Source organism: Gasterosteus aculeatus, chromosome 1 (assembly GCF_964276395.1).
Source record: "Gasterosteus aculeatus chromosome 1, fGasAcu3.hap1.1, whole genome shotgun sequence".
Lineage (NCBI taxonomy): Eukaryota > Metazoa > Chordata > Actinopteri > Perciformes > Gasterosteidae > Gasterosteus > Gasterosteus aculeatus.
In genome coordinates this window covers 3,733,016-4,000,942 of record NC_135688.1, presented here as the reverse complement: position 1 = coordinate 4,000,942, position 267,927 = coordinate 3,733,016, and the positions used below count along the sequence as shown (strand labels likewise).

General features: G+C 44.9%; 25 protein-coding genes across 63 annotated transcripts; 15 read left to right on the top strand and 10 right to left on the bottom strand.

The window, feature by feature from the left end:
• Positions 1-11,199: 11,199 nt before the first annotated feature.
• Positions 11,200-17,480, top strand: LOC120819514 (sialate O-acetylesterase). Its single transcript, XM_040176995.2, has 10 exons — positions 11,200-11,469; positions 11,931-12,092; positions 12,645-12,799; positions 12,952-13,090; positions 13,267-13,432; positions 13,905-13,987; positions 14,077-14,210; positions 14,684-14,838; positions 16,343-16,529; positions 16,682-17,480. Exons 1-10 carry the CDS (start codon positions 11,415-11,417, stop codon positions 16,940-16,942), a joined length of 1,497 nt encoding a protein of 498 aa, XP_040032929.2. The 5' UTR covers positions 11,200-11,414; the 3' UTR covers positions 16,943-17,480.
• A 2,813-nt stretch (positions 17,481-20,293) lies between these two features.
• On the top strand, positions 20,294-24,396 carry LOC120819502 (sialate O-acetylesterase). 2 transcript variants are annotated; one of them, XM_040176977.2, is made up of 10 exons: positions 20,294-20,444; positions 20,800-20,961; positions 21,271-21,425; positions 21,625-21,763; positions 21,952-22,117; positions 22,268-22,350; positions 22,444-22,577; positions 22,911-23,065; positions 23,455-23,641; positions 23,794-24,396. In XM_040176977.2, exons 1-10 carry the CDS (start codon positions 20,390-20,392, stop codon positions 24,052-24,054), a joined length of 1,497 nt encoding a protein of 498 aa, XP_040032911.2. In that variant the 5' UTR covers positions 20,294-20,389; the 3' UTR covers positions 24,055-24,396. The 2 variants fall into 2 exon arrangements, with proteins under 2 accessions (XP_040032911.2, XP_040032917.2); XM_040176983.2 differs by having other exon boundaries at positions 20,316-20,485.
• Positions 24,283-36,913, bottom strand: LOC120819496 (uncharacterized). The gene is made up of 25 exons (XM_078088914.1): positions 36,630-36,913; positions 35,982-36,130; positions 35,708-35,833; positions 35,459-35,617; positions 35,213-35,384; positions 34,973-35,106; positions 34,723-34,879; positions 34,211-34,314; positions 33,832-33,929; positions 30,008-30,018; positions 29,272-29,379; positions 28,920-29,051; positions 28,453-28,510; positions 28,280-28,362; positions 28,153-28,189; positions 27,745-27,807; positions 26,968-27,279; positions 26,759-26,829; positions 26,406-26,641; positions 26,184-26,320; positions 25,850-25,996; positions 25,642-25,739; positions 25,448-25,558; positions 24,993-25,138; positions 24,283-24,847 (listed from the first exon to the last, which is right to left on the bottom strand). The coding sequence occupies exons 1-25, from the start codon at positions 36,896-36,898 to the stop codon at positions 24,759-24,761; spliced, it is 3,207 nt and encodes a 1,068-aa protein (XP_077945040.1). The 5' UTR covers positions 36,899-36,913; the 3' UTR covers positions 24,283-24,758.
• Positions 36,914-43,966: 7,053 nt separating this feature from the next.
• On the top strand, positions 43,967-46,774 carry mmp13b (matrix metallopeptidase 13b). The gene is made up of 11 exons (XM_040188823.2): positions 43,967-44,118; positions 44,204-44,314; positions 44,466-44,593; positions 44,689-44,837; positions 44,922-45,047; positions 45,139-45,294; positions 45,381-45,498; positions 45,611-45,744; positions 45,832-45,991; positions 46,089-46,192; positions 46,275-46,774. Exons 1-11 carry the CDS (start codon positions 44,029-44,031, stop codon positions 46,373-46,375), a joined length of 1,377 nt encoding a protein of 458 aa, XP_040044757.1. The 5' UTR covers positions 43,967-44,028; the 3' UTR covers positions 46,376-46,774.
• Positions 46,775-52,276: 5,502 nt separating this feature from the next.
• Positions 52,277-59,772, bottom strand: tsku (tsukushi small leucine rich proteoglycan homolog (Xenopus laevis)). 3 transcript variants are annotated; one of them, XM_078108247.1, is made up of 4 exons: positions 59,176-59,772; positions 55,744-55,842; positions 54,787-55,098; positions 52,277-54,410 (listed from the first exon to the last, which is right to left on the bottom strand). In XM_078108247.1, the coding sequence occupies exons 3-4, from the start codon at positions 55,090-55,092 to the stop codon at positions 53,670-53,672; spliced, it is 1,047 nt and encodes a 348-aa protein (XP_077964373.1). In that variant the 5' UTR covers positions 55,093-55,098; positions 55,744-55,842; positions 59,176-59,772; the 3' UTR covers positions 52,277-53,669. The 3 variants fall into 3 exon arrangements, with proteins under 3 accessions (XP_077964373.1, XP_077964371.1, XP_040042365.2); XM_078108245.1 differs by lacking the exon at positions 55,744-55,842 and having other exon boundaries at positions 59,176-59,478; XM_040186431.2 differs by lacking the exon at positions 59,176-59,772 and having other exon boundaries at positions 55,744-55,860.
• A 1,689-nt stretch (positions 59,773-61,461) lies between these two features.
• Positions 61,462-72,559, top strand: gucy2f (guanylate cyclase 2F, retinal). 3 transcript variants are annotated; one of them, XM_078108209.1, is made up of 20 exons: positions 61,462-61,541; positions 62,991-63,301; positions 63,390-64,200; positions 64,898-65,199; positions 65,469-65,823; positions 65,926-66,010; positions 66,462-66,558; positions 66,667-66,792; positions 67,409-67,489; positions 67,619-67,795; positions 67,892-68,048; positions 68,148-68,297; positions 68,426-68,574; positions 68,669-68,832; positions 68,908-69,100; positions 69,221-69,395; positions 70,048-70,146; positions 70,242-70,336; positions 70,421-70,506; positions 71,145-72,559. In XM_078108209.1, the coding sequence occupies exons 3-20, from the start codon at positions 63,462-63,464 to the stop codon at positions 71,224-71,226; spliced, it is 3,312 nt and encodes a 1,103-aa protein (XP_077964335.1). In that variant the 5' UTR covers positions 61,462-61,541; positions 62,991-63,301; positions 63,390-63,461; the 3' UTR covers positions 71,227-72,559. The 3 variants fall into 3 exon arrangements, with proteins under 3 accessions (XP_077964335.1, XP_077964329.1, XP_077964327.1); XM_078108203.1 differs by lacking the exon at positions 61,462-61,541 and adding an exon at positions 62,330-62,535; XM_078108201.1 differs by lacking the exon at positions 61,462-61,541 and having other exon boundaries at positions 62,764-63,301.
• Positions 72,560-72,920: 361 nt separating this feature from the next.
• On the bottom strand, positions 72,921-76,596 carry serpinh1b (serpin peptidase inhibitor, clade H (heat shock protein 47), member 1b). Of its 3 annotated transcripts, XM_040186132.2 has the most exons (8): positions 76,369-76,596; positions 75,907-75,938; positions 75,105-75,254; positions 74,770-74,962; positions 74,376-74,646; positions 74,203-74,301; positions 73,883-74,115; positions 72,921-73,778 (listed from the first exon to the last, which is right to left on the bottom strand). In XM_040186132.2, the coding sequence occupies exons 3-8, from the start codon at positions 75,221-75,223 to the stop codon at positions 73,476-73,478; spliced, it is 1,218 nt and encodes a 405-aa protein (XP_040042066.1). In that variant the 5' UTR covers positions 75,224-75,254; positions 75,907-75,938; positions 76,369-76,596; the 3' UTR covers positions 72,921-73,475. The 3 variants fall into 3 exon arrangements, with proteins under 3 accessions (XP_040042066.1, XP_040042057.1, XP_040042048.1); XM_040186123.2 differs by lacking the exon at positions 75,907-75,938 and having other exon boundaries at positions 76,369-76,575; XM_040186114.2 differs by lacking the exon at positions 76,369-76,596 and having other exon boundaries at positions 75,907-76,226.
• A 4,253-nt stretch (positions 76,597-80,849) lies between these two features.
• On the top strand, positions 80,850-110,866 carry gdpd5b (glycerophosphodiester phosphodiesterase domain containing 5b). 4 transcript variants are annotated; one of them, XR_013468596.1, is made up of 18 exons: positions 80,850-81,434; positions 92,207-92,380; positions 98,427-98,530; positions 99,625-99,718; positions 99,838-99,897; positions 100,314-100,412; positions 100,905-100,998; positions 101,901-102,046; positions 103,102-103,184; positions 104,537-104,687; positions 105,072-105,293; positions 105,792-105,949; positions 106,039-106,186; positions 106,783-106,865; positions 107,626-107,640; positions 108,868-108,980; positions 109,175-109,443; positions 109,642-110,866. XR_013468596.1 is itself a non-coding variant. In XM_078108184.1 (17 exons), the coding sequence occupies exons 2-17, from the start codon at positions 92,264-92,266 to the stop codon at positions 109,725-109,727; spliced, it is 1,773 nt and encodes a 590-aa protein (XP_077964310.1). In that variant the 5' UTR covers positions 80,850-81,434; positions 92,207-92,263; the 3' UTR covers positions 109,728-110,866. The 4 variants fall into 4 exon arrangements, 2 of the variants coding, with proteins under 2 accessions (XP_077964310.1, XP_077964314.1); XR_013468597.1 differs by lacking the exon at positions 107,626-107,640; XM_078108184.1 differs by lacking the exon at positions 109,175-109,443.
• Positions 110,867-110,985: 119 nt separating this feature from the next.
• Positions 110,986-114,055, bottom strand: hspa13 (heat shock protein 70 family, member 13). Its single transcript, XM_040177925.2, has 5 exons — positions 113,796-114,055; positions 113,356-113,696; positions 112,910-113,123; positions 112,603-112,770; positions 110,986-112,420 (listed from the first exon to the last, which is right to left on the bottom strand). Exons 1-5 carry the CDS (start codon positions 113,818-113,820, stop codon positions 111,855-111,857), a joined length of 1,314 nt encoding a protein of 437 aa, XP_040033859.2. The 5' UTR covers positions 113,821-114,055; the 3' UTR covers positions 110,986-111,854.
• Positions 114,056-114,368: 313 nt separating this feature from the next.
• On the bottom strand, positions 114,369-127,320 carry samsn1a (SAM domain, SH3 domain and nuclear localisation signals 1a). The gene is made up of 15 exons (XM_040186921.2): positions 127,080-127,320; positions 125,660-125,839; positions 125,352-125,398; positions 124,624-124,664; positions 124,298-124,381; positions 124,005-124,099; positions 123,082-123,205; positions 122,121-122,551; positions 119,223-119,303; positions 118,653-118,781; positions 117,542-117,656; positions 117,281-117,432; positions 116,963-117,175; positions 116,724-116,868; positions 114,369-115,345 (listed from the first exon to the last, which is right to left on the bottom strand). The coding sequence occupies exons 1-15, from the start codon at positions 127,101-127,103 to the stop codon at positions 115,191-115,193; spliced, it is 2,016 nt and encodes a 671-aa protein (XP_040042855.2). The 5' UTR covers positions 127,104-127,320; the 3' UTR covers positions 114,369-115,190.
• A 2,037-nt stretch (positions 127,321-129,357) lies between these two features.
• Positions 129,358-130,102, bottom strand: LOC120822796 (lymphocyte antigen 6D). Its single transcript, XM_040182722.2, has 3 exons — positions 129,966-130,102; positions 129,734-129,838; positions 129,358-129,624 (listed from the first exon to the last, which is right to left on the bottom strand). The coding sequence occupies exons 1-3, from the start codon at positions 130,015-130,017 to the stop codon at positions 129,542-129,544; spliced, it is 240 nt and encodes a 79-aa protein (XP_040038656.1). The 5' UTR covers positions 130,018-130,102; the 3' UTR covers positions 129,358-129,541.
• A 7,561-nt stretch (positions 130,103-137,663) lies between these two features.
• LOC120827939 (P2X purinoceptor 5-like) lies at positions 137,664-142,465 on the bottom strand. The gene is made up of 12 exons (XM_040191168.2): positions 141,968-142,465; positions 141,162-141,312; positions 140,819-140,890; positions 139,798-139,873; positions 139,433-139,529; positions 139,236-139,316; positions 138,990-139,131; positions 138,756-138,892; positions 138,499-138,592; positions 138,294-138,359; positions 138,129-138,211; positions 137,664-138,058 (listed from the first exon to the last, which is right to left on the bottom strand). The coding sequence occupies exons 1-12, from the start codon at positions 142,273-142,275 to the stop codon at positions 137,989-137,991; spliced, it is 1,377 nt and encodes a 458-aa protein (XP_040047102.2). The 5' UTR covers positions 142,276-142,465; the 3' UTR covers positions 137,664-137,988.
• A 219-nt stretch (positions 142,466-142,684) lies between these two features.
• Positions 142,685-146,153, top strand: LOC120827951 (uncharacterized). Of its 2 annotated transcripts, XM_040191193.2 has the most exons (11): positions 142,691-142,870; positions 143,683-144,033; positions 144,234-144,335; positions 144,414-144,473; positions 144,796-144,852; positions 144,973-144,999; positions 145,137-145,310; positions 145,412-145,459; positions 145,549-145,614; positions 145,704-145,754; positions 145,835-146,153. In XM_040191193.2, the coding sequence occupies exons 1-11, from the start codon at positions 142,810-142,812 to the stop codon at positions 145,891-145,893; spliced, it is 1,056 nt and encodes a 351-aa protein (XP_040047127.2). In that variant the 5' UTR covers positions 142,691-142,809; the 3' UTR covers positions 145,894-146,153. The 2 variants fall into 2 exon arrangements, with proteins under 2 accessions (XP_040047134.2, XP_040047127.2); XM_040191200.2 differs by lacking the exon at positions 144,973-144,999 and having other exon boundaries at positions 142,685-142,870; positions 145,203-145,310.
• Positions 146,154-147,746: 1,593 nt separating this feature from the next.
• On the top strand, positions 147,747-150,288 carry LOC120827944 (zona pellucida sperm-binding protein 4). The gene is made up of 10 exons (XM_040191182.2): positions 147,747-148,104; positions 148,195-148,316; positions 148,408-148,510; positions 148,599-148,819; positions 148,902-148,990; positions 149,072-149,205; positions 149,399-149,588; positions 149,693-149,828; positions 149,903-149,966; positions 150,085-150,288. Exons 1-10 carry the CDS (start codon positions 147,891-147,893, stop codon positions 150,174-150,176), a joined length of 1,365 nt encoding a protein of 454 aa, XP_040047116.2. The 5' UTR covers positions 147,747-147,890; the 3' UTR covers positions 150,177-150,288.
• Positions 150,289-151,131: 843 nt separating this feature from the next.
• On the top strand, positions 151,132-155,982 carry dhx40 (DEAH (Asp-Glu-Ala-His) box polypeptide 40). The gene is made up of 17 exons (XM_040172471.2): positions 151,132-151,863; positions 151,946-152,091; positions 152,177-152,296; positions 152,406-152,642; positions 152,746-152,812; positions 152,884-153,015; positions 153,146-153,245; positions 153,362-153,448; positions 153,581-153,763; positions 153,867-153,947; positions 154,029-154,186; positions 154,396-154,510; positions 154,643-154,751; positions 155,009-155,103; positions 155,234-155,303; positions 155,390-155,618; positions 155,796-155,982. The coding sequence occupies exons 1-17, from the start codon at positions 151,689-151,691 to the stop codon at positions 155,915-155,917; spliced, it is 2,226 nt and encodes a 741-aa protein (XP_040028405.1). The 5' UTR covers positions 151,132-151,688; the 3' UTR covers positions 155,918-155,982.
• A 288-nt stretch (positions 155,983-156,270) lies between these two features.
• On the top strand, positions 156,271-167,007 carry akt2 (v-akt murine thymoma viral oncogene homolog 2). 3 transcript variants are annotated; one of them, XM_078108138.1, is made up of 14 exons: positions 156,271-156,399; positions 158,250-158,420; positions 158,649-158,780; positions 158,863-158,974; positions 160,191-160,344; positions 161,025-161,156; positions 161,269-161,334; positions 161,441-161,509; positions 162,024-162,146; positions 162,266-162,394; positions 162,886-163,100; positions 164,458-164,545; positions 164,626-164,728; positions 164,861-167,007. In XM_078108138.1, exons 2-14 carry the CDS (start codon positions 158,375-158,377, stop codon positions 164,938-164,940), a joined length of 1,449 nt encoding a protein of 482 aa, XP_077964264.1. In that variant the 5' UTR covers positions 156,271-156,399; positions 158,250-158,374; the 3' UTR covers positions 164,941-167,007. The 3 variants fall into 3 exon arrangements, with proteins under 3 accessions (XP_077964264.1, XP_077964258.1, XP_077964274.1); XM_078108132.1 differs by having other exon boundaries at positions 156,283-156,730; XM_078108148.1 differs by lacking the exon at positions 156,271-156,399 and adding an exon at positions 156,851-157,312.
• A 2,105-nt stretch (positions 167,008-169,112) lies between these two features.
• On the top strand, positions 169,113-172,273 carry ccnp (cyclin P). The gene is made up of 9 exons (XM_040172474.2): positions 169,113-169,346; positions 169,751-169,876; positions 170,066-170,141; positions 170,268-170,437; positions 170,557-170,655; positions 170,898-171,053; positions 171,135-171,293; positions 171,384-171,562; positions 171,708-172,273. The coding sequence occupies exons 1-9, from the start codon at positions 169,293-169,295 to the stop codon at positions 171,874-171,876; spliced, it is 1,188 nt and encodes a 395-aa protein (XP_040028408.1). The 5' UTR covers positions 169,113-169,292; the 3' UTR covers positions 171,877-172,273.
• Positions 172,274-172,620: 347 nt separating this feature from the next.
• LOC120816742 (uncharacterized) lies at positions 172,621-177,844 on the top strand. 4 transcript variants are annotated; one of them, XM_040172475.2, is made up of 4 exons: positions 172,621-173,019; positions 174,716-174,886; positions 175,404-175,588; positions 176,475-177,844. In XM_040172475.2, exons 2-4 carry the CDS (start codon positions 174,724-174,726, stop codon positions 177,159-177,161), a joined length of 1,035 nt encoding a protein of 344 aa, XP_040028409.2. In that variant the 5' UTR covers positions 172,621-173,019; positions 174,716-174,723; the 3' UTR covers positions 177,162-177,844. The 4 variants fall into 4 exon arrangements, with proteins under 4 accessions (XP_040028409.2, XP_040028410.2, XP_040028413.2 ...); XM_040172476.2 differs by lacking the exon at positions 172,621-173,019 and adding an exon at positions 173,162-173,420; XM_040172479.2 differs by lacking the exon at positions 172,621-173,019 and adding an exon at positions 173,392-173,454.
• Positions 177,845-180,075: 2,231 nt separating this feature from the next.
• Positions 180,076-187,024, bottom strand: LOC120828950 (protein NLRC3). Of its 3 annotated transcripts, none has more exons than XM_078108104.1 (9): positions 186,886-187,024; positions 186,164-186,251; positions 185,779-186,095; positions 185,454-185,489; positions 183,568-185,365; positions 183,299-183,472; positions 182,289-182,462; positions 181,120-181,166; positions 180,076-180,991 (listed from the first exon to the last, which is right to left on the bottom strand). In XM_078108104.1, the coding sequence occupies exons 3-9, from the start codon at positions 186,053-186,055 to the stop codon at positions 180,447-180,449; spliced, it is 3,051 nt and encodes a 1,016-aa protein (XP_077964230.1). In that variant the 5' UTR covers positions 186,056-186,095; positions 186,164-186,251; positions 186,886-187,024; the 3' UTR covers positions 180,076-180,446. The 3 variants fall into 3 exon arrangements, with proteins under 3 accessions (XP_077964230.1, XP_077964229.1, XP_077964232.1); XM_078108103.1 differs by having other exon boundaries at positions 185,779-186,059; XM_078108106.1 differs by having other exon boundaries at positions 185,779-186,055.
• A 972-nt stretch (positions 187,025-187,996) lies between these two features.
• LOC120816112 (sodium- and chloride-dependent GABA transporter 2) lies at positions 187,997-194,250 on the bottom strand. Its single transcript, XM_040171503.2, has 14 exons — positions 193,978-194,250; positions 193,758-193,892; positions 192,992-193,132; positions 192,530-192,617; positions 192,314-192,446; positions 192,095-192,229; positions 191,926-192,029; positions 191,703-191,827; positions 190,951-191,063; positions 190,709-190,846; positions 190,465-190,567; positions 190,127-190,227; positions 189,852-190,022; positions 187,997-189,609 (listed from the first exon to the last, which is right to left on the bottom strand). Exons 1-14 carry the CDS (start codon positions 194,135-194,137, stop codon positions 189,499-189,501), a joined length of 1,758 nt encoding a protein of 585 aa, XP_040027437.2. The 5' UTR covers positions 194,138-194,250; the 3' UTR covers positions 187,997-189,498.
• Positions 194,251-195,172: 922 nt separating this feature from the next.
• vwa7 (von Willebrand factor A domain containing 7) lies at positions 195,173-202,933 on the bottom strand. Of its 3 annotated transcripts, none has more exons than XM_040192534.2 (17): positions 202,678-202,933; positions 201,049-201,320; positions 200,690-200,923; positions 199,818-199,914; positions 199,437-199,571; positions 198,529-198,724; positions 198,247-198,416; positions 198,047-198,159; positions 197,854-197,970; positions 197,505-197,729; positions 197,247-197,379; positions 196,996-197,148; positions 196,819-196,911; positions 196,448-196,728; positions 196,188-196,324; positions 195,937-196,096; positions 195,173-195,853 (listed from the first exon to the last, which is right to left on the bottom strand). In XM_040192534.2, exons 2-17 carry the CDS (start codon positions 201,289-201,291, stop codon positions 195,338-195,340), a joined length of 3,003 nt encoding a protein of 1,000 aa, XP_040048468.2. In that variant the 5' UTR covers positions 201,292-201,320; positions 202,678-202,933; the 3' UTR covers positions 195,173-195,337. The 3 variants fall into 3 exon arrangements, with proteins under 3 accessions (XP_040048468.2, XP_077955046.1, XP_077955043.1); XM_078098920.1 differs by having other exon boundaries at positions 199,818-199,903; positions 202,678-202,932; XM_078098917.1 differs by having other exon boundaries at positions 200,753-200,923; positions 202,678-202,932.
• Positions 202,934-207,714: 4,781 nt separating this feature from the next.
• LOC144411410 (von Willebrand factor A domain-containing protein 5A-like) lies at positions 207,715-223,544 on the top strand. 11 transcript variants are annotated; one of them, XM_078107981.1, is made up of 26 exons: positions 207,715-207,954; positions 208,828-208,875; positions 209,092-209,294; positions 209,375-209,597; positions 209,725-209,900; positions 209,991-210,105; positions 210,204-210,352; positions 210,441-210,529; positions 213,330-213,474; positions 213,552-213,631; positions 213,720-213,834; positions 213,916-214,074; positions 214,174-214,277; positions 214,618-214,838; positions 214,969-215,013; positions 215,233-215,280; positions 215,526-215,570; positions 215,800-215,847; positions 216,720-216,803; positions 216,960-217,067; positions 217,502-217,543; positions 220,359-220,403; positions 221,801-221,824; positions 222,556-222,704; positions 222,848-222,971; positions 223,314-223,544. In XM_078107981.1, the coding sequence occupies exons 2-26, from the start codon at positions 208,830-208,832 to the stop codon at positions 223,391-223,393; spliced, it is 2,667 nt and encodes an 888-aa protein (XP_077964107.1). In that variant the 5' UTR covers positions 207,715-207,954; positions 208,828-208,829; the 3' UTR covers positions 223,394-223,544. The 11 variants fall into 11 exon arrangements, with proteins under 11 accessions (XP_077964107.1, XP_077964111.1, XP_077964114.1 ...); XM_078107985.1 differs by lacking the exon at positions 220,359-220,403; XM_078107988.1 differs by lacking the exons at positions 214,969-215,013; positions 215,233-215,280.
• A 1,361-nt stretch (positions 223,545-224,905) lies between these two features.
• Positions 224,906-240,172, top strand: LOC120826823 (von Willebrand factor A domain-containing protein 5A). 3 transcript variants are annotated; one of them, XM_078108030.1, is made up of 22 exons: positions 224,906-225,134; positions 225,846-225,893; positions 226,110-226,312; positions 226,393-226,615; positions 226,743-226,918; positions 227,009-227,123; positions 227,222-227,370; positions 227,459-227,547; positions 230,284-230,428; positions 230,563-230,642; positions 230,731-230,845; positions 230,927-231,085; positions 231,164-231,267; positions 232,750-232,970; positions 233,063-233,107; positions 233,570-233,653; positions 234,088-234,129; positions 236,957-237,001; positions 238,429-238,452; positions 239,184-239,332; positions 239,476-239,599; positions 239,942-240,172. In XM_078108030.1, exons 2-22 carry the CDS (start codon positions 225,848-225,850, stop codon positions 240,019-240,021), a joined length of 2,418 nt encoding a protein of 805 aa, XP_077964156.1. In that variant the 5' UTR covers positions 224,906-225,134; positions 225,846-225,847; the 3' UTR covers positions 240,022-240,172. The 3 variants fall into 3 exon arrangements, with proteins under 3 accessions (XP_077964156.1, XP_077964164.1, XP_077964167.1); XM_078108038.1 differs by lacking the exon at positions 233,063-233,107; XM_078108041.1 differs by lacking the exon at positions 236,957-237,001.
• Positions 240,173-241,991: 1,819 nt separating this feature from the next.
• Positions 241,992-254,365, top strand: LOC120826816 (von Willebrand factor A domain-containing protein 5A). Of its 4 annotated transcripts, XM_078108052.1 has the most exons (22): positions 241,992-242,649; positions 243,363-243,410; positions 243,623-243,825; positions 243,906-244,128; positions 244,258-244,433; positions 244,524-244,638; positions 244,737-244,885; positions 244,974-245,062; positions 248,116-248,260; positions 248,662-248,741; positions 248,830-248,944; positions 249,026-249,184; positions 249,432-249,535; positions 249,871-250,091; positions 250,222-250,266; positions 250,485-250,532; positions 251,387-251,428; positions 251,590-251,634; positions 252,716-252,739; positions 253,377-253,525; positions 253,669-253,792; positions 254,135-254,365. In XM_078108052.1, the coding sequence occupies exons 2-22, from the start codon at positions 243,365-243,367 to the stop codon at positions 254,212-254,214; spliced, it is 2,382 nt and encodes a 793-aa protein (XP_077964178.1). In that variant the 5' UTR covers positions 241,992-242,649; positions 243,363-243,364; the 3' UTR covers positions 254,215-254,365. The 4 variants fall into 4 exon arrangements, with proteins under 4 accessions (XP_077964178.1, XP_077964188.1, XP_077964193.1 ...); XM_078108062.1 differs by lacking the exon at positions 250,485-250,532; XM_078108067.1 differs by lacking the exons at positions 251,387-251,428; positions 251,590-251,634 and having other exon boundaries at positions 242,412-242,649.
• Positions 254,366-255,233: 868 nt separating this feature from the next.
• On the top strand, positions 255,234-267,583 carry LOC120826773 (von Willebrand factor A domain-containing protein 5A). 4 transcript variants are annotated; one of them, XM_078108080.1, is made up of 21 exons: positions 255,234-255,517; positions 256,232-256,279; positions 256,496-256,698; positions 256,779-257,001; positions 257,129-257,304; positions 257,395-257,509; positions 257,608-257,756; positions 257,845-257,933; positions 258,960-259,104; positions 259,245-259,324; positions 259,413-259,527; positions 259,609-259,767; positions 262,283-262,386; positions 262,726-262,946; positions 263,078-263,122; positions 263,352-263,399; positions 264,131-264,172; positions 265,714-265,737; positions 266,405-266,553; positions 266,697-266,820; positions 266,918-267,583. In XM_078108080.1, the coding sequence occupies exons 2-21, from the start codon at positions 256,234-256,236 to the stop codon at positions 266,995-266,997; spliced, it is 2,337 nt and encodes a 778-aa protein (XP_077964206.1). In that variant the 5' UTR covers positions 255,234-255,517; positions 256,232-256,233; the 3' UTR covers positions 266,998-267,583. The 4 variants fall into 4 exon arrangements, with proteins under 4 accessions (XP_077964206.1, XP_077964217.1, XP_077964213.1 ...); XM_078108091.1 differs by lacking the exon at positions 264,131-264,172; XM_078108087.1 differs by lacking the exon at positions 265,714-265,737.
• The last annotated feature ends 344 nt before the right edge of the window (positions 267,584-267,927 follow it).

Below are 267,927 nucleotides of genomic sequence, written 5' to 3'. Positions count from 1 at the left end.
AATAAAGCGTCTGTTTTCGCTCCACTTTTCAGCTCTCTCAATCTCAGCATCCAGGAGTTACATTAGCCGTTTGTGTATTGCCCCTGAGTTGTGTAATATTGCCACCGTTTGGACCGTTGTCTCAGTGGCGCCCATCTGTAAAGTCAGCCATGAAAACACTGTCACGAAACGGGGAAGCGGGCGGAGGCAGGACTCAATTCCAGAGTTTAACAAAAATCTACTTTATTATAACAATAACTCAAACAACAACTCAAAAGGCCTATGGGGAAAATGCAGACAGGACGGGGACCAGGAACTAAAAACAGGAAAGACCTTCGGGAAAAATCCTTGGGGAAAGACCTTTGGGGAAAGATCTTTGGGGAAAGATCTTTGGGGAAAGATCTTTGGGAAAAGATCTTTGGGAAAAGACCTTCCGGAACGCCATTCAATGACGTGACAAGAGACAGGCATGGTCCCTAAATGCACTTGGAAGGTGCAGGTGATTGGACACAGCAGGAGACAATCAGGGACACGGCAGACAATCACAGGGGTTGACGCGACAGGGCAGGAAGTGAAGCTAAACCAGGGACACAAGAGGCAGGAAACTAAAAACTAAAAACAGGACACAAACCCACACCGTGACAAACACATCAACATTCTCCTCAACCGGTGACGTAAGAATCGCTTCGGTCAAAACCGCACGCGCGGCTTGTTTGATTGGCCGCGCCTCGTAATTGACCGTCTGTTTGGCCGCTCGGGAAACATTACGCAGGTGAACGCCAGTCGGAGGCGAACCGCGATGCGTGGTGGATATCCGAGCCGAGCCCCTCCCTTCCTCAGACGTCCTGGTCAACGTCGAGCGTGTAGCAGTAGAGCCCGTTGAGTCGATCGAACGCAGAACCTGTTAAACATCAGAAAGACCAGCTCGCCATTGTGCCCGAAAGGTGCTTTATGCTGCTCGGACTGAAAGGTCAGCTAAGTGGAGAGGTTTCAGCGAGGGGCTGTTCTGCTCAAACAGCCACGGTCTTCTTTGAAATTGGCTCTTTTCACCCCCCCTAAATGTTCATTTCTGTAAATTGATTTGGAACCTTTCGGTTTGTGGCGGCGTGTCATTATCGGCCTCGGCGGTTCACACTGCTGAGAGACGCTGGCACATTAACTAAGCAAGCGCCCAATCTCTACGCCCCCCCCCCCCCCCCCCGTGCCCCCAACACTCGGCTAATCAGCTTATCAGGGGGCCGATAGCGCGAGCTTGAACGGACTCCACTAATGGCGGCTTCTCAAATAATGGCCTTTTCCCACACAGTGACATTAAGAACTGCGTTGCGCTGTATTAAGCGCGTGCTGTTTGGCTGTTAAGGATTCACATTTCAAATTGCATTCATTTGAATTGATTCCATTTATATGCATGGCCTTATATTTTAATATGATATAATAATAAAAAAGACGGATTGTAATAAATCCTCCCTTTTTATGTGGTGCTGGTGGATTTGATCAGTGGGAGGCAAGTATCAATATGTGGGTTGTTTCTTTCTTGTGTCAGAACCTGACGGCGAACCAGCAGCCAGCAATATCACCTGAACATCGCAGCCCGAAATAGGCCTCTCTCATAAAGTGCATTATACGAATAATCAGATTAGACACACTGCCGTGCGACAACATTGTTCTGTGCACAGTGTGACAATTCCATGATCCTTGTTGTGTCAAATTAAAGACTAGTTACAGAAGATGGGTTCTGATCATTTCTAGATATCAATTATACGTAAATGTAAGTATATTTGTTGATTTTATACCTGGGATGAAATGCTTTCTAGTTTGTCCAAAGTATTTCTTGGTGGCCGGTGGTAAATTTTCAGTTTTATGCCTCCATAATAATTCAGTCAAAGGATAAAACGCTGCCTCTATATATAGCACACCATATGGGAACCATGACAGCCAAGCAGCCAAGAACGCCAGCAGTAAGTAAGTGTTGTAAGTCTTTTAACCACTGAGACAGTCTTGTCTAATCGATGATTTAATACGTGTCCTGAATTTTAAAAGGTAAAGAAACAGCGTCATCTATGGAGCTTCAGTAAAGGCAAAAGAAGTGCAGTTGTATTCAAAAGGCTGTTATTGTCAATAGATTCTACAAAAACAAAAAGAGTTTCAAATTGATTCTTCCAAAAAGTATTTTCTGCGTATGAAAAGTCAGACATTTCTCCTCTGTGACAATAAAACTCCATTGCTGTTCCAAAACGTAACACAACAACATGTGACTACATTATAATAAGCAAGGCCACTGTAGTATATTTTTGAAGAAATTATTAAAGATAAATTATACAGAGAAGACGTCATTCAAATCATTCATAGCTCTAAAGATGTATATTCATGAGTCATTCTTTTGGCTTGCCAGAAAAACCTGCAATTATCAATCAATTATTTTTTTTATTGGGGCTTTAGACGGCTTTGACCAAGACTTCCTGTTAAGTTACAGAGAGTTGTGGAAGATATTTAACAGAGAAAAGATGTTCAGGTTTACATTCACGTTTGTTTTGCATCTGAGGCGCATGAGGTCACCACAGTCCATGAATACAGGCGACATCACGGACGCATGAAAAAAGCTGAAACTAATGCAGGGCTGGTCTTCTTTTGCAGGGGAGAGGAGTAAATACTATGAATTCAAAAGACGTCAGCGTCTGGCTCCTGAGTTGGAAGGGACTCATTAGATGGGGATCAAGCAGCTTATTCCCCTTCATTTGATTTACAATGGCCTATCTCTGTTTGCAGAATATTCCTACATGATAGCGCTGTCAGATATAACCAAGATAAAGTGCTGCTGCTGTGTCGGGCATATCTGCAGGGATTCACTGTGTGTCGTTATTGCTAAACCGGGTTTCTCTACAAACCCGGCCGCTGATTGGATCCCCCAGTATCTCCTCTCTCTGCGTGCATAACAGAATGTGCAATAGATGAGGAAGTAATGATAGATGTAAGAAAAGTTAAACATTTCTTTCAGCGCCGTTAAACCCTCTGTGAGCGTTTTCCTTTTCAATGATTGCAATTGCACAACTTTTATAAGAGCAGTACGATCTCTAAATAGCCAGAGCTTTGTATTTATCACAGTAATCACATAAAGTTACCACAAAAAATGCAAACGGAGCTCAGGTGCCTGAAATCTTCAATGAGTCCCGGAAATAAAATGACAAAATTCTGTGTTCCTCATCTGTCGTCATTACGTGTGTCGATATTAGCATGAATCTGGAGCATACAAGAAAGGCATGATATTAGTTATTGTAATTCTTTTTTTAGCATTCCATGCAGTAAAATATATTTTTTTTAATTGTGGAAAATGTGACCAAGCTGCCATTTAGCAAAAAAGAAATTCCCACGAGGCATTTAGTGAACCAGCGAATAACAATCAAGACTCATGGGAATCTAAATTAAATTTAAGTAACACACATATTTGCTGATCTCACCATGAAGCTTCTGCTCACACGTCATCATGAGAGAATGTTTTCCTCTGTGGTGTTTAAGCTGCTCCTCAGTACGGCTAAACACACCAACCAATTATCATAGGCGGCATGTTCCATCAGCCAAGGCGATGATAATGAGCCAACATGTAAACCGCCATGATGGCCATCCATCCCTGAGTGCCGGCTTCTATTTATAAGTGGGACGCGCCTCTCTTCTCTGACAATACCATTTAAATCGCTTGCTGGGAGCTGATTAAAATCTGACAGTATGTGAGCGGTAAGATGCCTTTTCACAGGAAATGGAGCCATTAGGATCCGTGCCTGCTCTCTCGCCCCTGCATCGCACTCCCATCTCATCTCGGCAGAAATGGCTCCGCAGCAGTGAGAAGTGCGTGCGTGCTGCGAGCGAATCTCCCACTTTGTAAATGAAAGGAGACAGGCTCGCACCACAGCGCCGTGCCTCCCTCCGCGCTGCGCGGTGTTCAAATTTGAATGACGTTCGGAATGCGTTCACATCCCGGGCGACGCGCGCGTTTGGCACTGGCACGCAAGGTTGACCAGATTTTAAGAAGTGCATTCCGCTCATAAAAGGAACTTCGCCTTCACGCGCTATTAATCCTGAGCGGTGTCTCCTCGAGACAGTCGGAGTGTGTTTTCTTTTTCTGCCACGCTGTTAACACCTCAGTCACGTTCGATTAAATATGAAGGAGATTGCTGCACGAGCCCCCCTTGAGCGTTCGACCAAGAGGAAACTGCGAGAGGGCGAGCGAGGGGGGGGGGGGGGGGGGGGGGATGGGGAGTGTATGTGACCCCCCCCCGGATCTCTGAAAAGAAGGAAGCGGAGGCTTCGGGTAGAATCGAAAACACTCAGCTAGTTTTCGTCAAGGTCGTGACCTCTGCCGTCCTGCGACTTTATTGCCTGTAACTCACCGAGGGTCGGGTTTTTGAGGCCCTTATTCCTGCTGGTGGCGGTTCCCTCTTACAGCAGCGTGTTGGGAATTACATGTTGGGAGAAGCTGATTCCATCATTGTTCATATGTTTATGGCATCGCAGAGAAAAGTAACTGTCATGACTGCAGTTTTAATTAATTGATAAAAACGAGCCGCGAAGTGGAAAGACTCCTTTGATTGATGAATGATCAGTCAGTGTTTACTTAAAATTGATTAGTCATATAGGTTTTTGTAACAAAGATTATACTAAACCCGCTTTTTGTGCGATATAAGCCTCATGTGTCTGTTTTACAATTAGGATTATATTTTTAAAAATAATTATTTGAATTGTATTCACCATTTATACCAAATAAAATAAAAGAAAGAAAAGAGTGAAAGAAAATAAAAAGGCTGTTTTTTGTTCAATGCATCAAACCCCACCTCCTCCCTGCAATATCTGTCCTGCTCATATTAAAGTGATTTCACAGTTATCCAAGCAATAGTAGTAGGATATAACATTAGATGCACTCATATTTTGTATGAAAGAAAATTCACGCAAAATGTATCCATGAAATAAAAATAAAAAAAAGAAAGTAAATCTGTCCGTGTTGGTCTGGTGTGGCTTATATTTAAAACCCGGTTATTATAATCCAGTTGAGGGAAGTTGTTCTCTCTGAAAGGCTTAAGATAAACTAAAAGGAAAACCCATCAGCTCCCTCACATCCTGTCGGAATACGTTACCGACCCGAGAGCGCCACCTGCTGATCCAACGCGCAACCAGCATCCATCTGACCTCCAGGCTAGAAGGGCCTTTTAGAGGGAAACAGGAGCTTCAGTGGGTATTGCATTTATCTATTAGGCAAATACTGTTTGTTCAGAATGTAAACTGTGATGTTAGAGACAAACACAGTGTCTTTTAAGCAGCCTGTTAATGATTAAGACCCTGAGGAGGCGCTCTGTTTTGATCAGGGATAGCCCGGAATAAACTGCCCTGGAAGAGGAAGACCTACAACATAGCAAGGATTTCTTTCCATTTGGTTCTTTAGGATCTTTACACATATTTCGCACCTTTAAAAGAAACAAACCACGGCGCGCTTTGGTTATCTCCATCTTGACACTTGCTAAATAATAAACATTATTGATGGGTTGATCGTCTGTGTCCTCCTCGAGAAACGCACTCAGACTCACACTTTTATGTGCATTCTTTATGGTGTACCTCTTTTAATGTATTGCTCAATGCCCACGGCGATATTCTCCACCGCAGAGCATTGAACCAGCAGGTATGTAAGATTAAATAATGATTTACAGGGAACGTCTTCGTGCCGCTAATTGCATGGGGTGTGATTAAATAACTGTTTTTGTGTGCACAGCCCTGTGCATGCTATTTTCCTGCTGGTGATATAAAATAGCTTTTGTTTTCATAGGGAGGGGAGGGCTGGTTGCTAGGCAACACAGCATGCATGTAAATGTAATAATGACAATACAAATTGACAATAAAATCTGTGATTCTTCTTCTGCATCATGAAATGTGTGGAACAATGCACAGAAAATCGTCGCGTCATAATTTATTTATTTAATGCTGATTATTTGATATCAGCATTAAAAGGCATGAGAGTAATGTGAATAAAACTTTGCCGTCAGACTTTGGCCTTTCACTGCGACTTGAAAAATGGGTACGGTGTTTTGACTTGTGTTATTTGCTTCAAAGCAAAAATCACAGTAGCTGATGAATCCATTTATTAAAGTGACACTCAGCCAGGATTGTTCCTCCCAGGCGGGTATCAATGTGGCCTTTGCTATATGATCTAACGGCTTGTCACTGAAATGAAAAAGGTCATTAATAATGTGGCGGTATTTGCATTTTTGCTTTGCTGTCATTTTCATGTTGCCCTTCTGGTTATTCACTCGGTTTGTGGTACTGAGGAGTCCACCTTGTTGCTGTTCCTTCCTTGTTTGCCATTTGATTTAAAATCATGACACTTTCTGGAGGGTCGTTCCACTGGTGCTGCGTTACCTAGTGTGTCTTCAGTGAGGGGAATTTTCCTCCACCATCTACCTCCAGCCGACAGCAGCTTAGGTAACTAACACTCACTTTGTGTTAAATATCAGAAGTGCACACTGGTGCACTTATCTCCTGATCGGCAACATTTCCTCCTACAACAACAGCTCTGTTGAGTAATGATGCAACGCAGAAAGCCATCATGAAGCCGGGAACAAATTTAGATCTGAGTAGGAGGCTGAGTGCTGGAGCGGGATGTGAGGCAGGATGGGACTGGGGAAACATTTGTTTTGTTACTTTTCCCTTATCACACATTGTAAGAACACAATTCATGGCAATAATGGGCAAAGCGTCTGTGACCTTTGTACGAGCCACTCGGTTTTTTAAACACATTACAGTGCGGGCTGGAACATTAAAAACGGTTCACAGATGTTTTTCACTGTCGAGCCCTCCGCTGCTTCAAAGGTCATCGCGGTCGAGGGGTCAAGGCGGTTTTGTATGTGTCACCAGTGCAGCATCCTTACTTATCCTTCCTCCGGATTTAATGAACAGATTTTCCCCTGAAAGCATTTGCTGAGGGAGCAGACCTGTGCAACCTCACAATGATAAGAGTACTCCAGAGAGATGCAGGAGAGAATGCACAAAAAAAACCCTTTTACACTAATAGTCTATATCACCTGTTAATTATTGCGCTTTAGGGGTGCTGGCAAGTTGATTTTGTTACATTTGGAAAGAGTCAGGCTAGTTGTTCCCCAACGTTTTCAGACATCGTACTAAGCTAAGCTAACCGACTTTCCAATTTTCCAATTCAACCCTTTGTGAAAAAGAAAAATTAGCTTATTTCCCATTTGTCAATAAATACATTTCCTTTATTTGACAAAAAATTGAGAACATCTTGAATCTGTTTGCACTGGAGAATTCACAGTCCCCTATCAAAATATTGTCTGTTGTCAGTGTGAAAGGTGTTAAAGGTGTAAAAGGGTGATGCAATGCGGGCTGCAGGAGACGAAGCTCGGGCTCCTCTCATGCAACTAATAGCTTCAGAGTGACTCAAAATGCGAGGCGCTAATTCGAGGGATTCATCACGAGATGGACGAGAGCCGATACGTTAGGAGACCTCTGAGGGCCCAAGACAGCAGCCATAAATCTTGGTTCATGCATGAAACAACAAACATATTTGCATCTCTCGTGCACGTGAAATTAACTGTAAAATGTGATGGAGCAGACCGGAGCCCATTCCACGGATCGCTGGAGGAGAGTTGGCCATTTTCAACCCAATTTCTGGAAATCCAATTTGAGCACTGCCTTGGACGCTGAAGTGGAGCCATGATGTAATATAATAAGGCATTATTCACACGGACGTGCACTGTCACATCGGTGTGATGCCACCTCAGTCTGCATGAACAGAGACGCAGCAAATCACACATCCGGAGATGTGATTTTTATTCATCTCAGAGACTAAAAATGTGAGAAATGTGTGTGAATCGATATTGATTTGTATGTGTGTGTGTGTTTGTAGTGTAAAAAGTAGTTCATTGGTTGCCAGGGGAACGTGTGCAGGCGGCAGTAATTGGTGACGGTATTGGCAATAAATGCAGGTATTCGGGCTGAAGACCTATATGGAAGAGACACTATATATACGTATCCCTAATCTGTCTTCTTGATGTGTGATATTGCTCGCCAACCACATTGCGTTGGTATTGGAGTTGTTGCAAGTTATTTATCATGGTGATGACATTTAGGTGATTGTTGGTAGATTTTTGTGTTTTATTTCATTCGGGGGGAAAAAACTAAATCTGTCTTTACTTCTTTGACTTGTCTTTCAAACTGAGCATAAAAGCATAAAATGGGTTTTACAGATAAAAAAAAACAGTTGGAACTTGAGCTTTAATTTTCAGAAGGAAATAGATCATTCGAGGTTTAAAAGTGGTACAATATTATTATTTTAAGATTAAATTTTTATGAATTATCATAGCATAATAATAATTATTATTATTAATATAGCATACAAGGTGCATGTGTGTATGGTGAAAACAGGGTGCAAACCAGGCCTCCTCCTCATACCTCTCGGACCTTTGTGTATTTATAGCATATAACCATGCTGTGAATGGATCGGGTCCAGCTTACATCCAGGACATGGTCAAACCCGACATCCCGACCCGCACTCTCTGCTCTGCATCTGCTAAACTGCTCGTCCCTCCCTCACTGAGAGCAAAACACTCAACTAGATCTCGACTCTTCGCTGTCCTTGCTCCGAAATGGTGGAACGAGCTCTCTGAAGACATCAGGACCGCAGAGAGCCTTCACATCTTCCGCCGCAAACTAAAGACACACCTCTTCAGACTCTACCTCGACTAAAAGACTAACAAATTCTAGCACTTAAATTGTACTTATAAGGCCACTCATCTATAGCAAATTGTAAATTGGCTTATTTGAGGAAATTGCACTTTCTTGTTTCTTGTTCTTCAGAGTTTGTACCCTTGTAGTTGAATGTACTTATTGTAAGTCGCTTTGGATAAAAGCGTCAGCTAAATGACATGTAATGTAATGTAATTTAATATAGCTGGACCATCAATCACAGAGCTGAAAACACAACATTGCACAGCAAGAGAGGCAGCAGAATCATCACAGTCCAACACAAACAGAAGAAGCAGGTTTAAGATATAGGTGTAAAAGTTTTTTGAAAGAAAAGTCAACATATGGGGGGCAAAAAAAGTTTTTAAAAAAAGTCCAAATATGTTAGATCTATTTTCCTTGTATTTGTACTTTGTAGACCTAAGACAATTTGCTTAAAAGCTGTTTTGAATAGAAAGTTAAAAATGGTAGGTCAAAAAATGTAATTGATAAAAAAGTCCAAAGATATTAGGTTTGAAAATGTCATGGAGAAAAAAATCTTAATATATCACGTTGAAAAATATCAGAAAAAAATGTCAAAAAAATAATGGGTCAAAATTTGTCATGGAAAAAAACAATAATAGGTCGTATAACTCAGACTACATCGGACATTGCTCCCTAATATTCAAGGACAATTATTGAAAAGGGGATTACAAACAAAATATGGAAATGCAAACTGTATGCACAAATTTGTGGAAAATTTCCCTTCAAGTTATTACTGCTGGGCTGGAATCATTGAAAACATGCCTGCAGAGCTCAATTACCCACAAACCAATTGAATAAACAATGATGCTTGCAAAGCTGTGTGAGGTTTTCGGGTCTGTCCTGTACCAGACTGGTTGCTGTGGCAACAGCTATTCAAGTGTTTGCATCCTCTGTTGTTAAACAGCATGGCTGTACCTTTTTTATTTTGGTGTCCATCTTTTTTTTCCATCTATTCTTTTAGAGTGAGCCATCTTCTCAAACATGGGAGATGTTTACATACTTTCCCAAACGTTCTCTGAGTAAATTAAAGTCCCATTTGACTTTAATTATAAAAAAAACGATCTCTTCTCAGCCCTCGTCATGCTATCGGTTACAAGAGTGATTTAGTTTATGGAACCCAAATGAAGAATCACAAATTAAAAGGGCCTTTTCTACTATACCCCCTCAGTTAATGACTGTGAGTACTCATTACCTTAGAACTGTCTTTCTGAAACTTGCGCCTAAAAGCAGAGTATGACACACACACACACACACACACACACACACACACACACACACACACGTGCAATAATGGCTTCCCGTGATATAATGGCTTCCCGTTTAAGTTCAGGATAAATGATGAAGTTGTGGCAGCTGCCACGACTCGCCGCCAAATCAACCTGCAGATAACAGTCGTACTTAAACTATATTAAACTGTCACATATTGTCGAAATACTAAACTTATACTTATGAATAATTATAATTACAACCATGGGTTTTCATACGAAAATGACATCAAACAGAACATTATTCACACGCATGCAGTGTCATAACTACATACCTGACGTTTATAACAAACCAAACCGTTTAAAAATCGGTTGAAAATTGAGAAAGTTATTATTTAAAGTGCATGTATCACTACCAACAATTGTTATGTGTGAGCGAGCTGCCTGTACCAAGATGGCCGCCAAGGTATCTCTCCTTTATATATGGTTGCCACGACCTGCCGTCGAGTTTCCTTACTTTATGAAACCATTAGAAAGCCAATGCAGTGTGATGTACAACAGTCCTGAATCAAATGTTGTTGTCAGTAACATTTGAAGTGTTTCGTCCATCCAATATGAATACAAATTAGATAAACACCTGTCGGTGTAATCCAGTCAAGTTTAGCAGCACCGCAAACTTCAGCTGCTCCTCTTCATATTATTTAGAAATATAAAGCTCTCGCCGTCTTAGCTATTGAGAAAGTGTCCAATTCTTAGGAAAGACAAAGTAATTAACATCTATGGACTGAAACGACAGCATGAGAAATGAGAAAAAGTTGTAACATTCATTATCCAACAGTTTACCAGCCAGGTGTGTGTTTACAGAAGCGTTTTAAGAGTCTGCCTTTAGTAAAGAAAAACGCACAGACTGGGCTCTGCCGGCATGCTATTTAACACAAAACTGCACACAGAGATACCCCTGCGTCGTCGTGGCGCAAGGTTGGTGGTTCGAGTCCAGGCTGCCCAAATGTTACATGTCGAAGTGTCCCTGAGCAAGACACCTAACCCCTAATTGCTCCCCGGGCAAAAATGTGAAAAAGCCATGTGTTTAGAGTGTAATGTAAGTCGCTTTAGATAAAAGCGTCTGCTAAATGACCTGTAATGTAAATGAGGAACAGAAGTGTTTTCATAGTGAGATGTAGTGTAACCACACACGTGACATGAAATCATTTCCCTGTTGTTTGTTTCCTGTTTACTTCTGTCGGGCTTTTATTGTGGAGACCGTTATCCCGCCGCTGACGTCACAGCAACGATCCAGTTTGCAGACGTAGGGACTCAGATTCACCTCCGCCCTTTCACGGCTATTAACCCTTACTGAGCGGACGGAGCTCCGGTTCGCGACACATGTACAACCGGTGCAGCAACACGCCGCTGTCACTTCCCACGTGAGCTGCCTCGAATGAGTCACGTTCACTTCGGTGTTTTTTAGCCATGGCGACATCACTGCGTGCCCTCTTCATTTTACTTCTTTCTCTTTACGGAAGTGGTGAGTACAGTCAGCGCGGCGGTGAAGTCTGTGTTATTGCCGTGAGTGTTCTGGGGTCCCAGCGGGCGTCGTACTCCCCTGAGGGAGGGAAGGGGGGAGCGGGACCGGCCGGCCGGCGTTCGGGATGTGGGGGGGGGGGATTTATGAATGACGGTGTTGTTACGTGTCATCGTGATTTAGTTGATGGGTATACGGGCATCCTTGACTTTTCCCGGTGGGTACACGGCGTATCACGTAGACTAGTCCGTAGCAGGGCACCGGAAGTGACTTGTCAACTTTTAACTTCGCTTAATTAGCTGTAGCTCCGCCGCAGGTGCATCATTTCTTCCGCCTCGTCTCCCTACCCAGCATACACGCCTACACCAACCTCCTATGTATACACGGTGTTTGCAATGACACGTATGTGGACATATTTGAAAATATTTTATTACACCGACGTGTTTGTGTTCGCTTGTGTCTAGAGGGGGGGCTGCGCTTTGCGTCCTACTACGGAGACCACATGGTGCTCCAGAAGGCTCCGGAGAGCGCCGTGCTGTGGGGCTACGGGCCTGAGGGGGCTCACGTGACCCTCACCTTGTCAGGACCCTCGCAACAGAGAACCTCGTTGGCTGACGTGACAAACGGTGAGTGCACGCCGACGTCCACGCAAAAACAACCGTACTGCGTAGAAGGCGATGCCTGGTTTGCGCCCTGTTTTCAGCACGCACACATGCACCTTGTATGCTATAATAAAAATAAAAATAATGATTATTATTATACCGATGTAGTCTAATGTTATACGACCTATAATTGTTTTTTTCCATGACAAATTTTTACATTTTTTTCCAAAGATTTGTTGACCAATTATCTGAAAATGTTATGCTTTACTATGCAGTTTGAAAGACAAGACATATTTATTTTTTCCCGAATGAAAACACAAAAATCTACCAACAATCACCTAAATGTCATCACCATGATAAATAACCTGCAACTGCAATACCAACACAATGTGGTTGGCGAGCAACATCACACATCAAGAAGACAGATTAGGGATACATATATATATATATATATGTTCTTACAGCTGCTCACGTGAGCCTCAACACGCCACCACTAGAGGCGTCACACTTCAGGGCTTTTTCACAGGCTGGGCTTTGTTTTTGTTGTTGTTGTTGGTGGTGGTGGTGGTGTTGCAGGTATCTGGCGCGTCACCCTGGACCCGGTTGCGGCCGGTGGTCCCTACAATGTGACGGCGGCCGCTCAGGACAGCACTGCCGCTCTGACAGATGTGCTGTTTGGAGACGTGTGGCTGTGCGGAGGGCAGAGCAACATGTGGTTACAAACGTCTAAGGTAAGCCGAGGGGTCTCACGGGTTACACAAGAGTGGGAGGACAAAACCTTTGCTGTGATTGTCAAAAAACGTTGAAGCATGACAGACATGAATGACTTTCTATTTGATATTTATGCATTTATGCACTTATCTTCTTATTCTTCTCCCAATAGATTTTCAATGCATCAGACGAGCTGCGCATAGCTGAGAAATATCCTCACATCAGGATCTTTATGGTGGGTCTCAATCAAAGTAAAACCGAGGAGACTGATTTGATTCAAGTGGAGCTTCCCTGGTCGGTGCCGCCAACAAGTAAGTCCGGAATTGGTTTATTCATTCATACAATTGTTTACAGACGGATGTTGAGGTTTGGGTCTCTGAACTGGAACTCAGCCAGCTGCAGTGTAATAAAAACACATACTTTATGATGTCGTTGCATTTAGCAACCATGTTATTTGTCGTTCACTGTCCGTAAAATGCATTCACAGACGTGGCAGATTTCTCGGCAGTGTGCTGGCTGTTTGGACGCTACTTGCAGAAGACGCTGCAGTACCCCATAGGACTGGTGGAGTCCTGTTGGGGGGGCACGCCTGTCGAAGTCTGGTCTTCGCCCAGAGCGCTGCAACAGTGTGATCTGCAGCAGGTTGGAAGCAGGTAAAGTCTGAAAACAAAAACAATTCAGCAAACCAGGGATCCGTATCAAGTAGGAAGTTTAACAAACTATGATTGAGGAAATGAAAGTGCGCAGTGTGATTGGCTGGGCTGCTGTCAGAGGGAGGAGACTGTGAAAGAAACTCAAAGTTTATTGGAAGAAAACCTGCTCCCAACCAGGTTATGTTCACAGAATCCGTTACCATGGCGACTGAGGCTGAGCTTTAGTTACCTCCCTCTCTGAAACAAGCCAGAGTTTAACCAACTCTGAGTTTCCACTAAACCCGCTTCTTGAAACGGACCCCTGATGATGTGTGTGGTAACGGATTGTGCAAAGCTTGTGTAATTCCACCATGTGACGCACACTGGTTTCAAGCTACTGTAATATTTTGTGTTTCTTGTAAGAAACCAAGCAAATGTAGCTTTCACTAACTGCACTGTTGCTGCTTCTATTTGCACATTTCAAATCTCTCAGCCCGGAAAAGAATTCGGTCTTATGGAACGCGATGATTCACCCGCTGCTCAACATGACCGTCAAAGGAGCCATCTGGTACCAAGGTAAGACTTCCCGCACAGGTGTGTTCAGTGTGTGTGTGTGTGTGTGTGTGTGTGTGTGTGAGCTTCTATGAGCCTTGTGTTGTTTTCAGGTGAGGCGAATACAGTCTATCACCAGGAGAAGTACAGCTGTTCCTTCCCCGCTATGATTGATGACTGGAGGTTGGCGTTTCACCACGGCTCGGGTGGGCAGACGTCTCTCCACTTCCCCTTTGGATTTGTCCAGGTACGTTAAAATCAGGCAGAGTGGACGTTCATGCTCTGTACTGACCAGCAGGGGGCGTCGCCGCTGGTTGCAAAAAGGTTTTGATGGGTGAGTTTAACATCTCAATCGCTAGTTTAAAGTTTTCTTCAATAGAGCAGGGTGTTAATTAAATAAAGATTATGCTCTGATTTAGTCTCAATCAGTACACTCTGCATTCCAAATATTGTAACATCCCTTAATCGGTCGACGCGACTACGTCCACTTCTGATCTGTTGTCTATGGTTCACATTAGAAATGAGGACATATAACAAGACATTTAAGAAAGTTACGTTCTAATAAAAACCGTTGACTTCAAAGAGAGTCAAATGAGAAGCGTGGCAGACAGCAGTGTGTGAGGCTGTTTTGCCAATAGGAAGGTAAAAATACCCACAGAAATCCTTTGGAAAACATCTGCAGTGTCGTGAATCCAATCCAGGGCGTCTTTGTCCTCGCAGCTGTCCACCTACCGAATAGGTTCCAAGAGCAACGGTTTTCCGAACATCCGCTGGCACCAGACCGCGGACTACGGCTTCGTCCCCAATTCCCGCATGCAGAACACCTTCATGGCCGTGGCTTTGGATTTACCCGATGAAACATCCCCCTACGGCACGTAAGGATCCGAGAGTACGGAATCCGTACCATACAGAGGAGTCATTTGGTTTAATGGTAGCACATCTGGAGCTGTGCACATCCTGCAAGGGGATTTCATCAAAGAATCATACAAACCATTATGGAGGTTTGACTTTTTGGGGTTTAATACAATCAAACTGTAGCAAAGTGCTCAAATCGAAACTCTACTGCCACTTCCAGTTTGCGTCTTTGTGATCCTTCTAAACCAGCGATTCCCAAAGTGTGGGCCGCGAAGGTACTGCAGGTGGGCCGCGAGAGGTCATTTACAATAAATAAATAAAAAAGTTTTTAAATTTTAAATTTTGAAAAGTTTGAAATCAATATAAAAATATGTATGATGCGGCACGTTAGTTACGTGAAACATTAATTTATGAAGCACAAACAATTTAAACGAACAGATTGGTTAATCGGTTGATCCATACTGGTTGTACACGGCGCTCAAGGCGCTCTGGCAAACACGCCAAAGCTCGTCTGCGACGGCGAGATGCTGAGCGCGTGAGACGTGGAGCTTGTGTCAGGGCGCGTCGGTGAAACAAAGATGTCGTTCTTGCCGAGCACTTCATGAGATTAAAGAGCGAGAGACGGGGCCCTTTTCTCTACAGTAGCTGAACCATCTTAACGGGGAAAATAAGTTATTCTAAAAGGAGCCAAAGATTTAAGGCGTGGATGGCGAGGGGGGCGGCGGGAGCGGACGCACCTCGCAGCGATCGGACCCTGGAAGCACCGTCTCCACCTCCCCATCCCCCCCATCGCCAAACGTTTGACTGCTACGGCGGCCACCAGCCGGTCTGCGAGCTGGACGCATTGGTCTTAATGTGCCGGTAATGATGGTAAATGATCCTTGTAGCAGGTTGTCATCTACGGTCCACTACGGTTACATAAAGGTGTCGTTTGTGTTTTGACAACGTTTTATCTCATAATTTTATCTCATAATTTCATAAAATCTCATTATTTCGATTTACCATCCCGCTGATAGACTGCAGTATCTTATGTATGGCGTTATATTTGTGCCACAATCCTGAGCGCGTAATTGTAAGTTTTGAGCACAGAGAACTATATTTTAGCAAAGAAAAACATATTCCGTGCGCGCACTCCGGTGCCCTCTCCACAAACTGGTTTTCTGGGCGCAGGCAGCCGTTGCTGCGCTCTCTCCACCTCTTCACTCAAAACCAACCAATCAGAGAATTTAAGAAGTTCAATTGTGATTGGCTGTTGATCAGAGTTGGGATTAAAGGTTTGGGTGGGCCGCAAAAGATTTTCAGATTTCAAAGTGGGCCGCGGCATTCTTGAGTTTGGGAACCGCTGTTCTAAACAGCTGTAATCAACAGACTTAGTGTCACACAAACGTCTTTCTGGGTAGTGATGGTGTGACCTGCTCGCGTATGAAGTGATGAGAGCTTTAATCTCCCTCTCTGGTCTCGCCTACTGGTTCACCCATGATGTGTGTTTAAAATGATACGGGTTTTTTGGGGGGGTTCTTTCAGGATCCATCCCCGGGACAAGCAGGATGTCGCCTACAGACTGACGCTGGGAGCCAGGGCGGTGGCTTATGGCGAGGTGGGCGTGTCCTTCCAGGGCCCTTTCCCCACGCAAATCACGTTGCTTTCTAAGATGATCAACGTTACCTATGACCAGAAAGTCCGTGTCACACCGTCTAAGGACGTCTTTGAGGTAAAGCCGGCACTGGCGCACTCATTTTTTGTCTCCCACATTCATCTGCTGGATTTCTCAACACAAAACTTAATATAAATTTATTTAACTAAATTCCTGCCTGATAATTAAATAAGCACCAATCAGTGGCCCAACATGTTTCTTTCACCAAGATCTGCTGCACAGAGGGTCATGCTCCATGCGGGCCCGAGTCTGCCTGGGTTTCATCTCCCATCATGCAGCAGGGCCCGACCACCGTGCTGTTAACTTCCGACGTGTGTCCGCCCGCTGAGGAAGTGTCGGGCCTGCGATATGCATGGAGGGACTGGCCCTGTGACTTCAAAGCCTGCCCCGTGTACAGCGCCAGCGGGGTTCTACCTGCGCCTCCTTTCATCGCCAAGCGCTCGCAATCCGTAGGAAAGCAGGAAGTGTGAGGAAAACAAAGCGGGGACTAGATGATCGGACGGGCGTGTAGTCAGATGCGCCGTATTGATCAAGGTGCTTGATATTGATTGTGATTACTTGAGGCCTTTAGAGGGGAAGAATGGGTTTGCATTTTTATTTCACTTGAACATTTTTGGTTTCTTCCTTGTTTTTTCTTCACACTCTCAACTTTTGATATTTCTTCGGCATCCAATTGCTGTTTCTACCTCTTATGCTTTTATGATATTATGCAATATTCAATACACAAAGGGATAAATACCACTAGTATTTACCAGTAGTATTCTTCGGTTGGAATGTTTTGCACGTCTTACTTTGTGTGCATTCATTTATGGATTTAAAGAGATTATCAATCTGATAAAACACTGAAAGCATGTTTACATATATATTGTTGGTCACAATATTGACCATGTAGACCATCTATGCTGCCAATAATTGCTAGACTTGGTGTAGAAAAGCATGATTTTTAATTTGAACAAAACTAATCTTTATAACTGAATGTCATTTGATTCAATAAATGCTCACTAACTACGTGTGTGTGTGTGTGTGTGTGTGTGTGTGTGTGTGTGTGTGTGTGTGTGTGTGTGTGTGTGTGTGTGTGTGTGTGTGTGTGTGTGTGTGTGTGTGTGTTAAAATCAAGGCCAATGCTTCAACTGGCAAGTAAAACAAGACTATTAAATGGAAATTGATTCATAAAATGCATTTTTCACCAAACCAATATGATGCAACTTTAAGAATGTTACCAACACAACAGCATTTAATTTACCCAAACTCACAGAAGGAAAGCATTGTACTTATTTCATTTCCAATAAGTTTGACGTCAACTGGGACTCAATTTCTAATATCCAGCACGTATTCAAACGCGTACAGAAATGGTTTTGTCATCAGGTGTTTGTCTGTTACTGGCTCAGCAGCCACATCCGGTTCATTTGCATCAGCTATTCCTCCACACGTTCAGTACAGCTGTCTGGAGTCACCGGCCGATTCCCTCTGAGCATCAGGAGCTGAAGTAGGAGGTGGAGGGCTTCATGACGGGGGAGGGCAGGTGGTGCTGATGAGACGTGCTAGGGGACTGCGGCGCCTGTCCTGATGGAGGAAACAAAATGAGGAAGAGTGAACGCTGTCATGTCAGCGTTACACAATACACGAGTTCACACAACGAGATATTTAAGCCACCTGTCATGGGCTCCATCTTATTGTTCTCATCAAAAGCCCCGATGTCTCTGATAGGTCTATAATAATAAATAAATGATGATGATGCTTGCAAAGCTGTGTGAGGTTTCGGGTCTGTCCTGTACCAGACTGGTAGCTGTGGCAACAGCTATTCAAGTGTTTGCATCATCTGTTGTTAAACAGCATGTAGGCTGTACCTTTTCTAGAGTGAGCCATCTTCTCAAACATGGACATTTTGAGATGTTTACATACTTTCCCAAACGTTCTCTGAGTAAATTAAAGTCCCATTACACTTTAATTATAAAAACACAATCTCTTCTCAGCCCTTGTCACGCTGTCGGTTACATAATGAGTCAAACTAAGGAACAACGACAACTAACTTTTCAAAGAGTCTACATTTAGTTTATGCGACCTAAATGAAGAATCACAAATGTTCTTTTAATGGGCCTTTTCTACTTTACCCCCTCAGTTAATGACCGTGAGTACTCATTACCATAAAACTGTCTTTCTTAAACTTGCCTCTAAGAGCAGCGTGTGACACACACACGTGCAATAAGTGATAAAATAATTTCCTGTTCAAAGTTCAAGATATATATATATATTTCATAACTTTATAGCTCCTTAATATTTTGTTAATGCATCTCATCAATATTTACAATTTGCATTTCATCAGGGTGCTGCCTGAAAGTTGTTATCGTAACCAAGGCAACAAGTGCAAACTGGTCTTAGCCCATATTGGCTTAGCTGAACTTAAACGGGAAGCCATTGTATCATCTTATCAGCGTTTTATGACTAAACCAATTACAACTACCAACACTCGTACTCCTAAGGACCGTGTAGTATTATCGCAATATGAAAAGAAAACAGCAACAGTCTGCCAAATCAACCTGCAGATAACACTCGTTCTTAAACTGTATTATACTGTCACATATTTTCAAAGTACTAAAAGTAACGGAAACTGCCGCGGCAATTCTCCTAAACAATCGCAGCACCCTCACCCTGCGTGGCCACGCTTTCTTAACAATCGTGACACCTCTCCCGTAAACTCCAGGTACCTCTATCGGCCGAGGCACCGCTCCCTTAGGTCGTGGCAACGCTCCTTTAACTCGAGGCACCGCTCGAGGTACCTCTCTCGACCGAGGCAACATGCAAGGCAGGTGCCGCAACTGCCGCAGGGTCGAGGCAGGTGCCACGACTCGCCGCAGCAACTGCCGCAGGGTCGAGGCAGGTGCCGCAGGGTCGAGGCAGGTGCCACGACTCGCCGCAGCAACTGCCGCAGGGTCGAGGCAGGTGCCACGACTCGCCGCAGCAACTGCCGCAGGGTCGAGGCAGGTGCCGCAGGGTCGAGGCAGGTGCCACGACTCGCCGCAGCAACTGCCGCAGGGTCGAGGCAGGTGCCACGACTCGCCGCAGCAACTGTCTCAGGGTCGAGGCAGGTGCCGCAGGGTCGAGGCAGGTGCCACGACTCGCCGCAGCAACTGTCTCAGGGTCGAGGCAGGTGCCGCAGGGTCGAGGCAGGTGCCGCAGGGTCGAGGCAGGTGCCACGACTCGCCGCAGCAACTGCCGCAGGGTCGAGGCAGATGCCACGCGGCAGGTGCCGCAGGGTCGAGGCAGGTGCCACGACTCGCCGCAGCAACTGCCGCAGGGTCGAGGCAGGTGCCACGCGGCAGGTGCCGCAGGGTCGAGGCAGGTGCCACGACTCGCCGCAGCAACTGCCGCAGGGTCGAGGCAGGTGCCACGCGGCAGGTGCCGCAGGGTTGAGACAGGTGCCACGACTAGCCGCGGCACCGCAACCTGCATCCGGAAGTGCCTCAGCGAGTTTTGGTGCTAGCCCTCTTTTCTTACTTTATGAAACCATTGTAACGGCCCTGAATTAAATGTTCACGTCAGTAACATCCATCATCCATCCAATATGAATACAAATTAGATATACACCTGTCAGGGTAATTCAGTAAAGTTCAGCAGCACCGCAAACTTCAGCTGCTCCTCTTCATCTTATTTAAAAAGATGTTCAACTCTATAACAACTGATCTGATCCATTGAGATATTTTGCCTAATTATTTTATGTCTGAGATATATGTGTGTATATATACCATTTTCAATTTTCATTTTGAATGAAAACCAAACAGTTGTTCGCTGAGTACTTTTGAGGTGTCGGGCTTTTATTTTGGAGATCATTATCCCGACGCTGACGTCACAGCAACGATTCTGTCACTTACCACGTGAGCTGTCTCGAATGACTTTGTCACTTTGATGTTTTTTAAGCCATGGCGATGTCACTGTGTGCTGTCTTCATATTTGTTGCTTCTATTTACGGAGGTGGTGAGTACCGTCAGCGCGGTGGTGCCGTCTATGTTTTTGTAGTGAGTATTCTGGGATTTTCCCCTCCACGCGAGCATGTTTTGGCTGAACGTTTAAAAAACGTCTACGCCCAACGTTTAAAAGACGTTGCAAAATGGTTTAAAGGGGAAGTTTCTTCAACGTCTATATGTTTAGAGCACACTTCAATGTGATTTTTTTATGCGGTAATGTTTCGTCCTCACATTTGTGTGTAAGTTTACCAAACTTACGTTGCAAATTGGTTTAAAAGTGTATTTTCAACGTCGTTTATGTATTTATATAGACATATTTGAAATGATTTTATTACACCGACGTGTTTGTGTTCGCTTGTGTCTAGAGGGGGGGCTGCGCTTTGCGTCCTACTACGGAGACCACATGGTGCTCCAGAAGGCTCCGGAGAGCGCCGTGCTGTGGGGCTACGGGCCCGAGGGGGCTCACGTGACCCTCACCTTGTCAGGACCCTCGCAACAGAGAAGCTCGTTGGCTAATGTGACAAACGGTGAGTGCACGCCGACGTCCACGCAAAAACAACCAGGGTCAGGCAATGCGTGTGTGAGTCAAGAGGCTGCGCGACCTTCCAAACCCTGGGTGCTGCTGGAGTTCTTAATGGTGCAAGAAGCAAGCGGTTGGTGCCGAGGGCCAGTTCTTACAGCTGCTCACGTGAGCCTCAACACACATCAGGGCTTTTTCACAGCTGACTTTTTGCAACACCAGGAGCTGCAAAGATGCTGTGCCCATTAAGTGCCCATGGTCCCATGTTCAATGATGCCATTGCGTGTGTTTTTTGTGGTTGTTGTTGGTGTTGCAGGAATCTGGCGCGTCACCCTGGACCCGGTTGAAGCCGGTGGTCCCTACAATGTGACGGCGGCCGCTCAGGACAGCACAGCCGCCCTGACAGATGTGCTGTTTGGAGACGTGTGGCTGTGCGGAGGGCAGAGCAACATGTGGTTACAAACGTCTCAGGTAAGCCGAGGGGTCTCTCGGGTTACACAAGAGTGGGAAGAAAACCCACTTTTTTAACAAAAAGTTCAATGAGCTCCATCTCTGGTTTAGTGCAAAACATTTGCTGTGATTGTCAAAAAACGTTGAAGCATGACAGACATAAATCACTATTTGATATTTATGCATTTATGCACTTATCTTCTTATTCTTCTCCCATTAGATTTTCAATGCAACAGACGAGCTGCGCATAGCTGAGAAATATCCTCACGTCAGGATCTTTATGGCGGGTTTTAATCAAAGTAAAACCGAGGAGATTGATTTGATTCAAGTGGAGCGTCCCTGGTCGGTGCCGCCAACAAGTAAGTCCGGAATTGGTTAATTCATTCATACAATTGTTTACAGACGGGTTTTCAGCCAGATGTTGAGGTTTGGGTCACTGAACCGGAACTCAGTCAGATGCAGTGTAATAAAAACACATACTTTATGATGTCGTTGCATTTAGCAACCATGTTATTTGTCGTTCACTGTCCGTAAAATGCATTCACAGACGTAAAAGATTTCTCGGCAGTGTGCTGGCTGTTTGGACGCTACTTGCAGGAGACGCTGCAGTACCCCATAGGACTGGTGGAGTCCTGTTGGGAGGGCACGCGTGTCGAAGTCTGGTCGTCTCCCAGAGCGCTGCAACAGTGCGATCGGCAGCGGGTTGGAAGCGGGTAAAGTCTGAAAACAAAAACAATTCAGCAAAATGTGTGTGGTAACGGATTGTGCAAAGCTTGTGTAATTCCACCATAAGAAACCGAGCAAATGTAGCTTTCACTAACTGCACTGTTGCTGCTTCGATTTGCACATTTCAAATCTCTCAGCCCGAAAGAGAATTCGGTCTTATGGAACGCGATGATTCACCCGCTGCTCAACATGACCATCAAAGGAGCCATCTGGTACCAAGGTAAGACTTCCCGCACAGGTGTGTTCAGTGTGTGTGTGTGTGTGTGTGTGTGTGTGTGTGTACGAGCTTCTGTGAGCCTTGTGTTGTTTTCAGGTGAGGCGAATACAGTCTATCACCAGGAGAAGTACAGCTGTTCCTTCCCCGCTATGATTGATGACTGGAGGTTGGCGTTTCACCACGGCTCGGGTGGGCAGACGTCTCTCCACTTCCCCTTTGGATTTGTCCAGGTACGTTAAAATCAGGCAGAGTGGACGTTCATGCTCTGTACTGACCAGCAGGGGGCGTCGCCGCTGGTTGCAAAAAGAAGTCTGACTGTTGAAAGGTTTTATTCCCTGGTAAACAATTTGAAGGTGAGTTTATGGTCTCAATCGCTATTTTAAAGTTTTCTTCAATAGAGCAGGGTGTTAATTAAATAAAGATTATGCTCTGATTCAGTCTGACAGTCTCAGGCAAAACAGTGAGGCTGTTTTGCCAATAGGAAGGTAAAAATACCCACAGAAATCCTTTGGAAAACATCTGCAGTGTCGTGAATCCAATCCAGGGCGTCTTTGTCCTCACAGCTGTCCACCGACCAAAAAGGCTCCAAGAGCGACGGTTTTCCGAACATCCGCTGGCACCAGACCGCGGACTACGGCTTCGTCCCCAATTCCCGGATGCAGAACACCTTCATGGCCGTGGCTTTGGATTTACCCGATGAAACATCCCCCTACGGCACGTAAGGATCCGAGAGTACGGAATCCGTACCATACAGAGGAGTCATTTGGTTTAATGGTAGCACATCTGGAGCTGTGCACATCCTGCAAGGGGATTTCATCAAAGAATCATACAAACCATTATGGAGGTTTGACTTTTTGGGGTTTAATACAATCAAACTGTAGCAAAGTGCTCAAATCGAAACTACTTCCAGTTTGCGTCCTTGTGATCCTTCTAAACAGCTGTAATCAACAGACTTAGTGTCACACAAACGTCTTTCTGGGTAGTGATGGTGTGACCTGCTCGCGTATGAAGTGATGAGAGCTTTAATCTCCCTCTCTGGTCTCGCCTACTGGTTCACCCATGATGTGTGTTTAAAATGATACGGGTTTCTTGGGGGGGTTCTTTCAGGATCCATCCCCGGGACAAGCAGGATGTCGCCTACAGACTGACGCTGGGAGCCAGGGCGGTGGCTTATGGCGAGGTGGGCGTGTCCTTCCAGGGCCCTTTCCCCACGCAAATCACGTTGCTTTCTAAGATGATCAACGTTACCTATGACCAGAAAGTCCGTGTCACACCGTCTAAGGACGTCTTTGAGGTAAAGCCGGCACTGGCGCACTCATTTTTTGTCTCCCACATTCATCTGCTGGATTTCTCAACACAAAACTAAATATAAATTTATTTAACTAAATTCCTGCCTGATAATTAAATAAGCACCAATCAGTGGCCCAACATGTTTCTTTCACGAAGATCTGCTGCACAGAGGGTCATGCTCCATGCGGGCCCGAGTCTGCCTGGGTTTCCGCTCCCATCATGCAGCAGGGCCCGACCACCGTGCTGTTAACTTCCGACGTGTGTCCGCCCGCTGAGGAAGTGTCGGGCCTGCGATATGCATGGAGGGACTGGCCCTGTGACTTCAAAGCCTGCCCCGTGTACAGCGCCAGCGGGGTTCTACCTGCGCCTCCTTTCATCGCCAAGCGCTCGCAATCCGTAGGAAAGCAGGAAGTGTGAGGAAAACAGCAAATATCACTTTGGTGCTACACAAAGGGATTAATACCACTTCAGTATTCTGCGGTCTTCGGTTGGAATGTTTTGCACGTCTTACTTTCTGTGCATTCATTTATGGATTTAAAGAGATTATCAATCTGATAAAACACTGAAAGCATGTTTACATATATATTGTTGGTCACAATGTCGACCATGTAGACCATCTATGCTGCCAATAATTGCTGGACTTGGTGTAGAAAAGCCTGACGGATGTTTAATTTGAACAAAACTCTGGAATTTCAACGTTACAACACACTTATCTTCATAACTGAATGTGATTTGATTCAATAAATGCTCACTAACTAAGTGTGTGTGTTACATTCAAGGCCAAAGCTTCAACTGGAAAGTAAAAAAAATATTAATTTGAAATTATTCTCACTAAAAAATATAGTGCAACTTTAAGAATATTACCAACAACATTACCAATTTAACTTACCCAAACTCACAGAAGGAAAGCATTGTACTTATTTCATTTCAGTTCAAGTTTGACGTCAACCGGGACTCAATTTCAAATATCCAGCACGTATTCAAACGCGTACAGAAATGGTTTTGTCATCAGGTGTTTGTCTGTTACTGGCTCAGCAGCCACATCCGGTTCATTTGCATCAGCTATTCCTCCACACGTTCAGAACAGCTGTCTGGAGTCACCGGCCGATTCCCTCTGAGCATCAGGAGCTGAAGTAGGAGGTGGAGGGCTTCATGGCGGGGGAGGGCAGGTGGTGCTGATGAGACGTGCTAGGGGACTGCGGCGCCTGTCCTGATGGAGGAAACAACAAAACAACAACAAAATGAGGAAGAGTGAACGCCGTCATGTCAGCGTTACACAACACACGAGTTCACACAACTACAAGTCCAGTGACCTAACCGGCCTAAGGAGACCAAAACAGATATTTTTAAGCCACCTGTCATGTGCTCCGTCTTGATGTTCTGATCAAAGCCTCGATGTCTCATATAGGCCTCAAAGTTGACGGAGGCGTCGTCCTCTGATAGGCTGCTGGGAACCTGGCCCTCGCCTGAGCGACACACCTCAAAGCGGATCCATCGGTAGCTAAAACAGGTTTCACAAAATGACAGTACGGGCTCAATGGATAGTCACAGCAAAACAGGGAAAATTCACAGTGACTACATCAGTATGTTGAAAATGTGACTCCTGCTTCTATGTTTGAAATACCACGAAAGTATATAGTATCCATGATAATTGAATGACTCATAATAATTACCCAAAGAAACAAAAACATGAAAACAAATCTCCGGCCCTCCTTAGATCGTACTATGCAAGTCAGAAAAGATGCAGAGTGCGTGCTGCGTGTCGGGGTCGGTATCCCGTATGGAGTGAGGGTGCGTTCTGCTTATTTACTTGCTACATTTGCGCGCTCCGGGACAACTCTGGATGAGATTCTGGATGGTGGGGTGCGAGAAGCCGAAGAAGTCTGCCCCCGATGGCACGATAGGCGCCACAGACTTGGAACTAAGAAAAGGACACGGTGAGATTAGTTAGTAACCTAAAATGCAACACAAGTATACACAAGCCTTTGAAGGGAAGGTGGGTACCTGACGGACGCGATGGCCTTCAGTAGATTGGCGTGGCACGTCAGGGCCGACGACGCCACGATGGCATTCTGGGGATCTTCTTCAGGCACGATCTCAAACTGGTGGCACAATGTTGGATAACATGAGTGGGAGAAATTAACTTTTCGTTTTTTCAAACATTTCCTACATTATCTCATCTAAACTAAGGTACTAAGAACGGCGTGTGTACCTGCGGCCCGGCTCCCACATCCTTGATTTGGCAGGTATACAGGCACTGCTGGTCGGGGCTCTTCATGCCGGCAAAGACCCGAGTGCTGCAGAAGCCCGCCGGGTAGATGGCACACTCGTCGTGGAACAGCATTCTGTCCGTGACGATCTGGAGAGCAACCATATGGGATTTGGTGAAGCTTTTTCCTGATTTGGTTGAGGCCGGGGTAGACCTTTTTAGTAAGAACGGAGCACTGCATAAAGAACATGGCACGAGCGGCAGGAGTCTGGAGGCGTACCGGAAGGCAGCGTGGTGATTATAAAGCTGTGGCCTGTGATTAAAGCCAGACACTGACCTCTCCCAGGCTGTAGACCGTTAAACCGCCCAGAACAATGGGGAAGACGGGCCGACCAGACGAGTCCAGAGCGATGGGCTGCACCAGTTTGCGAGACCCGTCGGCCAGCTTTCTCTTCTTGGACATCCTCTTTGGAACTGAGCACACACACGAGACAACGTCACAACAGGACCCAACGTCTCGAAAGGAGAACGTGAACCAATCAAATCTGCATCAACTCACATTCCTCCTTCCCATTTTCCCGGCCTCGCTCTTTCCTTTCCTTCTTGGGTTTTTTAAGCGGTCCGTCTTCCCCTGTTGAAGCCACCGACGCCAGGTTGTGCCCCCCGGACGGGCCTGAAGCCCCTGCAGCCCCCGAGGTCAATGCGCCCGGCGGTGGATGAGAGGTGGCGCTAGGTGTGGGCAGTAGCTCCCCCTCTGAAAAAGACTGGTACTGCAGCAAGGACTTCAGTAGGAACCTGTGAATGTGAAGCAGTACGGATAAAGTGAGGATGCACCAGAGGCTCCTTGCTAAACACAGCCATTTTTAGAACACTGTGCAAAGCATTCGCTTCATCTGAAACGTGTTCACTCGCCTCCGCTCCTCCTTGGCTCTCAGAAACTTCTCTTCTAAGTGGGCGACTTCATCACGGAGGGCTGCATTCTCCTGCGGGTAAAACAGAACAGCAACGCTGAGAGTCGTGCATCTAGAGTGACTATGAAGGGGAAAAAAAGGTTTAAAAATACCCCGTTTGCCTGATGTGAAAGAAAACTACGGCCGTTCAGGAATCACAGGTTTACTCACAAATATCATAGTGCGGGCTGCTTTGCGCAGTCTGAGGTACTTGAGTTGGTACTTTTCATTTTGCTTTTGCCGCGGGCCTCTCTTCATCTTGGCCCGGTGCTCCGAAGAACTGGTGGGGGAGGGGAAGGCGTTGCCCGAGGCCCCCGAGCCAGAACTGGAGGAGGTGTTGTGCTGCGGAGAGCCGAGGAAGGACTGGGCGGTGAAGGCCTGCAGGGCCTGCTGCCTCTCCTCGTCCGTCTGTGAGGGGGAAGGGAGGCAGAGCGAGACAGAGGCGTGATCTTCACGTGGACCACGGGTACCCCGACGTCGACGCTCGTGTGGTGGATGGAGGTACAGAATAAAATGTAAACAATGAAATAACAAACTTTGAACCACTGTGTGACACACAATGACAGATACTGAAAACAAAATGTGCACAAGATATTTGAGACTAAACAAATTCAAATGGAGGTATTATTTTTTAGTACAACCATGTGTGATGCAACTATAAATACATCACATAATTAACTTCTAGCTGCCTCTGCTTTAACATTATGCCCTCCTGGATTACTCGTGACCTTTAATCAGATAATATGTAAAGGAAATGGAGAGCAGATAAGCTTGGGCACCTTTGATCTGATAGACAGATACATGTGAATCTTCATGACAAAAACCCTGCACCTTTATTAATTAACTTGATATTGTACATCTTCAGAGTGCAGTTCTGGACCCATATCTTGTGTGAACAGCAACACCTGAGAATTTATCCCTTTTGAGAATTTGTCCCATTTAACTCACCAGCAGTGCAAAGACTCCGTTTCTGTTCTCAATCCTCTTGAATCGCCTGCTGCCTTTTTGTGTCTGAAACACAATGTGAGACTGAGGCCAATGCACGGGGCTGGAAAAGCCAACTGTGATTCCCAAATGCTGAATTGCTTTAGATCAATGCCCCCAACAGATGCAGCAGTTCAGAGGCTTCTGCACAGAGCAGCATTTTTTTCTGAAATGTTTCTATTTCAAAGTTGTGAAATAAGGCCAAAGAAGCAAGATGGGAATAACATGGAGAAAGAGAAAAAATAGTAACAGAAGTACAGACGATGCGTGTACTGTATTAACTGAAATCACACAGATGTTAAATGGAGGTGCAAGTTATCCTACTCGACAGCAGAGGCTGCTGTCAGACTGCGTCTTAAACGTTCCTCTCACCTCACGGTACATGACGGCCTCCAGGCTGGATTTGGCGCTGACGAGGAGAGAAAAACTAAATCAGTAGTCTAAGTGGAGAAAATGGAACACAATAAACACGTGTAGTAAACCGAGAGGAGCGCTGTACTTGGATTGAACGAGTCCCCTGTCGATGATCCTCTGCTTAATCTCCTTTATGTGCATTGGACGTCCAGCTTCTTCCAAGACGATCTACATGGGGGGGAAAAGGAGAAACACCTCATCAACATCTGCCAACAGTCTTGATTGTGACAAATGTCACGACACCAGGATAAAATATACCTGTGCAGCATCAAGCCACGTGAGGTTTGGCTTCTCTGCTATTTCACTCGGGGGTTCGCTGCAATTGGAAGAAACGCCGGTATCATCCACTGTCTCGTTCTCATTTGATCCACAATGAACATCAATCGTTGTGAAATTGCAACATTTTATATTTCAAAAAGTAATCACATCACGTGGCAACTGCAGACACCTCGCGGGAGGTACTGCATGGATATTTTTTTTCAACTCAACAACATTAAATTAAATAAGTTCAGAATCGCAGGGCACTTTTTGATGTAGTCGGTTTGGTAGGAGATCATTCAACCTGTGTCATGATTTGTTTCCCTGTCATTACTCCCCATGACTCTTCTCTCTGCAACAACCCCACTCTGTAATCCAGCGGGATTGTCCAATCAGGCACACTGTATTCTGGAGTCTTTTCGTCTGTTTTTATTTTAATTTTTTAAACAACGTTATTTTCAAACCACCTCTCCAGAGTCTCGGCGGTCCCGGATAGACTCGCGATGCTGTCCAGCGCGGGAAACAGAGAGTAGTTCCCCTGACCGTCAGCCTCCATCTCTGATTCAAAAGTGTTGAGTGAATCCATAGGAGAGGGGCACCTGTGACGTCACACACAAGAAACATCGACAACGCTTCATATTTCCAGCTAGCTAACAGGACAACATAAGCGTTAGCAACACCGCGACTGTAACCAAGGGAAGAGAGAGAGAGACCTAACGCTAGCCTATGTATTCTGTGTAACGTTAGTTACGGTTTGCTAATAGCTAACAGCTGCTAATGTATTATAAAACTAACGGAAGATAAAAGAGTAGCTCAAACCTCAGTAAAACTGTAGCAACCGGGCAAACCCACTCCTGTGTTATCGTGCTCCGGTTTGTTTGTCCCCGTGTGTCATCCGGAAACTTCACAACAGACTTCACATCGCGTCTTCACAAAAAACGATTTGTTCAGGAGAGGCTGAAAGCTGTTGTTAGCCACCTAACGACTCAATACGCATGTAAAATATTCCTGCTTATAATAAGTATCTAGTTTAAAAGAAAACGCGAGAACATCGACGTAGCATTTAGATTGCGGAACGAATGTCCGTGTTTCACACCGGACAGTATTTCCGGTAGCACTTTTTAACGGGGTTTCCGGTTTGGTCTGCTTTGAACGGTTACGTGTTTATGCTGTGCTGGTTTACAAATAATCTGCAATCGAAAAAATGATTACGATCTAAATAATAGAAATAATGGCAAATACGGAATGCAGACTTTTACGATGGTCATTTTGCAACTCTTGCAAAAATATTAATTCATTAATATTAATAAAATACTCTTCAGATAATGTTCAATATCACTTTCAGCTTTAAAATGATTGTATTTTAAATTCCAAGCATATGGGTTCATACAATTTTTCAAACCTGGTAAAAAACTGATGTCATGTTTGAACTATGAACAAAAGTGAGATGTTTTCTGATTTTAATCCAAACACAAAGTTTACCAAAAGCAGTTGTCTTTCTTTCATTGTTCAGTGTATTTCCTTTACAGCCTAATTGTTGTTCAGATATGAGTACTTTCTCTGAAACTGTCAACAAGGTCACATGATATAGAATACTAAAGGATCATGTTCCTCGACCATTTCCTTTTGGCTGACCTCCACAGACATCGACAGTCAAATAACACTGCTTCTGCCCCAGCAGCTGTTTTGGGGTCTTTTTTTCTTGTGATTTTCAATTTTCCATCTTTCTGTACTTTAAAATAACATCTTGCCTCAATCTTCATCGCAAAATGTGGCACAGATCTGAATGTTTGTGTGGCTGATTTATGTGCAAAGAAAATAACACAGATAATTTGGAAATCGTTTAGAGCATTAATATACTACACCTACAACGAAGAAGAAAAACAAACTGCGCTTATTTGCTTCTGACAAATCATTAACATCTTTATCTTAAATCTGTTTTATCACATACTTCATATCAGTCTTCTCGATAACGTCACGACAGTACCTAAACTATTATTATTATCACTCTCTTCATTGTGGTAAATAGCCATCATGTTGATTTTTTTAATCAGCTGAGGTTTTGAATACGTGCTTGTGAGAGCTACGCCTCTTTCCCGGTACAATGGTGATTAATGTAATTTACAACACGGGGTTAACATCATTTGAACATTTTCAACACAGACAACGTCCTGGTCCGGCAACGCTGTACTTTTAAATCCCTTCTGTAGCCGTGTTCATGAAAAAGTAGTGACTCAGCTCTCTTTCTGAATTGGATCTCCTCTCATGCCGCCAAAATTGCACAGAACAAGCCTTGTGGTTCTAATTCTAAAATTGCAGCATACGAGCGACGGACATATTTCACAACATAAAAGTCAGGACATGATCAAGAACAGCTGATGGCTTAAATTGTTTGCCTATTTTGTAACCTAAATGTATATAATCAGCCAGCTGGGCAATGTTGTGGTAATTAGTACAGTGGAATTGCAAGGGAGGTCTTTATTGATGACCCTTGCGTTACCTCTGACTAAGGGCTAAAAAGCCCAGCAGCACAAACATCTACTAGAGGACCTATTAAAAATAAAAATCTCCTCTCAGGCCCGTCTCCTCCTGCTGCTAAAGACAGGCCTGACAGGCAGAATGAGAGCAGGCGGCGTCATCCTGGGCATAAACTCGATGACCTTTGATGGTCCAGGTTAATGGTTAAACATGAGTAAGTGGGTTTAACTCACGTCACATGACTTTCTTTCAGGGCAATATGTGCTTTTTGGGGATGTTGCTCTTTGCAAAAGTTACATTGCACAGACTTTTCTTTCAGAGGGAAACTTTAATTCATGTTACAGACAGAAAATCATGATTTGCACCTTCCTGATTACATATATTTTCCCCAACCTCAAAATGCAAGCTTGCGAAGTGAAAAAAATGTATGAACCTGGTGCAGTGAAGGAAGATGGGTGGCTTACCTCAGTAAGTATACTTCATTACATTTTGGATGGAAACATTGCACATTTTACACAACTACAAGTGTTTGGTAGCTGTTCACTTTGCAGATTTAATCAATCATGAGTATTAAAGGAATTGCCACCAGCAAATGCTGCTCACATACTAAAGAAAATCATATCAAAAAATACAATGTGCATTCTGCACTTCATTCTTTAGAGTACATACAGCTAATAATATCTGTAAGAGCCACATATGGGTGTGACGTTGGAACTGTGTTCGCCTTTTGTACACTGGGTGGCGGTCCGCTAAACACTAATTAGTTTGGGTATTTAGGTTGTGGATTCACAGTGTTTGACCGCTAAACCGGATGTTTATATCTGACAGGAACGGTTGCTCGATTTAATGTTTTTAATGCGAAAACAGCAACATGCAGAGAGGACTCAACGGCATCCAGGTTATTCCGAAGGTAGAAACACCTCAGTAGCTCATCAAAAGTTGTCTGAGCTCCTTTAACAATATCAGTACATGCAAAATGTATTTTTGAATGCAAGACATTAACTCCTAACAGAGTATTTTTATATTGGCCTAAATGAACTGAAGACAGTTCCGTCACTTCATCAAAGATCGAATATCAAACAACTGTGCTGTACAAAAACATCTGGTATTTATGGACAAAAGCTGCATTTCTTTTATTGTTTAATACAATAATGACAAATTATCTTGTATTTTTCAATTCATTTTGATGGAAAATCAATGTGAAGATATCTGCAGTAAACATCTATAAAGAACACCGTCTTCCCAGATTCACTGATGTGCAACCGGGTGACCCTGCCTGACTCGGGAGGAGAAGCCGGACGGATGGACGGAGCCGGCGTGACTTTTCATCTGAAGCTCTCGAGCAACCCAGTACTCATGACCTTGGAAAAACACCGCCGTGTCACTTTGTTCTGGGACACAATGAAAAACAGCAACATACCACAAGCGCTCCCAAATCCCATTAGCCTCCCGCATGGACTAAAAACACAGAAGTTACACAAGGCTGTAATTTGGCTGCATTACGTGTCCCCGTCCTTCCTCACTGGAGATCCAGCGTTGTCATGCTGACAAGCCCTAAGTGATGCTTTGCCGACTCTCCATTACTCCACCAGTGAGTATGCGCGCCGCGCCTTTGGCAGGGATGTCGCAAGCGCATGTTGAACGGCTCAGTTGCATCTTTGCAGGTCTTTTGCAATAGTTATTTGACACATATTTATCATTTCATACATGTCAATTAGCTCATTTCCAATCAAAGCTGCTACATCACAAAAAAAGTTGGGTTCACACTTTTTGGGCACTGCTTGTGTTTCCACTTTCCTTGTTTCTTTTCCTAAGAAATGTTGAATGCTGCGTGATGCCAAGCTTGGTTCTTCCTTTTCAGGGTGAAAGCTCAGGTTTTCCACATCTGGAACACAACTGGGCTCCCTCAAATACTCCTGCAACATTGACATAATTGTGTGGAATTTGTAAAAGCAGTTTCATTTTGTCTTTCTTTGTCCATTTGGTCAAATTAAGATAAATCCACATTTTGAAATAACAGCTATATAATGTATGTTAGTGTGTTGTGGTGGTCACAACCACAACGTGCAACACTATTCACTGTCAGTTCCCCCTCGTACCTCGTTTCTGACTTTTCAAAAAAAGGTTGTCCGTGAAAAATGTCCTACATGTGCTTTTAAAAAGAAACTCCTGCAGCTACAAATCCAACATGTTAACTTTTTAGATAAACACAGAAACCAACTATTACTTGGTTGCAGTAGTTTTACAGACAATTCTTTTCACAACTAAATGGCCAATGATCATGGAACTAAATATACATTAGCTCCAAAACCCAGAGAGTCCAAAACGGGAATCTACAGCCAGAAGTCCATGTTTTTAAAATGCACATTCCACCATACCTCACTTTTTTTAATTTGGGAGGTTGTTTGTTGGGAAATCACAGGGCGCAAAAGCACAGGATCATGTTGGCTGCGTTCTGTCCATAAAACGTCGGGGCTTTCTGTCTGAGACGGACGACTGTGTACAGTGTGTTTTATTGTACAGAACCGTAAAAGCAAAAGTTATATTTGGGATCTCCGTAACATCGTACACACACGTTAAAAATAAGCAGGCAAGCACTCATCATCATCTTCATAAAACCTGTATAACCTTGTGGTGAAGACATCTTCACCACAAGGTTATACAGGTTTTAATTTATTTTTTTTAAAGGTTTGAACGAGAGCTAATGCTGGGAAAGTTTAAGTTTGGGATGAAAACCACACGGATGCGTTATCGGGTTTGAATAGCATCACTTTTATTTTGACAAACTGGATTATAAATTAAAATTCCACTCGAAAGTGAAAAAGCACAGTGTTTAATTTCCCTTCTCGTTGTTTAATTTAATCAAGATTTTCAGGATCGTCGTGGATTCACAACATTTCAACATCCGAGCCAGGAATTTGCTCTCTCGACGCCGACAACTTGTTTCTGGGTGCAGTTGAACTTTAAGACTTGTGGTCCGACAAAGAAGTAGATGAAACCTGAGGTGAGGGAGAGAAAAAAAAACCTTTATCTTTCAGAACTCACAGCTGAAAAATGACAGTATATCAAATGAAGGCCTTTGAGTGGCAAAGTTGGTAAATTATACAGCTTCAACCAAGTGCTCTGTAGAAGCATTCGTGTCCATAACAGGAATGCATAACAACACAACTTGCAAAAGCCCCTGAAGCCACATGCAGAAGAACCTCCAGGCGAGGTTACCGCTTTCAAATAAGAGCACCAGCCACACATTTAAGACGGTTGATGATATTTTCTGGCTCACCTTCTTTATAAACAGCGGCGTTTATTGTTGCGTTGATTCCAGGAAAATCCTCGCTGATGTACTTTGGGAAACCGAAATCCATGACCCTTCGGTTCTCATTGTAACTGGAAAAGAAACAACATAAACAATGGAGCGATGACGCTTGAGCTTCTCTTTTTTCAAAGCTGAGACAAAACATTTGTTGGTTGCTGCTGCTGCTGCGGTCACGACAACAAAACAATCCAATTTGAGGGCTCTGCTCGCTGTGTGAGGTCCAAATAATGAACAAAATATTCAGTCAGATGGGATTTAACGTTTTTTATGTGCAAGCTCTTACCTACCGGTGCTTTTGATTTGTCTCGGTTGTGCCACAACACATGCATTTAATATAAAACGGTTTTTAAAAGGTAGTTCAATCAGGTGGGAAGTAGACCGACATTATCATTCTGTCTGATTCAGTCTGCAGTTCACACAACTTTGTTATGCGACTGATGCACAGAAACATTTTTGATCCATTAAAGCCGTTTCCTTACCTCCAGTAGATGTCATGCATGAAGAAAAGGGTGCGCCCTGTTTTCACGATGTGCACGGCTGCGTCGACGTCTTGGACCCAGGCTGGAAATCCAAAGTGGCTGAGTGCTCGAGGCTTTCCCTTCACCAGAGAGCCCTTCACCGTCCAGAACATAGATTCTGTCCACACGAAAGACCAGAATTCAGGGGAGTTTTCTTACGTACGTGAGAGGTGATATTATTCAGGTGGTGAATTGGTAAAAAAAGGGTTACCGTGGATGAGGTACGCTGTGGACCTTCGGGGCACAAGGAAGGCTGCGTCGATGCTGGTTTCAATCTTGGGCATGAAGTTGGTGATGGGACCTTCTTTAATGTCATATTGCTCATTATGTTTAATCCAGAGGTACCTTGTGGGTAAAAACATTGTTGCTTGTATTTGAAACATTCAACGGTAACGTGTTTTTTTGTCAACCTGGACCTCACAGCCTGGTGCAGTACTAATCATCAACATACCTGCCTCTGAAAAAGAAGGTGGCGTCACCTAGAACGGACACGGCGTCAAAGGTCAGGTCCACAGCACATTTGTTCTGCATGAGTTGGGGGAGCAGAGGTTCTGACGGCACGGGATTCTGCTGGGAGCTCCTGCCGAACCTCGAAAAGTAATTGGGATAAACTCTTACTGGACCTGCAACACACATCCGCCATTTACCAAAAGTGTCACTAATACGCGTGTGTAGTGAATCGATACAGCTTGCTCACTGTAAAGCGCGTTGATATTGGCCACATCTTCTCTGGACAGCAGGTTGGCCGAGCGGAAGGGTCTGTAGGTGGGGAACATCAGCGACTCCGGGTTCCTGGAGTGCTTGAGGCCCAAAGCGTGCCCGAATTCATGTGCGGCTACAACAAACAGATTAAAACCTGCGAGAGCAAGAAAGAAAGTGCATCCGGATCAGCGACGGGCTCCAGCATCGTGGGGTCGGGGGGGGGGTGTCACCTGGGGGTCAGCACCTGTTTCTCCCGCTGTCCAGCGCTCGTCGTCGTCGAAGTGCACGTCGCCTCCGGCGCCCGGGCCCGGACCGAAAGCATGAGCCAGCGTGCCCCCGGGTCCGTCGAACGGATACAAGTCTCCGTGTGCTGCGCCGCATAATCCGGGCCAAACATGGAACAGAAAACCCACAGAGAACACAGTTTTCTCTCGAGCCAAAAGAGAATGACGGGTCCCTTTGAGTCTAGGCTGCTCGTTACACAGCGCACATGTCCAAACGTGAGAGGACAAACCCACCGTAGGTCGCAAACTCCACCGCCATGTCTGCGTTGCGGTTGCGCGTCCTGACGAACGTCAGCCCGCTGGCTCGGGCCCAAACGCCCAGAGCCGACCCGACCAGGGAGTCCACGGCGGAGCGAGGCAGGTCCCTGGTGTACCTGCCGATGCTGCACACGAGCACACGTCAAGACACAGTGTCACCTGAAGTCTGGACCGAAAGGAGAACCGCGGCCAAACAAGAGCGCGTGGAGTTTAGCGGCCTTTGACGATAGCTGCCTGTCGTGGTTTCTCTTTAATTATGACTTCTGTTGAGTGCCGGAGAGATGGACGGGGGACGTTCCAGACGGTGTTACGTAAGTTCAAGTGCCTTTGGCGAACTTGGCGATATAAAGAGCCCACAATAACCCTCGGATCGCGAACTCAAAAGATCCGCCGACCACAATAAATTGAGACGGCTGCCATTCCTTATTTTTGCCAAAGGTTTTATTGCCGGCTTTCTCAAAATGTTCGCCACATATTTCATGGACAAGCAGACAGTTATATTTTTGGCAACTTAAGCCTGTGTCGGACATTCCCACACAATTCATTTACATGCGCTCGAGAAAAAGCAATTCCACTTCACTTTCACAGCAAAGAAGAGCGACAGCATCATTAGAGATCAGATACCTGTAGCTGATGACGTTCTTGTGCCACCGCGTCCCCTGGATGTCGCTGTACTCCTCCACATCTGGAACGCCACACCGAGGGCTCCTCATCGTCTCCCGTGTGTTTGGGTCCAGGACGCCTGTCGCATTGAGACCAAAGAACATCTGCATGTCTTTCACCTTGGAGGCGAAGGAGGGGCCGCTGCGCTTCGCGCGCCCCGCGGGCTCCTCTTGCAGGTTGTAGTACCGTTGGAGGTATTCCTGCGAGCAGAGGTCCAAATCAGGTTTCATGTCGCCCTGAGGAGCTTGGTACGTCAACTTGTCCAGCACAACTCCATCAAGGTATCGCCTTTGAGAAAGGCTTTTTTTTGCAGCATGCATTAAAGTAAACCGATCATTATTTTCATACTTTCTAACATCCATCACATTGCATATTAAGTTTATTCACATCCACTATGAATCTGAGCCGTTAGGCGATGAGATTTACAGGATCATGTGTCAATTACTCCAACCTCTAATTACAACCCAAATCCTTCACAATAAACTGATTGAAGACTTTGCCTACATATAAAGTCAAAAAAGGAAAAAATCATGTTCAAGAAAGCAATTTCACAAACTGCAAAGACTCCGAGGGCCGAGCCGTGACTTACCTCCGCCCCCCACCCACACTAAAACAAGAGAATCAACCGGTCCGAGCAGGTCCCTGCAATGTCCTTTCTCTGATAAAAAATTAAATTGGAATTCTTTTGGTGTCGTACCAACACATTAACTCCCATGCAGTCCAATCTCAAGCTTTTGTAATAGTTCACTTACTGTGGCCCGCTTCACGTCAAGCTGTGGTTCAGTGGAAGGAGAGCTGTCTCCCGCCGGCACGAGTGTGGGCGCCGTTAAACACGGAGCGGCCATGAGCGAGACAAAGACGCAGCAGGAAAGCAGCATGACGTGCGCATACACAGACTCAACGCGGCATGAAATGTAGTGGCCGAGTTCAAACGCATGGAGATGGAAGTTCTGGTTAATGAGAAAGCCTTTTTAAAAGGTCATTGTGACTCACACCACTAGCAAATCCAAGGAAAGCCTCAGACAGTGCAGTGGATTTAGGGAGGGGTTTGCAGCGAGCCAAGGACGGTGAAACAAGAAAAGATGGATTCGGTGGGTGGTTTCAATCCCGGGTGTTTATTCATAGCCGTTGCACGTTTGGGACTCAAACTATTTCCGATAATGATTAAAGATGTAACAAGAAGAAGACGACTTGTAAAACATTTACACTGTGAATTTTAGAGTCCTTTGCGGTTTCCTCGGTGCTGCAGGGAAACCTCGATCGACTGATGCAACACGACGGGCTGTGTGGCACCGATTCTACAAGGCCTCCCAAAATAGCCCCAGCAGAGCCCATTTGTGTCCCGTTGGCGTTTAAGCAGCGAACCAGTGTCTGTTTCATCCCAGTGTGACTTTTTTTGAGAGTTGGCTGAGAGGGAGACAAAATTGCAGGTGGCGATTTAAGGCCTCCCAAAAAGAAAATGGCCGCCGGCCAAGCCGGGCCAGACGGGCGAGGGTGTTGCCGCGGTACATTCAGGCCACAATTACTGTCCGCTGGTTTTTGTGGAGCTTCGCGGGAGCAACGGCAGCCCTGTGCGGGGCAACGCAGGCTACGTTTCCCACGCTGGATGAATTTGCGCCTCGCTGGTTTCATGGTCGGAGTACAGACGGTCTAATGAGGTCACATCAAGAGGGATGACTAAGAGCGCGTTTTGGAGCCGCATGCAGACAAGCCGGGAGAAACCACTTAAACCTGCAAAAACATCCGTGTCTTGCATCGAAAGAACACACACTCACACACACGCACACTGTTGGAGCCAAATTGTGTACTGACACGGTACCAGAGAGCCAGCAAACATGTCAATGCGGTTTTGTTTGACAACAGCGTCGCTGTACCGACTCCCCAGATTTCAGCCGCTCACAGTTTAAAAGGTCCTGTAGTCTGATCGAACCGTTTTCAATCATCCATCCATCTTCAGACCACTTACCTGGGGGGGGGGTCGCGGGTGGTAGGAGGAAGGGGGGAGGGCGGGGGCTGGAGTCAATCCCAGCCAACTTCGGGTGAGAGACCGGGTACACCTTGGATTGGTCGCCAGCCAATCGCAGGGCTAACTCAATCAGCTCTGCCCTCAGAAGCGTCTCAGAAATGGGTCAACTTTGAAAATAAATATCCCGTCATTCGTTTACCTTGTTCTTTGAGTTGAGGAAGGACCGGCATGCTGTGCAGATATCGGCGTTTGTCTCCCCCTTGCGGTGGGATAGTTTTGAACATGTCCCCCTACATATCTAAATTGAAACGAATGCGTGAAAGCAACATCTAAACTGCAGTCATTTCAACTGGGATATTTTCTATGCAATAAGAAAGAATAAATATAAAATACACTATTTTGATTATTCTACCTATTATTATTATTATTATTATATTCTGATTTGCAAGGAGCAGTTCACACTCTGTGATGATTCAAGTTTACTTTGAGGTAAGGAAGAGTTTCCACAATCCGCAGCTGAACGCCGAGGGAGTCAGAAGGGTGCACTTGTTAAATTGAGTTAAACTTAAATTAAGATATGAGATGATGTTACAAAATGAAATACAATAACTTAAATTACATTATTGTATAGGGTGGTGTGGTGGTCAGCACTGTCGCCTCACAGCACAGTGGCCTTTCTGTGTGGAGTCTGCATGTTCTCCCCGTGTCTGCATGGTTCTCTCCGGGTTCTCCGGCTTCCTCCCACAGTCCAAAGACATGCTCTGGGGATCAGGTTGATTGGAGACTAAGTTGCCCGTAGGTGTGTGAATGGTTGTGTGTCTCTGTGTAGCCCTGCGATTGGCTGGCGACCAGTCGAGGATGTACTCCGTCTATTGCCTGAAGTTAGCTGGGATAGACCTCACCCCCCACACCCCCCACCCGTGACCCCTGTGTGCAGGATAAGCGGTTTGCAGATGGATGGATTGTGTATACCAGGTAATTAAATCAGTATGTTGCCTGTAATAATTAAGATCCAGCAGGTGTCAGTATTGAGCGACACGGCTTCATGAGGCCCCATCTACCCATCACTAGTGTACGACATGTCAGCTGAGACAAGATGACCACTCAGGATATGAAATCTGTGTGACGTGTATGTCCGGTGTCCAGAAGGCCACTCGGTGTCTCATTCAATTCAATTCATTTTATTTTGTATAGCCCATAATCGCAAATTTGCCTCAGAGGGCTTTACAGTCTGTACACATACAACATCCTCTGCCCCGAAACCCACCATCGGCACAGGAAAAACTCCCCAAAAAATGAAAAAACCCTTCCAAGAGGGAAAAAAGGGAGGAAACCTTAGTGAGAACGTCAGAGGAGGATCCCACTCCCGGGATGGGATGGACTACAATGGATGCCATGTGTACAGAATGAACAATGTATAATACATGCAATTCCTATGACAGAAATGATTCAAGTAATTGTGAGTAGCAAGCCAGGCGCACAGCAGGACCACTGCAGGGACAACCACCATCAGGTAGAACCACCATCCACAGAAGCCTGTGGGGAGGGAGAGCACAGAGACTCATGATGATCAGATGTTTGTCTGATCAGAGGTTTGTCTCAGGGTAAAGAACACGACAGTCCTGCGCAAAACCTTCCTGTTTACCATCGTCCCAGTATATATGTGTATATGTGGGGCTGGGAAAGAAGACCCTCGAGTGGGGTTGGCGCATGACCTGCGTGTCAACTCTGTCTCCTGTTTGCAAACATTAAATGTCCTGTTTATTTTACACCGGTGTCAAGTATTAAATATAATAGGTGTCGACCTCAAAACTGTCTACTACTTCCTCTGAAATAGCTCAATGTGTTTATGTATTCGTGTAAAATAAAGATGCAAGTACTCAAAGTGCTTCTCTTGTGGTGCTTTTATTCTGACGCTTATTCTCAGTGAGTCACAAAATCAATACTTACAGAAATGTAGAATCAGCTAAACGTAAGCGCAGCGTCTGGACTGACTTTCTGAACTGGAGGAATCAGTTCCAGGTGAGGAGCTTCCTCCCTCTGACACACGTCTTCCCTCTTTCAGATCCCGGCCAAGTGTTGATCTGCTGATGTCAACAGTTACATTCTGGTCCGTGTTATTTCCCGTTTTATTTTGGGACTGTGCTTGATGCTCTGCTTCGTGTCCTGGCAGGGTGATCAGATCACATGAATCAGCTTCGAACCCTGTTTGGGAGCGAAGTCTGCTTTTGACATTTAAAGTTTGAATAATCTACATTTTATCCCTGAAATTTTCTTTTGTGTATATTTATTTCCGGTTTTCAGTGTAGCCTCAAAATCATGGAAAAACACATGAAAAAAACTTCCTTTAATGTCTACAAATAAAGATAGAAACCCATCTGATATGTCGGATATAAGACTCGCTGTTTATAGCTGTGATGTCACATCGGGTTTGTGTTTGTTAGAAATGTTTGTTAGAAAAGTCGAACAGCCGGCAGCACCACAGCTGTAGGGCTTACCGGTATTAGAACGGAATCCGTAAACGGGAACAGGCCGGGGTTCAGAACCAGGATGGCAATCAGACCGGTGAACAAAATCCAAAAAGGGGCATGCGGGGAGTTTGCGGTCAAAAAGGCAGGCAAAGTCCAAACGGGATCTCAGGTTAATCGGGAAACGCTGGACAACTTGGCACACAAGACAACGTGGCAGAGGTCAAGTGGAAGCGTGGGGACCGAAATAGTGAGGGACTAACGGGCTGCAGGTGGGAAGGGCATGAGGACCAGGTGAAGAGGGGGAGATGATTTCTTGTTGATGACAGGATCTGGAGTTAGTTGACAAGCAGGCGGGCAGGAGAAAAACTAATAAGATGGAGAATTCGTGACAACAACAACAGATAAATGTTGAGCTTTGCATGATAATAAGAAGCTGAGTTTAAAAAGTTCAACAATACTTGATGTACAATGAGGAATTTTTCTGCCGGATTCATGTTCAGGATTTGAATACATTATATGAGCATTAAAGCTTAACGGGACGACTTTTTTAATAACATCATTAATAAATAAAAACATCAAAAGGAACACGTGCTGTCAAAGATATATATGGAGATGGATTATTTAGATCATAAGAGAAGGAAAATGACTAAATTCAAGAGCTCATCGACCCTCTTCACACGCTGACTCAGGATTCTACAGAGAAATGTTTCATATATTTAAAGTAGAATGTGCGGAGGCCTGAGGCCAATGTGTCAGAGGGATCTTGGCAATGAGATTAGGCAAATAATATCTTAGGTAGGCTGGGCTGCAGGGGATGCAAGAAGCAAATTCACCCGTTACAAAATCATACATAGGTGTTACTTTACACCTCAGAAAATGCATAACGTGGCTTTAATGCAGGACAGAAAATGTTGGAAATGTAAACAAGGGAATTGGCACTTTTCCACACGCTATGTGGGAGTGTTCTAAGGTGGGATTTGGCACAAGCAGCCTTTACCAGTATCCACAAAACTTTGCTTATTGAAGATAAATTACTGGTGCCACCAGGTTTTAAACAAAAAAGAGGTCAGCTAAGCTAATCTTACAAAACTGGAAGAGCCCATTTTTACCGTCTGACAAACCTAAACGTATGCATCTGCGTACAATGTAAATGTCGGATTGAATATCTAAAATAAATGAATAAAAGCAGATAAAATGACAATTTCGCTTCCTTCCGAAAACCTGGGATCCTTTTTCTTATTTCTTGTACAGGAACGCATGCGTAGTGTCAACTTTGGTTCACAGCTTTGAACACAGATGAGATGTTTGCACGTTGTGTGTGTGTGTGTGTGTGTGTGTGTGTGTGTGTGTGTGTTTATTTCTCGGTGCAATTTTTGAAATAACAGCAAAACTCCCCCGAGCTGCTGACTTCCTCTGGTATGAGTCAGGGGCGCTCTGCTAACCACCGTGTGCGTCTGCAGTGTGTCGACAGACTGAGCTGAGTAGGGCAGATAATTTGCTTCCTCCAATGAATTTATGATCCATTAACTGCATTTTCTTGGTTTTGTTAATCAAGCATCGATATAGAACACTTAAACACTTAAATGTAAGACTCTCTCACCCCCTCTCTTTCCATTTCCCTAACCAAACTTTGAAGACACACCTTCATCCCCATTGATGCCAAACACCACGTGACTCAATCGACGTAAAGGAAAATAAAGGGGCCGTACCAGGTGGCATCAGCAATACCGGGCTCCTATAGAGGCTGTTTGCCACAGTTTAAAAGGGTCAGTTGTTGTGTGATGTTTGTCTAGTACTCTGGAGCTCCTATACAACTCAAAAGGTGGTCATTACGACACACTTTACCAGGGAATGTTGATAACAGAGCTCACATGGTGTTTTTACCTGCTGTTTACGTATTATCTCGAGTTCTTTTCAACCACATTCTTACATCATTACTGCTTTGATTCCAAAGAGACGAAACTTGTTGTAATGTTTTCTTTGAAATGATTATAACATGTCTCCTGGAGAAGCATTGATGTTTTCTGTAGACGCCATGCGGGGCAGCGTGTTGTACTGACTTGATGTACTCATTTTGAATGAACACGTCATCCTAAACCGACACAAGCTGTGCACCAGGAATGTTTCCACAGAAGTTAATGACAAGCCTTCTCACGGTGGAGACATTTCATCCTGCTGGACCAAAGGGGGAAGTACACAGCGGCGTTGATCCTCCTCCAGTCTGCGGTCTACGGATCCCGTTAAGCAAGAAAAATATGGTCATTCACATATTAGTAACATATGCGTTGTCTTGTTCTATGTGACTCTGAATCATTTACCTGATAATGATTTACATCATTACTATGAAGTGCAACAGTCAGGAAGAGCTGTTTTTAATTAATACCAGACAAAAACACTTTTGTTTGTCTCGTTGTTTGTGGGAATGAAAGAGCGAAAACCACCGTCTTCCAAAGGGACATTTGCATTCATACATCCTGCTTTTTTCCTCTCTCTATGTGTTCTGTTATGTGTTTGTTAGTCATTCCGTATATCTTATAAACGTCCTCACCTAAAATAAGAAGACACAGAATGACTATCATGAGACCGAGCATGAGAATTCCCCCAAATTCCCAATTTTTTTTTATAGAAGGAACATGTCTTAATTTGTTGTGCAGATATTGACCAAGGATGTGAGCTCATTTTGAAGGTCCCAGCGTTTATCAGCTAAAAAGGACCATTCCCCTCTAAGTCTACCGCGCTCTTGTTATCCTTGTGTGGGAGCATTACAAGGCAAACATGTTTTAGGGATACGAGCACACTCTGCAGAAAGGAGGAAGTGGCTTTTAGGTGCTTTTAGGTGAATCACCGGGACCCGCACGCTATAAATACCACTCAGAGCCTCTCCGTCCCAACAAGGGCTTCGCACATCACAGAGGAGACGACAATGAAGGCTCTTCTGCTGCTGGCGCTGGTCGCCCAGACCTCCGCTCTGCCCCTGCCCCCCACGGGGACAGACGACTGGCTTTTAGCCGAGGTAAGATCTCTAGTTTCTAGTTTGTTGTGCGGCAATCGTGCGTCAGGAGCGTCACCCGAGGCTGCTATTCTGTTCCCACAAACAGAGGTACCTGCGTCGGTTCTACGGCCTCCCCCCTGGTCTCCAGGGTGGAGAGAGCTCCTCGGGCGCCTTTCAGACCAAGATGAGGGAGATGCAGACTTTCTTCAAACTGAAGGTGAGCGGTGGTCATAAACCCTGTTAACATGTGTGAATGTGAGAAGGTTTTATAGATGGTTGAATGAGAGATGAGAGTCATTTTAACATCATATGGGTGGTGCAGACACATACAAACATTTTATTTCCTTCCCCTCTCGTGCCTCTCGAAGGTGACCGGGAACCTGGACGACAACACTTTGGAGCTGATGAAAAGCGCCAGATGTGGCGTCCCGGACGTCGGGGAGTACAACCACTTCCCTCGACAACTCAAATGGCCAAACAACAACCTCACATTCAGGTGTGCGTCACGATGATCCGGTTTAATAAACGTGAAGCATTCAAAGTACTCGGACAGCGTCGTTTATTCAGTCCTTCAACCCCCTCGTGTTGCAGGATATTAAATTACACGCCGGACCTGCAGAAGTCGGCTGTGGACAAAGCCATCCGCCAAGCGCTGAACGTCTGGTCCGCTGTCACCCCTCTGACCTTTAAGAAGCTGCACCAGGGCAACGCTGACATCATGATCAGTTTTGGAAGTAAAGGTAACGAACAAACTAATTGGTAGCTGATGAAATGGCGCGCGTTCCGCTTTGACGTTTTTCCTTAAAAGAACGCCTGTCGTGCAGGACACGGAGACAACAGCCCCTTTGACGGGCCCAACGGACAGCTCGCTCACGCCTACCCACCGGGCCAAGGCCTCGGAGGAGACACTCACTTTGATGAGGATGAACGCTGGACCGTAGACTCATCAGGTAGGAGCGGTGCGCAAAACCGCGGCAGCATGAGTCCCTGAGCTGCATCCCAACGATTGTCCCTGAATGTGTCCCCCCCCCCCCCACACAGACTACAACCTGTTTCTTGTGGCGTCCCACGAGTTTGGCCACGCCCTCGGCATGGACCATTCCACGGACCCGGGCGCCCTGATGTTCTCCATGTACTCGTACTCGACAGGCTTCCCGCTGTCCCAGGACGACGTCGCAGGCATTCAAGCTCTCTACGGTGGGGAAACGCCAGATCCCCAAGTCATTTTTTCGTGGGAAAAGTACGTGAACTGTGCGATTAATTCCAGATTTTTTTAATAACAGGCCCAAACCCGAAACGGGAAGTGAAGCCAAAGCCCGACGCACCCACCAGATGTGACCCAGAGTTGAGCTTTGATGCCGTCACAGAGCTCAGAGGGGAAACCCTCGTCTTCAAAGACAGGTGCGGTGACATCTCGCGTGAAGACCCATCACATAACACGGCAGCGGCGGACTGAACGGCGAGTGCGGCTCGGCAGCCGGAGGAGTCTCAGACGTGTTGCCTTGTGTTGCAGATTCTTCTGGCGTCTCCATCCTCAGATCCCGGAGCCCCACCAGACGCAGATCATGTCCACCTGGCCTTCCCTTCCCAACAAGGTGGACGCGGCGTACGAGTACCCAGAGAAGGATCGAGTCCTCGTATTCAGAGGTGGGTTACGCGTTCTCCTTGTTTTTGCCATTGCATCGCGCCGTTGGATGTCAGACAACGTCGGACCAAAACGCTGTGTTTCAACAGGGATCCGAATGTGGGCTTTGAACGGATACAACGTCGTGGACGGCTACCCAAAGTACATCCACACACTCGGTTTCCCCAAGACAGTGAGGGAAATAGATGCGGCTGTGCACATCGGAGACACCGGGAAAACTCTGTTCTTCGCCGACGAGGAGTATTGGAGGTGAGCGGTGACGGGGAATCACGCGTCGACGCCATCTTTCGGCGTGCCGCTTCGGGTTTCATGTCAATTGTTTGGCTTTCTCACTTGTCACCCGCAGGTTCGATGAAGCGACGGGCACCATGGACAGCGGCTTCCCGCGGTCATTCGAGGACGACTTTCCAGGGATGGGCGACGAGGTCGACGCAGCTGTGTATCACAATGGTGAAGCCTCAGATTGTCGCATTTCCGTGGAGTCAAAGCCGGCGTGGACTCGCTGCTGATTTCTCTCTCTTTTGTCTTGCAGGAATCTTGAGTTTCTTCCACGAACAAATACAGTACGAGTACAGTTACACCTCGAGGAAGGTCATCGGCATCAGGAGGACCAACTCCATTCTTGACTGTTGATGACATCATCAACGGTGACCTAAAGATAATTACAAGCCGACATGTTAGAAAATGAGACCAAGGAAGATGCAGTTTAGTGAGCGAGAGGATTAAAGTTTATTTTCTACTAGTGCTGGACACCTGTAGGTGTATTAGTTGTTAGACACAGAATGCTGGAAAATTCCTCAGAAATATATTTCCTTTTTTTAAATGTATATTTATGGCACATCTCTGTATTTAGTACTTAGTTCCAAGGTCTGTGTGTAACAGTTTGGCTCTTTTGTGAGCTCAACATTTGACCAGAGTACATGTTTCACCAACTTTGATATTCCAACAAAGAGCTTATTGATGTATTGCTTGTTTGTTTTATTGTACGTTTTGTGAATTATAATTAAAGCGCTGAAAATCTGTTGAATTTAATTCAAAGTCTGTTGAGCTGAGTGATTATTTTGGTCTGTATTTTCAAATTAAATCAAATGTAATTAAACCAAAGCCGGAAATAAAGCGGTCCGTGATCAGACTCGATCTGACTTGTTTGCGTGTGAGGGTTGGATTGGACAAAATAATCTCAAATCAACTGGAATCTGCCTCATCTCAGCCGGCGGTTTCTTAAAACTGCAAAGACGCAGCGTCATGCAGGTGTAGTTCCCCATCTTCTCCACCAGAGGGCGCTCCTGTCAAACCACTCAAAGCGCATGTACTCCACATTAGGGCTTTCCAACCACCGGGCCGCGGACCGGTACCGGTCCGTGGGCCGTTTGGTACCAGGCCGCACCACACAAAGAATCTGTTTTTTTTTTCTGAAATTTTTTTTGGGGAAATTGACCGGATTGTCTCCCAATTATCTGCGTTCGTCCCTCTTGACACGTTTTTTTTCGCCTTATACGATTGCCCACTACTCCGCGGACAGAGAGAACTACATTAGTAATAATGTAATAAAGTAATACACCAGATCTCATCACGGCACAATTCCACCGCCGAGGAAAGAAAAAAAGAAAAAAAACTCATTAACTCTGCAAATGTTGGGGAAAATCTTTGGCTCCGGCCTCATTAGCTTCCGACAGCCGAAACCTAAATTAGTACCAACCTATATTAGCAAAGCGCCATTACTCACGGTATCCTCACCCTCCAGCGCGTAATAACGATCATCCAATTATCTGAACATTTCAGGAACATGAAAGTGAGGAACTCGTCTGCCGAAAGGTCACCGCCTCGAGCCGAAGTCAAGGAACCGGCGGAGCGCGAGCCGAGCGCCTTAATCCACGGGCCCCCGATCACGTGGGCGTAATTACAGCGCAGCGAAGCAATCACCTCATTTCCGAGGTGCTCGTTTCGCCGCCGACGTCGGCTCCCGGAGTCCGAGTCTGGTTAATCTGACTTTGTACATGAGCTCTTTTTTACAATCAAATGAAGATTAGCACGCCATTTGCACGTGTCGCCGATGATACACAACCCCCCCTCTTCAGTTTGCCCTCTCGAGAGCTCGGGCGTTTTCGAGTACAAACTCGGCAGCTCCCCGCCGTGTGAAATCCAACACGAGAGGACGTGACAAAGGACACAACTCGGACAAGAGAGCTGTTGTGCTCGGCACACAGCGGCTCGGCTCAGCTGTCTCCGGGGCCGAGGGACATCGGCCCTCATCGCTGTAACTTCACCCCGCAGTATATCACGTTCTGTGATGTGTGGAAGTAGCGCTCACAGTGAAATACAGCTGATGGGACGTTTAGAGCTTTCTCTAATGTGTGTGTGTGTGTGTGTGTGTGTGTGGGAGGATCGTTTTTTCTAACACTGGGAAGACTTTTCACTGCTCTTAAAAAGGGAACAAGAATGCTAAGAACGCTCGGTCTCCTCGGTGGTTTTCACAAATTGAACAACTCTCGGGATCTTAACTTTGAGCTACATTTTGGTTTTTTTTAAGGAAAAGTTTATCCCCCCCGGTGTGGATTTAGGGGTCATGTCATTTCTTTTTTTTTTCCACCTCTCATTCCAGTCCCAGTCGGGGAGCTCTCCCTGTTCCTGCCCCAGTCAAAAGTCATTATCCTATCTGACTAGTGCAGCAAACCGGAGCCGTTTATTAACAATTATGAACCCTGCATTCTAATATCCAGCCATCCGTGACAAGTTCAGCCAGGTCAACGCGTCACGGAGCACTCGCTGCCCCCCGAGCTGAAGATTCTGATCCTGCAGGATGAGACGGGTTCGGACCACCGGTGCTCCCCTGGAGCTCAACTGATCCCATCCGCGTGTTTCCTCCTTTCGAATCTTACTTTGAAACAGTTCTCACCCCCTTTTTTCCCATTTTCCTCTGTTTAAAGCACCACGGCACTAAATGCAGACGTGAGATTGAGCGGGCCCCAGCGGGCCCCTGACGGAAACCAGATGGAGGAGAGGGGCGGAGCAATCTCAGGATATAAGGCTTTTCCTCTGGGGAAACTCCCTGCTCGGTGCTCCAACACGACCAGGATGATGCAAAACTCCTGCTTCTGCGACTATTATGTTACTAAATGCGTGAGTCAGCGCGTTTTTTTTTCCGGGAGGAGAAATCTCCCTTTAAAGTTTATTGATAACAGATGATTCCTTCCTTCTGGGGCGTATCTGTTTGTTTCCCGTTGCCTCCTCGTCTCGTCTGCGTGTTGTTATTCTTCCTTTTTCCCCCCCGAGTAGAATCGGGTAAAGTATTTGTAGAGCAGCCAGTGAGTCTTTCTTCCTCCCACGTGTCTGCTGGAGTGTGGAGAAAGTCGCGCCCTGCTCAGTGTCGTTGACCCGTAAGTCGGTCGTCCTGACCGGACACGCCCCAGAGGAAGATACCGCTGTGTCCTAAAAGTGACCGGCCAGCTTTTAGGATGAGGTAACAGAGCGCTGTTTCTTTTAAAGCCGCAACTTACGGCGATTATTAATGATCGGCCATTTATTAAGTGCAGAAAAGGCCTCTCGAGAACACGTTTGACTCTTTCCCTCAAACCTAGAATGCAAAAGTTATGAAAACAAGTTGGTGCACAGATCCCATGAATACTTTTGACATTTCTAGTGTAAAAGTAATATAAACTGTATTGCAGTATTTCGTAAAGTGGAATGCTTGAAATAAATAGATTGCACAATAAACGATGTAGCAATGTTTCCGTTTCCAACTATCATTTATTTTGTGTTTTCTTTCCTCTGTGTAGAAAAACGCAGTCGATATAAAAATGAGAAACACAATCCTGGAATCCTGGAGCTCGGTCAAGCTTTTCTGTCACACGCCTCCCGCCGCAGACACACAGCCTCAAACTGTGCCGAGAACCCCTTGAACAAACACCTACAGCAATCCGCTCAGGCAGCTATTTCCAGACTCACAAGACGTGCAGAAATATGGAATTATTCATAACTGTCTGAGTGAGATTCACATCGTGTCGCCTGCATGACACATTATTGATCTTCTGCCACCATCTGTGACACAAAGATCACACAACACGTAATGCACAATATGTGAAGATGGCTGCGGGAGGCGGGATATTTACGTATTGAGAATATCACAGCAAACTACTCTGCTCTCTGTACTTTAAAAAACGTGACTCACTTCTGTCTAATCAGGATTTGCCTGTGGTGAAATTCATGATGTGATTGTAGTGTGACTCCCCTTTATTGGGGAACACTGGGCTTTTATTTTGAAGGTGAAGTCATTATTCGATTAGTCCTTAATTGAATTATTCGTTATTGCATTACACTTCCTTCTATGTAAAGCTGGATAACTTCTCTCATTGTCTGTCACGGGGGCCATAGTAACACAAAGGTCATGTGACACCTCTCTCCCAACTGCACTTCACCCCCCGATGAAGACGTGTCGAGTCGACAGACGTTGGTTATGCCTCCTTAAAAAATGCTTTGCTAACCAACACCACGGCCTCCACCAAGAGATCTCTACTCCTCTTTAAAAGTTTGACTTTTTTATGCGAACGTTTTAAGCAACATCAGCAATTTTAGGGAATCAGTGGCATCAAATCCTAATGACCTCGAATCAAACAGTGTTTATAGTCAACAGCTTCATCACGGGTTGCATTCCTTTGTGCTAAAGACAGAATGTTTTAAACCCTATTTGAGTTTGACCTTAGAAGCATGGAGCTTTAGTCCGTAAATGTTGTTTCTTTTCATCTAGCAACTACTTGTGTGCCCCCCCCCCCCCCTTCCCCAGGAGGTTGAGAATTTGTGCATTTCATCACAATGCAACATCTCACATTTACATCAACCTCTGCAAAAAACAAAAAGAATGTAAATGGCGCCCAGTTGTCTTTAGGACCAAACGTGCGGTAATGCAATTCAAACATTAACAGCTTAAGTGGCGCTTTAGGAAAACAAGCGAATCTTTGTGTTCCTGTGACGGGTGGAGCTGATCTTTTGTTTGCGGATCGCTGCTGACGCGGGGCCTCGGTGTCTGGTGTCAGGGCGTCCGCAGCATCAACACCTCCGCCTCACCGCTGGCTTTTAACTTAGGAAAACAATTGTTGACTCTCACATTCCAAAGATTAAAACGGGGGAAGGAGGAGGGGGGAGGAGGGGGGGGGGGGCTGAGCCACGGAACCTGGCAGAGTGGAGTCGGGTGAATTAGCTGCTCGGGTAGCTTGATCCTCCAGAGGATCCGAGCGGGGACCGAGGAATTACTTTTGTTTGATGGGTGCCGGTGCGAGAGCGCTTAATAAAGACGGCCTGGTTCTGCCCGGCTGGGTGAATTATGCACAAAGCTGCCCTCTGCTTTTGAGGTGATTACATCTCGGAGTCGGACCACTGCAGCGAGGCAACTGATTACATTTTCATTTCCTCCCTCCCACATGTCCATGATGCATTAAGTTGTTTGGGGAAATTCAAATATATTAATAATCTCCGCGCTGTCCTGAAGTTCTTCTATTCAGGAGAAGCCGAGCCAAGATCCTCCCGTTGAAATGTGCATCGAGGCCACGTGCGGTTTGATCTGCTACAGCAAAGATAAGTGCAAAAAACAGACATTCATGGCAACACTGTTTCTCTTTTGGAAAGGAGCGAGAACTGTGCTGCCCGAGGAGACGGCCTCTGGTCCTCCTGATATCTGCTCCGCGTGTTTGTGACCACGTCGCTTTATGCCACGAAAAAGCAAGATGGTCCGAGGACATAAAAACCCTCTTGCAAACTGTGTCTCACCTTTTCCGTCCCCCGGCCCGCCTGTACTGTATCGGTCTTGAGTAATTCCTCCGGGTGTCGACATGCCAGCGTTCCAGCAGATGGACAGAAGAGCAAAAAACATCTGGAAGTGTTTCGGGCGACGGGTCAATCCTCTCAGGCCTCCTGCCAACTTGAAGCGGACAAGGTTCCCCTTACACACACACGAGTCTATAAACTCAGATTTAAATGAACAGGGGAGATTTGGGCTTTGTTTCCCACGGTCAATCTGGAGGATGTGACACGTCGGGCGCAACTATGCCGCAAATCTGTGAGGAAACCCATCGGTCAGACTACTTCGTCATGGAGTTTAAAAGATGTGTCACGGATGGAACGGAAGGAATAACGTCTCCTCTGTCTGACGGGGGAAACACTCACCGCCAGACGCAGACAGCACATCTGGGAGCGAGACTGACTTGGCACCAGCGCAGTCCTCTTCCACAGCGCTGGCATGTCTGTCCACTCCACTGGGTTTTTTAATGGACCATTCAAGACCCCAAGAGTATGTGTGTGTGTGTGTGTGCTTACTGGTCTGTTTGGCCCGACACTTTCGCCTAAATAAAGCTGGAGTGTTTCAAACACGAGCAGCAGAGCGCGGCGGGAGGGCGGATCACCGACTCGCCCTGCTGAGTCACATCACACGCTGCTCTGCAAAACAGGAATCACCGGCAACGTGTTAAATATACTCTATACTTTATTACGTAGTTTGTTTTTGATGTTCCGGCAACCAGGACGACAAAAGAAGTCAGGTCAAACCACAAGTCACCAGTCGTTTTATTACACTTGTGATTCTTTAAAAGGTATATACAATATAGTTACATACAATTATAAAAGTCTACAGCAAGACTGCGCTCCTCTTTCAATTAAACGACTGAAAAAAAAGTGGATTTCCTTTAAAACCGCACAATCAGCAACGCTGAAGGCTTTCACGGATTGCTGACATTCAAACCACCTGAACCTGCAGCTGTGAGGCCGATCGCCCCCCCCCCACTCCCCCCGGACCCTCCAGGGGCACCGCGGCGAAGGTGCACGACAGCGCTGTGCCCTCGGCTGCCCCTCTTTGTCAGGAATAACGTCAAAGTCGAAAGGTTCGACTGGATATCGATTTGGACAACAGCTCCGGATAAACTCCGGGTCCACGGCCTGTTTACGCGCGCCGAGTAAAAGGTCAGGAAACAAAATGAGCGCAGATCAGCGGGTCGCCAACGTCGGAGGCTCCGCGGCACTTATTTGCGACGCTCGGACATTAATGAAGGTTAATTGTGGACAAGGTGTCAGGTTTGGGCAGGTGGTTATAGAATGATTCAAGTATTGAAATGCTCATCATGCGAGTGTGGCAAGAAGAGATCTACAGACCGTATATGGGATATATATGTGTATACATGTAATACAATGACGAGTAACACCCACGTTCACTTGCTCAGCGAGAGCCAAATGAGACGAACGATACCACTCTCATGTCTGTGTGGAAGTAGAAGATACAACCAGCAGATAAGTTCAGCATTAAGAAAAACAAGGTTGCAGCTTCATGTGGAACAAACGGATATGAGAGTCTTCTCATCTCACTATATGAGATAGAGAAGACTCCCAAATCTCTCACTCTCCCTTTAATCATTTCCATAAAGCATCACATTCAAAGTCAAATAATGAATCTTAGTGGTCAACTGAAGTGTTGATATTATGAGCAAAGCACAGAAGGTTTTGTACTACGCTGGATGATGTTATGGAACGTGTGTAGTGGGTTATTAAATAATAATATGGTCCCATTTTAAACCATGTACATGATGCACCAACGATACTTAAGGTTCTGGATTCATGACAGGAAAGCGTAGACGTTGAATTGTGGAAGAAAGCGATCCGCTGTATCTTTTTTCTTCTTCTAATAAAAAGGTGCTGCTACGCCTGTCAGGAGCGCATGAAGTCCACCACTGACCTCTGAGACGCTCCAAAGGCACAACTCAGCACAGTGAAATGAGTGAAAGTGACCCTAAGAGGGGTCCTGCATATCAAAGCAGATAAGGCACATCTGGCAGGCACACTTTCAGAACTCGGTAGTCCGGCCGTGCCGGAGATCGGAAGCGTTTGCCGCTGTTAACCCGCGGAGGAAAGTATCGTCGGGGGAAGGAGACTCCAACGCGTCTGGTTCGCTTCACAACACGATGCCCTCCACGTCACAGCTCAGCACCTCGTCGTGTTGGACCTGGCCCAGTTGCCGGTGAAACTGTCCCTGCTTCTGGGTCCTCCAGCAGTGGACGCTTTGTCCCAGTGTGATGCTCTTAATACTGGGCAGATTGCTCAGCATGTTATTGGGCAGGGACGCCACACCGGAGCCGGACAAATTCAGCTCCTGCAGGGAGTCCAGTCCGCTGAAGACCGCCGGGCTCAGAGTCTTAAGCTGCGGGTTATTTGAGAGATCAAGAACCTGGAGGCTCCGTAGGCCCTTGAAGCCGCGCGCCCGGATCTCCCGCAGCTCATGGAGGCTGCTGATGGACAAATAAACCAGATCCGTCAGCTCGGCGAAAGCTCCCTCCTCCACCCGCGCGATGGGGTTACCGTCCAGATTGAGGTACCTCAGCGAAAGCCCCGCCAGGCTCGGTACGCTCGGCAGCCGGTTGGACGACAGGTTCAAGCTCTGGACGTGCAACACTCTGCCGCGCGAGGTCGCCGAGACGGACGCGAGCTTGTTGCAGGACAGGTCCACGCTGACGGGCTCACCGCTGACCTTCGTAGCGAACACGTCCATGTCGAACTCGTGGAAGCCGTTGTGGCTGAGGTCGACTTCCACCAGAGGGATGCCGGCGAAGCAGCTGGTGGAGAGGCTCTCCAGGCGGTTGTGGCTCAGGTCCAGAGTCTCGAGGTAACGCAGCTTGGACAAAGCACTGGGTGTCACCTGAGGGTGGAGCAATAAAACCATACAATGGGTTTTCACATGTATGTAAAAACATTTTTTTTGTTGTAAGAAAACTTTTATATTTCTAATCCTGCACTGTTATCAATATACATAAATATTACTACTAAATCTTTCAACTATTAAACACTGGGAGGGAACTAAACAATAAAGAAACCTAACCGCTGGATAACATCTATCCAAAAACATTAGTTGAAGATTGTGTGCAAAACATATTAGTCTGCAGCACCAACTATTATTAATAATTAATACATATGCAACTTTCTGTGAAGGAGAATGTGTAAAAGTTTAACTCAAAGCTTAAACGGACTCGTTACAGAGCAGAACAGTCGTTCCTGGAGCTCCTCAGCACACGGACCTTTGTTATGAGGTTGCTGCTCAGGTCCAAGCTAACCAGGGTGGTGTAGCCCGGCCCGGCCAGCATGCTGTCGCTGAGCGGGCCCAGGGCGTTGGAGGACAGGTCGAGGTGGGCGGTGTCCAGCGGGATGGAGATGGGCATGGGGGTGTCGGGTCCCAGCCCCCGGCAGTCCACCCTGGTCAGGCTGAAGCTGTCGAACAGGCCGAAGCTCTCCACCTCGCAGCGGCAGTCGCGGTGGCAGTTCTTGACGCCGCTGGACTGGACGGAGGCCAACAGCGACATGCCGAACCAGAGGAGGAGCGCCATTGTGCTCTGGAAGGGCGAGAGAGAGAGAGAGAGAGAGAGAGAACATGATATTTAGACTGCCACGCCCATAGGAGGTAGAAAAGGTTTATCTTCATCGCGCTCAAATATGCTTTCGGGAGAAAAGGTACACAAGCTCAATCTTAAAAAGTACACCTCGTCCATGTTCCTTCAACGAACACCTTGTTTCTGTTTTGACAAAGTAGAGGAACAGTTCCTACTCAAACGGCATCGTCGAGGTGTTTATCAAGCTTTTATTCGAGCTACTCGGGTAGCCCCAACTTCCCTCCCCCTTCGCTTCCCCGCAGCCGTGAACCTCTTTGATCAAAGCGTTTGTTTGCACTTTCCTAGTTTACTGACTAGAATTGAGCACGCACGGTGGTGAAAACAAATGACTTACAATCAAGGCCCCTAAAAATATCTTCGTCCCGTCTTGAAATGAAGAAAATGCTAAAACACTAGATCTGCCCACTTCCCGAGCTAATCCTCTGAGCCGCAGAGCATTAAGACAAAAAAAGAAAAGAAAGCCAAAAATAGTCTCTAAAAAAAGTAATTGAGAAGCAGCAATTTGCCTCAAAGTGTAAGACTTTAACATTTAAATTGATTCAAATTGCAGCATGTGCACACATTGTACGTGTCCTATTTCCACCGTACCTTCTTTTTCAGATGTTGCCGCGTCCGTTGTTGTCGTCTCTCGATGTGCAAATGAGAGCCGAATTGACCTCACCCAGAACGGCTCCAGCAGCGTGCCCACTGCACACGCGCATGCACGCATAACGTGCACACGAGTGCGAGAATTGGACAGAGGTTAAGAGTTGTGTAACAGGTAGAAAGGAACAGTCACGCTCTACTGGCCCCGGGCATGACACAGCAAAGTGTGCGTTAAAAAACATACAGCGCAGAGTTTTACAGCTTACGTCTGTAATGAAATAAACGCGACACGACAGTGAAAGATGTTCAGAATTACAAAGGAAAGGGAGTAGTTGGTATGTTCTGGCAAGAAAAAGTTACATAATAATCCTCTCTGACATTTGCATTTAACTCTTTTTGGGAACGTGCAGGGAAAGTGAAATATCTAACGTGGGTTCTGCTTATGTAAGGGGAGGAGGTCGCATGGCTGCGTGGTACTTATGGGTGAACACGCGCAGCCTGATTAGCGTGGCTCAAAGTCCACTTACACAGAGCTGATCACCTCTGTGCAGCGTTTCCCTTGCTGTGACCCCTGACCTCCCCGACTACAGCCAGCTGCTGACGGCGAATACGTTTAGGATGTCATCAACTCAAAGATTTCATTCTAAACGACCCAATCAGCTGCATTCCTGAGCACGTGAACCATAAAGACATGCACTTTGTCTTTAAGAACAATTTTATTCACTAGTATATTTTCCTTCACGTTCAATACTAATAACACCTGGTTTTGTAAACCTACATAATATACAAAATAAAAAGTAACCATCTGAGTTTTTTTTTTTTAAACTGTGATCTCAGTGAAGGCCGGAGAACTCGCTGCATGTTTGGACCAATCGGGAACGGGCGAGTATTATGACAAATTTAAAATCGAGCAGAGTACACAAATCTTTTATTTGTCAACTAAATGCAACAAGAACTTCTTCTGGTCGAGCACTTCAGAAGCAAAAAGGTCCACGAGTGGTTAAAACCGCACAAACCAGAGGATTTTTTTAATATTGTCACGTATATAATATATATACGTGACATGCTAAGTGCGGGAAATTAACACATACTTACAGTTGCCAGTTCTAAACTATTTTATGTCACACCCTTAGCTGTCATAAAAACAATATGATTAAGGTCCTTCTCGGCCCTCCCCCGCCATTAAATTTTGTTTCACCTCCGGCAAACGGCCGGGCTCAAAGAGATCCGCCCCACAGAAGCAGCCGTAGAACGGACTAAACCTGGGAACGTGACAGTAAAAATAACATGTGGTTGTTTAATCTTTTTTCCCCCTTCTACCACACTAGTATTCAGCAGCTTATCACCTCGGTGCTGCTTTTATAGCCCCATTTGTGCCCCCCACCCTTTTCTTTCCCTGCATCCTTCGCTCCATCTGTCGCCACAGCAAAGATAGTGGACCAGGTGTTCCGCTCTGCCATAAATCTCGACCAACAGCGAACCACCGCCGGGAAATCGGACACGTTCTAACGACCGCGTTGACCAAAAGGCAAGCGAGCCCCTCTGAGTGGACAATTGGCACCAAAGGGCCCGTGAGAATCCCGCCCCAGAGACCTCCTCCCTCTCTGAGGCCGTTTCAGTGCGCCTAATCCTGGGACCCGCCCCCCCCCCTCTGAGGAGCGTCAGTTGTTTATTAGTTGAGGGACCCCCTCCTCCACCTGACGCATCTGCACAGATCCTTTTTCACGGCACCATTTTGTTCTTAACTACAATTTGCCCGCAACCACATGCAGAACACTCTCGCTGTCATAATCCAGTTATCGTAGTGTGTTATCGGTGTAAACGCAATCATTTCATGTGTCAAAATGCATAATAAAAGCCCCGCTTTCGTGGCCCACGAGCGATACGCTTATCTAAATTTGTTTCACGGATAAGGTATGGTATTTCTCCCCCCCCCCCCATCAGGCTTTTCTTTATCTAAATTGATGCAAAACCACACATTTAAAGCCAAAGACGAAGTTAACATTGCAAAGCTATTATCGACTTAGTTCTCCCATTCAACACATATATTCTGATCTTTGTCAAACTGCCGGTCCTGCATTAGTTCCATATCACGCAGTGATCTGATGTATTCGTTGTGCCCGCTCCGTCCCAATTTAATCCTCAGGTTGAAGGCTGAAAAAAACTGTAATGAGAAGATCAATGCCGAACGAATCCTTTCAAGCCAAATGAATGCACAACACAGAGGACAAGGCAGTGAGTTTAAATTAAATTGCGCTTACTTAAGCGTTTTAAAACATTAAAAGCAACACTGGGACGCTTACGGCTGCAATAAATGCGCAAGCAAGAGCACACAAATTCATCAAAGCACATTAATCAACGCTGGAAGACAGTGAGGAAAGAATTACTGGCGTAGCTGACGGCCTGTTTCCTGAGCACGGAGACCACTTTAGTTAATGAGACAAGTACCTTTTAACTGCTTTGGCAAGAATGTACATGAACGTACATTTTGTTGTGTGCTTAAGAAAGGCCGGTGACTTTTTCGATCGTCTATGATGTCGACGATACCGATCATGTTAAAATTCTTGTTTGTTGACAAGCTGACAAAAGTTGACAACCAGCTGCAAGCGGCCTGCGCATGCGCATATCTTAGGTCATCATTTCTACTTTTTCATCTCACAATTATGGCTTTCTTAAGTCATCATTTTCTAACCCTTCTTTTGTTGTGGCAGAAATGGGCTTCCATACATTCTAGTACTGTCTAGTACGTTACTTCAGTAAAGTTTTGAGGTACTATATTTGCCGTGAGTTTTTCCATTTCATGCTACTTTATACTAAATGTCTATGGGTTATATTGTTATTTTAACCCAACTGCATTATTCAAACAACTTCAATAAGTTTTTTTTTATTTTTGTGGATTCTACATCTGTGATTGGATGAGAAAATGGTAATATGTATGTGTGTGTGTTTTCTCCTCCCGCATCATGAAAGTCGTACCAGCTGTGACACCGCAGTGAGTCTGCGTTACCGCCGCGAACCACCGCTGGGGAAGAGTCACCCGGCCCGGCACAGGGGTCAAATTTCCCGCAGTCGTTCGTGGCGAAGCGCGGAGGCAACGGAGGATTCCGCCGAAGCCTCCCCCCCCCCCGAATTAACCCCTCATCTTCCCCAAAAAACGTTATGTGTAACGTAACGTTACCCCGCGAGAAACGTCACTAACCATCGCCAACACCAACCCCCGCCCCCCTTTATCCCGCTGTCAATCACCGCTCCACATGTGTCCCGCCGCGCGCGTCGTTCGCCAGAGTTTACGTGCTCCCAAAAAAAAAAAAAAAAAAAAAAAAGAGGAAAAAAAAGTAACTTTGTGGAGACACGCGACGGTTCCGTTAAACGCTTTGAGTCGAAACGGTCACTATTGGTGACGGCTCTCGCCAGTTGAAAGTAACGTTAACTTACTTTGCTGCCTTTCATCCAGGGGGGGGGGGGGGGAGCTTTTTCTGCCGTTTCTTTTTTTCTTCTTCTTCTTCACTTCACCGCTCCCATTTTCCAGACCCCCGCTGCGCCGCCGCGTCCCGGCTTCCGTTCAGTCGATGCGGCCGGGCTCCATGAGCTCCGCTGGATCCCTTTCAGCGCAATTATGAGCTGTGCGGAGCCTGGGAACACTGGGACGCGCTCGTCTCTTCCCATCCCACAAAGTCCTGCTTCGGCTCGTTTTTTTTTGCCACCGTCGGTCAGCGCTCAAAAGGACAGCACTTCCTGGGGATAGTTTTCCAAAATAAAGCGCAGTGATTATTTTCATCGTCTTGAAAACTGTTGCTAATCAAAACTAGCATTGGCACTTAGCTTAGCTAATGTTGTTAAGCTGTCGTAGCGGTTACATTCATTTGGAAAGAAAACATGGACGCTAAGTTGAAAATGCATTGTCGCAGATGCATAACATTGAAAGAATATACAGTGAAGTTCTCACAACACATATTGTCACGTAGCAACATAGCGTCAAGGCAATATCATTAATAATGTTTCTCGTTTCAACGTAACGCTTTTAATTTGTAAGGCCCAAGAGAGTAACTTCCGGTCTGTGGACAACTTTTAAGTAGTTTTGACGCTGCCTGCCGGTGCGCACTCTAGTGGAGACACCGCAAACAAACCCACATGAAAAAGAAAAGCTTGCACAACCATGCGGGTTGTTTTGTTTGGCCTGAATGAGACATTTCGATGAAACTGATTAAAACATCATGTGAACGGAAACTATGATCTTTCCTGTTGCTGCGCACGCAGCCTGTTTGGCCTATTTTTTTTTTTTTACAGCTGACCATTTAGTGTCGAAAGAAACTTTTGCTAAGACAGAATCTGCAGGTTTTACATTATGTAGTTAATTTTAAACTGTATGCACTTTTTCATGTCATTGATATGACATGTGTCAGAATTTCCAAACACTATTCTAGACTGATATTAGGCTACAGGAGAGCCAAACACAACCTATATAAGGTTACATGTGTTATTATAACAAGTTCTTTAGAAGAGCCAGGTCAAGAGTTCAATGGGGAACATCTGTTGCAGCTCATGCAACGCTCTTCATCTGCATCCCTTAAGACATTGCTGTCCTCGTGAGAGCATGACAGCATACAACCAGTGCAGGTCTACATACATACCTGCACACTCACGTGTTCATGTGTAGCTATTCTGAAAAGAAAAACAAGATCATGTGTATGTTCTCCGAAAGTAAAAATGCATGCAATGCAACAAACAGCAAGCTGTAGTAGAAGGGGGAAGCAATTTTGACGTGTCAGATAGTGTTGCACATGTAGCTACTTGTATGCACCAACTGTTAGATTGAATGATAGTAAAGATAAGGAAGAGGCAGAAAAGAAACATTTCCAGTAAAACACCAATGGTGAGAATCCTGAAGCAGACCAGGCCAAAATTGACCTTACGGATACATTAATAAACATTAGCGTTAACACCCGCGTTGAAAGATTGAAAAGAAAGAATGCCATTTGAACATTTTTGTCCTTCAAGTAGTTTCCCACAAATCCTCACAGCACACCGAACTCCTCATGTGACAATCAAAGCGCAAGTGAAAGTTACAATTGTGCACAAAAGGCCTACAATAGGGAACATTACTTGTTTGAATGTAGCAGAAGGGTAAATAACAGTGAGAGATAGTGGAAGTAGAAAGTTAGTAGTCTTACATATTTAGAGATCCACTCCCTTTCTCCCGGTGTCCCATACAGTAAGACTTTTTGCCACTAGATGGCCCCAGAGCTAAAGTCATCCTGTAATAAAGTCTCCCGTCTGCAAGCAACATGGAGAAACCAGCCATAGAGAACCCACTCTTAGAGATAGGAGAGCTTTCACTCAAGGGTAAAAAAAACTGCTATTTCATCTCTTGTGTTTTTCCCCCCACCAATATCCTCATTTATATATTTTTTAAATCACATCATGCATATATAAATATGTGTATCATGCAGTTCTTCGCCTCCTTGTTCCACACTGACATGTTTTGGGAGGCTGTATTTACCACCAATTTAATTAGATTTTTGTTCATCATTATTCTATTATACATTCCTGCTTGTGGAGACTCGTGTTTCATTCCTCAGTGTCTGACAGAGAGGACAGATATGGTCTCGGGAGGAGCATCAGATGTGTTGTGTTCACCGCTCACTGGGTGGACGTATAGCGCTGAGTCGTCACTTCTGTCCTTTATTCCTGTATACGGTACAGCGGCGTCGAGGTGTTACGTTTAAGAGGCTCATCAGCTTACGTGGGATATAGGTCGACAAAGGTGGAATCACTTACCAGCTCCATGTCGACAATATCAGGTAATATTCCTGCATCGTGATGTCTATTTACCGACTCGTTGTCACTATCCACTTTGAAGCAAGTTTTTGACATGGAATATCCTCAAAACGCACACACACAGACACAGAAACCACAAACCAGAAACAAGAGGCCTCTGCAGCCTGATGTTGGTTTCAGGTATTCACCATAGGTTAACCCAAAATCCAAAATTCTTTGAGGGCTCTATAATCTCAACCTTGTTGCCAAATTTAGCAGATTATTGTTACTGTAAGAAAAAAGTAAGATAAATAAAAGTAATTAAATAACAAATCAACAAATAATAGGAATTACCACAATGCAAACATATGTATATATATGTCATTGTTGTAAGCTGTTTATGCCGTGATCAATCAACAACCTTTCAAAAGCTTATTTATTTAAACTTATTTTACTTATATTCAAAATTACTGGGTATTTCTTTTTTGCGTGTCTTTTCCCATCATTATTCAGCCAAGGATCATTTCTGCTTTATACGTGTTAAGACTCTTTGCAATTTGCTGTATTGAAGACGTTTAACATTCTTAAAGTCAGAAGAGGCCACTTCATGCTTGGGATATTATTTCCTTTTCTGGGGCTGTTTGCTTAATAGTGATCAGAGGTCTGATCACATCACTGCATGGTCTCATGTGGTTCTGTTAAAACAATGTTCTGCCTTCAACGCTGTCATCCACGGTTGGTGTTGTGGCAACCGGCTCTTCCTGGGCTCATTTGGCAGGCCGGGCTGCGTCACCTGGTGGGGTCTTTAGTAAAAAAAAAAAAGAGCTGAAAAGACTGACGCAGGCAGAACAGGCAGCAGATCTCCGGGGACCCTCAGAGAGAGCCCTTCGTTATCTTTTAATTACCAGGGTCCAAATTGACTTCATCTGTGGAACCTGCTGCACTGCAGGCGCATTAGACCAATTAAAGCGCGGTGCAGGTGTCTTCGTGCAATGTGGGTGAGGTGTCTCCTGGGCAAGACAAACGACATCGGGGAAGGTGTGTTTTCTAAACATTTATTTTTATATAAGCACGTGGAGGTCAAGGCTATAGGAGCATATCTTTATGGCGTTCGGTTGTGCTATCATCATGATTGATACTAAAGTATTTGAGTATAATGACGGGCGTGGGGTCTTATAGCCCCTCCAGTGGAGGCGTTTAGAGTAGACTAAGGCCTTCTGTCAATCCTCTTACATTGTGTCTCACTGAAATGGATTAGACGGTAACACCTACGTTTTGGCCACGGGTCACTTTGGAAGGATTTGATTGATTGGGCCTGTAGCTGACACCAACATCCTATACTGACAATACTTCAAATACTCTTCCAATTTTAAACATCACGGATTTTCTTTTTTTTAGGAATGTTTGTTCCTTTTGTATATTTTAAGTTTTGACTATATCCAGGACGGATGCGATTTCCTTTGTCTTTTCTTCATGCGTCCCGCGAACCAAAGCGTTTATGGGAACGCGCGGGAGCCTCCGGAGGCGCGGACTGCGGGACGTAAGTAGCTCTCCAGGGTGCTGAACTGGTCTCCAGAAAACGCGCAGAACGCAGCGCACCGGCTCCCCGGTCGTCACTTTCCGCCCGTGGTCCGGACGCGATGACTCTCCGCCGGATCGACACTGGGCGTCGTCGGGGGTGAACGACATTTTTGGGAGATGGTGAGGTGACGGTGTGTGTGGCTTCACAGCAGTAAATCCGAGAGGACACCTGTGCGATTGTCTCATTGGACCCCAAAGCTGCCTCGATGGCACCAAAAATACGGCAAGTAATTAATTCAAACGACTTCATTATGCCTCATCAAAGCCATTTATTAAATAAATACAACAGTTTTGTTGTGCCCATTTTGCAGGTGTAACCTCGTTTAATTGATTGTTCAAAGGTGAACAAAAACATTCACCGCCTTGGACACCCTGTGAGGACAATGCAAACTATTCATCCGCATTTCAGAGGGGCGCTATGGGAGTCCAACTATCCATGTTTGCCCATTAAAAGCAGACCAACTTTAACAACAACTCCCTTTTATAGCTTTCTGTTATGGGTCCTCATTGGGGTGTTGACGTTCCCATGCTGTGTCCGCTGTTTGATATTCAAAGTGGGGGTCCTGGGGCCTTGGAACTGCGACCCCATATACTACAGGGCCCAGCCCGCTGCGGCCGCCAGGCTGGCTGTAAACCGGATAAACGAAGACTTAAATCTGGACCTGGGCCTCAAAATAGACTTCGTCGTCCTGCAGGAGCCCTGCGAAACCTCCAGAGCCCTCACGGCGTTCATTAACAATGAGATGATGGCCGATGCGTTTGTGGGCCCCACCAACCCCGGCTACTGTGTTGCAGCCTCTCTGCTGACCAAGAACTGGGACAAGGCCATCTTCTCCCACGGCTGCGTTAACAACGAGCTGGACCGGCTCATAGGATACCCGACCTTTGCAAGGACCGTGCCGTTTCCCGCCGACGTGTTGTTCGCCGTCTTGAAACACTTCAGGTGGGCCAGCATTGTGGTGGTCTCGTCCAATGAGGACATTTGGAAGGATACCGCTGGGAGAGTGGCTATTGCTCTCAGGCAGAAGGGGCTTCCCGTTGGCCTGGTAACATCCATCGGTCTCAATGAGACGGAAGTTGAGGGCACACTGAGGAAGATCCAGGCTGCAGGAGAGATCAGGGGTGAGTCTGCGCTGACACTAAAACAGGAGCCAATTGACAGCAAGGAAATAGGAGATTATTATACATTAATGTGATATCAAACAAGGTATGTTTAATAAATAATCATAACTAGTCAGTTTGTAGAAACATATGATATAACACCTGCAATATGTGCAGCGTTACAGCACTTGCGCAACTGCAAAATATCAAACCATGAGCTCAAACATCCTGTGCCCGTCTTTTTAAGCCGGCTTATACCTCCACCATCCCACCAGGAAGCCATTTTGACACTTGAGATTTCATCTGGTTGAGTTGAACTGCGCACAGCATATTCATTTATTTTAATCAATAATAAGTTATAATTATTTGTGGTTTTGCTATAGAGAGCATGACAAGATGTTAAGTTAAGGAAGCAATTTGACACCTGTAAAAAGCGGTTTAGTTTCAGATCTTTTACTGAAGTTGAATTATAGAAACATATGAAATAGGACTTTGTGACAACGTGATATGCTTTGTGACCTCCGAATTACAGTATCTCTTCATGAATTAAATAAATGAAACAAAGACCTCCTGTCACTTTGTTAAGTAGGTATGTTAGTAACTTTTCGAAAACATTTCAGTCCAAAATTTGAGTAGATTGAAACCTGAGTCATTATGGTACTAAATTCAATCACGTTGTCGACAAAACCAACATCCTCTTCTCCCTCGTCTGCCTCAGTCATCATCATGTGCATGCACTCCATCCTGTTGGGAGGGGAGCAGCAGGCCACCTTTCTTCTCACAGCACAGAAAATGGGCCTGACTTCTGGGAAGTATGTGTTTGTTCCCTACGACACCCTCCACTACAGCGTGCCCTACACCAACGTCTCCTACTTCCCATTGCAAAACAACAGCCGGCTGAGGGAGGCCTACGACGCCGTGCTCACCATCACCATTGCCTCCGAGCCTTGGTCCTTCAACGAGGCGTTCGCCTCCGCCAAGATGAGTGGGGAAATAACGCTATCCGTGCAGCCGGAGCAGGTAGAAAACAAGGGTTTTCTAAATAGTGAATGGTTACTGTACTTGTGAGGTGATCATACAGTTTATGAGCAATTGTTTATCCAAATGATCAAATAGCGACATTTGCTCATCATTTTATGTATTGTATAATCCCTATCAATATTTCATAACCTGTAGATAACAAAAGTTTACCGTAGCGACAATTTGTTGTTGAGCCTCGATTCGTACAGGATGATTGAAGTATAAGAAATAAGGAGTGAACTCTGTGTTTTTTCCTGTGGCCTTTGCAGGTAACCCCACTCTTTGGGACCATCTACAACAGCATCTACCTGCTGGCCAAGTCCATCCACAATACCAGGAGAGGAGGCATGCCGCTGTCAGGCAGTAACCTGGCCTACTTCGTTAAGAACACAACGTTCACAGGCTTCAACCAGAAGGTCAAGGTGAACACCGGCGGGGAGGTGAAGACCAACTATGTCATCCTGGACTCTGACAACAGGGGGGGCAAACTGTACCAGACCTACCTGGTGGACCTAACGACGGGATCGCTTCGTTTCGCCGGGAGGTCCATTCAGTTTCCGGGAGGATATCCTCCGCCGTCCGACTCCAGCTGCTGGTTTGACAAGAACGTCATGTGCACGGGAGGTAAGAGGCTTCGGTGAACTTGCATGCATTTCCTCACAGTTACATGGCATCTTCTGCATACCTTTCCCATACAACGTTGAGTTACTGGTTGTCATTCTTCAGGTGTGGAGGTCATCTACATTGTAGTGGTGTTTGCTGTCATCTTCACACTGGCGGTAGCTGGACTCATCATAAGTCTTTATATCAGGTACAGTTCTCTTCCAAGTCAAACAAATGGATCCTTGTGTTTCTCTCCAGAACTTTACCCTGCAAATTCAAGCGGAGGGATTTTGGTTTTGAAGAAGATGAGTTCACACACTGTATGGTGGGCAGAGTAAGATTGAGAACGAGGTCCCGCGAAGCTTGAATCAGCAAAGAAAAGAAAGCGATAGTAGTTTTTAGTAGTAGTAGTTTCAATGCACTTTAATCAATACTGTTGGAATAATATGGATGCATTTTCCAAACATACTGACATGAGTAATAGTATTAAAAGTCAAGTCCTGACCCTCATTCAGTGTCCTCCTATCTTTCTCCACTCTGTCAGGAGACTAGAAGTTGTTCTCATTTAGTCTAGGTTTTTTTTTGTTCATCTGTTACAAAGATGATCTTTGCCGTTGGTTCAACAGATTTTCATATCTTTGTCTGAATCTCATTGGCAGGAGGAGACTCCAACAGATCCAGCTGGTCAAAGGTCCCAATCGAATCCTCCTGACCTTAGAGGATCTCACTTTTATCAATCCTCAGCTTAGCAGAAAGGTAAACAAAACCCTTTTGCATTAGCTCCCGCCTTTCTTGGACACAACACATTTAATTTTTATTCAGAATCTGAGAAATCTTTTCCCGCTGCTGTTTGACGCCCAACAGAGAATCACTTTAGAGGACCTGAGCGAGTCCAAGAGTGCTCTTGAAGACAAATCTACCGACCTCTCGCACTCTGTTAACAGTATGCATACTGCAACCCATGAAAACACCAATGTAGCCGTGCACGAGGTACGTAACACTGAGAGAGACAATACAAGTAAGTATGTTGTAAGGGAGGCTGTGTTTAATTGAGATTTTTGATTCTAAGCTCAGGTTGAACTTTTCTTTGATGGGTTGATGGGTTCAAGTTAATTTCTATATAGTATTTATGGTTTTTTTCCTGGCAATTTTATTGAAAGCAAGATACATTATGTGCCAAACACAGGTTTTCTTTCCTTCCTTATTACATATCCTAATCTTTGTAATCATCATTCTTTTGAATATTTTTTGATTATTTTCATGAATATTTCTGGAATATTTTCATGAATATTTTTTTGAATAATTCTGGAATATTTTCATGAATATTTTTTTTCACCAACCAATAACCCACTGGTTCCCTAAGAAGGTCACTTATTTTATTTTCCTGGAAATTTTGTAAAAAGCAAGATATGTGCTAGACACAAATTTTCTTTCCTTCCTTATTACATATCATAATCTCATATCTGTTGAGTCTGTATTGTCCAAAGGTTTTTGTCACCATTCTAAAAATACTTTAATTACTTGTATGAAGAAAAGGTTTTCTGTCAGGTTTTAATCAGGAATCATAACAATATCTCCCAATGTAACAACATGGCTTCTCTTCCAGGGCGACTGGGTGTGGTTGAAGAAATTTGAAGAGGGACAGTTCAAAGTAATGAAGCAGAGCACAACCAAGATTTTCACAAAGGTAGAGCAACAGCTCTCGTCTTATAAAATCCACCGCTAACACCTAAAGTAACAAATGTGGTGTTACGATCACGTAAACGTCCCATGTTTTTCTCCATCATTCCATCGACATGTTCATCGGCTCTCTCAGATGAAAGACCTGAGAAACGAGAACGTGAATCCGTTCATTGGCTTCTTTTTGGACTGCTCCATGTATGCGGTAGTGACGGAGCACTGCTCCCGGGGGAGTCTGCAGGACCTGCTGTGGAACGAGGATGTCAAATTGGACTGGATGTTCAAGTCCTCGCTTCTGCTCGACCTCATCAAGGTAAACGCTGACATGCTCAACGTTTTGAAGATCTACTGGCTGTGGTTAATGTTCCCGTTGGGATTAACTCCACAGTTGAACATATTGTGCTTACAGGGTATAAAATACCTTCACCACAGAGACTTCCCCCACGGCAGATTAAAATCTCGTAACTGTGTGGTAGACGGGCGTTTTGTCCTCAAGATTACGGACTATGGCTTCAATGAGCTGCTCGAGTCTCAGAAAGCTGATATAGAAGAACCTCTCCCTGAAGGTACCTTCTGCACTGGTAGTCTGAATGAGGTTGAAGGTGTCTTGACATCTCTTACAGCTGGTCTCATTTGCCCACCTATCTTTTCTCTTTGTCACTCAGATTTATTTTGGACAGCTCCAGAGTTCTTGAGGGATCTTGCAAACTCCCGCAAAGGCACCTACAAGGGAGACGTGTACAGCTTCTCTATCATCCTTCAAGAGGTGGTGGTCAGAGGTTCGCCATACTGCATGCTGGGTCTCCTTCCCGCTGGTGGGTATCCCCCAGGGGAGAAGAGTTCTAGATAAAGAGAAGCAGTCAAATCTGCATATCTCAAAACATGTCCTTGGTATCAACTAGAGTTTGATTTGATTGTCCGATCTCCTCCATCTGCTCACCAGAAATCATCCGTAAGGTGAAGAAGCCTCCTCCCATGTGTCGCCCCACCGTTGCGCCGGACCAGGCCCCCCTGGAGTGTATCCAGCTAATGAAGCAGTGCTGGAGCGAAATGCCTGAACGCAGACCAACATTTGATGAGATCTTTGACAGGGTACTCTTTTTGAGACATCTGGCCTTGTTGTCTCCAACCTTGCAATTGTTGCAAGGTTGGTTCAACCAGATTTTCTATTTTTTTGTTGGAGCAGTTCAAGATAATCAACAAGGGTAAGAAGACTAACATCATTGACTCCATGCTGAGGATGCTGGAACAGTACAGCTCCAACCTGGAGGACCTCATAAGGGAGAGAACAGAGGAACTGGAGGTGGAGAAACAGAGAACCGAAAAACTGCTTTCAGAGATGCTACCACCGTGAGTTTGTACAGACAAAGAAACCCCAAACATTTAGTTGATTTTATGTTAAGGAAAATTTCTGCCCGTCTTCAGTTCTGTTGCTGAGGCGCTGAAGACCGGTGCTACTGTGCAGCCAGAGTACTTTGACCAGGTGACCATCTACTTCAGCGACATTGTAGGATTCACGACCATCTCCTCGCTCAGTGATCCCATCGAGGTGGTCGACCTGCTGAATGACCTCTACTCTCTGTTTGACGCCGTGCTCAGTAACCACGACGTCTACAAGGTGAGTGAACACGCTGAACATCTTAAGACCTCGCTGAACATCGACGACAGCACGCAATCAGCACCACATAGACACGCACGGATGTGGCCGTAACCGACCAGATATGTTGCCGCCATCTAGGTGGAGACCATCGGTGATGCCTACATGGTGGCATCGGGTTTACCAAAGAGAAATGGCAATAAGCATGCTGCTGAGATTGCCAACATGTCTCTGAACATCCTCAGCTCAGTGGGAACCTTTCACATGCGGCACATGCCAGACGTTCCCGTCAGGATACGCATAGGAATCCATTCAGGTCAGTATTTCTACAGCACGGGGAATATGAGGGCAACTGTGGGTGCTCTTTCAACTGAATGTCAGTCCTCAAAACAGTCAAAATCAGGACTGTCTGCAAAGATGAGACACTTTTTCAAGTATCAATTATAAAAAAAGGAGATTGCCTTTATCATAACCACACGGGACTTATAGCTCTTACATGTGAAGCTTGTCAGTGACAGTACTGATGCATGCTGGGAAAGATTGTGGCTCCTAAGCTTGGTGACAACAATGGACGTCTAAAGAGATCTAGAAGGAGAACATTTTATGTCTTCTTTAATCCCACCGTGGCCCAGGTTCGCTCAAAGGCCCTTTAACATGATTTGAGAAAGAAAAATAACTCTGTATTAGGCAATAAGTTCAATTTGCAATTTTTAAGTTCTCATGTTTTTTTTGGGAAGTTAATTTACTCCCTTATATATTTAGTTTGTTGCTGTTTCAATGCTCTAAATGTTATATGGGGAACCACTGGACCGGACCATCTTGGCCCTGGGCTTTAGTTTCAGGTGCTTTAGTTTACACTTTTGCACAGTTGCGACACTGCAAAGCCTACACAACTGATCAATTACTGTGTCTGTTGCAGTCCCCATGCATCGCATCAATTCATCATTCATTTTTAAAATTATTTCCAGGGCCCTGCGTCGCTGGGGTGGTAGGTCTGACTATGCCTCGGTACTGCCTTTTTGGCGACACCGTCAATACTGCTTCCCGTATGGAGTCCACTGGGCTGCGTGAGTTTCCCTGTGCACCACCTCACTCTGTGCTGTTGCTTTGTGTATTTGTTATTTTTGGTCTCATGTCTTGGTCCTTTCTCGTTGTCCGTCAGCTTATAGAATCCATGTGAATATGACCACTGTGAAGATCCTGCGTTCTTTAAATGAGGGTTACAAAATAGATGTCAGAGGCAAGACCGAGCTGAAGGTAACGTCCACAATCATTGAGGCGGAGATCTAGCAGGAGGCTGTTTCAGGTCCCGCTGAAGATGCTTTGTTTTTGGGGTTTCAGGGTAAAGGTATTGAGGAGACATACTGGCTCGTAGGGAAAACAAACTTTACGAAGCCTTTGCCAAAACCACCGGAGATCAAACCAGGGTAAGAACTTTTGTATGGATGATTCCTATGATAATAACAAAATGTGTACAAATTCTTTCATATGCAGGGGTTCTAAAAAAAAATAGTTGGTATGAGTTCGACCAGAACGTCTTACATTATATCATAGTTTAATGGGGAAACTGTTACATTTTGTCAGTATTGTCGCCATGTAACCGCCTCTTGATCCAAATCACCACTGTGTGAATGTTACCTCAGGGAAGACAATCACGGCCTGAACCCTGAGGACATAGCTGAGTACAGGAGAAAGAAAGCTGAGAAGAAGGCATGACCTTCTTAGTCCAGACATGGGAGGTAGAGACCCGCATGCCAGCTGGTGTCGTCTTGTCGAAATGTTACTTCTGCTGTCAAAGTGTCCTGTGAGCCTGACCCCTCTCGTTGATTACCGAGCCTGTGATCTGCTAGTCTCATTAATCTCTTGATCTTATCACCTTCCACGTCTTCTTAAGCAGATTGAGGAAAGCCCTCTTTGTTGATTTGCTTTTATTGTGGGTGATTGCCGCTTATTTTTCCCCTCTTTTTCTGCTTTTTGGCATGCTTTCACTGTGTTTTTACGCTTCTGAATCACAAATGTCATTCTGAAACACAATATTGGTCTGAACTCTCTGCGTTTGCTGTAGGGACAACTGGCAGGAAATGGTCACGGAGGAGATCAAGACCCTTTTTCGCAAGGCCAACAGACAGGTGGACAAGAAGATCTGAATTAGAGGACAAAAAGAGACGTGAAGAGATGTGGAAAAAAAAGGCAAAACCAGAGGAGAGGAGAGGAGGGGGGACGCGTCCAGAGAAAGACGAGAGACAGAGAGCACCACCCATCCTCTCGCTGGGGCTTAATGCAGACCTGTTTAAGAGGATTGTCCATCGACTGGCTAATCTGCCTGCAGCCAGCGCAGCAGAACCCGACGGTGCTAATGTAATGAGAGCTGTCGCATTACCTGCCTGCGTACCTGCCGACGTAGCAGCGCAGGGAAGGTGCACCGCTCCTCAGCGAAGGATGCTCTCACACACACACACACTCCTCGCTGCACTCACCGGCCACCGAGTGGTCACCTATTTCAGGGCAAGCAGAGGTTCACCCACCAGAAGATTGAACGCCCCAGACGGCTATTTCAGAATGAAATGTCATATTTTCTGGTGCTAACGTCTGGGTTTTTTTAGCGTAGCATCAGAGCTTGTGATGAGCGTCATGGGGGCCGAGGATGTAACTACGGCTGTGTATGTTTGTTATCCCTCTGAAGTATGGAGCAAAGGCTGCTATTGTATATAACAAACTGGTACTCTATTAGAGCAGAATGACAAAGAAGGGTCGGTCATGTCAATTCACGCACTTTCCATGAATCTTTTTTTTTTTTTGAGCTGTCAGGCCACAAAAAGGCCCATCTAGTGTTTAAATCAAGAACTCTAAGAAGCTTTGGATGGATTTTATATATGTATGTCAATTATTTAATAATCAGTGCAGAGAAAAGAGCATTAAATGCATGTAGGCTAAAGGGAACACCGTAGAGCACACAATACACTAAATAGACATTTACGTTTATACTTTTTAATGAAATGCATAGTTTTAACCGGAAACCAAAATATAAAGTCAGTTCAGCTTTCCTTTTTCTTTTGAAATAATCCCCTGCATCTCATCATGTTAATGGTGATTATAGAAGCAGCTTAATTCAAGCGCGGTGTGCAAAAAAGCACCAGACTCAGTCAGAAAAATGTATATTGTGTAATTTATCTTTTCCTTTAACTTGTGTTTCATCACTGCACTGCAAAGTATACGGTGTATGTAAATAAGATGTCATTAAGTAATTAAATAATTAATTTGTAACAACTGCATTGGTTGGCCTTCCTAACGGCGTAACCGTTACATTTCCCTCTCAGCCCCCACAGGGTGGCGCTAAAGCTCTTACACGGAAGCCATTTCTCTCTCAAAGGGATTACATCATTTTGCAAGGAAGAAGACTTTTTTGCTATAAGTTGCTATTAAATCATCAATACATGAAAGGACCTTAGATCATTCTTTTTAATCCACCCACTGTTGTTGTGCAGCTGACGCTTTTCTTTGCTGTGCTCGAACTGATTCCAACTCACCATGAGAACACTGCGCTCCGGAGCCGGCCTTCTCTCCGATTGGCCCGTCCCAACAAAGGTTCTGCTGGTTTTATTTTTGAGACAAGTTGTGTTTGAGACCAAAATGTCGGGAAAGCTGTCTGTGGCAGATTAGAAACAACCCCTACATTCCAGACCTGGCAGGATTGTTCCACCAGCAGCCGACTGGAAAGATTGTTGTCCTTTTCTTTAGAAGGGAAGGATTATGCGATTACACATTCCTCTGTTCAACGGTCCAGAAGATTGTATCAACTCTGATCATGATGCGCGAGCAGAAGAACACACGCACAAAGATCCTCTTTGTTATTATTTATTAAAAATCAACACATAATTACATAACACACAATTCCAACAGCTTCTTTGTGGAAAACAGTGAAAAAAAAATGGCACAACGTGGTTGGCAGGTGAACATGTGTGAAGCACCAGACTGTCGCCAGCGTCCCTCTGCAAACTTAATTCAGTGCAGACCGAAGGCAAAAATAAAAAACTGAGTTCATGAAGTGCAAAGACCTTTTTTCCCCCTTAAACATTAAAGATGACAGAAGAAAGCGCACATGGTTTGCAATAGTGACAAAAACAGGATGTAAAAACTTAATATAAGCTGTTGTCCGCTTTTTGTTTATGGAGATCTTAAATGAGGAAAATATGTGGGATGTGGAATGTCATACGTCTGCGACCTTATGTTCATACAGAACTGTTCCCTGGGAAAGTTTAGTGCGTCCCGACACAGCGAGCTCAGGTGCTCAGTCCACATGATGCCAATTGGAATGTGCTCAGGAGGTAACGGTCATACACCAAATATACACACATTGTTTCAGAATTAACAAAAGCTACCCGTAACAACACCGACATTATAGCTCATCGCGCATCTTGTCTCCTTTCGGTTTGACCACTCTGCCGATGTACAGGATGGAGTTGGTCTTGTTGTCTTTCACCAGGAACACAAAGGGGTGATCGGCGTAGAAAAGTCGTGGGTTCGTCAGCTTGCCGGAGCCGTAGACGCTGGTGTCGAAGGGGTTTCCCTTCACGTCCAGCTCCAGGGCCGAAGCGTGGAAGACGTTGGACAGGTACAGGTCCTTCTTCCCGGAGATGTTGGACAAGTCCGCCTTGGATTTGTCCACGGCCTCGGTCAGGCCAAGCTCAGCCAGATGTTTCTGGTAAAAAGACGGCCACAATTCATAAAGGGTTGTTGATTGACTCTCACATTAGTTTCACACTTGAATTCTGTATCAACCATGAAAAAAATGCCACCATTTACCTGCAGGTTGTGGCTGACCTCCAATGCGATTTTGGGAAGAGAAATGGCCACGGCGATGTTTTCCATCTTGCTGATCCAGGTGTCCACCTGCTTCCTGGTCAGGAGTTTCTCCAGGCGTGCCAGGGGCTCCAGGTGGTAGGGCATGATGAGGATCATAGAGGCCTCCTTCTTGCCCAGAGGCATGTTCAGCACAAAGAGGCGGTTCTCTTTGTCCTCGTGGAAGTCGTACAGACCTGCGCAGAGCCGACAGATTGGAGATCTCAGCTCGTTTTTGGCATTTTACTTGGCAGAAGCCGCCATGAGACATTTGAGAAACTCACCAGTGCGATGCATCATGGGAACTCCCACGGTGAAAGAGCGGGTGACCAGGAAACCACGGTTGTCCACCATTTGATCATTGAATGTCTCAAACCAGTGAGCTGTGGCACAAAACACTCGGGTTACAAATCTCAATGGGTTTCAATTATAAACAAAAGACACAATCAATACTCACGCTTGAAATACATGGCGTTGACGATCATGGCCCCATCTGTGTTCTGCACATCCTTGGTGATCTCGGTTAGCTTGCCGTCTGTGGACTTGGCTGCCCACTCGTTGATGGAGTTCACTGCACTCCTCTTGTCCCGGAAGTTGATTTTTGAGTGGTCGTAGTTGTAGTGCTTCTTGCTGTTTTTAACAAAATCGTCAGCAAAGGAGACGGAGCTGGGGCCGTACAGGCGGTTATTGATCTTCCAGGTGGTGTTGCGCGACTTGGCGTCGCTCACCTGGCAAGGAGCAACGTATGACAGGTGTGAATGGAAGCACCGCTGATATCAGGGCTGCTTAGGGCTGGGTCCTCTCATTACAGTGAGGTCCCACATACGGTCTTTAAATATCGTTCCAAGTACCTCGGAGAGCAGCTCGGACAGGCCCGCGTGCAGATGTTCATCCTTGAGTTTGTCGGCACTGAGGACGGTTTTGACCTGGGAGGCGGTTGAGGCCTTGCCACCGAGAGCCACCATGCCCAGAGAGGAGGCCACCACCACCGGGGAGAGGAGGATGTTCTCTGTGTCTTTGTCCTTTGCCATGTTGTGGTAGAGGCTGAATTGAAAATCACAAGAAAGGTTATTTATTTGCTTGTGTTTTTCCAACGGGGATATAACAAAAAAAAGAATGCTTTAGAAAAAAGTGCACCATTTAAAGGACAATTAATCGTAACCACAGTAATGTATAGATGTCGGACCTGAAGGCCAGATTGGCGCTGTGGTCAGCCAGCGCTGTGGCGTAGCTGCTTAGCTTCTTTTCCTCTGCAGAGGCCACGACGGCCAGCAGACAAAAGGCTACAAGGTTAGTCATCCACATCCTGTCTGTCTCCAAAAGCAGCTGCGGAAGCCTGTGCAAAAGGAGCAAAAGAAAGAGGCGGGTTTAATATTTCAGAGCCGGGGCTCATTTGCTAAAAAAAAAAAAATCTAATTCATGTGTATTGAGTACGAGATCGAAGGCACGCGTCGGATTATGGAGAACAGCTTTATATATCAGAAACAAAATAGCAGGACGCAGACTGTGATTGAGGGCAGCTGTTAGAGGGGGGGATTGGCTCGGCCCACACAGAAGCTCGGGAACGCCTCCAGTTTTCCGGCAGACATGTTCCCTGCCACGTCGGCAGCAGCTCAGGCTCAGCTGTACAGCTGCAGCCGCCTTCTGAAATGCGATGCCTCTATTCTCCGCACCTATTGGCATCGATGTTACGCGTTGCACGGCAAATTTAACGACTTTGTGATGAGCCACAAGAATTCAGGGATGCTTTTTTATCTCAGAAACAGGGTCTGTGCCTGCAAGTTAGATCTGACTCGTCCCGTTAGATCTGACTCGTCCCGTAACTATCAAACCAAGGAACAAATGTAGAGGAGTGAAATGAACCCCCTGCATCTCTTAAAGCTTTTTTCATCCTCATCCACCATTCAGAGTTAGTGTTTTTGTCTGCATCTCTGTATTTGTATTTGTTTGTGATACAGCAGAAATGACTTTTCATCATGTTCGGATACCTTGAGAAGTTTTGATCTCTGCAATTTTCATTCTGAAAGACAAGAAGTGTACGTAACAATCTCCACAGAGCAGGCAGTGAAACATTAGACAGGCTCTGTGCTGCCCCATTTCTGCATTTCATGTCCTAGTTTACAGTCCTCGCACTAAAGACATTTATTTGAGTCGTTATTACACAGGTAAGTCCTCCCTCCTTCACAAGCAAACACTTGGATGTCTTTGTGACCCAATGGAGAAAAAGTTCATCATGTCAGCTGTTCAATAAACCAGAAAAACAACAACAAATCACAAAATAACCACACCCGATGTGCAGGTCAGACAGCTGCAGAGATAGAAGAGATAGAAGAGATTTGAAGAGAACGCGTTAAAATGAGGGGAAAAAAAGGAAGCTGCGAAAACAAAGACTCCCGTTCGGCCTCTGCATTCCTCCCTGAAAGGGAAGATGGTTATCTTCTGATCCTTACCTGGCACAGATTCGCAGGGTTTCTCTTCTGAGTAGTGTGCTGTGGATAGTGTGGCTGCAGGAACTCGCCCCTGCTCTTTATAACCCGAGAGAGAACTTTCTAGAAGTGGGAATGGGATATTCAAATGAGGGTGTGCGTGTGTCCTCGGGAAGCTGGGACGTCCCCCTAGAACCCACAGGCTGGAATGAGGGGGGGCTGAGGTTAACTCCTCAGCACTGCTCTGGGCTCAGCTGGGAAACTTCCCTTCCTGCTTCTGCAGAAATAAACTTTGAGCGGAAATCTGATTGCGGGTCAGTCCAGACTGCTCACTCCTCCGCCTCCAGGTTCTGCTTGCTGACTCAATCTCCAACACTTATTTCATCAGATATAAAATACTTTGAACTGAATGATTCTTTTACATAAAAATCAGTTTCATGTAAATTGTTACATAAACACAGTTTTTGCAGTTAATTCGAGCACATGAGGCCACTTTGGGGCAAAACTCCCCTGAAATCTCCGCCGGCCACACGTCAGTGAATGTGTTGCATTGCCTCTAATTATCCAAGAAAGAGGGGCGTGGGTTTTACATTTTGCTGACGTGGAACTTCGAATGGAAGAGTCCAGAACCCTAAAAGCCTCACTTGGTGGTGGTTGCTGCTTCCCAGTAGATCTCCAGCCCTTCCCCCACCTCCACAGTGCCACGTGTGTCCGACTCGGGGTTTGATTGCAGAGCTGCAGGAGGACAGGGCTTCAAAGGAGAGACGTGGCCCTAAGAACTGGTGGTAAACTGGTTGGTACAATGGTCTGCATGGTCATATCAAAGTTGACCAATAGTTATAACGATACTTTTTATTTCCCTGTTTCATTTGTGTTAAGAGCGGTAAATTACCCCCAGTTCTTTATCCACCATAGAGGAAGAGATTCGATGGAAAGATGAGTTGTTCAGCACGTTCAGAGTAAATGTTGACTATTTTCCAACCAAAGGAATTTTACCAATTTTTGAATCCCCAATGCCAACATGGCGAGGGGCTGTTTTTTTCTGTGACTTTTTGGCTCATGCAACCAAAAGGTTCTATGACGCTTTGAAAAATTCCTCCACGACCCTCTGATTTCAAATGACATTATTCACGGTTTGGGGAAGGTGAACCCACCCAACAAATTGCTCTTTGAAATATTTGACCACCCCCCACCTCCCCTCAGGGGGGGTTTGCCTCAACAGTTTGCACAGACATTCCTCAGCAGCCTGAAGGTAACTTCTGCGTCAAACAAGTCTGGTCAAATCTCCCAAAGAACACATTCCATCTCAAAATAGCAACACCAAAGGACCCTCACGGGGGCAGGATTTAAGAAAAAGAAATTCAAAGATTGTATGATTGTGCGATAAGGATCAAACTAATTTCTTAAAAGCGCATAATCTCAAGGCCGACTAATGACAAGACACGAAATGACGCAATACGTCCCCAACAATCGAGACAATCAGATTTATTTTAATGAGAGCGAGCAAAGTAATGAACCAAGAGCAGGATTAACAGACCTCAGAGGGGGGAGGGACTCACGCACAACGGCAGTAATTACTATTTGAGGACAGTAGCCCACTCAACATCTGGACATCGTCAGGACAACCAGTCGTTTTTTACCAGCTGCATCCTCAGCTGGGCCTCTGATATATCTACCTCTATAGATTTATTTCTTACACAAGGTTTCATATATTATGTATGTTGTCTGTCTGCTGGTCACAACCCGCTACGACCTCGACAACGCACTGAGGAGACTCCTCTGGAGGAAGCGACTGCAAAGAGGACTGTGACGCGTAACCGGGGGCGATGCCTTCAGCTTTGCTGCATGATGTAACCTCCTGAGGTCTGCAGGATCTCACTCTGTGCTCATAGACCCACATTGGCCGTGGTGAGGTTCAAGTGGTTATTCCTAAAGCAATGATTTACAATCCTCGAAGTATTGTTATCGTGGTCTGAAATAGATAAGCCCATTTCTAAATGAATTAATAATGGTTTAAGTTTAAAAATTCATACATTTTGAGGCAGACGCACTCAGGTTAATCTGTGGTGGTTTTAATCCTGACCGCCCCCTGGTGGGAAAAGTTTTGAAACTTCCTCCCAAGCTATCAAAGTTTTCTTTGTAGTAATTAAGGTTTTAATTGAGGTCATATTCAGGTTTGTATCATTTCCCATAGGGAAGATCTTTTGTAAATTGTTACTTTGTTTGATGGATTAATGTTGTATTTTTCACCACATGAAGGAGAGAGACATGTAAAAAAGAAGATTTATTTTGGACAGAGAGTAAGGACATACACCAAGTAGTTGATATAAACTCTAAATGTCAAAATAATTACTACAAACAGTGTAAATAGGCTTAAACTGTTTCCCAGACACAAATCCTAATTAATACTGCATTGCATTGTGGGCAAACTACCACTAGATGGGGTGCAAAGAGACCAAATTAAGCATCTAGCTATTCTTGGTGAAAAGAGATAACAGTGACTTCCACTTTGTGTTTAGCGCCTGCTGACAAAAGTCTCTGTTTTTATACATCCAGATCCAATACTTTTAAAACAAAAATACTTACTGGAAAAAAGTTTGCTGAGCGGCGCCTCCAGAAAAGTAGCATTTGTTTCTGGCTTCTACCTGCGGGATCGTGGGAAGCGTTTCACATGAAGGTAGTTCATTTCACACTGACTCCACACAGAGATCTGAACCGTATTATGTTGGATCAGTGGCAGCGCGAGGCCTCAATAACATGAACCTAGCTGTGAAATGCCAGCAGACCCTCTGCATCATAACAAGCTGTGGACCTGGCATTCGTCAATTCCTGCGTCGGCTGTTCTCTTTATTCCGTCTCTGCCCCCCCTTCCGCCTGCACCACCCCCGTTCTGTGCCCTTTCCCGCTCAGCTCTCCGCCCTGCTGCAGCACCACCTGCTGAAGAGGCCTTTGCCTGCTGCCCTAACCCTTCCTGCCATGTGGATTGCGGGTGGCATTTTAAAAAGCGGGGTGGAGAGGATAACATTAGCTCAGCAGCTGGAGCCTCCTGCCCGCGGAGAGAGAGCGGCGGGGAGGCCCCGGCCCGCCACATCAAACGGGGATATGCCACACAGGAAATCATCCTGAGAGGAACATTTCACTTGCTTCCTCACCTGTAGAGATGCTCTAGGAGAGACAATGTCAAGGTGTGTGTGTGTTTGTGTGTGTCGTTTTGACGTGATATAATCTCAACAAATCTCTGGTTGTGTTGAATTTAAAGAGGTGTTCAAAGTGCTGTTGAATATGAGTGTGGTCCCATGCAGCAGCTGTCACACACACACACACACACTTCCATCATATGATGCTAAAGAACCTAGCAACATCAGCATGTTTCCTTGGTGATGATTATGGGGCTCCTTTTAAGCACAACCCCTCTTCAACTCGACACATGAATAGAAATCTTTATAACGGTCGACTTCCGAAAAAAAAGCTCAGCTTTCAACTCTGCATCTGCATCTGCAGATGAGTCACTTCACACACGAGAGACCTGATGACACGTCGAACAGTGCAGACTGTTAATTCAATATAACACCTCGTATAATACGCCTATAATAAATGTGTCTAATGGTTTATGGAAATCACTGGGTCTTTGACCACGCTGCTTTGGTTCTCACCTTTTGAATAAGGATCTAAAGGAAATTTAATATTCAGTCATTGTAATTAGTGATTTTTTTAATGTTCTGTACTCCTGGACACCACTGTCTGGATTTTCAATTTAGAGATCAGGCCTCTTTGGACAGTACACGCTGTCACTGATTATGAGATGGTGTTCCTTTGAACCAAAATCAATAAATCTGTTTTGTTTGGTGAGTCATCTGCTACGTGTCAAAATGATCGAAGGTGACAAAGTCTGAACCTGGAAAACCACAAAATAAACTGTGACCCCTTTGGGGATTTTCAATGTTTACCCTTTTTAATTCAACTTTTATCTGACGCGACGGTCTACAATGATTTCGAAATATAGACGTCACCCAGACGCCGCAACCAAAATAATGACATCAAAAACATGCCAGTAATTTGAGAAAAAGAGCCTTATTTTTCAGGGAATAGAACCAAACTGACAAGAACAGGATTGGTTTGATACAAATAAACCTGCTCCGTGGGACAATCCACCTTCCTACCTCGCATATTATCCTCATGACCTTTAATCTTTATCGTGTGTCAACAAGCACAACAGCCCGTGCTTGATTGTAACCTGAGCCTAATGCGCTTTTATGGGAATAAACATTTTGATAGCGTTCCTGTTACGCTTGCAAACTGTATTTACACGATGTAACGTTCAGGTCGCATTGGAATTTCTCCTCACAAAATGACCCTGTCAGCAAAGCATCCCGACACACGGATTGTTTTCTCACTGCGCTTGTTGGCACCGAACAAATAACTATAATTAAAAACACACACACACACGCGAGAGCCCGTGAACGTGACTGCGGTGATACAAACGTCGGGTGATTCCGCTAAATTTTAAAAGGACGCGGAGAACCTCAAGGCAACGGGACAGTAACGGTTACTCTCGGTGACGCGCTTCTACCGTACCGGAGCGGGTGAACCGACACACACACACACACACACACACACACACACACACACACACACACACACCGGCGGAGTAGTTCACCGTGGTGAATGGTGGGAGGAGTGTGTGTGAGTGTGTGTCTGTGCGAGGAGGCACGCTTGAGCCACAAAGAGGAGCCGGAGAACACAGCGGACGAGTGACCGCGGAGATGAAGCGGGACTTATTTTAGCGCGCGACCGAGGGACTCGAGCGCATCCGGCTGTTTTTTTTTTTTTTTACAATTTATGTTTGTATTTTTTTCTCTTTTGTTTTTCGCTTCGAAACTTCGGCTGTGTCAGCATTTATCGAACACCCACCCACCCTTTCCGTCTGTCTGTCGGTCTGTCTCTCACACGCACGCGTTACTTTTGACACCGCCGTCGTCCCCCGCGTGGCTCCCGGGAGGAGGACACGCATCACCGGGGAGGAAGAAACTTCTTGACCGCTGGCTGAAATCAAAGGACCGGGAGGAGAAGGTCTCGCAGCCCGCGGGCAGGTGAGCGACTGCGTGGTTTTGTTCCACTGCTTTTTAACACGTTTAACCCGTCACCGAACCTTTTCTAGCTTATCACTTAGACACGTTTTTTCTTTCTCAACATGTTCGGTCATGTTAAGTTGACGTTACATGTGTCTGTTTCACCACGTTAGCACATGCTAAGCGTGCTGTAACGTGCCGATGCGCGCTAGCTGATACACACCACACAGTGATCGCAGTGAGTCATATTCATACTTGCAGGTTGGATCTCCCTCACTTTACCCAAAATGCCCATTCAGTGTAATAATACAGGCCATGTGTTTGCTACAGGCTGTGATCTCGGTATTGCTCCCGGAGCTAACCGGTGATCTCACCTAAAGACACGGGACACGCCCATGATGTCCCACTACGAGAATACACGGTTCGATTCCCACTCTCCGTCGGTTTGTCCCTCGCAAATGAACGGATGCATAATGCACAAATAAAGCCCCGGAGGTGGAATGTGATGTGCATTTGTTTCAGCCATGCGCACACGAGTCATTTGTGTCTCTCGCGGAGCACTTTTCCCACGTTAATTGCATAATTGATGACACCGTTCAATTTTCTCCTTTGGAGTTGAGGGATTGTCCCTTTGGGTGTTTCCTTCTTTCCCGGTGTTCTATAAAAGATTGCATAGTGCTTTGTGCTGCACACTTCCCAAGAGGCATCGCTTAAATATGTTGGTGGGAATCCATTTGGTGCACCGTCTCTTACTGTTAGATCCAACCCGGCCGTGTTAACACTTCCCCATCTGACACCATGACACCTCCAATAAAACCAGCCAGCCGCACATTTGTTTGCTTTTGTAAAGGCCTCCAGTTGGCACAGGACATTAATTTGCATCCCGTAGCCATGTCAGACATGTTGAAACCTGTTTGCGTCCTATGGGCTGATTACTCGGGACGTGTCATGGCTTTAAAAGTCTTTAGCTCTTTTCTAAGATGCCTATCAGTGGATTGAAGAGCTTCGCAGTGGAGTGTGCCGAATACTGTGGTTGGTAACAAATGGTGCAGAACTGAACGTGTTCCTTCAAGTGGGGGCTCCTGTCCCGAGGGCGGCCAACCCCAAGAAGATGTTATGTCAGAAAATAAACATCTGACTTTCAGATCGCTCCGGCGGCGGCAGCCGTGTGACTTTGACAAAATGCGGCAAACGGTTGACAATTTTTGAGGTTGGCTGGAGAAACATTTCTACAGTTGTTTAAATTTGCTTGGATTAGAGTAAGGATATGGTTAAAGGTTAAAAAGCACAGCAGTGCTGCGAAAAGACTACGGCTTCTTTTCGAAAGCGCTTTAAACACTGCCCGAGAAATGTTGTTTTAGGGGAAGAAATGGAGAATACAAGAAGATGTGACGGGTTAGAACAGGAAGGAATGCGCTGCGCTGTGTTCACAGCAGTAATCTACTTGCTGGTCACCAACTCTTTTTACACTGTTTTGTTGCGTCAGGGATTCATTGCTTCTTTATCTTTCATCTCACGCATGTTACGGATGATCCTGAAGTGGCCGTTCTCCTGATCAGGCATGTGGAATTGTACAGAACAGTAGCCGACCCGATTGTCCACATGAGAACGTATTGATTCTGTGTCCCCAAAGTTCTGCTCTGGCCTACTTACATAACCGCCACTGTGTGCTTGTATGTTCATGTGCTGTGTCCCTAAATAGCCGCCTCTCGAGAGGAGATGCATACCCATCCTACACGAGACCCAATATCCTGTAGGATATTTGCTAGCCCCGTACACCGAAAGCAACGCATCTGCATGATCCGTCGAAGCTGTGCACAATCACCCCGAGGGAGTGCAAGTCTGACTTGTGAAGAATGACTTGTTGTTGTTGGCTGCTCTGTAGCACTGCGGTCAAGTCCAGGTCTCTGCCTCTCTCTCATGTACACAAACATGCACCATCGCCAGCAATGATAATGAACCTCTGCCGTAACTCTTCTGAGAGCGTCTTCTAATAATTTGTAGCCCCCACATGGAAGATGTGGTTTCATTCGCTGGGGCAACAGCAAAATGTTTAATGCGAAAATTGTAGTTGTTATATAGGTAGCTATATTGAATTCATAGATTTAAGAAAATGTCAATAACAATTATGTAACATAGGCTCAAGAACACTTGAAGAGCCAGTTGGAGAACGAAATGCAGCTCCGGGAGACGGACCAGTGAGCAGCCGGAGAACATGGCGGCCCCCGCAGGGCGAGGTGTATACCGTTTCTATTGCTGCTCATCATTCAGACATGTAGCCGTGATGCCAAGTTGCCTTCGTGCTTGTTGCTGCAGTTCTTGGAACCGTCTTTTCCACTGTACCAATGAAATTGTTGAGTCAAACAAATAAGGGTTTGCTCTACAGGGGCAACTGGTTTGTGGCAGTTCCGGGCACGCAGCAAAAAGTAAAACGGGAAAAGAATACATCCATCACGCTCCGAGTAGAGGTCGGAGCTCCGCTGTTACCAAGCAAGTCCCCTCTGTGTCAAACATGTTTAGATTTGCAATGCATAGCAGATCCTGTGGCCACGGACCAGTTCAGCGTTTGACAGTACGTGAATCTGTGTGAGGACCCTTCCAGAGGGACACTGGTCTCTGACATTAATGTCAAATGCAAGCCCACAATAAAAGGGATGGTGCTTTTCAAAAATGTCATCTTCTCCGCCTCGGCTTGCTTCGTGCGGGTAACATTCCCCGGGCTAATTGCTATCATTTAACCCCCATAGGAACACAGGAGGCTTTGGTTCGCTGTCGCTGCTGGTTTGCAACTTGAGCTCTCTTCAAAGTCCAAGGCTCAGACGAACTGGGAGGTGCACATTATTTTGTCAAAGCTGAGGCTCTGCCTTTGAAAGGAGGCAAAAAAAAAATAGCTACTTGACCGCATAACAAGTCTGCTTGTTTTTCTTTCATCCTCGGGAATATTCCCACCAGTTCAAACATTGACCGACTGAGAGAACGTGAATGTTGTGGAATGAGAATTATTTCACTCCTTCTTCATCGTGAGGTGTTATTGTGTAATTCTCTTAACCGGAGAAGGAAATTCCTTTTTTCAGATTGTTGCTGTACTTTTGCATCCCCGTAGTTGAATGAAGGAAGCCAAATGTTTACAGCACAGTGCGAGTGGGTTCGTGTAATTCCGTGGAGGCACCTGCTCGTCCGGCCCCCCGTCTCCGGTGTGCAGACAGCAGTCAAGCTGGAGGACGGAGCTCGCTGTGATGTCAACTCACGGATGAGGGCCTTGAGCCCTCGTGTAGACACACAGATGGCACCTTGATTTAAATTGAAAAATAAATAAATAAAAAGACTAGTTGCCGTGCGAGGGGCCCCCGGTGAAGTGAGCCCGTGGAGGCGTCCGCTTGCCACACAGAGTACAACAATGGTTCTCTGCATGCCGCGGATATCTCTGTCAGCTGTTTGCTCTCCAGGCCACAGTATCAGCGCTACAGTATCACCTGCGATTAGGAACCAACCCCAGAATAGTTTGTATTGACCCCAACAAGGAGACGGGCGGGGGGGAAGGGGGTGCAGACATTCCGTCTCTGCCTCCCAGCAGAGGGCAGGGAAATGAATTTGGGTCACAGCAGATGAATTTCGTAAAGCACTGGTCCAGGTTGAAAGATTGGACTGCTCTCTGCCTCCGTGACACGTGACTTCACATCACCAGTAAAAGAAAGTGTTGATAATATTTTCATGGTTCACTGGGTGAGGCCTCATAGGAGAAGTACACCCTTTCCGGTATCTGAAATAATAACCAACGTTGTTTCAGGTATCCACAAGGCTCTGGAAACACCTTTTTTGTTTTCTGTATCTACATTACTCCGTTAAGAACCGTCACTGCAGCATCAAGCCACATTCCTCTGTCGAATTCCCGGATCCTGAACCCTCCTTTAGTCCTCGAGGGAGACTCCACTCCTAAGAGGTGGTTTTTGCCTCTCGATGAAAAGAAGTATCTCCACATATGGTTTGACCCTCTTTCACCGTCAGTTCCACAAACCCTTTCTTTGTAGGTGCAGTCTTTAGAATGGACTTTACGCTGGTTACATCTACTCATTAACTGTACAGCAATGTACGTCAGCTCCCTGCTGCTGTCCCATTAATGTGTACTGCTCACCCTTTTGTCATTTATTATGGGGGATCAGAGAAAAGGGAACTCACAGAGTTATACAAATAAATTGCCCCAAAAACAAGAAGTCGATGCGGTGGCCCTCGTGTCTCCGGCCCAGAGGCTGCTTGTGCCTGCAGACCTGCATTCCACCGGGTGCAGCTGCACTTCATCCCCTCGTAACGTGTTTACGTATTTCTGAAGTGATTTCTGTTTTGATTCATGCCTGAAGCGTAACCGTCCGGAACTGTATTTCCAGAGAAACAAGTTATACTTTATACTTTGCTATGAAGCCATGAATCAGACTTCCAACTTATTTCTTCACTCCCTTGATTTGTCCCCAATAAAGTTGGAGGAGGGAAGAAGAAAACAAACAGCTTCCACCCCAGTAGATCCCGTCATTTTTGTTTTGCTCTAATGACGTGTGACAATAGTGGCGCTTCATCTTCCTGCTGTCGATGTTCTAATTTGGGGCCGCCGATGGAGCGAGATTAGATACATTTTCCCTCGGATTATGTCTGACCCACATTTCCTCAGATTGATGGGCTGTCGGCCCCGATGGGCAAAGTGTCCCATTGTGCGGCTGTTCTTCCTTCCTCCACCGCACTCTTCCCACCGTCTCTACCAGATCTGTAGCCCCCTTGGCCTTTGCTGATAATGGGCTCCCTCTCCCCCACCCGCCCCCCTTCACAGCAGTCCTTCGGGCTCCAAGTCACCGCGCTCGCTGCATTGTATGGCACCCGGAGGCTTTACGCCCCCCCCAGGTTTAAACCACTTTGAGACCGTAAGCTGTCATGAAGACTGCTCCACTCATTTCGCCAGAAGAACCCGCCTCCCCCGCCTCCCTCCCCCTCACCCCCAATCATTCTCCAACAGTGAGCCGTTGTTTGTGCTCCATCGAGCCGTCTCGTCCCTTCTGCCGTCTGCGTCGTGATTCCACTGAAATGGTGCTGTTTTTCTAAAGCCTAATTTGTGTCATTTGCTCAAGAAATTTTGATACGGATGCGTCAGTTTCAGGGTTTTCTTTTCGTTTTAATAATCAATAACTGCAAATCCTAAGGACATGAACACCCAAGAGCTCTGTGTAAGTGTTTTGCGCTGCCTCTCTTTCCTTATTTGTCAGGCCAGGATGTTCTTGCACCAGAGCCTCTCAACAAGTATGTGTTGAATGTTCGATTCTATTTCATTCTTTTTTCTTTTTTTCCTTCATCCTGATGTCCTGAGCTCGAGAGAGACACTTCTGCTTTGACGTTACTCGCCATTCGTGCCGCAGCTCTCGTACACTAATAAGAGGAATATTCCTACGGCCACCACGCCGACTTCAAAGAAGTACTGCCGCCCTCACTTTGCCTTGTGGCTCCCGTCAACAGATGCACTTTACACCACAACACACGGCCACCTGCTCCTCCCGGCTTACCTGCTGCACCCACACAAGAGGAAGCAACAACAGAAAAACTTCCAGCGACGGGGAGTGAGAGCTACGCGGTCGCTCTTTGGCAACCACCGGATCACCAAAGGACGCCAGTAAAACATCCGCCTGCAAACAGCCATAAAAAAATAAAACCAAATGCTCTCCGTTCTGTTGTCAGAGCTTAAGCATCTACCAAACGATGAGTACTATGACTACTGTCGCGTATTTATTCATTGAACATTTTGTGCTGGTGTACAAAAGTGAGCAATGGACATAAATGAATGCTTTAAGTTCAGCCTTCTTTGGATTTTGGGTGAAAACTCAATTATTATTTTTTTTCACCACCGCATGGATGTTTAAGAGGTAAAACATTCTCCACCGACGGCTGGTTGTTTGGTATCAGACGTTGGTACATACAAGCTTTACAGCATCCCGTGGGCCGGTTACGGGACACCAGGTGTGTCGTGCGCTGGCAGGGCGGCACAGTCGGTCGCAGTTCTGCGAGTCTAATATAAATTGTCTAAGCCAAACTCTTAAAATAAGACATTTTCAAATTCATTCTCAACAGGCAAAAATCCAGCTAAGAATTTTTTATAGATCAATGGAAAGAAAAAGCTCCCCTCCCTGTCGTTAGCCAGGAAGCAGCTCGTTCTGCGCGGTCAGTGCGTCTCGCTTGCTTTTTGCTTACCCGCTGTCAGCTAATTAACTGCCCCCCCCCCCCATCCTACAACATTGTGTGAGCGCAGGCTGCTAATTATAACGCCCTCCTATTTGTAGCAGCACAAACGCAGTGGAAGGAATGGCCGTGACCCATGCGGGCCCCTGACTGAACGGCTTGGAGACGGAAGATGGTTTTCCTTTCTTCGCTGCCTCTACTCACCTTCCCTCTGATGCGTGCAGTCGTTGTCGCTAACTGACGCAACTGATCGGGACCGTTCGAGAGCGCTCTGTGGTGGGACTTAATGAACACGGGATGAGCAGGAGCTGTGGGCTGGAGGCTGTGGCCATTAATTCGTGGCTTTCCACCACAATGACTCATGGGAGTGCTTTGATTACGTTAACTTGTGTAACGCTGCTCATGTTTTATGCATTCGAGGTTTGATGGAAACATGGCAAATATTTTTTTTTTTTTTTGGGATGATGAGAGGCGTTCTGCTTTGTTCTGCTGTGTTTATGCTTCACTGCTAAATAGTTTTGTGAGTGCGTCTTACTTTGTCAAGTGGAAGTTTGTTGTTGTCGAGATCTGCAAGGAAGAAACCTCTGTCTGATGTTTTTAGAGAAAGTATTAGTATTAGAAATGGCCGGATGGCGTTGGTTCTTCTGGTCATTCTTGTGACAAGTTATCATACGGTTAGAAATTTAGAAATTTGACTTTTCGTTGGACAACCTCTTGCAGGGAGGAGACTGGGTGTTTAGTGGTTAAATCCTCTGCTCATCCACTTAATGGTTATTTTGTGTTATTTAGGATCGTCAACACATAATGGGGGAAACGGTCTGCCTATTATTTTCGTCACTGTCCATTTAAGTGGAAGCTCTGAGGGCCTCCAAAGTAATTACGCTAATTGCCGTGGTGGACACAAAGGGATCAGACGCTGACGCTGCTATAATTTAATGTACTTTCTGCAGTCTGACTTTTTGGAGAGCGTATACCTCCCTATTTTTCTTTCTCCATCTTCTTCATGAATAAATGTAGTTTAACCAAATCATTTTCTTTACTTGAGCAGTGGTTATATGTCGCTCAGTGTGCACTCTTGTACGTACATACACATACTTATGAACCATTAAAAACACACTGGATGTTTGGTTTCCCAGGAAACTGACCTGGCTTTGCTTTCTTTAGCTTATGTTTCCATGTGACGGTGAGAAGCTTCTGCATTTGTGTTTGTCTTTCTTTATTATCTACTTGCTCCTCTCCGTCTACAAAGCTTGTATTTATCTACAGCAAATGGGCTCCATCATCCATGTGTCACTAATTAACTCCCTCACAAGCATCTTTTGATGCTGCGTGGTTTTGCCAGGTCTCCATCACCACTTGCAGAAGTGATACATATCTTAAGATATTTAAGCGCTGTATTTTTTACTTTAATTATCTAAACATTTTACTGCCGTGTCGGTCAGCGTCAAAGGCGTTCACTTCTAATTTAAAATGTATGATATTTGAACAAAAACATCTTGCACTATAGTATGTATGTACATATTGTATTCATTTATCTATACACCATTTAAGTGAACCGGCTTAGTACCTCTCTAATGGGTTAGCAAACGACCATTTAAAGCTTTATAGCTCTGGTGGAAAAGCCAGTCCACTCTCCTGACATTACATTGGGATTGTGTGCTGGTTCTGAAAGCATTTATCATTTTAGAAGGCCTTCCTGTTCCCTCGTTGGAGCCGATAGTCGTGCGCTGCGAGGCCTCTACCTCGGTTTCCTGGTCAGGAGAAGACACTGTTGTCTGCAGGGAAACTGCTGAAGCATTTCCTCCCTCGCAGACCGTTTTTCCCCTTTCTGCGACCTTTTTGATTGGAGGAAACGCGGCAGCAGAAAAGGGGGTGACGGCCGTCGCTGGGTTTGCACGACCCCCTTTTATCTTCTCCTTTGGTTCAGACAACATGTGACAGACGCACAAAACGTACTTGTTGACTTCTGTTAAATATGTCGATCCAGCCGACGTGGTGTAAGTGGTGGTGAAAGGCTCCGCACAGAAGAGTTTTGACGTTAAACTACGCACAAAGACGGGTCTTTTTCCTATTTGTCCGAATTTGTCGAGCGAGTGACCGTGGCAGTACAGCCGAGCGGTGGTCACACTTCTGCTGCATCTACTGTGGTGCGTGTGTGTGACATGTGTCACATGCATTTTGGCAAAAATACGACTGCAATGATACGAGTGCCGACTCTTGGATGAATATGAGCAGAACTATACTGCTGGTGCTGAATTGAACTTGTTTCTGCTAATTCATTGCAGTTTAGTAAAAGATTGAATTGTCTCCAGCGGCTGGGTCATTTCGCTGATAAAGGGATTAAGCGCAGCACTTTTTATTGCGTCTTTGTGCTGCTCGGATGAGGGCCGTAACAAATGAATTACATCGTCAAAAATTATGTGACAAATCGGCGACCTCGGTGCTGCTCTTCCACATTAGGATAATATTCCACTTCAAATAGTTGAAGAGGTGTTTGTTGTTCCGCCCAATGAAATTCTAGCAGCGATGTGTTTTAGACTTTGAGGATGAACAGAAGCTTTAAGAGGTAAACCTGTTTGGACATAAACCGCAATGAGGCCTTTAGCCATAAAGACCCGGAGGCATTGCTTTGGATACCGGTTTGAACATTCTAATTTGTCTACAAGTGTCAACATGACGTGCACAGAGCGGTTGTCACTTTGCCCGGATGGTGTGCATGCCCAGACCCATTGATATTTGTTTTGTTTTTCATCATGTTATGAGCTGCTGATCATACGCAATCATCATTGACAGGTATTGTTATTAATGTGGAATAATCCAATTTACAGTCATTTGGGATTCAAACTACACCAGCAGAAGCGTCTGATGGTAATTGGCCGATCACAGATGAGCTGCTTTGGGTCAAACTCAATAAACAGTCGGCGGGCGGAATGCAGAGGAGGTGGAACACACTGCCTCAAATACCGGACTCAAGACGGCGAAGTCTGTGCCTGCACAGCCGCGATCGACATGATTTATTCAGCAGACGCATCAGACGGGCTTCCTGACGACGCCAGAAGTGATAGAGCTCCTGATCTGATCAAGGTCTAAATCCCTGCTGGGCTTCGTGACAGTTTAATGAGGACATTAAGTGATAGTACGGCCTCCAAGTAAGATGGATTAATGATAACCCACAGTTGTGTATTGGCTTTGCCCCCCCCCCCCCCTCCCCCCCCTATCAGTCCGTAGAAAACGCACAACAATGACCATGTGGTTCTCATTGCCGCCACCCGGCTTGGTGCATTGTTGTTTTCTCTGTTACATTGCACATTATTTGTAATAGCAGCTGCGTTATCTGGTTCATTTGAAGTGTGAGACTTTTTATTTGGAGGCGTAGAATAGCGCTGCCCGTCACAACCTTTTTGCTGTCGTGCGTGGGCGGGCGCTATTCTCGATGCCCTCGGGTCAGGCCCGCCCTCCGTTTTACTAATAACAGGAAGCAAGGCCACTGCAGCAGCTGCTAATGAGCAGCTGCTCAGAGCCTCAAAAGGCCTGATTACTGCGGGAAGAGTAGTTAAAATGCATAAATACTCTGAAACATCTCATGTAGCCGTATGAGCTGTGCTTCACAATCCGCAAGCGATTGATATCGTGGGTTAAAATTAACCCGGGAAAACTTGTGTGTTTGCACACTTTAATCATGTTCGTTAGACTCTCACCGGTGGAAAGATAGAATTAATTATGCTCTGTTAATTTATGTCTTTCATATCAAAAAGGATGCGCTTGAGGATTGATCTGAGGCAGCGCAGCAAGCATCGTGTCCCCGGAGATGCGAGAACATAATACAGTTATTGTTATTAAAGCAGATTGCAGAATCTGCGTGCTGAATCAGCAGGCGCTCGATGGGTGCACGGAGTTATAACTCTGATTATTCACAGCTCCCTACTTCTTGCCAAGGTCGCTAACCGAGCATTAGACAGGCATGAGAGGGGAATGGTTTAGTGTATCACATGATAAGTCTGCTTGCGTGTTTTGGTTGTTGTTTTACTACTACAGCTGTACAAAGCAGCCCACGTTGTGGGGTTTTTTCCATGCTGTAGGTTGAAGCGTTTTGCTTAAATGTCACCGTTGTGTAACATCCTTTTGTTACACCTGGCTTTTCTTTTCTTTTCTCTTTTTCTGGGCGTGACATGAAAGGGAAAGATGGTGCCTCCGTGCTGTCTTTTGACCCAGATATGTAGGCGCTGTGTGATTTATTCATAGTTACTGTGATTTAATGTCATGTTCAATAGATGGCGGGCTCACCCTTTTTCAATAGAACTTCCCTTTTTCTTTTCCTTGCCTTCATATTAATGAAAGTGGAGCAGTTTCAGCTGTCATTGGAAATGGGTGCTGGGAAAAAAGGTCTTTCAATTTTAGGCCTGGCTTTGTATCAACGGGCGGTGCTTTTCAGGTCAGCGTGTGTTTCCTATCAAAGTGCCAGACTCCCTCGTCTACTGTAGTAATAGTTTGATCCATGGAGTATCCGCGTCTCCAACATTATGCAAGCATGTTGTTCCCACCACTGTTGATGCTAACACGTTGTTTTTTCTTTGTTGTCACAGGAGTGGTCGTGGTCAGTGGGATGTTCGAGCTGCAGATGCAGGACTGACTGAAGGAGCATGGTGAAACACCAACCCCTCCAGGTCTATGAGCGCCAGCTGTGTTTGTCCTGCATCACTGGGATCTACGGTTGCCGCTGGAAACGCTACCAACGATCCCACGATGACACCACCAAGGTGAGAGGGAGAGGAAGGAATCTTTCACCTTTTACCTGAACAATGCACTCTCAACCAATCAGTTGATCAAACGCTGGATTTCAACTACCCGTTTTATAATGTTTGAGGGTTTTTTTCTCGTTTTTTAAACAGTGAATGTTAGTCAGTTGAAGGAAATGGAGTGCAGGCCTCCTTTGCTGACCTTTGTTAACTCACAGTGTTCACATCACGTTGGCAGTGAATGAGACCTGATTTTGTCAATCTCTGTGTAATTTGTCCCGCTAAGGTCATTTCAATGAAAACTGCACTGTCCTGGGGGATCGATGTAGAATATCACTTGTCACCTCTTTTTTAATGGCAGTCCTTTTTAGAAGTGAATTTTAATTCGGCGTTTAAGTTTTCCTGTCTGTGTGGGACATCATCCACTGAGTCTTTTCATAGCGTTGAATAGCAAGATGGCTGCGTCCTCTCAAACCACATAAAACCCATAGAAGCATCTGTTCCTAATGGTCCCCAGATAGCTTTTGTCTCTCAGCATTGATCAACAATGAACAATTATCTTTGACCGAATATGTCCTCGCTGCCCCCCCCCCCTCACCCCACTCGATAACCTTGAGCTCTCACCATGGAAGATAATTTGATATTGCAGTACTGTACATGCACTGTTTCCAATAGTCTGCACCTGTATTGAGCCTCGAGCCTGGCAGTTGCGCCTTAAATCTTTTTAAGCGTTCAAATGTATTCTTAATTATGCCAGAATAATCTTTTTTTTTTTTGCTTTTCAATTTGTAGTTAAACTTTCCCAGAAAAGTCCCATTTTACTCCAATCCAAAAATCACTGAATAGCTTAAAGTATTCCAGCGTACCCAAGATGAGGAATGTGTCCTGACCTTTTTATCTCTGTTCCGTATTCAGGAAGGACACACAGGTTATGTTGCTGCAACAAACACACGGCACCGCACCTTGTGTGCACGCGCTCAGACACTAGCTGGGATCATTTATTTATGCCCGCATACCACAGCGCAGACGAGCGCAGCCCGAGGACACGGACAATAGACTCACGTCAGTCCGCACACCTCTGAAAATATGTGGTGTGCAATAACGTGCAATCAAACCGAGCCAGGTAACAGCGGCACGGATGGCTGGTTGTATTTTAATCTCTCTCCAATAGTTTATAAAGCATCGCGGAACACAATAAAGGGATTTTATTCATTTTTTTCTGTTACAGCTACACGGTGTCCAGTTTCCTGCTGCTTCCTGATGCGAGTGGTTGTCTTTCAGTCCCACTGATAGGATAGTGGCGAGTCAGCGTTCTTTGGTCCCGGTGCTCATCCTTTGTGTTGCCCGCGTGGTGTTGGATGGCGCTTGTCTTGACCCCCAGTGTGAGAAGCACACAATAACATGCACCATAGATCTCAGAAAGTAAATATTTAACAGGTTTTCAATTAGTTTACATGAGGAATGATTGAGGCGAAATGTGGAGGACTGCGATAATTTTACAGACAAAGAGTGCAACTTTGTAGCAATTTTACCAATAATAGCAAAGTTGTACAATCTGCTACTAATATGTATTTAGTTTCTGAGGAGCAGACCGCTCTCCTTTCCACTGAGGCTGCTTCTTAGAATAGGACAAGGTGATGTCATATAAGACATCCAAATCCAGTAAACAAACTGTGACCAATCAAGGACGGGTTTCGGTGACATGTAACCGGACCTGAATCAAAGACGCGTGCGACCGGAGAATCTGGCGTTGGAACGACCGTAGACTCATTCATAATCGACGAGCGGATCGCGCCGTTTCTCCTCCTTTTTTTTCCTTCTTTTTTTTCCCCTCTTCGTTGCCCGTGACGAGCCGTTCGGGGCGGCCCGCCCGTCTCCCTGCTGCCGTCTGTGTTCGAGGTGCTTCGCAGGGAGACGGCCCACGTCAGGCGCTGCAACCCGATCCGGCCTCTCAGTAATAATTGAAAGTATTTCCATTTAGCCAGTCTTTACCATTCAGTCACACAAAGGCTTTTAAAATAGAAGCAGAGCAGCTTTGCCTCCTTTTGTCAATTATCCCGCGGTCTCCATTGTCCCTGGCCAGTGAGTTATGGGACAATTAAAACCACAGAGGTACCTCGACACAAGCAGATTCACCCAGTTTGACTTCCCAAAATGGCCTATTGTTGTTTGTTTACTGCGGATAACAACGCTTAGAAGGTCAACGGTACCGAAGGTAAATAGTAATTCTCTGATTTGTTTTATGTCAGTAATTTTTTACCGCTGTTAGTATCTTTTTCAATGTGTTATCCTGATCACGTACTCGTCTGAAAGGTCACAAGCTGCAATAAAACACACGAGCTGACTAGGTGATGAGGGCGAGATGGGGGGAGGGAGAGGGAGGCGCCGGAAACGGCAATAGTTCATACATATACATGACCAGCATGCTGGTCATGTATATGTATGAACTATTGCCCAGTTTATTTGATGCACTTGGTCTTCATGAAGGTGTTTTTACTGTAATCTGACACTCAAAAAAAAAAATATGTAGCTCCATCAACAGTTTTTTTTTTTTAAATTTTACACAAGAGCGTCTGGTTTTAGGGCGGTCGCGTCAATGTGTCTAAGCAGCACGGAAGGACGCTCCGTGGAAGAATCAAAGCAGAGGCAAACTTTGCAGAGTCTGAAATATCCAGCTGCTGTGATGAGTTATGTCGTTGCTGAACACCATACTTTACCTGCCGTATTAAAAAAAAAAAAAAAAAGCAAAACACCTACAATGTGAAATACGTATTCTACCCATGTTCTACATGGCAGCATATCATCCTGTTGCATGACGGTATAAAATCCACTTCCCTGCGCTACAATGAATGGCGTTAATGGAGGATCAGTATGATGTAGGTGCAGTATCGGCTGCATTATGCAGCAGTGCACTGCTTTCGTGAAATGCCAGGAATGTGACGGGGGACTGAGGTGTTTAAATCCGTTGAAGATGGAGGCCCTCGCTGGGAAAGAAGCACCGTCAGCAAAATTATTTTTTCTTTTTTCCTGCTGGAAATAATCCTTCCTGCATTCACACGAGTGTATCCACACACACACACACAGACACACACACTCCCACGTGTTTGTGTCTGTTTGCATCGGTCAGGCTTTATCTTTGTCAGCAAATGTATTCGGGACCGTCCCACAGCAGATTTTCTCTCCTCACTGTTGGCACGTTAGATGGCAGCATACGGAGTCAAGCTGTCTACACAGTTGAATGATGCATTCAATTATAGTCAACACAGGAAATCCACATCTCAGCAATCAAAGTCATGTTACGTTGAGTTGATGTCTGAAACGGATCATAAACTAGTAAATGGTAATAAATTGGTCTGATTTTCGGGCTTCTTCTAGTGTGGGTGAAAGACATTTTCTCTTCGTAGATCGCCAATAGCGTAATAACCATTTGTCTTCCCTCCGGCTGGGAGTTAATATGAACCTTGACCCACATGGAGACCACGCTGCAGCCAGAAGCCCATAAACATCAGAAGGTTGTCTGTGTGTGTGACAGCGTCTTACTGTACATCATGCAAGGATTTACTCATGTAGTCCTCTGACAGCGAATAACCAGTCGGCTCTGGTAGAAATGTCAGTTTTTGTATTGGAAGGTCTTTTATTTTGTAACGTCTCATCCCGTCTACGTTGGTCCCGTTTGACATACTGAAGCGCTCCTGGGGGGGGAATAAGAGCCTTAACCCATCGTTCAGGCAACAGCTTTATCGTCAGCTTTTGTTATTGCACTGAAAAGTAGACAAAATATAAGATGCATATATATATATATATATATATATATATATATATAATACATAAAATATAAAATGACTCCCTGCACAAAAACACAGAAAATGAAAATGAAAAGTAAGCGTTATTGGACCCGCAGTGTGAGACTCGGCATGTGGAGGCAAAGGAGCACCATGTATTTTGAGGTGTGATCTCAAAATGTGAGGAAATTAAATCGCTTGACGGTGTCTGCTCGACAGAAACATCGGTGATATCATTTCAAGAAAAAACCTCCCCCAAGGGTGTGACGATATTTTTCAAATCCAATAACCCTGTTTAATAAATAAGTTATTGGCTGCTTGGATCATATTACACTGGACTGTGTGAGCTGAATAAAGTCGAGATGAATACAAACCTCAGCGGGACGCAGGAAGGTCGCATTGTTAACTTATTGCACAACGGCGGAGATGCTCTCTTTTTGATTTGCTACAAAATTCTTTGCCGCTGTCACTTTGTCACAGTTATCTGTCTCCTTCTTACTCCCCCACCTGCTATTCCCAGATGTTAAATCACCGTGGCCATTTCCTCTGCCCAGGGGCTAGACCGCAATCATCCCTTCCACGCTATTCTTTTTTCCAATGTCCTTTAATAAAGTTTTGCCAGAGCAAAACCTTCTGTAATAAAGACACTGCTAAAAAGTGGAGGAATTCCAGTAATATGCTTTATAGGTCCATTCATTTTGTCCTCGCTCCTTCTATTCTTAGCTGTGGTTTGTTCTCATTGAACATTATTACTCCAGTAGAAAGAGGTCAGAAAGGCTCCTCGACGGCTTTGAAAAGTCCTTGCGATCTGTTTTGAATAAGGTTTTAATTACAGGACACCTCGTGAGTTGATTTGAATTAAAGCTAATTCAATAACCCCCCAAAAGGAGAACTTGTCCTCCCGTGGTTAGTGATCATTAGACCCTGGTGACCGTTGGCACACACTGCTCTCTACACTCCCAGAGGTACGTTTCTGTTGTTCCTGGGCCGCTGTGCTCGGGTGAAGAGCCGGCCTTGCAGAATGGGAATGATGTCACGAGGGCGGGCCGAGTCACGTCAGCTCGGAAGAGAACGTCGGACCTAAACCGTCGCCGGTAATGAAAGGGCGTCCTCCTTCAGGAGCAAGCTGGTGTTTCCAGGTGGTCATCCAGGACCATGGGAACCGAGGGCCGCTGCTTTTCTCATCAATAAACCTTTGTTCTAAAATGTATCTGGATGTAAGCGAACGTGTTTACGGTTTAACATGCCATTAGTTTTCAAAAAAAAGGGTCTTTGTACTCAGAGTATTTGAGTATTTGCTGAAGAAAATAATGGCAGGAAGTGCTTTTCTAGCTTTTACTTTTCAGGGTAATCTCCTGCCCCCATTTTCTGGTGCCCGGGATATCTCTTGCATAATGTGTCTGAAATTCATTCAGAGGTCATGTCCAAATATGAGGGACGGGGGATCCAATCCCTCAGGCTTGTTTCCCTTTTATGTACAACGGTTCTCTGTTATGCCATCAAACCATGGCCAGAAATTAATTAAAACACATTCACTCAAAGCTCTTAAAACAAGTTGGCGGTCAAAATATGACCTTCGAATGCTGCGCCGTCTGAAACGACTTCCACAGGCGGTGGAATTCGATAAAACATAAACCAAACTCGCTGGGAATGAGAGCAGATCTGAGCTGGCCGAGGCGATAATAACCTTGTCGTCGGCGCAGCGACACAGAGGCAGATATTCTGAGGCTGCGAAGCTCGGTGTATTGATAGAATGTGTTCCCATGTATTGGGCCAAAGGCCTCGGGACACGTGTAATATCGACAATTACAGCTGACGCTTTCAAGTGATTACACTTTTTCTTTCCCATGAAAGAAACCGGTTTTCTGAGACTTTAAGTCATGCGTAGAGCTTTTTTTAGTAGAAATATATGGACATGCTTGGCTGCACCAATCCTCCCGAGTAAGGATGAGCTTGGTTTGCTTCTGAAGATATGAAATATCTGCCGCGGTACAAAAGTTCCTCACAGATGAGGACAGTAATTACTCTGCTTGCTTGTGAAGTTATTAACAGTAATTCCTTGGAGATGAGCACGGTGTTTAAGGGGATACTCTCTCCAAAGGTCGGCAGGCAGCTCGACACCACGTGCTCCATTTAGGTAATTGTGTAGAAAGTTGACCTCTAATGAGCTCTCTGACTCACACTTTTAATACTTTTCTTTAGTTTTGGCAGCATTCAGCGCTGTTGTGCATTAAGTCCTTGTTCTTTTGCCTGTTCAAATTAAACTTGTGTGTGTGTGTGCGCAGTGGGAGTTGCTGTGGTCCTTCATCCTCCTCTTTACCTTCTGTCTGCTGCTGGTCTGGTTCTACTTCTGGTGGGAGGCCCATAACGACTACAACGAGTTCAACTGGTGAGTCTCCCCGACCCCCCCCTCCGCCCAGCCAAGTGCTCGGGGTCAAACTGGAGCCAGACGCCCGGCGCCGTCTGGTTTTTGGCCGTAAATAAATGATGTCCGTGCACGTGGATTCCCCAAATCATCCGTTTAATCCGTCCCGTGCTTCAATTTGAGCGGAGACAGATTAACCGCGTTACGTAACGGAGATGGCTCGCCTGACATTTCCCTTTTTACTGTAAAGGATTCTGCATCGTGACTAAGAGACTTCATAAACTACCAAAAGGTTGGACTTCTTCCAGACCCGCTAGCAGAATATTATCTGTTTCCAATGTGCGTGTTCGTAGGCAGAATGACCTCCCAGTCGTCTCGGTGACTTTTAAGTGGTTCTTGGCCTAAATGTGCTGTAGCACCAAATGGTTTGGACTGGCTGTGTCCCATACGGTCACACATGCTCTGCCTTTTCTCCACCAGTCTTTCCCATCGCTCTTCCTGCTCTCAGCCACCTCCACAATGTCACCTTTTCCCTCCTATTATCGTCTGCTCGCTTCCACTGCCTCTCCTCACACCCCTCTCCCTGTGCAGTCTTACATTCCACTCCCCCTCTCTCCATTATCCCTCTGTTCTCTTTTTCCATTCACCTTCTAATAGCCATTTTCTTTCAAGAGCTCTTACTCTCTGTGTCTGCACATCACCCCACTTGACTTTCATCATCAATCTCCCCGCTTATGATGTGCCTCTGGCTCCGTCGGCATGGCTTTTCTAATAGGAAGTGTACACGTTTCCTGCTTCTTGTTTGGTTTCCACAGATGGGGATGACACTGCTCTCCGTATGTGTTGTAGTGATTTAGCTGCAGGGAGCCACTACAATCCCTGATAAGTCTGTGAAAGTAATCAGTGCCGCATGCCCTCGCTGTCGTGTCAAAACACGCATTTCACACACACACACACACACACACACACACACACACACACACACACTTCTTCTTTGCGAATCTTCACTGTTTTGAGAATTGCAAATGAAATTTTTAGGGTGTTTGTCATGAGAAAATAGTGATGTTAATTAACCACGTTTGTATCCAGAACTTTTCATTATCTTCTCCTCCCTGCAGGTTCCTCTACAACCGCTCCGGGGAGTGGAGCGATGGCACCGTTCCCATCCTGGCCACCACCGCTGCTGGCTTCACCTACGTGGCGTTTTTAATGGTCAGTCCACCAGCAAGTATTATCGGTGAAGTAACACCTCCTGAATAGGTTGTGTGTCACCGGTGACGTCGACATCCTTGAAGCTGTAGCCGTTTGTAAACTGTGTTCTCTCTTTTCAGGTTTTAGCACTTTGTCATGTTGCACTCGGGCAGCAGCTGAATTTGCACTGGCTCCATAAGGTAAGTGTGCCAAATGTGAGGCAGAGTAGCTGTGCTGGTGGGGGAGGTTTACCCACGTATCTCTCCGTTTTTACACAAAGCTGTTGGCCCTCTGGCCTGTGTGTGTGTGTGTGTGTGTGTGTGTGTGTGTGTGTGTGTGTGTGTGTGTGTGTGTGTGTGTGTGTGTGTGTGTGTGTGTGTGTGTGTGTGTGTGTGTTCTTTGCTGATTAGCTGAACTCATCCTGAACTTACAGTTTGGATCATTCTGTCCCGGGAGGCTTGTGAAAGCAGTCAATACGCTGAACTAAAACGCTATCTGCAGAACAAATACTCGGACTAAACACGGTTTGGGGCTGTTGGGGTTAAATTGCACGCGTGTATCCAAAGTGACAGCACTCTCTGAATTATGTTTTTCTTCCCGTATCTCCGCTGCGCAGATTGGAGTGACTGCTGCTCTGCTCACCACCACTGCCGGGGTGATATCTGTCAATCAAACATGGGGGCAAGAGTGGGACGTCGTCCCAATCTCCCTGCAGGTCAGCAGACTGAAGCAACTAGATAAAAAAAAAAGACCGTTAGGCTTTAATGTCTTTTACATGGATTGAAAAAAGTCCAGGAACTCTTTTGTGGATAATTTACATTCTAGCCGTGAGTTACTGTGTCTGTAATGAATGTTTTCATATTTGACATCGCAGTATGAGAAACAGTGACGGCACACTGAATCCGCACGCACCCGACTATTAATTAACAGCTCAGCGATATCCGAGGAGTTGTCAGAAGCTCATAATTAGTGTGCCCTGTGAGATCATGGCACCACCATGAACGTGTGATTTGCAGCCGCCGTTACGAGCGAATGCTCCCACAAATGATAGCTATTACCTCTGAATAGTGTCGCCGTAGTCTGAACCCCAGATAATCTCTGTAATTCCCTGCCTCTGTCTTGTATCCGTGTCTCTCTTTACCGCGCGTCTCCATTTTACTGTATCCTCTCTCCTTGTTCTCACCTTTGACCTCTGTCCTCTGTCCAGGCCACAGGTCCCTTCCTGCATGTAGGCGCCCTCGCAGCGGTCACAGCGCTGTCTTGGATTGTGGCTGGACAAGTCGCCCGCTCAGAAAAAACAAGTATGCTTACCCCCGCAACACAGAATACAAGTGACCCCCCCCCCCCCACCTGCCCACCTGCCCACCTGCCGTGCCCGTCCGCCCCACACACACACACACACACACACACACACACACACACATTCAGAGTGGTGAATGATTAACACGGTGTGGACAGAGGCCGGGACCTCCACCCAGGGTGTCAGAGATAACCAGCATTCCTACGGGCTCATGTGATGTTTTCGAGCCAGACACCTTGGAGTCTCACTAAGGATACGCAGATCTTTGTGTGTATTTCAACGCTCGCTGCCACTGCTGATGAGAATTACAAAGTCGGTGCTATTTATATGCCGTGTTAATGGCTGCTTAAGAGACTGTAGCCCGATATGAATGAAATATCCTCATAAGTAAGACCTTAAGGCCCTTGATGTCAGTCTGTAATTAGCTCCGCATGGTCCAGGACCTTTCACAGCAACGACTCACATCATAATTCTCTTTGACAATTAAGTGTGGTCGTGCTCAAATTAGTCCCTAGTTTCACCTCAAAACGCTAAATATTTAAACCCATTTCCTCTGTAATGTCAGCTGTGGGTTTGATTAGTTATTTAGCTCTAGTTCATTAAAAGCATTATGGAAAGTAGCTTGGCCTATAAACTAAACACGTCACTGGTCTCCCAGGTGAAGTTGCTAGAGATGTTTTTCATGTACAAATTAATCACAAGAAAATACTCATAATTTCTGTTTTTGGACAAGAAAAGTCAACATCCAGCCTGTATGCCCGAGCTAGCCAGCTTCATTCTCAGCGTACAGACATTTGGTGGTATCAATCCTCTGATCCAACTCTCGCCAAGGAGGAGAACGCGCACATCGCCCAAAATGGCCCTTGACCCTCTGCAGCTGTGTTTTCATCCTCCTCCGCCCAGTGTTCCAGGTGGTGGTGGTGCTGCTCTATCTCAGCTTGTTGCTGGGACTCTACATGGTGCCCCTGTGCATCACCTCGCCCTGCATCATGGACCCCAGCACCCTCAAGCAGCGCCCCGATGTCATTGGCCACCGGGGAGCCCCCATGGTGAGTCAGCTGACCTCTTATCGTCCCGTCTGAATGTGGGAATGTGAAGCGGGCCACTTTAAACCAATGATAACACCAACGCAACCACTCCGGATATGAAGCTTTTAACCCTGAGGGTCGACTACCACTTGATTGTGAATTGGTGAACAGGAGAAACTGTGCTGCCCTTGTAGATATTTGTTGCATTTCTTTCTCATTATTTTATTTTTTTTCTCCTGCATTACCCAGACTATTCTGGTCTAGTAATGACCTTGTGGTCATGCAACTGAAAATAGTCCACACACACAACGCTGAGGGAGCCCGGAGCTCCATCTGCCTGACGACTGGCAGGGTTGTATTTTCTGGGGGATTTTGTGCGACGCTGCTTGACAAACACTTTGCATCTTGTTGTGGGGATGAAGCACATCTTTGCTTTTCACATTTGATGGTTATTGCTTTTCAACGGTACCTGAAGAAGGATTCGTGTTCTTGTCTGTGTTATTCTACCCTTGGAAGGAAAATGAAGGTTGATCTCTGGTTATTTATACTCCAAAACACACCCTGCTTTGGGTGGTATGTGTGTAAAGCGATCGATCCGCACAGTGGAATCTAGCATTAGGTGCGGCTCTGCGAGGCCGTGAGAAACTCACGGTCTCATGACTGGACTTTCCCAGAAGAACTCTGTATTGATTACAGCATCATTCCTACCCTGTGTGTCCCAGTCGGAAGCTTTACTCACAGGGTCTCTGAGGAGGCAGCTTCTCTAGTAAGTGATGCTTAACCTATTGATTTTGCATCGGCCATTAACTGGACTGGAAGGTTCTAAAAGCAATTCAGTATGTAGTGTTTTCACGTACATCTGCAATTCACCTCATTTATGACTTCTGGCTCCAGTATGACTCATTTATTCACCTTATTTTGACTAGTAACAACAAAACCTTGATAAATAAACATAAATTATAATTGACTTCTATATCTTGCCTTCATTTCTTTCTCCAGGGGCTCCAGTAAAGTCCCCCGTTACATCACTGTTTGTTACAAGACACCGTGTAATGACGCTGTGTGTGTGTTTCTAGATTGCTCCAGAGAACACAATGTGGTCCTTTCAGAGAGCGCTGCAGATGAACGTCACTGGGTTTGAGGCTGACGTTTCTATCAGGTACACAAACACACACACACACACAGACAATCAATTCAGCAGAATGACGGAGCCAAACAAATGACGGGTCGTTTTGTCCAGATTCTGCCTCGCTGGTTTCCATTCATTGATTATGGAACGTTAGTTTTCCCAGAAGCTCTTATTACCTGGACTAGAAAAAGCTCACAGTGGACTAGATACCCATCAGGACAATGTGTTGCCTTTTTTTTTAATATCTGACTTTTTCTAATAGTCTTTCTTAGCAAAATGTCTTTGACAAAGAAATTATATTCTTTGAACATAAACCGAAGCAAGCGGATAACAAAAGAAACACTTGGGATTCAGTCTACAACCGTAGAGATGATGAGGCTACAGAGGAGCAGTAGATGGAGGCGCTGCATCACCGACATGATGGGAAGCGACAGCTCAGAGAGACTTGGAAGAACTGTGTGTGTGTGTGTGTGTGTGTGTGTGTGTGTGTGTGTGTGTGTGTGTGTGTGTGTGTGTGTGTGTGTGTGTGTGTGTGTGTGTGTGTGTGTGTGTGTGTGTGTGTGTGTGTGTGTGTGTGTGTTGGAGGGTTCTGTGTGGCCGTGGTGTATGATGGAGAGTGGGTGAACGCGTCTACTCCTGAATGTTCAGTGAGGTTGAGGGCTCGTGTGGGGGAGTCGTTGCGTTGTTTCCCTGTGTGTGTGTGTGTTTGTGGGTCGGCCTTAATTCAGCAACGTGGTGTGTTTACGGTTACAGTCCTACCAGGTGAATGGCCGCTGACAGGTGAGCTCCTTACTGGGCCGAGTAATTAGACCTGATGACAGCCAGAGCGACTGAGACGTCTGCACACACACGCCATTACATTGACTCCCATCCATTTTGTGGAGACCTGCCTTAACTGAGACATGCATTTTGCCAGCATGCACGCCTATACAGTAAAATATAAAATAAAATATTAATGCACTGCTAACAGCCTTCATCATTTCATCTGATGAACTTTTCAACAAAGAATTTGAATGGCAAATATTGAGAAATTTAGAGGACTCTTTCCTTCGCACTGGTGTAAAAATATTGAGCAGCATCTTTACGTTGCACTACAGGTCATTTAGCTGACGCTTTTATCCAAAGCGACGGTGGTAGCAACAATAAGTGCATTTAACCAGAGGGATACAAATTCACGAGCAAGAAACAAAAAAGTGCAATTTCATCAGAAAACCAAATAATCATCATCACAATTGGGACAAACTCTCATTTAGTCTCCTGCTCCCCATTTGGCTTTTACTCCCGTTTGTTGAGTTTACGCTCCAATCAACTCCTGTCTCTTCTGCTGAGAGGTATTATTGTGACCCCCCCTCCCCCTCCTCCTCCTCCCCCCTCCCCACTAGCGTGGACGGAGTGCCTTTCCTGATGCACGACCACAACCTGCGGAGGACCACCGACGTAGACAAGGTTTTCCCGGACAGGCGAATGGAGGACGCCTCGTCCTTTAACTGGACCGATCTGCAGCAACTCAACGCAGGGCGGTGGTTCCTCAAGGTAGGCCGGTCTCAGCTCTCTTTTTTTATTTTTTTTTATGGTTTTGTGCAATAAGTCATGTCGGCACTGAGATCCGGTGGATTTGGGCTCAACGAGGTGCTTCAAAAATAATGGTGTCTGACAAACTGAATTCTGAGAATTGTTTAGGAACGCTGCCTTCTATGGGGCCAGATTATCCTCTTCAACTTGTGATGTCGCACCGTCGAACAAATGAAGAAACGGCCGGCTGGATTGTATGAATTTAAGGGTTCTGTTGCTGGAGAATCTGTATACATTTGGTGCAGTGATGTCGATCCATGGCTTTGTGTGTCCTCTTGACTGTAAATGTATACACGGACAAGACCCCGCGATCTTCACCCTCGTGTCCCTCCCCGCCTCCCTCAGGAGGACCCTTTCTGGATGGTGCGCACGCTTTCCCCGCGTGAGAAGGACCTGATCGCCAACCAGAGTGTGTGCAGCCTGGAGCAGCTTCTGAAGCTGGCTTCCTATCACAACAGCACAGTGGTTTTCCGGCTGAGGAGACCTCCTCCGGAGCACCCCTGCTACCACAGCTGGATCAATGATACTCTGCACGCTGTGCAGCAGTCCGGGGTTCCTCAGGGTCTGGTAGGCCACCTCAGCTGATTACTTCAAACCTCCCAGTATGGCATGCAAACAGGATGGGAGTCCCAGTCATTTTGTACGTTATCTTGTATCAGTAGTAACATTAAGACCGCAGTGGTCCACATGAAGAGGGCGAGGGGGGGGGTTGATTCAAGGAACGCCAAGCTTTTATCCAGCGGACCGCCCTTTGTTCCTGAAACCAAAAGTTAATGTTGATTTATTTGTTAAATAGTTACTTGAACCGAAACGTAGATCTTTTCATCAACCCAACTAAGACACTTTATTGGCTGAACATTACCGGATTGTGTCTAGTGACAAGACAAGTTTATTTAGAAAAGATTGAGCGTGGCAATGCAGAATATGGGTGAAGACAGAAGCAACCTTTTGGTCAGATACCATGACAACCGTTGCCGGAGGATACGTTGACTACTCACGAGCGTGTAGACCCAGCCACCACGTGTCACGGAGACGAGTGTAACCGCGGCCCCGTGTGATGTGCAGGTGATGTGGACTCCAGATGATCACAGAGCTCAGGTGAGACAGTGGGCTCCGGGTCTGATCCAGACCTCCGCGGAGAAACGCAGCCCCCAAAGCCTCCAGCAGCACGGCATCAGCAGGCTGCTGCTCAGGTACAACCAGGCCAGCACACAGGAAATCAGGTACACACACACACACGTTATCAGGTTGGCACCATAAACAAGCCGACGTTTGTTTCAAGACCCGCCTGAATGTGTGCGACTGCTTGCAGAAACTTCTCCCAGAGCAACATCACCCTCACCCTGTACACCATCAACGAGCCCTGGCTGTACTCGGTGCTGTGGTGCAGCGGGGTGTCGTCCGTCTCTTCAGAGGCCTCACATATCCTCAACAAGGTGCCTAACCCCATCTGGCTCATGGTAAGGACGTACAGTTGACCCGTTCCTTCTTCTTTGTCCCGAGTTTGGGTTTCTGCGTGTAGCTTTCTCTTTCCCCTCGTCAGCCGTAGTTTTTATCCACGCGGTTCGTACGATCATCATCCCTGTCGCTGCATCCTGTGTAGAGCGCGACTCGTGCTTTTCTAGCTCAGTCGTCTCGTGGAGGCTCCCAACATGGCCGGCGCTCACGCTGTGCCCATCTGGTGTGATTTCACCTGCCTCGCGCCCCCTGTGCAGCGTGCCAGCCTGGTCTGCCCGCCTTAGGCACCACACGGGGACCCTGTGACGACATGTGGACGTGACCCCCGGCCCCCTGCTGTGGTGGGGGGGTTTAAGCTGATGGGGCATCTGCAGTGCTGTGGGATCCAATATGTAGCCTGTGGACAGCATTTATTTATTTATATCCATTAAATTAATCAAATGTTACTTTACATCATGTGAAGGATTTGGTGCCTTTTTCATGCATCTTCATAATAATGGGCCTTTTTAGGTATTTTTCTAAAAGCACAACAGATTGTATTGTGGCGTATGGTACCACCCAGTGGTGTGTGTGTGTGTGTGTGTGTGTGTGTTTCCAGAGACCAGATGAATACTGCCTGATGTGGGTGTCCATGGACCTCATCTCCTTTGCTGTCGTCATAGGAATATTCATTTTCCAAAAGTAAGTACAGCAAATTGATGCTATAACTGTCGAGTGCTTATTGGGAGCTTTGAACGTAACGTCCCGCTGGTGTTCGGAGAGAAAAGGAAAGGCTGATCTTTTTGTTTTTCGGCCGTGTCGTTCTGTTTCACTCATGCAGAGCGCACATTTACATTACAAGCCCCCCCCCACTGGCGTCTCCCATTCAGCGTGACTCAGTCTTCCTCAGTGGAGCGCTCTCTGTTTGGAACATCATCATTAGAATAACGGCTCATACATATTTACACGGATCCCTTGTGTTCTGCTACATTGTATTTAATAATGTTCCCAGAAAAAGCCTTGGCTGGAGAGAACACTCACAAATCAAATGTGCGTGTTTCATGTGATTTCTTTTTTGCGGTGATGTACTGATTGAATGAGCATGTCTTCTCTTCGCTCTAATAGATGTTTAATCGTGTAAACCTCTCACACTCCTGCACTGTGTCCTCTTCCTGCAGGACAGGGTGGTTTTGTTTGTTTCTGTGGCACTCCAGAGACAGATGGCGTGTCCTCCCGCTGTCTCTGGCACGGACCTTTTCCCCCTCTTTGTTTGTTTCGGATGGTTCGCTCTGCTTAGCCGAGGTCTTCTGTAGCTCCCGCCGGCTTCTTAACTGACCTCTCTTGTCTCCCGCCTTCTTTTGTCCTTTTGCTGTCCTTCCGTCCTCCTCCTCGTCCTCTCTCCTCTGCCTGACGTGCATGCACTTCTCCTCCTCTTCTGCTGCACTCTGGCCTCTTCTCTCAGCTATCACATGATCAGGTAACTGGGTCACTTCCTGCGACCCAAAGTCTTCTCTCCTTTCACCGTCTCTGTCCACCATTCTTCATCCATTCCCTCTCTCTCTCTCACGTTGTTCCATTATTTCTTATTTTGTATTTGTTGTTGTTGCCTTTGTTATGAAATCAAACTCCATCCGGTTTTTCTTTCCACCGTCATGCTACGATTATTTTCTTCCACCTCTGTCCGTCCGAATCGTTGTACTGCTGCCGACGAGCTCGCGTCGTCCTCCCCGTGGACCGGATCAAACTAATGCTCTGCACCCAGACGGCCCGAAATACCCACCGCTGAGAGGCCAATGCGTTTCTAAATGTATTATCTATCCTATTAGGCCAAACGACTTGACGTCCAAGATGAAGTACGGATAGGAATTCATCAGGGGAAGGATTGGCTTTTATTGATGCTGATGAACTCGCTTGGTTGCATTTCTCCTCCTAATTTCCTCCCAGCATTAGTTCATCGTGATAAATGCTCGTCGGTTAAAGTAATTGGAAAAAAAAGCCTTTTCATGAAAGCAAATGTTTATTAAGTGATCACGGAATAGGACAAAATGTTTGGTATTTAATTATGTGGGAGAACTTTTCAATAGCTATAAAATGACTTCTAAATAAAAAGGCTCTATTCTGTGACCACTTTGTTTGCATTTGTGCAAAAGTGTTACTGCAGCTGGGATAATATCACATATCGGTACTACTTTTTAATACGGCCCCCCTGAAAGACTGGTTGCTATTCCTGTTATTGATTAGTGTGTCGTTTAGTAATGACGGACAATGGAAAGAACTTTTTGTGTTGCCAGGTTTGATGTGGACCATAATCCATCTATGAATTAATTAATTCCCCTGTATTTACTGATTAGCCTAAATCGCGTGTTCCTCAACTTAAAACTGTACATTATGCACCTTGATTTGATGATAAATGTTGTAGTATTGTGCCAACTTAAGTACATTTTTTAAATCAGTCTCCTTTTTAACCAAATCGCGAAGAGCTGAAATTTAGGAACCGGTTTTCCCCAAAAAGAACCAGATAGACGTCCTTACGTCCCTTTCAGTCGGTACACAAAGTCCTCAGGTCCTTTCTAAAAGTAGATCCCTCTTTGGTCCTCAACGTGAGCCTGAGCTGCGTATCGTGAGCAGAGGCGGCAGTACTTAGTGATGTCATCACTGTCTCAGGAAGCTCTCTGACCGAGCGATGTGACCCCCCCCCCCGCAGGTACCGGATGAGCGGCATGCGAAGCTACAACCCCGAGCAGATCATGCTGAGCGCCGCCGTGACGAGGTCCAGCAGGGACCTGAACGTCATGAAGGAGAAACTCATCTTCTCTGGTAAGGCGAGCGGGACACGCCCACCTCCGTCCCACTTCCTGTGTCGTTTTAAGAAAAGTCTGTTGAGCTAAAGATGAGCAACGGACCACTTTGAGATCCGGGACGCTCCACCTAGCATGTCTCTGCATCCCAGCATGCGTCTGCGCTGAGTGTGAATGTTCTCGCTCCTCCTCTTCCTCTCTTCCCCGTTGAAGGTCAAGCGCAGTAGCGGCCTGTGTGATGTGCACCACCTCCAGCAGGGACTTTGTCCTCTCTTCCACCCATCCGTTGCATCCCTCGTTGCCTCCACCTCTGTGCCCCCCTGTGCCTCTTCTCCCCTCCATTCACCCACCCACCCATCCATTACCTCATGCACCAAAATACCTCCCCCACTACCCTCCCACTGGAGACAACGGCACGCCTAGGGGGGCTTATAGACGCCCCGGTCTGTCTAGACAGCCTCTAGTGCTGGGTGGGGTCAAAGGTGAGTCTCATCAGTGGCTGCTCTCATCTCCATCTTTCCATGCATTTCAATTAATTTGACTCTTCCGTGGTTTATTTTGTCCTCACGTTTGACGCGTCGAGTGTTTTGCTTGCAAACTGAAATGGAATCGTGACGTCACACGGCACACTGACTTTTTGCCTTCTTTTTAAAAAATGTTTATCCTGTGGCGCCCCCCAGAGGTGGGCAACGGAGTTGGCGGCGCTGACGAGCTGTACGGGGACAATGGCTACGACTACTACGCCAACCACGGCATCGGCCCGTGATCGGGCCCCCGGCCCGCTGGAGTGAGACTCTCGGGTCTCTGCATCCTTTTGCGTTCCAAGTCATCGTGAAGCCTGAAACTCCTCCTCCTCCTCCTGACGGAGGGACGGACCGCTCCACCCCGATGGAGAGCAAACCACCACATGGCCGCTTTGTGTACATTCTGTAAATAGTTGTGTGTCTCGCCTGACGGGCGCAGCGCAAACCACACGGGACCACACGCACTTTTCAATTGATGGAATTCTCCAACCTGTGGCCTCCTCTCCTGCTTCTGTGTGCGAGAGGCCCCTCATGAGTTACGCCAGCTTATTTTTAAAGATGCGTTTCCACAGTCTTTGTTGGTTTAAGCTAATTTTCCAAAGCGGTTTTTGTTTTTAACTACTGTACAGTTCCTTCTCCTAAGGCTTGATTGCAGCATGGGACTAAAAGCTAACGGCTCATCACGCTCCTGCCTTCCTTTAGCGCTCCACAAAAGTACTAACATTAATATTTATATTTAAAGAGAAAATAAATAAGAGCAAGCTGTTTACAGAGGTCCTGCCTTTTCCTCCAAGTGAAATATTCACATGGTAAATGTAAGATACTCATTTTGATATAGGCTGAATGCCCCCCCCCCACCTTTGACCAGTGCATGTAACTGTAATGGACTAATGTGAGCTGTGCTCCCAGTACAACTGGAGATGGTAAAGAGTTCTTTTGTGGTTAATGTGAATGTGTTTCAGATTTGTTCTATAAGATGTGAACAGTGTATTGCGTGTATTCCAGATGGGTATATACCTTCTTTTTTTTTACCCTGTGTGCAGTGCAGAGTGTATTATTGTACATAAAAGGTGAACCAGTGTGAGAGCGTGTGAGACGCTCCAGCCAACTAAGCAGTACATTTCAATGTGACGGTGAAGATTAATAATAACAGCAATATGACGGGAGCCCTTTCACTTCCTCTCAGCCTCTGGAGTCTGTGGTATTTCAGTGTTGGTTGCTGGTGTTAAATTGACTGCTGTAAGATGAATGAAGTGGGTGCTACATGTGAAAATTAAGCTGTAATCTAATGGAAGGATGCTACAGGGTCAGCAAGTGTATCGCTTTGTTTTTATTTGGGGATTGTGCCTCAGAAATAAATAAATTCTTCTATTAAATAGTGTTTTGGTTTCATGGTCTTAAATAACAATCAACCCATTGCCGCCTCTTATCGATGGGTAACGTGGACTCACTTGTTTCCCCAAGAAATAAGACAGGAAGTTGAAGGTAGATGACGAGTTCTTTGATGAAAAAAAATTATGTGACTAGTTTTTTTTTTAAAGCGAAATGGAGATCAACTTTTATACAACAACCACTTTACCAAAATAAGAGCAGATGTTATAAATATTCAATGCACCCTGATATTAATATTATAATATAAATGTGGCGAACACATTTTTGATATCCAATAACAAGGCACCAGTAAGCACAAATATATAACTGACTTCCATCTAAATAAAAGCACATTATTGCACACAGTCCTCAAAGTGCAGCTTTATCCAGTCTGGATTTCTGGGAAGATGGAAGGCAGTACTGTGAGAACATGAAGGCTTTTCATTTCTTTTATGACCTACGCAGGGAATGTCTGGAATGTCTTTATGCGCTGGCTGAGAAACGCTTTGATTCAAGCTAAATACATCAGCTTACCGGTGCGACGCTGTACGCCAACCTTTGATGGAAGGATGTCAGAACACACGGCGACAATGGGATTAAATAAATAAATAAAACCGCTGAAGACGTACTGGCTATTCTGAAATTCTGTTCCCTCAATAGGCCTAGAGCAGCATTAACGTTTTTACCACGAATGAGCATCTTCACTGCAGCGACAGGCTTCATTTCACATTTCTTCAATAGGCAGCTGTGTTTTTTTTAAACAAAAAACCTAAAGCACTAAAGCAGCTTGGACGTTAGAAGCGCAAACGGAACTGTTCCCTTCAGCAGCCGTTACCCATCCGAGAGGAATGCTGGAGTTTTAAAACGGGATCACATATTGTTCTGCCGCCGCGAAAAGGAAAAGTTCACTGTTCAAAGTCGTTTCTTCATTCAAAAGGTCACCGTGTCTTTTGTTGGCAACAGACAGGAGTAAAAGAATAGAACAATCTTTCCAAAGATCAGCTGAAGTTTCTCTTGAGCAGGTGTCTGTTGGGGATTTCTATAGCGCTCACTTGAAGAGGCCAGGAGCCGCCCATGATGCCGGCCTGTAAGGCCACACCGGTGACCACAGCCAGGTCCGGGTCCACCGACGTGTTCGGGTCCTTCCCGAAGTACTCGCTGATCAGCCTCCTGATCCGCGGGATCCTGGTGGACCCTCCGACCAGAACGATCTCGTCCACGTCCACTTTCTCCAGGCCGCCCTCGGCCAACACCGTCTCCACGGGAGCCAGGATCTTCTGGAAAAGGTCCTCGTTGAGCTCCTCGAACAGCTCGCGGGTGATCACGGCCCGGAAGGGAACCGGAGCGGCGGCCTCAGAGCCGTCGGGGCCGCGCAGGCGCAGCGCCACACTGACGGCGGCGCTGGGTTGCAGGGTGAGGTTGAGCTTGGCGGCCTCCACAGCCTGTCGGAGACGGTGGATGTCCTCTTTGAGAGCGGGCGGGACGCCGAACGCCTGACGCGCTCGCTCGATGGTGTACTGCAGCAGCCTCTGGCTGAAGTCCTGACCCCCCAGCTTGTTATTCCCTGCCGAAAGACAACAGGTAAACCAGATTATCATCTGAACATCATCTGGAAACACCCTCTCTTACTGGGAACCACACTGATCGTTTTAAATTGTTGTGAGCCAAATTCCACTGGGACGCAATCTTCCAATCAAAAGCGGAAAAGCTCCATCCTCCTATTACTGAAGCGGTGAAACACATTACCTGCCATGGCTCTGGTGAAGAACATGCCTCCCTGTTTGTTGAGCAGAGAAACATCCAGGGTCCCTCCCCCGAGGTCGATCACCAGAACGTTGAACACGTCCACCTTGTGCAGGCCGTAGGCCATGGCTGCCGCCGTGGGCTCATTGATCACACGCAGGATCTCCAGGCCTGCAAGGGATGCACGCGTCATGCATGTTACACTACTAGTGTGCAGTGTGTGTGTGTGCGTGCGTGTAGCTGGTACGTTTCATGCTTCTGGTGATGCCCAATTCGTCAAATGAACCACTACCACAATCGGAGGACTGACCGGCGAGGTTGGCGGCCCTGACGGTGAAGTTCCTCTGTCTCTCGTCGAACTCCGCGGGCACCGAGATGACGGCCTTCTGGATGCGCGCGTCGAGATGCCGCTCGGCCATCTTCCTCATCTTCAGCAGCAGCCTGGATCCGATGAACTCTGGGCTCACGGTGAAGGTGTGGTTGGTGGAGAGCAGAAACTCTGCGCTCCCATTATTGTTGATCACCTGGAAGAGGCGCAAAGAAACGGGTGAAGACGGAGACATGAAGACATGCAAACTGGGAAGCAAATCACAGGTAACATGTGGTCATCAATTAAAACGCCTTGTTCTAAATGTATGTTGGTCAGACTGTTGGACACCTCAACTCTCAAACCAGTGTTAAAGTCACCCCAGGACACGTGATCCACCACTGACGTCACTAGTTCACTGTAGTTCATCCAGCTGGACCGAGCCCCACCTTAAACGGGTACCGGGCGCTCTCCTGCTCCAGGACCCCCGGCTCAAATATTTTCCCGATGAACCTCTTGGCGTCGTAGACGGTGTTCTGCGGGTTGTCGTCGGCCAGCTCCAGGGCTTCATGTCCGGCCAGCACCGCGGTGGCGGTGAAGGAGACGGCGGAGGGGATGCTCCTCCTGCCCTCCTCGTCCGCGATCACCTCCACCTCCCCGCTGCCCGGATGGAAGACCCCGACGGAGCAGAACGTGGTGCCCAGATCCAGGCCGATCACTTTGGGTTTGGGGGGCGGCAGGTACTGCTGGCCCAGGTATCCGGCCAGGAACAGGGCCAGGATGACGGAACCTGCGGAGCGTGAGGTGGACCAGACGCGTTAGCTCACGCGTTAGCTCACCAGTCACCGCTTTAGCTATCGCGGGGAAAAACAAGCGTCCTTTAACTTACCGATCATAGAAATTTCTCCGGACATCGTCAGACACACGCGTACCCTTCCGCCGCTAAAATAAAATCACAAAATGTCCTTTGAGTTGTTCAATACGCGTTTAAATATTGGCCAACTGTCGGCTTTTACAACTGGATGCTGCGAATAGGAGTTTTCCGGTCGACCAACAAAATACACGTCAACGTTCAATTGCGCCGTCACTGGTTCTGGGTAATGTAGTTTACGGCATTTAACACGGATGGGACGTTGCTTACATTACACTACATTTCCCATCAACGCTAGCGAGATTTAAGGGCGTCCGAACGTTTTCTGACGTGTTTATTTTCTTAACCAATCAGGTAGAGCCAAGCAGTTGAGACTGGAGGCTAACGTTGAAACGAGATGTTTCACATAAAACACGATTTAATTAAATTTATAGAAAACTTCTTTTTTTTACAATTCAAGATTGAATTGATTAATTATTGTCAGTTTGTCAGGAACCCCTCTTATATTAAATGCTTATTCATATATCATATTTAATTTGTGGCTGTTTATTCATGAAGCTAGATGAATTTAATAATTATGACTTACAATAATTGGGGTTTTAATTGTACTTCTTTGATTTTATTTACAAAAGTTGTGAAAACAATTGGACGGTAACTTTCACATGCGTTTATACACAGGCTCTCTCATACACTCACTCAAACACGATTAGAAAATAACATGTGATTTCCTGTACAATATAGATTTTATAGGCAAGATTTGAATATGCTGTTAGAACCCAGACACTACATTTGAAAGTCATCCCTTCACCAACAACACTCAAAGTACAGAAAATGATAAAAAAGTACTGCGTGTTGAACAATTGAGATTGGATCTGGTGATAATGCTGACGATGCAGATGTTATAAATAAAGGCGTTATATGGAGAAAAAAGCATTATATGACTTACAATGCAATAAATACAACGTTAATCAATAAAATTATTAAAACAGTAAAACAGTTTCTCAACAGCAGAAAAATTAAGTAAAAGTCCAACTTGATCATTATCTAACTACTGTGTAGTTAAGTAAGTAAGCACATGTGTGTAACACGGACCGCGGCGCTACACTGATACACGGATCTGCTAACGGTACTGTTACTGTTACAATGTATCAGCCTTATTTGTCAGGTTGTGTGTAGTTTTTCAATGGTTTCTTTGGAAACAGAAGTTCACAGTAAGAATTTGACAGTTGAGTTGCATATTTGTAAGTTATTCTGAAACCAAAAGATTTTTAATAATTACATAAATCCATATTATTCAAACTTCAAAAGCATAATAATAAATCTGTTTCGAGCGGATAATTGTTAGAACCACCAGTCACGAGAAAAAAACCCCACACACACTTTGCAGCCCCGTCCGTCAAAGTGTCCTTCGCTTCAAGAGTCCACGGCGTCCGCGAGCCGCTCCGCCTCCTCTTTGCCCTCCGGACATTCTGATGGAATGAAGCAGCCCGAGTCTCTGGGACAGTCGCTGTCTTCTTCCCGGAGACCGTGGGAGGATCGGAGCTCCTCGGCGTCCCTGACGTCATCACCTGTGGCCCACAAACCAAACGGAAATTAAATCAAACGTCGCAATATTACAAGCTTCTGTTTTCAACCACATTGTAGAGGAAAAACGAGTGCTTCAGTCAGTGGAAGAAAAAAAAAAAAAACCTTCACATTTAAATGCAGATTCGTTATAACAGTGAAACCGGAGGCGACGTTTTGTTGCCAGAGAGGCAAAAGGACAGAAAGGACTTCAGGTGCGACCCAGAAGGCCGCCGTGGAAAACAGCTCCTGATTTAACGTCCTCTTGTTTTTCCACTTTCCCAGAGTAAACATATTCACGTTCCTTCTTCACTGATGGAAGCTACTAATCCTCCCGCTCTGGTCGGCAAACCATTAACCTAATGGAGTTTAGCTTGATTAAATTACTGGCGTCTCGCGTGAGTCGACGGGCCCGGCGGGGTGGGAGGTCACGCTGCTGCAGCCGCTCGCCATCTGTTTGGTCAAACTGGCAATGACCTTTTTTTATTTGCACTTGTTGCAATAAAAACGCGCTCACAGCGAACACGACCAGCCGGTTCCTTCTTTAGAAATGGGTTTTGTTTTCATTCGCAAAGCGATTACCCGTCTTTTGCTTCAAGACGTCAGATTGCCGGAAACACTTTCTGCCCCATCGACACTTTCTTTCTGAGTAACAGGAAGTCACAGATGAGCATCTCTCAGCGTGCAGCATTTATTTGAAAGATAACTTGAAAGGGGATTAATAATCGTTATTGTATTACTATCTTTCCCTCTGTGTCTGTTTTTTAATATCACTAAAAGAGAAGCTTTTTTCCAAATGACTCGGGTTACGGGGCTTTGTTGAAAGCTCATTGCTGATTGGCTGGTGAACGAGGTTTGCCGCTCCAGTTCGCGCTTTGTTGTCCTTGCCTTTGCTTTAAAGGGATTTTGCCACTTCCCTTCGCACTTGTTGGTGATGAGCTTCGGGTTCCAATATTTAATTAAGAATACAATCTTTTATTTCCTGATAATCGCAAGAATGTGACAGAATGTGAGTCATTTTCACTTTGCTTAACGTGTTTTTTGTGGCAGTGTAATTACCTAGTTATTACCTATACGGTGGCGCGATCGCCTTTCATTCTTTTAATTGCTCATCCACCCACTCCATTGTCTTGTGTTGACATTATTAATTATACATTGAATGAACCTTTTGTTCACATTCCTGGAGCCAGCTCGTAAAACTGCTACGACAGGTAAAGAAATATGCCAGGTGGGCCGGTAATAAGTGTTCAAATAAGCCACTTAAGACCAATAGGGAGGCTTATTTGACATTGTCGCTGTTTAACAGTGATTAGCGATGCGTGGTTAATCGCCGTTGGTAATACTTAAGTCGTAAGCCATTGAGTCGCGGCTCGCTGCGCTGACCTGTGTAGCGGCATTCGGCGGCGGCGAGGAGCTTGCGCCGGTGCTCGGGGTCTTTGACGTTCAGCTCGATCAGGTGTTTCTCCTGCAGGTGCAGCAGGTCCTCCACCGTCTGGTACCCATTCAGCAGCAGGGCCGAGGCGTACTCCTGCAACCGAGCCAACACAACATCCAGTCAACTTGCTTGTTGCGATCGCTTGCCCCTCGGGGTTAAATTAGAGCGAGTGTGATCCCGCCCTCACCTCCAGATTCAGGCGCTCCAGTAACTCCAGCAGGGTTTTAGGCCGAGGTCTTTTGCAGAGCTTCTGCTGCCTGATCTTGGGAACTTCCTCTTCCTCCTCTTTATCCGCCACAATGTCAACATAGATGAACTTGAAGTTGCCCACTTTGTTGTTCAGCATGCCCGTCCAGATGCCCATCGGCGGCTTACTGATGATGCTGATGATGTCGCCGACCTGGGAATCAAAATCCAGTGGATGATTAGAAGGTATTTAGCATATTTGGAGAATAATTCAGGGCCTCGTGGCAGCTGTGTGTAGGTGAACGTTGCCGCGCCCGACCTTGAGTTTGAGGGAGTCCGTGTCGTACGGGCTGGGAACGAAGTCCGTGTGGACCCGAGCCCGGCAACAGAACTGTCCCTGGTAGGAGCCGTCCTCCTCCAGCCGCAGACTGTCTCTCTGACCGGAGCCGTTGGACTCGCTGGTGACACCACCTGAACCAACGAACACAGCGTCACGCTACGGCACTTCGTGGTGTTACAGCGGCGGCTGACTTCCACGCGGAGGACTGTGTGATTTTATACGGCGCGTGCAGATGCTTACTGGAGGAGCTCTGGCCACTGTAGAGACTCTCCAAGGAGTTGCTGGTCTTCTCAGTTTTCTCAGCAGCGGGGCCGCTCTCTGTCTCTGCCTCCGGCTCTTTGTCCGTGTCATCACCCTGCGAGGAGAATTTAACAAATGTGCAGTTTTATATGATGTGCAAAAGCTTGCAACGTCGAGGTTAACTCATTGAGTAAATCTTAATAAAAATGAGACATTGAGGAAGTTAGAACAAAGCGCTTCAGGTAGAGATGTAGGAAAGTTACTCAAGTCCTCTTATCTCTCATTCTTGTTGAATTTAATCAGAAAAATGTCCTTTTGCCAGTTATTTAGTGCCGCTCAGAGTCAAGTGCGTCATTAATATGTTGTCAGAAACCGCTTCGTATTTCGGAGGATGTGGTTTTATGAGAAACAAGAGCGATAAGACTCGTTAGAAAACAAACAGGTTAAATGAGTCTCAAACTTTACGTGAAATGAAAAGATGAAAAGATATCATTTGTTACTTTCATACATCTGTTTGTCTCACAAATTGTTGTCATGACTTTCTAATCTGTACCTTTCTGGATTAAAGCGGATTCCGATCAAAGCGCTTAACCTCCTCCACCTGAATCCACCTGAATCAATATGGGTCCTAAAACCCAACAAAAGTGTAGGCAAGTGACTCCGTAGTGGCCGCTCCATTCTGTGTGTGTGTGTGTGTGTGTGTGTGTGTGTGTGTGTGTGTGTGTGTGTGTGTGTGTGTTTGTGTGTGTCCCTTCAGTAATCAAACCGATGACCTCGTAAAACTCTATGAATGAGCGGGCTTAATCGACTTCTAAACACGAGCTTTCACCTCTTTCCTCACAGCATGAGATTCATCTAAATCAAATTTTCTTATTTATTCTCTAATGTCATCCAAGTTCAGAACAGGTCTGTCCTCCAAAGAAATGCTGAGTGGATTAACACTCATGCCGTTTTGATTTGTATCTGTCAAGGAGTCCAGACTCGACCAGACTGCTTCCAGTCATTGGTCCCCTCAGTGAGCTCAAAACGTGTGTGTGTGTGTGTGTGTGTGTGTGTGTGTGTGTGTGTGTGTGTGTGTGTGTGTGTGTGTGTGTGTGTGTGAGAGACTCACCGTCTCCTCACAAAAAGACTTGGCGTGTTTTTTGCCCATTTTTCGGCGCATAGTCAGTGAAATCGCCTTCATCTTCTTCCCGAGTCCGGCCGGTTTGTTCTGGTCCGAAGTCTCGCTTTCATCTGTCGGCTGTGTGAGGAGAGCTGGTTCAGAACACCGACTGCAGTGATATCACACCTCATATTTCTCCCTTTCACTACTTTTTGTTCCAAACTAGACTCTGTTCCATTATCAACTAAAACTATCGACGGCAGCTTTTTTCCTTCAGTCGGTCGTCTCGACAAGCAAAACAATTGTGCTGCAATAAAAAAGATTGAAACGCGATGAATTGAGTGAAAAAAAGTTATAAGACAGAGCAGATGTTTGCAGCTGTTGAAGCAAGACCCGGCATGTTGCATAATGTTGACAATCACATCGTAGTGTCACACATCGTAAGTGTGAAAAGGAGAAAAATCCTTTACTTCAATGTGTCCAAGGCGTTCTCCACCTCGTGTGCTTGTTGACAATCACCTGCTCTCATCTTTGCTCTTTTGTTCTCCATCATACAAAAACGAGAACAAATCTACGCACCGCGGTTGTTCCATTTTCCTCGGGTTTCGCTTGTGTCGGGTGGTTTCTGAGTCCCTCGAACCTGCCGAAGCTGGTGGAGCGCTGTGGGGAGGATTAAAAGACAAAAGGATGTCACAGAGACAACTGGCCCCGTTTCGTGCAGCGAGGTTTACCAGCGTTACGCAACAACACGTGCGAGCTCCAAAAAGCCGCTGCATCATTGACACCGGTGGAATTTAGAGATGAAATATGAAGCTCTGCACCGGGTTCCTCTGCCTGCATCTACTTAAACAGCGTGCATCACAAAGGCCAATGAAAGGCAGTACGAGTATTCGGTGCGGCTGATGATCAGTCGGTTTCTTCTAGTGTTCTGAAACGAGAGCTGCCAATATGTGGTGCATTTGTGGTTGCGTGTCAAATCGCGTCTCTACGAGAGCTGCTCTAACAAACCTGTTAACGTCGAGAATGAGTGGATGAACGCTTGGATCAAAGGCCTCACCACACCGGCCTCCCGCTTCCCTCGGGCTCAGTTTGACATCTTTCCAATTTTTCCCCCTCCAATTTTCATAAAACTAAAAGTCGCCCCGTCATCTCCTGAATAATTAAATAAATGAGTAATCCCTGGATGAATATGAGCTCCGTTCTCCCAGACGGCCCCCCGTGGATTGATTTAATGTTGTCTGACAGACCGCAGCTTCCCTCCACAAGCACGACTACATTCATAAAGGGATTGTGTCATCTTATCGTTTGTGTAAATTACTGCTTGTTTTCAAAAAGGTACCTTGGAAAATATAGTTCACTGTATATAGTTGTAAAAAATCTAGTTTTGCCAAACAGTCTTTTAGTGTTAAGTATTTTGCAAAGAAACCCGTTTTTACATTTTCCTTTTTAGATGTTTTTTTGATCTGATCTGATTTTTGATTAAATCTAAATACCGCTCCCATGTGAAGGTGCCGCGTCCAAAGCGACACGAGTGCACGTACCTTCGGCTTGCCGCCCTTTGCTTTGTCGGACACGTTGGAGGCCGCCCTGTGTAACATCGCGTTCCCTTTTCTCAGGTTGCGGTCGGATCGCTCGGTCTTTGCTCTCGTCTCCCGTCTGCTCCCCTGTCAGCGAAGCGTTAACTGACTGCGCGGCTGCCTGTCTGACGGCCTGGACGGACCACTTCCTCACAACACACAGGATGTGAGGCAACCGCCGCTGAGCCTCTCGAAGCGGTGTTGCTCAGGGAGGGAAATACACAAGCCTGAGTTTGCGTTTTGAAAAAAAGTCACTTCCAGGAACGGCTGTGTTTTGGGTTTTATATTTGCGGTGTTTGTGTTTTTCACAAGATGTGAGATGTGTTGATATCAGCTGCTGTGTGGCCTTCAGTGCGTCATGATGTGAGAAACTCACAACAGGGTTATTCTACAAAGATTTACCGTAAAAGCTGTGTTTTTGTTCATTTAGTGGATTAAGTAGATTAAAACATAAAAATTAAAAAGGCGGATATTCCTCTTTTTTTCTCCTTTTAATAGCAATGGGGAACTCGGTTATGGTAACTGATGCTGCAGTGAGTCTTATGCAGTAATTTCTTCACGCGGGTGAACACATTTGGGGAAGTGCTGATGTGGCGCAGAGGAACAGCTGAACTCGCGTGTGTCGAAACATTTTCCAGTTCACCTCTACTCTCTTTACCTCTGTTAGAACACATTCCCTTACTTTGTCTACGCTAAAACATAAAGATGAGATGCTTTTACGGCGGAATTTTGGTTTTAACCACACAACCATTGCGCCATCTGTGAATGTGAGCGGCAGGAGCATCCGACATTACGATCCGCCGATGTGGCCATGTGGGGAATTTTACTGCTGTGTTTAAATTGTGAGGGATTTCGACCAGTTGTAGAAAAGGGAAAACCGTCGCGTAATCCCACTGCTTGCAATCTACCTCCTTTGAATCCAGATTAAAGTTTCTAACCTTCTCATTCAGTGGCTCCTACAATTAGACATCTGCAGTCACCTTTGCTAGAATATGTCAACGCCATGTTTTGCACAAGGTTCAGAGGCGGGTGGCATCATATTTGCAGTAAAGGTACATGATCATATAAATTGTAAAAGTATGGCGTGTTTAGAATTAAAGTGTATTCAGATATTTAACTGATCATAAGTTACAGGCCAAAGGTTCCATCTAAAAGTGAGCAGACAGAATGTACTTGGAGAAGAGCAATCAGGTCATCAAAGATGGACGTCAAGACGTTTCATGACATTTTAACCCCAAGAATCGACAGCGCTACAGATCCATAAGGTCATCTTAATCTCTTCACCGGATCATCCTTTTCATTTTAGACCATTTCCTCCCAAGTCATGGCTTTCACTGGTCCGTGTCGCAGTGGGGGGGTCCTCTGCACGCGCTCAGTGGGGCTCAGCAGAGGTCTTCTGCTTCCAGACATGTCGAGGCTCAACCTTTGGGGAGTCAATCTGCTTTATTGAGCCGTATTAGGGCCGCGTGGCGGTCGAACTGGCTGCATTGAAGAGGAGCCCACTGATCGAATCCCAAAGGGAGAGTCTAAGATTAGTTTAGAAATAAATTAACAACCGAGGCCTCCAGACGTGTCCTTTGGACGTCCTCCCAACGAGGGACCCGCCCCTTCGGTCCGTGGGGTTTACGAGGTTAAATTACGACGTCTAATCTGGTCTCACGGACCCACAAACAAATAAACCGATCAAGGCCCCCGTTATCTCGGGGGATTAGCGTTTTTATTTCTAATGGAGTCTTGTGGCTTTGGGGAGAGCGTGTGTGGATCCCACGGCTTTGGTTCCCCGTAACAAACAGCTATTTTATATACTATAAGTATTCTAAATATCCCTCATGCACCATTCAGCCTTTGTTCTTCTGCTTCTGCCAACTCTGCATCTAACGGCCTCCAAGTCGACACTCACGTTTGGTTCCGACAGATCCGCGTCAGTGATGGATCGCGACACCTTCGGGGGAATCCGAGGCCTGCAGTCCCGTGGCGGGGCGTCGTTCTGGTCCGTCGGCTGCCGCTGCCTTCCTCCCCACTCCTTCTCGGGGGGCTCGGGGAAGTCGTGGGGGTAGGCGCGATACTCCGTCAGCGGCCTGCGGCAGGTGTGCTGGACGCCCCCCCAGGCGGGACTCCCGTCCCCCGGGTTGCTCCACCGCTGGCGGTGGGTGTGGGTGGGCGTCGCCCCGCCGGGGAGGCCGACGGCGTCCGCGCGCCGGCCCGGGGTGGCGTTCTCTTGGGCGGGGAGGGTGGAGGACTTGCCCAGGTAGGGCCTCCTGTCGGACATGCATGGCATGTCCACGTAGGGGGGTCGCATGGGTGGGCTCATGGCGCCTGGTGGGGGTTGCACTGAGTGGAGAAAGAAGAGCATGAACGAAGAAAGACGCTGACCGGTGGTGTGACGAATCATGTCGAGGAGCTGCACGTTACAGCAACGTGCCTGCTGTCGTAACGCCATCACGACATGGTGACCACATGACACGCTTATGAGTCACGCGAGGAAGAACTGCTCTGTCTCTTTTAACTTTTACTCCACAGGAGGCCGATCATAAAGACCTAGAAGATGTGCCTTGTGACTGGAAATAGCATGAAGATGAAGATGGCCTTTGTCTTTTGCTTGTTTGCTGTTTAGGGGCCCTCTGCGTACCTGTACCAGAAACACATCAGCTAAAGGTGTTCAAAGCAGAAGTACAATTCAGAACGCATCAGAGAGGAAACGTTTTGCATCAGAGTTGTCGCATTTTGAGTCTGTTCCTCTACTGTGAGAATGATGCAAGTTTGGTCGCAATGAGTCATTCAGAGGCAGACGAGGTCAGAGAGGACAGTTTCATCGTGGACGAAAGGCACTTTGATCTCGCTGTTGTTGGAAGTCGTCTCACCTGCTGAGCTGTGACTTTTCTTTGAGCCTTCTTTACCGCTCTTTCCGCCTGTTTTCTTTCCGGGCTTTTGGGTTTTTTTGGCCGCAGGTTTGGACTCTGACGCCGAGCTGTTGCCTTGGAAACACTAAAAACACATTATTAATTGTTTCATTTCTAAATTAAATTCACCCGTCGCACGACCCGGTTTTTAGCCGTGCTGGTGGCCTCTCTGGTTCTCTTGTCGCGACTGAAATCAAAATGCCTTTAAATCTCGGTACATACAACGATTCTTCCCATAGGGTGAATCCTGCTAACTTTGTTGGACCTCTTCCTCTACTGCCACCATGAGGTTTACATTTCTGTCTTAAATCGAATTACCTCTACAATGATTGCACGAGTGCCATCGAATTTGAGACTTTTACTCTAAATACTCTCTGACATCAGGCTCAAAACATGTATTTTCCAATGCTATGGTTTATCACCAAATGCCTGCTCAATATTGACAATATGATGCAGGAGTCATACAATAGATACATAGAATGATGTGAAGGGTTCTGCTTCATGTTTGTCTTAATTTGCAGTTAAAGCTCACGTGCTAAACCGCTTAACGTTAGCATATAAACATTTTCATTTGGGAACATTAGCATGTCGATTAGCATTCAGCTCAATACAACCGCACGCGGATTCTTTTTTAATAAAAATATCTATACTATATATAAATATAAAACAGTATTCGCCACCAATCCCCATTTGGGTCCCGGCTTCTTTTTGCAGCATTGTGACACGCTGGCGTCTCTGAGGTCCCTCACATATCTACTGGTGGCTCACGACTTATTCTTTGTTACCCACGCGGTATTCTGTTGAATATATTTTAAGATCTGCTTGAATGTACCATACGTTTAACTAGTGAAGTGATGAAAAGTGAATCTTCTTTTCATCCGTACCTGGCTGGAGTGCGGTTTCTCCTTTTTCTTTGTGCCAGAATGACGGGCTCCTTTCACTTCTCTGGTTTCTGTTCTGTATTTGGTCTTCCTCATCTCTACAGGGGCACAACACATTACAATATCAGCTTAGTGAAGCGCCGGAAAACCAAGAGAAAACCCAACTCCCAAGAAGAGGGTGCACAGGAAGCTGTTTTATCCATCGGACCTTCTTTTTCAAGACCATTTTATGTTAAATGAGTTGTGAAACTCTGGCGTCCAAATGAACGTCTCCACATTTCCTATTTCCTAATTACCTTCATTGTGATTGTTGGTGGTGTGGACTAAATCTTCCCGGCTCTTGGCGGGCTGCCAAACCGCCGTATTACAGCCGAGGTTATCTAACGTGAAGGGAGACAAATCACAAACACTAAGGATTTAAAATGAAAGGGGGTCGGGGGGGGGGGTCACAGAGACACTAAATGAAATTGTTTTATAAGTCGCAAACAGCCTTGTGCGTTATTGGAGGTTTTCATCTACATAATACAGCTTTGAAAAGGTACATTATTTAGTTTTAGTTTAGTGTCATGGTTATTATGGTCAAGCACACAATCCTCGAAAATCAATCGTAGTTTGTACTCACCCAGTGTTTCGTTGTCCGATGCAGATTTCGATATGTGTGTTCTGAAAGTTAATAAAAATCAAATAAATGTTATTGCACAGCTTCCTCTAATCCATGTTTCTGCCCTTTAGTTTTGACAGCAAACCACAACAATCCCACTGATACGAGGTTCCATTCACCCAACAAAAGGGGAGAATGTTGATATTGTGCAGCTGTAAAGCCGGGGGAGTGAAGGTGTGGAGGCGACGAGGGACATTTAAATCCGCTTCCAAGTAGCCCAAAGCTATAATCTGCCTTCTGCTTTCCCAGCAGTCCCAACTTCACTGCTTCAATATACCAACTCAACATTTCGCACAGTATGTGAAGCTTTTCTTTTTTGTGATTGCATTTTCTTAAGACACAGCATTGCATTCCACCAGACCACATGAACTACTGATGGGAATGAGGAGAGGAGCAATGCTCAAGAGCTCGTCTGCTCTGCTCCAGGAAGGATTTACGGTATTAACCCCCCAGTGGCAATAAACCGGGATCCTTTCAGGCAATATTATTACTTTAAGGTAAAGCTCTTGCACGGCAGATTTGCTCTGCAGTTTGCACGGACATCCAAACAAAAGCAACGGAAAGATTAAAAGGTTTTTAAATACAATCTTATTGTCCATATACAACAAGATGCGTATAACAAATAGATTTAGAGTTGAAACTAGTTTGATTTGGTGCCACTATAGTTCCATGTTTGTGTCTCAGCTCACCTTCTTTTCTTCTTACTGGAGTTGGTGCCCTGCATCTGTGGCATCTCCTGAAAGAAAAACAGAGGACATCCCATTTTCAGTCAGATGTTGGTTCACGATCTAAACACAATATGCACTCTTCATCCCCTTTAAATAGATTTGATGCTACGCCTGAATCAAAAACTGCATCTGTCAACTGGCTTTGTTCGGCATTTCATAATCAGCTTTATTTTACAGTTACAATCTGCTTGTTCCAAAAGTCCCAATTCCCCTGCGAAGTGACCCGACACAATCTGGCCCTGGTCTTTCCCACGGCTCCACCGCCTCACCATAGAAATAGACCTCCCGGAGCCGGGCCAGTTGGTGTGGTCGTCCAGCAGCACCGCCGGACTGCAGGAGCGGCTGGCGGAGCGGCTGCATGCGCGGCTGGAGGAGCGGCTGGGGATGGGTGGAGGTGGGCCGTCCCCGGAGCTCTGCACCGCCTCGTACAGGCTGTCCATGGACCCCTCCTGGTGCACACGTGGACACACAGACACACACGCAGCTGTGAGACCGTTTAACTTTGGGAACGCGGGCCCGGTTTATGGATGGATTTCATCCATATCTTTGGATTAGGTCTGATTGATACTTGCACACAGTTTGCACATATCAGGGAGGTTTTTTTGACAGTCGTAAGGAAATTAAATGCAATAAAGCGCATGGTCGTAAGTTAAAATTATGCCTGTTTGCAGAACGTCAAACTGAGAGAACCTGAAGAAATCTAAGAGAAAGCAATAATGAATCTGTTTGCATTGTGATCAGAGGCCGAGCATCACAAGTCGAGCTATGAGGATTTGATATTACTGAAAGGATAATGCTGCTCCAAAGCTCCTTTTGAATTTGCTTATCAGCCACCGATGTAGTGGAGGATTGAATTTTCCTCTGCGCAGATTTCAGTGTGGATTAAAAAGCGGCTCCACATTTTTGCATTCCTTCTAGGAATGCGTCAATAACGTCTCTTCGTCCATCCCGTCGTGTCTGCAGCATAAACTGCACTAGACTACTTTTATAAAAACGTGTAAGATCCATTACACAAAAAAACAAAAAAACGTTTGCATTGCATTTCTTCATTGCAGCTGCTTTAATACTAATACGAATCGGTTGCTGTAATATATTGAATTGCAAAATCCTGCAAAAACTCACGGATTGACTACTAAGTCATCACACATGTGACTTTTGGTGATTAATTATTCAGCATTCACAACAACACTCCCACTAGCTAACAGCATCCCGAGGGAGTTGTGCGTGCACATGCTTCCACCACGCACTTGTTTTACCACGGTCGCTTCACTCATTAATACATCATTTCTGCTTTTGCCTCCAGTCATGAACGTGCGCCGTAGAAATATAGCACCGCTGCATCAGAAATGGTACCTGATCGTATCTGATGAAAAACTAATTTATTTACAAGGTGATAAATTGAATTGATAATGGTTAAACAGTAGAACTTATTATATGAGTACATGAGACCTTACAGTACGGAACACGTGTACCTCGTTTAGAGACAGTAGCACTGTTATAAAAAACCTTTACACATCCTCCAAACTCTCATCTGCTAATACAGAATGCTATTATTTACTTTTCTTGCATGTGTTGCTCGTGGCCAAGTTCACATTTGCATCAGAGGGCGAAAATCCTCTTCCCCCAATCAGCTACAAAGACCCACAGCTCGTTGGGTCGAACAGGATGAATCAAAAGTGTGTCTCTTACCAGCGAGAAGCAGAAAAGGTTCATGCTGGCTGCTGGTGCTGTTGCGTCCGATGGCTGGCCGGCAGCGTGCTGAGTGACAGCCAGCCACTGAGAGACACAACAGCTCAGCGTGAGCCGGCCGGGTCGCCAGCTGTCTTCTCAGATTAATACCACAGTGAAATCCCTGCACTAATCCAATAGATAGCCCACCATTACTCTCCCAGCTGCAGGAGTCACTCTTGACCACAGGCCCACCAGTGGTGGATCAACAGAGGCAGTTTTTGTTTTCAATCTTTTCCTTTTTTTTCAGCAGGGCAGCTTAGTTCAGCGTCCATGCTCTTTTTTTTTTAACCGAAACTCAAGGTCGGAATAAGAAAGACTTTACTTTGTTAAGTAGAAGCACCAGAAGGAAAATGTAAAAAAATATTAGGGCTGTCAATAATAATTAATTGCATATTTTGAAATTCATTAATCGCATTTAATGAATGTTGTTGTTACAATGTTGTTTTTAATGAATGTTGCTGCAAGTAATGGGTAACCACTTTAGAAAGCATGTATTTTAGACACTGTTGTTTAATTGTTAATGTTATTTGCACACACAAAACTGCACACATTTGATCATCTTAGAGGCAGAATCCCACCAGGCGAAACATGTCTAGCAGCTAGCTTAGCCTAGCATCTAGCTTAGCCTAGCGGTGCTCTATGTGGTCCGTTTGCCACTCACCCCCCTTCTGTTTGACACGTGGAGGAATTCCTCTGCACAGTTCTCCGCTGTGTGTCGCCCGCCTCTGTTTGTTTTACATCAAATGCAAAAAGCTCTCTCCATCTTGAGCTTCCGTCTTGCTCTCTCCGATGTAACTGACTGCCGCGATCGGCCGTTTAGTTTCCACTTCAACTTCCGGGTCACGTTAACTACGTTAAAATATTTTGCTGCATTAATCTCGGCCACATTAATCGCATAGGTTAGGCAACGTTTATGTTGACAGCCCTAAAAAATATTCAATAACTAGTAAATAATAAGTAAAAATACTGCATTCAATATTTTATTTTACGAAATGAGGTCTCTTTTAGAAAAGAAAACCCCCAAAAAAGGGCCCTGATGGCTGTGACTGATATATTTTAGGACATTGCTAGAATGTTAATTGGCGCATTACTGCTTTAACAGTGTGTTACAGTTTTATCTGGTGGGACAAGTTGCAACTAAACTCTATAGAACATTTGTTTGTTCTAATTGATCAGTGAAGATGTCAAATTATGTGGTTCAACATACATAGAACGCGTATGTATGTATATGCAGATGTTGGAATTGCCATGAAATAATAATCTAATCAGTCGCCATCGTTATCATCATCATCATCATCATCTTCTCCAAGGAACAGTTGTGAGACGATTTAAAAGCCTTTTGCTTTGTTTTGTTTTGTTTCGCGGATCTTCATTTAGGGCCAAAATCCCTCGCAGCGGCGGAAGTGAAAGCAAGAGCTCATACTCTATATCTCAATATCTACTGTCCGCCGTCGTCATTTAGACAAACACGCGCGCTTGCAAATTCTCACCTTCCGCCGCAGCCACGGCTCTTTCCTGTGTGGGCAGCAGTGAGAAGAGTATTTCCCCCTTGTGCTCTAAGTGTGGCTTTGTACGAAACACTGGCTTCTCGAGAAGTCAAAAATAATTCCTCTAAATGATGGAAAGTTGTTGCAATGAAATAAAAGTTTTTCCATGCAGTGTTTTTTAAGTTTTCATCTCGTCTCTTGGAGAAATTCCACATGCAGAGTGCGTGTATTAACCTGCAGCACAGGAACACAGTTTTATTAATCCGCCAATCATCCGACTCTGACATCTGATCCGCTCTAATGTAAGGAAGGCACAGGCGGACGGATTAACACTTATGACCTACATTTCAACGGGGGTATGATTTATCAAGCCATTCATTCAGCTCAGGGACTTTATTGTGTTATTATAATGTTGCTTGTCAATGTCTTGGTTTTATGTGAACGACAAAGAAAACATACGGAAAGGCTTGCGATCAAATAAATAATACAGGCATGTCCGTTAATGGATGAACTAATCCATCATTCCCTCCGACCTCAGCCCACTTTTAAAAGAGAGACTTAAAGAGTTTCTTTACTCAGCATATTCTTATACGCTTCCTAGTAGTTATTTCTCTACGCACTATCGAGCTTGAACCTTTCTATGCAGATTCATTAGTGAAATATTAATAATAATACTGATAATTAACAGTTTTTATACAGCACAGTTTTATAGCACACACACAGTTTTAATGGAATCAAGTACAACAAGATTTTTTCCATTCAATGACTGATTTAATGACAGATGAGAATATTTAATTGAAAGTAAAGTACTCAACGGTAGGAAAGTCACATTAAAATCGTATGAACTAACAAAGGAGCTTCCTTCAGATTGAAGTCAGTACCTTTCCCCTATTTTCATCATGCAGGAAGGGAAAGCAAACGCAAAGCGGTGACTCAAGGGCAAAGGTCGCTGCTGCAGCAGGTCGTGTGTTGTCCCTCGACACAGAAGTCCTCACAAGTTCGAGAAAATTGAGCGTCTATGGAAAAACAACAACAACAATATTTTAAGAGATGTCTGAACCGCCCCTCGGCCTGAGTAATATTCAAGGCTTCGCCCTAAATGATGAACAAACGAGGCTGACGTACCGCTCTCAAACGTCTTGCAGAAGTGGGATGACGTCGGGCAGTCCGTCGCCTCCTTGCAGATGCCGTCACTCTCGTCTCTGCAGGTGTAGCACCTGAGCGTGAGCACTGATGAGAAGAAGCACGAGGAGTGGTGAGAGGGAATGCATCATCACCGACCCACCAATGATCAAATCCGACGGTCGCCTGAACATTCTGGGGGTTTTTTAGGTAAAAAACAAAGACATCTGCTCACCTTGGGCGCTGCACAGCAGCAGCAGCAGCAGCGTGGGGAGCAGGACCTTCATGATGTCGGATGGTATGGGAAGGAACCTCCCGCTCTGGGGCTTTTATACTGTGGTCGTGCACTTCCTTGGGTGTGATATTCTGGTAAATGCACATTCCTCGACTCCATAGTGCCGGAGAAGACAAAGAGTTCTTTAATCCGAGGTGTTGTGTTTCTCTTTTTGCCTCTTGGTCAGACCCCCCCGGCGTCACATTATTACACCCTGGGTGCAGCACAGCGACGTGGTGAGCTTGTGATTAGCGCTGTGATTTTACAACGAAACACATGCTTCCGTCGAGGGACACAAAACCACTTAGTGATGGACATGGGTTTGTTTTTAAATAACTACACGAATATCTTTTCAAACTTTTTATTATATTCACACAGTTACTAAATTACATTGTTTGTGTACCTGGTTAAGCAGGTTCCATTCAGGTAGCTGGAAACAGCTCTTTTGATACAGGGGGACGGCCACTAAACGCTGCACATTGTTCACACTCCGATTAGCAACTTGAGACCCGACAATTAAGCAGCCAGTTTACGAGCTCGGGTGATAGACGAGGCTCTTGAGATTGTGTTACTCTGCACACAGTGGTCAGTGTGTAGCCTGCTTGAACCCTGATTGGTCAATACTACTCGGCCTAACCAAAGGACGTTATTTTACTTCCCTAATTACCTTGGCTAAATTGGTTGGCGTCGAAAGAACCTTTATATTGAAACTTCATGAAGGGTAAAAAGCTTTATTTAATAAATATGTAAATGTTGTAATCCTCAAACAACCGCCACTATTTCAATAAACAAAATGAAATAATCAAGAGTTTTAGCAATCCTCCTCTTACTGAAAAGTAATCAAAAATATGAAAATATTTCACTTCCGTGTAATTCCGCTTCCTAAACACGTCTGACATGACCATGTGCAAACAGTACAGCAGTTAAAAGTAGAGCTTTGCTAGAACTCTTAACCTTCCCATATGCATTTTGGCCGAACCCTTGCCATACATCTATGGCTATAGCTGTGCCTATCTCAAGCTGTGAGCTTGTTCTTTAGGGACATCTGTAGGCAACGATGGAGAAGTGCATCACACACATGTCTTTTTCTTCGGCTCGAGCCCCACGGTGGAGGCAAACACATGAAGATCCACGTGGAGATGAACCGTTCGTCAGTGTCTTCACTTACTGAAGCGGCACACGAAATTAGTGTTTTCCTGTCAGCGTTCACATCCCTCTTGAGGACCTTTATTATTAATTTTTAGGAAGGAAAAAGGTCATCAAATGTCTTAAGCTGAGAATGAACTATCTATGAGAGACAACACAAAATACTGGCATTTATTTCTAGAGATGATCTATGTCTTTTACATCAATCCCCCTAATGTCACTTTGGTGAGAGACCAACGGCGTTTTGTCGTCGCACAATGTCTTCACACCATTTATAAACAAGGACGGTGGAAGGCGTGATGAACAGAATAAACAGCCAGCAATCCACAGGCACCCCGGCTACCACTGACTAAACTGCACTCTGTTCAAAGATAATACACGCATGTTTGTGTGTACTTGTGTGTCTCCTAAACAGTGTTCAACATTGTTGCTGTAATCCACTTATTACACAGCCTGAGCCTTCATTATGCTGCTGACCTCAATGCCCAAAATCTTCTTGTTTTTCTTAACGAGTCAAAAATGATTAAATGACAACATGTGTTCCATTGAAATCTTTATTTTCACAATTGCAATCAAGTTTTTCTGAGTGAAGTCTGCATGTTCTGCTCGTGTGTAAGTGGGTCTTCTCCCGGCACTCTGCTTTATTTTATCATCATTTAGAAAATGAACTTGGTCCCTGGAGTCACTTTGCTAGTGTGACTAAAATACTCAATGCATGTCATTCTGTCCTGCGAACATAAATACTATTCCTCTTATACAGTGATATGAAGCAAAATAAAGCTCTTATAGTCAAATCAACATATCTAGACTGACATATTAAACAAAGAACTGTCATTTTTAGAATAATGGGTTATAGAACACTACCAACATTAGCCCATATTACTGAAACAATCACTGGCACCAACTTTGGTAGAAATTCTCTCTAAGACTTATATTTTCGAAAAAGCCGGGTATCCACGATGGAAAACAATATGGCCGCCTTTTTCCAAATTGGCTGCCACCATATTCCGTTATGTACCTAGAGTGCCATTGGGTAGTCCAATGTTGATGATCTTGGTATCTCAACTAGGATTGATCCGTATCAATATCCAGATACAATGTGTGGAAGTGAATGGATGGCTCCTTGTCCGGATTATGAACTGTTCTCGTCACAATTGCAGCCACACACCTGCGTGCATTTGAGGCCAAAACGTTGCCGTTTGCATCTTGCAAAACATACAGTCCCGCACCCACATTTTGTCAGTTGTTGAGCAATTGGCCAAGGTATCGTCCACACTGATTGTCAAATTTCACCTTGTTGGCGCCATCCCTAGTTGGCAGGGCTCTCTGTATGCATTTGACATACAGGCAGCTTGGTAATTAGAACGATTCACGTGCTGCGCAGGGGATGACCTTGGCGGTTTAATAGCATCATAGGATGCTTCTGAGCAAATGGGTCAAGTCTTGCCTCATCAACCCCATCAGCAGTGCTGTTCTTGTTGTACATTACGACAAACTCCTCAATCACGTTGAGGTAAACTGGTGACATGGCGGTTGGTGCATAACATTGGACAATAAGACCATGGACAACAGGCCAAATAACATTCAATTAACAAGTTCTTTGTTTTTACAGAAGCATGAACTAATCAGCTCCGTGTCATGGGATGCGTGGAGGAGGCAGGACTCAAATGCAGACTTCAGGGAAAACAAAAGACTTTAATAGTCAAAAGGCCAAAAACCACACAGGAACCAGGGGGGAAAAACAGCAGGCAGGAAACTACGGCCATCCACGACGATAGACAATGACGCAACGAGTGACACAAGAGACACACTGCTTAAATACACAAGGGAGGTGCAGGTGATTGGACACAGGTGGAAACTATTAGACGATCACAGGGGATGACGGGACAAGGCAGGAAGTGAAGTTACCCGGGGACACGAGTGGCAGAAAACTACAAAATACAACAGGAAGTGAACCACACCGTGACACTCCGTAACAGAGAGCCAGCTGTGGAAGCTGAGAATCGGATGCAAAATGGTCAAGCTCCTTGACATTGCTTCATATATTGCTTAACACAAGAAACTACAAAGAAAAGAAAAGAAATAAAATTGAATTGATGTTTTCTGTTCATTTTGGTTCAAAAAAATCTAAGAAACACTTTGAATCTGTAGACTACTGCCTAATAGTCTTATCGCTGCCATTTGATGATTTGATGAAATATTAATACTAATACTGTTAATAAACTTTTTTAAAGAGCACAGTTTATATAGCATACACAGTTTTAACATCTGTAACACGTTCCAAAAGATGGACAAAACAAATTGATGGAATCAACAGATTATTTTTCCATTTATTGACTTTGAAACAGATGAGAATATTTAATTGAAAGCAAAGAACTCAAAGATAGGAAAGTCACATTAAAACCGCATGAACTCCAGCAGAAGGGGCACTTTTGCTATCCAGGGCGAAGGGGCAGATGCTCACCATGGGGTCCATCTGTGCACGTGCCTGCTCGCCAGGGCAACAAGGTGCTCTTCTGCTGCGTGTTATGACCGCTCAGCACACAAAATCAAGTTCACATACCTAGTCTCTGCGCAGATTGGAGATGAAGAGTTTCTTCAGCGATGGATTCTCTTCCCGAGTTTTTCCCCGCTGCTGTCTCTCTTTGTAACTCTTCTTCTGTCGCTACCTTCGGGATAAATAGGTGGTCCTTTCTCAATATGCGTTCTTGTGTGGACTTTAGTTCTCGTGGACTCATAAAACGTCATCAGTCGCAACCAGGAGTTAATCTGTTCCAGTTCTAAAGTCAAGTCAAGTCAAGTCATTTTATTTTGTATAGCCCATTATCGCAAATTACAAATTTGCCTCAGAGGGCTTTACAGTCTGTACACATACAACATCCTCTGCCCCGAAACCCACCATCGGCACAGGAAAAACTCCCCAAAAAATGAAAAAACCCTTACAAGAGGGAAAAAAGGGAAGAAACCTTAGGGAGAACGTCAGAGGAGGGATCCCACTCCCGGGATGGACAGACTACAATGGATGCCATGTGTACAGAATGAACAATGTATAATACATGCAATTCCTATGACAGAAATGATAGTAATGAAGTAGTTGTGAGTAGTAAGCCAGGCGCACAGCAGGACCACTGCAGGGGCAACCACCATCACATAGAACCACCATCCACAGAAGCCTGTGGGGAGGGAGAGCACAGAGATTTTAGGAGAGGGTAATGTCGGTTTATGAGTAAAGTAATATGATTAATATCTAAAATAATGATGATGATGATGGCAGCAGCAGGCGTCAGCATGGCCACGGTAGGTGTCAGGACCAGGGTCCCGAAGGAACCACGATCTACGGAGACCTGATAGGGAAGAAAGCACAAAAAAAACTCCCGGAAAGAAGCTGAATTAGTCATGTGCATTAATAAAACGTGAATTATGGTAGAACAAGAGCGTGCAAGAGGAGCTTGGTGTGTCCTAAGAATTCCCCCGGCATTCTAAGCCTATAGCAGCTTAACTAAGGGCTGGTCCGGACTAACCTGAGCCAGCCCTAACTATAGGCAGAATCAAAGAGGAACGTTTTAAGTTTTACTTTAAAAGAGCTGACCGAATCTGCCCCCCGGACTGAAAGTGGAACCTGGTTCCACAAAAGAGGAGCTTGATAACTGAAGGCTCTGGCCCCCAGCCTACTTTTTAAAACCATAGGAACAACAAGTAACCCAGCATCTATGGAGCGCAGTTGCCTTGTAGGGCAATACGGTGTTACAAGCTCTTGAAGATACAACGGTGCCTCACCAGCAAGTGCCTTGTAGGTGAGGAGAAGTACCTTAAAATCTATTCTTGATTTAACAGGGAGCCAGTGCAGAGAAGTTAATACAGGAGTGATATGATCCCTTTTCTTAGTTCTTGTTAATACACGTGCTGCAGCATTCTGAATCAACTGGAGAGGCTTAAGAGATTTACAAGAGCAGCCTGATAACAAAGAATTACAGTAGTCCAGTCTGGAAGTGACAAACGCATGAACAAATTTTTCTGCATCACTTTGAGACAGGAAGTTCCTGATTTTTGATATGTTACGTAGATGAAAATAGGCAGTCCTTGAAGTCTTCTTTATATGCGAGTTGAAGGTCATAAAGTCCGCTGTCCCTGTCGTTGAGAAAGCCAAATATACCAGAATGCATTTTATCTGAGCAGCAGTAAACTGTAGGTCGAAGTTTATAAATACTACTGTTAGCAGAGATGGTTCGCTCAACGGTCCCGGCGTCCATACTCAATGCTAGGCCGAATATTATGGAAGTACAAATAACACAAGTGGAGCATGATGGCTGTTTGACTTGAACTGAGTCGTCTTTATTGAACGCAGGTTCACTTGACCTCTCCTAGGTCACATGTCCATTCAAGGGCATCCTATTGGCTACCGCTTAACACACAATACTGTACATAATGTATAGGAAAGTTAATACAACAGATTGTGACAATGGAGGGCATATACTCATATATGTTAACAACTACTATATTTAATTCACGGAATGTAATTTTAGGAATTTCTCAGGCGAGAAGTTGTTTAACGTTCGGATGTGAGGTGTACCGGTCCGTCAGACACCTCCGCACCGGGCGGTCAGCCTCACCTCAGCCCGCGGAGAGCAGCCTGTTCTCGGCCCGTCGTCTGTGAAATGCTCCGCCGGTATTCACCTCGCCGTAGCGTTGTCAGAGACTGATGTTTGTTCACCGGTTATGTTACGTCTGTTTGAGGGCAGAGCTTAAATTCATAACCTAATGTTTAAATGTAACAATAACGTCTTGTATGTATCCACAGTGTGCAGCTTGTTACTGTCTGTCATTGTGCATTGAATCTAACTATGTTATAGATAAAGGCCATGACGAAACCCCAATCGAGACTCTAAATCGGCAGCAGGATGTCAGCTTCAAAGGGACTCTGAAGTCCCTCTGAATTGTAACAATAATAAATAAATATTTTACAAATATGAGTTATTTTATATTAATCTGTAAGATATTTCATGTGTGTTCAGCTGCTTGCATATGCTTTCAACAGGTTCATCTAACTGTAACCTCCATGATCACTGTATCATAGATATTAAATACTATATCAATCATTGATGATATCACCTATCTAAATTCAGCCTCAATGATCACTGTATCTTAGATATAAAATACTATGTTAAGCACTAATGATGTCACCTATCTAACTAGCCTCCACGCTCACTGTATCACAGATATTAAATACTATGTTAATCTTTAATTAAACAGTAGGTGTGTATGTGGAATGTAGCCCTATCCAGTAAAATACTGACTTTAATTGTTGTTACTCTGTTTAATCTCCTCTTACTTTATGAAACTGTTATAAAGCTAATGCACTGTGATGTAATACAAAAGCAATGAATAAATGTTCTGATCCGTTGAGCTATTTTGCCTAATTATTTGATGTCTGATATATGTATGGGAGGCGGTCTGGCATCCCGGTGCCAGGGGTTAAGCCGAGCTGTTGGAGTCTAACGCAAGTCTAACACGTCTAACATACTTTGGCAATAAACCTACATTTTCAATAAAGCCCAGTATCGATGATGGAAAAACAATATGGCAGCCATTTTCCAAGATGGCACGTGCTGCGTAAGGGATGACCTTGTAGGTGGAATAGCACCATAGGAACAGCATCATAGGATGCTTCCGAGCAAATAGGTCGAGTCTTGCCTCATCAACCCCGTCAGCAGTGCTGTTCTTGTCGTACATTATTACTATTATTATAATCACGTTGAGGTAAACTGGTGACATGGCGGTTGGTGCGTAACATTGGACAACAAGACAAATAACGTTCAATTTACAAATTCACTGGTATAAAATGGTGGGTATTGGCTGAGCATCTGGAAGGCATGAGACACACGTCCCAGGTTTGCCATGCAGTCTTTGTGCCTTTAACACAAAGGTCTGACACAAGATCACAGGCAGTGAAGGTGTGAAAGAAATGGATGCCACAGGATTTTCAGGACCTATGTGCTCCACCGTGTCATGAACATAAAACCATCTGATAGACTTAACTTGACCAAAGTCAATCAACAGTTCTTACAAGCCCACATCCTGGAGCGTCTCAAAAACACTGACTGCAGCAACAAGAAGGTCGGTATCACAAGCCTTGATCGATACAGATTTCATCTGTCGCCTAACTGCATGCAGGAAGATTCTGCTGTCAGCCTCTTCATAGTCTTCACGTCAAATCATGGTCGATTGCGGAGGCAGTGCCAGTAAATCGCCTGCCATTGAGTAAAAAAAACACCCGACATTGCGCATACACGGTCGACCGCGCAAGCTAACGGAAAACTAATGCTAATGCAATAAGTGCTCCTTGCTAACTAATGAACACATTTAGCTAACCATCGACCTGTTTTACGCTTTACGCCGTTTGGTTACCACTACCAAAAAGTTTAGTCTTGTTGTCATTATCTTGCAGAAAGCTACCTTTACGTAATTCATCAGAAGCTTTATCTCTGATCCAAGAACAACAAAACATGTGAATTATGAGTGACAAATGGCCACTATCTTAAAAAATAGCTGCCATATTGGATTTTTATTGGCACCATTGCATTTCGTGTGTTAAAGTACAAATATTTTGCTGTTGAGATCAACTAAATATGTCAAGCCATTCCGGTTCTACACTGAAAAACATTTATTCCGATTTTCGGCGACAGCAATTTTGAAATATTGCCAACCTCTGGGAGTTTCCAGTGGACACCGGGCTTTTCTGAAATAGTACTTTGTGCCAAATTTGGTGCTTGTACCACAGAGTGAACGATTCTCATGGAATGCTGACTAAATCTGCTGAACTACCTTATTACTATTATTACTACAAAGTCAGATTGTCCTGCTCCTCTCCGTCCTCCACACGGTTCTCTTCAGAAGCTGTCTCCTCATTTCTGTGGAATGGCGACAGATTAGTATTTAGAATAAAACTCCACCTCTGATCCCGTGTGCTGCTTTTCTTACTTGGATCTTTTGGACTTCCTCGCTTGATATGAGTCGCTCCTCTTCTTTAGATAGAAAAAGACAATGTCACACAAGAAAGCCCCCTGTTGAATGTAGCTTTAATTAGTGAACCGGGCATCTCTTTTAAAAGCATTTATTCAACACTTTATTATTAATGGTACTCACGGCACCCGTCAAAGTCATTCCCGAAGCAACGTTTAGGAGTGTTGGGATGATGCTGAACTTCCCGGCCTATAAATAACAGCATAAATACTTTTTGGCAAATCAAAGAATTATCAAAAAAGTTCTTCTTCTTCTAATGTGGTCGCTTAAATCATCCACATAATACTGACGTTATTTTAAGCATTCGCCCTTTTAGATATGTGTTCACCTTTCCGTGCACCATGATGTTAAATCGGATGCCGTAGACTTTGAATAGAGATCGATAGCTCTCACCGGCGTCAGTTTTAAAATAGCGAGTGTGTCTGATGGGAGGAAAGACGGAGAAACGAGAATACAATTATACAAAACACAATTAAAAATGTTGGGATCATTTTCGCCTTTAAAATCATTTATTTTGAACTGTAAATAAATCAAATAGAACTATTTGTGTGTCTGACATTACAACGCAGAAGGAGGCCGTGTCACCTGAAGTTGAACCCTGCCTCGATGGCGTCGTTGGAGTCGGTGACGTCCAGGCGGGTGAAGCTGTACTGTGGATTGCAGTTGGAGGCGCCTTTGTCGAGGTCACAGTTCCACTCGATCATTATGCCGATGGAGCCACCCTAAAGAAGCAGAACCTCCTTCACCCTCGTCTCATCCTCCTGATTTCTCTCTCCCTTTTTTGTTTTTTACACTTTTTGTCTTATTTTCTTAACTTACAAGTGTGGCCACGTCCTGGAAGTTGTGTCCAGCTCGTCTGGTGATGTCGCCCAGGCGAAAGATGGGGCAGTAGGGGTGGAGCTCCTCGTCATATCGGCATCCCTTCAGATAGGACTTGTTGGTGGTTTGTAAAACGTTGGACCTCAGAGTAAACAAACAAGAGTGTGCATGAGAGCGCACCGCTCACTTCTTCTAGCTTACGGAGCAGTGGAGAGATTACGGAGAGGGTTGAAGCAGTGGACATACTTAGAAAAGTTGAACTTGGAGTAATGGATGAAATTCTTGATGTAGATGGTGAAGTTTTCAGCATTTGTCAGCAGCGGGTCTCTGCAGAGAAGACATTGTGGTTATACGCCACACATGCGGTCTGTGCGGTTGGGAATCTGCCTTCAGGATTTAGATGAACCCTTGAGGAGGTTTTATGTGACTGCATTGATCCTTACTGGTGTTTGTATTCTTTCTCGATGGGACACCAGCTGAAGACTTCACAGGAACCAGTAGAGTTTCCACCTTTTGTCAAGCATCGGCCGCTCATGATCCCTTCAGAAGAAATCAATGCTTTACACATAAGAAAGGACTATATATTTGATTCTCTGTTTGCAAAGATTGTAAATAGAAATCCTGCTATTAATTTCATACAGTGCCATAGACATGAACAGATGAATACGAATTACCAGTGTTTTCCACCATACGTTTGTATTTGTTTACAAATGCAAATAAAACACCAGAAAAAACAGATAATAACCTCGTTGAATCATATTTCAGAAAAGGCACCGAGGAGACGTATTAAATGCTGACTCTATCTTACCGTTGCCAGCCGTCACCATCTTCCCCTCCTCACAGTCATCGTCGCCTCGACATCGACCATCGAGCACTTTGACGCTCTAAAGACCAGAGACAACGATTCAGATACAAGTTAGGAATAATAAATTAGGAAGGAAAAAAAAGTACTTCTGCCAAAGTCAATATTATGAGTCACTAAGTCACAAATAATATAGTAAACATATAATATAGATTATTTATAACATTTGTGTCTTGTATTCTTTACATAATTCATTTAAAAGATTTAATAATTAATATTTTCACATTACTCATTCTTATGACGTAATCGCTCATAATTTGAATTTAGTATCAAGAATTTTTAGTTAAGCTCAGAATTGGCTGATTTCCTGATTTTAAATTTAAATTTTCCTAGAAGAAATAGACTAATGACACTTAAACATATTACAGTGAGCACCCAAACGGCACATCACGGCCTCCAGCTAGCTAATGCTCAGAACATCCCTGAAGTTAGACGCCAACGTGGTTGTCTCAAAATTCAATGTAAAATATCCTGGCGACAGACGCAACATTTTAAGTGTCTCTTTGTGTTGTTGAGCTGTCTTTAACATTCAGAGCATTAATATAGCATTTTTATGGGTATGAGAACTTTAAAAACACAGTTGCTGTGAGCATTAGGAAGGGTCGGTATGGGTGAAACTAATAAACAAAAAAGAGAAGTTCCTCTTTTCGAGATAAATAAACCATAACCAAACTCACAGTTTGTAAAACAAACTGCTGGCAGTTACATGGAATTTCCCCATAGGTAAATTACACCTGTCCATTTATAGCGCTCAGTCCGTTGGGAGGCTTGTTGATTGTTACTCATGGATCTGTGTGGCTCGGGGGGAGGATGACCAAGACTGTCCCGAGAGGTCTAACGGCACCCTGGAGGCTCAGGAGGCGGGACGCAGGGTACGCTGCACTGGAAGTACTCTTACTTACTCGTACCTTTTCTTGGGTTCTTCAGATGGATTTTGATGTTTGATCTATGAGATCCGTCTTCTTACCTCAGCACAGTATCCCAGCATCTGGTTCGGCGTCTCCAAGAAATTGGTTACAACAAACAGAACATCTTCCCCCTGGATGCAGAGAGAACCCCTTGAATTGGTCATTATGATGACATCATTTCATGGTAAGCAATGGGCTCCCTCCCCAGCCTTAAACGCTCTACCTCGAGTCCTCAGTGTCCAAACTGCAACTTTCCCCACAAAAAAACCTGCTCACTACACTGTATGTGTGTTTGTGGTCGCAGTGCTTCCGGCCCTGTAACCTGAGTGTCGTCGTCCTCTCATCCAGTTCTCAGAACGAGAGACTCGTCCTTTAACTCAACCACTCAACCACTGTCCTCACCTGTGGTGGAATGACGTAGTCCTCGGGGCCCCACAACAGGAGACCGGAGTCCGTGGTGTTAGTCACCGAGACTCCCTTCACTTTAGTGACGACGGAGCTCTGGACGGCCTCGTCCGTCTCCTGGTAGCTCTTCCGGCTTACAAAGACCCACCTGAGGGCGGAAGGGGGAAATATAACGAATGAAGGATGTGTTTAAAGAATCCTGTTCAGCTTGTCTTTTTAAATTTTCTTTAAAAAATTAAATAAACTACAGAATCAATCGTGTCTTTGTGGTATACAACAATCAGAACAGGTGATATTTCAGTTTCTCCAAAAAGGTATGTTGTGTGGTTTTTTTTGCAGTCACTATGATCAAAATAACCTTATATGGGGTTAAAAGTAGCCTTTGATATATTAACTCCATTTGATGCCTTTCGTTCTAATTAATAATCACATGTCACAAAGTCAAATTGACTTACTAAATTAGGCTAATTACAGCTTTTTCTATTGTTGAATTTTTGCTGCAGGACTAAAAACTTAGTTTGAAAAATGTTCGTGTATTAAAATCTGTTCTCTCAATTTTCAGAACCGAGATAAGAGCCCATTCATTTGTAATCACCATCACGCTCAGCCTGCACAGCTGATACAAAGCTGGCACAAAATAATAGATCCACAAGCAATCGGGCTATCTGCATTTATTCCTTATGGCTATTTAAAATAAATACTATGCACTGATAATATAGGTCTACATAAAATTCTCACAAGTCTGCTTTTTTGTATTAATATTAGGGTAATAGAAGTAATGGAAGTAAAGTCCAGCGACTTACCCGATAATGTAACTGATGATTAACAACTGAAGAAGTCTGTACAAAACTCCAACTGTCTTATTTTTGGTGGCGACGTATTCTGCCGTTTTGTATTCGAAAAAGGAAAACAAGCATCCTTGGGAGCAGCTCCCGGCCATCCTGCAACTGGACTGAGATGTGATGTGACGGTGGATGCACAATGAAGCTGAGTGGCATAATGAACCACACACTTCTACACCCACCACAAAGTGGGAGTGATGCCGTAGTAAGCGCGCCACGTGGCCACCAGGTGGCGCTTTAGCAGCAGAATCCAACACCTGAAACAACATGCAACACAAAATCCCAAAGTCTTACTACGCTCCTGAAATGTGCAGGAATGCTGGCGTGCTGGCACGCCGTTGGCAGGTCCGCGTGGGGTCGGGTTCATGTGCTACTGTCTGGAGGTTTTCCGGTAATGCTTCCTCCACAGAGAGCCGCCTGCGCTTGCGGCCTCCTTTCCTTTCCACGGCCGCAAACCTCGCGGGCCGAACACTCCCACAGAAGGGAGCGGAGGATGTTTCCTGTGAGCATCAACAGGAAGTGGTCTGGACGAGACTGCCGTTTCAGGCCTTTTATTTCACGATACCCTACCTGATACTCTACCAAGTAAAAGATTGTTTTTGAGTTTTCTGTTTGAACAAGCTCACGGGTTTGAATAAAGCAAACGTGTGGTGTCAGATGTTTGACTGTCTCTCGTGTGAAAGTGAAAGGCATCGAAGGCCTTCCGCGTATGAGCTGTGAGGGTCTTTGTGGTGGGTTTGTCCCATGATGTTTGGAGGTGTTCGCACACAGCTCTGTCACATCTACGTTTTGCCTGCCAGACGATGAACGCTCACGGGTGGCTTCTCCTCTCGGCCCTGCGCTTAATGCGCGTGTCTTCAAATGGTAAGTCCTGATGGGAAGTATTAATATAATATAATATTACATATTACAACCATCCAGAAGAACAAGAAACAAGAAAGTGCAATTTCATAAAATAAGCCGATTGCTATAGATAAGAGTCATTATAAGTACAATTTAAGTGCTACAATTTGTTAAGTGTTTTTTAGTCAAGGTATAGTCTGAAGAGGTGTCTTTTGTGTCTCTTAAAAATGTTCCATGAATAGAACTTCACATACTTTTATTTATTATATATTTATTTTAAGTGTTCTCTCAATTTAAATGACTTGATTTTAAAAATGTTGTGCTTAGAATTTAGATATTTTGTTGGTAAACCAGTTGCCAACAGGAACCGATTATTTCTGGTCTACTTGACTATAACGTTAGCAATATATTTTAATCTGACTAACGGTGTATATACTACTTATTTTTAATAAACACAATATGTTTGCAATACGCATAAACCTGTTGTATACGTATTCCAAACATATTATCTTTATTAGTATTTTTACATAAGTTTCAATCTTACTTTTTTCATTCGTTTGACTCACAAATATATATCACATAAACTTTATTAGCGTGTTCATGTTAAAACTATGTATTCCTAATGGTTGGAAACCTTATATGCAATTGAAATACATACATCTTAATAATAGCCCTACAATTTTCTGTGAGTGCATTCGAAAATGTCTTGATATACACATGATATTTTTGGGAATATCTCCAGTAATAGGGACCAGGACTGTTGGTTTCATGGTTTATTGAGATAACCAACCAAAAATGGAATCTTATTCTTGTGTTCCTCTTTTCCCGTTAAGACGAGCCGAACGTCCTAAACTCCTCTCAGGCGTATTCCGACGTTTGTAAGAAGCAGACTCGCTCTGCCCATCTCGGCTCCTCCGTGCTCCTCCCGTGCATCTTGCCACCAAACAATGTGGACTGGGTGACGTGGGCCCACGGGCCCGAGGCGCACCTGGTCCACCTCAAATCTGAGGGTCGCATCAAGTTCCTGGACCACAGGTTTGGTCGCCTGAAGGCCTTTCCGAACCAGGGCTCGCTGGGGAACTACTCCCTCCGCATCGACGAGCTTCGGGGCTCCGACCTGGGCCGTTATCGCTGCTCGCAGGGACGAAGTGGCTGTGTGGAAGTGGAGCTGCTCGCTGAGAAAGGTAAAAAAAAATAAAAAATTCTGCGGCCGTTGAGGCAGTGCTTCCTCCCGCACTGAGCTGCAGCCCCCTCGCGTCGACACGCGGCCTCTCCTTCCTCTCCACGGGCGCAAACCTCGTAGGCCGAACGCACGAGGGGGGGGACCGGTGAGCGAGAGTTTCCTGTCGAAAGCGTCTTCGTATAACCACAACTCACCGTGCAGGCGCTGCGAGCGGAGAGGAGACGGTGCTGATCCACACCTGCGTTGGCGTGGCTGCTTTCGCCCTGCTGTGCATCGCTGGCTACTGTTGCATGAAGTGCATGTGTGAGTACTTGTCGAGCCTGGAAGGAAAGTCTACTTTCATTGTTTTTTTTGAAAACCTTTTTAAAAAAACATTTTCAGCGTGCTGTTGCGACAGAACAGAGGACAATACAAACAACCCTGGAGATGAGATTCCTGAAGGTGAGCATCATGATTTGACATTTACGTTACAGTTCACAGGAATAAGAGTGAGGTTTATTACAGCCAAGGAATCTAATGCTATGAAAGGTTTCCTCTTGTTGAGTTATTTAAAATGAAGTATTTTGCACAGGACAACAGAAAGATACAGAATAGAGAGAAATCTTCAGCAATGCACATTTGTCCTGTCTGTCTGTCAAGAAGATCACGAGGGGTATTAAATAGATCTCAATCGCCTCGAGGAACGAAAGCAAACAAGCTTGTTTCCCCAAAATGTCCAACTAGTCCTTTATTGAGTAATGTCCCACGTAATGTCCCACTGCAGTCGTCAAGGCTCCGCAAGAGGGAACAAGCAGAGGGCCGACAGGTCAACAGCAGAGCGGTAAGCACACACACACACACACACACACACACACACACACACACACACACACACACACACACACAGGGTGTCAGGTGTTATCTTCTCACACTGTACTCAACGTGTTTTCTTTTCCCGCAGGTGAGGGCGACAACCATCTTGTTTATGGTGCGTTCACGTGGTTTTCTTTTCTTTCTTTCGCATCCGTTCTTCCGTCCAGGGAGACGCAAAACGTCTTTGTTATTTCAACATCACGATTGTCTTAAAAAAAAAAAAAAAACTGTTTCTTTTTTTTCACATCTTAGAAAACGACGACCAAGACCCGTCCAACCTGCAGGATCACTTCAACAGGAATTACTGCCATCCAATAGATCGGCCCGATCCAGACAGGCGTGCGCCCACCCGGGACACCGGCGGTGTTCACCCGGGCCAGTTGGAGGGGGGAGGAAGTCAGAGAGCAAAACAAGGGTTTCACCGAGGTGCGTCACGTACAGTCGAATTACCACATTTCTCGTATTGTCCGTGAGCCTTTTATCATGTTGTCACGACACACTGGAGTAACTCGGCCTCGCTTTCACAGAGCTCTTCAACAGATTACGGAATGCAAGTATGGGTCGGCAGTATTACGGTAAAGAACGCACCTTTTATTTTTGTTCATTCATCATTTTAGTGCCTTCAGGACTTTTTTTCCCTCATTCGTTTATTTTGTTCACACAGCTAACCAAAGTGAAATATGGAAGCAACAACAAGCCACGTCCACTCAGGCAGACAATCCTAGCAGCGGTACTTTGACTTTATTTATTTGACCTCAGAAGAAATGCATCCTTGCAGCTTATTGTTTAAACAAATCACTGATTCCTTTTATTCTGCAGCGGCAGCAGCAGTTGAGGCACGTTTTGGAAAGAAGAAGAAAGCCAAGAAAAGTGAGCGCTGACTTCCTCTGCATGATGGAGATGAATTAATACTGTGGCTCAACTGCTATCCTACTTCTTTTCAATGTCAGATGGTGAAATCCGAAACCCGATTTACAACCAGAGCACAGAGCAGCTCAACCTCCTGTAGAGAGCGACGGAGCCCTTAAACTGCTTTTCTCAGTTTCACATTGAACAGTCAAAGTCCTTTGACTGTTCAATGTACTTATGACATCCCGACTTGACACGTGTTTTCTTGTATTTGTGTGTTTTATGAACATATAAAGCATGTAAAGTTGATTTTTTAAAATTCTGATATACTGCATTTCCTGTACAAGAAGCTGTCTCTTCATGTGCATGGCTTGTATGCTCTCGGTTTGACCTGCTGATTAAATAAAAACATCACTCACATCTCATGTCTCATGTCCACCTGCATTTCTTTAACTGTGTGAGGACACGGCGAGCACAAGTCAAGTCAAGTCAAGTCATTTTATTTTGTATAGCCCAGAATCGCAAATTACAAATTTGCCTCAGAGGGCTTTACAGTCTGTACACATACGACATCCTCTGCCCCGAAACCCACCATCGGCACAGGAAAAACTCCCCAAAAAATGAAAAAACCCTTACAAGAGGGAAAAAAGGGAAGAAACCTTAGGGAGAACGTCAGAGGAGGGATCCCACTCCCGGGATGGACAGACTACAATGGATGCCATGTGTACAGAATGAACAATGTATAATACATGCAATTCCTATGACAGAAATGATTCAAGTAATTGTGAGTAGTAAGCCAGGCGCACAGCAGGACCACTGCAGAGGCAACCACCATCAGATAGAACCACCATCCACAGAATCCTGTGGGGAGGGAGAGCACAGAGATTTTAGGAGAGGGTAATGTCGGTTTATGAGTAAAGTAATATGATTAATATCTAAAATAATGATGATGATGATGATGATGATGATGGCAGCAGCAGGCGTCAGCATGGCCACAGTAGGTGTCAGGACCAGGGTCCCGAAGGAACCACGATCTATGGAGACCTGATAGGGGCGAAAGCACAAAAAAAAACTCCCGGAAAGAAGCTGAATTAGTCATGTGCATTAATAAAACTTGAATTATGGTAGAAAGAGAGCGTGAGAGAGGAGCTCGGTGTGTCCTAAGAATTCCCCCGGCATTCTAAGCCTATAGCAGCTTAACTAAGGGCTGGTTCGGACTAACCTGAGCCAGCCCTAACTATAGGCAGAATCAAAGAGGAACGTTTTAAGTTTTACTTTAAAAGAGCTGACCGAATCTGCCCCCCGGACTGAAAGTGGAACCTGGTTCCACAAAAGAGGAGCTTGATAACTGAAGGCTCTGGCCCCCAGCCTACTTTTTAAAACCCTAGGAACAACAAGTAACCCAGCATCTATGGAGCGCAGTTGCCTTGTAGGGCAATACGGTGTTACAAGCTCTTGAAGATACAACGGTGCCTCACCAGCAAGTGCCTTGTAGGTGAGGAGAAGTACCTTAAAATCTATTCTTGATTTAACAGGGAGCCAGTGCAGAGAAGTTAATACAGGAGTGATATGATCCCTTTTCTTAGTTCTTGTTAATACACGTGCTGCAGCATTCTGAATCAGCTGGAGAGGCTTAAGAGATTTATAAGAGCAGCCTGATAACAAAGAATTACAGTAGTCCAGTCTGGAAGTGACAAACGCATGAACTAATTTTTCTGCATCACTTTGAGACAGGAAGTTCCTGATTTTTGATATGTTACGTAGATGAAAATAGGCAGTCCTTGAAGTCTTCTTTATATGCGAGTTGAAGGTCATATCCTGGTCGAAGAGAACTCCCAGATTCCTGACGGTGCTGCTGGGTACCAGAGCAATTCCATCCATAAAAACTGTATCACGCGACAGCTGGCTTCGAAGGCGCTCTGGGCCTATCAGGATAACTTCCGTTTTTTCTGAGTTTAGCATCAGAAAGTTGCGGGTCATCCAAGTTTTGATGTCTCCAAGACATTCTTGGAGTCTAACAAACTCCAGGGAGCCAGCGGATTCCCAGCACGGGACCCTTCGTACCGTGAAACCTCTACAGTGACTTTTCTTACCGCCAATCAGGCCAAATGAGAAGCAGCTGCTCCACGCGGGTGGCCCGAGAGTCACAATCCCAAGATGAAGGCCCACGGAGCACACTCCCTTTTGGTGACATGTGTTTTGTTATCGCCGATTCTTTTGAAACGTGAAGTAAGAGCTGCCGCAAAACCATCCGGGGAGCCGGCGTCCGACGCCCTGGACAGCGGCGCGTCGATGTGCCACGAGGGGTTCATGTCTGTAAAGCTGTCAAAGGCCCAGTACGCGGATCTGCCTCACACCATTTATGTCAAAGGTGAGTCAGGCGCCAAAAGGACGCGTTAAGCCCGATAGCGACAAATAGCTTTGGAGGTGTCAACCACTGTTGTCCAAAATATACACGCAGACGGACGCGGCGGATATTACCAAGCCATCGCGGTGGCGGAACAGTGCCTCTACTTCTTTGGAGAAGCCGAAAGCTTTACTCTCTTCACCGTCTCAGGCGGCGGATGCTTTGTGAGGAGAGAAGTAAGCTGAACAGTCTCTTGAGCAAGGCCGTCTGTTTGTTTCTGTGCATTTAAACACATTGTTTTCATATTCTAATCACTCTGTTCAATAGAAGTATGTGACGCATCTGACTGTTGTCATCATGGCGCTTGCAGACGAGGGAAGCGTTGAAATTGCCGAGTCGATGTCGCTCGTCTGTGAAAGGAAACGGGACGGTATTAGTTCTGCAAGTACCCATAAATATCATGACGTTGTGTTTTCAGAATTTAGTTATTTTTTTAATTCTCAGCGCGTTTTCTGCAGACGAGAGCAAAGATGATAATCCACAAATTTCAACACGTGGAATCTGCAACAGGGACGGGTTCCACATCACCATCCTTCAGAATGCCACCGTCCCACCTCTGAACCTGGATGCGGTCTGGATCCCCTCCGGCCAAAACCACCGACACTGTAGACCCCAAAAAACAGCCGAGGATGCCGTCACTTTCAGCTTTTCCTTCACGGATTGTGGTACTCAGTCTGTGGTAAATGCACATAAATGACCCCCCCCCATCGGTCTTTGGACGGGTCAGGTGGTATCATGACTGGCTTTGTTGTGTCCTGCAGATAGCGGACGGGATTATAACCCACTGGGTCGCCGTCGAGGTGAGGCAACATCGGCAAAAAAGCCTCGTATTTCATGACGCTCCTTTCCAGTAAGAAATCCAAATGTTTCATGTATCCTGCTTTGAGAATGGAAGAACACTCCCTAGAACCAATTTCCTTTTATTTTGTAGCCGTACGGTGCATTGTAGTTTTGCACTGGCTCAGATTACTCAGCTGGGCATTGAGGTCCGGGGAGAAGAATCTGGGAACCCGTCAAGGCGGAAGAGTGAGGGAAAACTGAGGACTGAAATGAGGTTCGCCAAAGGTCACGTTGGTCAAGTTTTTGCTTTTTTACTTAAAACACAAAAATGTCTAAAAAACAATGGGAAGTAGGCTTGTAAATCATCAGAATATGTCCATACGTGGCTTGAAAAAATAATTTATCTTTTAACAGTTTCAACCAGTGGAGCCCTCATAAATAAAGTTCCTTTTTTCTCTCTCTAATCTTTCAACAACAGACTCCAATTACGAGTCGTTCTACTCCTCTCGGGACCCTCAAATAGTCACTGAGCTCGGCCAGCCCGTGCACGTGGAGGCGTTCGCTCTGAACCGCCAGGACGAGGATCTGGTGCTGCTGTTGGAGGACTGCTGGGCGACTGCATCCGAAAACCCTCACGACCGACAGAGATGGACGCTGCTCGTCAAAGGGTGAATTCACACGGAATAAACAGACTTTGTTTGTGCCCAAGTTAACATTCAAGGCCCGAGTCCGCACTCTGATGAACCAATGCTCGTCTTCGTTTCCGGCCCAGGTGTCCTTTCAGTGGCGATGGCCACAGAACTGTTGTGTTGCCAGTTGCCCCCTCGGAACTGAAATATCCCTCTCTTCACAAATGGTTTGTGGTCAAGCTCTTCTCATTTGAGAAGCCACTAACATGGAAATACCTGGTATGACAAAGTATATGGATATTGTATGAATTTCACTGGTATTAGCTCTTTTAAAACAGGATCCTCTCCTACAGGTATATTTCCACTGTGATGTGACGATCTGTAAAGGACCAGATTGCCTGCAGTCCTGCAGCAACGGTACGTGGCGCTGCAGCCTATATTGACCCTCCTATGAAGTCTAACAAACTCCTCTTGTGTTCTTGATACGCACAGGCTTGTGTGTAACGCTGTGGGTCTGTCTTGCCATGTCTTGCAGGAGAGCGTAGATTAAGGCGAATCAAACCGGGACCAGGACGGGAGGTTCACTACAGTCTAGTTTCAGGTGGACCTCTCCTGTATTTACTGTAAACAAATCAGAAAAGGGACCACAATCTCAGTTGATGTTTGGAAGCACAATTGTGAACAGTTCAGTCAATTTCTGTCTGGGATTTAGAATAAAAATAAATCCAATTTACTTTAACAGCATTGCACCCTTCACTGCGCTGACACTTATTTGTTAGTTTTTGGAAGATTGTATGTCATTTAGCCCATGGGCACATCTGAGCACGTGCACAGATAGACCCCCTGGTGGTGCTCAAGCACCTGCCCTTTTGCCCTGGATGAGAAAAGTGCCCCTTCTCTTCTTCTTCTGGAGCCCAATTCTTTTCTTCATTCATCAATATTTAAGGATAAGAAATACTCTGTCATCAATTCCACCCAAATGTGTTTTGATATCAGACGGGGCATTTATTTTACTTATTTGAGTTCTTGTGAGAACCTCGACCCACACAAGCCCCTCCCCCTCCCCCCCCACCTCCTCCTCCTCCCCCCCCTCCTCCTCCTCCTCCTCCTCCACAAGCGGCTGCAGCATCAGACCAACAGGTAATGACGGAGTTCGTGGAATCCTCCGGCGTTGTTTAGTGATAAATAACCACGTCATTAGCGCCGCTGGAAACATTACGTTGCACCTGGTCCGACGTTTCCTAAAAAATAAACAAACCCAAAACTCACGAAATCCGCGATTTAAAGTCTTGTCCAGCTGTTTACTGACATGTGTCATGTTTAATGAAGAGAGAGAAAGAGATACAGACATCATTTAAAGCCAGTTTTACTGTTTACAAATTTAGATTTTAATTTTGTTTCATTTTAATTGAATTATTGAAATGAAAGGTAGGTCTTAAGCTGAGCTACATGGCAGTGAGGTGTATTGTGGTATAATATTAGTGTAATGCTGCGTATGCTTCAACTGTAAAAGAAAACCGTAAAAAGATTATTATTAGTGATTACGTAAATTACTCTTGATTATTATGCAAAACATTGATTTATCTCATTTACTAAATGTGCAGCATAATGCCAAGACAACACACTAAAAGCAGAAGGACAGGGAATTTTGATGCATTTATTTTATTAATATTTTCAATTTCCTGACTCATTTTGGCAACGGGTGATAAGACATACAATCAACACTGATAATATTTCTCATCCACAAATATGAAATTGCTTAGCTTATTTTACTCACTATTCAGATTTTTGGTTTTATAGATATAAACGTCTGAAGAACTATACTTAATAACTAATATGCGATTACTAGCTGTTGACAAAAGTATGTTTCAATAAAGCTTGATTGAACCTTTTTCAAACGTGGGGGATTTTGGTCACGTGCCCGCTGCTCGACCAATAGAAACGCCGAATTGGCAAGTTTGCGGAAGTCTTTGAGCGAGCGTGTTGCCTTCGGGACAAAAAAACTAGAATTGTGCAACAAGTAGCTGTTTTATTACGTTTATAGTACAAACACCATCTAAACCGTGTTCCGCGTGAATATTATGAATTCAATCCGTTCAGCTCATCGCGGGTAGATATCGCGTTACTTACTCATCAGCTATGTCCAAATCAACGGACTCTAAAGAAAGTGAGTCTCAACAATCCAAACAGCTACCGATTTACCGGCACAAAGCCGAGCTGATCCGGGCGGTCAAAGACAGCACTTTCCTGCTGGTCACCGGCGAGACCGGCAGCGGGAAAACCACGCAACTTCCAAAGTATCTCCATCGAGCAGGTAAGCGATGGGTTCGCAAAGAAAAGAGCCGGCCAGTCAGGACACAAATCAACTACTTCCTGATGTTGTTGTTGTTGAGTAGGTTTCTGTAAAGATGGCAAAATTGGAATCACTCAGCCCCGCCGGGTGGCCGCCATCACGGTGGCCCAGCGGGTGGCCCAGGAGATGCACTGCACTCTGGGTAAAGAGGTTGGCTACCAAGTGCGCTTTGATGACTGCACGTCACAGGTGAGAGGACAACTCCTCATCATCATTCCAATGTCTGGTGCTGAGAATGTCTGCTGCCTGACACGAGGTGTGTTTCTGGGGCCAGAGCACGGCGGTGAAGTACATGACGGACGGCTGTTTGCTCAGAGAGATCCTGGCAGATCCCGTGCTCTCTCAGTACAGCGTGGTCATCTTGGACGAGGTCCACGAACGCAGCCTCAACACGGTGAGTCGATAGGGCGATGGACCAATATCGACATTTGTAGCTTCTGCATTCTCAGTTAATGCATTTATTTACGTCGATCTTTGAATGCACATGTTTTATTTTTTTGCAGGATATTCTCCTGGGCCTATTGAAGAAAATGTTCTCCAAGCCTGGTAAGGCCGCCGAGGGCAGATCTTTCCCTTTGAAGGTGGTGGTGATGTCCGCTACCTTGGAAACGGACAAACTTTCATCCTTTCTCGGCGACTGCCCCGTCTTCACTATTCCCGGGAGGACTTTTCCCGTCACCTCCACATTCGGGTTTGCTGTTGGACCTAAAGACATCGAGAGCTCTGGTTATGTAAAAGAGGTACTGAGTTTCTTTAAGATTCTTGCACAAAATGAAAATTCATCATCGTTTTTAATGCTCAAGTAAGAAGTTTTTTTTTTTCTCTCTTCGTTTTGCTTCACAGGTGGTGAAAGTGGCCCTCGATGTGCACACTAGTGAAAAGGCCGGAGATATTCTTGTGTTTCTGACCGGTAAGTCACCGAGCTGCCAGTTTGTCTTGAAGCTCACAGAATCTGTCCCTTCAACCCTCCTTGTTTGACAGGTCAGGTGGAGATTGAGCGTGCGTGTGACTTGCTGTATGAAAAAGCAGAGTCCATAGACTACCGCTATGACGTGGAGGACCAAACCGTGGAGGGCCTTCTTATTTTGCCCCTTTATGGATCCATGCCCACAGGTAAATGCAAACCGCTGTCGCGCCTCATTCATCAAAAGATTAAGATTGTAGGTTTTTTTTGCAATAAAAGTCGATATTTCTTTGACGATGCTGCAAAAGAAAACTGAAAAGGTTGTTGTTCTTGTCGCAGATCAACAGAGGCAGATCTTTCAGCCCCCACCTTCAGGAATAAGAAAGTGTGTCGTGGCAACGAACATCGCAGCGACGTCTCTCACCATCAACGGCATAAAGTGGGTGAGGCCTGTGGTTCGTTGACTGACCGCTAGGCTGCATCACGGATACACAACGCTAACTTTTTTTGTAATCAAACCGTTGACCTCAAGCATATATTCCCCCCCTCATACAGATACATCATAGACAGCGGATTTGTGAAGCAACTCAACCACAACTCAAGAGTGGGCATGGATATCTTGGAAGTGGTGCCCATCTCAAAGTGAGTCGTTTCTAACCAGCAACTTTGTTTGTTAGAATAGTTTTCCTGCCGATTCCTGTGACATTTTTAGGAAAGCTTGGCCGTAGAGATCTAGGCTAAAATAATTTTGGGGGCGTTCGGTTCTGTGCTCAGGAGCGAGGCTGAGCAGAGAGCGGGTCGAGCTGGAAGAACGTCGGCCGGGAAATGCTTTCGAATCTACACCAAGGAATTCTGGGAGAAGAACATGCCCGAGTACACCGTTCCAGAGATCCAGAGGACGAGCTTGACTGCAGTGGTGCTCACACTCAAGTGCCTGGGCGTTCATGACGTCATCAGGTACACGCTTTTGATCAAAGAGGGGCAGTATCCGGCCCCAACCTGAAATGAGTTTGACACCCCTGTATTTCACTATATTTATTAATAGTCTTTTTCTCTTCAGGTTCCCTTATCTGGACTGTCCGGAGGAAAGGTTTATTCTTGAGGCTTTGAAACAACTCTACCAATTTGATGCCATCGACAGGTGAGAAATGATCCCCGTTGCCCCGAGGACTTGACAGCACAGCGGCAGCAGTGGGCTTAAGTACTACCGTGTTGCCCGTAGGAGAGGGAGGGTGACCCGGCTGGGGGAGCTGATGGTGGAGTTCCCCCTGCACCCAGGCCTCACCAGGGCCGTGCTCAAAGCCGCCTCGCTGGGCTGTCAGGACCTGCTGCTGCCTGTGGCCGCCATGCTGTCGGTAGAGAACATTTTCATTAGGCCAGGTAAGCAATTCAGCTCAAGGACAAAGAGGATGTTCAATTAACCAAACTGTGAGGAGGATTTTTGGAGATTTTAGTAGCAGAGATACTAAAATGTCCCTGAAATATAGAGGGCCAACTACGTTGTTTACTGTTGTGTTGGTTTGATTGTGTCATAAGCATAACACATGCAGAGCTGTGCGGTGTAAATACTGACGTCTTGCTGCCTTCAGGCCACCCGGAGAAGCAGAAGGAGGCGGATGAAAAGCACAAGGCGCTGGCCACAAAGAGCGGCAGCATGAACGACTTTGCCACTCTCCTCGCTGTGTTTCAGTTATGTAAATCCAGGTAAAGAACTTAACGGATCGATGCATTGATCATACTTCTACTTGCTTGTGTTGGTTTATCACTTGCCGTGTGTTCATGACTGTAACGTGATTTATCACAACTAAGTGTGAGCCTTCCTCCTGCTCCCTGCAGCGGCAGGCCGTCGGCGTGGTGCAAAGATCACTGGGTCCACTGGAGGGCGCTGAAGTCCGCCTTCAGTGTGGAGACTCAGTTGCGCGAGATCCTCCTCCGCCTCCAACAGGTCCAGCAGTTTACAAAGCTCAGCGTGTGGTGTATCGATTCCCTGTTAACAGACTTGTATTGATGTAAACTACCAACCGTACGAAATGTATTACTATTATTAGGTCATGCTGTAATAATGTTGTACGTTGAATGTAAAGGACCTCTTTGCAGATTACTGTGGTCAGATGTTTATTTATTATTTATCAGAGGTCTATTTTACTTTTTGACACACTTGTGGGATAATTAATTTGAAAAAAAAACCTCTTTCCATTTTAGAAGAGAGATTTTCCTGTGGACACGTATGATGGCGAGAAGAGTGAACTCTTCAGACGATGTCTGTGCACAGGATACTTCACCAATGTTGCCAGAAGGTATCACCAAAGTTCATTTAAAATTGCTTGTATTCAACTCTTTTGGCATTTCTTTCTATTCTCTTGGTACTGCTTGTTGGTTTTGAATCATTGTTCAGTTTTTGGGGTTTTTTTCCCTCTCATCACACAGGTCTGTCGGAAAGGTGTTTTGCACGATGGATGGCCACGGCTCCATGATCCACATTCACCCGTCCTCCTCGGTAAATGCATTCTCAAAACGGAGAACACAATACGAAACTTTTCTGTTGCTTCTTCATCTCTGATCGCACTCCCCTGTTGCTCCAAGCTGTTTGACCACGAGGGCAAGCTGAACTGGATCATCTTCCACGATGTGCTGGTGACCTCAAAGGTATACGTCAGGACCGCGTGTCCTATTCGATACGAGTGGGTGAAGGACTTGTTACCCAAACTACACGAGGTGGACGTCTATGAGCTGAGCAGTGTGGCAAGAGAAGAAGTGACGGATGAGGAGATGAAGAAATGGGAGACCAGGGAAGCAGCCAAAAGACAACCAGGTTTCCCGAGTTCATTATTTAAAATTTAGAGATGTTAATGTTATGCCGCATAATGGTTAATAGTGCATGTATGAAATGTTCATACTTGGATTAAAAGGCCATTTGGGCATGAACTTTATAATAATAATAATAATATTAAGTTCTATATAACTAACCACTATATGCGTTTCTGTGCAGAGGTTTCTACCGAGGATGTCATGAAGAAGCTGGAGAAGCGTAACAACGAGACCGATGTCTGCGATGCTCGAGCTCGCTACCTGCAACGAAAGCAACAAAGGCAACAAAATAAAGCTCCTTGACAGAACAACGATGTATAGAAAATGATCTCTGAATAATAAATATTTGTTACATTTATAATGAAAAATATGGTTGCCTTTCTCTTTTGTGTTCCCTCCTCTTCCTTTTGTGGTAGTTTGGTTTTATGGGTTTTTTGTCACGACTTGACTCCTAAGGAAATGAGTAGAATAAAATAAAACTTTTAAGTAAGTAGGAACATGCTATAAATATATATATATTATATACAATATTATATATATATATATATATATATATATATATATATATTACTCTGTACGCCATCTCTACGCAGCCAGTTTTGAGGTCACAACACAGTACAGGATGTACTCGCGCCGACCGACCGGGCGCAGTGGACCCGCTCTCCCGTGACGTCATTTCCGGTTGCGTGCGTCTGCGGGGCTGCTTGTTCTGTCTGGCCGGGACGGAGCGCTTCCCGAGCAAGCTGAGCAGCTCGACTAAAACACGTCAACAAAGCCCTAAAGAGGCGGGTTTTCTTTTCTTTCTTTCTTTTTTTCTTTTCCCGTCGAGGATTTGGAAATTATTTGCACTCGATTTCGAAACACCCATCCATCCAGTCGGAGCCGGGTGGACTTTATCCCTCCCGCGGGGCTTCGCAGTTCGCGTCGGTGGACCACCGCATCGGCAGCACGCCGCTTGCCGTTTTGTTGTGAAGAAAGAGCAGCCGAGGCGGTGTGATCATTGACAGGGTTCAATACACACAAGCGAACGCGGGGCAGCCGGTGGGAGACCACCATTTTTTTTTGTATGCACAAAGAAAAGACCAGCTGGGAACCATTTTCGTCGGTTAAGTCGAGGTGAGAGAAGCCGGGGAGGGGGGGAAGGAGGGAGGGGGGCGCAAATGGCTAACTGACGGCTAACTGACGTGCTAGCTAGCTGTTAGCTCGGAAAGCTATTGTAGCTTAGCTGCCTTGTTTGGTCGTAGTGCGCTGCGTGGTCAGTGTCCTCGCAGTTCTCCGTCGAGCCACTTGTCTCTACCTCCTCTTCCCCCCCCACGCCCCTAAAAATACAACTGTTTTAGCAATTTATCTGCGGGGACGCTGACGACCCCCCGCTTGTGATTAGAAGGTTAGGGCAACATGCGTCGACTTTGCGCCAGTTAGCTGGGTAACGTTGCGCTGGGAGGAAGAGGATATGGAAACGCTGCGTTGTTGTTTACTCTGGACCGCTCGTGGTCGTGCGGGGTGACGTTGCCGTCAGACGTTGAATAACTGCGCTTTTTATTCTTTATTTATGTGGCGCTTACACTGTGACGTTTAAACAAGAGTAGCGGCAGATGGCCTAGTTGTGAGACCATTACACGTCAAACTGCTGGAAGTTACAAAGTGCAGCGAAAAGTTGTTTTATTATTACTAAGCTAGAAAAAAAACAGAAATACAGTAAGTATTACTCCTTCCATTTGAATTGTTGGCTAAGTAAAGGTGTACAACTACAACCTCCGATGGCCATAACAAAGTCTGAAGTCGTGGGAATCCTTATCTGTTGTTTTTGTCTTTGTAAACAAAGCAGTTTAAACAGGCTTTCTGGCGAAGGTGTGCACTGTAATATGAAACCACATCACTCTCAATGAAATACTTTGAAATTCTAACAGTATCTGCTGATTCAAGGTTGACCCTGAATCTCCAGGGCCTCTACAGACATTCGGCAAGAGCTTCGAGGGACTATTTAATTTGGCATTATTACAAAGCCCTGCAGCCATTCGGTTAAATGTTGGATCAATGGCGCATTTGATTGGGGATTTCTAATCAGTACAGTGACAATATCCACCGTATTTACATATTTCATACGGCTGAAACACATCAGAGTTACATGAGATGTTACCTGTTTTTAAAAAAATCTTATTTTCTAGTTCTGCTAGTCCGTTTTGGATGTGTCAGATGATCAGATACAGGTGGTAAGCTGACATGCACTTTTCTTTGTTGTTGAGTTGTGTTTCAAGGCAACAGGGTGCCGGAGCGCAGTGTGGTGACAACACTTTGATAGCCATCAAGAGCGACACACACAGAACGTTCACTTTCTCCTCTGCTGTACCTCTGGATTTACTTCGTCTAGGCCAAATGTCAAGCTTCTTTTTAATATTTAACAAAAAGTTACCCTGCTATTAAGATCAAACTGACATTCTGTCACTTTTATGTGTTTTTTTTACCCCGTCAAAACCAATGGTTTACATTCCCTCTCATCTGAATGGACTTTGTGATCTCCACATGTTAACGCTACACGCGGCTACAATGAGCATTGCTTTTGCATTTTATGGGCAGTTTCACGCACATTTTATGTTCTGCATTAACAGTATTTCTTTCTGTTTTTTCCCATCAGGTATTGCATGATCGTTTCTATTTCTCTCAGCCACTGCAAGGGACTTGACCAAAAGGAGCAGTTTGCACAACTTCCAGTAGCTTGTCTGCAGCCCCCTCCCGACCCAGACAGTCTTCTGCCCCAGCATGAATGAAGTCAGTGTTGTGAGAGAGGGATGGCTCCACAAGAGAGGTAAGCGGCCCTCTTGTGTTTATCAATCAATCATTGGATTCTACATTAAAATCCATGCCAAAATCTGAGTATCAAATACTTATACTTTAGGCTTTTACGGTGTCTGTCAGGTTCGGTTCCTCATTAATGGAGAACAGCTATGCTCAGGTTACTTCGGTCACTTCCCGAAGATTTCCACTGTCGTAGCGGTGTGACGCATCAAAGACAAACGTTAAGTCTGTTTTACAGGTGAATACATTAAAACATGGCGGCCTCGCTACTTCATCTTGAAGAGCGATGGCTCCTTCATCGGCTACAAAGAGAAGCCCGAGGTGTCCAGTGACCACAGCCTCCCGCCGCTCAACAACTTCTCCGTCGCAGGTCAGATTAAACTTTTAAGATGTTTTATTCTTTGCGACTTTGTTTTTTTCAGTGTTGGCTGATGTTTCTTTCGCTCCCACAGAATGCCAGCTCATGAAGACGGAGCGGCCGAGGCCCAACACATTTGTTATTCGTTGCCTGCAGTGGACCTCTGTTATTGAGCGCACCTTCCACGTGGACAGCAACGAGGAGAGGTAGAACACATTCATTCCATGGGTTTTGTTGTATTTAAAATTACCGGCCTCTTTGGTTGAAAGGGACTGTGTGCAAATGTATAGGCTGTTAGCAGTGGGCTGTTGGCCAATGCATCTGACAAACAGACATCATCAAGCAAAGTCTGTCTACACTGAAACAGCTGAACAAATTAAAGCAAAATCTCTTCTTCCTCCTCAAAACTAACAACAAATCTGTTCACGCGAGAGAAAGACTTGTTACTCTGCGGTGTCCACCCCTAGTACATTTTGTTCTGCCGCCTCCTGCTCCCATCATCATTTGCAGAGAGGTGTTTCAGAACCGCCAAACTTATCAAGTTGTTCTTATTTCTGTTTTTGTTAAACATCTGAGTTTAAAGAAGTTCATGTTTTGTTAGGATTTTCTACCCAAACAGTTACATATCTGAGCTTTTTCAGGCACCTTTGCACTGAAATGTCAAATTATGTGTCCCGTAATTTGTGTTTGACCGCAGCATAAACCTACATATGGGTTAAAAATAACATTTAAAGGGTCAACGCGGATATGTCAACTCTACAAATGATTTGTGAGCATGCAACACACCGGTTTTGTGTGAGTAGAAAGCATAACTAGACGAAAAGAAATGCATTTCAGATTTAGCCAGATTAGTTAGTGTGCACATATTTTAGCTGGAGTCTATTGTAGATTAGAACGGATAAATCTAAAGTATTTTAAAGTGTCTTGAAGGGGGAAAAGTGTAACGGTGTGATAATTAGTTTCACATGAGTTAATCTTAACTTGTATTGTAAGCACAGACACACCCCAGGAGCCCAATAGAGGTCCTTTGTTCACTAAAAGCAGTGAAGTCGGAAAAGGAAGGAAAGACTTCATGCTTTAAATACAAGTTAGTGCTGGATTGGCCCTTATTATTTACCCCTAACCCAAGCAATCGTCATGGAGCTTTGTTTACATCGACTCTGCCATGCGTCAAATCCCAGCAGCCCCTCAGGTTATCCCCTACCTTCCACGCTGTGGTTGCTAGACTACCGTTTTCCCCGGAAGATATATTTTTGGAACACCATCTGAACCCTTTGTCTGAGTAAAAAGAGTTTACAAAAATATGTCACCACTTGGTACAACTTGTACCCCGAGGCAGAACTTCTGCCAATTCAAATGTTTGTAGAATAGAGCCAGTGATGTAGATTCGATAGCGGTAATGTGTGCTTTCTTCTGCGTCAGGGAGGAGTGGATGCGATCGATCCAGGCGGTGGCAAACAGCCTGAAGAGCCAGCAGCACGATGAGGAGCCCATGGAGATTAAATTTGGCTCACCAAGTGACATCAGTGGATCCGAGGAGATGGAGATTGCTGTGTCCAAATCCCGCACAAAAGTGGTCAGTATTTGCACAAGCGGTGCCTGTGTTTGTCCAGCTAAGCTCATCTTTATTGAGCAAGTTGTTTAAACCTTAAGCCTCTTTCTCAAAGCCTTTTTTAGTGAGGCAACCCTAAAATGAGTCGAGGGCAACATTTGCGTGCGTGCATTTTGTCAGCTGCTGATTCTCTTTAGGGATTTTCGATGGGTCTGTTTCTACAGACTGAATTTTTTTCTGCTGTCTGCTGGCTTTGTGACGCAGAGTAAAAAAAGTATGTAGAAATGCAGTGTATGAAACCGTTATACACACTGCATGTCTGCATACTTTTATGTTTGCTGTTCACCTGTCTGCAACTGTTCTTCTAACAACAGTTCTAGCTAAGAAAGACAAGGACGAAAGAGTTCGGAGGGGACGGGGGGGTCAATAGGACTCGCTGCTGAGGGCAGTTGCACCCATGCAGTGGGCACCCTAACGCTTCTGCTCGATGAGTGTCGATCTAAAGTTCTATCTTATAAGAGTACAAATATTCTCAGCATGTCTCACTTGTTCGAGACGAATGGCTTTGTGTGTTTTATCATACATCATGTGGAGCGCAACAACGTCAGCACAGGGGACAGTAAAACCCAGTACATTTCAAAGACAGGCCGTCATGTATCTTTATATTATACACAACACATTTCCTTCTGATCTCTTTCCTTTAGAACATGAGTGATTTTGACTACCTGAAGCTGCTGGGAAAAGGGACATTTGGCAAAGTGATCCTGGTGAAGGAGAAGGCCACCGGGATGTACTACGCCATGAAAATCCTCCGCAAAGAAGTCATCATTGCTAAAGTCAGTGCAGCGATATCCGGACGTTGAATTGTTTTGGAACACCTTCATGTTTATTTATTACGTGGTCCTGCTCTAATTGCATATTGTGTGTGTATGTGTGTGTGTTCTGTAGGATGAGGTGGCCCACACGGTCACAGAAAGCAGAGTTCTTCAAAATACGCGACATCCCTTTCTAACGGTGAGTTCCTGTTGTCCTCGTTGTGGCCTCAGTTTGTGCTATTCCTAAATTAAGGGGCCATTTATTAAGTGAAATACCGTCGCTAATATTTGTTTTCCCTCCACAGACACTAAAATATGCATTTCAAACGAACGACCGGCTATGCTTCGTGATGGAGTATGCAAACGGGGGAGAGGTGCGTTTTCCTTTTTTCTCATCTGGCCTACAATTGCCTGGAAGTTACCTGGAAAGCCGTTGATGGCTAAATGTAGCCGCGGGAGCGGGGGGGGGGTCAGAAAGAAACCCAACACCTTGTGATGCATCAGTTTAAGGATGGCGTGACACCTCGCATGTTTGCTCTGGTTAAAATAGAGACTCGTGCATCTGTCCAGTTAGAGCGATTCTTTTTGGCAGGTGTGAATGCTGTCAATCAAACGTAGGAGGCGATAAACAACTTGACAAAGACCCCCCGCCCCCTTTTTATAATTATAAAACGTAAATCACTATAATATCTACCTAAAGTGAATGAAGCGATCCCTCAATAATAACTGCTGGAATATTAAATGATTCCTATTTTTTAACCTAAGCATTTAAAAAATGCTTCCAATCCAATTTTTCCTCATAATCATAAAAACAACCAGAAGAACAATAACTTTTGATGTCCTCAAAAGCTCTCTGTCTCTTATTCTTTTTTTCCGACTCCTTTTCAGCTCTTCTTTCACTTATCGCGGGACAGAGTGTTCTCAGAAGACCGAGCCCGGTTCTATGGGGCGGAGATCGTGTCGGCGCTGGAGTACCTCCACTCACGCAATGTAGTTTACAGGGATTTAAAGGTGAGGCGCCTGCTTACTGTGACAGTAAAGGATCCCTTTCTTTGTGAATAACCCGGAGGGATATTCCTTGACATGCCTTCGCACAATTTAGAACTAATTAGGGTATTTTCCCGGCACAGCTGGAGAACCTCATGTTAGACAAGGACGGCCACATAAAGATCACAGACTTCGGGCTGTGTAAAGAGGGGATCACAGACGGGGCCACCATGAAGACCTTCTGTGGAACTCCGGAGTACCTGGCGCCCGAGGTGACTGATGACATCGATGTGTTGTGAATAAGAACTGGTGCTAACGGGCCGGACGAGTCCACCAGGGAAACTTATCTTTGATAAGTTGGTAGTTTTACATTTTCTATATATCATATTGATTTCTCGATTTTAGACTAGACATCTTAGATCTTGGTACGTTGTAATATGACATTTGTTTACATGTTGAATCGATGTTGAAGTAACTATAATGGGAAAGCACTCTCAAATTCTATTACTAACCTAAACGTCTTACAACATAACTATATCCATGTAGTACGAATGTCACCTGCTGCAAAACTATTTTGCTTGGCAAAATCAACAACATCTTTTTGTTTTGTTTTTGCCTGTATGTGGCAGTCAGTGTAGGCACGTTGCTGTTATGTGCTACGCTCCTTAACCATTGTGATACCGGAGGCTCGGTAGGATCCAGTCATTTGACGATCATCAACTCTCGCTCTGTTTCCGGCTCACCTCTTTGGTCGTCCGCTCAGGTGCTGGAGGACAATGACTACGGCCGGGCCGTGGACTGGTGGGGGCTGGGCGTGGTCATGTATGAGATGATGTGCGGCCGCTTGCCTTTCTACAACCAGGACCACGAGCGCCTCTTTGAGCTCATTCTCATGGAGGAGATCCGCTTCCCCAAGAACCTGGCTCCCGAAGCCAAGGCCCTGCTGGCCGGCCTGCTCAAGAAGGACCCCAAACAAAGGTCGGTGCTTTGTCGACGGTGTCGGGGTACAATTATGAATTATTGCAACTTCCCTGTATATCTGTATAACCAGGCACTGATTTAATACATGAAAGTAGGGCTGGGACAACGAATCGATAAAGTCGATAAAATTCGATTGTTCAAAGCGTTGGCAACGAATTTCATTATCAATTTGTTGTGTCGCACGATTATTATGTCACTCAATGAGTTGCGCGCGGAGCCGTCAGTTTATTTACAAATGCCATTTTAAATTAATTTCATAGCACTTGGTTAATTTTTAGGTGTACTTAGATGTGTATACATTTACTTAACTTGCACTACACTGATAATAATAATAGTAATAATTTTATGAATAAGCTTCAAGTGAACACGGGTGTGTGTTTCGCAGTGTGTCTGAGTGTGAGTTTGAGTGTGTGCGTCTGTGAGTGTAGTATAGTTCTGACCTCAAAACAAATCCTGTCAAATTTTCTGATTTCTATTTTACTTTTTTTTTTAAATAAATTATTATTATGTTCAAGGAGCAACCTGTATTTTTGCAATGTGAATTTGCAGTTCTGTTTTAGAGGGTTTAGGGGTTGGAAATTAAAACTTTTTAATGCTGTTTTTTTATCGATTGCAAATGTTAATAATAATAAGATAATTGACCGATTAATCGATTATTGAAATAATCGTTAGTTGCAGCCCTACATGAAAGAGAATCAGGATCAAAGTAAGAACATGATCATGGAATGAAGTTGGGTCTTTTAATGGTTATTGGGTTACCGATGGCGAGTGTCACTCATTATCAATTATTAGTTAAAAGTTCTCCCACTTTTGAAATATTAAGATGGCAACATCACAAAACGACTGTGGGACAAAAGTTTAATGCTAAAACAATTAATCTAAGATCAGATAAACGCTTTCTCCCCATGTTGGGCTCCTAAAGATGCTGCACTGCAGCTCGAGGAAAAACCTCTTCTTCCGCTGCGTCTGCAGCACTCGATTAGTTTCCTGAACCTTCCACCGTGCTCGGGGGCACCACACATTCAGCTATAAATAAGTAACTCCATTATTAAGCCTTTGTTCCTCTTTGATCGGTTTTCGTACCGGTTATTGGCCCTTAAAAAGAGGACGTAATTGATTGTTGTTTTGGTCGACCCCCCGCTGTGTGTGGGAACACCCGAGGAGCTGCTATTATCAGCACATTGAGCTCCGCCTGGCTCACCGAAACATGCACCGTAAGCAGGCGATGAGCACTAAATTTGTCTAGAAATTGGTAATTACAAAACGGAACAACACAACATGGGCACTTGTTGTATGTGTTTGCACAATTACCGGTCTGATGAAAAAGATGATGGTGTTTTTGTTTTGTTCGCAGGCTCGGAGGCGGACCAGACGACGCCAAAGAAGTGATGATCCACAAGTTCTTCACCTCCATCAACTGGCAGGATGTTCTTGAAAAAAAGGTGAGGTACCGGCAAATAAAAAAAAAAACATTTAAAATAAGGGTTTCAGAATGTAAAAGGACTTCTTTTCTTCTCCTCAGCTCGTTCCGCCCTTCAAGCCGCAGGTAACATCGGAGACGGACACGCGTTACTTCGATGACGAGTTCACAGCACAAACCATCACAATAACGCCCCCGGACAAGTGTGAGTATATCCAGCACTGCCGGTATTAAGGTTTTTAAATTAGGGATTTTTTACACATTCACGTCTGAACTGGTGGATGCGTTTGTGTTTTTTCTCCCCCCCCCCCCCCCCCCCCCCCCTTCTTTACTCCAGATGACAGTTTAGATGCCGAAGACTCAGATCAGCGCACGCACTTCCCTCAGTTCTCGTACTCTGCCAGCATACGGGAATGATCACTGCGACTCATGAACACGCAGGCAGGCTAACGCACGAATCCCACGTACACACTTGCACTGCTGGGGAACGACACAAACCAAAACTGGCACAAGACACATATTCATTCAGTCTTTAACGCACGTGCGCACACAGGCACACACTCACATGCACACGCACACACACACACACACACACACATATATATCCTGGCTATTCAGAAAAGGCGGGATCATTGAGTATGAGGTGAAGCAGGTGTGTGTGTGTGTGGGTTGACTTGCAGCTTTGTCTGTGCGTCCTCTCGAGGGGGGGTGGAGGTCGGAGGTGGGGGGGGGGGCTTTGGGTTTCCCTGCAGGACCTTTGCTGCACTTCACTGGAATACCACGTCAGAGCCTTGAACCTTTGAAAACCAGTTTATGCCAGCAAGTACCACCTCGTTACCAGCTGTACCCGTGCTGCACACGCACCAACCATGCATAGACTGCATATACATTTATATATATATATACATACATGCAACGTACTTGATAGAATTTTAAAGAGCATAATCAAAATTAGGAAAACAAAAGATTTGGGCAAAAAAAAAATTGTTACATTGATTGTTACGGTTTTAAAGGTCAAGCCATATTTCTGCATTTTTTGTGAGTTTTTTTTCTCGTTTTTTTTTTAACAAGTGCTCTTTCTGGAACTTGCTGTTACAAATCAAGTGTGGGACTGTTCCTACAGTCGAGGAATTGGGGAGGAGGGGGGGTGCCATTTGTGTGTGTGTGTGTGTGTGTGTGTGTGTGTGTGTGTGTGTGTGTGTGTGTGTGTGTGTGTGTGTGTGTGTGTGTGTGTGTGTGTGTGTGTGTGTGTGTGTGTGTGTGTGTGTGTGTGTGTGTGAGAGAGCGAATCAACGCGTGGACGTGTGAATGTATGTGTGTGCGCACTAGTGTGCAGGAGTATGAACAACCATTTTGATTCTCAACCATCCATTTGTGTCACTTTTCATGCATGTTTTTAAACTCTGAACTATTGCTGGAATATCGTAAGAGGACACTTCACAACAAACTCAATGGCCTTTTTATTTTCTGTTTTTTAAAGGGAACAAGCATGTAATTTATGATTGCCGTGACCAGTTGGCGCTGAAGACTCGGTCAGGAATAGAAACTGGGATCTCTTGCATGGCTACGCTTTGCTTTAAAAGCTGCATTCATTCATTTAAAGCGATGCAGCCGTCGAGTTCGTAGAGTCCAGACTGTCTTACCGACCAGCTGCTGCTGGTTGGAGGTGTGAGAGTAAGTTCTCATGAAGGCCAGTCCCTGTGCGTTGAGGAAAGGAAGGAAGGAGGGAGGATCGAGCGTAGACGCTTCACACCGAGCAATGTAGACGCACACAGCTGTCCTCTATCCAGTCATTCTCACTTTTTAGCTGAAGAGAGTTAGGCACCAAATCTTTTGTTCGTTTTCTGTTTGTAATATCAATGTAAGTTTTAAAGATATTTTCTTTCTCGTTTTAATGGTCCCATATTTAAAGAATGAGAGTTAAATTGTTGAGTCTTCACGATGAGGCCGGAAGTTGGCCTACTTGTGGTGGACTTTTAACACTTCCAATGATTCCACATGTGATGTTTAGGACCTCTTTGTTTGTGTTTCGTGTAATTCTGTGTTGAGTCACTTCAATCTGCGTAGTTGTATATCTGGAGCAACGACCTGCAGGTTGACAATCCAATTAAATGCTGCACGAGCTGGTCGACCAACCTTCAACCCGCAGATAGGGGGGAGGAAAACCAATCAAAACATCAGCAGACGCTTTGTTGAGTTGAAATGAAAATCTGCATACTGTGAGTCGTGACGGCACATGAGACCACAGATACTTGCTCATATGAATGCAAGCATTTTCTGTTCCACGTCGCTGGAGGAGGCGTTGGTTGCTCTTTGAGCGTCCCTCGAGAAACATCATGATCTCGTTTCGTTTGTCTTTGTTTTGTTTTCATTCGTTGATTTTTATCCTTTTTTTGTCCATCTATTTCTCAAATTTTGGAAGACACATTGTCTTGTTTAAGTACACATTATATAAAAAAAATTATATATTAAAAGTTTTTAAACCGCTTTCTTTTTTGTTATGTTCTTCATTTCAAGGGGTTTCCATTGGACGAATGCTCAGTTAGCTCACATTCTAACTCCCTTTGATTAGTGGCAGCTACATTGGTTTGCTTTACTACACTGACTACACTGTTCACAGTTTGCAGAGCATTAGTAAGTATAATTAGGAGTAATTCATAATAATTTGATCCTTTTTGAGTTAGAACACAACTACATTTAGCAGAACCCATTCAAATGTTTTCCTCCTTTTTGAAAAAACTTTTCCAGACAACGTTTTAAGAAACTAGATCAAACCTGTCTGATGTGCACGGTACCATCAAGTATAAGGAAACGGACAGCTGTCTGCCATTCTATCAGCATTCTCCAGGATTCCCCTCCCGCCCTACACTCTTTTGTTTTTGTTAACTTTGTGTGAGTGAGCGTTTGAGACGTTTGGAGTGAACGCGTTGACGAGGACTCGGAAACGCAGCAGGTTTCTGGACTCTTTGTCGTCGGGCAGCAGGTGGCTCCCAGCTCCCGCAGATGATGAGGATGATGATGATGCGATGGAATGGCTTTGATTTGCAGTTCACAACTCCAGCACCTCTTCTCGCCGGCTCAGGCATCGCCGTCACGCTCTCGCCTCGCGTCCTGCTTCAAGGGAGAAAAAAAAAAAAAAAGGCAGGATCGGACATCAGAACCACTGCACTGATGGACTCCACTGTGGATTTGCCTTCGTTGCTGTCACGGCCATACGGGGGTGCTGCTGAACTTTTTAAATATCGGTTGTGAAGCCATACTCTGTACCTCGCTGCTGGCCACGCTTTAAGCAATGCTTCACAGCTGAAAACATGCAAGTGGATACCCCTGACCTCTCCTGTAGGCAAACACGGGCACAACAAGTGCCTCCTCAATATAGTGTAAATACCAAAATAAAAAAAGAGAAAAAAAAATCGCTTGGTGGATGCAGCATCGGTAGAGAGGGGACGACTGCAGGCTTGTAGTATTGATTCGAGCTTTACATCGGTTACCTTGCTTCTCTGTGTATTTGAATGTGATCAACAGTCACGAATGTCACACCTGATGCAGATGTAACTTTCTTTCTTTTTTTCTGTTGCTAGTTGCTTTTAGTAGAGGGGGAAAAAAACGCTATTTTTAACGGGAGGTCATTGTCCTGGTAGACCGTTTCAGCCGCCCCCCGCCGCCCCCTTTCCCTTTGCAAGACTTTGCAATGTAACGGGTGATACCTGCTACAAAACGGTAGCTTATAACATTTGCAACTATAATGTGCCAGTAAACATTTTTACTGAAATAAAGCTTTGTGTGTGTGTTTCATTACTCTGCACCCCGTCAGCAGCTCTGCCATATTGTGCAGGACTTAGTAGTGAAGCAATGTTCAATGTAACACGAGAGCTCAGAGATGTCATGTGGTGAAATACTTCAGATCGAGCGAGTTCAACTAAAGAGCACCTGCGCCGACACCGTCCCTTTATTTGTAGCTCGGCAGTAACCCTCTCAACACCGCAGCTCCAGTTGCATCGTGCCCGTGCAATAGCGTCCCGGCCTCCATTCAACAGCCTCGATCAATTAGAGGAATCGTTGAGGTCACAGAGGTGACCTGGATTTTCTGTCAAATCAACTTTGAGATGAACATTGCACCGCCTTTTATCTATTTATGTTAAAGCAGTTTATTCTTTTGAAGGAATTGTTGAGGGAAGTTAACATTTAAAGGATTCATTTGCAGTCAAATTAATCTAGAAAATATTACTCGAAACCAAACCTGTTTGTAATATTCCAAAGAGCTGATGTTTTAGAGGTGAATTAGCTCTTGAATAACTCTAAATAAACCGTAGTATTGTTTTTAGTGTTCATTGGAATACACTATTTAGAATATGCGCTACATAATCTTCAAATAACTTGTGGATTATATTGGACTGCTGATTGAATAAACATGAACTCCCTCAATGGCGTGTTTTTTCCTGTAAATACATTTTAATTTCCAGTAAAGAAAACGTCGCTGTATTTTTCTACCATTAGCCTGAACTTTAGGTCACTTCAACGTAAAATATTCTCTGATTTTATTTTTTGAACACCGCGACCGGAAGTCCCGATCTTACGCTGTTCACCTTGACGGCCCCAATCAGCGAGGCCCACCTGTGCGTCTTCATTAGCGGCCGGCAGTGCGGGGCCGCTGTCCTCTCTGCGCCAGGCCTCGCCCGACCCCCCCTTCCCCTCCACCTCCCCCCCCCTGCGGGTAAGTAGCTGCAGCGGCCCGGCACGGCACGGCACCTCCTCCTCCGGCTGTGACCATGGCGCGGACCGGCTTCTGCGAGTCCAAACCCCTGCTGGACTTTCACAAGAAGGTGAGCGGGCTCTGCAGACCCGGACCTAAAGCTTCAGCTCACCTCGCCCTATTTAATTCTAATAATTCCTTATAATTGAATCAATTAAAGGCCGGTTGTAGATGGTATTTATTGAGCTGGGAGACAACTTGTTAATTGAAACCGGTTTTTCATTCATTAAACCTCCCAAAAGGAAACTCCTTTTTAAGTTAAAGTAATGATCATCCTTTACTTAATTTTTTCATCAAAATGCTTCCTGGTTTCAGGTTCATGTTGCAACGTAATTGCCTTCACCTGTCCTGATCCCAGGTGGTGATTTAGAACGTTTGAGCACATTCCTCGTGCAACGATAACCGGTGTCCACGCAGAGCATAAACCGTAGCAGTCTGGATCACGTCTGCGTCAATTGGGCTTTCTGTTGTCAGGCGGATGAGAGGCGAGCCCCGCTCAGAACCTGGTCCAATGCCTGTGGGCCCGTCGATCGCTGCCAGCCCGTCGAAGTAGAGGAGTCCAAGGCGGCCCCCGTCAAAATGGAGCCGGAGCGCAGATGGGTACATCTTCTTTCCTGCTCGTCGTCCTCACCCCAACACATTCTACAGTGTCTCCAGCTCTTTTCCCTCTCTCCTCTAAAAGTGGACAAGTTGCGACCACTGTGGTCCAGAGCTTCAAGTATTTCTTCCCCTCCTGATTGTTGCAACTTCCACTTCCAACCGTGTGTAAGGCCTTGTCTTATTCTGCAGGAAAGGAGGTTATCGGCGCAGACGAGCGACGGCATCCTCATGGGCTTCCATGACGACAGTTTAACACAATCAGCTGGTAGTGTACACCAAAGATTTTCAAAATAGTCCCCCCCCACCCCCCACCCAATTGTCTGTGATAAAGGATTTTGCGTGCATGTGGCCTCGTCTCCTCCTCGGCCTCCTTTCCCGTCCTGCGTGGCAGATGGGTGTGTGGAGGAGCGCATGCTGCTCTTCCCTCACGGGCTGCAGGGTCTCCACAGCCTCCAGGCGCTGGTGCCCAACTTGCTGCGCCACGAGGTGGAGACGGCAATGGAGCAACTGGACTTCACCTGGGACCGGGCGTACGCCTGGGATATGTTCTTGGACATGATGGTGAGGGAGCTCGTATGGTTGAGGGGCAGATTGGCTCTAATTTGCACTGAATCTCTTTTAAATATTTAGCACGTGCCTCCTGTTTGTGTGTTCGTTTTTTTTTTTATTCCACCCGGCAGAGAACTCAGACACGAAACTCATTTCCCAACGCGGACCTGCTGTCTCATTTCACAGACGCCACTCGTTCTGTCCTGGTAGACTGGCTCATTCAAGTACATGTACGTGATCCTCTTCCTCAACACACAGCTGGTTGGCAAACCTGATTCGCTTTGGTTGTCAAAAGTAATACACAGATTGCCTGTCAGGAAAAAGTGGGCAACATCATGACCCTTTTAAAAATTTGATTCAATTTTTTCCTACAATAAGTATTGCGCCACAGCTGGACTGTGTCCAAGGCACCTTGAAGCTTGATAGTTGAGTCGTAGGAGAATGTTAAAATGTGACTGGTTTCTTCTCCAAGGAGATGATGCATTTTCAGGAAGAGACCCTCTACCTGGGCATACACCTCCTCAACCGCTCCCTGCGTGAGGTCAAGGTCTCCACGGTCAACCTGCAGCTTCTCGGCATGGTTTGCCTCTTTCTCGCCGCGAAGAAGGAAGAGTGTCTCCTTCCTGAGGTTAGCTGGCTCAGCGCCCGCCCCCCTGACCATAGAGCCACACTGTTGAGCCTGGTTGTGAGGCTCTTCTTCCTCTTCCAGGTGTCCGGACTCTGCTACTTGATGGACCACACCTACACTAAGCACCAGCTGCTGCGGATGGAGCGCAAGGTCCTTTTTGGGCTCAAGTTTGATTTGTCCTACTGCCCTCCTCTGCACTTCCTCCTCCTCCTCGCCTCGGTGGCTCGCTGCAGTGCCAAGGTAGAGCCCCGCTCGCTCTTTTATCCGCTTACTCCGCAGTGTGAAGTGTTGCCTGACCCCCACCTCCCCCCCTCCTACCTCCTTACCCAGGCGGTGTGGATGGCTCGCTATCTGCTGGAGCTGTCTCTCCTGGAGGGCCAGTGTGTGGTGTTTCTGCCCGTGCAGCTGGCGGGGGCGGCCCTCTTCCTGTCCCGCCAAGTTCTGCAGGAGCCCCCAACGCCGGGAGGGGAGGCCGCGTGGTGTCTGGCCGCCAGTGTCAATGTCGGCAGGTGCGTCTTTTTAGGATGCACCCTTATCCAATGTGGTCCATCTTTTTAAAATCCTAGTTGCAGATTTGCAGGAACTTTGCATGCGTGGGAGTCTGCATTCTTTGTGCCGTCTTTTAATATGTGCACTTTGTGTTTTTTTTTGCAGTGAGGCCGCCATGGTCCAGATCATGCACATTCTGGCCAGTGCTGCATCCAAGGCCCACACCAGAGAGACCTGCGCTACTTTTATTAAATTCTCCTCCCCAGAGACCATGCAGGTCAGCAGGCACCCTGGTCTGAAGACCGCCGCTGGTCTGCTGGGTTTATGCACTTGACATTCCTGAATCGCAGGAACTTGATTATACGCTTGAAGCTTCAAAGTTAGAGATCCCAGACCCGGATGGCTTGAGGTCTCGACTCCGGCGCGGTCCAGGCCTCTGAACCAGGGATGTAAACTCGTTGCTGTGGATCCTGAAGAGTTACCGTGGAATCGGGTGAGGAAGAAGTGTGAGAGATGTTAGTACGAAACGTTGTTTGACAAAGGATTGTATGTGATTTAGCTCACCCAGTGGCACACCTGTTTTATGATCTTATCTTGCAGCCGATTTAGAAAATATTTGAATTGTATTGATGTGTCCTTATCTTGTCATTTGTGAAAAGGATGTGGGCTGTCTATCAAGTTATTATAACAATTTTAATGTAAAAATAAAGTGTCTGCTGCCAAGTTTAAAAGTTTTCCGCTGTTTATTTTGCACGAAGCTGCAATTTGTACAGTTATACAAAACAACAGAGCCCCCTTCTGGCTGGGAGAAGATTGCCCGGGTTTTCAGCAGATCAAACCCACAAACCAAAGATGACTCTTATTCCTTCTCCTACACTATTGGACTAACGCGGTGCATCCTGGTCCTACATAAATATCCTCCACTTGTCATTAACCAACTAATTGGCAAACTAACCAAAACGTATACTTAAATGAAATCACATGTTGTACAGTTTACTTTTGTAATGTTATACAATCAAACTGAAAATACTACTACTTATAAATCCCTACATGCGAACAGTAAATGGCTCCAGAATGAGAACGTCTCTGTTGATGTCCCTCCTGTCTCGCGGCTCCTCTCAGCGGTTCGATGGCATCGTGCTCGGGGATCGCTTTGTCGGGTCTGGCGCTCTACTGTCAGCGCCCGCCTCAGAGGGGTCAACCGAGGTAACGCGGTTACCTCAGTTGACGCGGTTACCTCAGTTGACCCCTCCACCACCGGGAGTTTAATTGAGTCATTGACTAACCACGCGTTTGTTGTCTTACGCCATTCGACAGGGTAATTTCGATATTTGTTCTGAGGCGCTTTTTAAAATTCATTTTTAATGTTTTTGCGCTCTGCGGTCCCGTCTAACGGCTGCGTCAAGCTGCCTTGGATTTAGCCGACGCGGTTTCAAAACAAACGCGGGCAAGCTGCTACTTTTGGATAAACGGCCAGGTAAGTACTGGTTGAGAAGATTACAATCAAGAGGTTCGAGAATTACACTAAATATAATCCGACCGAAGTGTTTGTTCTATAAAACAAATTATTTTGTGCTCGTATATTTTATTTTGAAACCGAACGTTTCCATTTCCTGCTTGATGTAACTGGTCTTACGTGAGCCCGACTCAACCGCCCGGCTCGCTCTTATCTCGCGGCTTATTTCACAAAGGGTGAAAAAACAAATCCTTCCTCCTTCCGTGTAACTGACGGATAACATTTCAACCCTAAATATGACACTGCGGCTCCACGTCAGCGTTTCTCAGTGCTCCGGGAGCGCGTGGCGGCGAGAAAGCGGCAGTTATCGGATATAATTGCCCCCCCCCACCCCTCTCTCTCCCCCTCCCTCACATTTGAAGGTAAGTTTGTCCGCTTCTGACAGATCACATGCAGGTGAGACGGCGAACGCTCGGGCTTTGAGAAAAGACTCAATGGAAGCTCTCACTCTTTTACAACTTTCTCATCTCGCACGAGACTCTCGGCCTGCTTTCAATCGGTCGTTCACACGTCGACAAACCTCTCGACGCGTGAGTTTTCGTTTTTATTTTGCGTGCGGCCGGTGAGAGGAAGCGTGTTACATAATGGGAGTGGGAGGAGGAGGAGGGTGCTGCCGTTTCAGCCGAGACGTGCTGCCTTCAGGGACCCGCTGCCCCTCCGATATTTGAGACACGGGGGAGGGTCGTTCACAAGGGACCTTAACCAAAGATGTTTTACATAAACTTCCACGACAGAGCTCATGTTTCTATGAATGGGAGAACAGCTGGTGCTAAACTCTGAGGAGTGAAACTGAATATGAAGTTCATGGCTGGATTGTTTTTGAGACTCATAAACTCACTCAGCCAACCAGGTACAATGTGTTCTTTTGGATTTGCACTTTGATCCTCGGTTACAGTAATCCAGGCTCACGTGGACACCAAAAAGCAACAGGGCCAAACAATGAAAAGAGAAAAATCCTGACAACTTTCTGTAACTCGATGCAAAAGCTTCAAGGAAGTTCCCTGCGTTTCACTTTTTTCCCCCTCTTTGTGTACTCAAAACAACACATGACCCGTTCCTTTGTCTCCATGTAAATACATGTACGCTGCACAAAAACAGTGGGAATGGACTTATCTGTAGATTTCTCCAAAGGTCTACACGATGTCACTCATATCAACACCTAACGTGAAACTACATCTGAACCATCTATTGGTTCATATTTCTGGGTATGCGTATAGTGTCGCTATTGTGTGCCGAAGTTACCTGGTCACAACTCCAGAGACGGAACTACAACCATCAGCACATATTGTGTTTTCCAACGAAGACGCCGTTGAAATAGTGTTTGAATGTTCCTCACTGTCCAACATTACAGAAGAGGTGCTTTAGCAACGTTAATTGTTTTAAAAAGCCATCAGAATGAGTTTGTTTTTATTGCATAGTGTGCTGTTAATGCATATTTATTCACTTCTGTGTTTATCATCTATGGCCTTTTTTATAACCCTGCACTCAGAATGTGCATTGCTTCAGATTAGATTAAAAATAAAGTGATCCAAAAAAAAAAGAGTCCAAAATCCAGTGGGTGTTATTTATCGTACAACCCTGGAAGGTCCATCACCGTGACAACACATTTTTATGTTATTCTCATGCTCAGACTAAATATCCTGCTTTGTGTTTTTAGGGTCCAACATGCCGAAGGAACAGCAACACGGTTCTTGTGCTTCATCCAGCAAGAATGCTAAAAATAAGAGCAACCGCACAACTCTGCTGGCAATGCGTGACGCCAGAGACAAAGACGCCTCCAGCGGGACGTCCTTCCGGTGCAGTTCGGAAAAAGACTCCGGATACTCTGGTGAGTGAATCTGGTGAATATGTAACCAGAGCGAGACAATTTGCTATGTTTTGTTCTCTACGGCGCTTTTATCATCCACACCCTCTTTCCTCAGAAAGCTCAGTAAGTGGAAGTAATAAAAGCGGAATGGAAAAAACGGAACAATGGGACATTCTTTATTTGTAATTAAACCATGAAGACAGGGTAATTGGGCCGACTGTCAAGTTCATCTTGATTGCGGTTACGTCCACATCAGAAAAAGTATGAAGGGAGTCTGAAGCGTCTGACTCATTGACAGATCATGCAGAATAGTACCTGCTAAGCTGGACGAGTTGCAGGTCGAAGGACTTTCCATCCAAGTAATCAATCATAAAACGTTCTTCACCTTCTATCTGTGAAAATAAAGCAAATGTTTGCATATTTTCATACACGGTGGTGTGAAGAAAAAAAACCCGAATCACTTTGTAGCGCTGCCGGCGTACGTCCCAAAAGAAGTGTCTTCGGGCTTCGTTCTGTCAGTCACCATTTCTTCCGACAGACGGGCAGCAGACAGACGTGGAGGACCAGGACAAAAGCCACCGCAGAGGAGGCGAGCAGGCGGGACCTGCGCAGACGGGACGCAACGAAGGTGTTGGGCGCGGGAATCCTGGGAGACCGAGCCCAATGCCAGCAGGCGGCGAGCTCCCGCCCATCTACATCATCAACAACATCGTGATCCAGCAGGTGAGATCGGATGAGCTCAGACAGCGAGGGAGGAAAGAAAGGCAGACAAAGGAGACGGCGCACATTTCCGCTTTCATAGCCCGATACCGCCATTATTAAAACGAAGAATGTTTACGAGAGAAACGGAGCAGATTGGAGAACTTTTGTCGGAAGAAATGTGTAAATATGACCGCTAATACAAGCCGTCATTGGCGGGTTGTAGAAGCGGGTTGGATTGAAGGAAAATACGGGACAAATGTGTCCGCGATGAAAAGCAGCAGTGTCGATGCACGGGGCAATAAAGTCTATGATAAATAAATAAACAAATAAATAAATAGACGTGACTCTCTAGGTCGTCTTCAACGAAACACGTCACTCCGCCTGTCTTTCTGGCGGTGAATTGCTCTGCAACACACGCAGAACCATGAATTGAAACGAGTGCGTTGACGCAACGACGCAGACGCAGAAACATGCGCCGGCCTTAAGATGTTGACAAAGGCTGTGGAAATCAGGATGATTGGGTTATTTTTGCAAAAAGGGTCAGTGTGTATGTTTATCGCTGGGGAAAAAATAGCTTACAATGATGCATTTGAGTTGAGGGCTTCCTTTGCTACAATTAAATAAACTCTGACTTGAGATATTCTAAGTTAAAGTCCCATATTTCTCCGCTTAAGGTGATGTCGAAGCATTGCTCCATAACTCCTAACGATGACTTGATTTGACCTGAGGACGTCTGACTACATAAATGCTTATTATGTAAAATCGTATTCATTCATTCATTTAAATATTTTTCAAAATAAAAGTGTGATTTCGGTTAAATTGTTGTTGTTATTGTTTCGATTCGGGAGACAAGCACATTGTCCCTCGGTGTTAAATCTTGCTACCTGTCTCCTTCCTGTCCCACCAGGGACGTCACCAGGACGTGATCCAGAACCGAGATCAGCGCCCCCAGAGGAGCGTCTGCATGGAGGACGGAGGTTCTGCCGGTGCTCGTGTGATCCTGGCGCCGGCCACTCGCCAGGTCCACGGGTTCTTCCCGAGTTCCATCATCACAGGGAGGAAAATAAATGGCACTTACCGCCTCTGTGAGTGGCCCCGATCTGCAGCCTCCAGCTCTCCCGATCGCCCGTCTTCCTCCAGTCCCACCACGGGGCCCGTAAGCCAAAGCACCCCGCCCGGTTCCGCCGCCTCCTCCGTCCTCAAAACCAGAGGACCGCACGGAAACGGCTCCACCAGAACTCGCCAGCTCCGGTTCCACGACACCGCGGAAATCCTGAGGCAGTCGGGTCTGTTGGACATAACGCTGCGAACGAAGGAGCTGCTGCGGCAGAGCAACGCCACGGCGCGGGACGTGGCCCAGCTCCGCCGGCACACGGAGCTGCTGTGCCGGGCCGTCAGCGACCCCGGCGCGACCCCGGAGCAGCTGCACCGAGCCATGGCCGAGTCGGGCAGCTACCCCGGCATAGAAATCCTGAGAAACTTTCAAATTCCAGATTCCAGCGATTCCGAGGTGCCGTCGGCCGGTCTTCTCCGGGCCCGAGGCCCGCCGGCGGAGAAAGACCGCTTCACGCCTCCCGACAGCTCCACCGGTTAGCACCACCTGCTGCGCCTTCGGAGGCAGAGCGAGCACTCAGGGCTACTTTGGGGATTTCATGTGTGGCTTTAATGGTTCATCCCTGGTTATTTAAACTTGTTTTTTTTACAGGGATTACCCAAAATGTCTCTCTGGGTCAACGAGAAGCCAACAATTACTCGTATTTATTGTATATTTCAGTTTGTGTTTTGTTTCCAGTTGTCGGATGTCATCGGGTTTGAGTGTTCGACATCTACGTGGAAAATAATGTGTTTCCCCGAGGAGACAAAGTGAATTTGCCTAAACTCGGGTGGCAAAAATCCCGACCGCCTTAAATCAGTGAAAGGATGGAAATGCTTTCTGGTGACCTGCACGGGGAAAAGAGAAGCCAATCCAAGCCCGGTGCCTTTTTTTAGGAAAAGAATGTAGCACTTAAACCTGCGCTGTGTGGTACCACAGACTGGACTGCCGCGTGCACAAGGCCTTGCTCGCTCTGTTTTCACCTGATGTGTTCTGCATCAACAGGGCTCGTCATTCTCATTCTCGTCATTCCTGTTTCTCATATCATATCATATATCAACAAACACAGGAAACATCCGTTGATCCATTTCTCATGTTTTCCATGTATGACGGACAGCTTTTTCCAAAGTGTTTCAGTGTATTTTTCATAATTTCAAGGTATTTAAATAAAGCATTATGAGGAACATCCTTTGCAATTGTATTTTATGAGTCGGTGACCTTTAATCTGTCTGTCGCAGTTCATCCGTTGAGCTCCATGGCAACAGAAAACTACCGGAGCCTCAAAGAATCAAAGCAGTGATTGTTATGAAAACAGGTGTTGTTTTCACAGAGACTGTTGAAGTAGTAAGTGTTTAAAGCAATGTATTTTTAATACGTATTTCTACACAATATCAACAGCATTTTGCACAGCTAATCAATTTATGTATGAATATATTGTAGATGGTTATATTGAGGAAATGTTAATGCTTGTTTGGATTAGAATTGGATTAAAATCTGTTTAACAATCAAATAAAATAGAATATATTTTTTCTTTTACATAATATTAAAGTAATGTAACATTTAGAGGGAACATCCATCATAGACATAAAATAAACACGTGGCTTGTCCCGGATTTTTGTATTCTAGACTTAAAAGACGAGAACATTATATTCTAATCAGCCGTCTTTGTACACAACCTTTTAACTTTATTCAAATCGCATCGTTCAAAAACAAATACTATGAGAAATTAAGAGGAAGAGGAAGAAATAAACAAATTCATTGAGAAGGACTTTGTTGCACACACAGGTGTGCCTGAAAAAGATTCCAGGATCGTTTCATGTCTGATGTCAGCTGGAGGAGAGGCAGTGTTGAACTTCCTCTCCGATGTTTTGCAGCTCAGTTTCTCTCCCATGAGTCAGGGAGCAGTCAGGAGCCGGTTGGCACAGGTGATGGAAACGCTGAGAATATATAGAGACATATTCACAATATGAAGCAAATACTCTGAAACTGCGTGTTGGTATTTAAGATCCTTCATAAGTTGCGTAAACTAAAGAAAATGTAGCTTTTACACTATTTTATTAATAAAAAATATTTTTCCTGGTTATTGACTCAACGTATTAATATGACGAACACATCATGCCATTTCTTCAATGAATGACAATAAAACAGTTCCACAGTTGTCCCACCTGACTGAGGCTCCCAGTCCCGATCGCCAGTTTGTACAGCGCCCATCCCGGCACCAGCAGGATGGAGGAGAAGGTCAGCACCCAGCCGCACGCGTATGCCCACGCTGGGTACACGTACCAGCGGTTAAAGGTCAGGGGCTGGCGTGCACTCCGGTCATGTCCTTGATGATGTCACACAGCCGCTCCGCCTCTTTGTGGGAGATGATGTTTTTATGATCGACACTCAATGACCGTGACACACTGAAACAACCGTTTAAAAGTATTGAATGTCCTGCAGTCGAAAAGTAAAAGGCCCCCGGGGGCCCTCGTTTTAATTGTACAGCGATGTTTTATTGCTCTATTTTTATTGAGGTGTTTCTTGTAATTAGTCTCTGCAAAACACAACGCACCCTGTGAATCCGTGAGCAGGGAGTGGATGCGTTATAAATATTGCACAGCTCCCTGCAGTCAGACATTGAGGACCGCTCACCTGTAGCAGTTGTTGTTGTAGGTGTTGTAACCAAGCAGCCGTGATTCATCCATGGATTTCACACTGTAGCAGCATGTCAGGAATCCCTTACCTGAGGGTCCGTGAGCCTCGAGGGATCCGGCAGAAGGTAATACAGTACTCCTTGCAGAGCCCCGGGAAGAGAGAGTCCGCGGATCAGAAGAATGAGCAGCATGACGTACGGGAAGGTGGCAGTGAAACCGAGCTCAGCAGTTTGTGTTGTTGGAGACGACTTTGCGTTTAAGGTTAATAAGGTTAATAAACGTTAAGTTATTCATTACATATTTCTTTATTTACTTACAAAAAACGTTTCACTGCCTTTTTCAACAACCTGTACCGAATGTTTTCTATGCTATTGCAATAGGGCTGTAGAATAAATACATATATTACGAAAAATATCATAGTGAATAGTACAGCATGTTTAAGAAGGATCATAGTATTTTATGCAAAATAAATAATACAGCATGCTTATATTATGACATGTTTAAAAATGTTCAGTTGTTTCCCATAAATGTATTAACATTAGAAACATACAATTATATTCCTAGTAATAATAGTAAGTAATATGTGGAGTGAATTATGTACTAAAAACGTAAAAAAAAGAGATATTAAATGTTTTCTTGAGAGGTTTGCTGAAGCTTTCAAAAGGTTTTTGTTCAGAACAAACCTAATTGAAATGTGAATTAGATTTGATTTCACTGATCAGATTTTGATCAGATCAATTTGAAGTTAAAATCTGCTCAAGAAGAATTACGCGTACACATTTTCCTTATTCACCTTGTTTTTATTAGTATGAATGCAAATGAAAGACACACACCCATAAGGACACATTTATCTTTTCATAAAATGTCTTGACATGACATATAAAGATTAAGAATAAACCCTAATTAGGAGCCAATATCTAACCCATAATCCATTGATTCAACGAGCTCAGAAGCATTAAGCTGAGCTCTTTCACAATTCCATCTGAGTCCCAGAGAGCTGTGGACCCCCCAGACCAGCTCAGGTACCCCTCACCCGCTCCACCTGCATCTACACCCACATGAACCACCATCAGCTGTGTGACGTCCTGTACAGACTGAACTATGTGGTGAGCAGAGAGGAAGGTTCTCCACCAGGAGGAGACTCTCCCTCCTACAGAGAACACAGAGACACTGAGGAACCAGAATAGAGCATGAGCCCAAACCCAGGATAAAGAGGTTCAGTGAATGTGGTGTTGAAGGTGTGGAGGTGGATCAGTGTGTCAGAGGAGACTCTGTAGAAGGACAGAGAGCCAGCAAGAAAATCCACATACACTGCTACTCTACCAGAGGAGGAGGAGGAGGAGGAGGAGGTGATGGGTGATTTTTTCTTATTGTGACACACAGAGTAACCTTCATCAGAGCATCTCAGACTCCAGGACTGATCATTCATTCCAAACCAACAGTCATCACTGCCTCCTTTCCTCCTGATTCCTCTGTAACTCACTGATACATCAACGTCTTCTCTCCACTCGACCTCCCAGTAACAGCGACAAGTCAGACCAGTTCTACACATCAGCTGAGGCCTGTAGTCAAATCTTTCTGGATGATCAGGATATGACTCATCCTTGTTCATCCCAAGTGTCACCTTCCTGTTGTTGTGGGACAGTTTGAGTTTTCTGTTTACTGTGTTTGTGTCGATTGTGAGTTCACAGGAATCTGATGGAGAGAACAAGACACAATACAGCTGCAGTTATTAATCATGTGTTCATGTACTGACACTTTGGTGATGACATCACAGAGGTTGATGGTTGAATCTTCATGAATCAAACTCAAAGCACACTTACACTTCCTCAGACCTGGTCTCAACCATCGGACTCCAGCAGGCTCCACCCTGAACGGAGGAGGGGGGGGGTCAGAGCAGCATGGAGACATGGACATCACACTCACACTCACAGCTTTGTCCTTCATGTCCATATGGACCACCTCTTCTTCTTCTACCACTACTTACAGACACGCAGACTGTCGTCAGGCAGACCGTCAGTCAGGCGTCACACAGCGACGCTCGTTCAGCACCGACAAGGTGGTGGAATATATTTATGAAATAAAGTAGATAAATGTAGAATAAATAATAAATGTACCCGGCACTCTATTTTCACCAAATGTGAATTAAAATGTGAGAAATGACGTCATGCTACAGATCAAGCTTCAGGGGACGTGTGCAAAGGAACATTAACATTAAACTGTTTAATAACCAAATATTTAATAAATATAAAATAAAGCAGATAACGACCATTCAGTATTTACACAAACATGTCCATGTTTTTATGTTTCAAAATGAAAAATGAACAAACAACACATGTACTATGAACACAAAGAAACAGAAGAAACGCACTAGTTTGTTTATTTAGTTCACTCTGCTGTTTTCTCTCTCTGAGCTCCTTGTGAAGCAACGAGTGTCGCTGCTGTGACGCCCGACTGACGCTTTATGAAATATAAATATATCAGAAACTGGCTCAGGAGATCACTCTCTCAACGGTACCTTTTACTGCTGATGGCTACTCAGACAGATGTTCTGCAGACGCTGCAGTGAGACTATCATAGTGCGAACTAACAACACACCTTAAAGGGCCCAGGAGGGGGCGCCACCTCCCCTGTCCTGAGGGCAGAACAAACGGTGTAGCAGAAAAGAGTGAGCTGCTGCAGAATCTACTCACGTAAGAACACATGAGTGCACTGATGTCGTTTTTATTACCATGATACGTGTGATGCATTAAGGTCTCACAGTAACTCCTGAGACCCCCGGTCGTCCCGCGTGTTTGTGTAACAATGACTGTTGTCTCTCTGAAGTGAAGAAGAAAGTAGCCTGAAATCACGACAGCACCACAAACCCTCTGATGGAGGTCGGGGGTCGGTTGGAGGTCTAAAGGGTCTAACTGTGACACTGCTGTTCACATCCCGTCTCCTAGCAACAGTCAACGCTGATGGTCTGTGGCTGCAGAGGGCCTCTTCTTACCTCAGACTTTCCAGTCTCCATTGTGGATCGTCCAGCCTGGTAGACAGCAGCTTCACTCCTGAGTCTCCTGGATGATTGTAGCTCAGGTCCAGCTCTCTCAGATGAGAGGGGTTGGAGCTCAGAGTTGAGACCAGAGCAGCACATCCTTCCTCTGTGATCCAACAGCCTGACAGCCTGCAAACACATAAAACACACATGTCACATGATCTGAGGGAGCTGTGAGTCCTGGAGGGTCACTGCGATACTGTCGGCTACTGAGGGGTCACATTGACATTGTTACTGACTGGTTTCTGTCGGGGGAGAATTTATGAATAATGTGAGTCTCTCAGGAATGTCACATTTTAAGTGAGCCTGTGACCTAAAGGCAGTCCAGGGTGAGATAAGGGTTCAACGGGTGGAACCCATACGCGCCCTGACTGATCTTCAAAGTGTTATTGATTGACTGGGTCCCATTAAGGGAGGGTCACGGTGTCTCCCCTATGTCGTCTGGTACTTTTCCATACACTCCTCTTGACCCACCCTGAAGTGTATAAATGTTCTCACTTAGAAACTTGGTCAGATCTACCTGCTCCTTTTGGGGAAAGGAACAATCTGCCCCTTTTCAGCTTGTAGTGATTTGACCTCTGTCTGTACTTACGACTTGTGTTGATGATTTCTGTATTCTTTATCATTTTTCTATATTCTAGTTAGTAATAAATACTTAATCACAAAGCGATTTTGATTTCTCACAAGAGCTTAATCCACAAATTTCCACCACAGTTTTCAGTCACAACCAAACACCTACTAATGTCTATCAACAAACTGATAGCATTACTGCTAACTCTAAGATTAATCTCCAATATTTCAATTTGTAACATTATATTGAAAATAAACTAAATACACACAACACATTTTTAAGGAAATATTTGGAAAATACATATTTGATTTAAATCATGCAAGCAGAAAGAATCTTATGAAAGTCAGAAATGTACCATGGATGTAAATAAAGACACTAAGGGACATTAGTTGACCTGAGAGTCTCCAGTTCACAGTGTGGACTCTCCAGTCCAGCAGACAGCCGCTTCGCTCCTGAATCCCGCAGGTTGTTGTTACTCAGATCCAACTCTCTCAGACTAGAGGACTGGGAGCTGAGAACGGAGGACAGAGCTTCACAGCTTCTCTCTGAGAGGTTACAGCCACTCAGTCTGAAGAAACAACAATGAGGAAAATATAAACATAGAGTAGAAAATGGCAGCATATTTAAGTCATGATTTATGAATCTAACTCTCTCTGTGCTTACAGAGCTTTGTTTGAGGCTTTGACCACTGGCAGCAGCCTCAGAAGAGCATCCTCTGAAGCAGAGTATTTCTTCAGGTCAAACACCTCCAGATTTTCTTGTGATGACAGTAAGATGAAGGCCAGAGCTGACCACTGAGCAGGAGACAGTTTGTCTGTGGAGAGACGTCCTGAACTAAGGGACTGTTGGATCTCCTCCACAAGAGAACCATCATTCAATTCATTCAGACAGTGGAACAGATTGATGTTTTTCTCTGGAGACACATTCTTGCTGATCTTCTTCTTGATGTACTGGACTGTTCTCCGATTGATCTGTGAGAGACTTCCTGTCTGTTTAAGCAAACCTTGTAGGTGTGTCTGATTGGTGTCCAGTGAAAGACCCAAGAGGAAGCGGAGGAACAAGTCCAGGTGTCCATTAGGACTCTGTAAGGCCTTGTCCACAGCACTCTTGTAGAGACGTTTGGTTTTAGGTTTGGCTCCAAAGACAGCTAGGAAACCTGTCAACACGGAGGTTGACATCAGATTGACACCAGAGCTGATGAAGGTCAGATGGACATGAAGAGCAGCCAGAAACTCCTGAACACTCAGATGGACGAAGCAGAACACTTTGTCATGGTACAGTCCGCTCTCCTCTCTAAAGATCTGAGTGAACACTCCTGAGTACACTGAGGCTTCTCTGATGTTGATGCCACACTCTGTCAGGTCGGACTCATAGAAGATCAGGTTGCCTTTCTGCAGCTGATCAAAGGCCAGTTTTCCCAGAGACTCGATCATCTTCCTGCTCTCTGGACTCCAGTGTGGATCCGTCTCAGCTCCTCCATCGTACTTGACCTTCTTCACTTTGGACTGAACCACCAGGAAGTGGATGTACATCTCAGTGAGGGTCTTCGGCAACTCTCCTCCCTCTCTGGCCTTCAACACCTCCTCCAGAACTCCAGCAGTGATCCAGCAGAAGACTGGGATGTGGCACATGATGTGGAGGCTTCGTGAGATCTTGATGTGAGAGATGATCGCGCTGGCCTGCTCCTCAACTCTGAACCTCTTCCTGAAGTACTCCTCCTTCTGGGGGTCAGTGAACCCTCTGACTTCTGTCACCATGCCAACACACTCAGGAGGGATCTGATTGGCCGCTGCAGGTCGTGTGGTGATCCAGAGGCAAGCAGAGGGAAGCAGCTTCCCCGCGATGAGGTTTGTGAGGAGCACATCCACTGAGGCCGACTCTGTGACATCAGTCAGGATCTCATTGTTGTGGAAGTCCAGAGGGAGTCGACACTCATCCAGACCGTCAAAGATGAACACGACCTGGAACTTCTCGAACCTGCAGATTCCTGCTGCTTTGGTGTCACTGAAGAAGTGATGAACAAGTCCCACCAAGCTGTATTTCTTCTCTCTCTGCACATTCAGCTCTCTGAAGGTGAATGGAAATGTGAACTGTATGTCCTGGTGGTCTTTGTCTTCAGCCCAGTCCAGAGTGAACTTCTGCGTTAAGACTGTTTTCCCAATGCCAGCCACTCCCTTAGTCATCACTGTTCTGATTGGTTTCTTCCTCCCAGCTGAGGCTTTGAAGAGGTCTTCTTGTCTGATGGTTGTTTCTGGTTTGTCTGGTTTCCAGGATGATGTTTCAATCTGTCTGACCTCATGTTCTTCATTGACCTCTGCAGTCCCTCCCTCTGTGATGTAGAGCTCTGTGTAGATCTCATTCAGAAGGGTTGTGTTTCCTGCTTTAGCAATCCCCTCAAACACACACTGGAACTTCTTCTTCAAGTTAGATTTGAGTTCACGCTGACAGTTGTCAATAATCTCTGAATGAACAAAGAAACAGAGATGACACAAACACGCTAATGCTCTACTTTAATGGTGTAATATTTCCCTTGGATTAAGTCTATTCACCTTGACCTCTATCTCCTCCCACAGGATTCGGTTCACCTGAAACAAGATGTTTTCTGTAATTACTTTGTGCATTTGTAGTGTGATAATGGCTGGTATATTTAGCCTGTGCTTAAATTAAATTCGCACGTAATGTGGAATAGCTCCTCATATTGAGTGAATATCAATTACGAGACTCAATTTATTGTTTGGTTTTTAATCCATAATCCAAGGCTGGCGTCCCGCTATTATTAACATTTGTTAAGAATTGTATTGACATTAATAATATGTTGTGATCTTTATTATACACCTATTATTATATACCTAATTCCTCTTTTTAACAACTTACCCGTAGGGTTAGAGTTCCTTTTGGATAATTTTTTGGCCAGATCGTTCTTTTGCATCTCTTCCAAAACCTTCATGGCCACTTGAACCGAGTCTGTGTCGTAGCACCGCTCCATCAGGTCCACCGTGTCCATCCTGTCTGCGTTCTCCAGGTCACAGGGTGGGATTGATCGGGGGTCTTCCGGGCTTGAATGGTTCCGCAGGTGCCACTTGAACTCTTTGTAGTCCTCCTCCTCAAGCTCCTTTAAAATGTTGAGGATGTCCTTCCTGACCATCTCCATCTGTCTTTTTTAAAGACCCACAAATAAATCACCCACTGCTCTGCATTTAAAAAACAAAAATCAGCTGGTTTTAAATTAAATATAATTCTTCTCCCTCTTTCTAAGCACCTCTGATGAAGTCAGCGTCCTCTTTGTGGACACAAGTTGGATGAATCTGTGAATATTGGGGAAGCGTGAAGGCGGTTCACAGCTTCACCTGCAATAACAGTAATGCTGTGTCATTTGCATTTATCAAACAAAATCAATTCATAATCAAATAATCATGAAGCAGGAAGTATATGGAGCCAAACCCAGACCAAAAGCTTTGATCTTTTGAAAATAAACATTAAACCTGAAAGTTAGTTAGAGAGTACAACTGCTACACAGTGACGAATCTAAGAGCTGTTTTTCTTCTCAACTGAGTTGTAGCAGGTGGTCGACTACGACCTGGTGATAAAAGACACCTGAACACTAAAGGAAACACAAACACATTCAAACACTCTAAAAAGTGACTAAATGTGTTTAAAGCAGATGAAGAAATGAACATGAAGCTTTGTGGACTTGAAGGACTGAATCAGCAGGTGAGAGCAGAGCGTCTCACAGGTGTGTTTCAGTGCAGGAACAAAGGCCCAGGTGAGCTCTCTGGTCCCTGCTGGGTCCTAGTGCCCCTCCGTCTGCAACCTTCTCCTTATCAGAAACAGTCCTCACAGACCCCAGATCAGACTGTGCTTCGGACTAACAGCAGCCTCTCTCCGCCTGCTAACACAGGCGCCATCTTGTTTCCCAGCTTTAAACAATCACACGTTCACAACCATCAATGATGTCATTCAACCAATCACAGCTCCACTTACATGAAGTTTCTCAGTGCAGCTCTCTTCTGTCCTCATCAGGTCTGTGTAGAAACGGAGGTCTGTGCTTCACTTCAGCTTCCATCAGACGGAGTGAAGTGATACAGCTTGTTGTTCTTCATCGGAGAGGGTGTGTCCTCACGTCACCATCAAAGTATGCAGTCGGACTGGTCGACTGAGTTCTTTCACCTTGTAAAGAGTTGCTATGACAGCAGACTGGATGCTGTTGTTCGGACCAGATAGTTTAGAGGACCCGTGCACGTCCCTCTTTGTCACCTGGTCTTCATCTACATGTTGACTAGTAGGGAACACGTTATTCTTCATTGATGATCAGGTTGAACCTGTTGGGGCGGAAGAACTTACCTACGTATCAGTCTCAAGCTGCGTGCCAAAGAAGGGTAAGGATAGCCAGTAAAGAAGCCTGCTGGCATACTGTAAAATGTGACAACCCCCCACCCGGCCCTGAATATATGTATATATATCACTATATTTTTCCATTTCTTGTTCTTTAGATTTTCTTGGTGGCAACATATCATTCACCACCACGGTGGTTTGACATAAGACTTTTTTTCACAAGTCTGCCCCGCTTGGCTGATGTCCATGGTTCAACCCCTTTGTTCAATCGTCTGATCCGACTGGATACGACTAGAATGTCGAGAAAACGAGCGACGGCTCCCTCATCCACTCAGCAGCCAAAAAGAGTAGAGTGTAATATGACACTTGACGTTTCACTTGCAAACCCCCTCCCTTACCCCTTTACCCCCTAACCCCCTAAACCTGCGTGAAATACCTTAAAACTCTTGGGGAGCACAACATGGACGGTGGCTGTATTCCATTGCCGAAACAGCAGATTCAATTAATATTTTTGTTGAAAACAGAACAGGCAGGGGGCATTTATGATTATTTTGATTTAAAATGCTTTGTTATATTGAAGATATTCCTTTATTAGTTCCACAATGGTGAAATTCACAGGATCGCGGCAGCAAAGTGGACAGCGCACACAAGATACATGGTAAAAAAACCAAACAAGACAAGAGCAGCAGCAATAAGTAAGCGTAAGGGATCAGGACTGAGACTCAGGCGCAGAGTAAGAAAACTACGAAATACTTCCAACCAGCTTTGGGATCTTTACTGGCAAAATCAACTTTACAAACCAAAACGTAGCACAGGCACAAGCAGACTTAACACACTGGAGAGGGAGAAAGAACAAGGCCAATAAAAAAGCAGGAAGACGAAAAACAAGCACTAGGAACACTGGCTTGAGACATACAACTCCGGGTAGGACAATAGATAACCTGACATGGATGAGTGGAAAAAGGGTGGGAAACTAAACAAAGACAGGAAGTGGTTAAAAGAATAAAACAGGAAGTTATTCTTTTCAGTCTCTTCGAGTTGTCACAGTAAGTAGGTAAAAATATAATAATACTAAAAATAAATAAAAGAGTGCAAAAAAGAACCACAGTAACTAAATATACTAGGAACTAAATAAATATATGTATATGTACACACAGTGTATTACAGAGGTTATTGCACATTGTTATTTTTATGTTTTGCTGAATTTGGCTGGTTTGTCTAAGAGAAATTGTATTAGATTCATCGTTGAATTCTCCAGCGATTTGATTTCTCCATTTCCATGTTTGGTTTTAGCTTCGACGGATTGTTGAACTTTTGCATCACTGTGTGCACAATTTCTAGACGAAGATATTTTCTGATGACACGCCACTCCTATTTGATGCCGCGTCCCCTACGCCACACCAGGGTCAAAGGTGTTAATGTGAAGGAAAAAAAAAATCTGTACGCAAAAAAAATCTCTGTAAGTGAAAATAGAAGTTTTGAATCTGAAAATACAAGATATGAATCTGAAAATATCTGAAAAATATAATACAGTGAATATAAGTAATATTGAAAAAAAAAATGTATTCAAAGAAATTTGAAGAGTCCAAACTATATTAAACCCGAAAAGAGTTTTTGTGCACTCATTTTTATTTTAAATACATTGTTGTATTTTTCAATGTTCAACAACAAACTTTCAGGTTCACATTTGTTTTTCAAATGATCCAAACTTTTGACCTGGATTTGGCTCCATTTACTTTCTACTCCTTACATAAACAAAAAAGAATGTTTGTTTGCATGAGGTGAAATGTGGCGTGGCACCAGACACACATACACACTCTCACGCGCACACAGACACACACACACACACTCAGCTGTCCCCCTGTGTGCGTTCCCTTCAATCATCGCAATCTTCAGCTTGTTTATGTCCAGTAAACTCTGGTTCCAAAATTCTAAGCACCAGACCTATAGATGAAGTAATAATAATTTTTCATGTATCACCAAATATATTTCATACAGAAAATAAAACTATTTTCGTTTCAACATTAGCTTAAAATACATTTTTGAATTTTGAATTTTTTTATGTTGGAAAGGTTTGTCTTTGGTTTGGTTTCATTTAGTGGTATACAATCTTTTTTTACGCAAAACAAAATACTATATATATATATATATATATATAGATATTAAGAGGAAGAGGAAGAAATAAACAAATTCATTGAGAAGGACGTTGTTGCACACACAGGTGTGCCCAAAAAAGATTCCAGGATTGTTTCATGTCTGATGTCAGCTGGAGGAGAGGCAGTGTTGAACTTCCTCTCCGATGTTTTGCAGCTCAGTTTCTCTCCCATGAGTCAGGGAGCAGTCAGGAGCCGGTTGGCACAGGTGATGGAAACGCTGAGAATATATAGAGACATATTCACAATATGAAGCAAATACTCTGAAACTGTGTGTTGGTATTTAAGATCTTCATAAGTTGCGTAAACTAAAGAAAACTATTTTATTTATACACCCTATAGACTCTCCTGTTATAGCCAGATAATTCTAATAATAATTATTGACTCAACGTATTAATATGAAGAACACATCATGCCATTTCTTCAATGAATGACAATAAAACAGTTCCACAGTTGTCCCACCTGACTGAGGCTCCCAGTCCCTATCGCCAGTTTGTACAGCGCCCATCCCGGCACCAGCAGGATGGAGGAGAAGGTCAGCACCCAGCCGCACGCGTATGCCCACGCTGGATACACGTACCAGCGGTTAAAGGTCAGGGGCTGGTACTCCACAAAAGAACGTATAAAAGATATCTGAGACAACAGGAAAAAGGGGGGGATTCACAAGTTATGTCCACATTTAACCTCTAACCTTTAACAACCTCTCACGTGAAAACCCGTCACTGACGGTGACTCACCAGTAAGACCACAGGAGTGAGGTAAAGCCAGCTGAATTTAAAGAACGGGTTGGCGTGCACTCCGGTCATGTCCTTGATGATGTCACACAGCCGCTGCGCCCCTTTGTGGGAGATGATGTTTTTATGATCAGCACTCAATGACCGTGACGTACTGCTCGATGTGTGAAAACAGCTTTCTAAAACCAGCCCAATGATGTCATCGGGGTTTTGTTGCATTGTGGGAAATCCATGAGTTTTAAGAACTGCCGTTGCTGCTTTGTGTTCCCAGTGGGTCCCCGCCAACTTTGTTTAGGTCCTATATTGAATTGCTCCCTTAAAAAAGAAAACAGTACACCTACCAAATATCCATCCTAGTGCCACGGTTTCAAACACGCAGAGGAAGAGGATGCAGGCTCCGTTGCAGGCGTAGTAGTCAAACATCTGGAACACGTACATTCCTCCCTGCACACAACAGCAAACGCATGTTTCTGACATGGTTTCATCAACTTCACGTCATATTTCAGATGCGTGCATCTTGTCATAATGATGAAATAAAATCATGATATGAAAGTTGTTGTACTTTAAATAGTACTAAAGACTGACCTCGGTGACCATGACCAGTTGAAAGAGAAAGCATGTGAGGCAGAAGAGGAGGAGGAAGAGTTCCCGTCGGCCATACCTGCGCATTAATTTGGGAAACATATCGATGATGGATGTCGTCACCACCTCCATGGCCACAAACTAGCCAGAAATGGGGAAAAGAGACGCATCAAGTACAGTGGACAAACGTGGGTTTCTTCCCTCGACGAAGAGTTAATCAAGAGTACATCTTACAGAGCACATACTCGCGTGTCCACACCCAAGAGGATGAGCATGACGAAGAAGCAGATGGACCACAGTTGGGGCAGAGGCATCATGGCCACGGCCTGAGGGTATGCAATGAAAGCCAAGCCAGGGCCTGGGAAACCACAGATAATCAAGCATTAAGCATTAAGCGTTCACAATTTATCAAACGTAAACATCCCCCGATAATAATAATGACCATCGCCTTGTGCAAATGTCTCAAACTGTATAACGACTGTATGGGTCATCGTGGCGCAGGGGTTAGAGAAGGTGTGCAGAGAAGCACAAGGTTGGTGGTTTGATTCCAGGCTGCCCCATGTTCCATGTTGAAGGGTACCTGAGCAAGACACCTAACCCCTAATTGCTCCCCAGGCAAAAATGTGAAAAAGCCATGGGTTTAAAGTGTAATGTAAGTCGCTTTGGATAAAAGCGTCTGCTAAATGCCAGTAATGTAATAATGTTTGAAGGTGTTAATGTGCTCGTGTCTCTGGTTGTCCTCAAGGTGGCAGCAACATTTCACCCATTGTGACAAGCGGTGAAGGAAGAACTCGTTCGCTTTAGCACCAAAACAACCGTATAAAAGTCCTGCAGTCGAATTCTCACCTGAGTCAAAGTACTCACCCTGCGGTAAAAGACCCTTGCTTTAATTGAACAGCGATGTTGTGTGTTGGATTTAATTGAGGTGTTTATTGTAATTAGTAGTATAAGTATTTTAAAACGTTTTTTTGATTACGAGCCTGCTGGGTTGCGTTACCTGACTCGGCCACTTCTGCGATGGAGACGCCCTGCTCGTGAGCCATGAATCCCAGCACGGAGAAGACTGCGAACCCAGCTACTACACTGGTGCCACTGTTTAGCAAACACAGCCACAGGCAGTCTCTGCAAAACACAACGCACCCTGTGAATCCGTGAGCAGGGAGTGGATGCGTTATAAATATTGCACAGCTCCGTGCAGTCAGACATTGAGGGCCGCTCACCTGTAGCAGTTGTTGTTGTAGGTGTTGTAGCTGCCCAGCACAGTCAAGGAGCCCACGCCCACGCTGTATGAGAAGAGGATCTGAGACCCGGCCTCCATCCAAACCTGTTGAACCAGCAGTGATTCATCCATCGACTTGACACTGTAACAGTATGTCAGGAATCCCTTACCTGAGGGTCCGTGAGCCTCGAGGGATCCGGCAGAAGGTAATACAGTACTCCTTGCAGAGCCCCGGGAAGAGACAGTCCGCGGATCAGAAGAATGAGCAGCATGACGTACGGGAAGGTGGCAGTGAAATACACCACCTGGGGAAAAGACAAGGTCTTTAGAGGTCAACTTATCCCACTTTTACAACGGCTTTAGGGTAGTTCAAGGCTTATTTAGAGAACCTTTCCCGTGGACTTGACCCCTTTCCAGATGCAGAAGTAGCAGATGACCCACATTGCAACGAGGCACAGCAAGAGATCCCATCTGATGCTGCCCATCTCCTCAATCCCCCCCGAGATGCCAAGCACCCGTCGTCTAGAAGGAACAAAAGATCAGGTTGTGACTCCGCTCGGCCCATTAGAAAGAACCTAGAGGCTTCAGTGGATCCGTGTACGTACTCCCAGAACTCTGTGGCAGCAGAAGCTGCGTTAGTCTGGTTGGTCCATTCACGGGTTTTATTTTGTGCTGTCAAGTCAATGCAGTTGGCTGAAAGAACAGTGTGATGAGAGACAGATTAATGGTCGGATGTGGAACAATCTTCTGAGGTTTTAAAGGAAGAGGAGTCTGAGAAACCAAGCTCGCTTTGGCCTCAAGACTTCAAATCTTCAACCAACAGCTTTCATTACAAGCTTTTGGTGTGGAATTTAAAAGCTGTAGGCAATTGCCAGATAAATATGCTGTCCAGTTGCATTATGGGCAATGTGGGATTCAATCTTTCAGAAAACCTGATCCATATTAGGGGGGAAAAGTTGGAATATCTCTGTTTCTTTTTTTATTTTGACCTTTATTTTTAATTTCCCCAAACTGTATAAAAGATATTTTGAGTGTTTATATCTGTCTATAGACGGTCTCCATTTGACCTGTGTTCCAGTAGTTGTCGCAGCTGGCCCATGGGAGCTGAGGGCTGAAGGAGAACACCAAGTAGAACAAAGCCCAGGCCAGAATTAACATGTAGGTCATACAGCTGTAGAAGAGGATGAGCTGCCCAGCGTAGCCGATACCTGCGAGGCCACAAAGACAAACATTATGAAGTCCGGACCCCCTCCATTGACTCATTAATCCGCTTCAGGGTCACGTAAGCCCGAATGACATTACATTAAAACTGCTCAGTCACTGTGAGAGACTACTTTTCCATAATGACATATATATATATATATATATATATATATATATATATATATGTATATTCATCAAAAGCAAACTGAAAAAAGACATTGTAGTTTCTCTACATTCTCTCTTGGAATAAAATCTATTTAAGGTTATAGGTGTGTCACTGATATTTCTTACTCTCAACAGTTATTTAATTTAAAGAAACCTCTGCTTTAATCTTTTGTTGTTGACATGTTGTGTAGAAAAGGACCCAAATGGATGTAGCAGAAGCAGACATTTTCTGTTCTGTATTCTCCATTTTCAAAGTTTTTGCCCTCAACATCAATGCAAGTTGTGCAACAACTTTGCAAAACTCCCATGTACCTATGCATACAGGTACATGCATGCCTTTAACCCCTCATAACCGTTTTTAGAGACTAGCTGTGCAGACGACCTGTTGAGCCACCAGCTACTCGTTGATCAAAGCTGATTGATCTTCAGAGGTTGTTTCCTTTGAATCTTCAATAAAGCGCGTACCTTCGGCCAGTGGGCACAGCTTCCTCCAGCAGGTGATGCCCCCCTCCTGGGTGTACTGGCCCAACGTCGTCTCCAGCAGGAACAGCGGTACGCCGCAGGTCACCACGAACACCAGATAGGGCACCAGGAATGCACCTGAACTTAGAGAGAAACAGCGTTGTGCTCACGTCTACCCGGAGGTTTGAGGCGGCGAGGAGTCGTGAACCTCGTATTCGCTCACCCCCTCCGTTTTTGTAGCAGAGGTAAGGAAACCGCCACACGTTGCCGAAGCCGACAACATTTCCCGCCACCGCCAGGAGGAACTCCGTCTTACTGCCCCAGTGTCCTCTCTCCTCCACTTCTACTCCCTGGCGCTTTGGGCCACATTTTTTATTCACCATTGCCAAAAGTGAAGCCCGAGGCCGGTCGTCCTGTTGACCCACGCGCTGTCCGTCCGGGTCTCCTCTTCTCGCCTCACGGCGGATTCTGTAGCGTCTTTTAATGAGCAACTGGGTGACCAGTCAATGAGTTATTGTACTAAGTTGTTGCCCAGGGTGAGCTTAAATTAAAATACCTAACCGACAACTGATTTGGAAAGTCCAAATTCCTTGTTGTGGTACGACCCATTCGATTCTTTAATTAAAGGAATCCAACTAATCTTTATAAATGTCTCATCTAGTTTTAGATCAAATATTACTCAGATGTTCTTGCACAACTCCATACCTATACTACATATACTACATACCATACCTAATTCCTCCTATGTAGTCAGCTTTCTTCCTCCATCCGGATTATACATGTGTACTCATTCATACAACTGCCATTAGACATTCAGCCCCCGGTAGGAAGGCTGTAAATGTCCCTGCAAAGTCACTGTGAGAGCAGCAAAGACAAAGACAACGTGTAATAACATAAAGTCACATTCTGCCACATTTGATCGGGCAAAATATGTGTAATCGTCAAAACAAATACGTTCTATGAACATTATGCTCAATGGGATACTATTTTATTGCACTTATCAAGCAGGGGAAAAAAGCACCGTACGTTTAGATTTATTGCTGTAACTTCTCTTTTTTTTAATCACACACCTGGCCTGATAACTGTGGTGTCCAGTATAAAATTAGGCCCTTACCAGAACTGTTCCTGTTCTGGTAAGGGCCTACTGTTAAACAGCTCCACATTAGTGGAACTAAAAAGTGGAAGTAAAGAAGACTTGTTTCATGTTTGCTTTGTCTTGTTGACTAAAGCACGCTGTGAGTGTAACCGTCACGCTGTGCACACATGCTTTATTGTTACTTTCCAACGTTTTTTCCTTCAAGTTCACAATTATTATTTTTTCCTTGCTGAAGAGTACCGTAATATCCAATTTATTCCATCCATGGCAGTAATGCATTATTTGTGATATCAGATGTCCAGAACACCATTGAGAATGATAATACAATTATTAACTCTTTATTTAATGCACATTCTTTACAAATTACAGTAGTAAGCACAAATCAATCATTGAGAAAGATATTTTTCATTCATAGTCGTCATTTGTGTCTCTTTTGTGTACAGCTGTTTGCGTGGACACCTGCAAAGCCTTTTGTAATCACACCGGCCTAAAGCAGAAGAAGGAGCAGACCCAACGCCGCGAGGAACCCCGCCGTGGGCGTTCGCCGTCCTGCCCCACTGGTTTCCGCGCTCCTGTCTCTCAGCTGCGGCCGCCGGCCGGACGCTAGTTGGCAGCGCTTCATGTTTCCCGCGGCGTCCCACACCAGCAGCTCGGCCCGAGCGGAGCAGCAGCTGGACGAGTACGTCCCCCACAGCGGCTGAGAGGAGCCAGGTGCCCATTCGGAAACATTCAGAGGTGGGTCTCCTCTCTCTAGTCTGGCCTTGTGGTGGCGGCCTCCACTTGCTGTCTTGTCTCTGTCCTCCACCAGACCGTCCTCCGCGGGCGGGGGTCTGTGGAATAAAGTCAGAACGCCTTCGCCGCTCTGTAGCTGGAGGGCGGCGAGGCCGGAGCGGCCCCTGTCCGACACGACCAGGGACACGCTCCAGCTCGACTCGTTGCAAACGGAGGGACACGGGGACGGCGCTCGAGCAGCGTCGCAGGACGGGGCGGAGGTGTCGGGATCCTGCGAGACCAAGAGAGGGTGACGTCAGTCGCAGAAACTCGAAACGACCACAAGCTCAAGATGTGTCCGATCTCAACGCTCACCGGGGGGATCACGGTCAAGTAGGCCACCGCGTAATTTGAGTCCGGAGAGTCGAGAGCGTTCACGGTGAGCGTCAAGGTGACCGTCGCCCCCGCCTCTGCTGCGGCAGGAGCGATGAGGTCCACCTCACCGCGGAAAGAACCTTGTTCTTCAACATGGAAACTGAGGGGCAGAACAATTCAACTTAGGGAACAAAAGATCTCCTGTAGCAGGTTTCCTAAAGTGCGTGTATCTTTTGTGTTTTTTGGATTACCTGAGAGGTCCTCTCTTGTGAAGATACCCGCGGTCGTCATCGGCGTTCAGGCTGAAGGATCGAGCTGGGCCGTGGTTGAGGATGTCAAAGGCCACCTTTGTGCTGTGACCGGGCACCAGGCGAGGGACAGACAAAACCTGAGGAGGCACACAAGTGGAGCAGCATCATCACTGCCTGTCGCTGAGCCAAAACAAGCGGTGGGCCATGAAACCAAAACAAAGAGCCGAAGGACCCCCGGCCAGGTCCACGTTTGTCCCCACCTGTATCTGGACGCGAGTGGGCTGGACCATCTCCGTGGAAACCCTCTCCAGCTTGTTTCCTCCGCCGTCTTGGCCCGTCAGCCGAACACAGAACGGGACTACGGGAACCGAGTCCATCCATCCCACCAGCTCCTCCACCGCGTAGGATGATGAAGAGGAGGAGTTCAGATTCACCTGCCGGAGGCTTTCCCCCGCCGCTCCCAGCAGCGTCACGTGACTAAAAGACGCCTCCTCACCCGGAGCGCGGCCCGTCACAGCCAGCACCAGGAAGACAGGAACACCTAAGAGATCACAAGAAGAACAGGGCAGTTTTTTCAAACAGTCGACTCATTCCAGGCACGTTGTTATCGATGCATCGCTAATTATGTCACCTGCTACTGGACCACCCTCCACTCTGGCCAGACCTGGGTGCGTCTCATTGGTTACCGTGGCAAAGTAATACAGGAAATCTACACTGCTGTTCGCTGGGGATGCAGATCACAAATGCAGTTACAGTTAGATGAGAGGCAATGGGCCGTTGATGAAGTGCTGGGGGATGTTTCTTTTACCGATCACATTGAAGGTGAGGTGTCCGTCACTCTTGGCTTGGAGTTTCCACTTGCCGGGCTGTATGGGGGACGTGAGGCTGATGCGGTACAGACCTTCGAAGTGCTCCAGCTCTGCCAGAGGGCCTCGCTGGCTCAACAGGGACTGGCTTTGGTCTAATGAGAGGAGCAAATTCAACAAAGTTTACATACGGCCCCAGAACAAAAATAATGAAGCTGCCTCAAGATGGCCTTCAGCTTTGCCCTGCAGTTACCTGATGGGCTGGTGAGGACACACTCGATCAGGAGGCCAGTGAGGTGCAGTGTGACGTTCTTCACTGAGCTGTCCACTCTGAAGGAGTGCGAGGACGTCGACTCTTCGTCACTTTCCACATGGAGGAGGGTCACCTGGAGAGGGAGGAGACAGAATGAGGGACAACTTCTATGGATCCCAAAGAAGAAGAAAAGCACGGAGTAGCCTTCCTCGTCTTAGGAATACATTTTCCGGGTTCAGCGGGATCCTGCTACCGTACCTTGTCCACGGCTGTGTTGTCCTCCACTATGGCTGAGACACTTCGGATGTCAGAGTTGGTGGTGAATATCGTCGCTCCTCCGGAGAGGGAGGACAGGGAGGAGTAGAGAGAGAATCGATCCGGGGACAAAAGTTCCCTTCTCTTCCTCCTCCTCCTCTTCCTCCTCCTCCTCCTTCCTCTGCTATGCAATGCGTAGCTTGGGTCTTCAGTCAGGAGAAAAGTCACCTGTTGGAGAAACGATGACGTGAGCGATTGTTGAGCAGAAGAAGATGATGATGTTTGAGATGTTACATCCCCATAAATTACAACTTTTATTAGAGAGGAATTCTCTTCCAAATAAAACACCTACCTTGCTCTGTTTCTCAAGCGCGAGGGCCTTCACCACGTCGAACAAGTGGGCGTCTTTAGGGGAAGCATCGGTGAACACAAAGATCTCTGACAGCGGTGGACTGTGAGTGAGGGCCAGCTGAAAACACACGTTTAAGTTAGCTAGTGCACGTGTGCTCACGCCCGATCACAGGAGACGCCGTATTCAAATTCACCTGAATGGCAGAGAGACACATCTCTGGTTCGTCCCCTCCTCCCAGCGCCATCAGGTTCTCCATGTGCTGCATGAACTCATGGGGGTCATCGGTCTCGTAGACCGGTCCTACCTCTGCAAAACGACAGGAGATACAAAGGTAAGATGACGGTTGAAAGTGCATGAAGGCTTAAAGTGTGAGATGATTTGTTCCACCCCCACCGGGGTCGTGGAAGGGCACGAGTAGAAAGGTGCCGGGCTGCCCCGGGCTGCTGGCTCGGCTCTGGATGATGGAGTGGGCCCGGTAGCGGGCGGCGGTGATCTCCTCAAACATGCTGCCTGTGGTGTCCATGACGAACACCAATGCTGGGACCTGCTTCACGCTGAAGAGCCTGTTTGAAAGGACGTGGGGAAGCAACAAACTAAATTGTATTGTTTAATTCAACAACCCCTGAGAATACAACATGTCAGCCAACAAAGGTGGAAACTGTTCTCAAAGTCGACCTGAGGAAGGTTTTTGGGCCCACGGTGTCGCTGATGTCTCTCAGCACACTCACGGTGGCCTCCATAGCCAGCTTGGAAGCCTCCATGTGGAGGTAATGGTGAGGGGAGAAGAGAGGTGAGGTGCTGTCCTTGTTGATGCCCCCTTTGGCCCCCATGTAACGGCTACGGTCCAGAATACCGCCATGACTACATTTGCCTGACAAACCAATATATTTGAAAGGTTGATAAAGCATGTTCAAAAAGTGCCACTCTCAAAAGTAAGCAACTTTCCACATAAAAAGATCTTGTACAACATTGCTGTCAACATAAACAAGTTAATCTATGCGATTAATGTGGCCGATATTAATGCAACAAAATATTTTAATGTAGTTAACGTACGTTTTTGTTTATGTTGACCGCTGAAACAAAACGGCCGCTAGCTGCAGTCAGTTACATCGGAGAAAGCAAGACGGAAGCTCAAGATGGAGAGAGCTGTTTGCATTGGAAGTTAAACAAACGGAGGCGCGACATACAGCGGAGAACTGTGCAGAGGAATTACTCCACGTGTCAAACAGAAGGGGGGTGAGTGGCAAATGGACCACGTAAAGCACCGCTGTGCTAAGCTAGCTGGAAGAGTTGCTAGTTCAACGTGTTCCACCCGGTGGAATTCTGCCTCTAAGATGATCAAATGCTTGTAGTTTCATGTAATTTAACAGTCTGAAATACACGTTTTTTGAAGCGATTACTCTTTACTTGTAAGATTTAGTTATTAGAAGAAAAAAAAAACATTCATTAATTGCGATGAATGAATTTCAAAATGTGTGATTAATGAGTTACTTTTGTTTAATCTATTGACAGCCCTAATATATATATTATATACATGTTTGGCAGGACTCCTGCTTTTGGATGCTGAAGTTCCAAAGACATACCGTGAGGTTTTGGAGGGAAGGTGCTGAAGTAGCCAGTGGTTAACAGCTGTGCGTCCTGCTGTGCGTTTGTCAGTCTTGGCATGAGGTTGTCTCGACAGGTGAGACTGAAGCACTCCATGCAGGTAGGTGTGTCTTCTGTGGGCCGACGGGACCGGGGGGGTTAGTGTATTATTAACGAGGCCCGTTATTCCTCCCAATCATTACAGCATTTAAAAAACATACGGTCAATTTACAGAAGAGAAAATTATTTCTTTGCAATTGATATAATCTCAATATGCAATAGATAAAAACACCGGAACTAAATAAAACGTGTGTGTCAAGGAGAAGAGTGAAAAAAAAGATGACAGTATTAATCCCGTGATCGCAGATGTGAAGAGTTACCTGCAGCCAGGGGGAAGGCCGGCTCCTCTGGCTGCAGCAGGTGGAGGTAAATGAAGCGCTGGCCCATCTCCACCCAGTTACTGTGGCTGTAAAAGTCCTAGCATTACAAAAGTGACATTAAGATGTGATTGTCATTGCAACATGTCAGTCATTGCGACACACAAGTTGACATCCGTCAACGTGCAGTGCGGAATATGTGGAACGTTCAAAGAGGCTGGGAAACTGGGGAGTTCATTCAGGATCATTTTGAAGATTGGTTTCTGACCAAAAAATAAACATTATGACTGAAATTGTGAATGTATTTTGAGGCTGCACAAATGGAAACTTTTTAGTCACGGCTGAGGAGAATCTCTAAAGTAAATTCTTCATTAGGGCGCCATATTTCATTAACAAAACTCCATTCACAGTCAAAAATAGTATTGGAAGCTACTGGTCAAAAATACAAAAAAATCTAATCTTTTTGATAGCAAAGTCATTTTGGGGCTAAATGTAACATAAAAATGCATTACCTCATGGCACATTTACACATGTTTGTACATGATAAAAATTTCCTTCTGTCTTTATTTGGCAAAATATCTAATTACTTTTGCTTAAGGTATGTTTCTAACTGCATATGACACAATATAGCCTGGGAAAATAACCCAGATATTGTCAAATGATTCCTTTTTATTTCCTTCCAATTCCATGACTTTTTGTCATAATATTATATCATGTCTTAAAGGTTCCTGTGCTTCTTAATTTAAGCACTGACTTTGTTTCTATGGTCAATGAAATGCTCCCACAAGAGGCCAACCACAGGAACCTCTGAATCATGGTGCCATTCCCCACCGCTCTCGCTATGGCCACCGGACCTTCTTTACGGTGCCGTGTACCTGCAGGGAGTGAAACAGCTGGCCCAAGCTGTGTCGAGCACTCTGGTACTCTTTGGCTCGTACCGAGAGCAGAGTCTGAGCCCAGAACTGCCGCAGCATCGCCATGGCGCCGTCCACGCGCTCTGAGTCAAAGTGGTACACCGGGTCGGACCGGGTGGAGCTCAAGAAGTCCATGGCTGCATTGGACTTCACCACCTCTCCCACGGCTCTCCAGAATCCACGGCCCAGTCCGTTCTGGGAGGAATGGACCGCAGAGTTTTGTTATCGTCATCATTTTTATCGGCTCCAGAAATTAAATTTAAAGCGACATTTTTACATAAAAGCTTTCACGTAGGTTATTAAAGTAAATACAGGATCACCTGTTCCTCTGCATGGTTCCCATGGTGTTTTTTGATGACCCTCAGAGTCTCCATGGTGACGTTGAGAATGGCCTGCTCTGTGATTTGCTGGTGAGTGTGCGAGTTCCAAGACAGCGTCAATACTCGCGACCAAAAGTTGGGGAGGAAGCCCGTACACGGCAAAGCCAGGAGGAGAAGAGAGGCCAGAACAAACGCCGGCTTTCCATTCCCGGCCCACAGTCTTCCTCTGTCCTGTGACATCATGTCCTCCACATGGGGTGAGGAAGTCACAGCTGCATGAAATAAAATAAAGGTTTTTGCCGTTACCTTTGATTGAAAATGCAAAAAAAGAGCCAAAGTGCTCTGTAATGCATCAGGTAATTTGCGACAGCATAGGGAAAAAGCATTTTATTGCTGCCTTGAAAAGGACACCAATGTTGAGCACATGTGTGATGTAATAGTGTACTAAAATAAAAAAAACATATAGAACAGAATGACACCCAGGAAAGAGACGGACAGGCCAAGGGCGAGTGAACCTTGGCCTGTCCGTCACTGGTTTCTATTGCACGAAACCAGTGACCTGTTGAATTTATGAAAACTTCATTTCAATCTACAAAATATGAATAAAATGTATTCCTGCTGAAGGTCTAAAATAGTCAATAGTCTAAATCTGATTTTTGTGTACGTAATAATGTTAAATCTATCCAAATCAGAAGGTAACACATAATGCACAACCTTAAAGATATATTTATGGTTAACAAATCCATTAAAATGTTTTTTTTTAAATGTTTTAATTATTGTTCAACTCATTAATCTACACACACGAGTCCCAAAATGTGTCATTTATTGGTTTTGGAACTTGATGACAAACATAAGCTCAGATAACATTACAAAAAACGTCCCAATACACCTCAATCCACTACTGCAAAATCCTCAACGTGTTCGTTAATACGAGCACCTGTCAGATTGTAACTTGATCCACAGTTCCTTTAAAAATGTTTTATGCCGTAATTGTTGCCTGTTAGAAAGGCATGTGTGAATTTAGCTGAGCTGAAAAACCTAGGGTTTCCTTTACGATAAGTGAAAGGCATTTCCCGCTTGCTAAATGGGTCGAGGAGAAACGACCTGACCCCTTTTGTTCAGCAGGGTTTTGTTCTTATTTGATCATTTTGCGCCAGTCATCCATGCGTCCTCATGTCATCACCCACTCCTTAAAACCCCCCACCACAGGAAAAAAACCCTCTCATTTTCTCAGCATTGTCTGTACAGAGGCCACTATTGTTCTTAGTCATCTTTATTCGGATACAATACTCAGTTTTTGTTCTCGTAGCTTTCACAAGGCTGAGACCAAAACAAAGCACGTGGCCTATAAACGGCATACAATGCAAACAGCCAGCAGTCGAAACTGAGAAGGGAAAAAAAGGCCCCTCAATTCACTGAGATCTGAGATTGCTGATCTAATTCAGAATATGTTGTACAACTTCTCCTTCATCACAGTTCAATGTCAGCAAGGAACGTACAAACTATTTTTTCAACACCGAAGTAAAACAATGGGCAAATGCTGTAGAGTAAAAATGTACATTAAAGTTTGCTCATTGCTTAACATTTTGCTTAAACCTGTAGATTTCCACACAAAATGAAATTGCTCACCTCAGTTCATAGCGGCAGACTTTCTTTTTCTAGAAGAAGTTGTGCAGACACCACAGCATTTAGCAGAGACATCACAGTCCTGTACGTGCAGAGGGACGTCACACGCGCACCTTCATGTCACGCCGCAGACTTTCACGCAGCGTGGGAGGAAATCCGTGTATCACTGCAAAGTGAAAGTGTTGCGTCTTCACATGTGTCTGTCCTCGGGGCTCTTGTCTCTTGGACTGCGGGGGCACGCCATGAGGCAGAAGACGTGTCGTCATAGCTCCCCGACCGCCTTGTACCCCTCCTTACCCCCCCCCCCCGATTAAAGCACGGGGCATTGATTCACCACAATAGGCCTGCATACATTACTGGCCAGGGTGTTCTACTTGCGCTCCCCCCCATCACCCCGCCACTGACCCCCACCCTTCATCCGTCACTCTCTCTCTTCCCAACAAAAACCCCCAAAACTGCTTTTTACAACTGCAAACACCAGAGCCCCTTCCAGTCTTCCTAGTTCCCCACATTTCTAGTGTGAATGCTCGGAAGGCCTTCAGTTGCTAGCCAACGCTAGCGACAGTGTCAGACGTCGGTTGGATTGAATCTTGTAAAAGGAGGAGGTGAATTATTGGGGGCGGTGGGGGGGGGTTCAGTTGTAGTCGAGGGTTTAGTTCTGGTATGTTTCTCAACTAAATAAGCCATTTAAAGATGGGTCATCCTGATGTGTTTAAACAGTGAGGGAGAAACAAAGGGACGAGGAGAAAAGGTTCAAATGCAGAGAGTGTTGTGAGTGAACCGAATCACAACATGATGGAATCAGGGAAGGACGGTTAAAACAACATTAAGACAGCGTGCAATGCATGTGACTCAGGAGGGAGTTTACAGTGGGGAAACTATTCTGCCAGACCTGTAATGTACTGGAGGCCAGCGGCACGAGAGGTTAGTGAATGGTTCCTGTCCACCTGCTGTAAGTTAACCTAGTTGTCTTCAAACCTGATTCTGCAGCAGTATTTATTTGACCATTACAGAGCAGAGCGTCCTGCACAGCAAATTTCAGACAGTTGAATTGACTCTGTGAGATTCAATTTTAACTCTTAAGCTGGTGTTTATATTGTCCCAATCTTGTCAGTGTTAAATCAACACTCAACGAAGTGTTAACAAGTGAACTCGGAATAAGTGTCAACAATAAATCTGCCCAGTGTTAAATACGTTACAGGTCATTTAGCTGACACGTTTATCCAAAGCGACTTACATCGCATTTTTAACCCATGGTTTTTTAGCGTGGGGAGCAATTAGGGGTTAGATGTCTTGCTCAGGGACACTTTGACATGGGACATGTAGCATCCAGGGTTTGAACCGCCAACCTCATGGTTCCCAGCTCTCCCTCTCTACTCCACGCGCCACAGTACGTTAAGTTAAACCGAACACCAGGAAGTGTGACAGTGTACAGTTACATTTCAAACCTATCAAAGAGTTAATTTAACTCTATTGAGTGTCACAAATCAATCTGATCTTGACACTGAATAATGACTCCAGCTGTTTCATATAATTGACTCTGTAAGAGTTGAATCTACTTTTTGCAGTGCGATTTCAACTCTGCACTCACTCACACTTTTGCCGAACACTGGAAAATTAAGTAAGAATTTTGCTGTGTACAGACTGTGGCCAGGAAACGGAAAATTGTTTACTTGTAGAAATCAATCCCTGAGGGTTCTCATGACATTTAGTTTCACCACAAAAACCTCTTAGTTTGCAAAAGCCTGAACTCGTTTCTCGACCACATCCTCATCCAGGGGAGGCGTCTCTCACAGAAGTCTGTACAGGCAGACATGAAAAGACGTTTTAGGCAGCTTTGTATTTATTTTTGTTAACTAACTAAAACTGAAAACTTTGCTCTGAATAAATTAAAGGAGCTTCTGGTGCCGCGGAGCACGTCGGGTCGAGATTCTCACAATAACTCAAATAAATGCTTCATGATGAATGAAGAAAAATATTGATGAAAAATAAAGAATGGTCTTCAAGTTCATTAAATTCTCAATAATATACTTTACATACTTAAAAAATATATCTACGCTCCCGCAAGCTTATCAATTAAACTGCGGATCAGACTACGCATGCGCACAACGCGCGAGCAGAAAGTACGAAAATATATCATTTTAAATTTTATTTATTTATTGGTAACTATTATATATTATTTCAAGAAAACAACATGCGTAACTGGTGTGCCGTGCACAGTTGAGTGCGCAGCTTCATGCCGAGCGGAATTCCGCAGCATTTTTGTGGCGGGACAACTCCACCTGCCAGCTGCGTGGACTGGAAGAAGGGCACGTGTGTGACGGCGCAACCCCACTCAGAAGGCTTCCGTGTTGGAAATCCAGACGCTCACTGCAGCAGACGACACTTACTTCAGAGGTGGGCCACTGATATTGTTTCGTGGATTATTCGTTTGTAGTGTTAGGCCAAGTCAGGTGAAACAAAATGACGATTTATAAACGCAGATTCTCCCTTTTCAGTAATTAACAACATACATTAATTCCTGGTTAGAGATGAAACAAACAGACAAACCCACAGGTTTAAAATACCAATAAATGAATAAATGTTACCTTTCACAGATAGCTTCCTGTAACCTGTGGAACAGGCATGATGGTGAACCCCTGTTCACTCTATTCACCATTCAGAGTTGATATAAAGCATGAACAATTCATTAACAATGTGCAAGAATGATTGTCCTGTGTGTGTGTGTGTTAAAAATGCAAATGCAATGTATGTCGGTTTGGATAAAAGCGTCAGCTAAATGACATGTAATGTAAAATCTCAATGTATTTTAGGACGCTGAAATTATGTCACTCATTTGATCTTTTATCAGTGATTGGCTAAACTGAGCCGCCTCTTTGGGACCTTGCCTGAGCCCAGCTGAAACATGCCGAAAAGCGTGTTTGCACAGATATCTTCAATGTTTCAAACACAAATCGGCACATATTGACTATTTGTAAAATATATTGTTTATATAATTCAAAATGAATATAATTTATAAATATAAATAAATGTAATTTATATTGTGGCTCAAGGTGGGGCCACGCCCCATTGCCGCCACTGCAAGACCCACTTTTATTCTGAAGCAGTATTTATCTATAAATTCGGGGACTCTAATTATGTACATCGACCACACACACACAAAAAAAGTCCCTCTTCAACCGTCCACCCGGCCCCCCTCGTGCTCGCACACCTAACAGACGTCTCTGCCTGCGTCGTGTGACTCACAACTTCCGCCGCCGCTGGCTACTCTTTCCTCTGCGCTTTTATTTTTGATACGCGTGCATCTCCGCAACTCAGTGAGTGACGTAATAATCGATAATGAAATTCGAACGCTATTAATAATCGAAATTTTATCGATTTCATCAACTCGTTGTTGGAGCCCTAGTTCTCTCCCAATAATTCGTCATGAATTAATCCTATATTGGAGACATCCTTATGTTGAAGGGTTGTGGTTGTAGATCGTCTGTGTGTTTCTGGCTGCAGTAAGAGTGAAGACTACAACCAGAAGACCATGGAAGAGGCTCTGAAGAAAGTGGAAGAGATGGAGGCTAATCTGGGAGGAACTGAGATCCTTGAGCCACTTAAACACATTTACAGACAGCCCTCCATTCCCAGTAAAATTCCCAGTAAATAAAAAACATAATTTTTTTTATTTAAGACGAGGTGCTACTTTTAAGTTGCTGTGTACTTATGTACTTCTACTAATTCCTCAGAAAAAAATCATTTACAGGATCTGTACGTACTGTCCTGAAAAAGGATCTCGATGTCACTCTAAAATCAACGCATGCTGTGTGTTTTTTTTTGTTTCGTGTGATGTTGTGTAACTTTGTGTGAACTCTCCTCATCAGCTATTTGTCTTTACTGACGGAGAGGTGGGGAACACAAAAGAAGTCATAAATCTGGTGAAGCAGAATTCAGCCTCCCACAGGTTAAAGAACAAGAAAATCAACACAATTGCTAAAATAAGTCCCATGTTTAGGTGCTGGGTGTGTAAAAACCAGCCCACTGTGTTGTAGGTGTTTCTCCTTTGGGATCGGGGAAGGGGCCAGTTCTGCTCTCATCAACGGGTTGGCCAAAGAAGGAGGAGGCCACGCTCAGTTCATCACAGGGGCCGACAGGATGCAGCCCAAAGTAACACACCGCTGCCTTCATGTCAATGGAAAATCAAATCACCACCAAAACATGATTACTTAAATGGTTCTTATTCACCAGGTGATGCAGTCGCTGCGGTTCGCTCTGCAACCGTCTGTGGTGGACGTCTCAGTCAAGTGGGATCTGCCGAGCGGAGTCTCTGTCACCGCTCTCTCTCCACCGATCGCGGCACTTTTCCAGGGTCAAAGGTCACTGGTTTACGCCCAGTTCACTGGACAGGTAGGAGCGCCACCATCTTATAGTGGAACTGCTCTCTCGTTAGATTTGTCAGGTCAGCGATGATGGAAGAAATGGTTTGTGACACTGATGTTTCCTCAGAGTTCGGAGGCGTCAAAGGGCTGTGTGACGGTGGCCTACAGCCTGGCAGGCCATCCCTCTCAGACCCAGCTCCACTTCAGTCTCAAACCTGCAAAGGTGTAAAGCAGCACAATTATGCATTGGGTCCTGTCAAGCTTAGGTTGTTAAGCTTCTGAAGAAACATAAAACATCAGTTAATTGTTAAAACCCAATCACATTTGGTTTCTGTTATTTTCAGATAAAATTAGAAATCCTGCATAAAAATAAATTAAACATACATCACATAGCCAACAAAACATGGAAACCCTGAGAATCACTGCAGCATAACAATAAAAATGCCTCATGCTATTTTTCACTGTATCAATCACGTGGTTTTATATGTTGGAAGTTTACCGACATGTATGATGTAAGTTTATCTACCTGAATCAATTTGTTTTGACACAACAGTTGATGAAGTTCATAGCAAGAAAAAAACACATTTTTGTGAAAAAATGTCTCCTTCATGGCAAGGAGGGAATGGGAGGGGCTGGAAAACACAACGTGTTCCGTTGTCGTTTCCTTCACGCTCTCTCGCGCGCGCTCCGCGGTGAACGTGCGCGTTCTCGTGGCTGTTGTTGCTGCTGCGCTCGACGGGCTCGACTGCAGTCGGCGCTCCCTCGTCACTGCTTCAGCGCAGCCGGTGGAAGTGACTTTCAACTTTTTTGGTTTGTCACTTGACATCGTTCTGCTTTAGAAACCTCGCAAGTTGTCTCCGGATATTTACAAGAGGAAACTTCTGAAACGTTGTCGCGTGGAGATCCATCCTCAGAGGTAAGAGTTAGTCTGCTGTGTGTTTATTTAAATAGTGCTTATCGATAATGAATTGGATTACAACACGCACAGCACGCGCAATCCGAATTGATTCGGGATACTGTTTGTGCCCCATTGGTTTGGGATTTCTGAAGGAACTTTACTGGAATACCGCGATGCTCTATAAAGAAATAGAATAACATACCTTAAAAAAAACACCGGATTGTTAAAATAGAAGTACTTTATTGATTCCCTCGGGGGGAAATTCAAGATCCGGGTAGCTCCTGACAATGTACAAACATAATATACGCATGCAGTTAAACTATTAAAAGGGGTTTATCAAAGAAAAAATAAAGTTAAAACACACATCATTATTGTTATCGTTGTATTCTGTAATTTTCTGTCCTGGATATCTTGTTTTAGTCTCATCAATAACATTAAGCAAACAGTTATCCAGATCCATTGTATAAAAAAGTGTGTAGACGGGTTTCCTAATAAAACTCAGCTAAACAATGAAGACACAGAATGAACCAAGAAGGGCGCAGCAGAGCAGCAGTGTGGGAGGAAACGTGTGTTTGTATTATTACTATTAACAGTTTTTGACGTTGGTAATTTTTACATTTGCAAAATGTATTCTTTATTCTGTAAATTGTGTTTTTAGGTTCAATCTTCTGGTAGGATTCATACACTAGCCTACCAGTCAAAGTTTAGACACACCTTCTATTTCAAGTGAAGGTGTGTCCAGACTTTTGAATTGTATACAAATATATATAATGGATGATTAGTTGTTTTTATAAAAGCGTACCTTGCTCGCTGCAGAATGTCCAGTAGCTGTTGTTACCATCCACCCCAGCAGCATGAAGTCCTCAAACGTCCTCTTTGATTGTTGCACAGGTATGATGGTGAGCTGCTGTGGTCTAATAACCTCTCAGAAGGAACCAGGTACGAACCTCCATCATTCTTTGTACTTCAAATATAAAAGGTACTTCTATTGTCCAATTTCATCCTGCTTTGCACACTATTGGAGGCAGGATGCACTTCTTGGTTTTACAGGTCTTCTGATGCAGCGGAAACATGAAACCGTTCAGTAAAGAATAAACCTCAACAACGTAGGAAAGCATGTTGTGTTCACTGTGTTTCCATCTGCTGCTCGCTCAGTTCCTCTGAAGAGCGTGGAGGTGGAGCTGGAGGTGAAGGACCACGTGGCTACTGTGGTCTCCACTCTGAACTACCACAACCAGGAAGACAAACCACTGGAGGCTGTCTTTGTCTTCCCCCTGCCTGGAGATGCTGCCGTCTGTCATTTCAGCGCTACTGTTGGACAGACGGAGATAGTGGCGGAGGTGAAGGAGAAACAGGAGGTGAGCTGCACAGCAACGACCTTCTCTCAAAGGAGCTGTGAAACGCAGCCAGTGTTTCACTCGTGCTTTCTGTGTTTCAGGCCCGTGAGGAGTACGACGACGCTCTGAGCTCCGGTCAGCAGGCCTTCCTGTTGGAGGAGAGCGAGCAGAGTCCAGATGTATTCTCTCTGAGTGTGGGCAGTCTGCCTCCAGGAGAGAGCGCCTCCATCAGGCTGGAGTACGTCACTGAGCTGGCTGTGCAGGCCGATGAAGGGCTGAGGTTCCTACTGCCCGCTGTGCTCAACCCTCGCTACCAACCTCAGGGTAGGAAAAGCAGCCAGCAGCTTCTTCAGGAGCCCTCAAGCTTCAACTTGGAGCACAACACCTGTACACGTCAATGGCCTCTTGTTGTCTTGGGCTTCATATCTGAACGTTTTTACCTCATTGACAGGGAGCGTTGGTAGTGAAGGGTCCAACGTCCAGGTGACCTCTGTTCCAGCCTCTCTAGTGCCCTACACTCTGTCTTTCTCTGCCCGAGTGTCCTCTCCTCGTCCCGTCTCCAAAGTAGAGTCCAGCTCTCCCCTGGACCCTGTGCAGTACCTCAACACAGAGCAAATCCAGGCCACGGTAGGTAGAGTGCTGCTGATGAATGTTTCCATCACGGAGAAGAAGAGATGTATTGGTAATGACTTGTGATGTTTGTCTGGTGAACTGCAGGTCAAGTTGGCTGCAGGACACAAGTTTGACAGAGATGTTGAACTGCTGATTTATTACAAAGACGCCCACCAGCCCTCTGCGATGGTGGAGGCAGGACAGGCCTCTTCCCAGCCTGGTGAGTTTACATTTAAACTGATACATGTAGTATGGAGTTGTAATGTGTTGGGATGAGTAATAAAAAGACAGATGCATGATCATTTCCTCTGTGTTCAGGCTCTCTGATGGGTGATCCAGTAGTGATGCTGAGCCTGTACCCAGAGTTCCCTCAGGCTGTGATGTCCTCAGTGGCTTCATCTGGAGAGTTTGTCTTCTTATTGGATCGATCTGGCAGTATGCATGGAGAGCGTATAAAGAATGCCAGGGTACTAATTATGTCTTATTCCTCTCATGAACACATTTATAGTGTCTGTCTCTCACAAAGTGACCTTCACATTATTCTCCTCCCTTAAGGACACTCTGCTGCTCCTGTTGAAGAGCCTGCCGCTCGGCTGCTATTTCAACATCTACAGTTTTGGGTCCAGCTTTGAACACATCTTCCCGTGAGTCACTTAGTCCAACAAAAGTATGATTTAGAACCATTGGTGGCTGGTGGATTTTTTTTTGGTAGGGGCAGCCAATCAGTTTAAGCAAACATCCCAGTATGATTCAATGCAAAAAAGGTTTATCAAACACGCATTACTTTGCAGTTAAACTTTTGGAATAAATGTTACATTTTTAACATAATAAGGACATCTTAGGCAAACAATTCAGTATATTAATAAATATATATAGATATATAAAACAATTCAGGTGCGCAAATATATGGCGTTAGCATGTAGCTAACTAGCTAGCTAAACATCCCGGTGTAGCATCTCTACAGAAGCTTCATATCTGCGGCTTCCCTTTCACGCCGGTCCGTTGTCTGATTGTGAGGTCAGGCTGATCTGGGTCCAGCTGTTTTACCTCTACTTTCTCCGGCAAAGTTCAGAGTTCAGAGCTAGGGTCTTCTTGGAAGGACACTGCCGGTGGTCGCTCTTGTTATGTTCTTAGACTGTGTCGGAGACTCGCCCTGAAATCTCGATGCATTTTAGGACGCTGAAATTATTCATTTTTCAATTCATTTAATTTTTTATAGCCCAAAATCGCAAGTTACAAATTTGCCTCAGAGGGCTTTACAGTCTGTACACATACGACATCCTCTGCCCTGAAACCCACACATCGGCACAGGAAAAACTGAAAAAAACCTTCCAAGAGGAAAAAAAGGGAGGAAACCTTAGTGAGAACGTCAGAGGAAGGATCCCACTCCCGGGATGGACAGACTACAATGGATGCCATGTGTACAGAATGAACAATGTATAATACATGCAATTCCTATGACAGAAATGATTCAAGTAATTGTGAGTAGCAAGCCAGGCGCACAGCAGGACCACTGCAGGGACAACCACCATCAGGTAGAACCACCATCCACAGAAGCCTGTGGGGAGGGAGAGCACAACGACTGTAGGAGAGGGTAATGTCGGTTTATGAGTACAGTAATGTGCTTAATGTTTAAAATAATTATGATGATGATGATGGTGGCAGCAGCAGGTGTCAGCAGGGCCACGGCAGGTGTCAGGACCAGGGTCCAGAAGGAGCTACGATCTACGGAGACTTGCTAGGGGAGAAAGCACAAAAAAAGAAGCTGAATTAGTCATGTGCATTAATAAAATGTGAATTATTATTGGTGTGTCCTAAGAAGTCCAAGCCTATAGCAGCTTAACAAAGGCCTGGTCTTGGCTAACCTGAGCCAGCCCTAACTGTAAGCAAAATCAAAAATTAAGCTTTACCTTAAAAGAGCTGACCGAATCTCACCCCCAGACTGAAAGTGGAAGCTGGTTCCACAAAAGAGGAGCTTGATAACCGAAGGCTCTGGCACCCAGCCTACTTTTTAAAACCATAGGAACAACAAGTAGCCCAGCATCTATGTGCAGCTGCCCTGTAGGGCAATAAGGTGTTACAAGCTCTTTAAGATACAACGGTGCCTCACCAGCAAGTGCCTTGTAGGTGAGGAGAAGTACCTTAAATTCTATTCTTGATTTAAGAGGGAGCCAATGCAGAGAAGTTAATACAGGACTGATATGATCCCTTTTCTTAGTTTTTGTTAATACACGTGCTGCAGCATTCTGAATCAACTGGAGAGGCTTAAGAGATTTACAAGAGCAGCCTGATAACAAAGAATTACAGTAATCCAGTCTAGAAGTGACAAACGCATGAACAAATTTTTTCTTCCTGATTTTTTTTATAAAAAAACGTAGATGGGAAAGAAAGGAAAAAGACAGTCTGCTTCGGGGCAGACAAACTAAAAATATAGATCGAAACACAATTCAACTGATGTCTAAAAGGTAACACCCGGGAGATCGTTATAATGTCTCTCATTAACTTTATCAGTGATTGGCTAACTGCTTTTAGACCCGCCGCCATTGGGACGCGGAGACAGGAAAAGCATACATTTTGTGCAGATATCTTGATTTACAAATATTATCGGGTATATAATCCATGTTTCAAAAACACAAATATTGACCATTTGTAAAATACATTTTTATAATATAAACAACAAAAATGAATACAACTTATTTTTATTTTTTTCAGTCGCACACGGTGGGGCCACGCCCCGTTGTCCTCTATGGACCAGCCACCACTGTTTATAACTATTTTATAATACGGGTAGATGAAATCCAGCGTTCTGATTGGTTGACAGTGAGTCACGGGGGTTCATTATTAAACGATAATGTAGAGTTGCTCTTCACATTGACCTGAGCGTTCCATTTCACTGCACACTCAAAGTAACAGGTTAGATTTTGTGCAACAGTTAGTTGACATTTCTGTTTTTAGCTCGGTGGTGATCGCTGACAAAAACCGTGGAAATCCCACAAGGTGGACGTCATGATGGATGTGAATAATTGAGATGGTGCGGATCCCAATGCTGTTTACATGCACGTACGGGGACACATTTTTTGTCTAGACTACTTAAATGAGATGCACAACATTTGATGTCTACAACTTATTTTATGCTGAAAAGCAGCTATTTACGTTTTATTTATAATTTTGCTGGTAACCAGATTATAAAAGCAACTTGAGGCAGTACTTTATCTTCAATAATGTAACGTTCAGGGGTGTTGTTGACGCGCAATGATAAAGTACAGCCTCTCGTACCTTATTGCTTAAACCACCACGGTGTAACCATTGACTAATGTTAATGTCAAAGTTTTGAAATGTCCTCCCAATACTTTAAAATGAATTCATCTGGTATTGAAGACATTCTTATGTTGAAGGGTTGTAGATCATCTGTATGCTGTAAAGTTTGTGTGTTTCTGGCTGCAGTAAGAGTGAAGAGTACAACCAGAAGACGATGGAAGAGGCTCTGAAGAAAGTGGAAGAGATGGAGGCTAATCTGGGAGGAACTGAGATCCTGAAGCCACTTAAACACATTTACAGACAGCCCTCCATTCCCAGTCAACCTCGACAAGTAACAAACACACACACACACACACTAAAACAGCAATGAAACACTGTGTGTAACTTTGTGTGAACTCTCCTCATCAGCTATTTGTCTTTACTGACGGAGAGGTGGGGAACACAAAAGAAGTCATAAATCTGGTGAAGCAGAATTCAGCCTCCCACAGGTTAAAGAACAAGAAAATCAACACAATTGCTAAAATAAGTCCCATGTTTAGGTGCTGGGTGTGTAAAAACCAGCCCACTGTGTTGTAGGTGTTTCTCCTTTGGGATCGGGGAAGGGGCCAGTTCTGCTCTCATCAACGGGTTGGCCAAAGAAGGAGGAGGCCACGCTCAGTTCATCACAGGGGCCGACAGGATGCAGCCCAAAGTAACACACCGCTGCCTTCATGTCAATGGAAAATCAAATCACCACCATAACATGATTACTTAAATGGTTCTTACTCACCAGGTGATGCAGTCGCTGCGGTTCGCTCTGCAACCGTCTGTGGTGGATGTCTCAGTCAAGTGGGATCTGCCGAGCGGAGTCTCTGTCACCGCTCTCTCTCCACCGATCGCAGCACTTTTCCAGGGTCAAAGGTCACTGGTTTATGCCCAGTTTACTGGACAGGTAGGAGCACCACCATCTTATAGTGGAACTACTCTCTCGTTTGATTTATCAGGTGAGCGATGATGGAAGAAATGGTTTGTGACACTGATGTTTCCTCAGAGTTCGGAGGCGTCAGAGGGCTGTGTGACGGTGGCCTACAGCCTGGCAGGTCATCCCTCTCAGACCCAGCTCCACTTCAGTCTCAAACCTGCAGAGGACTCTGGGTAAAGCAGCACAATTATGCATTGGGTCCTGTCCTAAAAAATGTTGAGTTCATTTTCATTATTGAGATCAAATCAAAGGACCGAGGAAAGAGGAGCTCTTTGACTTTAGCGAGGAGTGAGAACCAAGGACCTGTCCGTTAAGAGAGTATTGTACTGATGCATTAAAGGTCTGCTCAGTGGCTGACGCACACAATGTGCAGAGCGGCCTCGAATGTAATCATTTAGTCAAGAATCCCTGTAGAATCTCTTTGTTCTTTTCACTCCTGGACGTACATGAACCCTAAAAGAAATAATTAGTATGTGTATTATAATTTTGTAAATCTGTGTTTTGTCTCTGCAGACTAACGGTCCACAGGTTGGCCGCTCGGACCGTGATCCGCTCTCTGGAGATGGAGGTGAGAGAGCCTGGAGGACAGGAAGACGCAGGAGGGAAGAAGAAGGTGGTGGAGCTCAGCGTCCAATCAGGAGTGAGCAGTGTCTTCACCGCCTTCATTGCCGTCAACAAATCCAACAGCGAAGCTATTCAAGGACCTCTGCTGTGCAGAACGATTCCAACACCCAGTGAGTCATTTCTATAGAAATATAACAGAAATACAGCTGACCATGAATGAAAATGTATGTAGACAATGTTTGTTTAGTTATTGTCTCGGCTCAAATCTCAACATCAATTTCTTTTTTGTTAATCTCAAAGGGATGAGGGCCTGCAAGGTTCTTGGGGCGCCCTATTTGATGAGAAGTAAGTAAAACCTGTCCTAATGTGAGTAAACCTCAACAAATCTGAATTGGAGAGAAACGCATACTTGTGTATTTCTACACACTTTTGAGATATTTTAAACTATTTGAACTTCTTGGTAGTCACATAATGTCCCAATCCAGTAGTTATGTCTATATTTTTGGTTTGGTTCTTAGCATGGCTCATGTCTTCATCTCACGCTGTGTTTTTATGATCTCAAAGGGCCTGTGATGTCTTTTTATTCGGCGCAGGGTTCTCAGATGTCTCCTAGTAAGTGTATTTCTATAAATAGACTAAATGGATGTAAACAAAACTGCATCGTCTTAAATGTTCAATCCGGCAGATTACCTGGGTTCTTGCACCATTTCAAAAGAAAAATGTAATGCTTTTTAAGACCTCAAAAAATATAATTTAAGACCCCAAAATGTCACAATTTCTTTGGAATACGCAATTTATTGCCTCCTATAATGGAAATCAAAATCTCAACATCAATTTCTTTCTTTTTTATCTCAAAGGGATGATGGCCTGCATGGCTCCTATGGGGTCCTGTTCGATGAGAAGTAAGTAAAACCTGTCCTAATGTAAGTAAACCTCAACAAATCTGAATTGTAGAGAAACGCATACTTGTGTATTTCTACACACTATTCTAAACTTTTGAGATATTTTAAACTATTTGAACTTCTTGGTAGTCACATAATGTCCCGATCCAGTAGTTATGTCTGTATTTTTGGTTTGGTTCTTAGCATGGCTCATGTCTTCACCTCACGCTGTGTTTTTATGATCTCAAAGTGCCTGTGATGTCTTGTGATATGGCGCAGCTTCCTCAGATGTCTCCTAGTAAGTGTATTTCTATAAATAGACTAAATGGATGTAAACAAAACTGCATCGTCTTAAATGTTTAATCCGGCAGATTACCTGGGTTCTTGCACCATTTCAAAAGAAAAATGTAATGCTTTTTAAGACCTCAAAAAATATAATTTAAGACCCCAAAATGTCACAATTTCTTTGGAATACGCAATTTATTGCCTCCTACAATGGAAATCAAAACTCTTTTAACACACACTTGTTACAGCCGACTGAGAGGTGGCGTCTGAACTTGTAACGTCGTTAGGTCGTGCTGCAAACAATGCAGGGATTAACCTGGCCCCGCTATGGCTAGCTGCTGCAACGTATCGCTGGTGCTTTCCTCCTTTCATGTGCGACTCGACGGCTTTGAGCCCCGTGGTCCCTAATGAAAAGGTCTTTTTGCATAGTTTACACATTGCCTCATTGTTGTTTTCAATTGGCGCCAATCACCTCCTAAATGCATCCTCTTCCATCCACTTGTCGTTAGATTTGTACTTCCCCATCTTCTTTGCATTTTCAACCTCACACCGCCAACTGCGTAATGGCGACACGCAGCCTGACGTCAGCGTCTGTAGCTGACGTACCGTGAACAGCTATTCAATTGCGGAGACTCATTTTGCACAATACTAAATCATCCATTAGATGTTTTACGATGCGCCACTGTGCTTTCTCGTCGTCATTAAGTGCACCGGCAAAAAAATGAATACCTACAGCAACTTTACGTGAAATTTAAGCCAATTTAAGGCCTTAATTTGCTGAATTTTAATTGAAGACATTTTAAGACTTTTTAAGGACCCGCGGGAACCCTGCTATGTTACCTTTGTGATGTCCTGACCACTTTCTCTTAATCTTTTTAACCTCAGAGTTCAGAGGCGTCAGAGGGCTGTGTCAGGCAGGCAGGTCATCCCTCTCAGACCCAGCTCCACTTCAGTCTCAAACCTGGAGAGGTACGTGAAATTTAAGACTTTTTAAGGACCCGCGGGAACCCTGCTATGTTACCGTTGTAATGTCCTGACCACTTTCTCTTAATCTTTTTAACCTCAGAGAGTCATATAAATATTAATTAATAATGTTAATGAGATGAGAGTGTCATCTCTTTTAAGGCAATAGTAATGGAGGTGGCGGCTCAAAGTTACTCCGTGAGGGAAGAATAAAGTCACCTGCCTCGGTGATGACACTGTCTGGTTGGCTCAAGGAAAAGTGTGCTGGCCGTAAGTACTATTTTCCTGGACCACATCATACTGGTGTCACAATAACAGTGTTTACTGGGGGATCAATACAAACAATCACTTCCAGGGAATTTTGTTATTAAACCAAAAATGGCCAAAGACCTTTTTTACGTGACCATGGACTGTAATTCAGACAAGAGATACAAAGATAGACAACGGCTGGTATCTGCACATTAAAGTAGATCATATTTGTAAATTACCACATTAGATTGTGCCAAAGGCATTTAATGATTAAGTTCCATCCACTAGCTGCACCAGTGTCGCTGTTGGTGATTTAAATTGTCTTTTCTTTGTACTCTGCTTTCTCCAGAAGTGGTTAACACATTGAGAATGTCCCAATTTTACAAATCCAGTTCCTTCGTTGTTATCCTTCCTTGTATAAATATTTACATCAATTTCTTTTTTTCATCCCAAAGTGATGGGGCTTGCCTTTGGTCAAACGTCCTGTTCGATGGATAGTAAGTAAAACCTGTCTTAATGTATGATGAAGTACAACACATCTGGATTGGATACCTATGTATTTCTACACACATTTCTACATGTTTGAGATATTTTGATTCATTTGAACTTCTTGTTGTTATTAATTGTAACAAGGTATTTTTGGTTTAGTTATTAATCAGGAATCAGGAAACATTTATTAGCCAAAATACGTCAAACATACAAGGAATTTGTCTTGGCGGTTAGTGCGCGACAGTAGACAGACAAGACAACAGTGCACAAGTAATAAAGTAGAATGAAATGCTAGTGCAATGGGTTAGTAGAATAAGGCTAAGGCTATGGGTTAGTATAAAACAAGGGAATAAAGTTTAAAAAATTTAAATATTAAAAAGTTAAAGAAAAATATTATGCATAAAGTGCACTAACAGACAAGAGACAAAGTGACAAGTGACAAAGTGATGAATTGCAGTTAAAGTGGCATGTGCAGTATGAGGGGGGGTGACCGGTGCAATGTTATAGTCAGGCAGTGGGGGACCGGGCTCTGTTGATGAGCCCGACTGCCGACGGGAAGAAACTGTTCGTGTGGCGGGAGGTCCTTAGTCCTGATGGACCTCAGCCTCCTGCCAGATGGAAGGGGCACAAACAGTTTTTGTCCGGGGTGGGAGGGGTCGGCCGCGATCTTTTTAGCTCGCTTCAGAGACCTGGAAGCGAACAAGTAGGGACGGCAGGTTGCAGCCGATCACCCTCTCTGCAGAGCGGATGACCCGCTGAAGCCTGCCCTTGTCCTTGGCTGTGGCTGCAGCGTACCAGACAGTGATGGAGGAGCAGAGGATGGACTCGATGATGGCCGTGTAGAAGTGGACCATCATCGTCTTTGGCAGGTTGAGTTTCTTCAGCTGCCTCAGGAAGAACAACCTCTGCTGAGCCTTCTTGGTGATGGAGCTGATGTTCAGCTCCCACTTGAGGTCCTGGGTGATGATGGAGCCCAGGAAACGGAAGGAATCCACAATAGTGACGGGGGAGTCACACAGGGTGATGGGGGAGGGTGGGGCTTTGTTCCGCCGGAAATCCACAACCATCTCCACTGTCTTTAGAGCGTTGAGCTCCAGGTTGTTCTGGCTGCACCACGACACCAGATGGTCAGACTCCCACCTGTAGGCGGACTCGTCCCCACCAGAGATTAGTCCAATGAGGGTGGTGTCATCCGCAAACTTCAGGAGCTTGACGGACTGGTGACTGGAGGTGCAGCTGTTGGTGTACAGGGAGAAGAGCAGAGGGGAGAGAACGCAGCCTTGGGGGGAACCGGTGCTGATGGTCCGAGAGGCTGAGACATGTTTCCCCAGCTTCACGTGCTGCTTCCTGTCAGACAGGAAGTCTGTGATCCACTTGCAGGTGGAGTCGGGCACGTGCAGCTGGGAGAGTTTGTCCTGCAGCAGAGACGGGATGATAGTGTTAAAAGCAGAGCTGAAGTCCACAAACAGGATCCTGGCGTAGGTTCCTGGGGAGTCCAGATGCTGGAGGATGTAGTGGAGGGCCATGTTGACAGCATCGTCTACAGACCTGTTGGCTCTGTAGGCGAACTGCAGGGGGTCCAGGAGGGGGTCGGTGAGGGACTTCAGGTGGGTCAGGACTAGCCGTTCAAAAGACTTCATGACTACAGAGGTCAGGGCGACGGGCCTGTAGTCATTGAGTCCTGTGATCCTGGGCTTCTTGGGGACAGGGATGATGGTGGAGGCCTTGAAGCAGGCTGGTACGTGGCATGTCTCCAGGGAGGTGTTGAAGATGTCAGTGAACACCGGAGACAGCTGGTCAGCACAATGCTTCAGGGAGTGAGGGGAAACGGAGTCCGGACCGGCTGCCTTACGGGGATTTAGTCTTCTAAAGAGCCGGTTAACGTCTCTCTCCAGAATAGAGAGGGTCGTTGCTGGTGGGGGAAGGGAAGGTGATATAGTTGAAGAGGCGTGAGCACCTGATGGGCTGGGGGAGGGAGGGGAGGGGGACTGCAGCAGGTTGGTGGAGCTGTGGGGGATGGGATCAGGACATTGTCTTTCAAATCTTCAGTAGAACTCATTGAGCTCGTCTGCCAGGCGGAGGTCATTCATGGAGTGGGGGGTTTTTGGCTTGTAGTTGGTGAGGTGTTTGAGGCCTCTCCAGACCGAAGCAGAGTCACTTGCTGAGAACTGTTGTTGGAGTTTCTCAGAGTACAGTCGTTTAGCGTCTCTCACCGCCTTGCTAAACTTGTATTTTGCCTCTGTGTACAAGTCTTTGTCCCCACTCCTAAATGCCTGATCCTTCTGCAGGAGTAGTGTTCTGAGTTCCGCTGTGAACCAGGGTTTGTCGTTGTTGTAACTCACCCTGGTGCATGATGGTACACAGCTGTCCTCACAGAAGCCGATGTAGGAAGTTACAGCCTCTGTGAACTCATCCAGACTGTCATTAGCAGTCCTGAAAACATCCCAGTCTGTGCAGTCAAAGCACGCCCGAAGATCCTCCAGCGCCTCACTGGTCCACTTCTTGAATTCCCTCACCACAGGTTTGCAGAGCTTTAGTTTCTGCCTGTATGCAGGAATCAGATGGACCATGACGTGGTCAGAGTGTCCCAGTGCAGCACGAGGGACGGCGTGATCAGCCCTGCTGACTGTGGTGTAACAGTGATCCAGCGTGTTCTCCTCTCTGGTGGGGCATTTAATAAACTGTCTGTATTTAGGAAGTTCATGGCTGAGATTTCCTTTGTTAAGGTCCCCGAGGACAATAACTAAAGAGTCCGGGTTGGTCCGCTCCACACGCCGTATCTAAGATGTCTTGACCTCCCGCTGTGTTTTTATTATCTCAAAGGGCAGAGGGCAGGTGGTATGCCGGAGCTTCCTCAGATGTCTCCTAGTAAGTATAAATCTAAAAAGATCTGTTTGAATTTGTATAAATATGTATGAATATATATATATATATATATATATATATATATATGTATATATATAATAGACTAAAATTAATTTCAATAGAAGACAACACATTTCTGTGGCACAATTTCTCTGCTTGCTTCTTGCAGCTGCAATGTGATAATGAATGAATGTATGAACGGTAGGAGTTATTTTTGCCCCTGTTCGGGGGTAATTGACATAAGAAAGACGTGATTGTCTAGTGCAGCATGCGATGAAGGCTGCGCTGCGTGTGGCTACACTGTGGCATGTGTGCAATCATTTTAAATGTACTGAACCCTTAAAGGGCCGCACGGTATGGCCAGAAATCCATATCACGGTATTAAAAAAGATTCTGAGGTATTCTGGTATATCACGGTATTGCGGTATTTTCAAGTAAACACATTAATTCATTGACCCCCGAAAAAGACCGGGCCGCCCGCTGACCAAATTGCCCACAACTGGCCGACGAGTTAGCTTGTAACCGGCGAGTTAGCTTGTTAGCGTGTTAGCTTGTTGTGGCTGCAAACTGCAAACAGTTTCGCTAGCAACTGGCCGGGTGAGTTAGCTTGTTAGCTCTTAAGCTAGTTAGGGTGTTAGCTTGTTGTGGCTTTAGGTGTTGCCACCAGAGACTCGGAAGACTTTGCAATAAATCGTTTTCTGATGTAACTTATGTCAGATTTTCCAAAACCCTTCAAACAGACACAGCTCCTCTCTTGGGCACAAGTTGTGTTGGTGCATCTCGGGTCTCCCTCCTTTATGCTCTTTTCCGTGTTTTCACGTAACCAGCAGAGTTAACGTTACCTGTTGTTGTGAGCTGTACCCAGCATGCAGTTCGGCGTTGTAATTTCTTTTAAATGTACAATTATTAGTGTTACAAATTGTTTATGTGTCACAAGCCGTTGTGTCGTGGTGTTTTACCCTGTTTGTTGTCGGTTATTCATTGTTGTTTTAAAGTTATAACCAGGACTCAATCTCAACACACATAACGCAAGTAGCTCCGGCGCTTAGCGCGTTGTTGTTACGTGTCTAAAATAATTTTGCCGCCCGCTTAGGAGCAACATCGCGTGAGGAATTCGTACCGTATGAAAACCATATACCGATAAACCGTCCAGCTCTAAATCCTTCATACATGTACATGGATAGATACGGAGCACGCGGCACGTACTTCTGTTTGGTGGAGTTCTCATGACACTGTACCAGTGTCGCTGTGGTTGATTTACATTTTCTTTCCTCTGTAATCTGGTTCCTCCTGAAGTGGTTAACACATTGAGAATGTCCCAATCGTACAATTTGAGTTCCTTCCTTGTTATTACTGTTGTTGCTGTTGTATAACGTTCAACATCTCGTTTTTTCTTTAAGTGATGGACCAAAGTGACACACTTGGTAAGTAGCGTTATTTAGCACACGCCTGCTGACTCTCGTCTTTTGTTTCACTCATGTTCCCCTCTGGGTGAATTGTAATATGCTCTGTGATTTTCTGGCTTTAAATTTAAACTTTTTGTTTGTGCTGTCAATAGATTAAGAGAAATTAACTAACTAATCACACATTTTGAAATTCACTAATCTCCATTAGTGGCTATTTTACTAAATCTTACAAGTAATGAGTAATCACTTCAGAAAACGTGTATGTCAGACACTGTTGTTTAATTGTTAATGTTATTTTAAACACAAAACTACACACATTTGATCATCTTGATCAATATTAAATAATATTAACAATTTTAATAATAATAAAACACAATAAAAAACAATTTTAATAATAATGAAACACGTTTAGGTTGACAGTCCTACTTTTTATCATTCAAAACCTTTTATTCATCAAACACTCTGATTAACCAGCAAACCTCATATGGACTTTGTGTTTATAGATACTTAGCAGGTAATGATGACAGATCACATAAAATAACATTATTATTATTGGGTCAGTGTTTTAGAGCTTTGCATGTCATATTTTAGTTGAATAATTCCCTCATATGTCGTTCCTCTAATATACGTACTTCTACACATCAGTATCAAATAGGAAGAGAACAATAGAAATTACTAAACCAAATTGATCACTCTCAGTACAATAAGCCAGAGGGATGTTTATATTTTCACTCTGATCTCTTCCTCAGAAAGCTGTCGGCCCAAACAGCCCCCCAGAGACCCTTTGCTGCAGCTGGTCTCCCTGCAGAAGGCGTCTGGCTGCTGGTTGCTGGATCCACATCTGGCTGCTGCACTGGGGAAGACCAGCGAGGAGGTGGAGAAGCCCAAGCCTGCATCGGTGGGTTGCTGTCAATGACAATAACGTTGGTTAATAATGGGACTGTTCAATGTTGCCCTTGGTGCTGAATCCTCTGTTCTCTTTAACTTTGTTTTCCCCGTTGGGTTCTATTCCATTTTGCATTGTTTGTTTTGTTGTATTAGGTGAAGCAGGACGTGTGGGCCACCATTCTGGCTCTGATCTGGCTTCATGGTTTCAAGATGGATGCTCAAGAGGAGTGGGAGCTTCTGTCTATGAAGGCTGTGTCCTGGCTGCGAGCTCAGAAAGGTAAAAAGCACTAAATGAATGTCAGGATGCCAAAGCTGAGTGACTTCTTGAATTGGTAGGAGGCAGCCAAGCAAGACTTTGTCCTGATATCATAAGGGTTTATATTTGTAAAAAAGAAGGTTCCTGGTTCACGTACCATTAAACAAATGTACAAAGAAGACAAATAAACCTAATCAGTTAACCTTAACAAGAGTATGGTAAGTACCCAAAACACAGACTAACATGGGGACAAAGGTGAGTTGTCACCCACTTTATCGCAATGAAGTATTGATTTTCTGTTTTTAACAGGGACTCTTTATCCACAGTCTGCTGATGACGTGTTCTGTGTTTTCTTTTCTGCAGCATCATTGGTGACGCAGTGTGTGGAAGCAGGAAATGCTCTGTTGGGTTGCAACGTGCAGAAAGACGCCGTGGGGCTCTGACGTGTTCATTGAAGGAGCTTCTCCTGCAGGATTGGTCCCCTCTGGTACATCAAAGCAGATTCACTCCATCGTGTACTTAAAATCAATTAATCCATTTTAGGTCAACTAGTGTGTAGAACAACTTTAAATTAAACTCAATTTTGAAAAACAATGTTCTTTGGTGGCTTTATTTCAGTCTTCACCGTTCTGATTCATTGTGCAGTACAAACTTTGTGACATCAAGTGTAGAAAGATATATCCTTAATAACTACTGGGTCTGAGGGGTGTTCATGCTTTAAAACAAACCTTTTACTTGAGTTGATATCTTGCTCTTGTCCAACACTAATCGGTTATTTTATACAGTGAACAAATTGCAGGTGTGTGGCTGTGAGTTGTTTGGGTTGTTGTGGCGCAGGTGTAGAGAGGGCGCGCTGGGAACCATGAGGTTGGTGGTTTGAGTTCCGGCTACCCCATGTCTCAGGTCGAAGTGTCCCTGAGCAAGACACCTATCCCCTAATAGCTCCCTGGTTAAACATGTAAAATGCCATGGGTTACAAATGTAATGTAAGTCGCTTTGGATAAAAGCGTCAGCTAAATGACCTATAATGTAATAATGTAGTTCATACTTCATTGAAAGATAAAGGTTATTTAAAACAGTGCAGAAAATCAATGAATTTGCTGGTAATTATTTAGCTATTGTTCCAGGGTTACACTTAGTTCCCCAGATCCATTTTTATTTTAACCAATTCAACAGCAAGTTGCAGGCGAGAAGTTAGAAAAGGAAATTATTTTCTTCACAAAGTAAATACAATGCTATTCAAGTAGATTGTTTTGTTAAACTAATGATTTTATTGATTATTTGACATAAAACTGTCATGATCCGGATTCCTGCTTGTTTTGTTTTTCTACACACACACACACACACACACGAGCACACCCAGCTGATACTCATTAACACACCTCCTCATTCCCATTCATGCTTTCACTCGCCCTAAACGCCCACAGCCGCTTTCTATAGCAATCAACTCTCACACTGATTCTCTACTCACCTGTTTCTGCTCACTGCTTAATTTGTTTGACTATTTCTAACCACTGTTTCTCTACTCCCCTGTCAGACTGTTGTTGAACGCTGAGCTGTTGCCTTGTCCTTGTGTTACCAATCCAGCGTTGTCTTGTTTCGAGATCCACTGTAAGTCTTGTCCCGGGCTGCGTCTGCTGACGGCAGCCCCCTTAGTTCGAGTCTGGGAAGAATAAAAGACATTTTTCCGCACCTCTGCATCTGGGTCCTCTGTTCTCCACGTAACAAAAACAGTTAAATATAATACAGACAGGGCAGAAAAGCAAAATATATTATCAACACTATTTCGTCATGTAACCTTGAAGTTTCTGAATTTGATTAGTGCACTGTTCTTCGATTCAATTTTTTCTTAAACGTATAATTATATTATTTTATGATTAAATCCATGTGACGTATCTTATCGCGTTGACTGGGCTCTTATTTTGAAGTCGTTTCCTTCACGCTCTCTCGCACGCGCTCCGCGGTGAACGTGCGCGTTCTCGTGGCTGTTGTTGCTGCTGCGCTCGACGGGCTCGACTGCAGTCGGCACTCCCTCGTCACTGCTTCAGCGCAGCCGGTGGAAGTGACTTTCAACTTTGTGGTTTGTCACTTGACATCGTTCTGCTTTAGAAACCTCGCAAGTTGTCTCCGGATATTTACAAGAGGAAACTTCTGAAACTGTCGCGTGGAGATCCATCCTCAGAGGTAAGAGTTAGTCTGCTGTGTGTTTATTTAGATAAATAGTCTGCTGACTACAACACTGCGCAATCCGAATTGAGTCTGGATACTGTTTGTGTATCATTGGTTTTGGATTTCTGAAGGAACTTTACTGGAATACCGCGATGCTTTATAAAGACATTGAAAGAATAAAATACCTTAAATAAACACCGGATTGTTATCGTTGTATTCGGTCATTTCCCGTCGTGGAAAACTAGTTTTAGTCTCCTCAATAACATTAAGCAAACAGTCCAGATCCATTTGATAAAAAAAGAGTGTAGACGGGTTTTTCTAATAAAACTCAGCTAAACAATAAAGACGCAGAATGAACGAAGAAGGGCGCAGCACAGAGGAGCAGCGTGGGAGGAAACGTGTGTTTGTGTTATTAATTACCGTTTTTGACGTTTGTTATTTTGGCAATACATTTACAAAATGTATTCTTTATATTATTTATTGTGTTTTTAGCTTCAATCTTCTGGTAGGATTCATACAGTAGCCTACCAGTCAAAAGTTTAGACACACCTTCTATTTCAAGTGAAGGTGTGTCCAGACTTTTGAATTGTATACAAATATATATAATGGATGATTGGTTGTTTTTATAAAAGCGTACCTTGCTCGCTGCAGAATGTCCAGTAGCTGTTGTTACCATCCACCCCAGCAGCATGAAGTCCTCAAACGTCCTCTTTGATTGTTGCACAGGTATGATGGTGAGCTGCTGTGGTCTAATAACCTCTCAGAAGGAACCAGGTACGAACCTCCATCATTCTTTGTACTTCAAATATAAAAGACATTTCTATTGTCCAATTTCACCCTGCTTTGCACACTATTGGAGGCAGGATGCACTTCTTGGTTTTACAGGTCTTCTGATGCAGCGGAAACATGAAACAGATCAGTAAAGAATAAACCTCAACAACGTAGGAAAGCATGTTGTGTTCACTGTGTTTCCATCTGCTGCTCGCTCAGTTCCTCTGAAGAGCGTGGAGGTGGAGCTGGAGGTGAAGGACCACGTGGCTACTGTGGTCTCCACTCTGAACTACCACAACCAGGAAGACAAACCACTGGAGGCTGTCTTTGTCTTCCCCCTGCCTGGAGATGCTGCCGTCTGTCATTTCAGCGCCACTGTTGGACAGACGGAGATAGTGGCGGAGGTGAAGGAGAAACAGCGGGTGAGCTGCACAGCAACGACCTTCTCTCAAAGGAGCTGTGAAACGCAGCCAGTGTTTCACTCGTGCTTTCTGTGTTTCAGGCCCGTGAGGAGTACGACGACGCTCTGAGCTCCGGTCAGCAGGCCTTCCTGTTGGAGGAGAGCGAGCAGAGTCCAGATGTATTCTCTCTGAGTGTGGGCAGTCTGCCTCCAGGAGAGAGCGCCTCCATCAGGCTGGAGTACGTCACTGAGCTGGCTGTGCAGGCCGATGAAGGGCTGAGGTTCCTACTGCCCGCTGTGCTCAACCCTCGCTACCAACCTCAGGGTAGGAAAAGCAGCCAGCAGCTTCTTCAGGAGCCCTCAAGCTTCAACTTGGAGCACAACACCTGTACACGTCAATGGCCTCTTGTTGTCTTGGGCTTCATATCTGAACGTTTTTACCTCATTGACAGGGAGCGTTGGTAGTGAAGGGTCCAACGTCCAGGTGACCTCTGTTCCAGCCTCTCTAGTGCCCTACACTCTGTCTTTCTCTGCCCGAGTGTCCTCTCCTCGTCCCGTCTCCAAAGTAGAGTCCAGCTCTCCCCTGGACCCTGTGCAGTACCTCAACACAGAGCAAACCCAGGCCACGGTAGGTAGAGTCCTGCTGATGAATGTTTCCATCACGGAGAAGAAGAGATGTATTGGTAATGACTTGTGATGTTTGTCTGGTGAACTGCAGGTCAAGTTGGCTGCAGGACACAAGTTTGACAGAGATGTTCAACTGCTGATTTATTACAAAGACGCCCACCAGCCCTCTGCGGTGGTGGAGGCAGGACAGGCCTCTTCCCAGCCTGGTGAGTTTACATTTAAACTGATACATGTAGTATGGAGTTTTAATGTGTTGGGATGAGTAATAAAAAGACAGATGCATGATCATTTCCTCTGTGTTCAGGCTCTCTGATGGGTGATTCAGTAGTGATGCTGAGCCTGTACCCAGAGTTCCCTCAGGCTGTGATGTCCTCAGTGGCTTCATCTGGAGAGTTTGTCTTCTTATTGGATCGATCTGGCAGTATGCATGGACAGCGTATAAAGAATGCCAGGGTACTAATTATGTCTTATTCCTCTCATGAACACATTTATAGTGTCTGTCTCTCACAAAGTGACCTTCACCTTATTCTCCTCCCTTAAGGACACTCTGCTGCTCCTGTTGAAGAGCCTGCCGCTCGGCTGCTATTTCAACATCTACAGTTTCGGGTCCAGCTTTGAACACATCTTCCCGTGAGTCACTTAGTCCAACAAAAGTGTGATTTATGACCAGTGGTGGCTGGTGGATTTTCTTTTTTTTGGTAAGGACAGACAATCAGTTTCAGCAAACATCCCAGAATGATTCAATACTACATTCTATTCAGAATATAACTACCATAATCGTAACTATTATAAATATCATATAATAAATATATTATATTTAAGGATAAATGTATTTATATCGAATCCTAAACCTTGTGTGTTGAGAAAACACCCAATCATTGTGTTGAGGAAAGACGTCACACAATGAATTATTTTGGATAAAATGTCCCTGTTTTCACCCATGTCCTGGTTGTGTGTCCTCGCCGCCGTCCTGTGTGCGTCGCAGCTGCGTAGCGATGTTAACTTTAATAAGGCGACGTTGTGCGTGAATATATGGCGTTAGCATGTAGCTAACTAGCTAGCTAAACATCCCGGTGTAGCATCTCTACAGAAGCTTCATATCTGCGGCTTCCCTTTCACGCCGGTCCGTTGTCTGATTGTGAGGTCAGGCTGATCTGGGTCCAGCTGTTTTACCTATACTTTCTCCGGCAAAGTTCAGAGTTTGGGTCTTCTTGGAAGGACACTGCCGGTGGTCGCTCTTGTTATGTTGTTAGACGGCGTCGGAGACTCGCCCTGATGAGAGCGCAGCGTAGGGCGGCGAAGGGCGGTGAAGGGCGAGCCCAAATCTCAATGAATTTTAGGACGCTGAAATTATAATGTCACTCATAAACTTTATCAGTGATTGGCTAACTGCTTTTAGACCCGCTGCCTTTGGGACACGGCTTGAGCCCAGCGGAGACAGGAAAAGCATACATTTATACAAATATCTTGATTTACAAACATGATTCAAGTATATAATCCACATTTCAAAATCACAAAAATACAAATATTGACTATTTGTAAATTGTATTTTCATAATAATAAACAACAAAAATTAAAAAAAAAATCATTTTTTTCTTCGTTGCTCACGGTGGGGCCACGCCCGCTGTCCTCTATGGACCAGCCGCCACTGTTTATAACTATTTTATAATACGGGTAGATGAAATCCAGCGTTCTGATTGGTTGACAGTGAGTCACGGGGTTCGTTTTTGGGCGATAATGTACAGTTGCTCTTCACATTGACCTGCGCGTTCCATTTCACTGCACACTCAAAGTAACAGGTTAGATCTTTTGTTAGATTTTCATTTAGCTGACGCTTTTATCTAAAGCGACTTACAATAAGTGCATTCAACCACAAGGGTACAAACTCAGAAGAACAAGAAACAAGAAAGTGCAATTTCCTCAAATAAGCCAATTTACAATTTGCTATGGATGAGTGACGTTACAAGTACAATTTAAGTGCTACAATTTGTTAGTCTTTTAGTCGAGGTAGTGTCTGAAAAGGTGTGTCTTTAGTTTGCGGCTGAAGATGTGAAGGTTCTCTGCGGTCCTGATGTCTTCAGAGAGCTCGTTCCACCATTTCGGAGCAAGGACAGCAAAGAGTCGTGATCTAGTCGAGTGTTTTGCTCTCAGTGAGAGAGGAACGAGCAGTTTAGCAGATGCAGAGCAGAGAGTGCGGGTCGGGATGTAGGGTTTCACCATGTCCTGGATGTAAGCTGGATCCGATCCATTCACAGCATGGCACGTGAGCACCAATGTTTTGAACTGGATGCGGGCAGCCACCGGTAGCCAGTGAAGAGAGCGGAGGACTTGAGTAGTGTGGGAGAATTTCGGAAGGTTAAAGACCAGTCGAGCTGCTGTATTCTGGATGAGCTGCAGAGGTGGAATGGCAGTAGCAGGGAGACCTGCCAGGAGCGAGTTGCAGTAGTCCAGGCGTGAGATGACAAGAGCCTGAATCAGTACCCGGGCAGCCTTCTGAGTGAGAAGAGGACGTATTCTCCTGATGTTGTAGAGCGTTTATCTACAGGATCCTGTCGTCGCAGTGATGTTGGGAGTCAGGGAGAGTTGGCTGTCGAGTGTCACGCCGAGGTTCCTAGCGGTTAAAGTGGTTCAGTCTTGTCGGGGTGGATTTTCGGTGGTGGGCGGACATCCACTGAGAGATGTCAGTCAGACAGGCAGAGATCCGTGCCGCCACCTGGGTGTCCGAGGGAGGGAAGGAGAGAATTAGTTGTGTGTCATTGGCATAGCTGTGGTAGGAGAAGCCATGCAAGCGAATGACAGCTCTGAGAGAGTTGGTGTAGAGCGAGAAGAGGAGGGGACCCAGGACGGAACCCTGAGGAACTCTCGTAGTAAGAGGACAAGGTTCCGACACAGATCCTCTCCAGGTTACCCGGTAGGTGCGGCCGTCGAGGTAGGACGAGAGAAGGGAGAGAGCAGAGCCTGAGACACCAAGTTCCTGAAGGGAGGAAATAAGGATCTGGTTGTTGACTGTGTCAAATGCAGCAGAGAGGTCCAGAAGGATGAGGACAGAGGAGAGAGAGACGGCTCACTGTTTGGTGTCTACAACTATTTTGTGCTGAATGGCAGCTATTTACGTACTATTTCTAATTTTGCTGAGAACTGTATTATAAAAGCAACAAGGTACTTGAGGCAGTACTTTAGCTGCTTATTTAGCTAGCTTATTGCTTAAATCACCACAGTGTAACCACTGACTATTGTTAATGTCAAAGCTTTGAAATGTCCTCCCCCAATAATTGATAATGAATTAATCCTATAATAAAGGCATGCTTATGTTTAAGGGTTGTAGATCATTTGTATGCTGTAAAGTTTGTGTGTTTCTGGCTGCAGTAAGAGTGAAGAGTACAACCAGAAGACCATGGAAGAGGCTCTGAAGAAAGTGGAAGAGATGGAGGCTAATCTGGGAGGAACTGAGATCCTTGAGCCACTTAAACACATTTACAGACAGCCCTCCATTCCCAGTCAACCTCGACAAGTAACACACACACACACACACACACACACACACTAAAACAGCAATGAAACACGTCTCTTTGAGAAATATGTTTGGTTGACTCAACGCATGCTGTGTGTTTTTCCCATTGTTGCTGTGTGAACTCTCCTCATCAGCTATTTGTCTTTACTGACGGAGAGGTGGGGAACACAAAAGAAGTCATAAATCTGGTGAAGCAGAATTCAGCCTCCCACAGGTTAAACAACAAGAAAATCAACACAATTGCTAAAATAAGTCCCATGTTTAGGTGCTGGGTGTGTAAAAACCAGCCCACTGTCTTGTAGGTGTTTCTCCTTTGGGATCGGGGAAGGGGCCAGTTCTGCTCTCATCAACGGGTTGGCCAAAGAAGGAGGAGGCCACGCTCAGTTCATCACAGGGGCCGACAGGATGCAGCCCAAAGTAACACACCGCTGCCTTCATGTCAATGGAAAATCAAATCCTCACCAAAACATGATTACTTAAATGGTTCTTACTCACCAGGTGATGCAGTCGCTGCGGTTCGCTCTGCAACCGTCCGTGGTGGACGTCTCAGTCAAGTGGGATCTGCCGAGCGGAGTCTCTGTCACCGCTCTCTCTCCACCGATCGCAGCAGTTTTCCAGGGTCAAAGGTCACTGGTTTACGCCCAGTTCACTGGACAGGTAGGAGCAACACCATCTTATAGTGGAACTACTCTCTCGTTTGATTTGTGGTGGTTTGTGACACTGATGTCTCCTCAGAGTTCGGAGGCGTCAGAGGGCTGTGTGACGGTAGCCTACAGCCTGGCAGGTCATCCCTCTCAGACCCAGCTCCACTTCAGTCTCAAACCTGCAAAGGACTCTGGGTAAAGCAGCACAATTATGCATTGGGTCCTGTCCTTAGAAATGTTGAGTTCGTTTTCATTATTGAGATCAAATCAAAGGACTGAGGAAAGAGGAGCTCTTTGACTTTAGCGAGGAGTGAGAACCAAGGAACTGTCCGTTAAGAGAGTATTGTACTGATCAGTGCTGTAGTGGTAAAATTAGAGGTGGGTAAACTCTGAATTTTGTGATCATACAGACCTCGACGCGAAGCAACGCAACACAAAGTGTCGCGACTCTGTAAGGCTGTCCTGGTTATATTGCATTATGTTATCAGTAAAAGTCATATACAATCAATGACAATAAATAAATGTGTTAGTAGTTTGTAGTTTATTAAATTTAAGAAAACAGTAAAGTATGTCAACACAACAAGACAATTGCAGATTAAGAACTATCTACATATGGAGTCTCCTTTTTACAGTAGTGCCCAGAGGGCCTCCTTGTCCTCCACGTCCTTGCACAGAGGAGCCATGAACCCCAGAGCGTTCTGGGGTTCATGGCTCCTCTGTGCTTCTCCTCTCTCTATTGGACCTGGTGTTTCTCCTCTCCCTGTGCTCTCTGCATCATTGGCTGTCTTCTCACTGCCTGAAAAAATATGTTGAATTTAAGAGTTAACCAGTTAAGCAGCCTGTCAATTACACTGACAACATAAGTTAAAGGAACACTCATGTACTACCTATGTCATCATAAATAGCCTATACAGCATGTTTTTTTTTCACATTGAGAACTGACTTGTTTTCTAATCTACGCGTCACCAGGCGTTTTTCTTGTCCTTTTACCGTGCACGACCAGCGAACACAGAGCGCGCGACTACTACCCCCCTCCCCCCCACGTTGGTCTTTCCGCCCGCAACGACTACTACACCCCCCCCGTCGGACCTTCTCGACCGGTCCGCAAAATATTGTCTGTCATGAAACCGGTCCGTGAGGTAAGAAAGGTTGGTGACCACTGGGCTGATCCACAACGTGTATGTTTACACACCTCCTGGATCCTGATTGGTGTCGCTGCTGCAGCCGCAAGGCACTGATTGGATGCTCACAGACTGTAATACAGCGCAGATGAACATGATTCAGACTACGGCGTTTATATGTTCAACAATAGCAAACGTAGTCTTAGCTGTTTTAAAATTACACCAAGTTTATTTCGGATTATTCCAACGGAAGAATACAAGGCGCAGGGAACTTTGAGGTGCGTAAACACCACATAGAGGTGCGTAAACGCTATTTATAGGTGCGTAAACGGCGTTGACGTGCGTTTACCCTCCACTACAGCCCTGGCACTGATGCATTAAAGGTCTGCTCAGTGGCTGACACCCACAATGTGCAGAGCGGCCTCGAATGTAATCATTTAGTCAAGAATTCCTGTAGAATCTCTTTGTTCTTTTTACTTCTGGACGTACATGAACCCTAAAAGAAATAATTAGTATGTGCATTATAATTTTGTACATCTGTGTTTTGTCTCTGCAGACTAACGGTCCACAGGTTGGCCGCTCGGACCGTGATCCGCTCTCTGGAGATGGAGGTGAGAGAACCTGGAGGACAGGAAGACGCAGGAGGGAAGAAGAAGGTGGTGGAGCTCAGCGTCCAATCAGGAGTGAGCAGTGTCTTCACCGCCTTCATTGCCGTCAACAAATCCAACAGCGAAGCTATTCAAGGACCTCTGCTGCGCAGAAGGATTCCAACACCCAGTGAGTCACTTCCATTGAAATATAACAGAAATACAGCTGACCATGAATGAAAATGTATGTAATCTTAACAATTTCTTTTTTTTATCTCAAAGTGATGAGGGGCTGCATGGTTGGTATTAAGATTTCTTCGATGAGAAGTAAGTAAAACCTCACTTAATCTAAGTAAACCTCAACAAATCTGAATTGGAGAGAAACTTTTGAGATATTTTAGCTATTTGAACTTCTTGGTAGTCACATAATGTCCCAATCCAGTAATTATGTCTATATTTTTGGCTTGGTTCTTAACTTGGCTCATGTCTTCACCTCACGCTGTGTTTTTATGATCTCAAAGTGCCTCTGATGTGTTGTGATATGGCGCAGCTTCCTCAGATGTCTCCTAGTAATTGTATTTCTATAAATAGACTAAATGGATGTAAACAAAACTGCATCGTCTTAAATGTTCAATCCGGCAGATTACTTATGTTACCCTTGTAACATCCTGACCACTTTATCTTCATCTTTTTAACTTCAAAGAGTAATATCAACATTTATCAATAACGATAATAAGTCACAAAGGGATTATCGGTAATAATATATAAGAAAGTGTCATCTCTTTTAAGTCAGTAGTAATGGAGATGGCGGCTTAAAGTCACCTACCTCGGCGATGACACTGTCTGGTTGGCTCAAGGAAAAGTGTGCTGGCCGTAAGTACTATTTTCCTGGACCACATCATACTGGTGTCACAATAACAGTGTTTACTGGGGGATCAATACAAACAATCACTTCCAGGGAATTTTGTTATTAAACCAAAAATGGCCAAAGACATTTTTTACGTGACCATGGACTGTAATTCAGACAAGAGATACAAAGATAGACAACGGCTGGTATCTGCACATTAAAGTAGATCATATTTGTAAATTACCACATTAGATTGTGCCAAAGGCATTTAATGATTAAGTTCCATCCACTAGCTGCACCAGTGTCGCTGTTGGTGATTTAAATTGTCTTTTCTTTGTACTCTGCTTTCTCCAGAAGTGGTTAACACATTGAGAATGTCCCAATTTTACAAATTTAGTTCCTTCGTTGTTATCCTTCCTTGTATAAATATTTACATCAATTTCTTTTTTTCATCCCAAAGTGATGGGGCTTGCCTTTGGTCAAACGTCCTGTTCGATGGATAGTAAGTAAAACCTGTCTTAATGTATGATGAAGTACAACACATCTGGATTGGATACCTATGTATTTCTACACACATTTCTACATGTTTGAGATATTTTGATTCATTTGAACTTCTTGTTGTTATTAATTGTAACAAGGTATTTTTGGTTTAGTTATTAATCAGGAATCAGGAAACATTTATTAGCCAAAATACGTCAAACATACAAGGAATTTGTCTTGGCGGTTAGTGCGCGACAGTAGACAGACAAGACAACAGTGCACAAGTAATAAAGTAGAATGAAATGCTAGTGCAATGGGTTAGTAGAATAAGGCTAAGGCTATGGGTTAGTATAAAACAAGGGAATAAAGGAAGGGAAAAAAGTTTAAAAAATTTAAATATTAAAAAGTTAAAGAAAAATATTAAGCATAAAGTGCACTAACAGACAAGAGACAAAGTGACAAGTGACAAAGTGATGAATTGCAGTTAAAGTGGCATGTGCAGTATGAAGGGGAGTGACCGGTGCAATGTTATAGTCAGGCAGTGGGGGACCGGGCTCTGTTGATGAGCCCGACTGCCGACGGGAAGAAACTGTTCGTGTGGCGGGAGGTCGTAGTCCTGATGGACCTCAGCCTCCTGCCAGATGGAAGGGGCACAAACAGTTTTTGTCCGGGGTGGGAGGGGTCGGCCGCGATCTTTTTAGCTCGCTTCAGAGACCTGGAAGCGAACAAGTAGGGACGGCAGGTTGCAGCCGATCACCCTCTCTGCAGAGCGGATGACCCGCTGAAGCCTGCCCTTGTCCTTGGCTGTGGCTGCAGCGTACCAGACAGTGATGGAGGAGCAGAGGATGGACTCGATGATGGCCGTGTAGAAGTGGACCATCATCGTCTTTGGCAGGTTGAGTTTCTTCAGCTGCCTCAGGAAGAACAACCTCTGCTGAGCCTTCTTGGTGATGGAGCTGATGTTCAGCTCCCACTTGAGGTCCTGGGTGATGATGGAGCCCAGGAAACGGAAGGAATCCACAATAGTGACGGGGGAGTCACACAGGGTGATGGGGGAGGGTGGGGCTTTGTTCCGCCGGAAATCCACAACCATCTCCACTGTCTTTAGAGCGTTGAGCTCCAGGTTGTTCTGGCTGCACCACGACACCAGATGGTCAGACTCCCACCTGTAGGCGGACTCGTCCCCACCAGAGATTAGTCCAATGAGGGTGGTGTCATCCGCAAACTTCAGGAGCTTGACGGACTGGTGACTGGAGGTGCAGCTGTTGGTGTACAGGGAGAAGAGCAGAGGGGAGAGAACGCAGCCTTGGGGGGAACCGGTGCTGATGGTCCGAGAGGCTGAGACATGTTTCCCCAGCTTCACGTGCTGCTTCCTGTCAGACAGGAAGTCTGTGATCCACTTGCAGGTGGAGTCGGGCACGTGCAGCTGGGAGAGTTTGTCCTGCAGCAGGGACGGGATGATAGTGTTGAAAGCAGAGCTGAAGTCCACAAACAGGATCCTGGCGTAGGTTCCTGGGGAGTCCAGATGCTGGAGGATGTAGTGGAGGGCCATGTTGACAGCATCGTCTACAGACCTGTTGGCTCTGTAGGCGAACTGCAGGGGGTCCAGGAGGGGGTCGGTGAGGGACTTCAGGTGGGTCAGGACTAGCCGTTCAAAAGACTTCATGACTACAGAGGTCAGGGCGACGGGCCTGTAGTCATTGAGTCCTGTGATCCTGGGCTTCTTGGGGACAGGGATGATGGTGGAGGCCTTGAAGCAGGCTGGTACGTGGCATGTCTCCAGGGAGGTGTTGAAGATGTCAGTGAACACCGGAGACAGCTGGTCAGCACAATGCTTCAGGGAGTGAGGGGAAACGGAGTCCGGACCGGCTGCCTTACGGGGATTTAGTCTTCTAAAGAGCCGGTTAACGTCTCTCTCCAGAATAGAGAGGGTCGTTGCTGGTGGGGGAAGGGAAGGTGATATAGTTGAAGAGGCGTGAGCACCTGATGGGCTGGGGGAGGGAGGGGAGGGGGACTGCAGCAGGTTGGTGGAGCTGTGGGGGATGGGATCAGGACATTGTCTTTCAAATCTTCAGTAGAACTCATTGAGCTCGTCTGCCAGGCGGAGGTCATTCATGGAGTGGGGGGTTTTTGGCTTGTAGTTGGTGAGGTGTTTGAGGCCTCTCCAGACCGAAGCAGAGTCACTTGCTGAGAACTGTTGTTGGAGTTTCTCAGAGTACAGTCGTTTAGCGTCTCTCACCGCCTTGCTAAACTTGTATTTTGCCTCTGTGTACAAGTCTTTGTCCCCACTCCTAAATGCCTGATCCTTCTGCAGGAGTAGTGTTCTGAGTTCCGCTGTGAACCAGGGTTTGTCGTTGTTGTAACTCACCCTGGTGCATGATGGTACACAGCTGTCCTCACAGAAGCCGATGTAGGAAGTTACAGCCTCTGTGAACTCATCCAGACTGTCATTAGCAGTCCTGAAAACATCCCAGTCTGTGCAGTCAAAGCACGCCCGAAGATCCTCCAGCGCCTCACTGGTCCACTTCTTGAATTCCCTCACCACAGGTTTGCAGAGCTTTAGTTTCTGCCTGTATGCAGGAATCAGATGGACCATGACGTGGTCAGAGTGTCCCAGTGCAGCACGAGGGACGGCGTGATCAGCCCTGCTGACTGTGGTGTAACAGTGATCCAGCGTGTTCTCCTCTCTGGTGGGGCATTTAATAAACTGTCTGTATTTAGGAAGTTCATGGCTGAGATTTCCTTTGTTAAGGTCCCCGAGGACAATAACTAAAGAGTCCGGGTTGGTCCGCTCCACACGCCGTATCTAAGATGTCTTGACCTCCCGCTGTGTTTTTATTATCTCAAAGGGCAGAGGGCAGGTGGTATGCCGGAGCTTCCTCAGATGTCTCCTAGTAAGTATAAATCTAAAAAGATCTGTTTGAATTTGTATAAATATGTATGAATATATATATATATATATATATATATATATATATATATATATATATATATATATATATATATATGTATATATATAATAGACTAAAATTAATTTCAATAGAAGACAACACATTTCTGTGGCACAATTTCTCTGCTTGCTTCTTGCAGCTGCAATGTGATAATGAATGAATGTATGAACAGTAGGAGTTATTTTGGCCCCTGTTCGGGGGTAATTGACATAAGAAAGACGTGATTGTCTAGTGCAGCATGCGATGAAGGCTGCGCTGCGTGTGGCTACACTGTGGCATGTGTGCAATCATTTTAAATGTACTGAACCCTTAAAGGGCCGCACGGTATGGCCAGAAATCCATATCACGGTATTAAAAAAGATTCTGAGGTATTCTGGTATATCACGGTATTGCGGTATTTTCAAGTAAACACATTAATTCATTGACCCCCGAAAAAGACCGGGCCGCCCGCTGACCAAATTGCCCACAACTGGCCGACGAGTTAGCTTGTAACCGGCGAGTTAGCTTGTTAGCGTGTTAGCTTGTTGTGGCTGCAAACTGCAAACAGTTTCGCTAGCAACTGGCCGGGTGAGTTAGCTTGTTAGCTCTTAAGCTAGTTAGGGTGTTAGCTTGTTGTGGCTTTAGGTGTTGCCACCAGAGACTCGGAAGACTTTGCAATAAATCGTTTTCTGATGTAACTTATGTCAGATTTTCCAAAACCCTTCAAACAGACACAGCTCCTCTCTTGGGCACAAGTTGTGTTGGTGCATCTCGGGTCTCCCTCCTTTATGCTCTTTTCCGTGTTTTCACGTAACCAGCAGAGTTAACGTTACCTGTTGTTGTGAGCTGTACCCAGCATGCAGTTCGGCGTTGTAATTTCTTTTAAATGTACAATTATTAGTGTTACAAATTGTTTATGTGTCACTAGCCGTTGTGTCGTGGTGTTTTACCCTGTTTGTTGTCGGTTATTCATTGTTGTTTTAAAGTTATAACCAGGACTCAATCTCAACACACATAACGCAAGTAGCTCCGGCGCTTAGCGCGTTGTTGTTACGTGTCTAAAATAATTTTGCCGCCCGCTTAGGAGCAACATCGCGTGAGGAATTCGTACCGTATGAAAACCATATACCGATAAACCGTCCAGCTCTAAATCCTTCATACATGTACATGGATAGATACGGAGCACGCGGCACGTACTTCTGTTTGGTGGAGTTCTCATGACACTGTACCAGTGTCGCTGTGGATGATTTACATTTTCTTTCCTCTGTAATCTGGTTCCTCCTGAAGTGGTTAACACATTGAGAATGTCCCAATCGTACAATTTGAGTTCCTTCCTTGTTATTACTGTTGTTGCTGTTGTATAACGTTCAACATCTCGGTTTTTCTTTAAGTGATGGACCAAAGTGACACACTTGGTAAGTAGCGTTATTTAGCACACGCCTGCTGACTCTCGTCTTTTGTTTCACTCATGTTCCCCTCTGGGTGAATTGTAATATGCTCGGTGATTTTCTGGCTTTAAATTTAAACTTTTTATTTGTGCTGTCAATAGATTAAGAGAAATTAACTAACTAATCACACATTTTGAAATTCACTAATCTCCATTAGTGGCTATTTTACTAAATCTTACAAGTAATGAGTAATCACTTCAGAAAACGTGTATGTCAGACACTGTTGTTTAATTGTTAATGTTATTTTAAACACAAAACTACACACATTTGATCATCTTGATCAATATTAAATAATATTAACAATTTTAATAATAATAAAACACAATAAAAAACAATTTTAATAATAATGAAACACGTTTAGGTTGACAGTCCTACTTTTTATCATTCAAAACCTTTTATTCATCAAACACTCTGATTAACCAGCAAACCTCATATGGACTTTGTGTTTATAGATACTTAGCAGGTAATGATGACAGATCACATAAAATAACATTATTATTATTGGGTCAGTGTTTTAGAGCTTTGCATGTCATATTTTAGTTGAATAATTCCCTCATATGTCGTTCCTCTAATATACGTACTTCTACACATCAGTATCAAATAGGAAAAGAACAATAGAAATTACTAAACCAAATTGATCACTCTCAGTACAATAAGCCAGAGGGATGTTTATATTTTCACTCTGATCTCTTCCTCAGAAAGCTGTCGGCCCAAACAGCCCCCCAGAGACCCTTTGCTGCAGCTGGTCTCCCTGCAGAAGGCGTCTGGCTGCTGGTTGCTGGATCCACATCTGGCTGCTGCACTGGGGAAGACCAGCGAGGAGGTGGAGAAGCCCAAGCCTGCATCGGTGGGTTGCTGTCAATGACAATAACGTTGGTTGATAATGGGACTGTTCAATGTTGCCCTTGGTGCTGAATCCTCTGTTCTCTTTAACTTTGTTTTCCCCGTTGGGTTCTATTCCATTTTGCATTGTTTGTTTTGTTGTATTAGGTCAAGCAGGACGTGTGGGCCACCATTCTGGCTCTGATCTGGCTTCATGGTTTCAAGATGGATGCTCAGGAGGAGTGGGAGCTTCTGGCTATGAAGGCTGTGTCCTGGCTGCGAGCTCAGAAAGGTAAAAAGCACTAAATGAATGTGAGGATGCCAAAACTGAGTGACTTCTGGAATTGGTAGGAGGCAGCCAAGCAAGACTTTGTCCTGATATCATAAGGGTTTATATTTGTAAAAAAGAAGGTTCCTGGTTCACGTACCATTAAACAAATGTACAAAGAAGACAAGTAAACCTAATCAGTTAACCTTAACAAGAGTATGGTAAGTACCCAAAACACAGACTAACATGGGGACAAAGGTGAGTTGTCACCCACTTTATCACAATGAAGTATTGATTTTCTGTTTTTAACAGGGACTCTTTATCCACAGTCTGCTGATGACGTGTTCTGTGTTTTCTTTTCTGCAGCATCATTGGTGACAGAGTGTGTGGAAGCAGGAAATGCTCTGTTGGGTTGCAACGTGCAGAAAGACGCCGTGGGGCTCTGAGGTGTTCATTGAAGGAGCTTCTCCTGCAGGATTGGTCCCCTCTGGTACATCAAAGCAGATTCACTCCATCGTGTACTTAAAATCAATGAATCCATTTTAGGTCAACTAGTGTGTAGAACAACTTTAAATTAAACTCAATTTTGAAAAACAATGTTCTTTGGTGGCTTTATTTCAGTCTTCACCGTTCTGATTCATTGTGCAGTACAAACTTTGTGACATCAAGTGTAGAAAGATATATCCTTAATAACTACTGGGTCTGAGGGGTGTTCATGCTTTAAAACAAACCTTTTACTTGAGTTGATATCTTGCTCTTGTCCAACACTAATCGGTTATTTTATACAGTGAACAAATTGCAGGTGTGTGGCTGTGAGTTGTTTGGGTTGTTGTGGCGCAGGTGTAGAGAGGGCGCGCTGGGAACCATGAGGTTGGTGGTTTGAGTCCCGGCTACCCCATGTCTCAGGTCGAAGTGTCCCTAAGCAAGACACCTATCCCCTAATAGCTCCCTGGTTAAAATGTAAAATGCCATGGGCTAAAAATGTAATGGAAGTCACTTTGGATAAAAGCGTCAGCTAAATTACCTATAATAATGTAGTTTATACTTCATCCAAATGTAGCCTGATTAAAATGATGACAGGACACCAAGATAAATTCATTTCTCTTTAATGTGGGTTCTTTATTTCCCCCGACTGCACTCCTGGAGCACAGCCTTAATGTGTCAAATTAAGGAGGCACTTGGAACAGTGTACAAATAGCAAATACCAGTTGCTTCGCTTCACTAACTAGCACAGGATGTCATGGAATAGAGCTAACAATTACCTTAAGCTAGAAATTACATGAAGCGAACAGTTACATAAAAAACAACCGCAGTGACCCCTTCCTGTTAAACAGAAACAAAGAAGATGCACATCGGTCTCATGCTGTTCAAACCCCACACCCTTGTCGTTCCTCCAAAAAGTCCCGAAAACAATAAACTCACTCAAGCGCCGGCGCGCACGGCTCCATGCACGTGCGACCTCAACCCACAGCAGCTTGTTGCTCCCCTCTAAACGAAGCAGAGGTGCACAACCCAAGAACATACACTCAGTAACAGTCAATCAATCACAATTTACATGGTGAGACAGGTTCATTAATGTAAGAACCCTTACGCTGACCCGCTGAACAGGTATTTCCCTAACGCTGCTCCGATGCTAACCGCTAACACTGTGTCGTGTTAGTAGCCACTAGGTCGCGCTCTGCAGCTCCAAATCCCACGTGAACTCATGCCCATGTACTTAAAGGGGCAGTACGCCCTCACCCTCTGTGCGGACCATCTAGCAGTCCAAAAACCTCCCTGCCCCCACTTCACCCGGCTACACAAAGATGAAGGTTATTTAAAACAGTGCAGAGAATCAATGAATTTGCTGGTAATTACTTAGCTATTGTTCCAGGGTTACACTTCCCCAGATCCATTTTTATTTTAACCAATTCAACAGCAAGTTGCAGGCGAGAAGTTAGAAAAGGAAATGATTTTCTTCACAAAGTAAATACAATGCTATTCAAGTAGATTGTTTTTTTAAACTAATGATTTTATTGATTATTTGACATAAAATAGTTAAATATAATACAGACAGGGCAGAAAAGCAAAATATATTATCAAAACTATTTCGTCATGTAACCTTGAAGTTTCTGAATTTGATTAGTGCACTGTTCTTCAATTCAATTTTTTCTTAAACGTATAATTGTATTATTTTACGATTAAATGCAGCAGCAGCTCGACTGGTCTTCAACCTTCCGAAATTCTCCCACACTACTCCACTCCTGCGCTCTCTTCAGTGGCTACCGGTGGCTGCCCGCATCCAGTTCAAAACATTGGTGCTCACGTACCATGCTGTGAATGGATCGGGTCCAGCTTACATCCAGGACATGGTCAAACCCTACATCCCAACCCGCACTCTCCGCTCTGCATCTGCAAAACTACTCGTCCCTCCCTCACTGAGAGCAAAACACTCGACTAGGTCTCGACTCTTCGCTGTCCTTGCTCCGAAATGGTGGAACGAGCTCTCTGAAGACATCAGGACCGCAGAGAGCCTTCACATCTTCCGCCACAAACTAAAGACACACCTCTTCAGACTCTACCTCGACTAAAGACTAACAAATTGTAGCACTTAAATTGTACTTGTAACGTCACTCATCTATAGCAAATTGTAAATTGGCTTATTTGAGGAAATTGCACTTTCTTGTTTCTTGTTCTCCTGAGTTTGTACCCTATGGTTGAATGCACTTATTGTACGTCGCTTTGGATAAAAGCGTCAGCTAAATGACATGTAATGTAATGTAATGTAAATCCATGTGTCACGTGGCTTATCGCGTTGACTGGGCTCTTATTTTGAAGTCGTTTCCTTCACGCTCTCTCGCGCGCGCTCCGTGGTGAACGTGCGCGTTCTCGTGGCTGTTGTTGCTGCTGCGCTCGACGGGCTCGACTGCAGTCGGCGCTCCCTCGTCACTGCTTCAGCGCAGCCGGTGGAAGTGACTTTCAACTTTTTTGGTTTGTCACTTGACATCGTTCTGCTTTAGAAACCTCGCAAGTTGTCTCCGGATATTTACAAGAGGAAACTTCTGAAACTGTCGCGTGGAGATCCATCCTCAGAGGTAAGAGTTAGTCTGCTGTGTGTTTATTTAGATAAATAGTCTGCTGACTACAACACTGCGCAATCCGAATTGAGTCTGGATACTGTTTGTGTATCATTGGTTTTGGATTTCTGAAGGAACTTTACTGGAATACCGCGATGCTTTATAAAGACATTGAAAGAATAAAATACCTTAAATAAACACCGGATTGTTATCGTTGTATTTGGTCATTTCCCGTCGTGGAAATCTAGTTTTAGTCTCCGCAATAACATTAAGCAAACAGTTATCCAGATCCATTTGATAAAAAAAGAGTGTAGACGGGTTTTTCTAATAAAACTCAGCTAAACAATGAAGACGCAGAATGAACGAAGAAGGGCGCAGCACAGAGAGCAGCGTGGGAGGAAACGTGTGTTTGTGTTATTAATTACCGTTTTTGACATTCGTTATCTTGTCAATACATTTGCAAAATGTATTCTTTATTTTCTTAATTGTATTTTTAGCTTCAATCTTCTGGTAGGATTCATACAGTAGCCTACCAGTCGAAGGTTTTGACACACCTTCTATTTCAAGTGAAGGTGTGTCCAGACTTTTGAATTCTATACAAATATATATAATGGATGATTAGTTGTTTTTATAAAAGCGTACCTTGCTCGCTGCAGAATGTCCAGTAGCTGTTGTTACCATCCACCCCAGCAGCATGAAGCCCTCAAACGTCCTCTTTGATTGTTGCACAGGTATGATGGTGAGCTGCTGTGGTCTAATAACCTCTCAGAAGGAACCAGGTACGAACCTCCATCATTCTTTGTACTTCAAATATAAAAGACATTTCTATTGTCCAATTTCATCCTGCTTTGCACACTATTGGAGGCAGGATGCACTTCTTGGTTTTTCAGGTCTTCTGATGCAGCGGAAACAACAGTTCAGTAAAGAATAAACTTTAACAACGTAGGAAAGCATGTTGTGTTCACTGTGTTTCCATCTGCTGCTCGCTCAGTTCCTCTGAAGAGCGTGGAGGTGGAGCTGGAGGTGAAGGACCACGTGGCTACTGTGGTCTCCACTCTGAACTACCACAACCAGGAAGACAAACCACTGGAGGCTGTCTTTGTCTTCCCCCTGCCTGGAGATGCTGCCGTCTGTCATTTCAGCGCCACTGTTGGACAGACGGAGATAGTGGCGGAGGTGAAGGAGAAACAGGAGGTGAGCTGCACAGCAACGACCTTCTCTCAAAGGAGCTGTGAAACGCAGCCAGTGTTTCACTCGTGCTTTCTGTGTTTCAGGCCCGTGAGGAGTACGACGACGCTCTGAGCTCCGGTCAGCAGGCCTTCCTGTTGGAGGAGAGCGAGCAGAGTCCAGATGTATTCTCTCTGAGTGTGGGCAGTCTGCCTCCAGGAGAGAGCGCCTCCATCAGGCTGGAGTACGTCACTGAGCTGGCTGTGCAGGCCGATGAAGGGCTGAGGTTCCTACTGCCCGCTGTGCTCAACCCTCGCTACCAACCTCAGGGTAGGAAAAGCAGCCAGCAGCTTCTTCAGGAGCCCTCAAGCTTCAACTTGGAGCACAACACACCTGTACACGTCAATGGCCCCTTGTTGTCTTGGGCTTCATATCTGAACGTTTTTACCTCATTGACAGGGAGCGTTGGTAGTGAAGGGTCCAACGTCCGGGTGACCTCTGTTCCAGCCTCTCTAGTGCCCTACACTCTGTCTTTCTCTGCCCGAGTGTCCTCTCCTCGTCCTGTCTCCAAAGTAGAGTCCAGCTCTCCCCTGGACCCTCTGCAGTACCTCAACACAGAGCAAACCCAGGCCACGGTAGGTAGAGTGCTGCTGATGAATGTTTCCATCACGGAGAAGAAGAGATGTATTGGTAATGACTTGTGATGTTTGTCTGGTGAACTGCAGGTCAAGTTGGCTGCAGGACACAAGTTTGACAGAGATGTTGAACTGCTGATTTATTACAAAGACACCCACCAGCCCTCTGCGATGGTGGAGGCAGGACAGGCCTCTTCCCAGCCTGGTGAGTTTACATTTAAACTGATACATGTAGTATGGAGTTGTAATGTGTTGGGATGAATAATAAAAAGACAGATGCATGATCATTTCCTCTGTGTTCAGGCTCTCTGATGGGTGATTCAGTAGTGATGCTGAGCCTGTACCCAGAGTTCCCTCAGGCTGTGATGTCTTCAGTGGCTTCATCTGGAGAGTTTGTCTTCTTATTGGATCGATCTGGCAGTATGCATGGAGAGCGTATAAAGAATGCCAGGGTACTAATTATGTCTTATTCCTCTCATGAACACATTTATAATGTCTGTCTCTCACAAAGTGACCCTCATCTTATTCTCCTCCCTTAAGGACACTCTGCTGCTCCTGTTGAAGAGCCTGCCGCTCGGCTGCTATTTCAACATCTACAGTTTCGGGTCCAGCTTTGAACACATCTTCCCGTGAGTCACTTAGTCCAACAAAAGTGTGATTTATGACCAGTGGTGGCTGGTGGATTTATTTTTTTTGGTAGGGCCAGACAATCAGTTTCAGAAAATGCATGTACTGGTAAAATATGTTATAACATTGTTTTGTGCTAAAGCCGTGTCTCAAGTGTTCTGTATTTGACCCTGATGTGCAAAGAGCAGCATGATACAAAATGTTGCTTTGCAGCTGTGTCCTGAGAAGGGAGGGCGGTCAACTCGAGCTCATAGACGCTTCAAAACAAAGGACTTCTGTTCATGGCCTTGGTTCATATCGTATTCGGTACGAAGGTTCCGGATCCACGTTTTTACTTTATGTCAATTAATTATGATTTGGACCGGCCACTGAGGAGGATCTTGTGTGTGTGTGCTACCCTCAGCTTCACCTGGGTTCTTATCTCAACCTGCTTTGCAGCTTCTCGTAGCTGGCATGGAGAATGTCCTTCACATGTGTATAAAAACTCAGCGTTTTTACTGCTCGGGGACGCCATTACACCGAGCGCTGAGATACGTGCTGGTGTGTTGGACCTCCTGCTTGCAAGGAATAGTTAGAGCCAGATATCTGCGGAGAATTGCTCATGTAATCTTTTTCTCTTCTAAATAAATGTTAACTTTTTGACTTTAATTGATCAACGTGCTGCGATTCTTCTCATCAACCAACCCGTTGGGATCGGAGATCCTGACACATCCCAGAATGATTCAATACTAAATTCAATTCAGAATATAACTACCATAATCGTAACTATTCTAAATATAATATAATAAACATATTATATTAAAGGATAAATTCATTTATATCGAATCCTAAACATTGTGTTGAGGAAAGACCAACTCCAAAGCCCCCAAAAACGCAACACAATTAATTATTTTAGATAAAATGTCCCTGTTTTCATCCATGTCCTGGTTGTGTGTCCTCGCCGCAGTCTTGTGTGCGTCGCAGCTGCGTAGCGATGTTAACTTTAATACGCCGACGTCACGTGTGCGGTGCGCAAATATACAGCGTTATAATGTCACTCATTAACTTGACTAACTGCTTTTAGACCCGCCGCCTTTGGGACACGGCCTGAGCCCAGCGGAGAAAGGAAAAGCATACATTTATACAGATATCTTAATTTACAAATATGATCAGGTATATAATCCACGTTTCAAAATCACAAAAACTCAAATATTGACTAATTGTAAAATGTATTTTCATATTAATAAACAACAAAAATTAAAACTTTTTCCTTTTTTTTTCCATTGCTCACTGTGGGGCCACGCCCGCTGTCCTCTATGGACCAGCCGCCACTGTTTATAACTATTTTATAATACGGGTAGATGAAATCCAGCGTTCTGATTGGTTGACAGTGAGTCACAGGGTTCATTATTGAGCGATAATGTACAGTTGCTCTTCACATTGACCTGCGTGTTCCATTTCACTGCACACTCAAAGTAACAGGTTAGATTTTGCGCAACAGTTAGTTGACATTTGTTTTTAGTTCATGCACGTACGGGGACTATTTGCTTTTCTTTACATTACATTACATGTCATTTAGCTGACGCTTTTATCCAAAGCGACTTACAATAAGTGCATTCAACCACAAGGGTACAAACTCAGAAGAACAAGAAACAAGAAAGTGCAATTTCCTCAAATAAGCCAATTTTACAATTTGCTATAGATGAGTGACGTTACAAGTACAATTTAAGTGCTACAATTTGTTAGTCTTTTAGTCGAGGTAGAGTCTGAAGAGGTGTGTCTTTAGTTTGCGGCGGAAGATGTGAAGGCTCTCTGCGGTCCTGATGTCTTCAGAGAGCTCGTTCCACCATTTCGGCGCAAGGACAGCAAAGAGTCGTGATCTAGTCGAGTGTTTTGCTCTCAGTGAGGGAGGAACGAGCAGTTTAGCAGATGCAAAGCGGAGAGTTCGGGTCGGGATGTAGGGTTTCACCATGTCCTGGATGTAAGCTGGACCCGTGACCGGTAGCCAGTGAAGAGAGCGCAGGAGTGGAGTAGTGTGGGAGAATTTCGGAAGGTTAAAGACCAGTCGAGCTGCTGCATTCTGGATGAGCTGCAGAGGTGGAATGGCGGTAGCAGGGAGACCAGCCAGGAGCGAGTTGCAGTAGTCCAGGCGTGAGATGACAAGAGCCTGAATCAGTACCTGGGCAGCCTTCTGAGTGAGAAGAGGACGTATTCTCCTGATGTTGTAGAGCGTGTATCTACAGGATGTGATGTTGGGAGTCAGGGAGAGTTGGCTGTCGATTGTGATGCCGAGGTTCCTTGTGGTTAAAGTGGGCGTTAACACGGAGTTGCCAAAGTTGACAGTCAAGTCCTGCCTCGGAGAGTCTTTCCCTGGAAAGAGAAGTAGTTCAGTCTTGTCGGGGTTGATTTTCAGGTCGTGGGCAGACATCCACTGAGAGATGTCAGTCAGACAGGCAGAGATCCGTGCCGCCACCTGGGTGTCCGAGGGAGGGAAGGAGAGAATTAGTTGTGTGTCATCGGCATAGCTGTGCTAGGAGAAGCCATGCGAGCGAATGACAGCTCCGAGAGAGTTTGTGTAGAGCAAGAAGAGGAGGGGACCCAGGACGGAACCCTGAGGAACTCCCGTAGTAAGAGGACAAGGTTCCGACACAGATCCTCTCCAGGATACCCGGTAGGTTAAGTTCCTGAAGGGAGGAAATAAGGATCTGGTGGTTGACTGTGTCAAATGCAGCAGAGAGGTCCGGAAGGATGAGGACGTAGGAGAGCGAAGCGGCTCACTGTTTGGTGTCTACAACTATTTTGTGCTGAATGGCAGCTATTTACGTACTATTTCTAATTTTGCTGAGAACTGTATTATAAAAGCAACAAGGTACTTGAGGCAGTACTTTAGCTGCTTATTTAGCTACCTTATTGCTTAAATCACCACGGTGTAACCACTGACTATTGTTAAGGTCAAAGTTTTGAAATGTCCTCCCCCAATAATTGATAATGAATTAATCCTATAATGAAGGCATGCTTATGTTTAAGGATTGTAGATCATCTGTATGCTGTAAAGTTTGTGTGTTTCTGGCTGCAGTAAGAGTGAAGACTACAACCAGAAGACCATGGAAGAGGCTCTGAATAAAGTGGAAGAGATGGAGGCTAATCTGGGAGGAACTGAGATCCTTGAGCCACTTAAACACATCTACAGACAGCCCTCCATTCCCAGTCAACCTCGACAAGTAAAACACACACACACACACTTGTTGAACAGGTTGTAAAAGTATCTTTGTAGATCATCAGAGAATCATCCGGTTTAGCCAGAACCTGCTACGGTTTGTTTTTTTAACACATTCATTCTTGCTGCACCTTGTTCTTAAGAATTTACCATAGAAAACCACCTAAACACATTTACAGACCGCCCTTCATTCCCAATCAACCCTCGACAAGTTACACACACACACACACACACACACACACACACACACACACACACACACACACACACACACACACACACACACACACACTAAAACAGCAATGAAACACGTCTCTTTGAGAAATACGTTTGGATGACTCAACGCATGCTGTGTGTTTTTCCCATTGTTGCTGTGTGTAACTTTGTGTGAACTCTCCTCATCAGCTATTTGTCTTTACTGACGGAGAGGTGGGGAACACAAAAGAAGTCATAAATCTGGTGAAGCAGAATTCAGCCTCCCACAGGTTAAAAAACAAGAAGATCAACACAATTGCTAAAATAAGTCCCATGTTTAGGTGCTGGGTGTGTAAAAACCAGCCCACTGTGTTGTAGGTGTTTCTCCTTTGGGATCGGGGAAGGGGCCAGTTCTGCTCTCATCAACGGGTTGGCCAAAGAAGGAGGAGGCCACGCTCAGTTCATCACAGGGGCCGACAGGATGCAGCCCAAAGTAACACACCGCTGCCTTCATGTCAATGGAAAATCAAATCACCACCATAACATGATTACTTAAATGGTTCTTACTCACCAGGTGATGCAGTCGCTGCGGTTCGCTCTGCAACCGTCTGTGGTGGACGTCTCAGTCAAGTGGGATCTGCCGAGCGGAGTCTCTGTCACCGCTCTCTCTCCACCGATCGCAGCAGTTTTCCAGGGTCAAAGGTCACTGGTTTACGCCCAGTTCACTGGACAGGTAGGAGCGCCACCATCTGAGGCAAGGCAAGGCAATTTTATTTGTATAGCGCTTTTTATACACAAGGCAGACTCAAAGTGCTTCACATCATAACATTTCATACAATAAAGTGAAATAAAATGCAGGAATTAAAAGACAATTAAAAACAGCAAATAAAATTCCATCTTATAGTGGAACTACTCTCTGGTTTGATTTGTCAGGTGAGCGATGATGGATGAAATGGTTTGTGACACTGATGTTTCCTCAGAGTTCGGAGGCGTCAGAGGGCTGTGTGACGGTGGCGTACAGCCTGGCAGGTCATCCCTCTCAGACCCAGCTCCACTTCAGTCTCAAACCTGCAGAGGACTCTGGGTAAAGCAGCACAATTATGCATTGGGTCCTGTCCTCACAAATGTTGAGTTCATTTTCATTATTGAGATCAAATCAAAGGACCGAAGAAAGAGGAGCTCTTTGACTTTAGCGAGGAGTGAGAACCAAGGAACTGTCTGTTAAGAGAGTATTGCACTGATGCATTAAAGATCTGCTCAGTGGCTGACGCACACAATGTGCAGAGCGGCCTCGAACGTAATCATTTAGAATCCCTGTAGAATCTCTTTGTTCTTTTCACTCCTGGACGTACATGAACCCTAAAAGAAATAATTAGTATGTGTATTATAATTTTGTAAATCTGTGTTTTGTCTCTGCAGACTAACGGTCCACAGGTTGGCCGCTCGGACCGTGATCCGCTCTCTGGAGATGGAGGTGAGAGAGCCTGGAGGACAGGAAGACGCAGGAGGGAAGAAGAAGGTGGTGGACCTCAGCGTCCAATCAGGAGTGAGCAGTGTCTTCACCGCCTTCATTGCCGTCAACAAATCCAACAGCGAAGCTATTCAAGGACCTCTGCTGCGCAGAACGATTCCAACACCCAGTGAGTCATTTCCATAGAAATATAACAGAAATACAGCTGACCATGAATGAAAATTAATGTAGACAATGTTTGTTTAGTTATTGTCTCGGCTCAAATCTCAACATCAATTTCTTTTTTGTTAATCTCAAAGGGATGATGGCCTGCAAGGTTTTTATGGCGCCCTGTTCGATGAGAAGTAGGTAAAATCTGTCCTAATGTGAGTAAACCTCAACAAATCTGAATTGGAGAGAAAAGCATACTTGTGTTTTTCTACACACTTTTGAGATATTTTAAACTATTTGAACTAGTAGTAACGTAATAACGTAAAAATCCAGTAGTTATGTCTATATTTTTGGTTTGGTTCTTAGCATGGCTCATGTCTTCACCTCACGCTGTGTTTTTATGATCTCAAAGTGCCTGTGATGTCTTGTGATATGGCGCAGCTTCCTCAGATGTCTCCTAGTAAGTGTATTTCTATAAATAGACTAAATGGATGTAAACAAAACTGCATCGTCTTAAATGTTCAATCCGGCAGATTACCTGGGTTCTTGCACCATTTCAAAAGAAAAATGTAATGCTTTTTAAGACCTCAAAAAATATAATTTGAGACCCCAAAATGTCACAATTTCTTTGGAATACGCAATTTATTGCCTCCTATAATGGAAATAGAAACTCTTTTAACACACACTTGTTACAGCCGACTGAGAGGTGGCGTCTGAACTTGTAACGTCGTGCTGCAAACAATGCAGGGATTAACCTGGCCCCGCTATGGCTAGCTGCTGCAACGTATCGCCGGTGCTTTCCTCCTTTCATGTGCGACTCGACGGCTTTGAGCCCCGTGGTCCCTAATGAAAAGGTCTTTTTGCATAGTTTACACATTGCCTCATTGTTGTTTTCAATCGGCGCCAATCACCTCCTAAATGCATCCTCTTCCATCCACTTGTCGTTAGATTTGCACTTCACCATCTTCTTTGCATTTTCAACCTCACATCGACAACCGCGTAATGGCGACACGCAGCCTGACGTCAGCGTCTGTAGCCGACGTACCGTGAACAGCTATTCAAACGGCTGGTATCTGCACATTAAAGTAGATCATATTTGTAAATTACCACATTAGGTTGTGCCAAAGGCATTTAATGATTAAGTTCCATCCACTAGCTGCACCAGTGTCGCTGTTGCTGCTCTTTTCTTTATACTCTGCTTTCTCCTGAAGTGGTTAACACTTTGAGAATGTCCAAATCTTACAATTTGGGTTCCTTCCTTATTATCCTTCCTTGTATAAATATTTACATCAATTTCTTTTTTTCATCCCAAAGTGATGGGGCCTGCCTTTGGTCAAAAGACCTGTAAGAAGAAGAGTAAGTAAAACCTGTGTTAATGTTCTATGATGAAGTACAACAAATCTGGATCGGAGTTAATCGCATACCTGTGTATTTCTACAATAATAATTGTAACAAGGTATTTTTGGTTTAGTTATTAAGATGTCTTGACCTCCCGCTGTGTTTTTATTATCTCAAAGGGCAGAGGGCAGGTGGTATGCCGGAGCTTCCTCAGATGTCTCCTAGTAAGTATAAATCTAAAAAGATCTGATTGAATTTGTATGAATAGACTAAAATTTAAATAGAAGACGACAAGTTTCTGTGGCACAATTTCTCTGCTTGCTTCTTCAATGTGATAATGAATGAATGTATGAACAGTAGGAGTTATTTTGGCCCCTGTTTTGGGGGTAATTGACATAAGAAAGACGTGATTGTCTAGTGCAGCATGCGATGAAGGCTGCGCTGCGTGTGGCTACACTGTGGCATGTGTGCAATCATTTTAAATGTACTGAATCCTTAAAGGGCCGCACGGTATGGCCAGAAATCCATATCACGGTATTAAAAAAGATTCTGAGGTGTCCCGGTATATCACGGTATTGCTTTTTCAAGTAAACACATTAATTAATTGACCCCCGAAAAAGATCGGGCCGCCCGCTGACCAAATTGCCCACAACTGGCCGACGAGTTAGCTTGTTAGCGTGTTAGCGTGTTAGCTTGTTGTGGCTGTAAACAGCTGTTTGCGCTAGAAACTGGCCTGGGGGAGTTAGCTTGTTAGCTCGTTAGCTATTTAGCGTGTTAGCTTGTTGTGGCTGCTAGTGTTGCCACCAGAGACTCGGGAGACTTTGCAATACATCGTTTTCTGATGTAACTTATGTCAGATTTTCCAAAACCCTTCAAACAGACACAGCTCCTCTCTTGGGCACAAGTTGTGTTGGTGCATCTCGGGTCTCCCTCCTTTATGCTCTTTCCGTGTTGTCACGTAACCAACAGAGTTAACGTTACCTGTTGTTGTGAGCTGTACCCAGCATGCAGTTCGGCGGGGTAATTTCTTATTAATGTACAATTATTAGTGTTACAAATTGTTTATGTGTCACAAGCCGTTGTGTCGTGGTGTTTTACCCTGTTTGTTGTCGGTTATTCATTGTTGTTTTAAAGTTATAACCAGGACTCAATCTCAACACACATAACGCAAGTAGCTCCGGTCGCTTGGCGCGTTGTTGTTACTTGTCTAAAATAATTTTGCCGCCCGCTTAGGAGCAACATCGCGTGAGGAATTCGTCTGTTGTTGCTGTTGTATAACGTTCCACATCTCTTTTTTTCTTTAAGTGATGGACCAAAGTGACACACTTGGTAAGTAGCGTTATTTAGCACACGCATGCTGACTGTCGTCTTTTGTTTCACTCATGTTCCCCTCTGGGTGAATTTTAATACGCTCGGTGATTTTCTGGCTTTAAATTTAAACTTTTTATTTGTGCTGTCAATAGATTAAGAGAAATTAACTAATTAATCACACATTTTGAAATTAACTAATCTCCATTAGTGGCTATTAGACTAAATCTTACAAGTAATGAGTAATCACTTCAGAAAACGTGTATTTCAGACACTGTTGTATAATTGTTAATGTTATTTTAAACACAAAACTACACACATTTGAGCAGCTTGATCAATATTAAATAATATTAATAATGTGAATAATAATAGAACGCGTTTAGTTTGACAGCCATACTTTTTATCATCCAAAACATATAGATACTTAGCAGAACATTATTATTATTGGGTCAGTGTTTTCCATCTTTGCGTGTCACATTTTTATTTTTTTGAATAATTCCCTCATATGTCGTTCCTCTAAAATATATATATATACTAATAATATACTTCATCAGTATCAAATAGGAAAAGAACAATAGAAATTACTAAACCAAATTGATCACTCTCAGTACAATGAGCCAGAGGGATGTTTATATTTTCACTCTGATCTCTTCCTCAGAAAGCTGTCGGCCCAAACAGCCCCCCAGAGACCCTTTGCTGCAGCTGGTCTCCCTGCAGAAGGCGTCTGGCTGCTGGTTGCTGGATCCACATCTGGCTGCTGCACTGGGGAAGACCAGCGAGGAGGTGGAGAAGCCCAAGCCTGCATCGGTGGGTTGCTGTCAATGACAATAACGTTGGTTAATAATGGGACTGTTCAATGTTGCCCTTGGTGCTGAATCCTCTGTTCTCTTTAACTTTGTTTTCCCCGTTGGGTTCTATTCCATTTTGCATTGTTTGTTTTGTTGAATTAGGTGAAGCGGGACGTGTGGGCCACCATTCTGGCTCTGATCTGGCTTCATGGTTTCAAGATGGATGCTCAGGAGGAGTGGGAGCTTCTGTCTATGAAGGCTGTGTCCTGGCTGCGAGCTCAGACAGGTAAAAAGTACTAAATGAATGTCAGGATGCCAAAACTGAGTGACTTCTGGAATTGGTAGGAGGCAGCCAAGCAAGACTTTGTCCTGATATCATAAGGGTTTATATTTGTAAAAAAGAAGGTTCCTGGTTCACGTACCATTAAACAAATGTACAAAGAAGACAAATAAACCTAATCAGTTAACCTTAACAAGAGTATGGTAAGTATCCAAAACACAGACTAACATGGGGACAAAGGTGAGTTGTCACCCACTTTATCACAATGAAGTATTGATTTTCTGTTTTTAACAGGGACTCTTTATCCACAGTCTGCTGATGACGTGTTCTGTGTTTTCTTTTCTGCAGCATCATTGGTGACAGAGTGTGTGGAAGCAGGAAATGCTCTGTTGGGTTGCAACGTGCAGAAAGACGCCGTGGGGCTCTGAGGTGTTCATTTAAGGAGCTTCTCCTGCAGGATTGGTCCCCTCTGGTACATCAAAGCAGATTCACTCCATCGTGTACTTAAAATCAATGAATCCATTTTAGGTCAACTAGTGTGTAGAACAACTTTAAATTAAACTCAATTTTGAAAAACAATGTTCTTTGGTGGCTTTATTTCAGTCTTCACCGTTCTGATTCATTGTGCAGTACAAACTTTGTGACATCAAGTGTAGAAAGATATATCCTTAATAACTACTGGGTCTGAGGGGTGTTCATGCTTTAAAACAAACCTTTTACTTGAGTTGATATCTTGCTCTTGTCCAACACTAATCGGTTATTTTATACAGTGAACAAATTGCAGGTGTGTGGCTGTGAGTTGTTTGGGTTGTTGTGGCGCAGGTGTAGAGAGGGCGCGCTGGGAACCATGAGGTTGGTGGTTTGAGTTCCGGCTACCCCATGTCTCAGGTCGAAGTGTCCATGAGCAAGACACCTATCTCCTAATAGCTCCCTGGTTAAACATGTAAAATGCCATGGGTTACAAATGTAATGTAAGTCGCTTTGGATAAAAGCGTCAGCTAAATGACCTATAATGTAATAATGTAGTTCATACTTCATCCAAAGATAAAGGTTATTTAAAACAGTGCAGAGAATCAATGAATTTGCTGGTAATTATTTAGCTATTGTTTCAGGGTTACACTTAGTTCCCCAGATCCATTTTTATTTTAACCAATTCAACAGCAAGTTGCAGGCGAGAAGTTAGAAAAGGAAATTATTTTCTTCACAAAGTAAATACAATGCTATTCAAGTAGATTGTTTTGTTAAACTAATGATTTTATTGATTATTTGACATAAAACAGTTAAATGTAATACAGACAGGGCAGAAAAGCAAAATATATTATCAACACTATTTCTTCATGCAACCTTGAAGTTTCTGAATTTGATTAGTGCACTGTTCTTCGATTCAATTTTTTATTAAACGTATAATTATATTATTTTATGATTAAATCTATGTGACGTGGCTTATCGCGTTGACTGGGCTCTTATTTTGAAGTCGTTTCCTTCACGCTCTCTCGCGCGCGCTCCGTGGTGAACGTGCGCGTTCTCGTGGCTGTTGTTGCTGCTGCGCTCGACGGGCTCGACTGCAGTCGGCACTCCCTCGTCACTGCTTCAGCGCAGCCGGTGGAAGTGACTTTTAACTTTTTTGGTTTGTCACTTGACATCGTTCTGCTTTAGAAACCTCGCAAGTTGTCTCCGGATATTTACAAGAGGAAACTTCTGAAACTGTCGCGTGGAGATCCATCCTCAGAGGTAAGAGTTAGTCTGCTGTGTGTTTATTTAGATAAATAGTCTGCTGACTACAACACTGCGCAATCCGAATTGAGTCTGGATACTGTTTGTGTATCATTGGTTTTGGATTTCTGAAGGAACTTTACTGGAATACCGCGATGCTTTATAAAGACATTGAAAGAATAAAATACCTTAAATAAACACCGGATTGTTATCGTTGTATTCGGTCATTTCCCGTCGTGGAAATCTATTTTTAGATTTCTCAATAACATTAAGCAAACAGTTATCCAGATCCATTGTATAAAAAAAGAGTGTAGACGGGTTTTTCTAATAAAACTCAGCTAAACAATAAAGACGCAGAATGAACGAAGAAGGGCGCAGCACAGAGGAGCAGCGTGGGAGGAAACGTGTGTTTGTGTTATTAATTACCGTTTTTGACGTTTGTTATTTTGGCAATACATTTACAAAATGTATTCTTTATATTATTTATTGTGTTTTTAACTTCAATCTTCTGGTAGGATTCATACAGTAGCCTACCAGTCAAAAGTTTAGACACACCTTCTATTTCAAGTGAAGGTGTGTCCAGACTTTTGAATTGTATACAAATATATATAATGGATGATTAGTTGTTTTTATAAAAGCGTACCTTGCTCGCTGCAGAATGTCCAGTAGCTGTTGTTACCATCCACCCCAGCAGCATGAAGTCCTCAAACGTCCTCTTTGATTGTTGCACAGGTATGATGGTGAGCTGCTGTGGTCTAATAACCTCTCAGAAGGAACCAGGTACGAACCCCCATCATTCTTTGTACTTCAAATATAAAAGGTACTTCTATTGTCCAATTTCATCCTGCTTTGCACACTATTGGAGGCAGGATGCACTTCTTGGTTTTACAGGTCTTCTGATGCAGCGGAAACATGAAACAGTTCAGTAAAGAATAAACCTCAACAACGTAGGAAAGCATGTTGTGTTCACTGTGTTTCCATCTGCTGCTCGCTCAGTTCCTCTGAAGAGCGTGGAGGTGGAGCTGGAGGTGAAGGACCACGTGGCTACTGTGGTCTCCACTCTGAACTACCACAACCAGGAAGACAAACCACTGGAGGCTGTCTTTGTCTTCCCCCTGCCTGGAGATGCTGCCGTCTGTCATTTCAGCGCCACTGTTGGACAGACGGAGATAGTGGCGGAGGTGAAGGAGAAACAGGAGGTGAGCTGCACAGCAACGACCTTCTCTCAAAGGAGCTGTGAAACGCAGCCAGTGTTTCACTCGTGCTTTCTGTGTTTCAGGCCCGTGAGGAGTACGACGACGCTCTGAGCTCCGGTCAGCAGGCCTTCCTGTTGGAGGAGAGCGAGCAGAGTCCAGATGTATTCTCTCTGAGTGTGGGCAGTCTGCCTCCAGGAGAGAGCGCCTCCATCAGGCTGGAGTACGTCACTGAGCTGGCTGTGCAGGCCGATGAAGGGCTGAGGTTCCTACTGCCCGCTGTGCTCAACCCTCGCTACCAACCTCAGGGTAGGAAAAGCAGCCAGCAGCTTCTTCAGGAGCCCTCAAGCTTCAACTTGGAGCACAACACCTGTACACGTCAATGGCCTCTTGTTGTCTTGGGCTTCATATCTGAACGTTTTTACCTCATTGACAGGGAGCGTTGGTAGTGAAGGGTCCAACGTCCAGGTGACCTCTGTTCCAGCCTCTCTGGTGCCCTACACTCTGTCTTTCTCTGCCCGAGTGTCCTCTCCTCGTCCCGTCTCCAAAGTAGAGTCCAGCTCTCCCCTGGACCCTCTGCAGTACCTCAACACAGAGCAAACCCAGGCCACGGTAGGTAGAGTGCTGCTGATGAATGTTTCCATCACAGAGAAGAGGAGATGTATTGGTAATGACTTGTGATGTTTGTCTGGTGAACTGCAGGTCAAGTTGGCTGCAGGACACAAGTTTGACAGAGATGTTGAACTGCTGATTTATTACAAAGACGCCCACCAGCCCTCTGCGATGGTGGAGGCAGGACAGGCCTCTTCCCAGCCTGGTGAGTTTACATTTAAACTGATACATGTAGTATGGAGTTGTAATGTGTTGGGATGAGTAATAAAAAGACAGATGCATGATCATTTCCTCTGTGTTCAGGCTCTCTGATGGGTGATTCAGTAGTGATGCTGAGCCTGTACCCAGAGTTCCCTCAGGCTGTGATGTCTTCAGTGGCTTCATCTGGAGAGTTTGTCTTCTTATTGGATCGATCCGGCAGTATGCATGGAGAGCGTATAAAGAATGCCAGGGTACTAATTATGTCTTATTCCTCTCATGAACACATTTATAGTGTCTGTCTCTCACAAAGTGACCCTCATCTTATTCTCCTCCCTTAAGGACACTCTGCTGCTCCTGTTGAAGAGCCTACCGCTCGGCTGCTATTTCAACATCTACAGTTTCGGATCCAGCTTTGAACACATCTTCCCGTGAGTCACTTAGTCCAACAAAAGTGTGATTTATGACCAGTGGTGGCTGGTGGATTTTCTTTTTTTTGGTAAGGACAGACAATCAGTTTCAGCAAACATCCCAGAATGATTCAATACTGCCAGATGACAAGAGCCTGAATCAGTACCCGGGCAGCCTTCTGAGTGAGAAGAGGACGTATTCTCCTGATGTTGTAGAGCGTGTATCTACAGGATCCTGTCGTCGCAGTGATGTTGGGAGTCAGGGAGAGTTGGCTGTCGAGTGTCACGCCGAGGTTCGGTTAAAGTGGTTCAGTCTTGTCGGGGTGGATTTTCGGTGGTGGGCGGACATCCACTGAGAGATGTCAGTCAGACAGGCAGAGATCTGTGCCGCCACCTGGGTGTCCGAGGGAGAGAAGGAGAGAATTAGTTGTGTGTCATCGGCATAGCTGTGCTAGGAGAAGCCATGCGAGCGAATGACAGCTCCGAGAGAGTTGGTGTAGAGCGAGAAGAGGAGGGGACCCAGGATGGAACCCTGAGGAACTCCCGTAGTAAGAGGACAAGGTTCCGACACAGATCCTCTCCAGGTTACCCGGTAGGTGCGGCCGTCGAGGTAGGACGAGAGAAGGGAGAGAGCAGAGCCTGAGACACCAAGTTCCTGAAGGGAGGAAATAAGGATCTGGTGGTTGACTGTGTCAAATGCAGCAGAGAGGTCCAGAAGGATGAGGACAGAGGAGAGAGAGGCGGCTCACTGTTTGGTGTCTACAACTATTTTGTGCTGAAAGGCAGCTATTTACGTACTATTTCTAATTTTGCTGAGAACTGTATTATAAAAGCAACAAGGTACTTGAGGCAGTACTTTAGCTGCTTATTTAGCTAGCTTATTGCTTAAATCACCACGGTGTAACCACTGACTATTGTTAATGTCAAAGTTTTGAAATGTCCTCCCCCAATAATTGATAATGAATTAATCCTATAATGAAGGCATGCTTATGTTTAAGGGTTGTAGATCATCTGTATCCTGTAAAGTTTGTGTGTTTCTGGCTGCAGTAAGAGTGAAGACTACAACCAGAAGACCATGGAAGAGGCTCTGAAGAAAGTGGAAGAGATGGAGGCTGATCTGGGAGGAACTGAGATCCTTGAGCCACTTAAACACATTTACAGACAGCCCTCCATTCCCAGTCAACCTCGACAAGTAACACACACACACACACACACACACTAAAACAGCAATGAAACACGTCTATTTGAGAAATACGTTTGGATGACTCAACGCATGCTGTGTGTTTTTCCCATTGTTGCTGTGTGTAACTTTGTGTGAACTCTCCTCATCAGCTATTTGTCTTTACTGACGGAGAGGTGGGGAACACAAAAGAAGTCATAAATCTGGTGAAGCAGAATTCAGCCTCCCACAGGTCAAAGAACAAGAAGATCAACACAATTGCTAAAATAAGTCCCATGTTTAGGTGCTGGGTGTGTAAAAACCAGCCCACTGTGTTGTAGGTGTTTCTCCTTTGGGATCGGGGAAGGGGCCAGTTCTGCTCTCATCAACGGGTTGGCCAAAGAAGGAGGAGGCCACGCTCAGTTCATCACAGGGGCCGACAGGATGCAGCCCAAAGTAACACACCGCTGCCTTCATGTCAATGGAAAATCAAATCACCACCAAAACATGATTACTTAAATGGTTCTTACTCACCAGGTGATGCAGTCGCTGCGGTTTGCTCTGCAACCGTCCGTGGTGGACGTCTCAGTCAAGTGGGATCTGCCGAGCGGAGTCTCTGTCACCGCTCTCTCTCCACCGATCGCAGCACTTTTCCAGGGTCAAAGGTCACTGGTTTACGCCCAGTTCACTGGACAGGTAGGAGCGCCACCATCTGAGGCAAGGCAAGGCAAGGCAATTTTATTTGTATAGCGCTTTTCATACACAAGGCAGACTCAAAGTGCTACACATCATAACATTTCATACAATAAAGTGAAATAAAATGCAGGAATTAAAAGACAATTAAAAACAGCAAATAAAATTATAAATTAAAATCTTATTTAAATTATTTAATTAAAGGCAGAGGTTAAAAGTGCAATGTAGGTCAAATTTAGCAGAAGGCGAAGCTGAACATAAAAGTTTTCAGTCTTGTTTTAAACGTGGTCAGAGTTGGGGCAAGTCTTAAATCTTCAGGAAGTTTATTCCAGCTGTTTGTTGCGTAGTAACTAAATGATGCTTTCCCATGATTTGTATTTACTCTGGGAATCACTAACAGATTGGTGTCAGACGATCTTAGTGATCTTGAAGGCTTATGTAGTGGAAACATATCAGTGATGTACTTTGGCCCTAAACCATGTAGTGATTTATATGTGAGCAGTAGGATTTTGAAATTAATTCTCTGACATACTGGGAGCCAATGTAAGGATTTAAGAATCGGTGTAATGTGCTCACATTTTTTGGTCTTTGTTAGAACTCTAGCAGCAGCGTTCTGAACAAGCTGGAGCTGCCTGACAGTTTTTTTGGAAGACCTGCAAGGAGACCATTACAATAGTCTAGCCTACTAGTTATAAAGGCATGTTCAAGTGTTTCTAAGTCTTGAGCTGACATGAGCCCTCTAAGTCGTGCTACATTTTTGAGGTGGTAGTAGGCCGATTTTGTTACTGATTTGATTTGAAGTGTAAATCTGAATCCATAATAACCCCCAGATTTCTGGCTTTATTTGATGTTTTCAGGGACAGAGAGTGAAGGTGTTGGGTTACTTTAAACCTTTCTTTTTTAGCACCAAATACAATGATCTCAGTTTTGTCTTCATTTAGTTGTAGGAAATTTTGACACATCCAGTCTTTGATTTGCTCAATGCACTGGCACAGAAGATATGGGGCGATAGTCGTTTGGTGATAGCGCTACATAGATTTGGGTGTCATCAGCGTAGCAATGGTGGTCAATCTTTTTGCATGATTTGTCCTAGTGGGAGCATGTAGATGTTGAATAAAGTCGGCCCTAAGATCGAACCTTGGGGGACTCCACACGTTACGTCGGTTGTTTCTGATACGAAGTCACCAATGGAAACAAAATAGTTCCTGTCTTGTAGATATGACCTGAACCAGCTTAAGACTGTGCCTGAGAGCCCCACCCAGTTTTCCAACCTGTCCAAAAGTATTGAGTGGTCGACAGTATCAAATACAGCACTGAGGTCTAATAGCATTAATATTGAAGTTTTGCCAGAGTCTGTGTTAAGACGGATGTCATTTACAACTTTAATAAGGGCCGTCTCGGTTCTATGAAGAGGTCGAAATCCTGACTGGAAATTGTCGTGGCAGCCAGTTGAAGCCAGGAAGTGATTAAGTTGTTGTAGGACAACTTTCTCAATTATTTTACTTATGAAAGGTAGATTTGAAATTGGTCTGTAGTTGTTGATAATAGAGGCATCTAGGCTCCGCTTTTTTAGGAGAGGTTTAATAACTGCAGTTTTGAAAGCTTTTGGAAAATGGCCTGTCTGAATAGAGTTATTAACTATTTGCAATACGTCTGTTGCTAGGCAGTCAAAAACATTCTTAAAGAAGTTGGTAGGTAGAGCATCAAGACAGCAGGTGGAGGGTTTTAAATTTGTCACCGTTTCCACTAGAGTTTGAGAGTCTATGGCAGTAAAGCTTGTCATCATTGCTGTGTTACTTTTGCCTAAATAGGGTGGTGATCCAACATTTTTGTTTGAGATATTAATGGCGCGTCTGATGCCTTCAATTATATCAGCATAAAAGAACGCAAACTCATTGCATTTCTGTGTGGAATGGAGTTCAGGTGGTATTTGTGTTGGGGGGTTGGTCAGTCTGTCAACAGTTTCAAATAGGGTTTTTGCCTTATTAGTGTTGTTTTTAATGATGTTGGAGAAAAATGTTTCCCTAGCACTTTTTAAGTCTAAATTGTAGGCCCGGAGGCGCTCTTTATAGATGTCATGGTGAATGTGAAGTTTTGTATTCCGCCAGATTCGTTCAGCCTTCCTGCACTCTCTTCTCTGGGCTGTTACAACAGCAGCTTTTCTCCAGGGTGCCTTTTGCTTAATAGAACTGGTTTTAACCGTAACAGGTGCAATGTCATCTATAACATTCAAAATTTTGGAATTAAAGTTGTTTACAAGATTATCAGCATGACATGGGATTAGAGGTGGTAACGAGGAGATAACATTTTTAAAGAGTACATTAGTATGTTCATTGATGTACCATTTTTTGACAGTATTTGATTTTGATTGTGTGTCAGGAATGAAAGAAATATTAAAGAAAACACAGAAGTGGTCAGACAATGAGGGATCAGTGGAACTACTGGAACTACTCTCTCGTTTGATTTGTCAGGTCAGCGATGATGGAAGAAATGGTTTGTGACACTGATGTTTCCTCAGAGTTCGGAGGCGTCAGAGGGCTGTGTGACGGTGGCGTACAGCCTGGCAGGTCATCCCTCTCAGACCCAGCTCCACTTCAGTCTCAAACCTGCAGAGGACTCTGGGTAAGCAGCACAATTATGCATTGGGTCCTGTCCTTAGAAATGTTGAGTTCATTTTCATTATTGAGTTCAAATCAAAGGACCATGGAAGGAGGAGCTCTTTGACTTTAGCGAGGAGTGAGAACCAAGGAACTGTCCGTTAAGAGAGCATTGCACTGATGCATTAAAGGTCTGCTCAGTGGCTGACGCACACAATGTGCAGAGCGGCCTCGAATGTAATCATTTAGTCAAGAATCCCTGTAGAATCTCTTTGTTCTTTTCAGTCCTGGATGTACATGAACCCTAAAAGAAATAATTAGTATGTGTATTATAATTTTGTAAATCTGTGTTTTGTCTCTGCAGACTAACGGTCCACAGGTTGGCCGCTCGGACCGTGATCCGCTCTCTGGAGATGGAGGTGAGAGAGCCTGGAGGACAGGAAGACGCAGGAGGGAAGAAGAAGGTGGTGGAGCTCAGCGTCCAATCAGGAGTGAGCAGTGTCTTCACCGCCTTCATTGCCGTCAACAAATCCAACAGCGAAGCTATTCAAGGACCTCTGCTGCGCAGAACGATTCCAACACCCAGTGAGTCATTTCTATAGAAATATAACAGAAATACAGCTGACCATGAATGAAAATGTATGTAGACAATGTTTGTTTCGTTATTGTCTCGGCTCAAATCTCAACATCAATTTCTTTCTTTTTTTATCTCAAAGGGATGATGGCCTGCATGGCTCCTATGGCATTCTGTTCGATGAGAAGTAAGTAAAACCTGTCCTAATGTAAGTAAACCTCAATAAATCTGAATTGTAGAGAAACGCATACTTGTGTATTTCTACACACTATTCTAAACTTTTGAGATATTTTAAACTATTTGAACTTCTTGGTAGTCACATAATGTCCCGATCCAGTAGTTATGTCTGTATTTTTGGTTTGGTTCTTAGCATGGCTCATGTCTTCATCTCACGCTGTGTTTTTATGATCTCAAAGTGCCTGTGATGTCTTGTGATATGGCGCAGCTTCCTCAGATGTCTCCTAGTAAGTGTATTTCTATAAGTACGCCAAATGGATGTAAACAAAACTGCATCGTCTTAAATGTTTAATCCGGCAGATTACTTATGTTACCCTTGTAACGTCCTGACCACTTTCTCTTAATCTTTTTAACCTCAGAGAGTAATATAAATATTAATTAATAATGTTAATGAGATGAGAGTGTCATCTCTTTTAAGGCAATAGTAATGGAGGTGGCGGCTCAAAGTTACTCTGTGAGGGAAGAATAAAGTCACCTGCCTCGGCAATGACACTGTCTGGTTGGCTCAAGGAAAAGTGCTGGCTGTAAATACTATTTTCCTGGACCACATCATACTGGTGTCACAATAACAGTGTTTACTGGGTGATAAATATAAACAATCACTTTCAGGGAATTTTGTTATTAAACCAAAAATTGCCAAAGACTTTTTTTACGTGACCATGGACTGTAATTCAGACAAGAGATACAAAGATAGACAACGGCTGGTATCTGCACATTAAAGTAAATCATATTTGTAAATTACCACATTAGATTGTGCCAAAGGCATTTAATGATTAAGTTCCATCCACTAGCTGCACCAGTGTCGCTGTTGGTGATTTAAATGGTCTTTTCTTTGTCTTCTGCTTTCTCCAGAAGTGGTTAACACATTGAGAATGTCCCAATTTTACAATTTTAGTTTCTTTGTTATTATCCTTCCTTGTATAAATCTTTACATCAATCTCTTTTTTTCATCCCAAAGTGATTGGGCTTGCCTTTGGTCAAACGTCCTGTTCGATGGATAGTAAGTAAAACCTGTCTTAATGTTCCATGATGAAGTACAACAAATCTGGATCGGAGTTAAACGCATACCTGTGTATTTCTCCACACATTTCTACACTTTTGAAATATTTTGATTCATTTAAACTTCTTCTTGTTATTAATTCCTACCTTCTGATTGTATATGTATGAATATATATATATATATATATATATATATATATATATATATATATATATATATATATATATATATATATATAAATATACTCAAATTAATTTCAATAGAAGACAACACTTTTCTATGGCACAATTTCTCTGCTTGCTTCTTGCAGCTGCAATGTGATAATGAATGAATGTATGAACAGTAGGAGTTATTTTGGCCCCTGTTTGGGGGTAATTGACATAAGAAACACGTGATTATCTAGTGCAGCATGCGATGAAGGCTGCGCTGCGTGTGGCTACACTGGCATGTGTGCAATCATTTTAAATGTACTGAACCCTTAAAGGGTCGCACGGTATGGCCAGAAATCCATATCACGGTATTAAAAAAGATTCTGAGGTGTCCCGGTATATCACGGTATTGCTTTTTCAAGTAAACACATTAATTAATTGTCCCCGAAAAAGAACGAGCCGCCCGCTGACCAAATTGCCCACAACTGGCCGACGAGTTAGCTTGTTAGCTTGTTAGCGTGTTAGCTTGTTGTGGCTGTAAACAGCTGTTTGCGCTAGAAACTGGCCTGGGGGAGTTAGCTTGTTAGCTCGTTAGCTATTTAGCGTGTTAGCTTGTTGTGGCTGCTAGTGTTGCCACCAGAGACTCGGAAGACTTTGCAATACATCGTTTTCTGATGTAACTTATGTCAGATTTTCCAAAACCCTTCAAACAGACACAGCTCCTCTCTTGGGCACAAGTTGTGTTGGTGCATCTCGGGTCTCCCTCCTTTATGCTCTTTCCGTGTTGTCACGTAACCAACAGAGTTAACGTTACCTGTTGTTGTGAGCTGTACCCAGCATGCAGTTCGGCGGGGTAATTTCTTATAAATGTACAATTATTAGTGTTACATTGTTTGTTGTTTATGTGTCACAAGCCGTTGTGTCGTGGTGTTTTACCCTGTTTGTTGTCGGTTATCCATTGTTGTTTTAAAGTTATAACCACGACTCAATCTCAACACACATAACACAAGTAGCTCCGGTCGCTTGGCGCGTTGTTGTTACGTGTCTAAAATAATTTTGCCGCCCGCTTAGGAGCAACATCGCGTTACACCGGTATGAACGGAGCGTGAGGAATTCGTACCGTATGAAAACCATATACCGGTATACCGTCCAGCTCTAAATCCTTCATACATGTACATGGATACATACGGAGCACGCGGCACGTACTTCTGTTTGGTGGAGTTCTCATGACACTGTACCAGTGTCGCTGTGGATGATTTACATTTTCTTTCCTCTGTAATCTGGTTCCTCCTGAAGTGGTTAACACATTGAGAATGTCCCAATCTGAGTTCCTTCCTTGTTATTACTGTTGTTGCTGTTGTATAACGTTCAACATCTCTTTTTTTCTTTAAGTGATGGACCAAAGTGACACACTTGGTAAGTAGAGTTATTTAGCACACGCCTGCTGACTCTCGTCTTTTGTTTCACTCATGTTCCCCTCTGGGTGAATTGTAATACGCTCGGTGATTTTCTGGCTTTAAATTTAAACTTTTTATTCGGGCTGTCAATAAGATTAAGAGAAATTAATTAATCACACATTTTGAAATGAACTAATCTCCATTAGTGGCTATTAGACTAAATCTTACAAGTAATGAGTAATCACTTCAGAAAACGTGTATTTCAGACACTGTTGTTTAATTGTTAATGTTATTTTAAACACAAAACTACACACATTTGATCATCTTGATCAATATTAAATAATATTAATAATGTGAATTCTTAAAACACGTTTAGTTTGACAGCCATACTTTTTATCATTCAAAACATATAGATACTTAGCAGAACATTATTATTATTGGGTCAGTGTTTTCCATCTTTGCATGTCACATTTTTATTTTTTTGAATAATTCCCTCATATGTCGTTCCTCTAAAAAATATATATATATATATATATATATATATATATATACTAATAATATACTAATAATATACTTCATCAGTATCAAATAGGAAGAGAACAATGGAAATTACTAAACCAAATTGATCACTCTCAGTACAATGAGCCAGAGGGATTTTTATATTTTCACTCTGATCTCTTCCTCAGAAAGCTGTCGGCCCAAACAGCCCCCCAGAGACCCTTTGCTGCAGCTGGTCTCCCTGCAGAAGGCGTCTGGCTGCTGGTTGCTGGATCCACATCTGGCTGCTGCACTGGGGAAGACCAGCGAGGAGGTGGAGAAGCCCAAGCCTGCATCGGTGGGTTGCTGTCAATGACAATAACATTGGTTAATAATGGGACTGTTCAATGTTGCCCTTGGTGCTGAATCCTCTGTTCTCTTTAACTTTGTTTTCCCCGTTGGGTTCTATTCCATTTTGCATTGTTTGTTTTGTTGTATTAGGTCAAGCAGGACGTGTGGGCCACCATTCTGGCTCTGATTTGGCTTCATGGTTTCAAGATGGATGCTCAGGAGGAGTGGGAGCTTCTGTCTATGAAGGCTGTGTCCTGGCTGCGAGCTCAGAAAGGTAAAAAGAAAAATATGAAGTATTGATCTGATGTTTTTAAAAGTCACTGCTTATCCACAGTCTGCTGATGACGTGTTCTGTGTTTTATTTTCTGCAGCATCATTGGTGATGGAGTGTGTGGAAGCAGGAAATGCTCTGTTGGGTTGCAACGTGCAGAAAGACGCCGTGGGGCTCTGAGGTGTTCATTGAAGGAGCTTCTCCTGCAGGATTGGTTCAACGTGACTCCCTCCTGCCACCTTTACCTAACAAACAATGCATTTTTAAAGGTTGTCGTGAGGTGCGCAGCTTGTTTAGGCCCTTGGTACACAAATGTTTGATTTATATTAGGAATATTTTTTAATGGACCAATCAATCACTGCTCCAACCTTCTCTCATCCTTCATCTCAGTAATGCTGCTCTAAATACTGCCTCACTTGGTCTTTTCCTGCCACCTGGTGGTTTGAATGTGTATGATTTCCAGCATAAACAGATATATGCACACATGCACTGAAAGAGCTTCAGCTTCATGTAATCCTTCCTGCTGTCTGTACCTGCCGTCAAAGATCCTTCACTATTGCGCCTGTAATGACAGTTATAGGGGACAAAATTCAGTCTTCGCTTTATAAAATACAATTAGAGGGTATCTGAACGGAACATGCGGTTTCAGTAGAGTTTCTTAATGATATAATGTGTTTCATATCTTAGGTTTTAATAGGCCTTTGTGGTACATCAAGCTGAGCTTTGTCTGAGAAAACCAAAAATAAACCTTTCCATCTACCTTGAACGAATAGTTTTGTTTTGTAGTAAATGATTTGTTAAGCCCTGGCTTGAGAATTGTTTTGTGTGAGGATTTAATAAGAGATGTGTTAACACGATACAGGTGTTTATAAGCTCATTGATGGTAAGAAATAATTTGACACGTCATAATACGAAAACTATTGAGACTGAAAACTTTTGATGTGTAAGAAGTATCTTGTTGCTGAGTAAATGTACTAAAGTGTAGAAATACAAGTAAAAGTCATGAAAAAAAAGTACATCAAAAGTAAGAGTATTGCATGTCCCATTTAAGGATAATATATGTATATTTTATTAATGGATTCTAGCCATTAGGGAAATTATTGAATGTTG

Excerpts from the sequence above, each read along its gene's own strand:
- LOC120819514 (XM_040176995.2), top strand. The coding sequence starts at position 11,415 with ATGGCGACATCACTGCGTGCCCTCTTCATTTTACTTCTTTCTCTTTAC. Across the intron at positions 12,093-12,644 it reads GTTGGCTGACGTGACAAACG|GTATCTGGCGCGTCACCCTG; the intron begins GTGAGTGCACGC and ends GTGGTGTTGCAG. Across the intron at positions 13,433-13,904 it reads CTGCAGCAGGTTGGAAGCAG|CCCGGAAAAGAATTCGGTCT; the intron begins GTAAAGTCTGAA and ends CAAATCTCTCAG.
- LOC120819502 (XM_040176977.2), top strand. The coding sequence starts at position 20,390 with ATGGCGATGTCACTGTGTGCTGTCTTCATATTTGTTGCTTCTATTTAC. Across the intron at positions 21,426-21,624 it reads TGTGGTTACAAACGTCTCAG|ATTTTCAATGCAACAGACGA; the intron begins GTAAGCCGAGGG and ends TTCTCCCATTAG. Across the intron at positions 22,118-22,267 it reads CGGCAGCGGGTTGGAAGCGG|CCCGAAAGAGAATTCGGTCT; the intron begins GTAAAGTCTGAA and ends CAAATCTCTCAG.
- LOC120819496 (XM_078088914.1), bottom strand. The coding sequence starts at position 36,898 with ATGAAACCTGATTTGGACCTCTGCTCGCAGGAATACCTCCAACGGTAC. Across the intron at positions 35,107-35,212 it reads ACCTTCTTTTTCAGAGGCAG|GTACCTCTGGATTAAACATA; the intron begins GTATGTTGATGA and ends TTTACCCACAAG. Across the intron at positions 34,315-34,722 it reads ATGCATGACATCTACTGGAG|TTACAATGAGAACCGAAGGG; the intron begins GTAAGGAAACGG and ends TTTCTTTTCCAG.
- mmp13b (XM_040188823.2), top strand. The coding sequence starts at position 44,029 with ATGAAGGCTCTTCTGCTGCTGGCGCTGGTCGCCCAGACCTCCGCTCTG. Across the intron at positions 45,048-45,138 it reads CTGGACCGTAGACTCATCAG|ACTACAACCTGTTTCTTGTG; the intron begins GTAGGAGCGGTG and ends CCCCCCACACAG. Across the intron at positions 45,992-46,088 it reads GCCGACGAGGAGTATTGGAG|GTTCGATGAAGCGACGGGCA; the intron begins GTGAGCGGTGAC and ends TGTCACCCGCAG.
- tsku (XM_078108245.1), bottom strand. Across the intron at positions 54,411-54,786 it reads GCAGCAACCTCATAACAAAG|GTGACACCCAGTGCTTTGTC; the intron begins GTCCGTGTGCTG and ends CTCCACCCTCAG.
- gucy2f (XM_078108209.1), top strand. The coding sequence starts at position 63,462 with ATGCAAACTATTCATCCGCATTTCAGAGGGGCGCTATGGGAGTCCAAC. Across the intron at positions 68,575-68,668 it reads TTGATGAGATCTTTGACAGG|TTCAAGATAATCAACAAGGG; the intron begins GTACTCTTTTTG and ends TTGTTGGAGCAG. Across the intron at positions 69,101-69,220 it reads GTAACCACGACGTCTACAAG|GTGGAGACCATCGGTGATGC; the intron begins GTGAGTGAACAC and ends GCCGCCATCTAG.
- serpinh1b (XM_040186114.2), bottom strand. The coding sequence starts at position 76,028 with ATGAAATGCAGAAATGGGGCAGCACAGAGCCTGTCTAATGTTTCACTG. Across the intron at positions 74,647-74,769 it reads TGTCCGAGCTGCTCTCCGAG|GTGAGCGACGCCAAGTCGCG; the intron begins GTACTTGGAACG and ends GCTCCTTGCCAG. Across the intron at positions 74,302-74,375 it reads CAACGCCATGTATTTCAAGC|CTCACTGGTTTGAGACATTC; the intron begins GTGAGTATTGAT and ends TTTGTGCCACAG.
- gdpd5b (XM_078108184.1), top strand. The coding sequence starts at position 92,264 with ATGGTGAAACACCAACCCCTCCAGGTCTATGAGCGCCAGCTGTGTTTG. Across the intron at positions 105,950-106,038 it reads GCCAGCACACAGGAAATCAG|AAACTTCTCCCAGAGCAACA; the intron begins GTACACACACAC and ends GACTGCTTGCAG. Across the intron at positions 106,187-106,782 it reads CTAACCCCATCTGGCTCATG|AGACCAGATGAATACTGCCT; the intron begins GTAAGGACGTAC and ends GTGTGTTTCCAG.
- hspa13 (XM_040177925.2), bottom strand. The coding sequence starts at position 113,820 with ATGTCCGGAGAAATTTCTATGATCG. Across the intron at positions 113,124-113,355 it reads GCGCCCGGTACCCGTTTAAG|GTGATCAACAATAATGGGAG; the intron begins GTGGGGCTCGGT and ends CGCCTCTTCCAG. Across the intron at positions 112,771-112,909 it reads CAGGGCCGCCAACCTCGCCG|GCCTGGAGATCCTGCGTGTG; the intron begins GTCAGTCCTCCG and ends CATCCCTTGCAG.
- samsn1a (XM_040186921.2), bottom strand. The coding sequence starts at position 127,103 with ATGAACCTTTTCTGCTTCTCGCTG. Across the intron at positions 123,206-124,004 it reads AGAAACCGCACTCCAGCCAG|TGTTTCCAAGGCAACAGCTC; the intron begins GTACGGATGAAA and ends ATGTGTTTTTAG. Across the intron at positions 116,869-116,962 it reads TGGAGCGCCTGAATCTGGAG|GAGTACGCCTCGGCCCTGCT; the intron begins GTGAGGGCGGGA and ends GCTCGGTTGCAG.
- LOC120822796 (XM_040182722.2), bottom strand. The coding sequence starts at position 130,017 with ATGAAGGTCCTGCTCCCCACGCTGCTGCTGCTGCTGCTGTGCAGCGCC. Across the intron at positions 129,839-129,965 it reads GCTGCTGTGCAGCGCCCAAG|TGCTCACGCTCAGGTGCTAC; the intron begins GTGAGCAGATGT and ends TCTTCTCATCAG. Across the intron at positions 129,625-129,733 it reads CTGCAAGACGTTTGAGAGCG|ACGCTCAATTTTCTCGAACT; the intron begins GTACGTCAGCCT and ends GTTTTTCCATAG.
- LOC120827939 (XM_040191168.2), bottom strand. The coding sequence starts at position 142,275 with ATGTTGTTTCAGGTGTTGGATTCTGCTGCTAAAGCGCCACCTGGTGGC. Across the intron at positions 140,891-141,161 it reads ACTACGTCATTCCACCACAG|GGGGAAGATGTTCTGTTTGT; the intron begins GTGAGGACAGTG and ends CTCTGCATCCAG. Across the intron at positions 139,874-140,818 it reads TGCTGGGATACTGTGCTGAG|AGCGTCAAAGTGCTCGATGG; the intron begins GTAAGAAGACGG and ends TCTGGTCTTTAG.
- LOC120827951 (XM_040191193.2), top strand. The coding sequence starts at position 142,810 with ATGAACGCTCACGGGTGGCTTCTCCTCTCGGCCCTGCGCTTAATGCGC. Across the intron at positions 144,474-144,795 it reads TGGAGATGAGATTCCTGAAG|TCGTCAAGGCTCCGCAAGAG; the intron begins GTGAGCATCATG and ends GTCCCACTGCAG. Across the intron at positions 145,311-145,411 it reads AAAACAAGGGTTTCACCGAG|AGCTCTTCAACAGATTACGG; the intron begins GTGCGTCACGTA and ends TCGCTTTCACAG.
- LOC120827944 (XM_040191182.2), top strand. The coding sequence starts at position 147,891 with ATGAAGGCCCACGGAGCACACTCCCTTTTGGTGACATGTGTTTTGTTA. Across the intron at positions 148,105-148,194 it reads TCACACCATTTATGTCAAAG|ACGGACGCGGCGGATATTAC; the intron begins GTGAGTCAGGCG and ends ATATACACGCAG. Across the intron at positions 149,829-149,902 it reads CACTAACATGGAAATACCTG|GTATATTTCCACTGTGATGT; the intron begins GTATGACAAAGT and ends CCTCTCCTACAG.
- dhx40 (XM_040172471.2), top strand. The coding sequence starts at position 151,689 with ATGTCCAAATCAACGGACTCTAAAGAAAGTGAGTCTCAACAATCCAAA. Across the intron at positions 152,813-152,883 it reads TATTCTTGTGTTTCTGACCG|GTCAGGTGGAGATTGAGCGT; the intron begins GTAAGTCACCGA and ends CTTGTTTGACAG. Across the intron at positions 155,619-155,795 it reads AGCAGCCAAAAGACAACCAG|AGGTTTCTACCGAGGATGTC; the intron begins GTTTCCCGAGTT and ends GTTTCTGTGCAG.
- akt2 (XM_078108138.1), top strand. The coding sequence starts at position 158,375 with ATGAATGAAGTCAGTGTTGTGAGAGAGGGATGGCTCCACAAGAGAG. Across the intron at positions 158,421-158,648 it reads GGGATGGCTCCACAAGAGAG|GTGAATACATTAAAACATGG; the intron begins GTAAGCGGCCCT and ends TCTGTTTTACAG. Across the intron at positions 161,335-161,440 it reads CGCGACATCCCTTTCTAACG|ACACTAAAATATGCATTTCA; the intron begins GTGAGTTCCTGT and ends TTCCCTCCACAG.
- ccnp (XM_040172474.2), top strand. The coding sequence starts at position 169,293 with ATGGCGCGGACCGGCTTCTGCGAGTCCAAACCCCTGCTGGACTTTCAC. Across the intron at positions 169,347-169,750 it reads TGCTGGACTTTCACAAGAAG|GCGGATGAGAGGCGAGCCCC; the intron begins GTGAGCGGGCTC and ends TTCTGTTGTCAG. Across the intron at positions 170,142-170,267 it reads CAGTTTAACACAATCAGCTG|ATGGGTGTGTGGAGGAGCGC; the intron begins GTAGTGTACACC and ends CCTGCGTGGCAG.
- LOC120816742 (XM_040172475.2), top strand. The coding sequence starts at position 174,724 with ATGCCGAAGGAACAGCAACACGGTTCTTGTGCTTCATCCAGCAAGAAT. Across the intron at positions 174,887-175,403 it reads AAAAGACTCCGGATACTCTG|ACGGGCAGCAGACAGACGTG; the intron begins GTGAGTGAATCT and ends TTCTTCCGACAG. Across the intron at positions 175,589-176,474 it reads ACAACATCGTGATCCAGCAG|GGACGTCACCAGGACGTGAT; the intron begins GTGAGATCGGAT and ends CTGTCCCACCAG.
- LOC120828950 (XM_078108104.1), bottom strand. The coding sequence starts at position 186,055 with ATGGAGATGGTCAGGAAGGACATCCTCAACATTTTAAAGGAGCTTGAG. Across the intron at positions 183,473-183,567 it reads AAAGCCTCAAACAAAGCTCT|ACTGAGTGGCTGTAACCTCT; the intron begins GTAAGCACAGAG and ends TTGTTTCTTCAG. Across the intron at positions 181,167-182,288 it reads TGGAGACTGGAAAGTCTGAG|GGTGGAGCCTGCTGGAGTCC; the intron begins GTAAGAAGAGGC and ends TCCTCCGTTCAG.
- LOC120816112 (XM_040171503.2), bottom strand. The coding sequence starts at position 194,137 with ATGGTGAATAAAAAATGTGGCCCAAAGCGCCAGGGAGTAGAAGTGGAG. Across the intron at positions 192,030-192,094 it reads CGAGGCTCACGGACCCTCAG|GTTTGGATGGAGGCCGGGTC; the intron begins GTAAGGGATTCC and ends CTGGTTCAACAG. Across the intron at positions 191,064-191,702 it reads CGCAGAAGTGGCCGAGTCAG|GCCCTGGCTTGGCTTTCATT; the intron begins GTAACGCAACCC and ends GTGGTTTCCCAG.
- vwa7 (XM_040192534.2), bottom strand. The coding sequence starts at position 201,291 with ATGATGTCACAGGACAGAGGAAGACTGTGGGCCGGGAATGGAAAGCCG. Across the intron at positions 196,912-196,995 it reads CCTCACCTTCAATGTGATCG|CGAACAGCAGTGTAGATTTC; the intron begins GTAAAAGAAACA and ends CTGCATCCCCAG. Across the intron at positions 196,097-196,187 it reads CACAAGAGAGGACCTCTCAG|TTTCCATGTTGAAGAACAAG; the intron begins GTAATCCAAAAA and ends TCTGCCCCTCAG.
- LOC144411410 (XM_078107981.1), top strand. The coding sequence starts at position 208,830 with ATGATGGTGAGCTGCTGTGGTCTAATAACCTCTCAGAAGGAACCAG. Across the intron at positions 210,353-210,440 it reads AGCGTATAAAGAATGCCAGG|GACACTCTGCTGCTCCTGTT; the intron begins GTACTAATTATG and ends TCCTCCCTTAAG. Across the intron at positions 222,705-222,847 it reads AGAAGCCCAAGCCTGCATCG|GTGAAGCAGGACGTGTGGGC; the intron begins GTGGGTTGCTGT and ends TTGTTGTATTAG.
- LOC120826823 (XM_078108030.1), top strand. The coding sequence starts at position 225,848 with ATGATGGTGAGCTGCTGTGGTCTAATAACCTCTCAGAAGGAACCAG. Across the intron at positions 230,429-230,562 it reads TTCCCAGTCAACCTCGACAA|CTATTTGTCTTTACTGACGG; the intron begins GTAACACACACA and ends TCTCCTCATCAG. Across the intron at positions 231,086-231,163 it reads ACGCCCAGTTCACTGGACAG|AGTTCGGAGGCGTCAGAGGG; the intron begins GTAGGAGCAACA and ends ATGTCTCCTCAG.
- LOC120826816 (XM_078108052.1), top strand. The coding sequence starts at position 243,365 with ATGATGGTGAGCTGCTGTGGTCTAATAACCTCTCAGAAGGAACCAG. Across the intron at positions 248,945-249,025 it reads CCGACAGGATGCAGCCCAAA|GTGATGCAGTCGCTGCGGTT; the intron begins GTAACACACCGC and ends CTTACTCACCAG. Across the intron at positions 253,526-253,668 it reads AGAAGCCCAAGCCTGCATCG|GTGAAGCGGGACGTGTGGGC; the intron begins GTGGGTTGCTGT and ends TTGTTGAATTAG.
- LOC120826773 (XM_078108080.1), top strand. The coding sequence starts at position 256,234 with ATGATGGTGAGCTGCTGTGGTCTAATAACCTCTCAGAAGGAACCAG. Across the intron at positions 259,105-259,244 it reads TTCCCAGTCAACCTCGACAA|CTATTTGTCTTTACTGACGG; the intron begins GTAACACACACA and ends TCTCCTCATCAG. Across the intron at positions 263,123-263,351 it reads GGCATTCTGTTCGATGAGAA|TGCCTGTGATGTCTTGTGAT; the intron begins GTAAGTAAAACC and ends ATGATCTCAAAG.